The sequence below is a fragment of the Schistocerca gregaria genome, chromosome 1 (genome assembly GCF_023897955.1).
Source record: "Schistocerca gregaria isolate iqSchGreg1 chromosome 1, iqSchGreg1.2, whole genome shotgun sequence".
Classification (NCBI taxonomy): Eukaryota; Metazoa; Arthropoda; class Insecta; order Orthoptera; family Acrididae; genus Schistocerca; species Schistocerca gregaria.
Window position 1 is genome coordinate 963501743 of NC_064920.1, and position 288358 is coordinate 963790100.

Sequence of the window (288358 nt, forward strand, 5' to 3'; positions counted from 1 at the left end):
ACTGCAGTTCACTTCACCCCTTCACCACGCCACACGGAACCAATCTTTCAGAGTTATTGTTTGGTTCGGTCCGCAGTGGTACCCCCCCCCCCCCCCCCTCCTTCATCCCAGGAAACGTCTCACACCATACGAGTGTAACCCCTATGTTCGCGTGGTAGAGTAATGGTGGTGTATGCGTACGTGGAGAACTTGTTTGCATAGCAATAACCGACGTAGTGTTGCTGAGGGGGAATAAGGGGAACCAGCCCACTTTCACCTAGCCAGAGGGAAAACCACCTAAAAACCATCCACAGACTGGCCGGCTCACTGGACCTCGACACAAGTCCGCCGGGCGTATTCGTGCACTGAGAACCGTTAATTCGATGCACTACTCGGTTGCTGTCACGCGTCTGCATCTGTGCATCCTTCGGACGCTCCTTCCCGAGTACCTCTCTGTGTCATCACATTTGAGTGAGTGAGAGGAGGAAACGAATTATGTCATCAGTTGAAAGTAACACAAAATAGTACTCATGATAAAACAGCGTGTACTTATTGTCGAGTTTTATACGATGAAAAATTTGTGGGAAACGATTGCGGAACTGTTCGCACAGGAGTTCAAGACGGAAGTGTTTCGATAAAAACCACCAGAAAAGTCTGCAATGCAAAATGTAGTGCCAAAATATTTCGAAACGAATTCTGTAGCAAACTAAAGCTGTAATTTTCCGAGACGAATTCGGACCTGCTTTAATCCTACACCTTGCAAGACTACACCGGACTTGCGGCATGTTTTGGAAGGCAACAGGTGACTCTGAGTTTCCGCCCTGACAGCAATCACTTTAACTAGTAAAACTTCCACTTCAGAACCTGTCCCAAGTATCTGCTAAATTGATTTTGCTGTTTAACTGTGTATGTTGTTGATAGCCTGCGTTAGAGGTTATCACCATGATCAGAATCTAAATGAACCTGAATGATGAGATAGTGTTAATAAATTGGTGGCCCTGTCATTATTTTTGTCAGCTGTTGATGAGTGATTAATGTATCAACAAGGGATTGATCTTTTATAAAAGTTATGGCACGGGTTTATTGATTAAGAATTGGACAAAAGTCAATATTAAGTGTGATGACAAAAATGAACATGATCTGATGGTAGCACAAATTAGCAGCAAACTGTTGACAGCCCTGTGTGGCTGCTGGTTGGCAAAGGCTAACGTTTGTCTGAATGAGCTACTCACTATGGCTCTGAATATGGCTAACGCAATCTGAAATTATCTAACACTGAATAGACCTTATGGATTTATTCTACACAGAATTTACACTAAGTTGGCGCAGCTGAGAACAAGTGGCGAGATTATGATCTTGTTTCCCCTAACAAACAAAAGCAGCGACACAATATCCCATTTTCTCGATGTGCACCGTTGTTTCAGGTGATGGTCGTGGTTCAAGGGTCTGCAGAGCAGTGACATGAGGCACCTGTAAATTCCCTATTACAGGCACGAAATATTCAAAGTCGCAGCTAGCGCTCAGTCAGATGGATCACAATTACTCTCTAACAAATCCCTGAAATCTCAGCAGATACCAACGTGTGACACTTCTGTTCGCCAGACATACCATGGACCAATTTTACCCACTTATACTGCAGTGTGCACAAGGAGATCAAACATCACGAATAAGATTGCTATTGGCACGGCGAGTTGTCCGTCGGTACAACTGAGTTCTCACCACAGGCTCTGCAGTCAAGACCAGACCTACTGCGGAGTCATGCTCAGAACAAGTGTTCTAAGTGCACCCGCTCATAACAAAAGTCAAGACCAGTATCCTCTCCAGTCAGGAGTGTTAATCGGAATGCCAAGTCTCTCCTCTCCTCATTTCCATCAAACCTTGGTAAACTCCTCAAATGCGCTCCCGCAACCACCACCATAAGGATTCATGCCAATCACAAGACTCAAGAGTTCCCTGTCTTCCCTCTAACTGTCCTGCTATACTCACTGGGCAATCCTAATAAAAGTTAACAATATTTTTCTTGTTTCAGGAGACGCGGCCAATCTCGTAACTCGCAAATTCCTGGGCAGAGAGGAGGACATGTTACGCTCCTGACACTTTTTTGCATGGCCACTTTAGGCAGTGTGTTGTTTTGAGTTTCTGTAAAGCTCTGAAGTCAACACACTTATCATGGAGATTATTATCTGGATGGCCTGAACGTTATTGCATGTCCGGTCACGGGCCTTGGCTAAATCGATAGAAGTGCATTTGTGTCCCAAAATAGATCATTTCAGAGCCGCCATCAATGTTACGTTCCTTCTAAATTTGTTTTCAAACCCTGAGGCTTCCCAAAAAACGGACGACACCACCTGTCAGCTGGTCTACGGTGAACATAGAAACTCACGAATGTTTTTTTAGCCATCATACCTGTTCACAAAGAGCATTTACGACGCTGTCGTAAGGCGTTGGCTGGGCGGTAGAAATTCTTGGGTCCAGCATTTTGCCCCCAATAACTGCTTCAGGATGTTCCTTTCCCTAATAGCTGCAAATTGCTTTCAAGCCCCAAACGCCCACTGCAAGATTTGCTGTTAAGTGACCAAACTGCCTGCTTGTTCTTAACTCCAGAAAAATGCTAGCCGAATAGGACAACCACAAAGACCGTGCACACATTAACAATGTACATGTTTCCGTCAGTGGCTGCTCATCCTGATAACTTCCTGTCGTATCGCAAACACGATGTATTGGGTGAAAGATCAAAGATCAACATTAAATTGTGGAGAACAATGAGAGAGTGATTCGTCCTCTTTCAACCTCATTCTATGTGAGAGGTCCGATGTAAATGTGGCGCGATGCAGGACCGCAAAATGGTTCAAATGGCTCTGAGCACTATGGGACTTAACATCTGAGGTCATCAGTTCCCCAGTACGTAGAACTACTTAAACCTAACTAACCTAAGGACAACACACACATCCATGCCCGAGGCAGGATACGAACCTGCGACCGTAGCAGTGGCGTGGTTCCAGACTGAAGCGCCTAGAGCCGCTCGGCCACACCGGCCGGCTACAGGACCACGCAGTTAGGGAAAAAATCTAATGTGAAATGCTGTGATGTGGTTACTTTGTCCAATGTGTTCATTGCTGATACCAGCATATGAGAAAAATTAGTTTTCTGATTTTCTTGCTGTGAAAGGTAAAGAGCAACCCTGGAAACGAGGGAAAATTCTGAATTTGATTTTAAATAAGTCTTATACAAAGAAAGGAGAATATGCTGCTTAATAAATGTGTTGTATGTATTTATTTATAGTACCAAATATTTTGGCAACTTCCTCTCATTCACAGTGCAATATTAAACCGTTATTATGTTTTTTTTTTCTCTTGTCCCACATGGCACAACATTCTTGAACAGCAATGATGAAAGTTTCAGACATTATAAACTGAAATACAAACCTCAAACCACGTCCACTTCGCACGAAAATATCAAACTAACTGATCGCGTCCGCTTCGCAGCATCGCGCGTCGCTCGTTGCTCGGTGCCTGTGCGTTCACGTAGGACCATTCAGCTGCTGCCGACTGTTAGACATTTTCATGCAGTCGCCGCGCAGCTTAAGATAGGTCGCCGTCTAACTGTAGATATTTTCTAAGCCAGTTTTACTTTGTCCACTATGTATATTCGTGCGTGAAAACATATACGATATATGGTAAAGCAGATTTTCTCGGCGAATCCCGATGATCTTTTCTCGGGTTATCAACCGAATCAAGGTATAGAATGACGCCCTAACTCAACTTATTCTACACTCCTGGAAATGGAAAAAAGAACACATTGACACCGGTGTGCCAGACCCACCATACTTGCTCCGGACACTGCGAGAGGGCTGTACAAGCAATGATCACACGCACGGCACAGCGGACACACCAGGAACCGCGGTGTTGGCCGTCGAATGGCGCTAGCTGCGCAGCATTTGTGCACCGCCGCCGTCAGTGTCAGCCAGTTTGCCGTGGCATACGGAGCTCCATCGCAGCCTTTAACACTGGTAGCATGCCGCGACAGCGTGGACGTGAACCGTATGTGCAGTTGATGGACTTTGAGCGAGGGCGTATAGTGGGCATGTGGGAGGCCGGGTGGACGTACCGCCGAATTGCTCAACACGTGGGGCGTGAGGTCTCCACAGTACATCGATGTTGTCGCCAGTGGTCGGCGGAAGTTGCACGTGCCCGTCGACCTGGGACCGGACCGCAGCGACGCATGGATGCACGCCAAGACCGTAGGATCCTACGCAGTGTCGTAGGGGACCACACCGCCACTTCCCAGCAAATTATGGACACTGTTGTTCCTGGGGTATCGGCGAGGACCATTCGCCACCGTCTCCATGAAGCTGGGCTACGGTCCCGCACACCGTTAGGCCGCCTTCCGCTCACGCCCCAACATCGTGCAGCCCGCCTCCAGTGGTGTCGCGACAGGCGTGAATGGAGGGACGAATGGAGACGTGTCGTCTTCAGCGATGAGAGTCGCTTCTGCCTTGGTGCCAATGATGGTCGTATGCGTGTTTGGCGCCGTGCAGGTGAGCGCCACAATCAGGACTGCATACGACCGAGGCACACAGGGCCAATACCCGGCATCCCGGCATCATGGTGTGGGGAGCGATCTCCTACACTGGCCGTACACCTCTGGTGATCGTCGAGGGGACACTGAATAGTGCACGGTACATCCAAACCGTCATCGAACCCATCGTTCTACCATTCCTAGACCGGCAAGGGAACTTGCTGTTCCAACAGGACAATGCACGTCCGCATGTATCCTGTGCCACCCAACGTGCTCTAGAAGGTGTAAGTCAACTACCCTGGCCAGCAAGATCTCCGGATCTGTCCCCCATTGAGCATGTTTGGGACTGTATGAAGCGTCGTCTCACGCGGTCTGCACGTCCAGCACGAAAGCTGGTCCAACTGAGGCGCCAGGTGGAAATGGCATGGCAAGCCGTTCCACAGGACTACATCCAGCATCTCTACGATCGTCTCCATGGGAGAATAGCAGCCTGCATTGCTGCGAAAGGTGGATATACACTGTACTAGTGCCGACATTGTGCATGCTCTGTTGCCTGTGTCTATGTGCCTGTGGTTCTGTCAGTGTGATCATGTGATGTATCTGACCCCAGGAATGTGTCAATAAAGTTTCCCCTTCCTGGGACAATGAATTCACGGTGTTCTTATTTCAATTTCCAGGAGTGTATATCACACGAATGCTGTGCTATCAAACAATGCAATCGTTTACAGCTGTGCATTTAACACATACTGCGGCATGCTGACATAATGAGTTAGAGGTTCAATAAATAAATGCAACTGAAATGGAGGAATAAATGAGAATTATCTTAATTATAGAAACAGTAGGCGAATCTCTCATGATGATTATGTCGACTATAGAACGGGAATTTTATTTGTATAGTACAAAGCTGTTTTATTTAATTTCAGAAGATATCACAACAGGAACTAATGTGTTAAAATAGTGTAGGCTGCAGGCAACAGTGTCTTAAAAAGAAGAAAAGAGATCCTCCTTTCACAGCTTTGACGAGAAAGACTTTTCATTGGGACCACGAAGAAAAGTGGTGCTGGCAGTGAGCCTGCTTAAATAACAAAAATATAGTTTCTTGACAGGCAGAAGCAAGGAACCTTAAGAGTAGCCGATTACTTCCCAGAGGAAGTAACGGGTATTCTCATCTGTGACCTGTTTCGTTAATTTCTGTTGCACAGCGTGAAGTACAACACCATAATTATCCTCGCTCATTTTCAATTAATTTAAAATTGAGTATTCGCTTTCTAAAAGAAGTTATTTACGAAGAAATACAGAACTCTGCCTCCCCTCTCATCTGCTCATCCCATAATGACCCTTTTCCTCTTTTCATGTTGTTAACTACCACAGCATTTAACGCAGCGGTCGCAGGCAAAGCCAAGAACTGCTGATTTCCTTTTACCACTCGAAGCCATGATAGCTTCCTCTGCCGGCCGAAGTGGCCGTGCGTTTCTAGGAGCTTCAATCTGGAACCGCGCGCCCGCTGCGATCGCATGTTCGAATCATGCCTCGGGCATGGATGTGTGTGATGTCCTTATGTTTGTTAGGTTTAAGTAGTTCTGATTTCTAGGGGACTGGTGACCTCAGATGGTAAGTCCCGTAATGCTCAGAGCCATTTGAACCATAGGTTCCTCTCCATGAGCGTTCTGTACTGACTTGAGTTTTGTGGCGCGTGGAAACCACACGCGACTTTTCTCGTTCGCTTTAAGGCTCGCGCTGCTGCAAGCTTAAAGGACTGCGTAAAAGCGCCCTAACACTTCTGCGCTTATTACACTATTCTGTGACTAATTGTGTCGCTTTTCTTTTATTATCTTCGTCCGCTCCTTTTATTAAGCCAACACTGTAAGGGTCCGAGACTGACTTGCAATATTCACGAATCAGTTGAACCAGTGGTTTGCAAGTCACTCCAGTCCCAGATGAATTACGTTTCCTTAAGATGTTTCCAATGAATCTCATACTTTTCCTGTCATATGGTCATTCTACTTAAGATCGCTCTGGGCTGTTACACCGAGGTACGTATGTTACAGTTGATACAGTTTCCAGTGATTTATCACCCGTAATGTAGCGGATCTGTTTACCTATTTATGTACATTATATTACACTTACTTGGAGCATGTTATTTAAGGCAGATTTCAATGCGTCAGAAGCTGCCTGCAAGTTTTCAGTCTAGTGAAACACCTCCCCTCTGTTATGTAACTGATTCAGAGCTGTGGCAATGCGCTCAGTGAAGGAAATTTACAGATGTCGCACATCGAGGGGTTTGTCGGTAAGATTAGTTGAGATTTGGAACATGAAAGTACTGCATCCCTGTGAACCAAATGAAGCAGATGTGGAGGCTGAGCAAGGGAACCGATTCCAAAACTGTCGTTTTGATGTAGGAACTGGCCTATATATCACACGATTAACCTTGGGAACCAGGAAAAACTGAGACGCTTAAGACGAGGTTGATGGCCTTATCACCTCATTATGTAGCATCTGGTTAGCCAGCTATCGCTGGATTTTCATTTTCGGCGGCAACAGCCGATATGGGGCTTGGCGCGCCGTTACTTGATCTTGATTCTTTATGTTGTCCTCTACCCGTAGCTTATCACTCAAAACACTGGAAAATTCCCTAAGCACCTGGTCTAATAGCTGTGCCTCTCTGGGTTGTAAATGACCAAGTTCAATTTCAGTAGCCTCAATGGACACGTCATACACATCCTGAACACTACTATCTTCACACAGGGCCGAAATTTTGAACAGAACTGACTACCAGCGTACTCTAAAACAAGTCCACTACCCTGAATGAAATCACGGCCCAGCAACAGTTCTGTACTTAGTTACTTAGCCCCGAATGACCTTCCTGGTCATGAAAAGCCATCAGCTCTACAATGGGCTGGTACAAAAAATGTTAACAACTGAGCAATCACAGAGCGACAATCCTGCAGCTGCGTTGCTGTGAAGAAAACCTCCGTATGTCACGATCCATGAAATACTCGGCATGATTAAGAACAGAGACGATGTTCCCAATATCTAATAAGACACAAATACATTCTCGTCTGACTAATGCACACACAAATGGAAGTCTATAGCTTGTCAACACTTTTTTTTGTGTCTCTTGGTACGACTTCAAATCGACGACGCCCTGTTTTCCTTGGCGTTGGGTACCCAAAAAATTCTTTCATTCTGAACGGCCCACCTAGCAGTAACATATGGGCGAGGTAGCACTCCAATTAAGTTAATGCCCACTTCGTGTCGCTTGCTCAGCTATACCTGAGGGATCCCTAGGATCACTTCTTACATCTGCAAATCTGACGCTTTCTCTGATACTGACTACTTTATCCAAATCAGCAAAGGCTACAGGTTTCTCAGAAAAGAATATTTGGGAACAGTAGTCTGATCGAAGCCCATCTAAGATGTTGTTTGCAGTCTCACCCTACATGACCTGAACACTGAGAGACACGCTAGTCATTCGAATTTATTTTATGTACTCTGCCAACACCTCGTTACGACCCTGCACGTGAATGAAATGCTACCTAATGAAGTCATTTCTAACCCTAGTAAATAGTCCTTTTCGTAATTCTCCAAATTTGCCACTGCCGTACAAAAGGCACTAATAATTCTGCTCAAACAACCATGATGCAAGAGAAATAAAACTTGAAATAATTACTAAATTCTCAATCTTACGAATATCAGCTTTTCTTCCCAAGGTAGCAGAATACCGCAAAAATATAACTTTATCTTGAACATTCTCGACTGAAAGATTATCAGCACCATGGAACGTCAGCAAAACTGGGGGCTAACGTGGCAAAGAGGTGACCTGTATGCTCAATAACACCCCTCTCATTGCACTGTTAAACTCAACTGTGATCTCATGAGAGAGAGCGACCTCCTTCCCAGTTCCAAATGTAGTGGCGTCCCACTCTAACACGTTTAACCTCATTTGTAGTTCCACAACTCCATTATGCAATTCATTAATGCGGCTTGTTCCTGATTATTATTAACTACTTTCAGTTCTTGAGTGTGGTTATACCAACGGCTAATTTGCACTTGTACTCAATATATCTGTGTACAAAACAGATTACTACATTCCAAGAACTGAATATTTTCACCATATGCTCGAGAGAGAGAGGTGGCACAAGTGGATGGGGTGGCACTCAGCTCACCAGTACTGCCTGCGGTGGCATGCAGTGGACATGCCACTGCCTCACGCGGATGTGCACTCAGGTCAGTGACACTACCCTTTCCCAGTTGGACATTCTTAAAGAGCTTATATTTCAGTTGCTCCTTCTTTAAGTACCTTACTCAAATGGTTCAAATGTCTCTGAGCACTATGGGACTTAACTTCTGAGGTCATCAGTCCCTTAGAACTTAGAACTACTTAAACCTAACTAACCTAAGGACATCACACACATCCATGCCCGAGGCAGGGTTCGAACCTGCGACCGTAGTGGTCGCGCGGTTCCATACTGTAGCGCCTAGAGCCACTCGGTCACACCGGCCAGCGTACCTTATTCCAAAGCCCACACTGGTACACCAAAAACATACAAAACAACAAACAGACTCTGCCTGCAAATATGACATCTTTAAAAAAAAATTGTCACGAATGATGCTTAACTGAAGTAGTTAATTTGCCCATCTCCTAGAGACCAACGCTCTGCTACCACTGAAATGGCCATTGAGGTAGATGCTTGAAAAGTAGTAGGACAAGGCTCTCAAATAAACATCATTCGTACAATAACAATTTTATTAAAATGTACCAGCTCTGCAGTCATGAATAAGAAAATGAAAAAGATTGTCCAGAATTTTACAATTGTAAATGCCAGCATATAGCCAATTAGCTTTCTTTTACAATAAACAAAATGTGGGTAGAACTCAAATCTGGCATCGGCTCACAGTATTTCATTTGCCAATACCTCGACTGGTTCGGGGTCATGAGGAAAATTACTTTTGAGGCGGAAATTTGTCTATCAGATTTACCAACTCATTAATTGAGCCTGCAGTCAATCCGTAATTGCTGTCATTTGGTTCATAATCTCTTCTACAGTTGAAATCTGTGCTTTGGTTTTATATTATATTAGTTTTATGTTAATTAAATATTTATGAACTCTTTCTTCGTAAAGGCTTGACAAAACATGAGACATTCCCAAGCGTGTGAGAGCTAGAAAAATGTTCAAAAAGGCTTTTCCTTAAACTGCAATCTTCAGCTTTTCGCATCCAAGTTTTTCTTGCTTCTTCTTTCATTTCATCGTCTATCTGTGTTCCACTATATTATTATCTAGCTATTTTATTATCTTGAGGAATCCAAAACAGAATCTTCTTCGTCCGTCATACATTTCTCCCCGCTTCTCCACTTTAGTAACTTTTGTACTGCTACCCATTAAAATTGCACCAGACGTGGAACGGTCGTAAAATTTGCATAAGGTGTCCTACACATTTGTAGGTGCAAATAATTAACATTTTAACGCATCCTCACATAATAGGTAGGAATAACGCCATCTACATTCTGTTTATCAGGCTATATAAGGTAACTCCTTTTGCATGCCGAAATGAAGCTGATGCTCAAGTTTGGAGATTCCCACGATTATGGTGCACCTATACGGAGTATCTCAGAAATGTTGTGACAGCCTCTGAGGTGTTATAGAGTGTTGTCCTGAGGAAAAAACCGAGGATAGGGAACGCCATCCAACGACACTACAGAGATTCGAAGTTACAGGCGCTGGCGCCCGCCAATAGGACATGCATCGGGCAGCAAACGTGATCTTTTACGCCGACAGACCGTTTGCGGAAAGTTTCACAATGTTTTTTGTTATTCAGTGATCGAGACTCATTGCCACGAACGTGAGAAGATGGAGGTAGTTCCTGCGTAGAAAGGCCTGGTCTCCTATGAATGAGATGCTCTGTTGCCTTGGTGGATGACGCTTTTAGACACAGGTTTCCATCTGCTGTTTACTTTCCTCCTGTATACCGAGAAACATTAGTGATTTTGGATGATTCCAGGGGAAAAATAAACTAGGCATGGAAATTCATGTCCAAAAGCGTCATCCACTAAGGTAACAGAGCATTGCGTTTCTAGAAAACAAGGCCTTTCTACCCACAACTTGCTCCATTTTACCTACTGGCGATGGCGACAGTCACGATCACTGAATAGCAAACAACATTGCAGGACGTTCTGCCTAAGGTCCGACAATGTACAAACGTTTGATGCCGACGGGTAGCGTAATGACGGGCGCCTGCGTCTATAATTTAGACACTATGTACTGCCGTTGGATGATGTTTCTGGACACAGGTACCTAACCACGATTTGTTCCTCAACATACCATCTGCAACCCCTCAAAATTGATCTCAACATTTCTGGAACGCACTGTAGAAAGGATGGTTTCAGGAGGGCCACACTTAACACCTGCAATATACCATTGACCTCTTGCATTTAGCGCTTGAAGGGCAGGTATTCTGTTCATTCGGAAGTGCACGGCCATGTCACGTGTCTTCAATCAGGAAATGGCTATGTTTGTAGCAGGACAGGTATCCACATGCACAGTGAGACGAAGTATGGAGCAACTCGTACTGTCAAAAAGGCAGTAGGAGAGAGAAACGCATCGACAGTTCAGCGTTCAGCGACAACACTTCACACGTGAGAGGCGCAACGTCCACTTTATGAGAGGTCCCGAGAGTGCTTGAAAGAGAACTAAAGATGCCAAATTGCATTCGATATCGTCGTACGGACCCAACGGCTGACATCATGGTATAGGATGCCACTCGGTAAGCTAAAGGCTCACTTCTAGTTCGCATTGCCAATAATTTGGGCAGAATACGGTATATCTCTAGGTTGTCAAGACCATATCCTATTTTCGAGGTCTCAATGACGCTACTTTCAACAAGATACTGCAAGCTCTCGAGTCAGTGGCTGTTCGATTTTTGCCCTGACCAGCACGATGTCCTGTGGATCTGTCACCCACTGAAATCGTCTGGGTTACCAAGAGGTTGGCACAACACCATTCGACAACCTTTGGACCGGGTAAGCAGTGGCATACAGTAGAAACAACGTAGCCTTATTTGTTATCGAAGCTTAGTTCGTCTTGACGTCCAGACACGCCACAGCCGTTGTTACTGGCAGCTCTACGAGCTGAAATTCATGTCCCGTATACCAAACATCAGCTACAAATTTAATTATGTATTGTCCTTACTATTGTGTATATGGGATGTAGGTAAAATGTCATTATTTTGGGTGTTTTCTACTTTTCCAAGCTCTGTTTTTCTCATATTTATTTTGTCCTTACTATTGTGTATATGGGATGTAGGTAAAATGTCATTATTTTGTGTGTTTTCTACTTTTCCAAGCTCTGTTTTTCTCATATTTATTTGTGTTTCTGTCCTTTCCTGTTATTCCTAATGTACCACTTTTCTTACTTAATCGACAACTCTCAGCTTTTGAATTTTGTGCGCTTTTTATGAGCATCATTATCTTCCACATGTCAATATAATAAAAATAGTTTAAATAACAACGTTTTTTACCGACACGCATCTTCATTGTGAATAATGATTTATAGCGCTTAATTACGATCATTGTGCTCACCATTCGGTCGAAATAAAATTATCAGTATAGTCATAACTCTTGCTTGTAAGTTCTTTGATGGAACATACGACTAAGTGAAAAGAAATTAAGTTTCTAACATACTGAGCCTGGATTTGTTAGCGCATGAATACTCAGTAAAGAGTAGCGAGGACCAGGGGGCAATTTGGGTTGGGTAATCGATTCTAGTATACTGTATTTCCTTCGAAACATATCGTATAGTTACCGATGGAGTACCAAGATGCAGAATAAGCGAATGGCTTTTCTGCTTCGTCTGTAGTAAACCAAGTTACAGCTCATGTTCAACGGTATTCGGTACACGTGTAGCATTTAAAATGCGCACCAATGCGATCTTCTTCCTCAGTTTTGACATTTCACATCCTGCCAGCATTAGGAATGGTGTCGGTCGTGTAGTAATGTGCGCACGTACATCTTTAATTTGCACAGCACGTGTCTGAGCGCCTGAGGAATTCTCAGGCTGCCATCAAATATGGAGTGGACACGCCCGCTCCATTTGGCGTCACCGCAACAGTTTATGCTCTGCATCACGCGGGCGGCGGGAGCTGCTGAATACTTAATGGTGGCGCTGTAAAATTATGTAGAAGCTCGTCTCTGCTAGCGGTTCATTAATTCGGACGTTGTCAGACCTCTGAATAAACACAAATATCAATATCAATTTTGCACATCTGTCGAGCACGCGATCCTGCTAAACGCTATCGGATGACGGTACGAATAGAGCGAAGCGGCTGCTGGTTTTAATGGCTTTTTCATGGCTCACTGGATTATTTCCCGTTTTTATTTTTGATATCGTTTTTGTGACCAATACTACAGTTGTTAAACAGTCCTTTTAATATACGTCGAAATATTTCGGCACTGCCCAGATTTTATTCCACCAGTATAAGGGCGCTGTCTCTCTTAACTTCTCCCATTTAGAATACTACTACGCAGGAGCACATACCACGTCAATCTGTTATTTCCTGTTTCATGTTCTTCAGTGTCTTCCCGCCCAAGCCGGCCGGTGTGGCCGAGCGGTTCTAGGTACTTCAGTCTCGAACCTCGTGACCGCTACGGTCGCAGGTTTGAATCCTCCCTCGGGCATGGATGTGTGTGATGTCCTTAGGTTAGTTAGGTTTAAGTAGTTCTACGTTCTAGGGGACTGATGACCACAGCTGTTAAGTCCCATAGTGCTCAGAGCCATTTGAACCATTTTCCCGCCCAAAGGATTTTTTCCCTGTTTTTCATCTTGCACTTCAATGGATGGATTCGATCAATGGTAATTTTTCTAACCACCTGCTCTTCTGTGATCGTAGAGGTGTTTTATTGCCTCATTTATGTTAGTCATTCTCTTTACTGGCCCCGCCACTACGACTGTTCAGAGATTTCAAAAACTCATAGTCCACGAGCAAGTTTTTATGTGTTTATTCCATTCTCTGTTACGGTGTTTAACGCTAGAAGGGCCGGGTTTTTGGAACCCTCTAGAACCACCGTTTGTTCTTAGCCTTATTTTATTTTAGAGGTCGAATTTTTCAATAACATATAATGACTTTAATAGTCTGTTGTTCTTATAAATTCTTCTCGGGTTGACAGCCGAGTCAATGCGTTGTTCTCCAGCAACGTTTCAGCAAGTTTATTACTTGCCATCTTCAGGCGAAGTGTCCGCAGAGCTCATGACATATGCGACATGGACAGTTTATCTGCTGAGATTCAGCACCTGAAGAAAACCTTCCAGATGAATGGGTACTCCGACACGCAGATTAGACGCGCTCTCCATATGAGCAAGAATAAGAAGGAGAAGAACCTTCAGGAAGATGAGAACAACAAAAGTCTGGCGTTCCTCCAGTACATAGGACCACCCACGGCCAAGATTGCCAGGATACTGGAGAAAGATAAAAACCATCTTCCATCCTCCAACAAAAATCAGAAATATGCTGGGCTCAATTAAGGACAACTTGGGTCTAAGAACTCCGGGTGTCTACAGTATTTCCTGTGAATGTGGGAAACAATATATTGGGCAGACGCAGCGTTGCATAACGCAACGCATCTCTGAACATGTGAGAAGCGTCCGCCTCGGACAAAAAGAAAAATCCGCGGTAGCGGAGCACAGCCTCAGTGAAGAACACACGTTTCAGTTTGAAGAAACCAAGAGACTGTGTAGAGCGAAAGGTTTCTGGGACTCAAGTTATTAAAGAGGCAGTGGAGATACGGGTTAGTGACAACCTGGTCAATCGGGACAGTGGCTTCCAACTCAGCAGCGCGTGGAATACAACATTATCAAGAATGAGACGAGAGCGCTCCGATGGAGGTAGGTCGGTGGCGGCGTATGGAATAAACAGGCCGCACCGAGACGAGACGCCAGGACCCGGCGCCCGCGGCTCCCCCCCACCACGCGCCGCCGCGCCGATTCCGCTCGCGCCTGATTGGCCCGACCCGCGTCAAGGATGCAGAGATGCCCGTGGTCCAGCGGCTATAAAGACCCGGACGAGACGTGAACCCGACACTTCGCCTGAAGATGGCAAGTAAGAAACTTGCTGAAACGTTGTTGGAGAACAACGCATTGACTTGCCTGTCAACCCGAGAAGAATTTATCATCAAGATTCTCCGAGAAAGCCTGCATTCTCATATAGTCTGTTGTTCTGTTTTAGTCCCAAACATTGAATATTCCTTTATTTTTTTGTCAGGACCAACTTAAATACGCAAATAACTGAAAGTTTTTTTGTTATGCTGAATAAATCTTGTATTTTTATGGAGACACATCCAAGTCAAAAGAAATTTCAGTACAAATTTTAGAGTAACCAAGAACGGTTAATGTACAAGATTTATTAGTTGTTTCCTTCTCTGCTTCTAACAGTCTTTCTGCGAACACATCCAATAATTTGCTACCTGATGTTTTCTGTACAGAATAACCGCTCTGCTAAATGGACTATGCCTGTCAGGATAGACTTTTTGTTTTGAGTCCATGGGTCCACTCCTCAGTACCTGACCTGCTGCCCAGCGTAACGTATACATTAATGGCTTGCTTGTGCCACATGTACGTCAAGGTACTAATCAATTTAAAAACATACTACTCGCAAGAGCTCTAGTTCTCAGTCTTTAAATGAAGTAAATACTTACATTAAGTTGTTCAGTACACTATCCTCAGTCATCACTAGAAATATCTGCACTTATACTCCTAACGCCCTTTATAATCAGTAATTTTCACAGTCTAATACAGATCTGTACTGTGTTACACGTTACGCAAAGTTAAACTTTGCGGTCCGTTTAAGTAAGTACTTTCCTTGTGGATACCTACAGATTATTATTGTTGTCTGTAGAACGAGCATTTTAATCTGCACAGACATAGAAATGTGTTACTTTTCTTGCAAAATGGTTTATCACGCGAAGCACCTCCAAATGAACTTTTCCCGTCTTTTCACGATTTTCGCACCTAGCAGGTCACCTCGACCTACGTCTGACAAATCAACGTGAATAACGAGAACTGTGATTCTCGATTCCTTATAATCTTTTACAAGTTCCCTCGCAAGCTTGACAGGGAAATTTACTACGTTATTTGTTACTTCAGTATAGATTACCCAACCACTGATGCCTGCTAAATCTGGTATAGTATTATGAAAAGTATGAACGGATACTCTTTTTCACCAGGGTACTTGCGGGCCATCTGGCCGAAAACATTTCTTTGTAAATAATTCTATTGCTCACGACACTATGTCAGACTTTATTTTTTTGCCATTTCAATTGTACATATTGTCAGTGTGTGGGTGTTATGTTGACAAGTTGCGCAACGGATTGATCTGACAAGTAACTTTTGGCTCCTGCAAGAAGGAATTTCCACCCCACAAGTCAGACGGATGCTCCTAATGTACCAAAAAGAAATGCCTGAAAATTTTGGGTACTGTAGTATTGCTGGTTAGTGTAAGAAAAACATTAAAAATATGGAAAATATTATTTATTGAAAAATTTAAGAAAATCAAGGGAAATTTTATCTATAAGCAGATACACAAATTTCCGGGTTCTTTTCAGAATAGGAGGTTACCTCTTATGGATAGGAATCCTGTTAATGACATTTATATGCAAAGTGCGGGAAAGCCCTTTTATCCCTCTTCTTTAAGAATGTTATTTACTCGGCAGAGCCGCGCCTACTCAAATTGAATAATTATCGGATTGAATTTTTCTAAGTACTGTCGAGGCTGTCAAATGAGAAATGTAATGGAGTGTCGTGAATGAAGTACGTTGTTTCTAATGAATGAAAGATGGGGATCGCCTACGCTATAGCGCACAATACAGTGAGCTGCGACGACTGCTGCCTGCATTGCTCGCCGCTGAAAAATAACAAAACTATCTCATTCTATCTGGATTGACCTTCGTCAATCGAACTCTCACTATGCCTTGATGAAGTCAAGGGCACCTATCTGCCCCTAGTCTAACTATTGGCGTGGTACACTGGTCAGATAACCAGTCCACCGCAATGCCACTCAATGTTCACTCTCAGGCGCTGACTAATACTGTGTCTGTGTTCACACCGCACGTTAAGTGTCGTGGCCAACACAGTGAACGAACGCTTAATCACGAGCGACTCAGTACAGAGTATCGCTCCAATTCGCTAGCGACTGAGATGCTCTCTCATTGCAGTACTGAGTAGAAACTTTCTTCCTTACTCTCTGTGTACACGCACGAGCGCACTCGCTTCCACTACATGTTCCTGCTACAAGAGTGTCACCGGAACAATTTCCCTCCACGAAAGAGGAGAAAGGGTGTATAATCCCCTGTCTTACCCTCACTCCTTCGGCTCATTGCGTCAGAAATAGTGCACCAATCAGTGTTACTCTTACAAAAGGGGGAATGGTTAAGCCGACCAATCCGGAAATATATAGCATCTGCATTAGGCATTTACTGTTCACTTGTGAGATCTCTGAAACTGCGCACTAGGTCCTTCAAAAGTTGCGTATGCTGGGGCTCTTCCAAACAATACAGCGGGTTTTGCTTTTAGCGTGAACGCGCAGGCCATTATCCCTTTTCTGTGGCAAAAACTGTTTTGGTCCGTGGGCGGTCGGCCGGCTGGCACAACTGAATGCTAATTCACCTTCCTATGGGCTTTCCAGGGGGCTGGTTGCCTCCACCGAACAAAAACTCCTGTGGCCGTCGTGTCTTGAATTTTTGTGTACTCCAGCCTCGGCTTTTCAATCTTGGTGCACACTTGAGATTTATTTATTAGATTTGCATATCGATTAAATGGAAATACGTAAAACTGACTCTGCCCTGTCGAGTTTGGATTCGAATGAAACGTCTTGATACGCAGAAAACGACGGTGATGTCGGAATATGTAAGAAATGAAAATCAGGAGACCACGCCACCTTACAATATGTATGCAAGTAACTAACAATACTGACTTTCCTTGTTACAGTTTTGAAAGTTGCAATCTACTACAAATTCTTGCGGGCTTCCTTCATGTGCTCAGACATTGACCTTCTAATTTGGTTGACTGTACCACGCCAGCCTGTTCCCTTTGCTTTCAGATGTATTGCTAGTCAAAGATGAAGCAGTAGTTACATGTAAAGATTCCTCCTTTATTAGAGTGTGGCCCTTCAAGTGTCTTTACTACAAAGTCAGTAATATGTTCTTCACCAGGACGAGCTTCATCTTTACCAAGATGTGGGAAAGCGTTTAGCATGACCCTGGACTCTTAATCAACAGCCATCTAGTATTTTTGCCCATACATTGGGTTTCTACGCCATGAAACGCGTGAATCGATGTCTGTACTTGGACGGGATCTACTGCTCATCAATACAAATATATGGACAAGGAATGTACATATTTCGACAGTTTTCTGTGACTCTTCCTCATATGACTGACATAATAGGCAACTTGAATTTTTTAGTCGGTCCAACTATGGCGGCCACAAACCAAACTTGACGAACCTCATGATTTCCCTGAAACGATTACATGACGTCATAGGCTTGTAAATTTGTATTCCCGTTATCTCTGATCAAATAAGGTCCACATCTATTCCTTGGGATACAGTGGCACATTGGGGCAGAATAGCAAGAAATTCAAAAGTCTTCAAACGGTAATGATCATTTGTCGCGCACCAGTGCTGCATGCGCCTGTGTTTCAGTGAAATTTTGAACATGTTTGATAACAGATTCATCCGTAAAACAAAAGTATACGATCTCAGAAACGTTTTATTTCTTCCGTTTGTTCACCTGGAGGTTCACCAGAATCTTCATCGCTGCCCTCTGATTCATCTGAACTCCCTGCTGTACTTTGTTTTGTATCACAGTCAGAATCATAGAAAATACCGCCTATAACTTCTCCTCCGATATCAATTTCTGCAGCATTATTTTGCAGATCCACCAGCTGCTCATCCGCGATACCGCGACGACGATGTTGCTCTGCTTAACACTGCCTGTTATTTTTATTTCTATAATATTTTATTCTCACAAAGACACCGCACATACACTTTCATATCTGCGTTGCAGTAGCAGACACAATAAAAGCTACGGTAACGTGTTTCAATGGGTAGCGCTTAGTTTATTCAATCGGACAAAAATGTTCCACCGTCGGCTCTAGGCATTTACCGATTTTTCGAAAACTATGCAGCTGACAGCGTTGACGGCATTTCAAAATGCACTAGACCAAGAAATATTAAGTAATTAACCCTCAACCACTTCCTAAAACAGCTACAAATGGGGGAGGGATTAAAATTTTTCTAGGGGTGATAACGTCCTCCGGCGGTTCTTGTGTTATCAAAAGTACCCCACCACCCTAAAAAAAATAGTGGATGTCAAAACTATAAAAAAATATACTATAAGTATATCTGCGGAGAAATATTAGTTCAGATATGGGTCATTTTAGGTATGTCGAGTGTTATATTCACGAAATGTACTTGGTGTCGAACATATCAATGTACCAGGAAGTGAACCCCCCTTCTCCCCCTACCGCCAAATTAGAGACAACAGAGAAAAGCAACAATATTCTATGATTTATCGAGAGAAGGTTTACAGCGTTTAACTGGAATATGAATTATATGTGTAGCAACATAGTTCAAAGCTCTCTTGCACTGATCTGTCTACAGATACTGGTATAGTGCAAAAGCTAGCGTGTAATGATTAACATCGTCCGTGCAGTGTCCAGTGTGCTCTTGTTGACGCAGACTGAAGGTCTGAGACACTGGCTGAGACGCTGCCCTACGACTGTCTGACGATCGTCTTGAGATACTGCCAAGTGGGTGGAGTCGTGTGTCTGCTTAAATTCACGTTTGGTGGATGGATGTTCACTTGGGGACTATTTCTGTGACGTAATGGCGATGCGTATTATCCTTGTTGTGTGCGTCCAGTGTAAAGTGCGTATCCGAAGGAACATACGATCGTTCTTCTTAACAATACTGGCACTGCAATATCGTATTTATCCGCCGATACTAGGAAACGACTTTCAGTTAAAATGTTCTCCTCTGTGCGGGAATTACATAATGAGTGTACGAGTACAGTACGCAGTAACGATGACATGTGGAAGTTTCGGTGAGGCCGTGAGTCGTGCACGGAAGCCAAAGCGGTTAAAGGGACTTCTCGCGTAAACCAGGAAATCCGAGTTCGAGTTCCGGTCCGGCACAAAATTTTCATTGGTGTCATACAGCTGATGATTTCTCGTATTAACTACTGCGAATACATTTAATGTATTTCATGACGGCTGTAGTCGCCACAGTGCTTGTTCCTTGGGGCATTGGCGCAAGTGACAATAGTTCAAAAACAACATATTATTTAATGATAAAGCTTGTTGTGTCTCTTAGATTGAGCTACCACCTGCTCCATCATATGACCTTTGCCAACATCTTTCGCTATCTGCCGATAAGAAGAGGACACTACAGCTATTTGTAGCTTTTGCTCAGTCTGTTACGTCACATACATCACTTTTCCTAATTTCCATAATAAGCAACTGCTATGACACTTATATCCACTCGGTGCCCTTCTTTTTATGATTTTAGGATATGTATGTCTCACCCAAAACGTGTTTTCATGGAAGGGCTATTTCTCTCATCTCCACCTTGGAGGAACATCCTGCGGTCGCCAAGGTGTGTTTTTCTCCTTATATTGCGTCTTCTTATTTTCTGCGGGAGTATTCCTACTCCGAAGTTCTAGAACGTCTGAGACGTCTTGCTTTCGCTCCTTTCCAGAACGTAGCTTCCTGCCACTCCTGCAAAGCGCAGGTCCACCACATCGCCTTGCATGTAAATGGTCTGACATGACTACCTCTCACCTCCCTGAATTCTGATGTTCTTTTCAGTTAAAATGATATAACTTTAGAATCAGGCGTCATTTTTAGATGCATGATGTGTCAATAAATTGCAAACTTGTTCTACATCATGTTGTTCTACATCATGTTATGTTATTATTTCACTAAAGGTTACTGAAGATCACTTAATTATAGGTTCGGTAATGACAGTGGACAGGAAATACCATATTACTGCCAGGTCTCATATCGCCGAAGCGATTCAATCGAGCAAACGTCTTCAGTAGAAGTCCCTGGATGTACTAGGACACATTAAACGAATTTACAGCTGTATCTACATACATACGTTCTCTGCAAGCAACCGTACGGTGCGTGTTGGAGGGTACTTTGTGTCACTACTAGACAATTTCTTTCCTGTTCCACTCGCAAACAGACTGAGAGAAAAACGACTGTCTTTACGTCTTCACGAGAGATCTAATTTACCTTATCTTTATGGCCCTTAAGCGAAATTTTATGCAGTTAGCTTGAAACGCCGGTTCCCTAAATTTTGTCATTAGTGTTCCTCGAAAGCGCGGGATTAGCCGAGCGGTCTGAGGCGCTACTGTCATGGACTGTGCAGCTGGTCACAATGGAGGTTCGAATCCTCCCTCGGACATGGGTGTGTGTGTTTTTCCTTATAATAATTTAGGTTAAGTAGTGTGTAAGCTTAGGGACTGATGACCTTAGCAGTTAAGTCCCATAAGATTTCACACACATTTGAACTTTTTTTTTGTTCCTCGAAAAGAAGGTCACCTTCTGTCCAGGGATTCCCGTTTGAGTTCCCGAAGCATCTCTGTAGAACTTGGTGTTGATCGAACCTACTTGTAACAAATCTAGCGGCCCGCCTCTTTCTTTATTCCAACATGGTGCGGATCACAAACACTCGAACAAGACTCAAGAATGAGTCGCACTAGATTTCTATGCGCTGTCTCCTTTACAGATGAACCACACTGTGCTACGTAAACCGAAGTCGACCATTCACTTTCACTACTACAACCCTTACCTGCAAATTTCATTTCATATCGCTTTGCAACGATACAACTAGATATTTAATCGCCTTCTTGTGTCAAGCAGCACACTTCTAATTATGCGTTCCAACATTATGGTATTGTATTCCCTTCCCATGTTCATTAATTTTCATTCTTCTACAGCAACCAGAAATTTTGTCTAAGTCATCTTGTATCCTTGTACAGTGATTCGTCGTTCCTTTCCGTAAACCACAGCATCAGCAGCAGACAATCGTACATTGCTGCTCATCCCTCGTCAGATCACCTGTCTATAAACTGAATAATACCGGTCCTGTCACACTCCCATGGGGCATTCCTGACGCTGACCCTCTGTCTGATGAAAACTCCCCGTCGACGACAAGTACTCGGTTCTATTACTAAAAGAATTAGAGTTAGTCACAAATCTGGGAATCTGTTCCGTATGCTCCAACCTGTGTTAACAGTTTGTAGGGATGCGTGACAAGCGCTGTCTGGAAATCTGCTCTTCAGTCGCGGTTCGCAGGATGTCATGTGAGAAAAGAGCAAGCTGAGATCAGCACGAGCAGTGCTTTCTAAAACCGTGATCATTTGTAGTCAGATAATTTTCCGTTTGAATGAAACTTATTATATTCGAACTGAGGATATGTTCAAGAATTCTGTAGCAAAACCGATGTTAAGTATGTTGGTCTGTAATTCTGCGGCGTCGTTTTTTTACCCTTCTTATACAGTGCACAGGAGTCCCCTGCCCTTTTTTTCCAGTAGCTTGGGATTCCCCTGCGAGATTTGCGTTTAATGCAGGCCATTAAGGGGCCGTTGCCGTGTAGCAGTCTTGCCAAAACCGAACTGGGATTCCATCTGGACCTGGTGAATTACACACACCAAAAAAAGTTTTGCATCACCCAGGTTCCCTTGAACTCCTGAAGATAGACGTTGATTGGATATTGTATCACAGACACAGTCCCTTTGACTGTTCAGAGATGTCACTAAACCAGACCAAAGATGTAAATAACCATGCATGAGCAGTGCCTCTTAGAAGGAGGGGGACCGACAGCCGATCAGTTCCAGTCATTCCAGCAGGAAGGAGGTACACGGCTCATGTTGTCTGTAGTTCAACCATGCCTAGACAGTCAATACCGCGGTTCGATCGCGCCCGCATTGTTACTTTGTGCCAGGAAGGACTCTTAACTAGGAAGTGCCCAGGCGTCTCGGAGTGAACCAAAGCGATGTTGTTCGGACACGGAGGAGATTCAGACGGGCTGGAACTGTCGATGACATGCGTCGCTCAGACCACCCAAAGGCTACTACTGCAGTGGATGACCTCTACCTACGGATTATGGCTCGGAGGAATCCTGACAGTAACGCCACCATGTTGAATAATGCTTTTCGGGCAGCCACAGGACGTCGTGTTACGAATCAAACTGAGCGCAATAGGCTGCAAGATGCGCAACTTCATTCCCGACGTCCACGGCGAGGTCCATCTTTGCAACCACGACACCACGCAGGGCGGTACAGATGGGCCCAACAGGATTGGCATCACGTTCTCTTCGCCGATGAGTGTCGCATATTCCTTCATCCAGACAATCGTCGGAGACGTATTTGGAGGCAACCCGATCAGGCTGAACGCATTAGACACACTGTCCAGCGAGTGCAGCACGGCTGTACGATACGTGAATGCCATCTTCCGACCGATGGTGCAACCATATCGGCAGCATATTCGCGAGGCATTCGTCTTCATGGACGACAGTTCGCGACTCCATCGTGCATATCTTGTGAATGACTTCCTTCAGGATAACGACATCGCTCGACTAGAGTGGCCAGCATGTTCTCAAGACATGAACCCTATCGAAAATGCCTGGGGTAGACGTGACCCACCAACCCCTCTGAGGGACCTACGCCGAATCACCGTTGAGGAGTGGGACTATCTGGACCAACAGTGCCTTGATGAACTTGTGGATAGTATGCCACGACGAATATACGCATGCATCAATGCAAGAGGACGTACTACTGGATATTAGAGGTACCGGTGTGTACAGCAATCTGGACCACCACCTCTGAAGATCTTGCTGAATGGTGGTACAACATGCAATGTGTGCTTTTCATGAACAGTAAAAAGGGCGGAAATGATGTTTATGTTGATCTCTATTCCATTTCTCTGTACAGGTACCGGAACTCTCGGAACGGAGGAGATGCAAAACTTTTTTGATGTATGTATAATTTTCCAACTCTTTCAGTTGCTTTTCTATGCGAGATATTCCCGTTACTATGTCCTCCATGCGGGAATATGTGCGATGTTCAAGCGACGGTAAGTTTTTACGATCCTCTTGCACGATCGATTTCTTAAACGCGAAATTTAAAACTTCACTTGAAGTCAGGACACTTCGTAGCTCTGCTCAATTGTACTTCGTTCCCGTGTTTGTGAAGCGGTTGTAGATTGGATGGGATGTGCTGGTAGTTGATGATAGCGACTTTGGGTCTTGGCTGCATGGAAAGCCAAGTGCCACTTTAGGACGTAGATAATTGTGCATCGGTGGTGTCTTAAAGAGATAGGCTGAAGTGTCTACTATTCACGGATGGAAATCGCCGTGACGTCTATATGCAGCGCGTGTTCCATGCGGTTTGCGGTTTTTCAGTGGGAAAGGAAACGTGTGTGGGATCAGCCTCAGAATAGACCTTCGTGGCCCACCATTACTAATTTTGTAGGCTGAGGAGTTCCCTTCTAGATATACATGTAGAATGTCTGCAAGCGATGGATGTGTGACACGGGACATACCGAATTAAAAAATTTGAATGGAAGTGTGTGGTGGCACGCCCAAAATGACGCAGAGTTCTAGACGATCCGTTGGTTTCGTCATTGCTACACTGCTACACCAGTTGCAGAAGACATACGCAGAAAGAACAAGTTTTGTACCATCGGGGTAATGTGTTGCTTGATCCTCCTTCGAAAGCAAAAAAAAAAAAAAAAAAGGTTCAAATGGCTCTGAGCACTATGGGACTTAACATCTGAGTTCATCAGTCCCCTAGAACTTAGAACTACTTAAACCCAACTAACCTAAGGACATCACACACATCCATGCCCGAGGCAGGATTCGAAACTGCGACCGAAGCGTGCCTATGTAACTAGATCAACATCTTTTTGCCACTCTCGTGATGGCTAAATAAATCTGTGGCTAAATTCTTAGGACATAGTCTTATCTGTTACTGGAAGAATACTGAAGAATCTGTCGAACGAGAATTATGTGAACTGCCTCCTTCGTGGTTGAATTACACTTACTTAGGGTTCTTTTATTGAATCTCAGTCTAGCTTATGCCTTATGAGATTCTTCCACTTTAAATCGACCCGGGCACAGTCTTCTAGATATTTAACAGTCGCCACTGCTCCCACTCATTGCGGTAATCATGCAGTTATGATACTTTTCACCTATTTATGCGTAAAGCATTTGTTATTGTTGAGGGTTAACTGGCACTCCCTGTACTTTCGATGACTCTGCAGATCTTCCATATTTCGTTATTGGAAGAAGGTTTCATTCTGGAAAAAATTCCGAAGAGGAAACTATTTTCTACAGTAGTCAGTCTTCTACAGCTGCTGTTCCAGCTGGGATACCTCTTCTTCACTGACGTGTTGCTTTGTCTGTGATGGCCTGAGAGCAGCTAATGTAGTGTGTTCCGTAGAATTTTGTTGTGTTAATGTGTGCTACAAAATGAACTGTTAAGAAAATGGTATAGTGTCCTCATTATCGTAAAAGTATTACTAATGACTCCTTTCATTCCGTGCCTGCGATAGTACGACGCTGTCAATTTGTTTAGGAGCGACGGTGGGCAGCCTTGGTGCATCCGCACGACTGAAAGAGGTCTGCAATTTACGTAATGGGAATGGCACATTAAATAAAATTGCGCCACGGCTGCGTCATATAAATGTACTCTCGATCGTTGAGCGTAGCTATCGGAGGGGAAAAATAGATTGGAACAAACAAACAAAAACTGCTGTGTTGGCTCTCGACTGTATGAAATAGAAGGTTACAGCCAGTTAGTTCATATGATTTGCAGAAATTGTTCTGCGAAACGCATTTCGTTGCTTCCATCAAACACATACGAAATATTTGCGTCTCTAGTTCCTAAATTATTGTAGAAACACAGAAATGTCAGGTAAATTCATTTATTTTCGCTGTGTAAGACAAGACGGATTTTATACGCTATGAAGCCGATGTCAGTACCAATATAAACCGTTAATATTGGCGGGCCGGTGTGGCCGAGCGGTTCTAGGCGCTTCAGTCAGGAACCGCCCGAGCACTACGGTCGTAGGTTCGAATCCTGCCTCGAGCTTGGATGTGTGTGATGTCCTTAGGTTAGTTAGGTTTAAGTAGTTCTAAGTTCTAGGGGACTGATGAATGACTTCGGCTGTTAAGTCCCATAGCGCTCATAGCCATTTGAACGATTTTTTCGTTAATATTGTTATTTCTTTTTAATCTTTTTCCTTTGAACAACAAGTTTTAATAACAGTGTTTTACGAGAGAAGAAGGATCAAATAGCTGTTAAGGCAGTGATGCTCAACGCAAATTAAGGTGTTCTTGTTTTATATAGGAAATGAATTGTTTACCATGTAAATCGGGAGTATTTCGCGATGTCCCACAGCAAATTCTATGTTTTTCAGTGGCCGAGAAAGAAATTTTTGCATTACTTATTGAACGCCCCTTGTATCTCCTTACACGCCTTATTGTTAACTATTTCTTAGAATTTTCTAACTGTCGTAGTGTGTCTGCACGAGGTCCACCATAGCGATGGTGAAACAAGTGTCTCGCCAGACAATGAGCTGCAGGCAAGCCTCCTCTGTTTATCATAGATGTGGGATGGAGCAAAACCAGCCGATAATGCAGGATGAACGAGCGAAAGGACAAGGCAATTCATGAAACAACGGGACACTGAGTTTGTCGGTACTAGGAAAGTAAGCATTATTAATGAACTGGATGAAAACGAACGTTCTTGGCAAATGCGTACGTTTTTAATATGATAAAAGGAACGTTTACTGCAAACGTGTACGTTTTTAATATGAGAAAGGATGACGTTACATAGCAGCAGGTAAAGTTTCTAAAAAAAATGACACGATTTTCGAGACAAACAATGCGAGTTAGTCATACAATATAAGGAAACACTAAGGCAGAATTTCGCAAGACATCATAGAAGGGAGGATGCAGAAGGGGATATCCTACCGTTCACGACTTCACTGCTAAGTTTGATTTGTGGAACACTGATTTCTATTGGAAGGTCACTTATTCTGTGTACACATAATATAGAAACTTATTACAGAATTATTGCTGGGAGATATTAATTACAGTTATACCTGGCTGCTCCATTGTACAAAAGCTTCTCTCGAGAAAAAAATATGAGCTCCACGAAATGGCTGATGGTACCAGCAAATTGATTATTGTAAGGTGTCCGCCGGTTGGTATGGGCTTAGTGTGTAATTGTATCTACTCAAAATATTCAGAATGGGTCAAATAAGCACTCTATATGGGAGGGAATATATGTGAGCTAGAAGGAATATTGCGAATCAGATGTGCTAACTGCAAGGACGGTGACGTAGTTACGACCAGATTTCAGTTCTTTGCTACTTTTGAGGACAGTATGACCTTTCAGATATCTCCTATCCCAAACGGTAGAGAAGTCATTCCAAAAGGGGACAGCAGCATCACGAATTCGTCAAGTGTTACTAAACTACGGCACTGTTGTCGCTGCTGCCATTCATTTGCGATCCCAAGCCAGAGAGCAATTTACTCGCGTAATGAGGTTGGTGCCCAACATCGTGAAGTACTGCATGTCTCCTATTGGGTTGGCAACTCCGCCACCGTTCTCTCAATGTACGAACATATGTATTTATGATAATACACAGGTGTGCGACGGAAGTGAGTTACGCATGATGTGTCAGTGACAAGTAACACAGCTCGATGAAAGTTAGAGCATACATTGAAATAACCATTACAGTATAGTACAGAAGATAAATGAAGGAAATCCGCAATGAGAGAAGCAGAAATGACACTTTTATTCAAAGACAATAATTACTTTGAAGTGTTATGATGGACTCATGTGCATAACAAAAGGTGGAACACAGTTATTAATAGAGTGTGTGAACGCTACGGATGGCAATGTTTGTTCTTCAATGTGTTCCCATCCTAGCCACAAGGTTGCTGACTTCATGTGGCAGGACGTTCCATTCCCCCAACCGTTTGCTGACTTCATGTGATGTGGCTGACTTCATGTAGTAGAACGTTCGATTCCTCCAACAGTGCGGCTGACTTCATGTGGTAGGACGTTCCATTCCTTCAAAAGACGACTGACTTCATGTGGTAGAACGTTCCATTCCTTCAAGAGTGCGGCTGACTTCATGTGGTAGATGTGTTCCATTCCTCCAACAGTGTGGCTGACTTCATGTGGTAGGACATTCCATTCCTCCAACAGTGCAGCTGACTTCATATGTTAGGACGTTCCATTCCTCCAGCAGCGAGGTTGACTTCATGTGGTAGAACGTTCCATTCCTCCAACAGTGCGACTGACGTCATATGGTAGGATGTTCCATTCCTCCAACAGTGTGGCTGAGTTCATGTGGTAGGATGTTCCATTCCTCCAACAGTGTGGCTGACTTCATGTGGCAGAACGTTCCATTCCTCCAACAGTGTGGCCGACTTCATGTGGTAGGAAGTTCCATTGCCTCAACTGTGCGGCTGACTTCATGTGTTAGGACGTTCGATTCCCCCAACAGTGCGGCTGACTTCATGTGGTAGAACGTTCCATTCCCTCAACCCTCAACATTGCGATTGGCAACTGATGGATGGTCGTTGGTCCATGTGGACTTGCTGCACTACCTGTCCCCAACACATTCCACATGTGCTCGATAGGTTTTAAGGCGTATGATCACCACAGACAGTAATGCTTGCTCCGCATCATGCTCTCATACTGGCCACAAAGGGTTGGTAAGTGTGGTAAGGTGTTCCATTTCTTCATCATCACGATTCACAACTGCTGTATGACCCCTGGTGAACATGGACGTGCTGCAGTATGTCCCCACAGCGCATCGCACACCTGCTTGTTGGGTTTTAAGTCCGGGAGACTGGCAAGCCACTTCATTAGCTGAATATCCTCTCATTCCAAGAGCTTCTTCACCTACGATTTTCCATTCGATTGTGCATAATCATTCATAAAAATGAAGTCCGAGCAGAATGCACTCCAAAAATGACGCACATTTACACAATAACGGATTAGGTGGTGAGAAGTGAGTATATGTAATTCATCCTTAACATTGTCGAATATAATCGTTTTAGTGGTCCTGATGTTATGGCGTGGCTAAGAATAATGTTGCGTGGGTGTACAGACCTTCAAATCTTCGAACGTGGTACAGTAACCGCTCAGCCGCTCTGTGTTATTGTGACATTCTAGTTCTTCCCCATCTGAATCTTTTCAGGAGTACATTCGGCCCTGGCTTCACTTTTATGGATGACAATGCGCGAAAGCATCGAAAAATTGTGGGTGGAGGAGCTCCTGGGACGAGAGGATATTCGACAATGACATGGCCTGCCAGTTTCCCCGATTTAAATCCCAACAAGCACGTGTGCGATTCATTGTGAAGATGTATCGCAACACATCCACGTTCGCCAGCGACCGCCCAGCAATTGTCAGGCGCTGATGGAGGAACGAAACGCCCTGCCACGCTTACCATCCCTTCGTGGCCTGTATGAAAGCACGAAGAAAACTGGCGCAGAGAGGTGCCATACTTTGTTTTCGTGTCTTTTCAATTTCGCAGGCATTGGTTGCTTATTCTATGCGGACACCACAGACGAGCAGTGAACACAATTTTTCAGACTATTGAGCTCTTATTTACTGACACATCGTGCGGTATTTTTACAATATAAAAATAATCAGCGAAGTAATACTTTCTCAGACAGTTAATGTCTTTAACTCCAGTTCATATTTTTACTCGCGCACTCGCAGCACAAGGGTATCAGTAAACATCTGTCTTTTCTCCGATATTCATGTTGCAGTATTACAAAGTGAAATATATGTCAGTGAGTCCGCAATATTACACTGAGGAGACAGAGTAACTGGTACACTTGCCTACTATCGTGTAGGGCCCCCGCGAGCACGCAGAAGTGCCGCCACACGACGTGACATTGACTCAGACTAATGTCTGACGTGGTGCTGGAGGGAAATGACATCATGAATCCTGCAGGGCTGTCCATAAATCCGTAAGAGTACTACGGCTGGAGATCTCTTCTGAATAGCATGTTGCAAAGAATCCCAGATAGGCTCAATAATGTTCATGTCTCAGGAGTGTGTTGGCCAGCGGAAGTGTGTAAATAATAAAAAGTGTTCCTGGAGCCACTCTGTAGTCATTCTGGACGTTTGGTGTGTCACATTGTCCTGCTGGAATTGTCCGAGTCGGTCGGAATGCAAAATGGACACGAGTAGATGCAGGTGATCAGACACTATGTTTAGGTAAGTGTCACCTGTCAGGGTCGTATCAGGGGTCCCATATCACTCTAACTCCACACGCCTCACACCATTACAGAGCCTCCACCAGCTTGAACAGTCCCCTGCTGACATGCAGGATCCATGGATTCACGAGGTTGTCTCCATACCAGTAAACATCCATCCGCTCGATACAATTTGAAACGAGACTTGTCTGTCCAGGCAACATATTTCCAGTCATCAACAGTCAAATGTCGGTGTTGAGGGGTCTGGGCGAGGCAGAAAGCTTTGTGTCGTGCAGTCATCAATGCTACACGAGTGGGCTTTCGGCTCCGAAAGTCCATATTAATAATGTTTCGTGGAATGGTTCGCACGCTGACACTTGTAGATGGCCCAGCATTGCAATCTGCAGCAATGCGCAATAGGGTTGCACTTCTGTCACACTGAACGATTCCATTCGTTCGTCGTTGGTCACGTTCTTGCAGGATCTATTGTGGGAGATTGAAAGTTTTACCGGATTCCTGATATTCATGGTTCACTGGTGAAATGGTCGTACGGGATAAATCTTCAACTTATCGCTACCTCGGAGACGCTGTGTCCCATCGCTCATGCGCCGACTATAATTCCACGAACGAACTCATTAAATCTTGATAACCTGTCACTGTAGCAGCAATAACTGATCTAACAACTGCGCCAGACATTTGTCTTATACAGGCGTTGTCGACCGCAGCACCGTGTTCTGCCCGTTTACATATCTCTGTATTTGATTACGAATACCTATACCAGTTTCTTTGGCCCTTCAGTGTATAAGTGAGTAAGAGACTGTCTACAATATGCGTAGCAGTGCTATATCTCAAGTTTGTCTTTCGTTATAGAAAGTCTCATTGTATAAACACTTAAAACGGATAGAATCTTGGTGTGAAGCAAAAGGAAAAATGAGGTGAGCGTAGGCGAAGCAGGTAGGCAGCTGAATCTTTGAAAACACTGTGCCTTGGGGGCTTAAGCTCTCAGCTTGTTAAAACAATTCACAGTATAAATTGTAAGTGGACCACAAAACTATTACGTTTTTCGTTTAAAAAAGGTGAATAATCATGAATAGGTTAAGCATTAGTCTTATTTACAGAAACTTAGAAGCTGCACTGTACTACCAATTGCGCAACATTGAAATTTTACACTACAAAACATTTAGTTTAATATTCTAAGATTTACAGAAAGTGATTTAATTAGCAGTTTGTTATAATCGACAAACATGACTCTTGAGTTTCAAAATATACTATGTACTTGAAATATACATAAACGAAAATACTTCGTTATACAGAACATCCATGTCATTAGTATTGTACTCAAACATATGTAAAAACTGGACCAAAAGTAACCCATCTATTAGACTTAATAAAGATAATAAAGGAAATTGTCATATCCGTCCTGAGACGTGTACGAAAGTTCTACATCTATGTCTACATAAATACTCCGTAAGCCACCGTATGGTGTGTGGCGTAGGCCACTTTGTACTACTACTACTCATTTCCTTTCCTCTTCCAGTAGCAATACCCAAACAGTACTCAACCAGGAACCGCACTATCCTAAAATTCTCCCAACAAACCGATGTTGATCATTCGCCTTTCCTACTATAATACTTCCATGCCCATTACATTTTATATTGCTTTCCAACGTTACACGTAGGTACTTCATCGTATGACTTTATCAAGCAACACACTAATAATGGTGTATTCTAACATTATGGGTTTGTTTTCCTACTCATCAGCATTAAATTACATCTTATACACTTACAACTAACTGCCAGTCATCACACCAACTACAAATTTTCTGTAAGTCATCTTGTATCCCCTTCAGTGACTCAACGATGACACCTTCCCTTACCCCGCAGCATTATTAGCAAACAGCTACAGGTTGCTGTGGTCTCCGTCCTCCAGATCATTTATGTATAGACAAAATACTTCCCTGGTTCACCTCTGACGATACCCTTGTCTCTGATGATCACTCACCGTCGAGGACAGCGTATTGTGTTTTATTACTCAAGAAGTGTTAGTCATTCACATACCTGGAAACGCATTCCGTATGCTCGTACCTTCGTTATTGATCTGCCGTGGGGCACTGTGTCAAATAGTTTTCAGAAATCTACGAATATGGAATCTGCCTGTTATCCTTCATCCATAATTCGCAGGATATCATGCGAGAAAAGGGGGAGATACGTTTCGTAACCTTGCTGATTCGCGAACATTAACTTCTAAGTCTAAAGGAACTGATAACATGTTCAAGAATTCTGCAGGAAACCATTTTTAAAGAAAGTGGTCTGTAACTTTGCCTGTCCGTTCTTTTACGCTTTTATATAAAGGAGTCACTGCGCTTGTTTCCAGTCGCCTGGGACTTTTCTCTGGGAAAGAGATACGCGATAAATCTAGGTAAGGCAAGGGCCAGTGCCACAGAGTACTCTTCGTAAAACCGAATAGAGATTACATTCGGACCTGGCGACTTATTCGTTTTCAAATTTTCAGATGTTTCACTGCCATGAACGGGAATCTGTTCCATCGCCACACGACGGTATGTTTGTGCGGTTCTCCTGTACGAAATATTTCTTAAACGCAAACTTTAAAACATCGGCATTTGTTTTGCTATCTTCAACTGCTACATCCGACTGGTGAACAGGTGACTGAATGTAAGACTTTTTATACCCCTTTAGCCCCTCTTAGACAGGCTAGGAACACTTGTACTGTGATGAATTTGTTAAGACTAGTACAAGATTGTTGAATAAGATTTTTTGCTAGTTGAGTGATTAAGCCAAGCACCTGTGTCAAGTGTTACCGCCATCGAAACTTCCTGGCAGATTAAAACTGTGTGCTTGACCGAGACTCGAGCTCGGCACCTTTGCCTTTCGCGGGCAAGTGCTCTACCAGCTGAGCTACCCAAGCAGGACTCACGCCCAGTCCTCACAGCTTTACTTCTGTCAGTACCAGGTCTCCTACCTTCCAAACTTTACAGAAGCTCTGCTGCTCTCCTGCGAGGTTCGAGTAGGTAGAAGACGAGGTACTGGCAGAAGTAAAGCTGTGAGGACGGGACGTGAGTCGTGCTTGGATAGCTCAGTTGGTAGAGCACTTGCCCAAGAAAGGCAAAGGTCCTGAGTTCGAGTATCGGTCCGGCACACAGTTTTAATCTGCCAGGAAGTTTCATATCAGCGCACATTCCGCTGCAGAGCGAAAATCTCATTCTGTTACCGTCCTTGCTTACGAACGCGCTCCTTACACTGCCCATCAAACAATATTTGTAGCGCGTTGAGCAACTACTGTCTGAGAACATCACTCGTAGTAGATTTCTATTTGATCTGAATTAAAGCATGGTTCTGGGCCACATTACTGCTCTCTCTCATCATTTACATACCTGCCGATGGTCTCTTTACGTACTGAGTTACATCATGTCTTCCGGACAGGCGTTGTGTATTAATTAATTGGAAATATGCTTTGTAAAGGAAGCCTGAATTTAGCACATCAAAAGTAGATAAATCTAGTGCAATCAAAATTATAGTGACGCACTTTAATTACATTCCTGCAGCTGATACACCCACTTCTTGTAGTTGACACTGACTAGAAATGTCACTTCTGTCGCTTGTCGGCTATCTTCTTCATTTCAGGAGAGCTGTTGCATACCGCGTCATCAACGATTTGTAATGTGTTCGCATATCTAGACATGAAATTGCGATTCTTTCCCTGTACGGACCCTTCAACTAGTATATCAGTAACCATTCAGTTTATTCGTTCATTTATATTCTTAATAATGTTTCTTTCTCGTTGATTCGTTGCAGAACGTCTTCATTTCTTACTTATCAATCCATCAGATAAACAGTCCCCTATAACATCACATTTGAAAATGGTTCCAATCACTTCATTTCTCTTTTCCCCATCGCCCAAACTGCGCACCCATACAGGGCTGTGCTCCAAACTTATCTCTTCGTGACTCATTTTCCTGGTGTTGTCAGAAGGTAGATTCTCAAGCCGATTTATCTAAGAAACATATCTTCACATGAAGTAGCTTCATGAAAGGTTTCTTTAAAAATTTCACCACATTATTAGCTTACAGAAGTATGCTTAGCAACAAGTAACACTACAAAAAAAAAAAAAAAAAAAAAAAAAAAAAAAAAAAAAAACAGCTTCCAAACGTGAGGAAAATAACAAAGCTTCACGACATTAAGCAATAGTTCATCTATGGCATTTCGAAGCATGTAACAGCAAAAGTGGTGCCCCTCGTATTTTATACTTAACTATATTTTATACTTAACTACAAAACTGAGTTTTTAATGCAGGAGAATCGTCAGCATTAATCTCAACTTATGCTCAGGAGGTTCTGCAAGGTGATGGACGCTAATATTTCTACGCCCAGTAACAGGAATTATCCTTGGAAATATTTCGAATACTCTTCATAAACTTTCTCATCAGTGCCTCTTTAAAAGGTATGTCGTTAAGGCAGTTCAACAACAGTTAACGAATTTTGTTCATTTTCAAATTTTTTTCATATTGTCTCACCCCCCCCCCCCGGTCACACACACACACACACACACACACACACACACACACACACACACACATATTGGTAACGCGCGTTATGGAAAATGCCTCGGTACTGCTAGGGTTAAAATTATTCGTTTGGTTATTTTGAAGATGTCATTCATTAAGATAAAGCCACTGTCACAGAAACGAAACTGTCATTTAAAATTCTTCTTTTAGTAATTTTCAAGACGTCATTCATTAATCATAATCCAAACTGTTCTACACCAGCTTCTGTAGACATAAACAAAACCATATTTTGCACTAAGTGAATCCAATATCAAGGATACTGTCGTACTCTTAAGAGCATAATTAAAATAAACCTTTTTTCTCTTCTGAAACTCGTGGTTGGAAGAAGGGCTGTCGAATACAAGAAAGAAATAACCTTCGAATTTCGCTCTCATGGTAGCTTCTGTCGGTTTCACTCATAGTAAATATCACAGGTTGCGCCATTTCTGCGCTCGGCATCGGCTTTTCCCATTGTGTGAAAGGCAATAATCTTTAGTCAGGCCGTGGTCTCGAGAAGTTCGTTCTTAGTCGGTTACAAATGAGCATCGTCATCTGACAGGTACAGCAGTCGCTGTCCGACGGATGATGAAGCCTTCGCTAAAATGAGACTCTGGAACAAAGGAAAGACGGAGGGCGTCCCTGCGTAAGATTGCTCCGAGAAACCAGCAAGCTACTCCCCGCAGATATTACGCACAGCCAGGTTCGGCTTCCAGCAGTAATTCAGGACGAAGTTGCACGTCTTCCTGCGTTCCCAATTCGCCTCAACCACAAAGACGTCTTTTCATATCCTGTTCTCTGACGTCATCGTTGAGTAACCTTGAGCACCTATCGTTAAGGTGATAGTTGACTTCACCTTTCGATAAATAGGGAACTTAAGTAACGTACTATAAATGCTGCAATTCGAAGTTTTTATGATCTCAATAGATAATGCTATGTGCCAACAATTCCTCGCCGAATTAAAGTAAGGACGTCTGGCAGTTGTGACATATAGCTCTAGACGATTATGGTATATTCCTTTTACAACGTTAATACTTTTGTAGAAGTCAAGTATAAGAAATGACAGAACTGTGGGCTTTCTATTATAAACTTCGACGACATTTGCGTCATTCGATAATATTTATAGTTACACGCGGATGTAATACAACAAGCAAATTACGCTTTTAGCAGAAAAAGATACTATCGGTAAACAAAGTATGGTATGTCATTTAATCGATGTTGCTCCTGTTACTAATCCGGAGACTGGTATTATTTCGTTATCCACTTCAGTATATCTTGTGCAAGTCTTACAACATCTCCCTAACTACAGCGCCTTACATCTTGCTCTCCTATTAGAGTATCGCCCCTTCTTTCCACACTTCAGTTACCTAATTATTTCCTGATGCCTCGGGATTTGTCCTATCAATCTATCCCTTATTTTACTCAAATTGTGCTATGATGTGTTCTCCTCTATTGGATCAATACGTCTTCATCGCTTACTCGATCTACCGATCTAATCTTTAGCATTATAGGAGCATACTGCAACATCTGCTATTCTTCTCTGTTTACACCTACATTTGCATACTTACTCAGAAACGTACCGTGCCTGTACGTGCCTGGTGGAGGGCACCTTGTACTGATACTAGTCATTTCCTTTCCTATTACACTCGCAAACATTTTTCTTTAATTTATTGACGTGTCCAAACAGCTATCTCAGCAGCGTAATGTCAGTTATACGAATATAAAGACAATACAACACCCAGTCCCCGGGCGGAAAAAAATCCCCGACGCTATTCGAAATGGGAATCGAGCTGTTTCGGTTAGCAGTCTATCGCACTGACAGACAGCTACCGATGAGGAGCGAATATTTATACACATCCGCAAGAGCCCTATTTTCTCGTATCTTTCTTAGTTATCCTTATGCGAAATGCATGTTGGCGGCCGTAGATTCGTCCTGCAGCCAGCTTCAGATGCCTATTCCCCAAAGTTTTTCAGTAGTGTGCCTTGAAAGGAATGTCGCCTTCTTTCCAGGAATTCCCATTTGAGTTCCCGAAGTATCTCCATCATAGATGGAGATGGTAGAGCACTTGCCCGCGAAAGGCAAAGGTCCCGAGTTCGAGTCTCGGTCGGGCACACAGTTTTAATCTGCCAGGAAGTTTCATATCTCCATCATACTTGAACTTTTTTCGAATCCAAGGGTAACAAATCTAGCAGTCCGCTCCTGAACTGCTTCATTGCCTCCGTTTTATCCGACCTGGTGCAGATCCCAAACACATTTGCTCCTATATGAGGTCTGCTTCACAGATGAACCACAATTCGCCGGCAGCTGTGGCCGAGCGGTTCTAGGTGCTTCAGTCCAGAACCGCGTTGCTGCTACGATTACAGGTTCGAATCCTGTCTCGGGCATGGGTGTGTGTGATGTCCTTAGGTTAGTTAGGTAAGCAGGACTCTACTGATGTTGTATCCGAACATTACGGGTTTGTTTTTCCTACTCATCCGCATTAACTTACATTTTTCTACATTTAGAGTTAACTGCCATTCAGCACACCAACTGGAGAGGGAGGAGGAGATCAGTGTTTAGCGCCCCGCCGATAATGAGGTCATTAGAGACGGATGGCAAGCTCGGATTAGGGAAGGATGGAGAAGGGAAGCGGATTTGCCCTTATAAAGAAACCATCACGGCATTTGCCTTAAGCGATTTAGGGGAATCATGGAAAATCTAAATCTCTAAATCAAGATGGCCGGAGGCGAGTTTAAGCCGCCGTCCTCCCGAATGAGAGTCCAATGTGCTAACCACTGCGTCACCTCGTTCGGTTCTAACTACAACTCATCGTGTATCCTGCTACAGTTACTCAACTGCGACACCGTTCCGTACACCACAGCATCGTCAGCAGACTGCTGCCCAACCTGTGCGACAAACCACTTATGTACATAAGAAATAATAGCGGTCGTATCACACTTCCCTGGGGCACTTCAGATGATGCCCTTGCCTGTGATGAACATTCACCGTCGAGGACAACATACTGCCTTCTATTACTAACGAAGTCTTTGAGCCAGTCGTGTATCTAGGAAACTACACTACTGGCCATTAAAATTGCTACACCAAGAAGAAATGCAGATGGTAAACGGGTATTTATTAGACAGATATATTATATTAGAACTGACATGTGATTACATTTTCACGCAATTTGGGCGCATAGATCCTGAGAAATCAGTACCCAAAAAAACCACCTCTGGCCGTAATATCGGCTTTGATACGCCTGAGCATTGAGTCAAGCAAAGCTTGGATGGCGTGTACAACTGCCCATGAAGCTTCAACACGATACCACGGTTCATCAAGAGTAGTGAATGGCGTATTGTGACGAGCCAGACGTTTTCAATTGGTGAGAGATCTGAAGAATGTGCTTTCCAGGGCAGCAGTCGAACATTTTCTGTATACAGAAATTCCCGTACAGATCCTGCAACATGCGGTCGTTCATTATCCTGCTGAAATGTAGGGTTCGTAGGAATCAAATGAAGAGCAGAGTCACGGGTCGTAACACATCTGAAATGTAACGTCCACTGTTCAAAGTGCCGTCAGTGCGAACAAGAGGTGACCGAGACGTGTAACCAATGGCACCCCATACCATCATGCCGGGTGATACGCCAGTACGGCGATGACGAATACACGCTTCCAATGTGCGTTCACCGCGATGTCGCCAAACACGGATGCGAACCTCATGATGCTGTAAACAGAACCTGGATTCACCCAAAAAAAATGACGTTTTGCCATTCGTGCAGCCAGGTTCGTCGTTGAATACACCATCGTAGGCGCTCCTGTCTGTGATGCAGCGTCAAGGGTAACCGCCGCCATGGTCTCCGAGCTGATAGTCCATGCTGCTGCAAACGTCGTCGAACTGATCGTGCAGATGGTTGTTGTCTTGCAAACGTCCCCATCTGTTGACTCAGGGATCGAGACGTGGCTGCACGACCCGTTACAGCCATGCGGCTAAGATGCCTGTCATCTCGACTGCTAGTGATACGAAGCCTTTGGGATCCAGCAAGGCGTTCCGTATTACCGTCCTGAACCCACCGATTCCATATTCTGCGAACAGTCATTGCATCTCGACCAACGCGAGCAGCAATGTCGCCATACGATAAACCGCAATCGCGATAGGCTACAACCAGAAATTTATCAAAGTCGAAAACGTTATGGTACGCATTTCTTCTCCTTACACGAGGCATCAAAACAACGTTTCACCAGGCAACGCCGGTCAACTGCTGTTTGTGTATGAGAAATCGATTGGACACTTTCCTCATGTCAGCACGTTGTAGGTGTCGCCACCGGCGTCAACCTTGTGTGAATGCTCTGAAAAGCTAATCATCTGCATATTACAGCATATTCTTCCTGTCGGTTAAATTTTGCGTCTGTTGCACGTCATCTTCGTGGTGTAGCAAAGTTAATGGCCAGTACTGTATTCTCTATGCACGCACCTTCGTTAACTCTACATATGCTTTTTAGAAATCTAGGAATGTGGAATCTGCCTGTTTCCCTTCATCCATAGTTTATGATGTACTGCTGATCATCCATGTTTCACTTCCATGCAAAACAATATTCGCAACAAATTCTTTCAGAAACGACAACTTAACATCTAGAATTATATTCGGTATTAACATATTTATCTTTTCCTTGTTGTTACCTTACTATTATCTTCTCTTTTCTTGTATTGTCGTCAGTTATTGTGGCTGCCAATGTAGCAAATATCATTGCCTACGCTTAGCATCTCGTTCCCGAGTGTAATTCCCTTATCATGAAGTGAGCTATCCTGTATCGCTACATATTATCATACTACTTTTATTAATGGAGAACTAATAACACGTTTTCAAGGCACTATTCATATCATTCTAAGGATCTCCCAGGTTCTTTGCCTCCTCTGATGTTGGCCGGTGTGGCCGAGCGGTTCTAGGCACTTCAGTCTGGAACCGTGCAACCACTACGATCGCAGGTTCGAATCCTGCCTCGGGCATAGGTGTGTCTGATGTCCTTAGATTATTTAGGTTTAAGTAGTTCTAAGTTCTAGGGGACTGATGACCTCAGATGTTAAGTCCCATAGTGCTCAGAACCATTTGAAACATAGAATTTTAGTATCAGCAAGCATTTATATTTCGCCTTCCTGAAATATAACTCAATTTTCAACATTCTATTTTTGTCTAAAGCCAAACATTAATACACGTAACAGTGACGCCACAGAATGGAATCACCAAAGTCTAAAAGTGTAGCAAAAAGAAGTACCACTATTGAAACATATTTGATTTTAATATTTAAGTGTATGTGACATTTGTGTTTGTACTTTAGTAGCATTTGTTTTAACTCTTTACCTTGCAGTGTCAAGTGTAATTCAACGTAAAGTAGCCTAAACAATTCACAGCAAATGATATATCATAAACTTAACATCCACAACTTCACTGAAACTAAAAATCATGTTGTAAAGACCAGCTGATTATAAACACTCTGACAATGGTTAAAATTATAGTTACTAACATGAACTGGAATATACAAGTAACAATTTGGTATTGTTCGATTCTTATATTACTTCTGATTTGAAAGTATTCAAAGTCTCAATATTATAGCAGTTTTTAAATTGAACACGTTTCTCTCTGTCATTGTAGCTAGATTGTCGTGTATTTGTGTTTAAAAGTGGGTTTGATAGAGCTTAGTGTGAGTGTGCTGAGCTTGTTAGCAACGTCTATATACAGTAAAACGGAGATTAAAATAAGGACTATATTTGCCTCTTTCGTGTTTATTAAAGTTCCTATTGTGATGTGTGTAAGAGTACTCGAAAACGAATAGAGCTTATCGGAAGCTGTAATGGGACTAATGAACGACGCTGCTTTGTTACGTGCGCAAATAATTTGTTGTATGCAGTCAGACTACGGACAGAACGTAAAACGCCATAAGAATGCCACTCGTAGTGCTGGTAATTTACTGCGACAGACATACTTCCTGAATCCTCTCCAAGCGAAATTCGTCTGTATTATATAAAATGAATAATATGGGTCAACACAAAACATGCACCTGCATCTCGACATGTCACCCAGTTAAATGTCCTACATCGGAGTACATCGAACAGCAAGTATCTAAGTCAAACAGTCTTCTACTGTTCCTGATTTACCGTTAATTACCCATGGGCGACATAAACACTGGAATTACGGAGTAAATACCTAAGTTCTTTGGGGTTACGTCATAATCTCACTTCCTTTGATAAAATTAAAAAAAAAACCATATACCTACGGCAATAATTTACGCACATCATTGATAATATGGGGACTAAACTGAATATAGGTTAGTTGCTGATACCACAGTCACAAATATCGCAACGACGGTAATTACGAGGTATCCCTTATATCATAACACACAATCACGTGAAAGATTGCTGTCGTAAGTTCTGTCACATTCTTTCTCCCAAACCGTGGCGGGAGAGCTTTCGTGGACCATGGAAAGTATGTGAGGAATAAGTTCCGAGGGACTGAGGACCTCAGATAAGTCCCATAGCGCTCAGAGCCAATAAGTTCCGAGACGATTTACGATCTTGAACAGCACAATTGATAATACGCTCCCGTGAAAGCTCAATTACCTGCCACTAGCAGTACCCGACTCAGAGTGTCGGAAATACTACGTCCCATTCTAACAAATATTTCTCCTGCGCCTTTGGGTGTCGTACGAAACATGAAAATGGCTCGATACCAATTCGTATTGCATAATTGAAACTATCGTTACGCTGATAACTAACACAAATTTCTGGACCTTGTGACGAGACAGGGTTTGAGCTCTTTAATTAAAATTGCATCTTACAATAGCCTGTTTGCATTTGAGTGTTTATATGCCAATTTAGTGGGGATTTATGCAATACTTTTTTTTGCGGAAGAACTTGGTACCATGAAATACTCAATGGCTTTTAAACCTGCTGTTTACTCATTTATTTTATTTCAACAAGGAAGTTTTGTATTTTAAAATTCTAGAATGTGAAGACCACTGAGAATTAGTCATCCTTACATCAGATATAAACAAAAGGAAATAAAAACATAACTTTGAAAAACTATACGAATTGATTTTCATAATAACATTTGAGTGTTTATTCGGATTTCATTCAGTATAAATCAAGGTTTGTATTTCTATCTTTGAAAGTAGTTTGTAGCTCAGTTATACAGAAATATCTTCATTGAAGGCAGTATGCCAAATCTAGGCAAGTTTCGCACAGTTGGTTTTGTATCAAGCGAATAGTTACAGCTCATGCTTGCCGTTCAGTATATACAGTTCAATATATACTTACAACTGATATCTGTTTCAAATGACATCGATTTCTAAGAGTAGCAAGTATAATTTCTTGTTGATCTAATAATATGTGCCCGACAGTTTTACAATGTGAACTCTAATTTAAGTTCTGTGAAACATTGTTCAGGTCATTATTATTGTTATCACCCATTAACATTAAGAAGCGTTGAATTAAAGTTATTGTGGAAATAAATCAAGAAATGGCCGGTGTACACATAGCAGCAATCCAGCATTTATTTCTAAAATTAAAACCCAGATCATACCGCCTAAACACTATTATTTCAATGGGCATCAATTCAACATGAAACCACAAAGAGATGACTACTGAAAATGTTCGTCCTTGTGCCACCCTCTTTCTCATATGTACTGGCTGCTCTATACTAGCGAGTTTACTGCTGAAAGGGTGTAATTGTGTCAGTGTAACCAACATTTTTAAGATTCTACAGGGAGCGTTTATGGTTTATTGAGGGGGGGGGGGGGGGGTTGTCACAGCCTGGACGGTGATTCAAAGCTGGTGACTGTGTGTGTTGGATAAAACAATTCTGGATTTTCGTTCCTGGAAATGATTTGAAATCAATTCATTTGCAGCTGTAATTTTCGTCCTGTACATGTTTATGGCCGTCATTTGGACGGCTATCTTGGTACTGACAATATACGTGGTTCGCGGTAAGGAATTATCATGTTTGTGTCATGCTTTGACTCAAAAACGTCAGTATTATAAATATGAATTTCAATTCGAACTGAAATTTAGGTTGCTGTTCATAGGGTATATCGAACTTAGGAGTAGAAAATATCATTTCAGGAACATTAAGTTCAATTGCAGTACTGACTGAGCTTACTGTAATCGCTTGTGAAATTTCATAGCTGCTGACAATATAAAGAGAACAGAAATTTTAAAGACTTACGTTTTAAATACTTTTAAATGAATGTCAGCGCTCGTAAATGCTGTATATTGTGAAGTATTGTTTCAGTAACAATTTTATTCGATATATTATAACAAGTTTAAACGTAGTTTTTCTGCTCCTGTAGAGTTTAGTATTCAGAGGAATATTCATGTTATTCGGAATTGAATTGTGACAGACGGCTTGCATTAGTTGGAGTCTGATACTTTTGATTCTCTCTTCTTCCGCGGTCTTTCCGCTACTGTGCTGCTTGCTCACAACAATGTCTTCTTTTAGCTAAGCATCCGCGACTACCTGAAACGCACTGCCTCATTACACCGTTTTTTACAACAATTTTTAGAATAATACATTCACCACCGTAATTTACTTCCTCTGTTACGTTGGTACGGATGCTAATATAAGCTGTAAGGTGTAAATTGTGCATTTTTATCGCTGTAGTGATCGTCTCTTTGCTGTTGGTCATTGTTTCCTCTTTGCTGCTGGTCATTGTTTCTACCCTAATTTTCAGTCGATTAACGTTTCGATATTGTTGTTCGTGAGTTTTATGAAATAAAAAATTTCAGCCATTTGTTTAAGATCCACTCACAGTCATTACAATTCAGAAGATTTACTTTATTTATCAAATGTACTATAAATTTTGAGTTACAGCACTCGGAATACACAAATACGAGAAAAATCACCTCATATTCTTCAAATCTCAGTACAAATACGATCACGATAGTAGGTTTGCGTGCGGTCTACAAAACAGCCACAAAAAAAGAGAAAATATATCCATCTTCTTTTTCTCTCTTTGTGAGTGACCAAAATAATTCAGCAACAGAGACGTATTTCAATACTTGAGCTAGAGACTAATCAACATACTAAACCAAAAAGTAATAGAGTTACTTGAAACCACGAAAATATGAGGACTGTGTTATGTTGCAGCCAGGGGAATGTGTGTGATACGACACAGGCCTATTCCAACCTGAATGACTTGACTGAACGCTGCAATTTAAACTTCAGATGGTTTAAATGGCTCTGGACACTATGGGACTTCACATCTGAGGTCAGCACTCCCCTAGAACTTAGAACTACTTAAACTTAGCTAACCTAAGGACATCACACACATCCATGCCCGAAGGAGGATTCGAACCTGCGACCGTATCAGTCGCGCGGTTCCGGACTGAAGCGCCTAGAACCGCTCGGCCTCCGCGGCCGGCGCCTGTGAGATATGTCGATTAAAATTTCATCATTACGCAAAGCTTGTTTTCAGTATCTCCAGTATAGAAACACGTCATTCCTATAGACGAAGAATAGTGTCAGTTAATGACGACAATTGGGCGTTTCTATAGTCACTGGAACATTTCGGGTGGAGATCGGAAGTCAGCATGCCCAAAAGAAGCACTAGTGCGGCTCATCGCGATCTTTCTGACTTTAAGAAATGTCGCATCTTTGGCATGTGACTCGTGGGGGCATCTTACCGACACAGCGTACAGATTACTGGCTGTAGGCAATGACTGCAGAATAAGTGGCTACGAGACATACTCAGGACAACAGTGTGAAAATGAGTAGGCACAGGTATTCCTTAAGAAATACACTACGAGATGGTCGTATGATTGTTTGATGCCCTCACGAAGAGACGGGCGTCAACTGTTGAAACCTAGGAAGTGTGTCCACTGGAACCGTTGCAAACATTTTACTCGAAGCTGGGTTGAGACCTCGAGTTTCCATGCGTTGTTTACTGCCAACTCCACACCACAGACAACAGACTTGCATCGTATAGAACCAGAGTCAAATGGGCCAGCGGGTAATATTCTCTGGTGGTGTTTTACCATGTTTCTCACTTCTTTCTGTGGCCATCAGATCAATTTCAGCGTGTCCATAGGCGGTGTGGTGAAAGAGGTCAGAAAGCAGCTATTCTCTCGACCTTTCCATCTTCCGGGATGTAAATGTGGGAAGTTGTTGGATGTCACAACAGTATCGATCTGATAAGGAAGCTCACTGCTCTCTAGTAAAATGGTACACCGTGCTATCATACCCTTTACGACTAGGGTACCGAGGTACATACTCCAGTTGGATAATGCAATACTCCACCCTCAGTCCACACCACAAACCCATTGAGTAGCTTATGGATCCTTGACTGGTCTATGCATTATCCTGATTTTTTACCCGTAGAGCATTTCTGGAATGCGACAGCGTAATGTATAATATCATAGTAGTCTCCAACCGGATAAATTCATGAACTGTAACTGCACGTGTTTCAGTGGCTGAAGGTATTCGCTACAATACCAAAACGAATGGGATGTTGACTCCACTTATTAGTAAGCAAATAGAAAGTCTTTTAAGGTACACATGCTGTGCTGTGGGCCGATCGATATGGTTGGAAGTGAAGGACATACTTTGTACAGCGCGATCGCTGTGTAGACAGTTTTACTGTTCCGTGATACCGATTTCAACAGTCTTATGCTGCCGTCATCTTATATTATGGAACTTCTTATGAAACTGCCAAATTGACATGAAATAAAGTCATAAAGTCACGACACACTATGTACATCTTGATAAAAATACAGTTGATAAAATTCTGGCAGTTGATAAAACGCACACACTTGATAAGACGCTCGTACCATCCATACTTACGGGCAGAAAAAGTGACTCTCCCAAGCTTTTCGTCACTGCCTCTTCGATGGATCGATTGAACAGTAGGGGCGAAAGACCACATCCCCGTCTTAACACTTTTCAATCTGACCACTACGATCTTGGATTCCAATCTTATTGTCCTCTCATGGTTCTTGTGTGTATTGTATATCACCCGTCTTTCCCTATAGTTTGTCCCTATTTTTACGTCGTGGAACGTTTTTTCCAAGTCGACAAATCTTATGAACATGTCTTGTTTTTCTTCAGTCTTGTTTCCATTATCAACCGCGTAACAACTAAGTCTCTGGTACCTTTGCCTTTCCTAAAGATATACTAATCGTCAACTAACAGATCTTCAATTTTCTTTTCCACTCTCCTGTATATTATTCTTGTCAGCAACGTGGCTGCATGAGCTGTTAAGCTGATTGTGCGATAATTTTCGTACTTGTTGGCTCTCGCTACCTCCTGTATTGCGAGGATGATGTTTTTCCGGAAGTCTTATAGTATGTCTCCAGGCTCATACATTCTACACCCCAACATAAATAGTCGCTTAGTTGCCACTTCTCCAATGACTTTAGATTTCCCGATGGAATGTTGTCTACACCTTCTGCCTTATTTGGCCTTAACCATCAAAAGCTTTATTAAATTCTGATTTCAATACTGAATCCCCTGTCCCTCCATGTCGATTCCCGTCCCTTCTTCCACAACATCGTCACACACGTCCCTACCCTCACAGAGGCGTTCAGTGGACTCTTCCCACCTATCTGTTCTCTCCTCTGCATTTAACAGTGGACTTTCCATTACGCTCTTAATGTTATCGCTCACCGAAGGTTGTTTTGATTTTTCTGGGTGTTGAGTAAGTCCTTCCGACAGTAGTCAGTCCTTCCGACAATCGTTTCTCCGATTTCTTCACATTTTCAACAGCCGTTTTGTCTTAATTTCCTTGAAGTCTTTATTTACTCCATTCCTAAGTGACTTGTATATTTGTGTTCCACAATTCATGAATTTCCCTGAACATTTCTGTATTTCTTTCTTTCGTCGAACACCTGTAGTACTTCTTCTCTTACGCATGGTTTCTTCGCAGTTGCCTCTTTATATGTATGTATGTTTTTTTTCCAACTTGTGCAATTAACCCTTTTTGGAGATGACCATTCCTTTTCAACTGAGCTGGCTACTGAACTATTCATTGTCGCCGTATCCACAGCCTCAGAGAATTTCAAGCGTATTTCTTCATTCCTTAATTCTTCCGTATTTCACTTCCTTGCGAACTGTTTGTTCCTGACTATTTTTTTAAACTACAGCCTTCTCTTCATCATTACAAAATTATGATTTGAGTCTACTGAACATGATCTCATCTAACTGGAATCTTCCCGTGTCTCACGGCCTTTCTTCAAGTATATCTCTCTTGGGATTATTGAATAGAGTATTCCCCATTATTAGCCGAAATTTATTGCACAACTCAATTAATGTTTCTCCTCTCTCACTCCAACTATCAAATCCATATTCGCCCGTAACCCTCTCTTCTAGTCCTTCCCCTACAACGATAGTCCAAACCCCCATGACTATTAGATTTTCGTTTACGTACTATATAACTGCTTCAGTATACTCATATACTTCATCTGTCGACTTTCTGCTTGTGACGTCGGCCAATATACCTGAAGCAAGAGGAGAACCGCACTGGAAATGACAGAGGAGAAGCCCTCGGACGTTGGCGCGCCACGTATATATAGTCTGCGGCCGCGAACTCGACTCCAATTCACCACCTGGAATGGAGGGTGAAGTTTTGACAATGCCAGCCACTCTTGCTGGCGAAACGTCAGTAAAATCATTAGATGAATGTCAACCGAAGAACCCGAGACAGAAGCCAATAGGCAGTTTGTCAACAAGTGGCCACGAATGCCTTAACAATTTTGTCACAGAATCAAAAATAACTTGACGCAAAACCTAACGGCAGTCTACATATTAAGAGAAAATAGCATACTTAACAAACACTAAGAATATTCACAACTAGTTTGTGGCCTAGGCTGAAAAAAGTTGGAAAAAGGTACGATTGGTTTCCTTTACATTACTTAACTGGTCGGCATTACCACAGTGAAACAAATCATCAAGAAAGTCTAATCCTGCTTAAGCAAGGCTAGTCCCCTGCGTTCACAGCCGACAAATACATACAATTTCACTGGGACCTAACACGACCTATGTATAGATGCCAAACCATCTAAATACTAAGACACAGATTTCTAATCAGTGGTTAAAACTATATATTGACCGAAACATGTTCAAGAATGGGGTATGCCTCTTTGTTTGGGCTCCTCTAGCCGTGCATTACAGTTATGTGGCACGGGGATTTCGGTGTGTACCAGTACTGCAGGAATCTACACTATGTGATCAAAAGTATCCGGACACATGGCTGAAAACGATTTATAAGTTCGTGGTGCCCTCCATCGGTAATGCTGGAATTCAGTACGGTGTTGGCCAATCCTTAGCTTCACTCTCGCAGGCATGCGTTCCATCAGGTGCTGGAAGGTTTCTTGGGGAATGGCAGACCACTCTTCACGAAGTGCTACCCTGAGGAGAAGTATCAATGTCGGTCGGTGAGACCTCGCAAGAAGTCGGCGTTCCAAAACACCTCAAAGGTGTTCTTTAGGATTCAGGTCAGGACTCTGTGCAGGCCAGTCCATTACGGGAAAGTTATTGTCATGTAACCACTCCGCCACAGGCCGTGCATTACGAACAGTTACTCGATCGTGTTGAAAGATGCAGTCGCCATCCCCGAATTGCTCTTCAATAGTGGGAAGCCAGAAGGTGCTTAAACCATCAATGTAGGTCTGTGCTGTAATAGTGCAACGCAAAACAACAAGGGATGCAAGCTCCCTCCATGAGAAACACGACGACACCATAACACCACTGCCTCCGAATTTTGCTGTTGGCACTGCGCACGCTGGTAGATGATGTTCACCGGGCATTCGACATACCCATACCCTGCCATTGGATCGCCACATTGTGTGCCGTGTTTCGTCACAGCACACAACGTTTTTCCACTGTTCAATCGTCCAATATTTACGCTCCTTACACCTAGCGAGGCATCGTTTGGCATTTGCAGGTGTGATTTGTAGCTTATGAGCAGTCGCTCGACCCTGAAATCCCAGTTTTCTCACCTTCCGCCTGCCATAGTGCTTGCAGTGGATCCTGACGGAGTTTGGAATTGGATGACTGTCTGCCTGTTACACATTACTAACCCCTTCAACTGTCGGCGGTCTCTGTCAGTCAAAAGACGAGGTCGGCCTGTACGATTTTTTGCTGTATGTATCCCTTCACTTTTCACTTCACCATCGCATCGGAAACATTGGGACCGAGGGATGTTTAGGAGTGTGGAAAACTCACGTAGAGACGTATGACAGAAGTTACACCCAATCACCTGAGCACGTGCGAAGTCCGTGAGTTCCGCGGAGCTCTCTCACCATGTCTAACGACTACTGAGGTCGCTGAAATGGAGTACCTGGCAGTAGGTGGCAGCACAGTGCACCTAATATGAGAAACGTGCGTTTTGGGGGGTGTCTGGATACTTTCGGTCACATAGTATATCTAACAAAAAATTATTTGCTTATTTCTTTCGAGGGATAGTTAAAACTTTACGAGTATTTCTCTTACGTGCATCTGATTCCGAAGAGATAAGTGATTATGAGTAGAGTGTAAACTACACTCTAACCTTTCTTCATTCCGAATTGCCGGCTGGGGTGTCCGAGCGGTTTTAGGCGCTACAGTCTGGAACCGTGCGACCGCTACGGATGGAGGTTCGAACCCTGCTTCGGGGATGGATGTGTGTGATATCCTTAGGTTAGTTAGGTTTAAGTAGTTCTAAGTTCTAGGGGACTGATGACCTCAGAAGTTAAGTCCCATAATGCTCAGAGACATTTGAACCATTCCGAATTGTTTTGTCGCTTATGTGCAGTAGTGGAAGATGTTAGCTGTAAAGTAGTGACCGCAAGTACCGTTGCCAAAGAGAGGGAACCATTCAACACTTGCCGGGAGGTGTGTGACCATAGCATTGGAATTTCGGACTACGACTGTCATCATGTAAGCTGATTTCACAGATTTCATTTAGGTGGCCATTTGTCCGTAATTGCTTTACAGTTCCTGAAGCCTTTTCATTCCGTCGTTACAACTACAAGAAAATGTGTGTTTTTCTTACCAGACGCGTTTTGCTTTATTGAAATAAGGCACCGTCAGTGGTGGTGATTTCTGTTTAGTTTCTAGCCTAAAGCAGGAAATGCTGCTGCTAACACGTTTTTGGTGTCTTTCTGCATTAGACAATGATACCTGTAGTCTAATTGTTCGCTGCTCAACAGAATTATGAATTTCTTAAGGTTTACACAGCACACTTTTTCGTACACCACTATTTACGGTCTACGAAAATGTGTGCAGTGTAAAACGTAAGAATTGCACAGTTCTGAAAAGCAGTGAAAATTAGACTCAATAAAGGGAGCAAGCAGTAAAGGAATAAAAGAAAAATTCGGAGTAGGTATTAAAGTCCATGGAGAAGAAGTAAAAACGTTGAGGTTCACCGATGACATTGTAATTCTGTCAGAGACAGCAAAGGACTTGGAAGAGCAGTTGAACGGAATGGACAGAGTCTTGAAAGTAGGATATAAGATGAACACCAATAAAAGCAAAACGAGGATAATGCAATGTAGTCGAATTAAGTCGGGTGATGCTGAGGGGACTAGATTAGGAAATGAGACACTTAAAGTAGTGAAGAGGTTTTGCTATTTGGGGAGCAAAATAACTGATGATTCTCGAAGTAGAGAGGATATGAAATGTAGACTGGCAGTGGCAAGGAAAGAGTTTCTGAAGAAGAAAAATTTGTTGACATCGAGTATAGATTTAAGTGTCAGGAAGTATTTGTATGGAGTGTAGGCATGTATGGAAGTGAAACGTGGACGATAAATAGTTTGGACAAGAAGAGAATAGAAGCTTTTGAAATATGGTGCCACAGAAGAATGCGGAAGATTAGATGGTTAGATCTCATAACTAATGAGGAGGTATTGAATAGAACTGGGGAGTAGAGCATTTTGTGGCACAACCTGACAAAAAGAAGCGACCGGTTGGTAGGCCATGTTCTGAGGCATCAAGGGATCACAAATTTAGCATTGGAGGGCAGCGTGGAGGGTAAAAATCGTAGAGGGAGACCACGAGATGAATACACTAAGCATATTCAGAAGGATGTAGGTTGCAGTAGGTACTGGGCGATGAAGAATCTTGCACAGGATAGAGTAGCATGGAGAGCTGCATCAAACCAGTCTCAGGACAGAAGACCACAACAACAAAAACAACAACAATAAAGGGAAACGCGTCTGGTGAGAAAAACACGCATTTTTTGTTACTTGAAACGACGAAAGGAAAATACCCTCGGGACCTGATTTTTTTCAGATTTTATGTGTAATTAAAGGACCCCGTGAGAGGAATGTTCAAGCTTAAGGATCGCACCAGTTTGTTCACAGTTAGATGAAACATAGTTTGCTGATATGTGATCGCCTTCAACATGAAGTTTAAGTAGTTCTGTAAAACAGCATTACAGCCTTCAAGCTGAGCCAACATCATGCAACTCGCATTCAGGTTAACGAGCTCTCTACGTTAGGTGTAATCCTTGTGTGAATGCTGAGATAAGATAAACATGAGCAGTGTTGCAGCCTGTTTGTAAATGCAAGCTTTCCAGGTGACCTGCTGCTCAGTAATCATGTATGTACGGGGAAATGTATTTTGGTCTTATAGTGTTGTTTACAGAGTTGACGGATCAATTGGTTCGTGTTTCATAAGTGAATATAAAACTGCTCTACATATCTGAAGTCTTATCGGAATCGGATATTTGAAGATTTACTTACAACATGAAAAATAGTACCGGAGAAATTTCCATTGCACTATAGTGAAGGTGCTAATATTACGGAGTGAGCGTATCTAATTAAAAAGAAAAAAAATCTAAACTGAGGCCTATGCTCCATTGCATCAGTCCTTTGATCTTTAGGGACATGCAGAACTTATATTCTCGTATGAAAATGTTTTCTTCGAACAGAGCTTTCTCCGAGGAAGCTAAGAGTTAACTTATTTGTACAGCATTTGAAACTGGAAAAATAAGTGTTCTTCGATCTAAAATTATTCTTAACCGTGAAAGAAAAACATGATTTAAGCGGTTCCACAAGTACCTAGAAATTCTCCTCCATACGTATATGTTTAAAGGTATCAGACAATGAGTTTCTAACAATTCTCTTCTCAGTAATACTTTAGGATTTACACTACTAAAGGAGTCCATAGGGTCACAGAACAGAGTTACCACGATCTTCTCAGAACAGACGCATGATTCATTCACCTCACTCAGACTCACAACATACGCGATGTACATAGACAGAACTACTTTCAATGTCTTAAGGAAGAGTTTTAATATGTCTTCATTTTAGTTTCATTTGAGGGAACAATGTTTCAAGAACATATACGGAAAGCGTACGAAACTATAAACATATTTACTATATTTTCGACATGCGGAACAATATCTCATTATTGAAGACTATGTTGTTTTTGTTGTGGTCTTCAGTCCTGAGACAGGTTTGATGCAGCTCTGCATGCTACTCTATCCTGTGCAAGCTTCTTCATCTCCCAGTACCTACTGCAGCCTATATACTTCTGAATCTGCTTAGTGTCTTCATCTCTTGGTCTCCCTCTACGATTTTTACCCTTCACGCTGCCCTCCAATACTAAATTGCTGATCCCTCGATGTCTCAGAACATGTCCTACCAATCGATCCCTTCTTGTAGTCAAGTTGTGCCACAAGCTCCTCTTCTCCCCAATTCTAATCAATACCACCTCATTAGTTATGTGATCTACCCATCTAATCTTCCGCATTCTTCTGTAGCATCACATTTCAAAAGCTTCTATTCTCTTTTTGTCTAAACTATTTCTCGTCCACGTTTCACTTCCATTCCTGGCTACACTCCATACAAATACTTTCAGAAACGACTTCCTGACACTTAAATCTATACACGATGTTAACAAATGTTTCTTCTTCAGAAACGCTTTCCTTGCCATTGCCAGTCTACATTTCATATCCTCTCTACTTCGACCATCATCAGTTATTTTGCTCCACAAATAGCAAAACTCCTCAACTACTTTAAGTGTCTCATTTCCTAATCTAATTCCTTCAGCATCGCCCGACTTAATTCGACTACATTCCATTATCCTCGTTTTGCTTTTTTTGATGTTCATCTTATACCGTCCTTTCAAGACACTGTCCATTCCGTTCAACTGATCTTCAAAGTCGTTTGCTGTCTCTGACAGAATTACAATGTCATCGGCGAACCTCAAAGTTTTTATTTCTTCTCCATGGATTTTAATACCTACTCCGAACTTTTCTTTTGTTTCCGTTATTGCTTCCTCAGTATACAGATTGAATAACATCGGAGATAGGCTACAACTCTGTCTCACTCCCTTCCCAACCACTTCTTCCCTTTCATACCCCTCGACTCTAATAACTGCCATCTGGTTTCTGTACAAATTGTAAATAGCCTTTCGCTCCCTGTATTTTACCCCTGCCACCTTCAGAATTTGAAAGAGAGTATTCCAATCAACATTATCAATGGCTTTCTCTAAGTCTACAAATGTTAGAAACGTAGGTTTCCCTTTCCTTAATATTTCTTCTAAGATAAGTCGTAGTGTCAGTATTGCCTCACGTGTTCCAACATTTCTATGGAATCCAAACTGATCTTCCCCGAGGTCGGCTTCTATCAGTTTTTCTATTCGTCTGTAAAGAATTCACGTTAGTATTTTGCAGCTGTGACTTATTAAACTGATAAGTCGGTAATTTTCACATCTGTCAAATCCTGCTTTCTTTGGGATTAGAATTATTATATTCTTCTTGATCACCAGATGGTAGAGTTTTGTCAGGACTGGCTCTCCACAAGGCTGTCAGTAGTTATAAAGGAATGTTGTTTCCAGTACACGATAATGTGAGTGAAATGTGATGCATGCTATACAGAGGGGCCATGTTGGCCTATATATGAACACGGTGTCACCAATATTGCAGCAGCCGCCATATTTTTACCAAACTGCACACAGGATGTACATTTCAACAGCGTCGCAATGAGATACGCGGTCATCTACCAGCTATAACAAGGAATGTGTCTGATGAGAAGAAACACCTCCAGTTTACTATTTGATAACAGATAGTAGTAAGGCTATGGTGCTTCTGGCCATGGTTTACAAGCTTAGTGGCGTACCATCCTTAGTGCTGTCCCCATGACTTCACCAAACACCAAGGTTGCCGAAATTTAGGAGCAGGCCTGCGGTATGCTGGTTCACGCACACACACACACACACACACACACACACACACACACACACACACAAGCACACGTACATCCATACTACATGCTACAAGGTGCGATTATTTGTTTGTTGCAGCCGTGCCTCATTATTTGATCTCGTAGATCGATTTCTGATTCCCTGCTCCGCAATACTTGTTCCCTTATTTTTATTTACGACTCCCAAAGATGCGACAACAGTTCGTTCTTCGCAGCCAAGAGCTCCCAGTCTGTCGTACTTCGTTCGCCATCTTTGTTCTTGTAGATCAGTCTGTGGCTCCCTACTCCGTCATCTTGGTTCTCATAGTTAGATCAATGCTCCATCATATTATTTCTTGTAGTTCGTCTCTCACTCCTTAGATCTCTCACCCCCTGCTCCACCCCCTGCTCATTTGTTCCAAATGAATTTACACTACGTAAATTGCCGGAATGCTGTAGTTTGTATTTCAAGGCTCACGCAAACGTCCGAAGCTTCTACTGCCTGATAACGGTCTTGTCTTTGATCTGTGGACGGTACCCGCTATTGCAAATAATATTCAAGGAATGGTGGAGACCATTGGCTAACTGTCGTCACCGGATGTTTTTAGGTGTTTTTCAGTAATGATTCATTTCACCAAACAATGTTTTATGCGGAATATTGTACTGCATCATGTTCTACACTATAAAATTGCAGCTGATGTTACTGAATGGCTGGTATAGGTCTTCATTAGTTTCAATTTGAGACCTACCTGGGATCATGTTCCACTGGTGGTAAACTAAACGAACTCTTGTCACCTGATGTATTTTAGAAGTTTCTCAGTAATGGTTCACCTCACCAAACTCCATTTTAGAGGAGAAGAACGTAATGCATCATATATATGATAAACAGGATATTTCTGTCAATGCGAAAGTAAGGCATTACAACACAGCAGTCCCGCCAGAAGCACTTAATGCTGCGTAAAGTCCAGTGTTTCATGGTCATACTAAGATCAGAGAGATTGAAAAGCAGGAAAGAAAAATGTTGAGAAAATACATAGAACAGTGTTTCGGGAAGGAATTTAGATGAAGAGGCCAACGAGAGAGATTTACAAAGACATAGAAAGAATAATACACACGATTAGAAAGAGAAGGATGAAATTTTGTGGACACATCAGCAGGATGAATAAAATCAGGCTCACTAAACAAATATTTGAGGTATTAAACAAGAGAAAAAACAAGAAAAAGTGGATCACTGAAGCAGAAGAAGACATTAAAGAACTGGGGATCACACAAAACAACATAAACAATAGAGGAAAGTTTAAAAACGTCATACAGAAACAGACACTTAAACAAGAACATACGAAGAGCAGAACGGGAAAAAGATGGTCGAAAGAACACAAGAGTGAACACAGTGGAACGTATGAAGAGAATTCGGGAAGAACAAAGAAATAAGAAGAAATCATGACTATTCAAGTTCAATCGCTCTCTCAAAAGGGAATACTTGAAAATAGTAATAAATAGGACATGAATGCCCTCAACTAGCGTCTTTCGGCTGCTCTTCAGAAAAAAGGGCACTTTTAATTATCTTGGTTTGGGTAATGGCAACAGCAGCAGGAAATAGTATAGCTTCAGTAGGATTCGTTATGAATAGGAAGATTTGCCAGAAAGTGACTTACTTTGAACAGTTCAGTGATAGAGTTGTTGTCGTCAGAATCGACAGTAAACCAACACCGACAACGTAGCAAGGCAAAGGTGAAGTGGTAGAGACTGTATCACGAAATCGATCTGGAAATTCGTTACATAAAGGGAGATGAAAATCTAACAGTGATGGGGATTGTAACGGCGTTGTAGAGGAAGAGGTAGAGGAAAGGTTTATGGGAGAATATGGGCTTGATACTAGGAATGGGAGGAGAGAAAGACTAATTGATCTCTGCAACAAATCTCAGCTAGTAATAGCGAATACTCTGTTCATGAATCGCAAGAGGTATACTTGGTACAGGAAAGACATGCCAAAGATTTCAATTAGATTACATCATGGTCAGGCAGAGATTCCGAAATCAGATACTGGATTGTAAGTGGTGCACAGCAGCACATATACAGTCGCATCACAGTTTAGTAGGGATGAAGAGTGGGATAGGGTTTAAGAGAATAGTCAGGAAAAATCAGTCAACAATGAATGGAAAGGGAAATACTAAGGAATAGAAAGATACGACTGAAGTTCTCCGAGGATACAGATATTGCGATAAGGGGTAACTCAGTAGCCACTTCAATTGAAGAGGAATGGACATTTCTAAAAAGGGAGATCACGTAATTTGGAAAGAACACGTATTTACGAAGAAGGTAGTCGCAAGGAAACCATAGGTTTCAGAAGTAATATTTCAGTTCATCGATGAAAGAAGTAAGTACAAAAATGTTCAGGGCACTTCAGCACTACAGAAATACAATTCACTTAGTAATGAAATAAATAGGAAGTGCAAGGAAGCTGAGGCGAAAAGCCTGCATGAAAAATATAAAGAAATCGAAAAAGAAATGATTTTCAGAAGGACTGGCTTGGCAGGTAGAAAAGTCAAAACAACCTGCTGCGAAATTGAAAACCAGGTTGGTAACATTAGGTCTGCGATGTGAATTTCACATTTAAATGCAGAGGAGAGAGGAGATAGGTGGGAAGACTACACTGAAGGTCTCTATTAGGGGGAATATTTGCCTTATGACGTGATAGAAGAAGATACAGGAGTCGATATAGAAGGGATAGGGGATCCAGTGTTATAATCAGAATTTAATAGAACTTTGATAGAGTTAAGTTCGAGTGTGACAGAAGGTACAGATAAAATTCCATCAGAATTTCTAAAATGATGGGGGGGGGGGGGGGGGGGAGAGTTGCAACAAAACGGCTTTTCATGTTGGTGTGTAGAATGTATCAGTTTGACGATATAACATCAGACTTTCGGAGAAAACATCATCTACAGAATTCCGAAGATTCCAAGAGCCACAAATGCGAGAACTATCGCACCATCAGCTTAACAGCTCAAGAAACCAAATTGCTGACAAGAATAACATACAGAATAACGGAAAATGAAATTGAGGACGTATTAGATGACAAGTAGTTTGGCTTCAGAAAAGGTCAACGCACCAGAGAGGGAATTCCGACGTTGCGGTTGAGAATGGAAGCAAGACTACAGGAAAACAAAGACACGTTCGTAGTATTTGTCGACCGGGAAAAAGCGTTCGACAGTATCAGATGGTGCAACATGTTTGAAATTCTATGAAAAATAGGGGTAACACATAAGAAAAGACGGGTAATATACAACATGTAAACAACCAAGAGAGGACGACCAAGAACGTGATGTATGGATTAAATAGGATGCAGTGTTTCACCCCTACTGTCCAATCTATACATCGAATAAGCAATGATATACATTAAAGAAAGACTGAAGAGTGGAATTAAGATTCAAGGTGAAAAGATATCAATGATAATATGCTATCCTCAGTGAAAATGAAGAACTGCTGGATGTGTTCTGTGGAATGAACAATCTAATCAGTCTAGAATACAGATTGAGAGTAAATCGAAGAAAGACGAACGTGATAAGTACTAGAAATGAGAACAGTGAGAAACTTAATATCACACTGATGATCACGAAGTAGATTAAGTTAAGGAATTCTGCTACCTTGGCAGCAAAGTAAATCATGGCGGACGGAACAAGGAGGACATAAAGCAAACTGCCATTGGCAAAAAGGCTTCCTGGCCAAGATAAGTCTAGTAGTATGAAACAGAAGCCTTAATTGAAGGAAGAAATTTCTGGGAATGTGCAGTCGTGCTCAAAAGTATCCGAAAGACCTGAATTGCATTTCGCCTGATTCGCATGCAACCCACATATCGCAGCTGTCTAGCAGGTCCTCCAATCGCTCCTTGGTACAGTCGATTGACTATTGAAAATGGTTCTAACAAGTCACCACTAGAAAACACTGCTCTGTATCGCAATAACTCAAGATGTAAAGTAATACTACGATACTACAAATATCAGGGAACACCTTATCACAGGTAAGATGGTCCTTAAGGCTTATAAGCTCACATTTATTACAATAAATGACATACCTGAAATGTTACCACACTCATTATTACGTCAGATACGTAATGCACGTAGTAAGTTCGTCGTATTCATGATTTCCTCTTCAAAGTAAGATGCCGTACTTATTATTTAACACAAAATGACATTAAAAATTTAAGTTACTTACTAGCAGCTAGTTGAGATTATGTATGAACTTGAAATGACACGACGAACCGTCTCGTTCTGCATATGGATTCAAACCCAGGTCATGCAGACTAAGCAAAGATTTCGTGACTGACGGAAACTGTCATTCCTGACTAGGCATACAGAGAGTGATATACCTCGATTTTAGACAGTATCAGTTAGCAAATATCACTTTTAAATTACATAACGTAAACATTTTTAACGGACGCGAATTCCTACCCAGCACCTATTGTCCCTGTTAACGAACTACGAGAGATGTGAAATATTGCTTCTTAACAAGTAACTTACCTGAAATGCCGTGAGGTAAGCCTTTGTGTTGGACAGGGATTCGAAACCAGAACCTAATAAGATAGATATCGAAGCACAATCAACTGTGACATATCGCATTTTCTCGGCAGTAGCTAGATGTTTTAACTGAAATGACGGGACGAAATATTAACGTTTTCACTCCCAGGACTTCAACCCGGCACCTATCGCTGTTATATTCTAGAGAAAACGAAAGTTAAATATGGGCTGTTGCACCAGCAGCGACATATGAGCATGTTTGAACTAGAAATAAAATGACGAAGAGTTCAGTGCTGACTGGGAATAGAGCCCCACACATATCGTTGTTGACTACACACAAAGAGACGTCAGCTACCGAATTTTTCTCCACCAGCATCTCGGAACAACATCTTGAACTTACAGTGATCTCGCATATAGTTCTGTGTCTCACTGGGGGTCAAAAACGTCGAATATCATTAGTGTTGACAACGAATGAAACTACATTAAAAATCGAAATTATTATCCACCAGCAGATAGGTGTTCTCATGCTAGAACTTGATAATACATAATGAAATCTTTAGTGCCGGGCCAGTATTCAAACCCATTTACGGGCAATATGTGGAGATGTAGAGGAATCTACAGTTTTGAACAAACAACAAATTGTAGCCGAGCTGCATTGTCACGAAGGGATCAAATTCCGCGTTAAGGGCGGTCTGAGCTGCATTCCCAGTTCAGAAGCAATTTTATTGACATACAGAAGCTCAGATAAAAGATGGAATAAGTATTCTGTGAGCCTACATTCCATTTGTTTCGTCACTAGAAATAAATAACTAGTATAAGAAAGGTTGCTGGTGATAGAGTTTCTACATATCGCCACTCCAGACTTTATCGTGGCTCAATCTAACGTAACTTGGTAGAGAAGGAATATCATCTTCAAAGTGAATTTCAGACCACAACGCTATTATATCTTCTTCACTTGGTGTAGCCATAAGAGAATGGAATCTCCCTATCTAAAATCACTGACCGAAGTTGGAATCGAACCCACACCATAGATATATGAACCTATCATCAGCCCAACAGACCACCAAATCCTCCTCTCAGTGGCTCATTTTTCTATCATAACGCCGTTGTGCCACATTGGCTGAGAATTCTGACACACAGGCTCCGTGTATCAATTTGCAGCATGTTCAGTAAGTTCATTTACTTGGTTGACCGAATCACCATGAACTAGCTGCCTCGACTACCCAGTGCATACATTCAACTTTATTTTGTAATGACCGAAATAAAATCACGTAACTGCACCTACACAGAACTGCCAACAGTGTAGGATTCAGAAATTTAAATAGGAAGTGTTCCTTTCCACTTGAGCTGATCTGTTGCGCTATCTGTTAGTTGAAAATGTCCTGCAGTGCAAAAGGAAAAGTATAACTGTTGTCTCTCATAAGTATTGACCTGGCCATATGCATTATCCCACAGCGCTGTGGAATGCAGAATTTCTGGAGGAATTGTTGTTAAATTCTGGAGCTGTTATAGCTACGTGTCAGCTAGTAGTCTAATGCTAAGTATCGCAGGTAGTAGGTAAGATGTCTCGAGTTCGAGTACATTCACTGCTATATTTTTTAAAACGCACATCTGCTGTCTGCTAAAGTTATCAACCTAATGGAACTTGTAACATAATTCGCTTCACTTCTCAACCCAAAATAGTCGCATGTGGGAAGAGGGCTAACTTCTGTGACATTTTATTCTTTTCAGGTTTAATAGACAACCAGGCAGCAGACGCATCTCGAAACTTTTGTATTATGTATGGGGAGAGCGCATCTTGTCAAAATACGTCGAAAAAGTATTTTCTACATTAGCTGTAGTCTGGTAGTGGCATTTTATTCTTCTTCAAACCTTGTTTGACGGATTTAACTCAGAACAAGTTTTGTACACGCATGTAATCAATAAACGGAATGTGCATTTTCAGGCTGTTATACATAACACAGAGAATTCGCATATATCGTTGATGATTAATTTCTCTCTCATGTTTACTATTGTTTTAACAACATTAAAGGAAACCTTACGAAAATTGTAAACTGTATTATAAAAAATGAAATAAAACTACCCGCTATAACCTTACGACGGAAGTCTGTTTCAATAAAACTGAGTATCTGTACACAAACATACCTCTATTGACACGAATTGGTAAAATACTACTCACTTAGATTTTGGTTGGGTCTGTGTTTAATTGGTATGCTGTGTCATACTCAAGATGTATGCAAATGTGGCATTTCATAAATAAAGTTATGTATTCTTAGAAACCGCAAATTTGCTTGTCAGCAGCGGAAAGAGGCGTTACCTGTTGTGCAGCATTGTAAGTTTTTCACCATTGCACTATGAGCTGAAAGTAGTTCCTTATCGATGTTTGATGTGACTGTTTGTAGCTCTTTCACAGAAGGGACAAAAACGCTACACTCAGTGAGACTGGAACTGCGAACCATAAAAAACGCTTTTTCACAGGTCAACGCGTTACCACAGAGCTGTCGGAGAAGTATATGTCTTAGCTTCCTTTTACGAGACCAATAGTGGCTGGAACTCGTAAACCGCTATTTGAAGGGCGAGATTAGTTGCGATTTGCACGTACAACGACTTTCCTGGACTGAAAACCGTAAATTTACAATCTTTTGATACACCTGAAGCGATAATAACTCAGATTATTCAATGGAAATGACAGGTACAATCAAGTGAACTTTGAGGCTTAATTCCGTGCACATCAGGAAGTAACTTGAGTTGCCAAACATACACTCCTGGAAATGGAAAAAAGAACACATTGACACCGGTGTGTCAGACCCACCATACGTGCTCCGGACACTGCGAGAGGGCTGTACAAGCAATGATCACACGCACGGCACAGCGGACACACCAGGAACCGCGGTGTTGGCCGTCGAATGGCGCTTGCTGCGCAGCATTTGTGCACCGCCGCCGTCAGTGTCAGCCAGATTGCCGTGGCATACAGACCTCCATCGCAGTCTTTAACACTGGTAGCGTGCCGCGACAGCGTGGACGTGAACTTTATGTGCAGTTGACGGACTTTGAGCGAGGGCGTATAGTGGGCATGCGGGAGGCCAGGTGGACGTACCGCCGAATTGCTCAACACGTGGGGCGTGAGGTCTCCACAGTACATCGATGTTGTCGCCAGTGGTCGGCGGAAGGTGCACGTGCCCGTCGACCTGGGACTGGACCGCAGCTACGCACGGATGCAAGCCAAGACCGTAGGATCCTACGCAGTGCCGTAGGGGACCGCACCGCCACTTCCCAGCAAATTAGGGACACTGTTGCTCCTGGGGTATCGGCGAGGACCATTCGCAACCGTCTCCATGAAGCTGGGCTACGGTCCCGCACACCGTTAGGCCGTCTTCCGCTCACGCCCCAACATCGTGCAGCCCGCCTCCAGTGGTGTCGCGACAGGCGTGAATGGAGGGACGAATGGAGACGTGTCGTCTTCAGCGATGAGAGTCGCTTCTGCCTTGGTGCCAATGATGGTCGTATGCGTGTTTGGCGCCGTGCAGGTGAGCGCCACAATCAGGACTGCATACGACCGAGGCACACAGGGCCAACACCCGGCATCATGGTGTGGGGAGCGATCTCCTACACTGGCCGTACACCTCTGGTGATAGTCGAGGAGACACTGAATAGTGCACGGTACATCCAAACCGTCATCTAACCCATCGTTCTACCATTCCTAGACCGGCAAGGGAACTTGCTGTTCCAACAGGACAATGCACGTCCGCATGTATCCCGTGCCACCCAACGTGCTCTAGAAGGTGTCAGTCAACTACCCTGGCCAGCAAGATCTCCGGATCTGTCCCCCATGGAGCATGTTTGGGACTGTATGAAGCGTCGTCTGACGCGGTCTGCACGTCCAGCACGAACGCTGGTCCAACTGAGGCACCAGGTGGAAATGGCATGGCAAGCCGTTCCACAGGACTACATCCAGCATCTCTACGATCGTCTCCATGGGAGAATAGCAGCCTGCATTGCTGCGAAAGGTGGATATACACTGTACTAGTGCCGACATTGTGCATGCTCTGTTGCCTGTGTCTATGTGCCTGTGGTTCTGTCAGTGTGATCATGTGATGTATCTGACCCCAGGAATGTGTCAATAAAGTTTCCCCTTCCTGGGACAATGAATTCACGGTGTTCTTATTTCAATTTCCAGGAGTGTACATTGACTTGTTGCCAAATCTCAGTTACAGTACTAGGAGGAAGAAGACGTACGGATGTGATCTTATAGCGGGCTGGGATGTGACCATAGCTGGTGTCTCCAAGTCGCGGCTGCTACGGCCTGAAATGCGTAGTGGGTCTGATTCGCATTTCTGTAACTAGATTTAATGACTGGAGCCTAGTTACTAATAATGCTCAGAACTGATTGCAAACTAAGCATCATAAATCAGTAACTGTCATAGTTGTTTTTATATTTCATTCGTAAGTGTACTCAAAACTAAGAAACTCATTCACGGACGTTTTCATGCCTCGCCGATAGTCGAGCACAACAAACAAATAAAAACAGAAAAAGAATGTGCGTGTGTGTGGGAAAAAGAGAGAGTAAAAAATTGTAAAGCAACTGAATCATGGTATGTAAAGAAATCATTCATTAAAATGACACGTTCCACATCATTACAAAGTATCGTATTCATGATCTATGAAACAAGAATTAATGTAATGTTATGTAATCTAGTCATATCATATTGATGATTAGCCATGAAGAGTCATGAATTACCGAAATTTTTGCGAATACCAGTAACCAAATCTAAACTTGAACAGCTTTTGTAATATACCGGAACTTCCATCAAGACCCTTTCGTCCTTGTTAACTAACCACGAAAGATGTCTGATATACCTCTCTTCTGAAGTAACAAAGTGTGCATGCATTTAAAGATGAAGCGCATGATGTGATGTTCTGTGACGGAGATACGAATCCAACACGTAATGGGACTGTTAACTAAATATTATCTAATGTTTCGTATCGGTTTTTCTTACCAGCTGCTAGGAGTTTGAATCTAAAATGAGGATACAAACTTTTGTGCCTAAGAGACAATCGAACTGCACAGCTACCGTGCATCCAAGAATATAGCTCATGTATCAGATGCTTATTCACCAATAGTAAGACGTGTGCGCGTTTGACCTTAAATAACGACACCTATTGAGATTGTTGGCAACACATGAACAGACATTACAAATGAACGTTAATTTTCACTAACAGGCCGGTGTGAACGTGATAGGGCTTGAAATGAAATTATGAATATTTTTGTACTGGATCAGAATTCGGACCCACATACTTACCTTTGGAGGAGACCTAGAGAAGATTGCAGTTTTGAGAAAAGGAACGAAATGATTGAACTCTATTGTCCGACATATTCAGATCCTCGAACGAGGAGATACTAATTCGAATCACAGTCCAGAACCAATTTTTTCAACGTCTCTAGTTCAATCAAGTATAAGTAAAGTAAGAGCCCTGTTCCTTTAAATGGCTATCGGTTCATCAAATAAAATAAAATTTTCTAATGTAAGTAACTTACTGACGACTGTATTTCTGTTTACCATGACTTCCGCTATGTCTTTTCCCAACGTAAACCGGCTCTGCCCAGTTGGTAATGAAGGAACGTGATGTTTAATGTGGATTCTGGATTATAACGTCTTTCTCTTGATGTTGCCAGGGGTAAAGTAAACCTTTTTGTGCCTCTTAAAAGTTAATGCCTGAACCCACGCATTGCAGCTGTGATAGTTCGTTCCGCCAGACCATTGTGGCCACATTTCCCAGCCCCAGGAGTGTGCTGTAACACATGATGTGCTTAGCTTACAAAATCAGTCACGGTGGAAAAAATGCGAGTCTAATATATGGTTAAGTAAAAGCAAGCTTCTCGAGCGGAGATTATGCTATTCTCATGTCAGCAGGATGTAAAGACTCTTCTAGGCATCATAGGCTCGATGTAAAGCCATTTTGAAATTTTCACAAATTCAGCAAATTTCTTAATTCGAAGTTAACGGATAATTCGATTATTACCGTCATTATTACTATCATTTTCTTCATACCGCTGCTGGAACACTGTACGTGAAGCTCATTTGATGCCTTTTGGTCACTATAGAAGTAGTTTCCCAAGAACAGGTTCTTTCCCTGTGTTCGGAATACTTTTCATGTTAATATCAAACATCAGTAATTACTCGTATATCACATTAAAATTAAGTAATTGATGCAGACGTTACTTGATAACAAAAACGCTCCCCTTTTCTTCATTTACTTGCGCCTAGAAATGGCTATCGAGTACTGCCAAACCAAAAGGCAAGAGATGTTACTGCCTTCCGATATACGTCGCTGTCAGTTCTTCCATATGATTTGCTCGACATGACCTGTTTCAAGTTGTGTATGACAGACAATGTTTTAGAAAATCAATTGTTTTCCTTTGCAATAAACAGAAAGATTTTCATCCTAAGCCAGCGAAATGCGGCAGAATATGGACGGTGAACGATTCACAAACCACGATTTTGTGCCGTTAAGACGATTTCTTTAAACTTTGTCGCAGCTGAAGGAATTTAGTTTCGTCTTAAATCGTCTCAAGCAGCAATGTTCACAGACATCTCAAATAGGAAAAAGCTCACTACCCAGGTACGAAGGTTGTAAAACAAACTTCCCACAGTTTCTCAGGTTGATCTTTTCGTCTGATAGCACTGCGTAAGTATTTTGTCTATGAGGTACCACAAGTAGTGTTCCTGTAGCTGTGGGAATCATTGGTTGAAAACGACTTTAACACCTATGGGTACAGTACCGCTAAATATTCAAAATGGTTATCAACCTAAGTCTGAGTTCATTCGCAAACTGAGGCGAATTTATAATATTGAAGCTAGACTGTGTATCCTTGGCTTCTTTGATTGGGCATTGGAAGACGTTTACACACACGTATACAATACTATGAATACTTCCAACGCTATAGTTAGCATTGCTCTCATAAACTACTTTTGGTTTTTAATTCTTCTGGGTCTTCAGCGTGCAATATATGTTGTAGGTACAGTCTTAGAGCAAAAAAGTGACCGCCGAGTGGTTCACGTAGGGTGGGCAATACAGTCGTGCTCCTCTCAGAATCCTATGTCCGGCAATGTGCTCGATCTGGCAACATTGCAGACTGCGGCACTTATCAGAGGAAGGCTTGACTTCAGTCTCAGTACTTTATTCTTGACTACTACCATAGTCTTGAGGCCAAACGAGAGACTAGCTAATACGACGTCTGGTAACTAAAAGCACACGTCGACAAAGTTTTTATTGCCCCTTTCCTCTCGGTGCTGAAGCTATGAGTGTAATTCAAGCTAATCTACAATAGATTTCGCTTTCTGTCACACTGATAATAACAGTTTGGTCCAGCAATGTTTTAGCGAAAGATTTCTTTGCCGACCAACTGCCTCTGAACACCGCATGCGTCTGAGTTCTCTGGGCCCCGTTTACTGCCTACCGGCGGGGGCTGAGGCACTGTATTGTCTCGCCTTCTGCCGATAACGTCTGCTCCACTCCGCACTCTCGATCATGTAAAATGCTGTAATGTTGTTGAGTGGTGACCCATAAAATCTGTCTACGATTTATGTTTCACTCTTGACAGCAAAGGAGGCACAAATCCGTTTTTATTTTATGATTATTTTGTTACACTAGAATGCAATACATCAATGTGGCACAGAATTAATTTCATTGTTTCTGATCCAGTGCACTATAATTAAAGCGTCACACTCTGTTCTTTTTCCTTTCACGGGAGGTTCATCAAATAATTTATTGTTGTCATGCATTCATATGTGCTAGTCAAGGCACAGAGAGTAAATGCAATGTAATGTGTTTGAAATCTTTCTTTGATCCTCTATGGTAATTGGATGTAAAAAATTGTGTCAATACCTATCAGAACCTGCTCTATAGCTACTCAGGCAAACTGCTTGTTTTGAGGTCTATACCTTAATAAATGGAGAAGTGAACGCTGTTCACAAGTGATATTTAAAATATTCAATTGGATTTAAGGCGACAAAATTGCCCATATTTGAAGCTACCCAGAGAAAAAGTAAGTTGCTACAGCTGCTGTTAGCAAATGTCTGCAGGGAGTTCCTAATAGCTACTGTGGAAATTTGAAATAGAGGCCCATCAAGAGGTTCATTTCCTTCATACTTATCACCCTGACATGTGAGTCTTAAGTGAAGAACAATATTGAAATTCGTATCGCTGATGGTCGATTCGAATTTCTTCAGAGACGCTGGTATTGCGAAGCAGCTTGGCAGTCAGAAAGCCAAGATCCATGGCCATTAACGCAACTTACTGTGTCGAGCTACCAAGAGGATTTGATGTGTAAAGGTTTTCTGCCGATTTCGATACAGAATTTTTTCTGGAAATTCGCAGCTCCATAAAATATATGACAGAAAAAAAGCTCGCATATGCTGGCACCTACCACGGTTAGAACTGACGACTGATTGAGCCGTTCTGACCTGAGATACGGGTGGTACCACCGGGCTACAGACACACTGCTGCCTGTACGCCACTCTCATCACGGTATTTGTTGCTCAGCCTCATAACGCATCATGAAAGATAATAAAAGTTGTCAGTTATGTGAAGAATAGCATTTCTTTAGGCAAAAAATTGAATTTTCTCTCTCAGTGTCTTAGTTTACATGAGGATTATATAGCACGAGTCATTAAAATGGAAAGGCAATAACAAGTGAATTTAGAAAGTCAATTCAGTACCATACGCGGAAGTGAATACACTGTCACAGTGTTGCGCAATGTTTGTGACGATGTTGCCAATTCTCAGCTGTGCTAGCAACAGCTCTGTAGTGGTATGCGAGGAGAATCCCGTGCTCGTGACATAGGAGGATATGGGGAGGAGACGTGGGGTTTGGTTAATATGGAGCGTTTTCTCCTACCAGTTGTGTCAAACATTCAGGTGTATAATTTTCCATCACGATTACAGTTTCCTAGAAAATATATACGAATAAAACACTTGCCTTGTTACTTTGTGACAAAAAATTATTTCAGTACAATAAAAAGTCTTTGGAAATCACTTATGCACACTTGTTACAAAGGTAAGATAACAAACACTTTGCACCTCGAAATCGATTGCACCTATGTGCAGTCTTGTGACGTTTAAATAAATCGTCTTAACGGCACTAAATCGTGGTTTGTGAATCATTTACCGGCCGTACTCTGCCGCATTTCACTGGTTGGAAGGCAGAAAGCTTACTGACAGATTTCACAGAAGGAAAAGTGGAACAAATTTCTCCCACTGGAAGGTCATGTAGTTTTATTTAAATGATTACAAAATCAGCTAATACAAACAGTCAGGTTGTCAGTATAAGCACATTACCGTTGTCAGTATGATGATGCACTGCCCAGGGCCTGTAATGATAAAGGGCCCGTTTAGGTCAGGCATATTGCATACAGAAGTGGAAGAGAGAACACCATTAAATTCTAGTCCATATGCATTGCATACACACAGAAATTACTGTTACAGTGTACTTATGGAGCCCAATGAGTGAATTGTGTATTTTCCGGTGAGAAAGAGCACTGGAAAACAGTCTTCGCTACATTAGGTTACTTAAGCTGGTGTCACTCTGAGCTAGAATTTATGGTCAGCGACTAAGTGTAAGGTCAATGACTCGGATGCGAGTTTTGCAACTGTGAAATACTTTCCTACATTGTAGAAGCGAATATTAAATTTGAACTAATATTGCAAAATTTTGTACTTTGATAGATTAGAATGAAAATCTTTCTGTATATTGCAAAGGGAAACAATTGATTTTCTCAAACATTGTCTGTCACACACTACTTGAAACGGGTCATGTCGACCAAATCATATGGAGGAACTGACAGCGACGTATATCGGAAGGCAGTAACATCTCTTGCCTTTTGGTTTGGCAGTACTCGATAGCCATTTCTAGGCGCAAGTAAATGAAGAAAAGGGGAGCGTTTTTGTTATCAAGTAACGTCTGCATCAATTACTGTAGTTTTAATGTAACCTACGAGTAATTGCTCATGTTTGATATTAACATGAAAAGGATTCCGTAGACAGGGAAAGAATCATGTTCGGTTCGTATCTCTGTCACAGAACTTCACATCATGCACTTCATCTTTAAATGCATGCACACTTTGTTACTTCAGAAGAGAGGTATATCAGACATCTTTCGTGGTTAGTTAACAGGGACAAAAGGGTCTTGATAGTGATCCCGGTTTATTACAAAAATTGCATCTTTTATTTTCAAGTTTAGATTTGGTTACTGGTATTCGTAAAAATTTCGGTAATTCATGACTCTACATGGCTCGTCATCAATATGATATGAGTAGATTAGATTACATTAGATTAATTCTTGTTTCATAGATCATGAATACGATATTTCGTAATGATGTGGAACGTGTCATTTTCATGAATGATTTATTTACATACCATGATTCAATTTCTTTACAATTTTTTACTCTCTCTGTCACACACACACACACACACACACACACACACACACACACACACACACACACACACATTCTTTTTCTATTTTTATTTGTTTGTTGTGCTCGACTATCGGCGAGGCACGAAAACGTCTGTGTATGAGTTTCTTAGTTTTGAGTACACTTACGAATGAAATATAAAAACAACTACGAGAGTTACTGATTTATGCTGCTTAGTTTGTAGTCAGTTCTGAGTATTATTAGTAACTGCGCTCCAGTCCCTAAACCTGATTACAGAAATGCGAATCAGATGCATTACGCATTCCAGGCCGTAGAAGCCGCAACTTGGAGACACCAGCTATGGTCACTTCCCAGCCCGCTGTAAGATCACATCGGTTTGTCTTCTTCCTCCTGGTATTGTAACTGAGATTTGGCAACAAGGCAATGTAATTTGGCAACTCTGTGTTCAGCGAGTTACTTCCTCGTGTGAACGGAATTAAGCCTCAAAGTTCACTTGATTTTACGTGTTCTTTCCATTGAATAATCTGAGTTATTATAGCTTGAGGTATAACAAAAGATTGTAAATTTGCGGTTTTCAGTCCAGGAAAGTCTTGCACGTGGAAATCGCAACTATTCTCGTGCTTAAAATAACAGTTTACGATTTCCAGCCTCTATTGGTCTCGTAAAAGGAATCTAAGACACATACTTCTCCGACTCCTCTGTGGTAACGCGCTGACCTGTGAAAAAGCGTTTTTTATGGTTCGCAGTTCCAGTCTCACTGAGTGTAGCGTTTTTATACCTTCTGTGAAAGAGCTACAAACAGTCACATCAAACATCGATAAGGAACTACTTTCGGCTCATAGTGCAATGGTGAAAAACTTACAATGCTGCTCAACAGGTAACGCCTCTTTCCGCTGCTGACAAGCAAATTTGGGTTTTCTAAGAATACATAGCTTTATTTATGAAATGCCACATTTGCATACATCTTGAGTATGACACAGCATATCAATTAAACACAGACCCAATCAAAATCTAAGTGAGTAGTATTTTACCAATTCGTGACGATAGAGGCATGCTTGCGTACAGACACTCAGTTTTATTGAAACAAACTTTCGTCGTAACGTTATCGTGGGTAGTTTATTCCATTTTTTATAATACATTTTACAATTTTCGTAAGGTTTCTGTCTGTTAAACCTGAAATGAACAAATTGTCGCAGAAGTTAGCCCTTTTCTACATGCGACTATTTTGGATTGAGAAGTGAAGGGAATTATGTTACAAGTTCCATTAGGTTGATAACTTTAGCAGACAGCAGAACTGCGTTATAAAAATGTAGCAGTGAATGTACTCGAACTCGAGACATCTTACCTACCGCGTGCGATACATAGCATACTTTTTTTTTTAACTACGGGCGTCCATCCTCCCTTTACAGCCCGTCACTTGCACTCTCCGAAATAGTCTTCATCGGCTAGCTTCAGCAACTGTAATCATAATGAACTAAATGACCCCTCATTAGACGGAAATGAAAATACTTCTTGATTGGTACCCCTGACTCTCCGTAGGTGTACGCGTGGAATTTCAGCGTACTGGTGTCTTCATAGCTTATCTTCTAAGTGAATAGCTATTGCTAATGTATTTCGTTGTCGAATAGCCGTTTTTTCTTCCATCTCTGAAGTGTTATTTCTGTTTCAGCTTCTCTGAACTCTGAAGCCCCGGCCACCAAAGTCTCCATGACATCCTACCAGCGAACGTTTTTGGTTGTCTAACATAAAGTAAATTAAAGAATAAAAATGTCTCACCATTAGTATGACAAATGATATGAAAAAAACTAGTAAAGAGATTAAAAGAAGTGATAAAGCAGAGATTCTTACAATATAGTTTCTCTATGTCAAAGTTCTTAATAAAAAACAAGCATAGTTTTTTCTATATTTCGTCGTTCGTATCAGTGTCTGGTGTTCCCTCGTTCAATGTATCTAATATTCTTCTTTACTCTTCTCTTTCTCGGATAGGATGTAGCATACAGTCTGGTCCTTTAGCCAATTGACTGCACGTCGTTTTGTATTGAGACTGGGAACTTCGTCAGGGTTGAGTAGGCGTGTCGGTGTTATCGTTCTTGGTGATGTTCGCATTATGCTTGCGAGTTTCTGTGTGCAGAGGGACCATATGTCCTGTACAGCGTCGCAAGTAAATGTATGCTCCTTTGTGTCGACTAAGTGACATCTGATACAATTCTGTGTTTCAGCCAGGTGAATCTCGTGTAACCTGGAATTGGTCGAGAATTTCCTATTGACTGCCCTGCACCAAGTTGAGTGCACTGTAGATGAAAGATGCGGGTCGTGAATGTTCTCCCAGACTTGTTTCCGAGTTATAACCTTTACATTTCTCCTCCACTATATTGCTTGGTTTACTTTCCGTCATTTTGGCGTAAATTGCTTTGACTTTGTGTCGGTCTGCCTCTGGAATTCTTTTTAGTATGAAACTAAGTTCTAGGATGAAATACCTTAAGTGACACAGCGAGTTCAGAATGTGTTTTACATCTACAGGTGGGTCCAGATTGGGAGGCACTATTTCATTCAAAATGTGAGCCGTCGGTGTGTTAGGTATGTTTGACTAATATACAGGGCTTTTGATTTGAGGTAGACATCTGTCAAATTGAGGCCTCCCCTCCAAACTGAGAGGGTGAGGGTTTTATACTTTAAATATCTTACCCCTGGTAACAAAGTGGCCAAGCGCTGCTAACATTTGCTATGCCACAGTCTTTGGTAATGGCAGTACTTGGGCAACGTAATTTACTTTGGAAATTATGTAGGTATTAACTAAAGACACTCTTTGAATGGCATTTAGAGTTCGCAGGCTATGTTGCCGTATGCCAGCGCGCATTTTTGCCGGCAGTTTTCTATAGTTCAAGGCAGCCGTGCGACGGATATTGAGTGTGCATTCAGTCCCGAGGCAGGTGATTGTTTCCAAGCTTCTTATATTTTCAGCAGCACCGAGTTCTAATCCGCGTCCAATGTGCATTAAGCCTGACTTTTGACGGTTGAGTTTTGCCCCCGATGCAGCTTCATACGTTGTTACAGTGTGGAAAGCTTTCTCTAAGTCCTCGTCTTTCGTTACTACAAAACTGCCATCATCTGCGTATGCCTGGCAAATAATCTTCTGACCATGAATGAGCAGTCTTGGAAGGTCTTGCGTCAGGGAGTACAAGAATGGCTCCAGTGCTATGACAAACAATGCCATCGACATTGGGCAGCCCTGTCGTACCGAAGTTGCGATACTGGTCGGCCTGCTTAAGCGTCCATTTACATTGATTTGCGACGTATCATTCACCAGGAGAGTTTTAACAGTATCAGTGATTTTCTGAGGAAAATGCATGGCGTCCATGGTTTGTACGAGATAGGAGTGGTTCACCCTGTCCAAGGCCTTTTCAAAGTCGAGGGACACGAGAGCACTTGGGATGTCACAGGTTTCGGCAATCGCTATCAGATCTCTATATGCAGTTAAAGTGTGGAAAATATTTCTGTTTGTTCCGACACACGTTTGGTAGTCACCGGTAACGTGGTAATGACCGAATTTAATCATTGCATAATGACACGTGCGACAATTTTATAGTCAGTGTTAAGTAATGTTAAAGACCGGAGATTATCAACAGTTTTGCCTCCTGGAGTCTTTGGAACTAGCACCACTATCCCTTTACAAAAATCTTTCAGGCTGTCATTTCGAAAGTTCATAATGTCATTACAGACCAGAGTCAACTTGCTAGTTAACTGTTGCCTAAACGTGCGATAAAACTAAGCGGGTAGTCGTCAGGACCAGGCGATTTATTTATAGGGCTTCGGAGAATGGCGTCTGTTACTTCATCCTCGATTATGTCTGAGGAGAGTTCATCCGCTTGTTCTTGACCAAGTCTCCCCCACACCCTTTCCGTAAGGACTGCCTCCGTTGCCATATCTATTGGTTTTTCAGCTAGTAACGCTGTAAAATGTTTATAAATCTCTTCTTGCATATCAATTTGTGTATTAAAAGGCGACCCTCTGCAGTTTTTAGCTCCGTCAGTATTTTCCTGTTTCTTCTATTTTGCTCTTATATAACGAGGTACGTGGATGTTGTCTCTTCCCGCACTGCATTTTGCAGACGTGTTCTCACTTTACAGCCTTAAGATTGTTTTCGCGTCAGTGTTAGGAGTGTCGCCTTGATTCTTTTAATCTGCAGGTGATTGTCCACTACTGTATTATCGTCTTTATAAAGGTCGCGTAGGCACTGAAAATAGAATTCTATTGTGGTTCTCTGCCAGGTACATTTCTCGCGAGAGTAACATTTCATCGCTTTTATTAGAGCAGGCTTTGCACATTTTATCCACCACCAGAAAGCCGAATTGCACAGTGGAAATTTCCTTTCACAATCTGCCCATGTGTGTTGGAAGACGGCGTGGCACCCTGGATCTTATAAATGGGTAACATTCAGTTTCCACGGGCCTCTTGCTCTATATGTACCCTGTTTTTCCATATTTATGGTACATATATATGCTACATGGTCAGAGAATATAAGTGGCCCTCTCTCCGCTTGCGAAATATTGTTCCGTAATTTGGAAGTTGCATAAATTCTGTCAATGCGGCTGACAGAATGGCTGGTGACGTGGGTAAAACCGGGCGTGTCGCCGTGTTTAAGTTCCCACGTGTCGAGTAAGTTTAAGTCTCTAAAAATGTCCAGAAGTTCTATGGAAGTGTTAAAATTTGGCTTTGGTCTTTTGGTTTTAGTAGACAGTTGAAATCACCTGCAAATATTACTTGGCCTGAGCGGGTTGTAAAAGTGGCACTATCTCTACCTTCTAAGACTCCGATCTCTGACGCTTTTTTCCTGTTCCAGAAGGGGCATAAACATTTATGAATCTTGTGTTGTGGTTCCGTGTTCACTGCCATTTCCCGGGTTGATTAACGCATTGTAACCTGTGATACATTCCAGATCAGTATCGGCGACCTCTTCCAACATCGCAATGTCGACATCAGCTGCATATAAGAAATCTGTAAGATTCCTCAGGTTTGACGTGCTACTGATCTTGTTGATGTTGACTGTGGCAACACGGTATGCCTGTAAAGGTGGCATGATGGCAAAGGAATGCGTGGCGTTGGGCCGCTCCCTTAGTGATGACGAAGGGGCATCAATTAAAAGAAGTCGGGGTCGGCATCCACCGCCGTAACAGCAGTTTCAGTCTTCCGTTGCCCTTGCGATTCCGTTTCCCGTACTTCCGACATTGTTCCTCGGTCTTGTCTCTGTACTTCGGTCATACCGTCGTCTTGAGAGCGTTCTTAGACGTCGTCTGCCCAGTTTCTGGCTGGTGAGCTTCACGCGGATCTTCACTGCTATCTGGCAGGTGACCCCCTGTACCGTCTGCATCTACTGACATCATCTTCGTCTGTGATTGGGAGGGTCTGTTGTCAGAGTCAGCCTCTGAGTCGTCAGTACGGGACTTTTTGGACGCCTGGGGAATTGCAGTGGAAGCCTGAGACGTCACCTCGGTCATCTTCTGATGCACCTGATTTGCTTTCTCGCGCAGTGGTTGTGCTTTTGTGTCAGCACCCTGTTATGCGATTCTTCGTTTCTTCTGCTTTTTCGGGGAAGGGAGCTTGGAGTTTTGAGCAGTGGTCTCTTGAGTGGCGCAGTCTTCGTCCATGGGAAAAACGTCCGCCGCTTGAGGCTGTCCGGAGACAACACTGACCTTGCTGCCACCCTGCGTCTCCTTACTTCCTTCCTTAACTTCCTTTAAGGAAGCTCCGCGGGTTTCCGGTACATTACTCGTCACCATTGGTATTTTCTCTTCTTTGTTGTCAGTGTACGCATCTAGGGTGAAATCGACGCCGAGCTCTGGAGTGGTGTTAACACGGGCAGCGGCTACGTAAGTGATCGGCAACGTAGATCTTGGGCCAGGCTGCTCACGCTCGCCAATCGGGATATGTGCTACGCACCTTTGAGTACACTATGCACGGACGTGTGCTGTAGATCCACATCCCGAGCGTGTCCGTGGTGGCCCATCATTAATTACTAAGGCGCTGTACACACTTATAACGATGTAAGATGGAATATGCTTCTGCAACTCGATTTTCACTTGCCGCACACCGTATAAGACTGGGAATATATGCTGATCTGACCATTTCTCAGCAACGTTGCTTACTACCGAACCATATTCGCGTAGTTTGGTTTTAATCTGCTCGGCAGTTACTTCAAAATGCAGTTCAAATATTCTAATGGTTCGCAACCACAGGCCTGCCTGCGTTATTTGTACGTCTTCAACGTTTCCGTCTGAATGTTTGAACTTAAGTGATCCACCACAAGACTCAACAATATGCTCGCATCTTTCAGGCGTCACCAATTTCAAGTAGACGGTACTACTAACGATCGATAAGTGTATCCAATTAAATCGTCAAGTGTTCATAACATCTCGAACAAATAATTCTACCTCAAAGGATTTTGGTCTAGCAAATTTCGGGTCAAAAGTCAATTTAAGAATGTCTTTCCGTTCTGGTAGATTCATGATGGCGTTCGTGTAATCATTACTGAGGTTAGTGTTAACGCTGTAATCGCGTACTCACCATGCACAGCGCCCGCCGCCAGCAGCGACGAAGTAAACATGAACCAGCCGCTCCGTACGTCCTCACCGCACAGCTGCCAGCGAGGGAATGATTAGACTACTAACTGACACGTAGCTATAACAGCTCCAGAAGTTAACAACAGTTCCCCCAGAAATTCTGCATTCCACAGCGCTGAGAGATAATGCATATGGCCAGGTCAATACTTATGGAGACAACAGTTATACTTTTACTTTTGCACTGCAGGACATTTTCAACTAACGGGTAGCGCAATAGAGTAGCTCAAGTGGAAAGGAACACTTCCTATTTAAATTTCTGCATCCTACACTGTTGGCAGTTCTGTGTAGGTGGCATTTACGTGATTTTATTTCGGTCATTACAAAATAAAGTTGAATGCATGCAGTGGGTAGTCGAGGCAGCTAGTTCATGGTGATTCGGTCAACCAAGTAAATGAACTTACTGAACATGCTGCAAATTGATACAGGGAGCCTGTGTGTCAGAATTCTCAGCCAGTGTGACGCAACGGCGTTATGATAGAAAAATGAGCCACTGAGAGGAGGATTTGGTGGTCTGTTGGGCTGATGATAGGTTCTTATATCTGTGGTGTGGGTCCGATTCCAACTTCGGTCAGTGATTTTAGATAGGGAGAGACATATTCCATTCTTTTCTGGCTACACCAAGTGAAGAAGATATAACGGCATTGTGGTCTGCAATTCACTTTAAAAATGATATTCCTTTTCTACCAAGTAGACATTAGGTTGAGCCACAATAAAGTCTGGAGTGACGATATGTAGAAATTCTATCACCAGTAACCTTTCTTATACTAGTTATTTATTTCTAGTGACGAAACAAAAGGTATGTAGGCTCACAGGACACTTATTCCATCTTTTATCTGAGCTTATATATGTCGATAAATTGGTTCTGAACTGGGAATGCAACTCAGACCGCCCGTAACGCGGAATTTGATCCCTTCGTGACAATACAGCTCGGCTACAATTTGGTGTTTGTTCAAAACTGCAGATAACATCTCCACATATTGCGCGTAAATGGGTTCGAATCCTGGCCGGGCAATAAAGATTTCATCATGTATTATCAAGCTCTACCATGGGAACACCTATCTGCTGGTGGTTAATAATTTCGAAGTTTAATGTATTTTCATTCGTTGGCAACACTAACGATATTTGACGTTTTTGACTCCCAGTGAGACACAGAACTATTTGCGAGATCACTGTAAGTTCAAGATGTTGTTCCGAGATGCTGGTGGAGAAAAATTCGGTATCTGACATCTCTTTGTGTGTAGTCAACAACAATATGTGTGGGGCTCTATTCCTAGTCAGCACTGAACTTTTGGTCGTATTATTTCTGGTTCAAACATGCTCACATGTCGCTGCTGGTGCAACAGCTCATATTTAACTTTCGTTTTCTCTAGAATATAACAGCGATAGGTGCCGAGTTGGAGTCCTGGGAGTGAAAAAATTAATATTTCGTTTCGTCATTTCAGTTAAAACATCTAGCTACTGCCGAGAAAATGCGATATGTCACAGTTCTTATTAGGTTCTGGTTTCGAATCCCTGTCCAACACAAAGGTTTACCTCACGGCATTTCAGGTAAGTTACTTAAGAAGCAATACTTAACATCTCTCGAATTTCACAGAATGAGATTTTCACTCTGCAGCGGAGTGTACGCTGATATGAAACTTCCTGGCAGATTAAAACTGTGTGCCCCACCGAGACTCGAACTCGGGACCTTTGCCTTTCGCGGCCAAGTCCTCTACCATGTGAGCTACCGAAGCACGACTCACAGCCGGTACTCACAGCTTTACTTCTGCCAGTACCTCGTCTCCTACCTTCCAAACTTTACAGAAGCTCTCCTGCGAACCTTTCTTTCAGGAGTGCTAGTTCTGCAAGGTTCGCAGGAGAGCTTCTGTAAAGTTTGGAAGGTAGGAGACGAGGTAGTGGCAGAAGTAAAGCTGTGAGTACCGGGCGTGAGTCGTGCTTCGGTAGCTCAGATGCTCAGTCCGACTTTCGCCGCCGTGCAGTGCGGACGTGTTGTTGTTTCCGCCTGCGGAGCGCGCGCGCTCGCTGTTGTTTACATTTCAGCGGCCGTGACTTACGTGTCGCTTACGTGCACTAGAGCCATGGCCAATCGTTTTCGAAAATCAACTTTACGATTCACCTTATGCAACGAATACGCACGACCAAAGGCCTTGGAAGTGGAACGCTTCCTACGCGACGTTGCTAAGATCCCAGCTTCCGTCATCTTAGGCACCCATTTGTCCATATTAAGCAGTACGGTGTACGTCAAAGTCAATGACGGGGTGTGTGAAAGAATACTTCGTGACACCAACCATGGATTACGCTTTTGCCACGCCGACGGCAATGTCGGAGCGATCACTGTCTACCATGCCGGCTTAGGAATGCGCCCATACGAGTTTTCGAACTCCCGTCCGAGCTACCGGCGGAAGACGTTATCGCGGCTTTCCGCCCCTATGGCACTGTACATGGCCACACTGCCGAACGCTGGGCGCAATTGCAAACGTACCCCGTTCTTAACGGTATACGGCAGATCACCATCGACCTCCATCGCCACGTGCCATCTTACCTGCAAATTAGCGGGTGCCGAGCGGTTGTCATATACGACGGCCAACCCAAGACCTGTTCCGGGTGCGGAAAAGAAGGCCACCTCAGATCTGAGTGTCTTCAGCGACGGATCACCCAATTGCCAGGCGCTATCGTGGCACCTCCGACTCCTACGACGATTTTACCGATCACCTACGCATCGGCGCTCTCTTTCCCTCCCACCGCCCGCCGCTCATCGGACCACGTACCGGTGACCCTTCCAGCTGCTATGGATACGTCCGGGGCCGACACGTCGCGCTCAAAGCCAGACGCTACTACGGCCCCACTACCAACAGCGACGACTTCCGACACCCACCCGCCTGAACATATGGACACCCCTTCATTTGACGTTCCCGCGACGGCCTTCCTCTCATAGCGACGTGACTCCCTTCCGTCTTCCGACACAGATGGACGAACCCGCAAACAACGTTCACCTAAGAGGCGCAAGAGGAGGCGCCGTACGGTCTCGGAACGAGACGGATCACCTCCCCCTGATGCTCCAGAGGCCGTCCGACACGACGAGGCCTCAGAGAACCTACACGACGATACGAATGACGACAACATGACGCCGACTGTGGATGTTTCGATGCCAACTCTACTGGCTCGTTCAGGTGCTCCTGAAACAATGGACTCCACCGATGCGACTGCTGCCGAGACGTCATCCGCCCCTACGACCGAAGTGGAAAGTACGACCATCACAACGACAGCGCCCTCAATGGTGTGGAGTGAGGACGTCGATGAGGACCCGGACCACACACTGGGGACAGAGCTACCCCAGACGGAAGCATCGTTACGCCGCTGATAACGCCGTCAGGTGACACACGGCACGACTCGCCGTTGCCTCGCCCCTCTTCGTCCTCCGCCGGTGGAGTTCCTCTTCACGGCGGGGGACGGCTCCAAACCTACCGAATAGCGACGATCAACACTAACACCATCAGCTCACCCGTGAAACTTCAACTGCTGCGAGAGGTGATATGGGCGTCGGACGTCGATATAGCACTACTACAGGAAGTACACTTGGCCACACTTCCAGACGTCGCGGGATATAACACTTATCCTTCTCCTGGTGACCACCTGGGACGCGGCGTAGCCATCTACGCCAGAGAAGGCATCCCAGTGACCGATATCACATACCTTCCATCTGCCAGAGGCATGGTCGACACCGTCATGCGGACGCGTATCGTCAACATTTACGCTCCGTCAGGCTCCACCCGCAGACGCGACAGGGCCCTCTTCTATTCAGAAGAAACCGCTCCTTTGTTTGTTGGACGCTGCGACCATTACTTGTTTGGGGGTGATTTTAATTGTGTCTTGCACCCTAAAGATCAAGTGCCCCACTACAACACCTGTCAAGAACTGCGTCTTGTCGTCCGAGATCTGTTGCTCCGCGACAGTTGGGAAGTTCAGCACGGCGACGCCCCTGGACATACTTACCAGACGAGTCACTCCGCGAGCCGCCTGGACAGAATTTACGTCTCTCGGGAACTCACACCTGCAGTCCTAGGTGCAGAACTTTGGCCCCTGGCCTTTTCGGACCACTGTGCCTACATCTGCAACATTCTCTTCCCCAAGCAAGTGGTCTGGCGCAGTCGTGCACCGTGGAAGCTGAACACCTCCCATCTTCGTGATCCCGAATGTCTTCAACGTGTTACCGAGACATGGGCCACCTGTGAACGTCGCTTGCCTAAATACTGCAAGACCTTGACCTGGTGGCTGGAATATGCCAAACCTGCCATTCGACGTACTTTGATTCAGTATGGAAAGGAAGTTGCTATATGGCGCCGGCACACTACCGACTATTTCTACGCCGTTCTCCGCCACCTGGACGCCCAATCGCCCACACCCGACACCCAGAGGGAACGCAGTAGGATTAAGGCCCAAATTGTAACTTTGACACGCCGTCGACTGCAGGGGGCTATGGTGCGAACCCGATATCAAGATTCGGCGGAACAGGAACATCCGACCATGCATCATATCGCCTCCGATAGGAAACATCGGCGACAACAACTCATCACCGGGATCACAAACTGTCGCGGCCAGCACGTCACTTGCCAGGCCGAAATCGTCAGTGCCTTTGTCGACCACTACCGCACAATGTACCAGGAGGAGACTACCAACAACCACGCTGAGGAGTCTGTGTTACCACACGTAACTCGCACCCTCACCAGCGACGAAGCGGACGAGCTGATGGGGCCAATTACGCGTGACGAAATCCACGATGCAATCAAAAAAGGTGCTCTGAATAAGTCACCTGGTGTCGACGGATTGCCGATGGAATTTTATCGCGCTTTCTTCACACTAATGGCGTCACCGTGGACAACGGTGTTTCATGAACTTCTGACGATGGGGAACGGCGTACCGCCGTCCTTCGTCACGGGAATTATTATACCCATCCACAAACCGACACCAGGTGTGACGACAGCACATTACCGTCCCCTGACTCTGCTTAACGCAGACTGTAAAATTTTTACACGCCTCCTGGCAACGCGATGCCGCAAGGTCCTGCCTAGCATTCTATCCCCGGAACAGACAACTCCGGGCGGCTCAGTTAATATACAAACGGCCACAGGAGAACGTCGCGATTTAATTGCACTGGCAGCGGCGTGCAGACTTCGCGCCGCAGTGGTTGCCATTGATTTTGACAGCGCATTCGACAAAGTGCGGCATCCTTTTCTGTTCTCCGTGATGAACCGCATGGGTTTTCCACCAGCCTTTATCGACGTAATCCGGCGCCTGTACGGCACCGCCGAATCGATGATTCAGGTTAATGGCCGTGTGGCGGGACCAGTGGCGATCCGACGTTCCGTACGGCAAGGCTGCCCACTTTCGACCCTACTCTATGCCATCAGCCTGGAGCCACTCATCGGGAGTCTGACGAGCCACCCTTCTGGTCTCACTTTGCGACAGCACAGTTTTCGATGTCGTGCGTATGCGGACGACCTCCTTCTCTTGATCCGCTCACGGAGTGAAACACACACGATACTTGATTTGATATCAACGTACGGCACTGCAGCGGCCAGTAACATGAATGTGACTAAATCCGCGGCGATGCCCATTGGACGCGGCCTCTCACACGACGACTTAGCACCTCTCCCGTGTGTACAGAAACTACGATACCTTGGTATCATTTTCACCTCCACCGTGCGCCGCTCCGCTGCCATCAATTTTCGGCGTGCTCTCCAAACCATCCGCACGACGGTGCGACAAAATCTTCTCCGACTACTCGATTCTTTACAACGTGTCCAATACCTCAATCAACATGTGGCGTCCAGAATGGTCCACATTGCGCAGGTCCTCCCGCTGCCATCAACTATTGGACGCAGCCTCCTGGCTGCCTTCGGATACTTCCTTACGGCCGGTACGCTCTTTAAGGTCCGCTACGACGCGCTCACCCTTCCCCGCGAGCGGGTGCCCTCGGTCTTGTCAATATGCGACTCCGCGCGGCGTCCTTGTACATGTCCACCATGCACAAGCAGTGGCACGGGGCCACCTCCCTTACGCGCAGCTTGCTGGAATTCTTGTGCCCACGACCATAACACCACCAGTACCAGTCGGACACATCAAGCACCATCTGACGCACATTTCTGATTTCATCGTCGTCTTCAGTTATGCTCACACACACTTACCGACCACGCGTTCTCCTCGCCCTAAAGATTTTTACACCCCACTCCTTCGTTCCATATCCAGCAACAATATCGAACTGCGACATCCGTCCACGCGGTGGCCCACGGTTTGGCGTCACATCCGCCAGCCTTTTCTTCCCTCCAACGTCCGGGAAACATGGTACCAGGTCGCAAATGAAAAATTCGCCACAAATCATCGTCTTTACGCCATCGGACTAAAGGACTCTCCACTCTGCTCCATTTGCCACCTCGTGGATGACGATGTCCATCAACTGACTTGTGCTGCCACAGTTCGTTGCCTGTTACCTCCATGTTCCGCCGGACTCGATTGACCCATGGACTTTTATCCATCCTGAGAATACTTATTTCCCCGCCACCAAAAATCATGCGATTGTATGGGTCAAGGGATGGACCATCACCTACATGTAGAATGATGGCGACAAATCACGCCTTGATTTCTGGCAGTACTTACAAACCGCCCACAGTGAAGTCGAACAGCGACCGCGCTACCGCGCCTTCTTCGCTAATTACCTACACGCGATCTTTACGTCACCTCCGCTCAGTTGGATGGTGCCACACGCCGACAGCACTCCCGCCCCCCTGCTGACATCTGAGACCCCTCGCGCTGCTTTCTACATTGTAACCCATAGTGGGTTAGCGGTCGGACCCATGCGCCAGAGGTCTCGGGTTCTATACCTCCTCCAGCTCTTTTTTCCCTTTAGTTTCTTGCAAAATTGCAGCGCATTGTTACAGGAGAATCGTCAAATTAATTCCCGGGAAGACTGTATAAAAATTCGTTCTATTGTTCACCAACAGTTATCGTTGCCAATATTCCGAGACATGATTCAATATGCCTGTTTTGCCTCAAAATTATCAGAAACTCAAAACATTTTCGTAAATGTTAATGGAACATATTTTTGTACAGAGTTACAGAAAACGCCCTGTGACTGTAGAAAATCAGCTTTTATATGTTGTGCAAGATGCCGCAAAAATATTGCTTTGTTTGTTTTTGCGGTAATTACCACTGCGGTTCTTGTTTATAATTATTATATGTATAAAAATTGAATGTTTCCCAATCGAATTTGATATTCTGATTAAAAACCCAATGATTCTCCGTATATACTTTACAATGAAAAATGGAAAACCCACCGCCATAAATTGTGTTGTTGGACAAAAAGAAAATAATTTTTATTCAATAATGTAACTAATTTGTTAAAGATAATGTAGGTTTGGGAAACTTTCTGAATAATTGGTGGAATAACAAAAGAAAATGAAACACAAGAAAAAAAGTGCCAGAGGTGGAATTGGAACCCGAGACCTCTGGGGTAAGGGTCCAAGCCCTAAACATCTAGGCCAGACAGCGGCTCGGCAATGGACTATCATTTTATACTCATAAGGCACCTAAGAAACTTTGGATCGATTTTTCCCGGAATTTTCCGGGTAGTGCGTCCTAATAATTTAACCTAGTGAGGTGTTAGGGGTCATCTTTCACCACACAATTCATGGTTTTCTATAAATTAAAAAAAGAAAAGCACACACCGCTGCAGAGTGAAAATCTCATTCTGGAAACATCCCCCAGGCTGTGGCTAAGCCATGTCCCCCCTACAACCTTTCTTTCAGGAGTGCTAGTTCTGTAAGGTCCGCAGGAGACAATAGAAGTAACATATATTTTTAACTCTGCGATGAAATGAAAAGAAATCCTCAGTGCGCTATGAACGATTCCATAGGGCCACCTGAAACTGCAGCATAATGCAGGTGGGCGGTTTTGCAGAGGTGAGGGTGGAGCTCTGGCAACCGCAGCTGATTGCTATGGCTACAGCTCGAGGGGGTGCGGGGGTGGTGGGGGTTGTGTAGGGTTCTGATTGCGTGCTGTGCCTTCTTCGTGGTTCTCACATTGCTACTTTCTTCGTATCTGTCAATCCTAGAGTACAAATGTTGATGGTTTTGAGACAGCAACCAGCCACAGTTTTATTTTCAGTTCCTTTATTCAAGACATACCGTTACCGGTATCGAATCATTACGATTCATCTTCAAACTATTTTCATGCTTTCATTACATGTGGTGCGTTTTTTTTTTACATATTAATTCTGGTGAAATGTCGGTTTGTATGTGTCAAAACATGTTGTGCGTGACAGAAATCTATTCTGTGACAAATCTAAAGGGTTCAGTGAGAAAAATTTGCGTGTGCAACGATAAGACTGCAGTGGGAATTTATTCACATGTCTTGGACCATGAAAACAAACAATACAAACCGAAATTTCATAACAATTAATCTGTAAAAAAGTGCACCACATTTAATGAAAGTGTGAAAACCGTTTGAAGATGAATCGTAATGATTAGAAACCGGTAACGGTACCTTTTGAATAAAGGAACTGAAAATAAAATTGTGGCTATTTGCTGTCTCAACTCCATCAACATTTGCCTTCAAATAAGAGGCACGGTCTCCAGCTATGCCATCATATGACAAAATTCCAATAATCCTAGAATAATTTCGAACAGGTTTCTGACCAGCGATTTACAAACTTTCTGTCTGACGGAGCGTTAATGAAACTTTTAAATATGAGAAGAACTAGTTTCATTGAGTGATTACTTCTGTTTCAAAACACGATTGATAACGGAGAAATAATAATGAAATTGTAAAAAAGATAATTAGTCTCGTCAAAATGCCAAAAAAACTCCATACTAATTTATGGTTATTCGCGCAGCACTTACTCACTTCCCGTGGAACAAAATTGTTACGCGGAACACAATTTGGGAAACCATGCGATAGAGGTATATGTCGACAGCTGATAGCGTTTGGGGAAGAAAGTTTGACCTTCCTTTTCTCACCCACTGACCTACAGTGGTGTGCAAAATGACGAAAGTAACTTTTCTGTGATGTGTTACTGCCAAGTAACATAACTCGATGAAACTTGGACGATATATAGAAAGAACTGCTACAGGGTAGAACACATAGTAACTGTACGAAATACGCAGTCCAACGAACAGAAAAGAGACTTTCATAGAAAGACAATATTACGGCCATGTTGGACAATGCTGGACGTACTTTTATATGGGGTGAGGTTGGAACACGTAATTCTCCCACGCACATTACTGAACACGATCTTTTTGGTGCTCCAGATGCTATGGTGTCCGTAGCCATAATGTTGCATGGCCTTACTGACCTCTAAATCTTTAAACACAGTATGTTCACCTTTCAAGGTTATTGTGAAACTGTTTTCCTTCCCTGTGTGGGTCATTTCAGAGGTGACAGTGCGCGACCTCAACGAAGAGCGCAGGTGTAGGAGCTCTTGGAATGAGAGAATATACGGGGAATAGACTGGCCTGACCGCTCCCCCGACTTAAATACATCGAATTCATACAACATTGACTTTATCTCATCGAGTTTGGGTTCGAATGAAGCATCTTGATGGAAGGAATATGATTGTGAGGGCGGAATATGTAAGCAATGAAGGTCAGGAGACCACCAGGTCTTACATAATGAACGAATAATTTTGGTATGAAACTTAGAAACATCTGCGAGGATTATTCTCCAGTTAGTCTGCTGTTTGATACAGTCCAACACTTAATGATGTGATGTGTCTTTTGTACCGTATCAAAAATATTTCACCCCAATCCACTCTCATATGATCGCTTCACGCCTTTCATCGAATTGATTTATATTTCAAGACTTCGAGATACATTTTATTGGATTTCAATTTAAGAAGAAAGTTGTCAGATTGCTATTGAGACGTGGGAACACGCTCAAGGATACTTCAACTCAATAAAGACAAGGCAATAATTACCAATCAAACACAAACTCTGGCTTGTAATTTCCAACAGATTTTATTTAGCAATTGCATGACAATAGCAAACTGCTGTTACCTCAGAGTAATATACATAATAGCCCTAGAATTTGAAACATTACGAAATAGACAAAATGTGTATGGGCATCGAAGCCTACCCCAAAAAATAAATAATTTTAAAACCTATTTCCCCCCCCCCCCCCTGAAACATGGACCTTGCCGTTGGTGGGGAGGCTTGCGTGCCTCAGCGATACAGATGGCCGTACCGTAGGTGCAACCACAACGGAGGGGTATCTGTTGAGAGGCCAGACAAACGTGTGGTTCCTGAAGAGGGGCAGTAGCCTTTTCAGTAGTTGCAGGGGCAACAGTCTGGATGATTGACTGATCTGGCCTTGCAACATTAACCAAAACGGCCTTGCTGTGCTGGTACTGCGAACGGCTGAAAGCAAGGGGAAACTACAGCCGTAATTTTTCGCGAGGTCATGCAGCTTTACTGTATGATTAAATGATGATGGCATCCTCTTGTGTAAAATATTCCGGAGGTAAAATAGTCCCCCATTCGGATCTCCGGGCGGGGACTACTCAGGAGGATGTCGTTATCAGGAGGAAGAAAACTGGCGTTCTACGGATTGGAGCGTGGAATGTCAGATCCCTTAATCGGGCAGGTAGGTTAGAAAATTTAAAAAGGGAAATGGATAGGTTAAAGTTAGATATAGTGGGAATTAGTGAAGTTCGGTGGCAGGAGGAACAAGACTTCTGGTCAGGTGACTACAGGGTTATAAACACAAAATCAAATAGGGGTAATGCAGGAGTAGGTTTAATAATGTATAGGAAAATAGGAGTGCGGGTAAGCTACTACAAACAGCATAGTGAACGCATTATTGTGGCCAAGGTAGATACGAAGCCCACAGCTACTACAGTAGTACAAGTTTATATGCCAACTAGCTCTGCAGATGATGAAGAAATTGAAGAAATGTACGATGAAATAAAAGAAATTTTTCAGATAGTGAAGGGAGACGAAAATTTAATAGTAATGGGTGACTGGAATTCGAGTGTAGGAAAAGGGAGAGAAGGAAACATAGTAGGTGAATATGGATTGGGGCTAAGAAATGAAAGAGGAAGCCGCCTAGTAGAATTTTGCACAGAGCACAACTTAATCATAGCTAACACTTGGTTTAAGAATCATGAAAGAAGGTTGTATACGTGGAAGAACCCTGGAGATACTAAAAGGTATCAAATAGATTATATAATGGTAAGACAGAGATTTAGGAACCAGGTTTTAAGTTGTAAGACATTTCCAGGGGCAGATGTGGACTCGGACCACAATCTATTGGTTATGACCTGTAGATTAAAACTGAAGAAACTGCAAAAATGTGGGAAATTAAGGAGATGGGACCTGGATAAACTGAAAGTACCAGAGGTTGTACAGAGTTTCAGGGAGAGTATAAGGGAACAATTGACAGGAATAGGGGAAAGAAATACAGTAGAAGAAGAATGGGTAGCTCTGAGGGATGAAGTAGTGAAGGCAGCAGAGGATAAAGTAGGTAAAAAGACGAGGGCTGCTAGAAATCCTTGGGTAACAGAAGAAATATTGAATTTAATTGATGAAAGGAGAAAATATAAAAATGCAGTAAATGAAGCAGGCAAAAAAGAATACAGACGTCTCAAAAATCAGATCGACAGGAAGTGCAAAATGGCTAAACAGGGATGGCTAGAGGACAAATGTAAGGATGTAGCAGCTTATCTCACTAGGGGTAAGATAGATAATGCCTACAGGAAAATTAAAGAGACCTTTGGAGAGAAGAGAACCACGTGTATGAATATCAAGAGCTCAGATGGCAACCCAGTATATTGACTTTATCTTATCGAGTTTGGGTTCGAATGAAGCATCTTGATGGAAGGAATATGATCGTGAGGGCGGAATATGTAAGCAATGAAGGTGAGGAGACCACCACGTCGTACATAATGAACGAATAATTTTGGTATGAAACTTAGAAACATCTGCGAGAATTATCCTCCAGTTAGTCTGCTGTTTGATACAGCCCAACACTTAATGGTGTGCAGTTTGCTATTGTCATGCAATTGCTAAATAAAATCTGTTTGAAATTACAAGCCAGAGTTTGTGTTTGATTGGTAATTATTGCCTTGTCTTTATTGAGTTGTAGTATCCTTGAGCGTGTTCCCACGTCTCAATAGCTATCTGACAACTTTCTACTTAAATTGAAATCCAATAAAATGTATCTCGAAGTCTTGAAATATAAATCAATTCGATGAAAGGCGTGAAGCGATCATATGAGTGTGGATTGGGGTGAAATATTTTTGATACGGTACAAAAGACACATCACATCATTAAGTGTTGGGCTGTATCAAACAGCAGAGTAACTGGAGGATAATTCTCGCAGATGTTTCTAAGTTTCATACTAAAATTATTCGTTCATTATGTACGACGTGGTGGTCTCCAATTCTAAAGGTGGCAGGGGTAAAATACATGGAGCGAAAGGCTATTTACAATTTGTACAGAAACCAGATGGCAGTCATTATAGTCGAGGGGCATGAAAGGGAAGCAGTGGTTGGGAAAGGAGTGAGACAGGGTTGCAGCCTCTCCCCGATGTTATTCAATCTGTATATTGAGCAAGCAGTAAAGGAAACAAAAGAAAAATTCGGAGTAGGTATTAAAATCCATGGAGATGAAATAAAAACTTTGAGGTTCGCCGATGACATCGTAATTTTGTCAGAGACAGCAAAGGACTTGGAAGAGCAGTTGAACGGAATGGACAGTGTCTTGAAAGGAGGATATAAGATGAACATCAACAAAAGCAAAACGAGGATAATGGAATGTAGTCGAATTAAGTAGGGTGATGCTGAGGGAATTAGATTAGGAAATGAGACACTTCAAGTAGTAAAGGAGTTTTGCTATTTAGGAAGTAAAATAACTGATGATGGTCGAAGTAGAAAGGATATAAAATGTAGACTGGCAATGGCAAGGAAAGCGTTTCTGAAGAAGAGAAATTTGTTAACATCGAATATAGATTTATGTATCAGGAAGTCGTTTCTGAATGTATTTGTTTGGAGTGTAGCCATGTATGGAAGTGAAACATGGACGATAACTAGTTTGGACAAGAAGAGAATAGAAGCTTTCGAAATGTGGTGCTACAGAAGAATACTGAAGATAAGGTGGATAGGTCACGTAACTAATGAGGAGGTATTGAATAGGATTGGGGAGAAGAGAAGTTTGTGGCACAACTTGACTAGAAGAAGGGATCGGTTGGTAGGACATGTTTTGAGGCATCAAGGGATCACAAATTTAGCGTTGGAGGGCAGCGTGGAGGGTAAAAATCGTAGAGGGAGACCGAGAGATGAGTACACTAAGCAGAGTCAGAAGGATGTAGGTTGCAGTAGGTACTGGGAGATGAAGCAACTTGCACAGGATAGAGTAGCATGGAGAGCTGCATCAAACCAGTCTCAGGACTGAAGACAACAACAACAACAACAACAAAACCTATTTACAACAAAAATCTTAAGAATCATACAAATGGTTTACTGAGAAAAACTGCGACAGGAGCAAGACTCCTTTTAAGACATAACAACAGAAACAACTCACAATTTCTCTTCTGAATAAGATATTATAAACCCAGTACAATGAAAGGCGTCTGTCATGTACCACGAAATTTCAGTAACAAGCAATGGCACATCAAAGGTGCGCAGAAACAACAACTCAGATCGAACCTGAATGAAAGGTGAAAGGAACGGTAAAGAAGGAAAGACGGACGCCTCGGCGTCACCAGGAACAAATAATAAAATATTCAAATTCGCCTAAGAACTGGAGTTTACTGCAAAATACAGAGACCGCGCTATCGGTTACAATTCACTGGTTGCCGCCAAGGCGTCGTCCCCCCAGTTAAACCGACCAGCTACAACGGACGACGTGCTCCGCAGATTATACTACTGAAAAAAATAACGTAAAACCACACATAAACTGGGCAGTATCCAGACTAACACACTCCTTAACACATTAGAAAATTTTCAAAACAGGAATACGGCCACAAGGGACCCTCAAGCTTTCTTATTATCAACTTTATCCACACTGAACCACTATTGTTGTTGTTGTTGTGGTCTTCTGTCCTGAGACTGGTTTGATGCAACTCTCCATGCTACTCTATCCTGTGCAAGCTGCTTCATCTCCCAGTACGTACTGCAGCCTACATCCTTCTGAATCTGCTTAGTGTATTCATCTCTTGTACTCCCTCTACGATTTTTACCCTCCATTCTGCCCTCCAATACAAAATTGGTGATCCCTTGATTCCTCAGAACATGTCCTTCCAAACAATCTCTTCTTCTAGTCAAGTTGTGCCACAAACTCCTCTTCTCCACAATTTTGTTCAATACCTCGTCAATAGTTATGTGATCTACCCATCTAATCTTCAGCATTCTTCTGTAGCACCACAATTCGAATGCTTATATTCTCGTCTTTTCCGAACTATTTATTGCCCATGTTTCGGTTCCATACATGGCTACACTCCATACAAATACCCTCAGACGTTAACAAATTTCTCTTCTTCAGAAACGCTTTCCTTGCAATTGCCCGTCTACATTTTATATCCTCTCTACTTCGACCATCATCAGTTAGTTTGCTCCCCAAATAGCAAAACTCGTTTCCTGAAGAAGTAAACAATTTTTTTTTTATCACTAAAGCTTAAATTATTCCTGCTCCTCTCTCATCACCTCCATACCATCACCTGCTCATCCTGCACCTTGCTGATGTTGGCTATGTTCTCAACATACTGAATGGAAAGAACTTCCGTTTGCTTCCAGTTTGATGTCGGCTTGGCACATGTAGCCAATTAGCCAATGTCAAGTCCTCCGCAAATCCACCGTTTCACACAGGTCACCACTGTTCAATAACTTGTGCACCAGTGGTCAATACGAAACACTGGGAAAGCAGTTAGCGTTTGATTCTATGGCATATCCGATTGCAGGCTGATACATTCCAAAGCCACTTTCACATATTTAGCAGCGCAGACGAGACCACGGCCCTTTCACTGGACACAGTACAAGCTCGCCTACCGCAGTCATGTCTCCGTCCGCAGCCCCACCGCTGACGTCACAGAAAGAGGCAGAGCATGCGCAAAAGAGCGACCGCCGACAACCTCACTGCACACCGGAGCACCAACCAACCGACCAAAACTAGATCTCTCCCCACAGCACCGTGCGCTTAAATAGCCGAAAAGCGACCAGAGAGGAAAACCGCGGCCACGTGATATAAAGTCGATTACAGAGGCCTGAAATGAATAGAGAGAAGCGACTGTCGCCGACGGCGCCACGTATTAGCTAAGTCCATAATGGAAAGACAATGGTCAGTTTCAAGAGTAGGAACAGATGTGATCACGAGAGGCAGTTGTGGACACTAGCAATGGACAGTAGACGATTCTCTGCGTTCGTTGAATCCTGCAAACAAATCTGGTCCTGTGGGCCGCTAGAGGAGTTCTCTGGTCCGATAGCCCATGCAGTCTATACGTTTCACCGCGCTCTGTCTTGGATATTGTAGAATTTGTATGGGACTTCGCTTTTTGTCTAATGAGGGAGGCGTGTCAGTGCCCTGATGCAGACACCACGTCTCTCAGCACTCTCGGATGTTTAAGAACTTCGTAACACTTTTGTTGTAGGCGGTGAGCCGATCGTGGCTCGTATTCGTGCCATTTATTATTCTGCACCCTGTTTTTACCGTACTGCCCCCTCGTTATGTTAATTTTCAGTTACTGCTGTTACTGAATTGCTGCCTTGCCCGTCCGTGAGCCGGGCCCTGCCGTATTATCTTTGGGACTGCTATTACTCCCTGGTCGTCGTGTGTCGTGCATCGAGTGGGAACGCGCCAGCAGTGAGGTTCGGAGCGGGTAGTCGGACATTTGAGACGCGGTAGAAGTTCGGTCGGGCTGGATCGGCAGTGAGGTTCGGATAGCCATGACTCGCCCGACCGTTGCCGCAATACATGGCTGGGGGCGGTCTTGGTTGATCGCCGGTTGGTCGTCTTACCGGACGACGTGTTTTTGCCCGACGATCGCTTACGGTTGGTTGGTTGGTTCGGGAAGGAGACCAGACAGCGTGGTCATCGGTCTCATCGGATTAGGGAAGGCTGAGGAAGGAAGTCGGCGTGCCCTTTCACAGGAACCATCCCGGCATTTTCCTGGAGCGATTTAGGGAAATCACGATCGGTTACGGGTTGGTTGTGTGTGCCTCAACTCGTGGTTCGTCCTGGTGATTGCACAGTCTCTGCTTTTAGCATTTGTCATGTTCTTTGTCCAAGTGTTTGTGAAATGGTGCGTTGCCTGTGATGTTCACTGCCCAGTTATTTTAGTGCTGTCCCCGTGCTGATGTGTAGAAGTTGGTCGGTTGGCGCAGTCGCGTCGTAGCAGCAGTGCGGCACGAAGCGCCAGGGAGCCGCGGATAGCCTTCACTCGCCGACGATTATAGACCTACATGATTTGAGTGGGGACGACTGTGGTTGATCGTCGGTCGGTCGTCTTGTCGGACGACGTATATTTGGCGGGCGATCGCTTATGGGTTGCCTGTGTGTGCCAACTCGGGATTCGTCCTCGTTTTGCTCAGTCGCTGCTGTTAGCATTGTCTAGATCTTCGTGCAAGTGTTCGTGAAACTCTGTGTAGTTTATGTGGTTTGACCGACAAGTCATTTAAAGGCTGTCTCTGAATTGGTCGGCTGGCGTGGAGTAGCGAAGAACGAGAGGATAGCCATCACTCGCCCGACGATTGCCGACACACACGTTTCAGTGCCAACGACTCTGTTTGGCCGTTTTGGTCGGTCGTCTGACGTGTATTTGGGTCGTCCACCGCTTATGGGTTGTCTGTGATCCGTTCTGATTGTTGTTTCAATTTCGCTGTTAGAATCGTTTGAGTTTTGATGCAAGTGTGGAGCGGAACTGATCTTGATCATTGGTCTGTTGACTGTCTATCAGTTGGGCTCCCAGCGGATTGAAAATGGTTGGGCCGACTGCCTCTCAACTAAGCGAGCGTTAGTGTTTGGATTACAGGCCGACCCCCGAACATTTGAGCATCCTTCGGTGTACTACCCCATTTTTTAAAAATTTGTTATTGTTGTTTGTACTTGTATGGCTTCTAGCCGATTTTGTGTTTTAAATTATAGTTGTTATCCTGTTAAGGCCTTCAGCCTAGTTTAAAATACTGTTTCACATAAGCCCTTTGTTTGGTCTTAAGGCCTTCAGCCTAAATTAAAGAAGTCCTTCACGTAAAGCCTTTGACATTGTTTAAAAAATTAATGTTTTGAATTTAACTCGTTTACTTCAGCCTAAGTAAAGAACTGTTTTAAAATAAGGCTTGCCTTGTAAATTTCTGATTATGCTTGGGTTTTAAGTTATTGAACTTCAGCCGTTTTTAAATTAAAGTGGCTACCAGTCCCAAAATTAAAGCTGTGTGTTCAAAAAAGAATTTTTTTTTGCTCTCTGCTAATGTTTGATCAAATAATAAAGTTGTATGTTCGAGTGAAACTGACAGCCCCTTATTTTGGGCCTTTTCCACTATTTATACTAAGTGTTCTCTCTTGAGGGATTAGCAGGGCGTGTCAAGCGGTACTGGACTTCGATTGCTGAACGTTGTTGTGCAGATCGAGTGAAGCGAGCCAAACACCTATTAACTGATTTCCAAAACGCCTTCTAAGTAAAATAACGCCTGGAAAATGGATTTATATACGTATTAAAAGCTAATTTATATTATTATTTCAGTTTGATGGAGGATAGCTGTTCAAGTCCCTTTCCACCCGGCCATTCATCCACATTTAGATTTCTCATGGTTTCCCTAAACCGAGCTTGGGCTCCACCCCTAAGGAACTCTTGGTAGGCGGGATGTTAAACACTAATCGTACTTCTTTACCAATGCTGACAGACAATTCTGATCACATTAGTCTGATACTATAGTATGCACAACTTCTCCTTTGCGTCTCATTGTCTGACGGCACAGTCACTGCTGACAGTGACTCGTCCATTGGATAGGAACATCATTTCGGTGAAAACTATGGCGTTATCCGATTCGACTGCGTCGGAAGTGGTTCTAGCTGTTGTGTTCTCTTAATTGCAATTATCGTCTCAACACACACATACACTCACGCCATGATGAAATGTGTTATGATACACTTCCTTAATACTATTATACGGGGCTACTATAAACGACCCATTCGTTTCCAAAGCCCTACATTTTCCAAAGTGTTACATGCTTAAAAATGATTGCTGCATGAATAGAACCGTAAAATCACCAAGTTTGCATTTTGCACTCTACCGATATACTGTGAGTGTCACTCAAGACACACGACAAACTTCCAAGTGGTAGCCAAGTCCGTTATACACCTTATGTAACGACATGTTGTACCTAAACACGGTCCTTAATTTAGCCGCAAAGGAACAAGAAAGCAAACGATCCCAGTGGTACAGGATACTATCCGCCACGCACCGTAGGGTGACTACCAGAGTATGCATGTGGATTTAAATGTAGATAAAAGTCATAAGGCGTTAGGTCAGGCGACCTGGAGGTTAAGGACCAAGGAACAGACTCACATCATCGTCACCACTACAAACAATCCAGCGATGCGGAAGTTAGTCCTCCGATCACAGGGTGGACCGTTCGGTTGGAAGATGAAGTTCAGGTAAACAGCAGTAAGCTGTGGAAACAAGTATATCAAACTAAGAGGTACCGGTCTGTATTCTCACAGATGAGAAACAGCTTTTATAGCATCGTCTCTGAAATTTCACAGTACACATTAAGCTCGTGTAAGCACGTTGGAAAAATCAGCACGTGAATCTTTGCGCGGGAGCTCTGATTTCTCTTATGTTAATGCGATGACCATTTAACTCTAGATAGTTGGGACTCAACGAGATATTTTCGTATTCGGAGTTTAAAGCTGGTCAAAGTTCGTCAAAAATCTAACGCGAACGAAAGCCGCCTTTCTTGTAATGATTGTCACACCAGCTGGCTTAACAGATCCGTAACATTGTGTCCCATTTTCCGCGATAATACTAAACAATCTGCTCTTCCTACAAATATTTGGACGGCCTCCATCATTGCACAAACGGATAGCTGAGATGGTTTTTGGACCCTATGGTGATCTGATCCCTAACCGTAATGGATTGGCTGTAACAAAATATATCGTTACAGCTGTGTGTTGCATAATGCCACAATGCAGTTCTTAGCATTCATTATAGCTGTATAAAACCAACTCTATAAAATACTCTTTAATAGACTTGTTGCATCTTATACATGTTATTCACCTCCCCCACAACATTTTCTATGTGATAATTTCAGTTTAAGGTGTCCGTAATTTTAGTCACTATGTATTTAATCGTTGGGAAAGCTTTATGTTCGTGTGTAACCTAAGGTTAATGGAATTTTCCGTAGCCTGACGGAGTACCTCACACTTTTTGCCGTTTGGCGTCAATTTCCTCTTCTTGCAGCAAGCACATAACTTTGTAATTCGTTTTATCTTCAGATGATTTTACTAGAAGGTAAAACCATCATCTGCAAAAAATCAAAGAGGACAGCCAGGACAGTCTCAAAAATCGCTTCTTAAGAAAGCAGGAAGCCTATAAAACTTCCGTAGGAATCTCACATATCACTTCGGTTTCACTGGATGAGTTTTCGTCATTTACTACGAACTGTGTGATTTTTCATGTAGGAAATCAATTGACACAACTGAGACGATATGCCATAGGCATCTAATTTGATTACTACTCATTTAGTACCCGATATGTGATGAAAATCACAAAGTTTATAAATGGATGAGTAGGATTAATGGCCTAACATTTCCTGTTAGCGAACGTACGGCCAAATTAAACACAAAGCAAGCGGTGAAAGGCATCACATCTAAAGAAAAATATGTCCCAACGCAGAACGCTTATTTTCTCCAGGCTCCCCGCTGTTGCCACAGAAGCAGTTGGCGGAGCTTTCTCTATCTCCCGTGCGAGATTGGCACTTTTTGCGCGGACCCATTTATTCGAAAATTCTCGGACGAAAAATACTGTGGCCGCGGTTGCGGCGTGGGAGAAAGCTTGCGCGAGGCGCCCAAGTGAGTCGCGAAAAGACTTGACTAATCCCCGTCGGACGCGACGACGGGGCAGGGAAAAAAGGAAGAGGGAGGGGTGGCGAACTTTTTCGCCATGCCCGCCCGCGAGGCAACTTTCTGTCGGCGTCGCGAATCCCGAGCAGCTCGCGGCTGGGGCGAACGGCCGCGCCTGGGAGGTGGGGGGCGCCGGGTGCGGGGATGTTGTGCGAGGGTGCCCGGCTGGCGACGACCACCGGGGGGTGGGGGGTGGGGACTCTGCTGCGTGGCCGGGCGGACAGCCGGAAGAGGACTGTCAGGTGCAGCGAAACACTTTGCGGGCGGCGACAAGGCGGTCCCCAGCGGTCCTGGCCGCTCCTTCTTATTTTTCTGTTTCTCACCCCTCTCTCCCCCCCCTCTCTCCCCGAGACCCCTACTCCTTCCCTTTTCTTTTACAGAGGACAGGAAGGTCACCCTTTTGCCGCGCCGCTCGCTCCATTTGTGCTCGGCGACGGCGCATCTGGCTGCTGAAGACCCATAAATTATGAGGGGGGATCCCCTACCCACTGCCATCGCGGAGGCAGTAATTTAACTTGAGCAGTTTGAAGAGCGGGCGCTCGCTTCCCCTGTCAGAGTTATAAGTCGGCCAGCTCCGGAGACGCCGCGCCACGCCAACTCATCTTTGAAGAGACGCCAGTGCACCTCGCCGTCTCCGTTATTTCCAAAGTAGTGGTACTACGACTGCCACGGTCGCACGCCGAGGAAAGGATAGCCTCGTTGCTGGTGCGTGGGGGGGGACAAAAATTAATCACGACGGTACAATGTGGGTTCTCTGCCTCCGACGAAACTCGTCTCCTCTCGGGTCCGCATAGACCTTCAAATTAAATTGCAAATGTGGGTTCTTGGTGGAAAGCGAAATTAATTTTGTGATGAGGTCGTTACGACACGCTGACACGCACATAATATATTCATTGTATACAAAATTTGAAATAGAAAGTGACGCTAACATTGGCTTTGTGCCGCGTTTCGGTTAAAATAAGGCGTTATAAATGAAAAGCGCAAGTTGTGGAAATTTTAGATTATCAGTTTATTCAGTTAAACAGATTTCAGCATACAGGTCTATCATTAGACTATAGCTGTCTTCATCAAAGAGGATACAGCACTGAAGTTCAAAGTCTGCCTTGAGTAGCCACTCGAGAGAATATGGTCACACTGTGGTGAGTATGCCTAAAATTTAATTACTTCACGTAGGGAGGAAAAGAGTCACACTCTTCTAATATTTTGAAAGAGGTGATTTTTCGTAGGTTGAAATTGAATCAGCAACTGACATTGAACAACCAGATGGAGCTCCGTCGTGGGAGCAACTCGTCTAACTTTTGACTGCATTGCAAGAGCGTAGTGATCCCTCAGTCTCGTTTATTACGGCTTGTTAGTCTACTTAATTCCCCCTACCCAATCCTTCTTTCCACGTACAATACGAGACTGGAATAGAAGGGAGAACCGATAGAGGTACTCAGAGTACCCTCCGCCACACACCGTCAGGTGGCTTGCGGAGTACGGATGTAGATGTAGATGTAGATGTACCCACCTTTTGGTTTTGTGATATATTTCATATTTGGTCGTGCCATTACTGTATGCACACTCTGATTTGTTTTTGCGTCTTAGTCTATCCTCCAGACTTCTCATACTTGACATCTGCTTCCTTCATTACTTTTATTAGTGCAACGAAACTTGGAGTTCCATGGTACACATATTGTATGGGCACTTTGTTTTGGTTTCTCGCATCCCACGTCCCGGTGACGGTCTTTTCGCTGGCGACGCATGCGCGTTACACCTTGTTTTACCACCAGCTTTGGCTCACCTGGGTGGCTCCCTGCTGTGCTAACTTGCTGGTAACCGTATTGCTACTTGCTCTGACCATATGTCGCTTTTGGTCCGGAGTCTCACATTCGCTCTTTGGTTCTTGTTACATAGCATCGGAATTTTTCCGTCGCCTAATATTTTATACACTGTCTTTCCGCCCTACGGACAACATGGGTTATCTTTGAAGCTTGTGCCTTCTAGATTCTCCACTATGTTAGGATGTTTATGTTTTTATCTGTTCTCATAATTAGGCGTTTAAGGTTCTGGCGTTACTTAGACGTATGGTGATTCAATCACTATAATGGTTTATTTCTTGTTTACATACGCAAATATTTTCCCTTTCCCAACTTTTTACTCGTTGGATCTCCGCCCTGCGGGCATTATGGTTTTAGCTAACAAGGCTGGTCTACTATATTCTTCACCATGTTGTTTATTATCTTTGAATGTTTGTTAATACATTTATGTTTTTATCTACTCATATAATTAACTGTTTGTGGATTTCGTATTACTTTGATGCATAGCGGTTCAACCACGAACAATGATTATTTCTCGTTGATTAGATTTTCACATGATGACATGGCTACAAGCCAAGAAATCAGTTTACCTTAATGAAATCATTTCAAAATACGGCTGTCTGCAGAGTTCTTGCTACAAAACGCATCCACCATTGCCCCATGTTGCAGGAAGTTGATAGAAAGCGGGAACTTCTAGCCAAAAAAGAAAATGAGCTTTACCTTTCCGGCAAGGTGTGGAGGGCCTGCGATGTTTTGGGTGGTAGCGACGCTCTATGCTTCCTTTTGTGTCTTCGTCATTTTGACTCACGTTCGAAGTGATGGCATCATGTCTCGTCTTCAGCGAGTACTGGTCACAGGAACTCCTTCCCTATCTTGTCACAGCGGCACACACGTTTAAGTGAGTCCAATTCGACATGCTTCCTGTACTAGCTGAAGACTATGAGGCATCCGCTGGCTGCACACTTCGCGAAATTTCAGTATGTTTTTAATGATGGCGTCACTCATCCGATCTCTGAGACAATGTCTGCTACCGTAGATTGGGTGATGAGATATCCATGCAGTAAATATAACTAAGATGTATGGTAGTGTTGATGTGTTAAGCGATAGTTAATGTGATAAGAAGCATGAAGTTGATGAATCTCAAAAACTGAAGGATAACTTCAATTTTAGAGTTACTGATGAACAGTACCCCCCCCCCCCCCCCATGAACCATGGACCTTGCCGTTGTTGGGGAGGGTTGCGTGCCTCAACGATACAGATAGCCGTACTGTAGGTGCAACCACAACGGAGGGGTGTCTGTTGAGAGGCCAGACAAACGTGTGTTTCCTGAACAGGGGCAGCAGCCTTTTCAGTAGTTGCAGGGGCAACAGTCTGTATGATTGACTGATCTGGCCTTGTAACACTAACCAAAATGGCCTTGCTGTTCTGGTACTGCGAACGGCTGAAAGCAAGGGGAAACTACAGCCGTAATTTTTCCCGAGGGCATGCAGCTTTACTGTATGATTAAATGATGATGGCGTCCTCTTGGGTAAAATATTCCGGAGGTAAAATAGTCCCCCATCAGGATCTCCGGGCGGAGACTACCCAAGAGGACGTCGTTACCAGGAGAAAGAAAACTGGCGTTCTACGGTTCGGAGCGTGGAATGTCAGATTCCTTAATCGGGCAGGTAGGTTAGAAAATTTAAAAAGGGGAAATGGATAGGTTAAAGTCAGATATAGTGAGAATTCTTGAAGTTCGGTGGCAGGAGGAACAAGACATTTTGTCAGGTGAATACAGCATTATAAATACAAAATCAAATACGGGTAATGCAGGAGTCGGTTTAATAACGAATAAAAAGAATAGACGTATGGGTAAGCTACTACAAACAGCATTGTGAACGCATTATTGTGGCCAAGATAGGCACGAACTGCAGATGATGAAGAAATTGATGAAATGTATGATGAGGTAAAAGAAATTATTCAGGTAGTGGAGGAAGACGAAAATTTAATAGTCATGGGTGACTGGAAATCAAGAGTAGGAAAAGGGAGAGAAGGAAATATAGTAGGTGAATATGGATTGGGGGTAAGAAATGAAAGAGGAAGCCGCCTGTTAGAATTTTGCGCAGAGCATAACTTAATCATAGCTAACACTTGGTTCAAGAATCATGAAAGAAGGTTGTATACGTGGAAGAACCCTGGAGATACTAAAAGGTATCAAATAGATTATATAATGGTAAGACAGAGATTTTGGAACCAGGTTTTAAATTGTAAGACATTTCCAGGTGCAGATGTGGACTCTGACCACAATCTATTGGTTATGAGCTGTAAATTTAAACTGGAGAAACGGCAAAAAAGATGGGAATTTAAGGAGACAGGACTTCGATAAACTGAAAGAACCAGAGGTTGTACAGAGTTTCCTTGAGAGTATAAGGGAACAATTGGCAGGAATGGGGGAAAGAAATACAGTAGAAGAAGAGTGGGTAGCTTTGAGGGTTGAAATAGTGAAGACAGCAGAGGATCAAATAGGTAAAAAGACGAGGGCTAGTAGAAACCTTTAGTTAACAGAAGAAATATTGAATTTAATTGATGAAAGGCGAAAATATAAAAATTCAGTAAATGAAGCAGGCAAAAAGGAATACAAACGTCTCAAAAATGATATCGACAGGAAGTGCAAAATAGCTAAGCAGGGATGACTAGAGGACAAATGTAAGGATGTAAAGGCTTATCTCACTAGGGGTAAGATAGATACTGCCTACAGGAAAATTAAAGGGACGTTTGCAGAAAGGAGAACCACTTGCATGAATATCAAGAGCTGTGATGGAAACCCAGTTGTAAGAAAAGAAGGAAAAACAGAAAGGAGGAAGGAGTATATAGAGGGTCTATACAAGGGCGGTGTATTTGAGGACAATATTATGGAAATGGAAGAGGATGTAGATGAAGATGAACTGGGAGATAATGATACTGCGTGAAGAGTTTGACAGGGCACTGAAAGACCTGAGTCGAAACAAGGCCCCCGGAGTAGACAACATTCCATTAGAACTGCTGACAGCCTTGGGAGAGCCAGTCCTGACAAAACACTACCATCTGGTGAGCAAGATGTGTGAGACAGGCGAAATACCCTCAGACTTCAAGAAGAATATAATAATTCAAATCCCAAAGAAAGCAGGTGTTGACAGATGTGAAAATTACCGAAGTATCAGTTTATAAGTCACAGCTGCAAAATACTAACGCGAATTCTTTACAGACGAATGGAAAAACTGGTAGAACCCGATCTCGGGAAAGATCAGTTTGGATTCCGTAGAAATTTTGGAACACGTGAGGCAATTCTGACCCTTTTTTTCGTCATCAGTCTACTGAGTGGTTTGATGCGGCCCGCCACGAATTCCTTTCCTGTGCTAACATCTTCATCTTAGAGTAGCACTTGCAACCTATATCCTCAATTATTTGCTAGACGTATTCCAATCTCTGTCTTCCTCTACAGTTTTTGCCCTCTACAGCTCCCTCTAGTACAATGGAAATCATTCCCTCATGTCTTAGCAGATGTCCTATCGTCCTGTCCCTTCTCCTTATCAGTGTTTTCCACATATTCATTTCCTCTCCGATTCTGCATAGAACCTCCGATTCCTTACCTTATCAGTCCACCTAATTTTCAACATTCGTCTATAGCACCACATCTCAAATGCTTCGATTCTCTTCTGTTCCGGTATTCCCACAGTCCATGTCTCACTACCATACAATGCTGTACTCCAGACTTATATCCTCAGAAATTTATTCCTCAAATTACGGCTGGATTTTGATATTAGTAGACTTCTCTTGGCCAGAAATGGCTTTTTTGCGATAGTGAGTCTGCTTTTGATGTCCTACTTGATCCGTCCGTCATTGGTTATTTTACTGCCTAGGTAGCAGAATTCCTTAACTTCATTGACTTCGTGACCATCAATCCTGATGTTAAGTTTCTCGCTGTTCTCATTTCTACTACTTCTCATTACCTTCGTCTTTCTCAGATTTACTCTCCAACCATACTGTGTACTCATTAGACTGTTCATTCCGTTCAGCAGATCATTTAATTCTTCTTCACTTTCACTCAGGATAGCAATGTCATCAGCGAATCTTATCATTGATGTCCTTTCACCTTGTATTTTAATTCCACTCCTGAACCTTTCTTTTATTTCCATCGTTGCTTCCTCGATGTACAGATTGAAGAGTAGGGGCGAAAGACTACAGCCTTGTCTTACTCCCTTCTTAATACGAGCACTTCGTTCTTGATCGTCCACTCTTATTCCCTCTTGGTTGTTGTACATATTGTATATGACCCGTCTCTCCCTATAGCTTACCACTACTTTTTTCAGAATCTTGAACAGATTGCACCATTTTATATTGTCGAACGCTTTTTCCAGGTCGACAAATCCTATGAACGTGTCTTGATTTTTCTTTAGCCTTGCTTCCATTATTAGCCGTAACGTCAGTATTGCCTCTCTCGTGCCTTTACTTTTCCTAAAGCCAAACTGATCGTCACCTAGCGCATTCTCAATTTTCTGACCCTACGACTTATCTTAGAAGAAAGATTAAGGAAGTTTCTAGCATTTGTAGACTTAGAGAAAGCTTTTGACAATGTTGCTTTGAATGCTCTCTTTCAAAATCTGAAGGTGGCAGGGGTAAAATATAGGGAGCGAAAGGCTATTTACAATTTGTACAGAAACCAGATGGCAGTCATTAGGTTCGAGGGGTATGAAAGGGAAGCAGTGGTTGGGAAGGGAGTGAGACAGGGTTGTAGCCTATCCCCGATGTTATTCAATCTGTATATTGAGCAAGCAGTAAAGGAAACAAAAGAAAAGTTCGGAGTAGGTATTAAAATCCATGGAGAAGAAATAAAAACTTTGAGGTTCGCCGATGATATTGTGTTGTGGTTGGCAGGAGAGCCAACACCGTGTTCCTAGAGGAGGCCGAAAGGTACGCGTTTTAGCTCACGCAGGCTGGCGTGAGGTATGGAACAGGACCAGGAAATTAGAATTTAGAAATAACGGACGTAGCTGGTGGAATACTTAACATTAATCCATTAATGACGAACGTCGCTCGTGACAGTACATGACTCACAATATCAATGGTAACGGATAATGGCGCCTTGCTAGGTCGTAGCAAATAACGTAGCTGAAGGCTATGCTAACTATCCTCTCGGCAAATGAGAGCATAGAAGTCAGTGAACCATCGCTAGCAAAGTCGGCTGTACAACTGGGGCGAGTGCTAGGAAGTCTCTCTAGACCTGCAGTGTGGAGGCACTCGGTCTGCAATCACTGATAGTGGCGACACACGGGTCCGACGTATACTAACGGACCGCGGCCGATTTAAAGGCTACCACCTAGCAAGTGTGGTGTCTGGCGGTGACACCACACATTGTATTCTGTCAGAAAGTAAAGTACTTAGAATAGAGGTTGAACGGAATGGACAGTATCTTGAAAGGATGGTGTAAGATGAACATCAACAAAAGCAAAACGAGGATAATGGAATGTGTTCGAATTAAGTCGGGTGAGCTGAATGAACTAGATTAGGGCATGAGACACTTAAAGTAGTAAAGGAGTTTTGCTATTTGGGGAAAAAAACTGATGATGGTCGAAGTAGAGAGGGTATAAAATGTAAACTGGCAATGGAAAGGAAAGCGTTTCTGAAGAAGAAAAATTTGTTAACATCGAGTATAGATTTAAATGCCAGGAAGTCGTTTCTGAAAGTATTTGTATGGAGAGTAGCCATGTATGGAAGTGAAAAGTGGACGACAAATAGTTTGGACAGAAAGAGAATAGAAGCTTTAGAATTGTGGTGCTACAGAAGAATGCTGAATATTAGATGGGTAGATCACATAACTAATGAGGAAGTATTGAATAGAATAGGGGAGAAGAGGAGTTCGTGGCACAACTTGACTAGAAGAAGGGATCGGTTGGTAGGAGGTGTTCTGTGACATCGAGGTATCATCAATTTAGTACTGAAGGGCAGCGTGGAGGGTAAAAGTCGTAGAGGGAGACCAAGATATGAATACACTAAGCAGATTCAGAAGGATGTAGGCTGCAGTTGGTACTGGGAGATGAAGAAGCTTGCACAGGATAGAGTAGCATGGAGAGCTGCATCAAACCAGTCTTAGGTACGAAGACCACAACAACAACAGGTGAACAGTATGTAAATAATGAATTAAGTCAAACAGTGTTAGTAGGCAATAAGAAGAAATGTGATGCTTGTGAATTGACACAGGGTGAATTTAAATTATTTTGACACGATTTAGGAAATAAGTATCAAATGGTATTAAACAAATGTGTAAAGAACTCAGGGAACGTTTAAAGAAAACAGTTAACAACTTGTGGAAAATGTATGAAATAAAATTAAACAAAGTAACTATCGTTTGACTTGATACTTGAACAAGTCTTTTGAAGACTCAGAAGAAATGAAAACTTTGTGCAAATGAGCTCTGAATTAATGGATAGAAAAAATGTGGTCATTGCTAGGAATGGAAATGACGAAGTGAACCAGGGGTGAAAATACTGAAAACGGAACGTTAGGAGAGATTATTAGTAACGAAAATAAAACACAGGACTATGACGAGTAATCGGAAAAGACTGAACCTCAGAATCATGTATTGATGTCCTACACAGACGACGTAATGAAAGTATGGGAGTAGAATTGAAGTGAGTAGAAACACAGGTGAATTATGCGGAAAGATGTGTTGAAAAACAGAAACAGGGTAGAGGTGACGCAGAAGTAATGGAGAATAAATTTAGTTGTTGCATAGATGTGAGTAGTAACATGTATGCACAAAGAGTACATAGATAAGCCGACATATAAATCCACACGGTTACCTTGGAATTCACAATTAAGTGCCTGGCAGAGGGATCGTCGACCCACCTTCACGCTATTTCTCTGCCGTTCCATTCTCGAAAAGCGCGAGTGAAAAACGACCACTTAAATATTTCTGTACGAGCTCTGATTTCTCTTATTTTCTTATGATGATTATTCCTCCCTGCGTAGGGGGAGAAAGTTGGTTATTGAGATTTTATGAGAAGATCTTGCCGCAACGAGGCAAGCCTTTGTATTAATAATTAGCATCCCAGTTCACGTATCACAGGTGTGGCGCTATCTCCTTCATTTCGTTATAGTATAAAATGAGGTGCCCTTCTTGAATTTTTTCGATGTTTTTCGTCGATCCTATCTGATGCGGATCTCACAACGCACAGCAATACTACAGAATAGGTGGTACAAGCGTAGTAAAGGCAGTCTCTTTAGCAGACCTGTTGTATTTTGTCAGTGTTCGTTAATCGTAGCATTTGGTTTGCTTTACTTACAACTTAAGTTATTAGTAATTTTAAACCTTAAGTGTACGGTTTTTATATCTGCGTGATTTGTCATGTAACAGAAATTTAGTGGATTCGTTTTGGTACTCATATGAATGACTTCACACTTTTCATTATTTAGAATTAATTGCCACTATTCGCGCCATACAGATATCTTAGCTAAATAATTTTGCAGTTTGTTTTGATCATCTGATGACTTTACAAGACGCTAAAAGACAGCATCATCTGCAAACAATCTAAGAGTGCTACTCACATTGTCTCCTAAATCGCTTATGTACTTCCGGAACAGCAGAGGGTCTACAACAAAAAAAAGAAATGGTTCAAATGGCTCTGAGCACTATGGGACTCAACTGCTGTGCTCATCAGTCCCCTAGAACTTAGAACTACTTAAACCTAACTAACCTAAGGACATCACACACATCCATGCCCGAGGCAGGATTCGAACCTGCGACCGTAGCAGTCGCACGGTTCCGGGGTCTACAACACTTTCTTAGGAAACGCCAGATATTATTTTTGGCTTACTCGATGGGTTTCCGTCAGTTACTACAAATTATGACCTTTCTGACTGAAAATCACGAGTCCAGTCCTACAAGTGAGACGATAGTCCATAGACAGTGACAGACAATGGAGTAGAAGATGTTTGTGAGGTATATTGTGAAAAGCCTTCTGAAATCTAGAAAATATGGAAAAAATTTGAAGTCCCCTGTCAAGAGCACTCATTACTTCTTGAGAATAAGGAGCTAACTGTGTTTCTGCAGAACGATACTTTCTGAATCCGTGTTGGCTGTTTGTCAATAAATCGTTTTCTTTGAGATAACTCATAATGTAAGAACACAGCAAATGTTCCATGTTAGTGATTTGGGTCTGTCATTCAGCTGATTACTCCTTTTTCCTTTCTTGAGTATTTTTGTGACTTGTGGAACTGTCCAGTCTTTAGGTAAGGATCTTTCAATGAGCAATCGGTTGTATATGATTGCTAAATATGCAGCCATTTTATCAGCATATTCTGAGAGGAACCTAACTGGTATAGAATCAGCATCATTAAATGCCGTTGTAAATAGGATCACAAAAAAGGTAGTAAGATCTTGCTGTTTAGTTAGAGTGATATGAAACGGATGTCAGATTACCTGGTACGACAAAAAGAAAATTTCATCTCCAGCACTGACAATGGTGAGACTCAATGGATACAATTCTAGAGGATTGTGCAATACGGTCGGTTATGTGCCGAGACACGTTGTGAGGGATGGAAAAGGCGTGCGTGGTCCGAAAATCGTATTAAGAAGCCGTTACGAAAGCAAATGGAGCTTCAAAGCAGATTTAAATGTAGCGAAAGAGTCACAGACGTATAAAAATCAAAGGAAGCCAAAGTTAACAGAGAGCATTGCTTGTGAAGTTCAACGAATGCGAAAGTAAATCTACTGACATGACAAAAAAAAATCTTAAAATTTTTCGGTCTTATGTTACATCAGTAACAGGGTCGAAGCCATGTGTCCACAGACTCTGTGAGGATAATGAATTTCAGAAGGTGGAGGACCTATGAAAGACCCAAATACTAAACGTCTGTTTCGAAAACTGTGGAAGATCGCTCAGTAGTTCCTCTTTTAAATCAACAAACTGACAGATATCGAAGTAAGTGAATAGGAAAGGGAACTTAGCACTCAACAGAAGAATCGCCACTGTACCTGACGGGATACCAATACGATTATATATGGAACATGCGAAAGAACTTGACTCTCTTCTAGTAATAGTATACCACAAGTGTATGGAGGAGCGGAGCGTTTCTAATCATTGAAAAAAGCACAGATCCTTCCCGTTTCCAAGACGGGTTGTCAAACAGACGCAAAGAACTTTAGGCGCATATCTCTGACGTGGCCTGTTGAAGAAGTTTGTAACATGTTTTATTCTCACTACCTCCTACATGCCAACCGGAATATATTCCGAAAACACAGATCATGCAAAACACAACTCGCGATTATCTGCCGTGACTATCTGAAAGCGACGGATCAAGGCAGTCGAGTGGATGCCGTATTTCTCAATTTCAGAAAAGTCTTTCATTCAGTACCACACACTGATAACATTTCCAAGAGGTGCAAAGCTTGATACCTTGCTTTAATGTGCCGAAATATAAAATTATACATTTTAGAAAACGAAAGATTCGCAACTCAAATCAGTCCACTCATAGAAATACCTGAAAGTAGAAGTGTACAGGGATGTGAAATGGCACTATCGTTCAGGGTCTCGTCGGTAAAATAAGTGACAGACTTCGATACGTTGGCAGAATACGGTATTGGACTGTTTTCTGGAAATCATTTTTACTGGTTGATAATGTTATTTTATTCTCATAACATGATTTTCTCCTTCTTGAATTTCAGTATTCTTTTATAAAAACGGAAATGAAATTCACATAATTTGAAACGCTCTATTCGAGTCAGGTGATGCCTGTTATGTCACTGGCTAGCTCACTGGTCCTACTATCACAAAGTTAATTCACAGTGCTGTCATGTTTTGGAATTTACGTTTCCGAAAATGGATTACAAATAGTGAGTAGTACCACATTGTAGAAATACATTCATAGAAACTCTTAAAAATCGTTTCCCACTGTTACAAACAAGAATTGGGTTGGTAGACGAAATTAAACTCTTATTGTTAGCAAATTATCGTTATACCCACTTCCTTTGCACAACATTGGTAGAAGTCGGCGACACAAGAGTAACAAGTATTTAAGAAAATAAAATAAAAAGAGACACGAAAAAATTGGTATCTCGGTTGGTAAAGTGATGGATTGTCGGATATTAAAAGATGTTATCCATAGCTAGCTGGTTAGAATCCAGCTTCTGACAACATTTTTTTACTTATTTTAAAACAAATGGATAGTTCTTTCACATGAATGCCAAATCACAATTTCAAAACTTCACCACGCTCATTAGAAACAGAGTATTATTGGGTTTTCCTTGGCGTTTACATTCGCTTACATTTACAATAGCTGTTCACATACGTCATGTTCAAAAACATATTTCCTAGTTAATGTGACCACACACATTCTACTTTATTAGAAAAAGCTCTTTTAATCTTCGTACTGTCCATCTAGGATTCTTATTGATTAAGCTTCTGAAGTCTTATCATTTTACGTGATATGAAGTTAAATCTACTTTAGACACTGGCTTTAGTTTACACTCACAAATAACACAGCCCTTACGTTTGCTTGCATACGAAACCTCATAGTCTTACACCACGTTGTACTGCATGAGAAAAGTGATTTTCACTACTATCAATGCATTCCAAAAAAAGGTAATTGTTTGTACACAAATCAGATCCATTTATCTTCAGTTGTCTATTTGTCAGACTGAGATTAATACTGAAGCTGTATACAATACATCCCATCATCGAAACAGCTACTACAATGAGTTCTTGTTAACGGTATATTTATATTTTGTGTAAAACTTTTAAAATTTTATGATCCCTCCAAGATTTGAGCCTGTGTTCTGCCTTACGATTAATCGCAGGTGCTATCCGATTCGCTACCGACCACGTGCTTCTGTTGTTAAACCAGATGAGTATCTTGTATAGCGGAAATCAACGCTAAGATTTGCGAAAATAGTTTTATTGTTTTTGGGTCGCGTTTCATGACTGATTCTCGGCAGTGTACATGTAAGATACGGAAACATTTTCAGAAATTCCACAACTCCCTAGTTTGGAGCGGGTTTAATGATGTTGCAGGAGCAGGGAAAAGAATGCCGTCCTTACACATATCGCCACTCTAAATGAGTTGAACATAAAATCATCCATTTTCGTAAAGTTTCCACTATCAGCGTTCACAAATTTCCTTTCTGTTGTTACTTGAAAGTTGTAAACGCGTTTTGCATCGATAAATAGCTAAAGTATTTGCAGAAAAAGTACGTAAAACCTATAACTTTGGCTAACTCTCCTATAACAAACGTATAATTTCGTCTTAAGCCTAGTCTGTGATGACAGTGGGCGAACCATTCAACGAAACATCATCAATATGGGCTTTCAGAGCAGAAGATCGACTAGTGTACTCTTGATGACTCCACGACACAAAGATTTACGCCTCGCCTGGGCCCGTCAACACCGACAATGGACTGGAAACATGTTGCCTGGTCGGATGAGTCTAGTTTTAACGCCGGCCTTGTGGCCGAGCGGTTCTAGGCGTTTCAGTCTGGAACCGTTCTGCTGCTACAGTTGCAGGTTCGAATCCTGCCTCGGGCATGGGTGTGTGTGATGTCCTTAGGTTTAAGTAGTTTTAAGTCTTGTGGACTAATGACCTCATATGTTAAGTCCCATAGTCCTTAGAGCCATTTGAACCTTCTAGTTTCAAATTGTATCGAGCGGAATGGACGTGTACGGGTATGGAGACAACCTCATGAATCCATGGACCCTGCATGTCAGCAGGGGACAGTTGAAGCTGGTGGAGGGTTTGTAAATAACAGAGCGTTTTCGATCACGTGACCAAATCCTGATATTTAATTATTTTTAAGCTTTAATTACATAGGAAGAAGAGATATTTTGTGAGAAAGTTGACCGTAAATATGGTCTGAATGTTATAATCACTCCGAATTACAACAGTTATACCCAGATTTTTAACACAGGAAAAGAGCCTTTTCTATGCAAATAGAACAAGGTGATTAATTACAGCCGCGCGGTCTAAGGGCGCTGCAGTCATGGGCTGTACGGCTGGTCCTGGCGGAGGTTCGAGTCCTCTCTCGGGCATGGGTGTGTGTGTTTGTCCTTAGGATACTTTAGATTAAGTAGTGTGTAAACTTAGGGACTGATGACCTTAGCAGTTAAGTCCCATAATATTTCCCACACATTTGAACATTTTTTGGATTAATTACAAAACACTTGTGTGTCCCAGTACAGAGCTTTGGACAATTATGTGGGACTCGTATCACACATAAATAATAGGAGATGCTGATCGCTGAAACTAGACAATTACAATTTGCCATCTTCCGTATAGACTGAAGAAACTGGTACACCTGCCTAATATCGTATAGGGCCCCGCAAGCACGCAGAAGTACCTCAACGACGTGGCATGGACTCGACTAATGTCTGACGTAGTGCTGGAGGAATTGACATCATGAATTCTGAAACTTCCTGGCAGATTAAGACTGTGTGCCGGGCCGAGACTCGAACTCGGGACCTTTGCCTTTCGCGGACAACTGAGCTGCCCAAGCATGACTCACGCCATGTCCTCATAGCTTTAATTCCGCCAGTACCTTGTGTCCTACTTTCAAAACTTCGCAGATGCTCTCCTGCATACCTTGCAGAACTAGCAATCCCGGAAGAAAGGACTTTTGCGACGTTTGGAAGGTAGGAGACGAGGTACTGGTGGAGTTAAGGCTGTGAGGACTGAGAGTGAGTCGTGCTTGGGTAACTCAGTTGGGAGAGCACTTGACCGCAAAAAGGCAAACGTCCTTAGTTCGAGTCTCTGCCCGGGACACACTTTTAATCTGCCAGGAAGTTTCATATCAGCGCACACGCCGCTGCAGAGAGAAAATTTCAATCTGGAACAATGAATCCTGCAGGGCTGTCCATAAATCCGGAAGAATACGAGGGGGTGGAGTGATATGCTCAATAATGATCATGTCTGGAGAGTTTGGTGGCCAGTGGAAGTGTTTAAACTCAACAGTGTTTCTGGAGCCACTCTGTAGAAATTCTGGAAGTGTGGGGCATCACGTTGTCCTGCTGGATATCGTCCAAGTCTGTCGGAATGCACAATAGACATGAATGAATGTATGAACGTACAATGAAATCCGGACCAGGCGTTGAGAAATGTCAACGGGAACAGTTGAAAATGTGTGCCCCGACCCGGACTCGAAAATGGGATCTCCTTCTTACATGACAGACGCTCTGTTCATCTGAGCCACCGTGGAGACAGAGGATAGTGCGACTGCAGGGACTTATCTCTGGCACGCTCCCCGTCAAACCCACATTTGGAACTTACTATTCACACACATGTCCGAAAGAACAATCTTCACATATGAATGGATGTAGGTGATCAGACAGGATTCTTACGTACATGTCACCTGTCAGAGTCGTATCTAGTCATATCGGGGGTCCCACATCACTTCGCTTCAACAGTCGCCTGCTAACATGCAGGGTCCATGGATTCATGACGTTGTCTCCATACCCGTACACGTCCATCCGCTCGATACAATTTGATGCGGGGTTGACGGGCCCAGGCGAGGCGTTAAGTTTTGGGTCGTGCAGTCATCAAGAGTACACTAGTGGCCTTCTGCTGCGAAAGCCCATATCGATGATGTTTCGTTGAATGGTTCGCACACTGACACTTTTTGGTGCATTGAAAACTGCAGCAATTTGCCGAAGAGTTGTACTTACGTCACGTTGAACAATTCTCTTCATTCGTCGTTTGTCCCATTCTTGGAGGATTTTTTCCGTCACCAACGGTGTCAGAGATTAGATGTTTTACCGGATAGCTGAAATTAACGATACACTCGTGAAATGGTCGTACGGGAGTATCCCCACTTCATCTGTACCTCGGAAATGCTGTGCCCCATATCTCGTGCGTCGACTATAACACCACGTTCAAACTCACTTACATCTTGATAAACTGCCATTGCAGCGACAGTAACCGATCTAACAACTGCGCCAGACACTTGTTGTCTTATATAGGTGTTGCCGCTCGCAGAGTCGTAGTCTGCCTGTTTGCATATCTGTGTGTGTGAATACGCATGCCTATACCAGTTTATTTGGCGCTTCAGTGTTCAAAAATGGCTCTGAGCACTATGGCACTTATCTTCTAAGGTCATGAGTACCCTACAACTTAGAACTATTTAAACTTAACTACCCTAAGTATATCACACACATCCATGCCCGAGGCAGAATTCGAACCTGCGGCCGTAGCGGTCGCGCGGTTCCAAACTGCAGCGCCTAGAACCGCTCGGCGACCCCGGCCGGCGCGCTTCAGTGTATTATGTTGTTTTGCGTTTGCTACTCAGGAACAATCTTTACTGTCATATCTATGCCCACTAAACGTTTTGTGCATCTACATCTACATCTACATCCATACTCCGCAAGCCACCTGACGGTGTGTGGCGGAGGGTGCCCTGAGTACCTCTATCGGTTCTCCCCTCTATTCCAGTCTCGTATTGTACGTGGAAAGAAGGATTATCGGTATGCTTCTGTGTGGGCTCTAATCTCTCTGATTTTATCCTCATGGTCTCTTCGCGAGATATACGTAGGAGGGAGCAATATACTGCTTGACTCTTTGGTGAAGGTATGTTCTCGAAACTTAAACAAAAGCCCGTACCGAGCTACTGAGCGTCTCTCCTGCAGAATCTTCCACTGGAGTTTATCTATCATGTCCGTAACGCTTTCGCGATTACTAAATGATCCTGTAACGAAGCGCGCTGCTCTCCGTTGGATCTTCTCTATCTCTTCTATCAACCCTATCTGGTGCGGATCCCACACTGCTGAGCAGCATTCAAACAGTGGGCGAACAAGCGTACTGCAACCTACTTCCTTTGTTGTCGGATTGCATATTTGCCGTTGCGTCAGCTATACTAGGTTATATTGCCTAAGGTCTTTGAAGCAGCCCGGCGAGTAACAACTGACGGCGTCAAAACAGTCCACATGGTTTGCAAGTCTGAAGGAGAACAAAGCCTTTTTCAGAGTGCTTATGCTGTTTGATCTATTCTCGAGTGAAGTTGTGCTTCTGCTTTTGTGTGATATTGTGTGCTTTTAAGCGTGGCTCCATTGAATTAAACTGAGGCAGATGAAGAGCAATATCTGAAAGCAGCTTACAGATTCAAGACACAAAGGAATTAAAGACATCAGCTGCCTGTGTGTCTAGATTTATATCAATGGATCACGTTGATAGCCTGTTAGGGACCAGGATTCGAACCTGTGTGTTCTGCTTACTGGGCAGATGCGCTGATCACTTAACCATCCAGACACGGCGGTCAGCACTAGTCCACAGACTCTCCTAGAATGCCACCTATAAGACCAAAAGTCTCATCTTATGATATACAAGGTGAGTCACTAACTATTGCCACCAAGAGCAACTCAGAAAGTATGATAGGAGCTGGAACGTTTGTGGGAAAAGCTGCATGGGACAATGGGGGCCATAATGTGACATTGGTTTTTTGTTGCTAGGTGGGGTCACTTCAGAGATATGAAGGTCAGGTATTTTTTTTATTTTTTATGGGATACTGTAGTTTGGTACTTATTTTCTGATAGCGACTACTGAGGAGAATCCAAAGATGTGTAACAGTAAGTTCTTGTATGTCAACGAATGTCCAAATGTGGCATGAACGTCCATTTACAGAAGGTATTCGAAATGATGACCTTTGGTATCAATGCAGTGCTGCAATCTTCTTTCATGGATTCAGCAGTATTCCTTATCACATCGGCACTTATCGAAGCACATGCTCTGACAGTTCTCTTTCGCATATCTTCCGGTGTAGTTGGAACGTCTTGATAAGCGATGGCTTTTACAAATGCCCGCAAGAAAAAATCCAGAGGCGTCAAGTCTGGCGAACGAGCCGGCCACGACACATCTCCTCCGCGTCCAAGTCAAAAGATATGGGAATTGTCTCTGCAACTCAACTCTAGCCATCAGCGAAAATTGTGCCAGACACCCATCATGTTGATACATTCTGTTCCTTGTTCCTAAAGGTATTTCTTCCAATAACAGACATAATCTTTCTTGCAGGAATGTGGTGTACTACCTACCATTATATTATCCTTTAATGAAATAGGGGCCTATAACTCTGTCCTCCATAATTCCATACCATACATTCACCGACCAATGTTTTTGGTCTGCAACTTGCCGCTGCCAAGATGGATTTTCAGTTGTCCAATAATGCAGGTTATGCAAATTAACATCCCATGTTCGTGAATGTAGCCTCGTCAGTAAATAAAATCAAATTAATAAATGTGTCGTCCCTCTGAATCTGAAGTTGAGCCCATCGGCAGAATTCAGTGCGACGCATACAATCCGCACCAGTTACTTCTTGGTGGAGACTGATATGGTAGGGATGACATTTACGGCGATGCAGAACACGAACAACACTACTATGGCTCATGACAGATTCCCTTGCGATTGTACGCGAACTAACACAAGGATCTCACACCACAGTGGGAAGAGTACCAATTTCCGTCTCCTCCTTAGAAACTTTCCTTTCCCGGATACGTTTCCGATGCGTTGGTCTCAATTTATCATACACATATTTAAATGTACGTCGTGTATGGTGAGTACGTTGAGGATATCTTTCAGCGTTTATGTCTCTATCTCCCACTGAATTTCATTGGCATTCTCCGTAAATGAGAAGCATAAAGACTTGTTATTCGAAGGAATACATAATTCGCATTCGCTTGAGTTGACGATAATAGTATTACCGTTCCTATTAGTGTCGTATTGCGAAACCGTCGAATGGTGTTTACATGTCAATAGCACGTTAAATGGATACGCAGTATTCGGCGAATATTTACTATACGAGAGAGTATTGTCAGAGCATGTGCTTCGATAAGTGATGAAGTGATAAGGAATACCACTCAACCCATGATTAGAAGATTGCAGTACTATACTGATACCAGTAGCCATCACTTTGAACAACTTCTGTAAATGGACGTTCATGCCACATTTTTGACCTTCGTTTATCTTCAAAGACGTTACTGTTACACAGCTTCGGATTCATCTCGATAGCCTCTATAGAAAATGAGTTCCAAACTATAGCATCCCACTTAAAGAAACAGAGTTTGCCTTCATATCTCTGACGCGACCCCACTTAGCAACTAAATACCGAAGTCATATTATGGACCAATAGTCCCATGCAACATTTGTCCAACAAACTTTACAGCTACTATCATACTTTCGGAGTTATTCTAGATATCAATAGTTAATGACTTACCCTGTATAAATATATATAATGTATAATAGTAATTCTCAATTTACACCACACACTGGTAATGACTTCTCATTGGGGTAGTGGCCCATATTAAACATGAATGAAATTATTAATGTGACAGTGACGGCTAACTACCACCAACTACTGAATCAAACGCGATATTGTAAATAACTTGTATTTATTGTAAATTATCTAATGATAGAAATTAGATCATATTGAACAAATCATGAAAGAAAACAAATTACACAAATTGTAGACTGTTCTTAGATATACTACACTGGTAAGATCGGTTCTCAACTCTTAATGTCAAGTTGATGCGAAGTTAGATTTAATTATGCCCCTGGATAAGCAAATGGTAAATGCGATCTGACTGCATTGCTATAACCTCTATGTTAAGTATATGCAAAGTTAGATTTAATTATGCCCCTGGATAAGCAATGGTAAATTAGATCTGACTGCATTCCTATAATCTATTGTGTGTCTGAAATACACTCCTGGAAATGGAAAAAAGAACACATTGACACCGGTGTGTCAGACCCACCATACTTGCTCCGGACACTGCGAGAGGGCTGTACAAGCAATGATCACACGCACGGCACAGCGGACACACCAGGAACCGCGGTGTTGGCCGTCGAATGGCGCTAGCTGCGCAGCATTTGTGCACCGCCGCCGTCAGTGTCAGCCAGTTTGCCGTGGCATACGGAGCTGCATCGCAGTCTTTAACACTGGTAGCATGCCGCGACAGCGTGGACGTGAACCGTATGTGCAGTTGACGGCCTTTGAGCGAGGGCGTATAGTGGGCATGCGGGAGGCCGGGTGGACGTACCGCCGAATTGCTCAACACGTGGGGCGTGAGGTCTCCACAGACATCGATGTTGTCGCCAGTGGTCGGCGGAAGGTGCACGTGCCCGTCGACCTGAGACGGGACCGCAGCGACGCACGGATGCACGCCAAGACCGTAGGATCCTACACAGTGACATATGGGACCGCACCGCCACTTCCCAGCAAATTAGGGACACTGTTGCTCCTGGGGTATCTGCGAGGACCATTCGCAACCGTCTCCATGAAGCTGGGCTACGGTCCCGCACACCGTTAGGCCATCTTCCGCTCACGCCCCAACATCGTGCAGCCCGCCTCCAGTGGTGTCGCGACAGGCGTGAATGGTGGGACGAATTGAGACGTGTCGTCTTCAGCGATGAGAGTCGCTTCTGCCTTGGTGCCAATGATGGTCGTATGCGTGTTTGGCGCCGTGCAGGTGAGCGCCACAATCAGGACTGCATACGACCGAGGCACACAGGGTCAACACCCGGCATCATGGTGTGGGGAGCGATCTCCTACACTGGCCGTACACCTCTGGTGATCGTCGAGGGGACACTGAATAGTGCACGGTACATCCAAACCGTCATAGAACCCATCGTTCTACCATTCCTAGACCGGCAAGGGAACTTGCTGTTCCAACAGGGCAATGCACGTCCGCATGTATCCCGTGCCACCCAACGTGCTCTAGAAGGTGTAAGTCAACTACCCTGGCCTGCAAGATCTCCGGATCTGTCCCCCATTGATCATGTTTGGGACTGGATGAAGCGTCGTCTCACGCGGTCTGCACGTCCAGCACGAACGCTGGTCCAACTGAGGCGCCAGGTGGAAATGGCATGGCAAGCCGTTCCACAGGACTACATCCAGCATTTCTACGATCGTCTCCATGGAAGAACAGCAGTCTGCATTGTTGCGAAAGGTGGATATACACTGTACTAGTGCCGACATTGTGCATGCTCTGTTGCCTGTGTCTATGTGCCTGTGGTTCTGTCAGTATGATCATGTGATGTATCTGACCCTAGGAATGTGTCAATAAAGTTTCCCCTTCCTGGGACAATGAATTCACGGTGTTCTTATTTCAATTTCCAGGAGTGTAATACACACTTCCTACACCACCACCAAGAAACAAACCAAACAACATGCAAAAAGACAAATAACCAATAAAGAATCGTAAGCAAAACTGCACGGATGCTCGGTGGATGGCAAGAACACGATCCAACAACTATTTCTGGACTTTACTGCCGCTGATGCAAGTTTTACAATTCCGTCTACCAGCGTGCTAGCTCCGTCAATACTGCTGGGGTGACGAAGTCGCTGAAATAGGATAAGTCTCTGAAATATCGTGAGCAGAATAAACTACTCAGAAACTGCTAATATCACAAGGCTTATATTTCCTCTAAATGGTATACAACGCTTTCAAGGTTGGCTCAACAACCTTTAAGGTGCAGCCCGATGTGTCTTGTAGTAACGTGCAATACCAGTATGATAGCTCTGTGCACTGGTGGACTACGTTCAATGGTGACTGCCAGCCTATAAGGCGGAATCAACTGCAATTATACTAGTAGTCAATGCAACGCTTTTAGTGGACGCTGATGTCCTACTGTAGCTACAGACTCTAGATCATACACAGCACAGTATTCAGAATGTAAATCCCTATCTCAGAGCTACCTAACTTTGCGCCTGTCCGGTCCGCTTTCACGCCGCAAGACGCTCTCCCTTCCTCGCTCTCCACGATGCTCTTGCAACAATCTTGCCGTCAAACTCTAATCAGCCAATGGACGCTGCAAAGGCCTCCCACGTCTTGCGGAGTGATACAATTTCTCCACCTCTCCAAAAATTTCTCTGTTCAAACAGCGGGCGTGGACCCTCAGCCTTTCCCAAAGTTTCATATGAACTGCCAACCAGAGGTCAGCCCATTTGCCGCTAAAACAGCGTGCGACCGGGCGGCGCCAGCGCGTACGTTGGACGCTCTCTGTCTGCTCGACATTTCCCATCTCTCTCTCACCTGGTACCTGGCGGTGTTCTTATTGATGCTTGCCGGTCACTGGCTCCATCCTCTGGCACCCCCGGCCGCTGCACAATGCTCTTCCGGCGCTCGCTGGCCTTCGCCTCCCAGGCTGTGCCCGTCCACTCCTCGCCTCCTCTGGCAACTTTACTTTGCTTACACCTACAGCATGCAACTAAATATTATCATTGCCAAAGCCCATATTATTTCAGACATGTGTTTAATCATCACGTATCTCTCTTTCTAATCCACCTAATAAGACTAACTAACCATTATATGGGTTTATTTACTTCAAACATGCAGAATAATCGGCGAAATGAACGTCACAAATGAAAGCCACCTTTCAACACTGCTGATGTAGTACCCTTGCACATTAGCCTCATTACTCGTGGTATCTAGCCGTTTCCCTTAAGAGTCCGTGCTTTGTGTGCATCTTCATTGAAGGACTCACTGGCCATCATTGGTTTAATATATATATTGCCTGTTCTTTCGGACGTGATTCGCTGTGGCTGTAGGATCAGAATGGTGCCTGTTCTTTCGGAATCGTTCGAAGGAACAGACACCACGTATGTAAAGCTCTTTATTCGCACGAAGTAAAGGCCGCTATCGACAGGGGATCTCAAGTTGATTCCGTATTTCTAGATTTCCGGAAAGCATTTTACAAAGTTCCTCACTAGTGACTTCTAATCAAGCTGCGGGCCTATGGGGTATCGTCTCAGTTGTCCGACTGGATTCGTGATTTCCTGTCAGGAAGGTTGCAGTTCTTAGTAATAGACGGCAAATCATCGAGTAAAACTGAAGTGATATCAGGTGTTCCCCAGGGAAGCGTCCTGGGACCTCTGCTGTTCATGATCTACATAAATGACCTGGGTGGCAATCTGAGCAGTTCTTTTAGGTTGTTCGCAGAAGATGCTGTAATTTACCGTCTAGTAAGGTCATCCGAAGACCAGTATCAGTTGCAAAGCGATTTAGAAAAGATTGCTGTTTGGTGTGGCAGGTGGCAGTTGACGCTAAATGACGAAATGTGTGAGGTGATCCACATGAGTTCCGAAAGAAATCCGTTGGAATTCGATTACTCGATAAATAGTACAATTCTCAAGGCTGTCAATTCAGCTAAGTACCTGAGTGTTAAAATTACGATTAACTTCAGTTGAAAAAGCCACATAGATAATATTGTGGGGAAGGCGAGCCAAAGGTTGCGTTTCATTGGCAGGACAGTTAGAAGATGCAACAAGTCCACTAAAGAGACAGCTTACACTACACTCGTTCGTCCTCTGTTAGAATATTGCTGCGCGGTGTGGGATCCTTTCCAGGTGGGATTGACGGAGGACATCGAAAGGGTGCAAGAAAGGGCAGCTCCTTTTATATTATCACGTAATAGGGGAGAGAGTGTGGCAGATATGATACGCGAGTTGGGATGGATGTCATTAAAGCAAAGACGTTTTTCGTCGCGGCGAGATCTATTTACGAAATTTCAGTCACCAACTTTCTCTTCCGGATGCGAAAATATTTTGTTGAGCCCAACCTACTTAGGTAGGAATGATCATCACAATAAAATAAGAGAAATCAGAGCTCGAACAGAAAGGTTTAGGTGTTCGTTTTTCCGGCGCGCTGTTGAGGAGTGGAATGGTAGAGAGATACTATGATTGTGGTTCGATGAACCCTCTGCCAAGAACTTAAATGTGAATTGCAGAGTAATCATGTAGATGTAGATGTAGATGTAAAGCTTACAGTTTGTGATCATAAGGTGACATTAGGAGATGTACACAACGCTGCAACCTTATGTCTCCTGTGGAATACAAGGTAATGTGTTCCTTATTTACGACGTGGTGAGACGTATTGCAAAGGTAATATTCCATTGTTTTTAATACAAATTAAATACCAGAATGATATTCGTGATTAGGCCTACGATTAACGCAGGGCAGCTCCAGTCCTGTTTAAATTCTGTATTCGTTCGTAGCTGAATTTAACAGGCCGGTATTTCTTTCACGAAAGTTTTTTTGCACTTTTCTGTAATACACTAGTATCCAGAAGAGTAGGTCTTTAAAAGTGCTGTATGCACCACGTGATTCATGTAAATTTAATATTATGCCCCTACTTAAAATACAATGAAGCGCCAAAGAAACTGGTATAAACATGCGCATTCAAATATACACTCCTGGAAATGGAAAAAAGAACACATTGACACCGGTGTGTCAGACCCACCATACTTGCTCCGGACACTGCGAGAGGGCTGTACAAGCAATGATCACACGCACGGCACAGCGGACAAACCAGGAACCGCGGTGTTGGCCGTCGAATGGCGCTAGCTGCGCAGCATTTGTGCACCGCCGCCGTCAGTGTCAGCCAGTTTGCCGTGGCATACGGAGCTGCATCGCAGTCTTGAACACTGGTAGCATGCCGCGACAGCGTGGACGTGAACCGTATGTGCAGTTGACGGACTTTGAGCGAGGGCGTATAGTGGGCATGCGGGAGGCCGGGTGGACGTACCGCCGAATTGCTCAACACGTGGGGCATGAGGTCTCCACAGTACATCGATATTGTCGGCAGTGGTCGGCGGAAGGTGCACGTGCCCGTCGACCTGGGACCGGACCGCAGCGACGCACGGATTCACGCCAAGATCGTAGAATCGTCCGCAGTGCCGTAGGGGACCGCACCGCCACTTCCCAGCAAATTAGGGACACTGTTGCTCCTGGGGTATCGGCGAGGACCATTCGCAACCGTCTCCATGAAGCTGGGCTACGGTCCCGCACACCGTTAGTCCGTCTTCCGCTCACGCCCCAACATAGTGCAGCCCGCCTCCAGTGGTGTCGCGACAGGCGTGAATGGAGGGACGAATGGAGACGTGTCGTCTTCAGCGATGAGAGTCGCTTCTGCCTTGGTGCCAATGATGGTCGTATGCGTGTTTGGCGCCGTGCAGGTGAGCGCCACAATCAGGACCGCATACGACCCAGGCACACAGGGCCAACACCCGGCATCATGGTGTGGGGAGCGATCTGCTACACTGGCCGTACACCTTTGGTGATCGTCGAGGGGACACTGAATAGTGCACGGTACATGAAAACCGTCATCGAACCCATCGTTCTACCATTCCTAGACCGGCAAGGGAACTTTCTGTTCCAACAGGACAATGCACGTCCGCATGTATCCCGTGCCACCCAACGTGCTCTAGAAGGTGTAAGTCAACTACCCTGGCCAGCAAGATCTCCGGCTCTGTCCCCCATTGAGCATGTTTGGGAGTGGATGAAGCGTCGTCTCACGCGGTCTGCACGTCCAGCACGAACGCTGGTCCAACTGAGGCGCCAGGTGGAAATGGCATGGCAAGCCGTTCCACAGGACTACATCCAGCATCTCTACGATCGTCTCCATGGGAGAATAGCAGCCTGCATTGCTGCGAAAGGTGGATATACACTGTACTAGTGCCGACATTGTGCATGCTCTGTTGCCTGTGTCTATGTGCCTGTGGTTCTGTCAGTGTGATCATGTGATGTATCTGACCACAGGAATGTGTCAATAAAGTTTCCCCTTTCTGGGACAATGAATTCACGGTGTTCTTATTTCAATTTCCAGGAGTGTAGATATACGTAAACTGACAGAATACGGCGCTGCGGCTGGCAATGCCTATGTAAAGACAAATGTCTGGCGCATTTGTTAGATCTCTTACTGCAGCTGCAGTGGCAGGTTATTAAGACTTAAATGAGTTTGAAGATGGTGTTATAGGCGGCGCATGAGCGATGGGACACATCATGGCCGAGGTAGCGATGAAGTTCGGATTTTCCTGTATGACCATTTCACGAGTGTACCGTGAATATCAGGAATCCGGTAAAACATCAATTCTCCGACATCTCTACGGCCGGAATAAGATCCGCCAAAAACGGAACCAACGATGTCTGAAGAGAATCTTTTAACGTGACAGAAGTGCAACTCTTCAGCAAATTGCTGCAGATTTCAATGCTGGACCAAAGGTACCAGCGTGCGAACCATTCAACGAAACATCATCGGTATGGGCTTTCAGAGAAGAAGGCCTACTCGTGAACCCTTGATGACTGTATGACACAAAGCTTTACGCCGCACCTGGGTCAGTCATCACCTTCATTGAACTGTTGCTGACTGGAAACAGGTTGCCTGGTCGGACGAGTCTCGTTTCAAATTGTATCGAGCAGATGGACGTGTGCGGGTATAGAGACAACCTCATGAATCCATGTTCAAGCTGGTGGAGGCTCTGTAATGTTGTGGGGCGTGTGCAGTTGGAGTGATATGGGACCCGTGATACGTGTAGATACGACTCTGACCGGTGACACATACCCAAGCATCCTGTCTGATCACCTACATCCATTCATGTCTATAGTGCATTCCGACGGACAATGCGGCACCCTGTGCTTCCAGAATTGCTACAGAGTGGCTCCAGGAAAACTCTTCTAAGTTTAAACACGTCCGCTGGCCGCCAATCTTCCCAGACATGAACATTATTGAGCATATCTGGGATATCTTGCAACGTGCCGTTCAGAAGAGATTTTCACCCCTCGTCCTCTTACGGATTTATGAACGGCCTTGCAGGATTCATGGTGTCAGTTCCCTCCAGCACTACGTCAGGCAACAGTCGAGTCCCTGCCACGTCATGTCGCGGCACTTCTGAGTTGTCGCATGGGCCGTACACGATACTAGGTTGCGGTACCAGTTTCTTTGGCTCTTCAGTGTATAATTAAATTTGGGGCTAATAATCACAAATGAAAAGAGAATCGCATTCGTCATTTATATCTGGTTCCTTACTTCAGAGGAAATGAAGTAAATTTTCATGATGGTGGTAATGACTAACCATGAGGCCTTACACTACTATCGTGCACGGGGATAATACGGTAGATGATCTCGTGCCTGTAACTCACTCACTCACCACTTATCATGTCCTACGAATTGTATGGTTTGAGATGGTTCTATAACTTTCCTAATTTGTTTTCAGATTACGGAAAGTAAGTTTGCCTGGAGAATTCCAGACCAACAGATGTTCGCCGTATTGAAACAATGTTTGGTGAAACGATGTATCACCGTTACGAACACTCAAATGCTATGAGGCATAATTCAATCCACGATACCGTATATATCCTTACCACCGATGTTGATCTGGGTCAGGGCTGGCCACTGCGTGCTAAACATAATGCTGGCTGAGTCTGCGAGCCGCGAGCGGGTCAGGCCGCGACCTGTCTCGGCTTTCCTCGGTCTTTCCAGAAAGTACTCGGTACGGAGAGGCTTTTAATTTAGTATTGTAGTGTGGCATTTTTCGATCGGCACCACTTTCTTCAGATCGTCAGAGTAGTGTTGTCAGAGCTATTTATCCTTCGCTATTTGTTCATGGTATGAAGGAAGTTCACAGTTCAAGGGGCCTTTTCCACAAAAAAGAAACTATCTAGCGATCTATCGTTACAAGCTTTTAAAAATGAGTGAAGATGACAGAAGAGAGGAATGAAAAAAATTGGAAATTTGTGGTAAAGTCTTATGGGACCAAACTACTGAGGTCATCGGTCCCTAAGCTTACGCACTGCTTAATCTATCTTGAACTAACTTACGCTAAGGAGAACACACACACCCATGCCCGAGGGAGGACCCAACCCTTCAATGGAGAGAGCAGCGAAGACCGTGACAAGACGCAGAGGATTGATAATCTTCAAATACATATTTAGCAGTCGCATAAGCGAAGAGTACTACAGATTTGGTACGCAACGACATTATAATACTATGCAGAAAAAACTGAAAGATGATGTAGTTGACAATGAAAGAGGAAAAAGAAAAGTTGGTTAATCCTAGAGACATGCCTGGAACGATTTTTCAATTTAAAACCCGATATTGTTGAATTTATGAAGGCGAAAGAGTGCAGGAACGAAAATGAGAACGTCTGCAATGTATTGCAGGCTTCGCCTTTTAAGTGCACTTGACTGCACATTGCCCACAGTAAGACACTGAAAGCTGATAATCATCTTATTTCTGATTCGGTGGGGATACATTACAAAAAAAGAAAGAAAAATCGCATTGTAGAAGGAGCAAATTTTGACGAACACAGCCAGTTCTAAGGGATAGCTTCCGAAACGTTTTGAGGAAACTGCTAAACTTACATGTTTTTGAGCTCTTTTAGAGACCGTTGGTCTTTTCAGTTTGGAAGTACCCATGTGCCTGTGCAGATGTAACTAACTGATCTGCAAGGTAATTCCCGTTTTAAAGGTAAATCCTCCTAGGTTGAAATGTCGTTGGTCGTCTGCAACGCTTTCCTTAGGTAAAGTTTCGACTTCGCCACATGGAAGTTGCAAAAGTGCTACAACATTTCCAATAACATTTGTCTGAAAGACCTTCTCTCGATCGGAAAATTAACTAAGCCACGATAACGTGGAACTTGAGTGCGATAATCTGTGAAATTTTCTGCGTCTATACTCATGGTGACAGGTTGTACCAGATAATAATTATATTACGACTTCACCGCGCCAAAAATTAATATTGACAATTGGTTTTGTTTTTGATCTATGTTGTTGAGAAACTGCCATTTAAATGTGACACGTTCGCATTTTCCACCTCTTTTCCTTTATTGCTGTCAGACAACTTGGTGTGTCAGTAGGCAGTAAGGCTGAGCATTATAGCACTTGTGCCAGGACACGCCTCTCGAATTCTTGTCCGCTCCTTGTCTAAATGATTCTTATGGGATCATAGGTCTTGAGAAGTTTTCTGTGTTAATAGTAACAAATCATTTCAGATGCTCAATAATATCTGTTGTACCAAGCATGTAAGTCATATCCTATGGACAATGGGATCACTTAATTATACGTGTTGTCCTTTTGGAGGTCATTCACGTAGTAAGGAGGGCACCTTTTATCACAGCGATTTTGTATGGTATTTAATGACCACTGATACAGAATATAGGCTTCTAATTCTACAGACAACATACGACGTATACCAAGAAGGGCAACAAGAATGGTCATAAGTTCGTTTGACCAGTGGGAGAATGTCTCAGAGATGCTGAAGAAACTGTAACAGGCATGTGCTTGAAGATAAGCGCAAGCTCTCCCGATAAAACCTGTTTGAAAAGTTTCGAGAATCTCCTTTTAAGTGATAAATCTACGAATATACGAGGGTGAGTCAAATGAAAACCTTAAATTTGTGACAACAAATCGAAATTTCGCGCCGTTCAGTTGGTGAGCGTGCTACAAACAGCGTGCAGAATGTCCTGTAGGTGGCAGCATAGTGCAGATGCACACATACCGTCGCAGTATCAGTGTAAAGATGGCCGCCCCACTTGCGACTTGCACCAGGGAAGAACAGCGTTCTGTTAATCTGTTTTTGCGTAGTAAAGGTGTGAAACCTATTGAAATTCATCGACGAATAAAGGTTCAGTTCGGTGATGCATGTTCGTCACAGCAACAAGTCTACGAATAGAGTAGGAAGTTTGAAAATTGTGTGATTTCAGTGGAAGATGCTCCTCGTCCAGCTCAGGCACAAAGAGCTGTGACTCGACAGAACATTGCAGCAGTTGAAGCCATAGTGAAGGAAAACCGCCGAGTGACACTGAGCATGTTTACAGATTAGTTATGGGTCAGCACACCACATTGTGCATGATGTGTTTCAGTTTCACAAAGTGTCTGGAAGACGGGTGCTACGGCAGCTGACTCCTGAAATGAGAGAACAATATGTTGATGCTTATGAAGAACTTCTTCGGCGCTTTGAACGAGAAGGTTATGGCTTCCTTGCACGAATCGTTACTGGGGACGAAACCTGGGTTCACTTCCATCTACCAGAAACGAAGAGAGCGAGCAAGGATTGGCGCCATTCCTCATCACCAAAACCAAAGCTGTTTCGAACAGCAGGGAAGGTTATGTTGACTCTGTTTTGGGACGAAAAAGGTGTCATTTTGGAACATTACATGCCTAGAGGGACCACTGTCATCAGTGCATCATACACAGATCTCCTAAAAAATCATCTGCAGCCTGCAATCAAATCAAAGCGACGTGGATTGCTGTCAGCAGGTGTCCTTTTGCCAAATGACAATACAAGACACCACACTGCCCGTACAGCAGTTGAAACAATCACAGACCTGCATTTTGAGTGTCATCCTCATCCACCATACTCACCAGACCTTGCTCCAAGTGATTTACATATGTTTGGACCACTCAAAGACGCAGTGAGAGGAAAGAAGTTCCGTTGTGATGAAGAAGTACGCCACGCCCTCCATGAGTGGTTGCGTGGACTACCAGAAGAATTTTTTTCTAAAGGAATTTATTCACTTTGTAAGCGTTGGAGGACTTTCATTGAGCGTAGGGGAGGTAATGTTGAAAAGTGATACAGCTTTGTACCATTTCTGCACAATAAATAATATTTAAAAATATTTAAGGTTTTCATTTGACTCACCATCGTACAACGTATCACTCCCTTATGGAAAGCGAGGAAAAGCTTAGACCAATAATAGGACGCACATAGGCGTTTGGACATTCATTTACCTCACACATAATACGCGAATTGTTTGGGAAGAAGCCAAAATGACTGGTACAGTGGGAGACACCCTATTACACGCACTTCACAGAGGTTTACAGGTTACTGAGGAAGTGGCAAATCAGTCACTGAGACAAACAAGAATGAATGTTTAGCTCCACGCTAACGTATTAGGAGAGAACGCACGGAGATTCGGTTCGACGGTTGAGGAGGTGGACTGGCTCGCCCGCGCTACGCGGGTTGCCGTCCGGCGCCTTTTGTCTCAGTGTCCTGCAGGCCCGGGGCCTGATGACACAGTCTGCTCTAGTCGGTCAACGCGCTGCGCTGCGCTGGGGTGTGGTGTCGTGCGGTGCGGTGTATATTGTGGGGCCAGCCTGGGGCGCTCTGTGCGGAGGAAATGAGATCCCGACGGTCCGTCACGCAGACAATGGAGGCGTCCCGCGGCGGCGGGGAGCGCGCCAAATTGAACCCGCCGTCCCGTCAGGCCTCCCTCTGGCCCGTCTGCCGACGCCCTAAGAACCGCGTCACTTCCATCTCCTGTAATTATGTGTGTGACGTAGGCGCTACATGATGTGGAAGACAGACGGGTCCTCTTCTTACCAGTTTCGTTGAATGCTCCACGGAAATGGAGGTCATGACACGTATGAAACTATGTTGTTCAAGGTAAGAACTTGCTCAGACAATTGACTTCTGTGCTCTGTACTGGAGCTATTTTAGTTAACGGCATTCGTAAAGTTATATATTTTAGCGCTTGTAGCAGCGGCTGGCGTTTTGGAGAATACCTGGGTATGTGACTGTGTTGCTAGCTGTGATTTCTTCGGTGATTCCTTCCGCTCTCGTTATTACGTTCCGGCAGCTGACACCTTACGACATATACGTGTACTTAGCGCCATCTACAAGTAATACGGGCCCCACAACGAACTTGTGACGGCACGCTAGTCGGCCTGGCCGCTACACTTGGCCGATGTTTGGCTTCACGGGAAATCAATATGTAATGAAAATGGTACCCACTAACGATTTTAACTTCATCCTGTGCTATCGAAAGCATGCATGGATTTAAATGGGCAGTCAAACATTATTAAAATAATTTGAAATAGTTACTCCCTGCCTGCCGGAGACGGCTGCTGGTCCTCGTAAGTCCTGCAGTGTTAGGTGCTGTAACGTACCCACTACAGCCTGTCTGTTTCGTGGCCTCGGTACTCAGGTGTCTCATTGTAGTTGACATGGGAGTTTGTTGACAGGTGCGTTGTTGACGACGTGCATTGGAATGCGATTTGTATAGTAATCTACTTTTGAAGTTCACGAATTGGCATTCTACTGCATTTTTGTTTACATTTTACTTTCTTAAGGCCTCGCCAAATGCCTAGTCGTTTGCAGTTTGTTACATTAGGCTAGAAATCAGTATTTGCTGTTACAATCTTTTAGATTAGCCTCCGTTTACCCAGTATGGTACTGGTTGACTCAAAGAAACAGTCCCTAAACTTACACACTGTTGTTGTTGTTGTGGTCTTCAGTCCTGAGACTGGTTTGATGCAGCTCTCCATGCTACTCTATCCTGTGCAAGCTTCTTCATCTCCCAGAAACCACTGCAACCCACATCCTTCTGAATCTGCTTAGTGTAGTCATCTCTTGGTCTCCCTCTACGATTTTTACCCTCTACGCTGCCCTCCAATACTAAATTGGTGATTCCTTGATGCCTCAGAACATGTCCTATCAACCGATCCCTTCTTCTGGTCAAGTTGTGCCACAAACTTCTCTTCTCCCCAATCCTATTCAATACTTCCTCATTAGTTATGTGATCTACCCATCTAATCTTCAGCATTCTTCTGTGGCACCACATTTCAAAAGCTTCTATTCTCTTCTTGTCCAAACTATTTACCGTCCATGTTTCACTTCCATACATGCCTACACTCCATACAAATACTTCCTAACACTTAAATCTATACTCGATGTTAACAAATTTTTCTTCTTCGGAAACGCTTTCCTTGCCACTGCCAGTCTACATTTTATATCCTCTCTACTTCGAGAATCATCAGTTATTTTGCTCCCCAAATAGCAAAACTTCTTTACTGCTTTAAGCGTCTCGTTTCCTAATCTAATTCCCTCAGCATCACCCGACTTAATTCCACTACATTCCATTACTCTAGTTTTGCTTTTGTTGATGTTCATCTTATATCCTCTTTTCAAGACACTATCCATGCCATTCAACTGCTGTTCCAAGTCCTTTGCTGTCTCTGACAGAATTACGATGTCATCAGCGAACCTAAAAGTTTTTATTTCTTCTCCATGGATTTTAATACCTACTCCAAATTTTTCTTTTGTTTCCTTTACTGCTTGCTCAATATACAGATTGAATAACATCGGGGAGAGACTACAACCCTGTTTCACTCCCTTCCCAACCACTGCTTCCCTTTAATGTCCCTCGACTCTTATAACTGCCATCTGGTTTCTGTACAAATTGTAAATAGCCTTTCGCCCCCTGTATTTTACCCCTGCCACCTTCAGAATTTGAAAGAGAGTATACCAGTCAACATTGTCACAAGCTTTCTCTAAGTCGACAAATGCTAGAAACGTAGGTTTGCCCTTTCCTTTAATCTAGCTTCTAAGATAAGCCGTAGGGTCAGTATTGCCTCACGTGTTCCAACATTTCTACGGAATCCAAACTGATCTTCCCCGAGGTCGGCTTCTACTAGTTTTTCCATTCGTCTGTACAGAATTAGCGTTAGTATTTTGCAGCTGTGACTTATTAAACTGATAGTTCGGTAATTTTCACATCTGTCAACACCTACTTTCTTTAGGATTGGAATTATTATATTCTTCTTGAAGTCTGAGGGTATTTCGCCGGTCTCATACATCTTGCTCACCAGATGGTAGAGATTTCTCAGGACTGGCTCTTCCAAGGCCGTCAGTAGTTCCAATGGAATGTTGTCTACTCCGGGGGCCTTGTCTCGACTCAGGTCTTTCAGTGCTCTGTCAAACCCTACACGCAGTATCGTATCTTCCATTTCATCTTCATCTACATCCTCTTCCATTTCCATAAAATTGTCCTCAAGTACAATGCCCTTGTATAGACCCTCTATATACTCCTTCCACCTTTCTGCTTTCCCTTCTTTGCTTAGAACTGGGTTTCCATCTGAGCTCTTGATGTTCATACAACACACTACTTAACCTAAATTATCCTAAGGACAAACACACACACCCATGCCCGAGGGAGGACTCGAACCTCCGCAGGAACCAACCGCACAGTCCACGACTGCAGCGCCAAAGACCGCTCGGCTAATCCAGCGCGGCGACTAGTTGACTCAAAGAAACTCTTCATGCCTCAACTGCACGGGCTTTCGCCTTTACTTGCCAGATTTTTTTACATGACTGGTACAATTTTCTCATACACAATCAAGGTATGACCTGCTATTCACTTCTGTGTGTATTGTGTACTACTTCGTACACGGAGGTAACGAGAAGTGAGCTACAGACTGGTGCAGCAGCTGTCCTCGTAGGGAAGCTGGACAGGAGCGGAAATGATTAGCAAAGACATAAGTGCAGTGAACAGAAGTTTTACTTTTGTTGTAAGTTTCCCCAAACGCTGCGATGAAACGTTACAGAAGAACAAGGAGCAATAAAGTCCAGCTATTGCAAGCAGCTACATAAGCTGTCGTAGCGTGCGAGGTTCCTGCTACTGCTGCACGAGCGAACTGTCGAAGGCAGACTGAAGACTATCGAAGACTTTGACTGAGACTGGGAGTGCAGCTGCCGCCGGCCGTCCTATATCGCGGTTGCAGAGGGCGCTCTTATTCGGAGCCTCTGCAGGAATGGGGCAGCGATTGCGTATCATTGGATTTTCCGGGTCGCAGCGCGACAGTAATCGGTGTTTGTCGGAAACTTGCTTTTACGTTGTCAGCTGTGAGATGTCGGTGAAATTGATATCGATCTACGATACCACATTGTGGACCCTTTTAATGTTAATTACTTTTGTGTAGTATCCCCTCTATTGTCCCCTGTAGCGCGTGAAGATGGGATTTGCATCCTGAAACCTGGGCTGTGTGTGCGATTTTATCCAAATAAAGGATCTGTCCAGCAGAACTGGAGCGGACTTCTTCATCGCGAGAAACTTGACCTCTGCTTTATCAGCGACTAATAGCCCATTAAAGGTTTAAATTGTCATTCTGCAGGGGAAAAATTACTGCCAAAGTTACTTTTTTTCCTCATCACACTTCGGACAGTGTAGACGCGGTCCGCCAAGATTTCCTCCCTCATGCCAAGCCCTTCATCTCAAAGTAGTGCATACGCATGTCTTCGGTTACTTGTTGGATGCATCCAGATGAGATTCTAGGTCCACCTTGATGCAAAACACTTTTGTCATTTATTTGCACAACGATCTGGAACAACAAAATACTGCTTTAAGAAAACTAACGCGGAACACAGAACAGGAAAATACACGCACATGAACCACTCCCATATCACACAAAGAGTCCGCCCCCGGTAGCTGAGTGGTCAGTGTGACAGACTGTCAATCTAAAGGGCCCGGGTACGATTCCCGGCTGATTCGGGGATTTTTTCCGCTCAGGGAGTGGGTGATGTGTCGTCCTAATAATCATTATTTCTTCCCCATCGACGCGCAAGTCGCCGAAGTAGCGTCAAATCGAAAGACTTGCTCCAGGAGAACGGTCTGCCTGACGGGAGGCCCTCGTCAAAAGACATTTCATTTCATCACACAAAGAGAAGTAAAAAAGGAACATAAGTCGTCAGAACTTCCGGTACAATTTTCTAACAGTCTAGCAATATGCGATACATTTCTCGCGACACACGCGACAGCAACGTGGCGTAATGTTTTTGGACTACGAACAAGGTGCGAAAGTTATGTTTTTCTCTGTATAAAGGTAGCTGCTGCACACCAAAACTGTATCCATAACACTAACGCAATCTCAGTTGTACAACACTGACGTAGATAAATTCATATTTTTGTGCTTGTTTACTAACAGACACTTATACAGTTGCAGCTGAAATAATGGGTGCCGAGAATAACAGAAAATAAAACGAAGAAAATATGCCATAAACAGCGGCAACAATCATAAAGTCGTGCTTTGACGTATAATAAATAAAGTAATATGAAACTAGTTTAGCAATAAATAAGAAACAAATGTATTTTGCATCAAGGCGGACCTGTGATCCTATATTTTTGTTTTTGTATGCAAACAATGACCAATGGAAGAGTATCAATATAAAATTATGGCTTCTACCCCATGCTGGGCAACCCAGTAAAACTCTTAAACAACCTTAAGGAAACGACTGTGAAACTACATCAAACAAACATGAGCCTTTAGAACAACAAAATCTGCCCATCCAACATCATTCCTCAGTATATTAACATTAACGTAAACAAAATGTCTCTTACAGCACAGTGTGCTAAACAAACAGCTGAAAGGGCTTGGTTGAAATATGAAGTTTACTCCCTATAACAAAAGAAAAAAAATGAACAGGAACTGAATTTAAATGTCAGATTATACAATATACATCTAGAACTCCCATAGAAAATCACCAGCTCGTGACTACTGTATGACATAATGGAAAGAATAAATCACAATATACATTCGATAAAGCAAAAGATATGGCAGTAACAGAAATTAAATAAATTCATTAACAAAAACAGCTCTAAAACTAAAACAGACATACAGCACACATTCCATGAACGCTTGTCTAATTTTACTGACAACTCCCAAACTAAAACACCAGCTACTTGAGAAAGGTGCCAAATAGAAGTTGAACACCCATATAACACACAAGACCATCTAAAATCTTATTACTGAGACTGAGTACATAACAGGGCAACATGAAAAAACCAACAACCAGAGTTTAACCCAGCCCTAACAAGAGAACTACTGACACAGGAAATAAAACGAATAATCGGGAAGAACAAACCATCCATAAATACAAATAAAAAGCATTTATGAGAAAATCATAAAGAGTATACGCAAGAAACTTAAACAACATAACGCACTTGCAACCAAGGTGGACAAACGGGACTCTCTGGTCTTAATAATGGACGTAGAGTACACTGGGAAAACAGAAAAATTCCTGGAAGAGAATAAAATAACCAAGCTATCCAGCAGCCCAACACAAAGATAACAAAGGAACCTAAAGACTCTCATAAAAAGCGTCAGACACACACTCACACAGAATCAGAAAAAAAGAATGACACAAACGAATCCTAAAGCTCCGCTTTTAACAAGCCTTTCAAAGGTCCACAAATTTCTTATATCAGTCAGGCCGGTTGTGGGCTTCAGAAAAGCCCCAACTTACTTACTGGGTAAACATATGCACGTATTCCTACAGAAAACGTACACATACACAAACAATAGAAGCCTCAAAACCCAGGATACATAACAGAGAAAATTAAGAACATCAACATCTCCCCAACAGCAAAACTAGTACTTTTGGGCATTATATCCATGTACACACATATCTAGACAAGAAAGTATAAACACTATAGAACAACAGGTAAAAAGCAAGAAATTACCAGACATACATGTAAATGAGATCTCATCCATTCTTAGGCTAATCACACAACAAAATTACTTCACTTTAAACATATTTTGTTTGCAACAAGAGAGGCTACCCATGGGCTCCTCCATGAGAGAAACTTTAGCCATCATTTTCGTGGGTCATATAGAAAACACAGTATTCAATAACACTGTACAAATAGAAGGGCAAAAAATATTTAATTTACTGGTACCAATATGTGGATGACGTAATCTTCCTCATAGATAAAACATAAAACAGGTTAGAAAAGCAATACAATAACGTCAACACAGTACACTTACAAATCCACTTCACAATGGAAATATAAAAAAAAAAAGAAAATAAACTTCCTGGATCTTAAAATTACGAGAAACAACAACCAACACGAATTTTCCATTTACAGAAAACCCATATCCACAAGCACAATTATCCATAGCTCATCCAACCAAAAACAGATACCATAAACAAGCTCAACAATAAGATAAAAATAAAACATAACAATAGTGACCACTCACTCAATAGCACAATCAAAAGATCTGAAAACCTGGAGGCCGAAAACACATACAATACAGGACACCACGCCACTTAAGGAACAAGGAACAGATGGTACACACTAATATACAATAATAAAACAGCATATAAAATTTGAAACCTATTGAAAAAGTAATGGGGCCCAGTAACACTCAGAACAAACAACACAGTACAACAAAGGCTAAGATCAGACAAAAGCTCCTCAGTCCAATTCAGCGATGTTGGAATACACCAACTCACATGTAACTAGTGTCAGGCCCAATACATAGGACAAACAAGCAGAAATTTCCGAACGAGGTACACAGAGCACTTGAGAGCTGCGAAGGGTGACAGCACACAGTCCACTGTCGCAAAAGACTTAATGAACGAAAATCACAACCCCCACAAATATCGAAAGTGATATACACACCCTGAAACACAGCAACAGTTTATACCGCAAAGTAACAATAGAAGAATATTATCAGATACAAGAGAAAAACCGTAATAAACAAAAACACAACATTTTGGCTCTCCTCCATTACCGACAGAAAAATAAATAAGGAACAGAAGTCGTCAGTACTCCCGCTACAATTTTGACAACCTTCTCCCAAAATGCGATACTTTTTTTGAGACACCCGCTAACAGTAATATGGCCTAATGTATTTGGATTACGAACACATTGCGAAAGTTATGGTTTGTTTGTGTCTAAAAGTAGATGTAAGTCTCCCAACGAACGTGAGTTCACGACAAACTATGTAACAACCTAGTGCACACCAGAACTGTGTCCACAACACTACCGCAACCCCAATTGCACAACTCTGGCATACATAAAGTTCACGTTTTTGCATTTGTTTACTACCAGCCACTAATACAGTTGCAGATGATATGATGTAAACCGAGAATACGGTAACAAAGAAAACACAGGAAATGTGCCAGAAACAGCGGTAACAACTGTAAAAACCGTGCTGTGACGTGTAATAAATAAAGCACGAAATTATTCACAGAAAATGTCTGGAACGAAACAGTACACATGTAATAATGTCTTACAATGATCCATAAAATTTCGGGCGTTCAGCCGCATAAATTTGACTTCTTCTTATAATATTACCGCCCAGCCATCCTCGGCTCACTCTGACGATGGCTGGTTGGTATTCAGTCGAAATATTAGAAGAAGTCAAATTTATGCTGCTGCACGACCGAAATTTTATGGATCAGTATTTGCGCCGCGAAAATAAGAAGATGCACACAAGTGTCTTACAATGTTTTATAAATATGCAATTTCTGCATGTTTTAGATTCAAATAACTCTGATGAAGGCGATATTTGTCTCTGAAACTAGTCTGAGAATAAATAAATAAATAACAAAAGTGTTTTGCAACATTGACACAAGAGTTTCAAGATAAAATTATTGTTGGATGCAAGGCAGTATATGTTTTCCCCTACAATTCTTGGCCTCTGTGGCTCCCTTTAACAGCATAGTAACTATTCCATGATATATTAATACAAGTACTAAATACTATCCTTTTTTCTAGTTCATATTCTCCACATATTCCTTTCTTCGTCTATTATCTAGCGAACCTAATTATTTCTTACCAGTCTATCTAATATTCACTATCCTTATATACCAACACATTTCCAACGCTTCGATTCTCCACTGGTTTTTCCACAGTCAATGACTCCCTTCCATACAATACTGTGACCCAGACGAATGTTTTCAGAAACGTCGCCCTCAATCCAAAGGCTACATTTGATACTAACAGACTTAGCGTCAATTGCCCTCTTTGGCCTTGGCACTCTGCCTTTTATACCCCTCCTCCACCATACATTACTTTTCTTCTTCGGTAGCATAATTCCATTACTCAACAATGTAATCCTCGATTTTGATTTAAAGTTTATAGCTGATGTCATTTGTACTCCTTCTCGTTACTTCTACCCGTCTTTGGTTTACTCAGTCATAATCCGTACCCAGTAGACTATTTTTCTTCACTTTCAATGACGACATCAGTGACATCATCGAATCTTAGCAGTGACAACCTTTCACATTAAATTTTAATCGCACACATTTACCTTTCTTTTATAAACTTATTTCTCCTTCGATGTAAAGGTTAAATACTAGGTACCAAACACTGCAGCGATGCCATTCGCCCTTTTTAATGAGGGCACTTCTCTTTTGGTGCTACACGCTTATCGTTCCCTCTTGGTTCTTAAACATGTTGTACATTACTCGTTTTTTCTTATAGTACATGAAATATTTCTGGGATTTTCGATCTTCCACCAGTTTACCTTGTCAAAGCATTGTTCCAAGTTATAGTTCTTATGAACTTATCCTAATTTTCCTTAATTCTGGTCTACATCATCAAGTGCAACGTCAGAACTGTCTCTCTGGTGTCTCTACATGTTCTAACGGATCCATAATTTTCTATTCCTCTCTTCTGTACATTATTCTTGCTAGTGACTTGGATTCATGTGATGTTAAGCTGAGTATGCGATAGTTTTCACGGTTCATTCATTAGACGTTAATTAAATGTGGCGGCACCAAAGAAAAGAGACAGAAAGGAAAACAACTTCTGCATAGATAATTGTGTGGCATGCTACGCTTAAGCAATAACGCAGAATTATAAACTGATAATGGGCGAGGTCAGCCTAGTACTACCGAACATATCCGATGTTCGGAGACTTCTGGGATTGCAGTACGTCGCCGTTCACTTTTCAGCAGGGTGTTTCAGTTAGAAATCTGTCGTCTACTTTCAGGTGAATTGTTGAGTCGTAATCACAACTGCCCAGTTTCTGTCACTACTGTGCAGATTACGGGCTGGAGGTGCATGGGGTATGATGGGTATTTGGAGTAATATTTCCACTTTTTTCCTTCTTAGGAGACGACATTCCTATGGAAATTTTTGAAAGAGCTTTCCGCCATTTGACTGTAAATTACTGTTCATTTGTTACACACGATCATAATTACAGCTTTTTATTAAAAAAAAGAGAGAACCACTGTTCAGCTAGAACGATATAACACATACAAGAATGGTTTAAATACAACAAAAAGTGGTTAAAATTCATTTTCATGAATGTAAATAGTTCGTCCAAAAAATTTCTGAGATTAGGTCTACCTACAGTAACAAATGGAGTTGAAAAGAGTGCTCCACTCTTCACAGGGTACCGAAGACGTTGAGGAGACTGTTATTACTAATTGTGGTACAAGTGATGAAGTCAGCAGCAGTCATAGCAAAATATTACGTCAAATACATATGTAGATACACGAGGTCGAGCCGAAAAGTACTTCTTCTGATGTTTTTGGTGTGAAAACTCTTAAAGAATTTTAAATAATATAAACGTTATTAACATTTGCGTCTTTACTTTTCTTATCTACATATTTTCAGCCGTCTGGTGTTAGAAGACTCAGAACTGAAGCATGAAACACGGCAGTATGTAATGTAACTACACTCCTGGAAATTGAAATAAGAACACTGTGAATTCATTGTCCCAGGAAGGGGAAACTTTATTGACACATTCCTGGGGTCAGATGCATCACATGATCACACTGACAGAACCACAGGCACATAGACACAGGCAACAGAGCATGCACAATGTCGGCACTAGTACAGTGTATATCCACCTTTCGCAGCAATGCAGGCTGCTATTCTCCCATGGAGACGATCGTAGAGATGCTGGATGTAGTCCTGTGGAACGGCTTGCCATGCCATTTCCACCTGGTGCCTCAGTTGGACCAGCGTTCGTGCTGGACGTGCAGACCGCGTGAGACGACGCTTCATCCAGTACCAAACATGCTCAATGGGGGTCAGATCCGGAGATCTTGCAGGCCAGGGTAGTTGACTTACACCTTCTAGAGCACGTTGGGTGGCACGGGATACATGCGGACGTGCATTGTCCTGTTGGAACAGCAAGTTCCCTTGCCGGTCTAGGAATGGTAAAACGATGGGTTCGATGACGGTTTGGATGTACCGTGCACTATTCAGTGTCCCCTCGACGATCACCAGAGGTGTACGGCCAGTGTAGGAGATCGCTCCCCACACCATGATGCCGGGTGTTGGCCCTGTGTGCCTCGGTCGTATGCAGTCCTGATTGTGGCGCTCACCTGCACGGCGCCAAACACGCATACGACCATCATTGGCACCAAGGCAGAAGCGACTCTCATCGCTGAAGACGACACGTTTCCATTCGTCCCTCCATTCACGCCTGTCGCGACACCACTGGAGGCGGGCTGCACGATGTTGGGGCGTGAGTGGAAGACGGCCTAACGGTGTGCGGGAGCGTAGCCCAGCTTCATGGAGACGGTTGCGAATGGTCCTCGCCGATACCCCAGGAGCAACAGTGTCCCTAATTTGCTGGGAAGTGGCGGTGCGGTCCCCTACGGCACTGCGTAGGATCCTACGGTCTTGGCGTGCATCCGTGCGTCGCTGCGGTCCGGTCCCAGGTCGACGGGCACGTGCACCTTCCGCCGACCACTGGCTACAACATCGATGTACTGTGGAGACCTCACGCCCCACGTGTTGAGCAATTCGGCGGTACGTCCACCCGGCCTCCCGCATGCCCACTATACGCCCACGCTCAAAGTCCGTCAACTGCACATACGGTTCACGTCCACGCCGTCGCGGCATGCTACCAGTGTTAAAGACTGCGATGCAGCTCCGTATTCCACGGCAAACTGGCTGACACTGACGGCGGCGGTGCTCAAATGCTACGCAGCTAGCGCCATTCGACGGCCAACACCGCGGTTCCTGGTGTGTCCGCTGTGCCGTGCGTATGATCATTGCTTGTACAGCCCTCTCGCAGTGTCCGGAGCAAGTATGGTGGGTCTGACACATCGGTGTCAATGTCTTCTTTTTTCCATTTCCAGGAGTGTATTTCGGTGCATGAGAAACGTCATGGTGTAACTTAGTTTCGCGTTCGAAGAGTCGGTCCACACATAGGGTACCCTCCTTCTCTTTATGCATGACAATACCGGACCATACGAGCGCTGTGACATCTACAACAATTAGGTGCCTTGAATTCACAGTTATTGATCATTCGCCGTAGTCCCGGCTTGCCCCCATCCGACTTTCATCTGCTTGTAAAATTTTAAGAGCGCCTTTGAGGATTTCACTTTGGTGGTGATGAAGCGGTACAAGAAGAGGTGAGGTTGTGACTCCGCCAACGAAGCCAAACATTCTTCAGCAGGGTACAACAAACTGGATTCTCCTTGAGATAAATGTGTTTCTCATCAGAGTGAGTATGTGGAGAAGTAAAGACGAAAAGGTGATGAACAAAGATTAGAATTTTAACAATGTTTGCTTTATTTAAAAAGCTTTAAGAGTTTTCAAACAAAAAATTCGGAGGCATTACTTTTAAGTACGCCCTCGTACCTTCTGTCATTGGCCCCAGAAACATCCTCTAAGGTTGGACCAAAGTTTTTCTGTTTACATAAAATTGTGGCTTGATATGGTTCCCCTCTTTTTATTGATATACCAGAATGTTAGTTCTTCACCTCACGCGGTTATCTCTCTGGATCTACTGTTTGTATATGTTTATTTCTTTTCTTTGCATTAATCCAGTTTTTCTTTCACGCTTCGATTTTTCAATTCCCTTAGAACATCTTGCCTTCGTGTTTTATCTGCTCTTTTACACCCACTCACAACTCTATGAAATCTCACTTCTATTCATTATATTTGTTTTTGTCGTCTCTTAACCAGTAACCACGATTCAGTTCTAGATGAAATTGTTGGCAATCTGACTGTTTTATAAAATTTCAGCCTTGTTGCTTTCTGTGTTATGCCTTAAATTTCTATTTACTATTACATAACTTTGGCAGCATGTTAGTAAACACAGCGTCAGCGCAAGCGCAGAACGGCCGCTCTACGTTATCCGGCAGAGGGCGTTTGAGTCTGGCGCCTTCTATATGCAACTTTTGCGCATGCGTGGTTTCCCGCGCCTTCGCAATCTTCACGCGAGTACTCTATATACAGCGACATCGACATGCTGATCTTGTCAGTCGTACCTAGCCACCAGCGAGGTTCAATCACTTGATGATGTCGGACAGTTGCTCCGAAGAAATATAGTGGGATTTGCACAACGTCATCCGGCGGCACACCCGTGAAGACTATTTACAACATATCCGCCTGGAAAGCCTGAAGAGTCATTACTCATATAGTTCAAATTTGTCCTACTTCACCTGCAAATATTCTTCGTATTCTTACAATATTCTAAATTTGTTTTCGGTAATTACTATCGTAGTTCTCACTGAACATTGTCCACAAAATGCTGTCGTCGTAGTTTTACTAGACAATATTTTCATATTAGAGTCTGTACGTATTTTTTACTTCATATAGTTCTCTTTATAAATAATCTTCTCCTGAAAAATTATATAGTTGTTTCTCAGTGTCTACCACCTTCTACAGAAATGTGCTTCATTGTAATTGGTTAGTTACATTTTGTTCTACTGTTTCTATCGCTTTCCCTCAGTTCCCATTCACTTTGTTCTCCTTGCAGTGGCTCGGCACACCTGGGCCTCCGCGCAATGGGTGGCAGGAGGGCTTCGCAATTCCTCACTCCATGTCACGGCATTTGCCACTGGAGGCAGTCAGGAGCGGCTGCTAATTTTCGGAGTCACGCAGCGCGAATATGGCGGATGACTGAGGCGGCAGTCTTTGATGTCGCGGCCAAACTCTCAGCCTTGGCGGCCCTAATGGAAGACGCGTGCGCTAGTTACAGGCCGCTACCGCCGCCTTTGACATCCCACGGTACCTGCTGCTCACTCCGACAGGGCCCTACCCCGCAGCCGGTGCCATCTGGGGTCCTGTACCCGTGCTGCTTCTCGCCTCGGTAACCGTCTGATTGCTGGAAGCCGCGCCACCGACACAAAGGTAAAGTGGAATGTTCAGCAGGTAGCAGAAACAGCTGAGGAATTTTAACCGAACCTCTGCACCGTCTACAGAACTGGGGACGCAACAAAAACGTTTCTCAGATTTCGTTACTTTCTTTAACAGAATGTATACTGAAGGAAATGAGATGCGCTATACCATGAAGCACCAATCCGATATTTATCGAACTTGTATAGATGTTCATCGCATAACAAATATTCACTGGTGAAACTTCCACGTAATTTGAGATTAACGCTCGTTATAAACATAAGTTCGAGATGTGAATTACAAGGGCAACAATACACCATTGTATTCAATAAACTTGGAAGTAGACGTTGGTCTTGAAGTACTTCTTGCCACGTGTTAGATAATTCATATTTACTGCTGCGTCTCGGCTGCACATTTTTGATTGGATTAAATGTTTCGACCACTCGTAATCATCTTCATATCTAATAGTTGCGTCAGTAACTAGTCCTGTCTACGCAGAACCACTTAACGGAGTGCTACAGATATGTGATTCTGAATAGGTAAGAAGGGTTACTGACGCAAGTGCTTGGATCTGAAGATACCCCAGAGCGATCGAAAAGTGTAATCTAATTAAAACATGCAGCAATGACTGAACAACAAATATGAATTATCTTAAATATTTTTAAAGCTGCTGACTCTCTCGACACGAATAAGTCGACAATAGTAACTTTTTGTGACGCCTGAAGGAAATGGTTCCCGTTCATGAAGATTCCAAGTGCACATTGATGTGAAAGTATGACAGAATACGTCTTGCCATCACAGCCGATATATTTTGTGTGGGTGATAAGTAAGAGAAGTGGACAGGCTAGTCAACGATATGTAAGAAACAACTGGCTCATATTGAGTAGAAAGGGCTGATCTGTAAATATTTAGCTTGAAGGAAGACAACTTCTTAGCCAAGATAATTCATCTTCCTCTAAACCCATTGTAGTTTTGTTGATACATTGGATCTAAGAAATATTATTATTAGGGTAACCAGAAATCTTAAATATTTGTGTTAGTTACATGATATTTTAAAGTCTCCCTGTCTGTATTACACATTTTAAAATTTTATGCCTGAAATTTATTCAGCATATACTCATAATGGAAGTCTACAAGAAGCGTCTGAGAAATGTCTAAGCCATTCCTACAGCTATGGACTTTCTAGAATAGTGTTAAGTATATATATTTCAATACAAACTGAATTTTTCTTAAATACGACAGTGCAATTGAGAATTGATATAGAGCAGCGCAGCTCTGTATCTACCTTTCTAACTTGTTACTAACTTAGCATCACTCATGCTTAATCACATTTCTACACAATTTTGCCAAAAACACAGTTATTCTTAAGTTTGAAAAAATTCTTTTCGATACAATGTTTTGCGCTATACATTTCTGAGGCTTAATATCGATATACGATGTCAGACATAGATCATCAAGGAATGAGAATACCAGGTAAATTTTGCTTAGATGATGATTATTGTTCAAACACTGTTTTTGGAAATTTGTGGTAAGTTCCTATGGGACCAAATTGCTATGGTTATCTGTCCCCAGGCTTAATCACTACTTAATCTAACTTCCGCTAACTTACACTAACGGCAACACACAAACGCATGCCCGAGGGAGGACTCCAACCTCCGACGGTGGGAGCCGTGCGAACCGTGGCAAGGCTACAACGCGCGGCAAAAACACTGTTTAAATTACTATATTGAATCATAATTTTTATCGTATAATGTGGAAATTAGCTTCTTTACTACTTATGACTTGTTGTTGCTAGGTGATGTTACCATTTTCTCCGTAGATAGTGGTAGATAGGAGCCCTGCAGCAACCATTGTTGAAGTATGGAAGGAAATTTCTTAGCGGTATGGTTCAAATGGCACTGGGCACTATGAAACTCATCATCTGAGGTCATCAGTCCCCTAGAACATAGAACTACTTAAACCTAACTAACCTAAGGACTTCATACACATCCATACCCGAGGCAGGATTCGAACCTGCGACCGTAGTGGGCGCGCGGTTCCAGACGGAAGCCCCTAGAACCGCTCGGCCACACCGGCCGCTCCTAGCGATATATTCATGCTCGTGCTGATTATACATGATTTTTTGACAATCTGATTGGAATGCGTGGGATATTCATATAATACAGAATTCTCAGACTCAAAGGTAATTTTGAGTTCTACTGATTTCTGCAATGTCATATCCTTAATCTCGGAAAATTCTGAAACGAACACTGCCACAATACCACCTACGTCCTGAGACATTTCTGTACTTTTTAGATCATAAACGCATCTATTGGTCGGACGACTTGTGCCGTACAGCTAATATTCCTTGAGGAGTACATATTGACGATGCCAGTAGCCGTGTAGGCGGACGGCACCGGGCGGCGAGTGTTAATTTCGCTTGATTGCTCTGCGCTCGCAAATGGGATCCATCACTCCGAATGTGTGACCAGGGACATGCAACCTACCCACCGCTCAGTATTACCTGCTGCTGTTTATTGAGCGCCTGGTATTTGTCATCTGCCAGTGGAGCTTACGTGATTTGTCTTTGTGCAGTATTATTTAGACGCACGTGCTGTGTAATGTCAGATACTGTAAGATTGCATTTATTGGTTTTACTTACTACAGACAGAAGAATTAAACATTCGAGAACACTTCAGCGTCCTGGGAATTAAAAAGAAGAGAACGTCAAAGTTTCGGAATAAAAGCGTGATGAACCACAAATTTGCATTACCTCTCAATAGAAGAGAAGAAGGCAGCAGAACTCAAATGAGTCCATGCTGTTGCAGAGACAAAACCTTTTCTTCCTATGTTCCCTAAAGAATTTATTCGAAAATAACCCAGATGTTTCCCTCATATGTCCCCGAAACAATTTATTTTTTTAAAAGAGAATGTGTCATACGTATCGATGAAATCTTTAACTGGAATAAACATAACACTGAGTTGCTCAAACAATTAAGTTCAGCTCCTTTCGCTCTTCGTATAACTGGTAGTGTTGGTAACAAACGAGCTTCTGAGATATCCTGCGTATTTCCAGTCAATAATGTCTTACGAAATAATTTTCTGTGGTAACTCACCACTTAGAAAGCATTCATTGCTCAAGAGAGAGTAGTTAGAATAATATGTCATTTTCACCTGCATTCGTCATATAGGTTCCTGTCCAAGGGTTTATGCGTTTTAACTGCACTACGGGGTGCGACAATAAAGTAATGAGACTCATGTGAAAAAAAAATGTTGCTTACCGTTTTAGTCAAGTTTAGTGTTGTCTCCTTCAAAGTAGTTCCCTTCTGATTGTACACACTTTTTCCAGTGCTTCTGACATTGATGGTAACATTTCTGGAACTCATCTTCTTTAATACCCTCCAAGATCCTCGTCACAGCTTTTCGGACATCTTATGTTGTTTGTAAATGGTGTCCCTTGACTGCCGTTTTGACTCTTGGAAATAGAAAAAAGTCGCAATGAGTGATATCTGGTGAATGAGGTGGCTGTGGTTGTACTGGAATTTGTTTTGAGGTTAAAAATTGCTGTACTGACAGAGCAGTATGGGATGGCGCATTATCGTGATGTAGAATCCAGTTATCAGCAATGTTGCCACAGACACGAAGAACTCTTTTACGAAGTCTTTCTAAAATTTCTTTTTAGTAATATTGGTTAACTGTTTGTCCAGGAGACACCCACTCTTTATGAATAATTCCTTTTGAATCGAAGAAGTACACAAGCATGCATTTCACTTTTGAGTTTGACATGCGAGCGTTTTTTGGTCTGGGTGATCCCTTTGAGCAACATTGCGAATTATGGCGTTTTGTCTCTGACTCGTACTGAAAGAAACAACTTTCATCTCCAGTGATAACACGGCTGAACAATTCTAGATTGATTTCCGTTTTCTCTAACAGATCGGCTGCCTCATTTTTCCGTGTTTCTCGCTGTTGTGGTATGAGGCTTCTGGGGACCATCTTTGCACAAATCTTTCTCATACCACGATCTTCAGTTATTATTAGACGAATCGTTTCTCGATTGATGTTCAGTTCTTCTGCAATCATTTTCACAGATAATCTTCGATCAGATCGTACGAGTTCAAGCACCCTGTCCAAGTTGACATCCGTCCATGTGGTTGACGGTCGTCCACTGAGGTCTTTATCTTCAACATTCGTTCTGCCTTCACTAAACATTTTATGCCAACGAAAAGCTTGAGCTCTTGACATAACTTCCTCTCCAAAAGCCTTCTGAAGCATACCGTAAGTTGTCGGCGCGTTTTCACCCAATTTAACGCAAAAAGAAATGGCATACCATTGCGCAATATTATGCGGTTCCATTTCCGTGGCGAGAGACACAAATGGGTGTTCACTTATTACAGCACAACTCACGACTGAGCAATTGCCTCGATGTGCTGCTTGGACTAGAAGCAGGTTATAGACCAAGGTCAAAGGTATTGTGCCTACGCAAGCCTGCAGGGTTGCCACATCTAGCAAAGAAAATCGGTCTCATTACTTTATTGTCATACCTCGTGCAATCGCTATGAAATACCTTATAAATAATTCATCAAAGTTTGAGAAGAACAATGATGACAGTACCTCCAAAGCTGAAGGGAAAAACTAACCTTTATCATCCTTTATTGAAGCTGTCAGTGCCTCAGAAAGGGGTCAATATACATGAACAAATATTTTATTTGTTTGTTCAACAACATTAAATGCCTGACAGCAAATTTGTCCATATGAACCACATGGAAGATGGCCATTGATTGATGCGAGAGAGTTGTGTGACTTGTGCGTAGACATCTGGTGGACACAGCACCGGAAACCTACGATCAACTTCCCGAATTCATGGCAAAAACAATATTCCAAAGGTGGGCGGATACGCAGTTAGGTAGCATAATGTTTTGATTCATCAGTGTATGCCTTGGTTGGCCTTGTTAGCTGGAGTACAACACCCCACAGCTCCATGTTTCGTGTTTTTGCTTCCTTGTGCTTACATTAACGTGTATGGCAACTGACCTATCCGCTGAACTTCCGGTTTGAATCAGGAATTACCTTTAGATTCCATGTATGCGAAGATCACAATAAGGCACATAAGGAACCATTTTTTGTTGATCAGTTGCTGCAACAGGTAGCCGAAGTGTGAAAAAGTATGTCCTGAGGTGTCATCTGACGCTAAAATGTAGCCTGTACTTTCAACTAACTGTTGCGACCTTTAACTCTCTTTTTATGTACATAAGGCGGTTCACGTAAGAATTCTTAGAAAGTACATGATCGATTTTCAATGTTCCTGGCGCGGCTACACTTCTCACATTAGCCGGTTACTGCTGTGTTCACTTCCTATAAATTAACTAAACTACATGCAGGGTTCTAGTTGGCCAAATAGGTAACTGTATGTGCCACAAGCTGGGCACTGTTCACCAATTTAAAATTTTTAACCGATGCTTCATCCTGTATGCGTAACGGCAGTTTGATCCTTGAGCTCGATGAATGTACGAACTCCAGCTCAACACAGTGCTGTCCATAGTTTAAGTAGAAAAATAGTTGTGGATACGTTTTTGAGGTGTAGGGGCTTATGGTTAAATTTGGCAAGTCTAACATCACGCAACTGTTCAAAGTTAGAATCCACAGACACAACTGTCGGAAACTTTCTCTAGGTTCCTGAACTCTTTCAGAAATTCTAAAGGTGCTTAACCATGTCGCCGAAATTTTTTAAATGCTTCATTCGCACGTGACACACATCTTGACTCACCGAGTTTGTACAGCCAGCTGATGCCAGGCAGTTCTCAGGTTGCTCTCCTTAAGCAGATCTCATCTGTCGTTGCAAAAACTTACAAAATTACTCAAAGTGTAAACACTGCTATTAAAATTACTCATGTAAACACTTATCATGACTTGTGCTTACTTCCTGGTTCCTTTGAGATATGAAAAATTCCAGTAATTTTCTTTCAAACCAGTAATAGTAACACAAAGTCCTTAGCTGATTTTGACTGAAATTTATAAAGAATAAAAACTACCTTAAACTTATAGCTATAATTATTACATACGAATAGCAATTAGAATGTTAGCAGCTATACCGTGGTGACTTTACGGTTTTGCTGGGGTGCTTATATTCATCTCACTCAGTGGAATGGTCAAAATTATCATGATTTACTATTACTTATTTTAAACCTGAGGAACATTATACCTCTATAATAAGGTACTGTAGTCTGTTATCTAATACTCCTTCTACATTCTTTGTTTTGCGATTTATTTTTTACCTAAGTGTGTTTTGTAACATTCGGAACTCAAAGAGTGACTTATAACTAAATTGTACGCCTTCAATATTCTGAAGTTAATGCTGTTCAGTCGTTTCCGTTGACGCTTTTCTCGTTATGATCATTTAAGGTGTTTACAAGTTCTTAATTTTTAAAGGTTACGGATACAGTCATATGTTACGTTGTCAGTAACTAAAGTACTATTAAATCTACAGAGTGGGTGTTTAGACCTATTTCTTCACCTTGTTCCTATGTCTCAAACGGTGCCGTTGCTTATTCTGTATTGGTATGGATTTTGCTTATGCGTTGGTAGTGAAACTACGCGTATTTGTGGTCTCTGAATTTTCGCCTTGGCTGTATCCTCACGCTACGCGGAAAGCTGCAACATCCACTTGCCTGCGGAAAAGCCTCGCGGGATTAGCCGAGCGGTCTCAGGCGCTGCAGTCATGGACAGTGCTGCTGGTCCCGGCGGAGGTTCGAGTCCTCCCTCGGGCATGGGTGTGTGTGTTTGTCCTTAGGACAATTTAGGTTAGTAGTGTGTAAGCTTTGGCACTGATGACCTTAGCAGTTAAGTGCATTAAGCTTTCACACACAACTGAACACTTTTTACTTGCTGCTCATCTGACAGACTGGATACTTCGTGGTCTGTAAATTCCACCAGTAGCAGAGGTAGGTATTCCGCACGCAGGTCAAACAGACAGCCCCAGATGCTACCTATACCTTTTCGATAGCTAAGCTCTCCTTTATCGGAACTCGAGTCGCACCGTACCGCCTGTCATCTCACACGGTGGAACATGGCGTGTGCAGGAGATTATACAAAATACTGAAATTGGTGATCTGTCACTATGCTTCTAGATTAGTGACTGATTTACACTACTGGTCATTAAAATTGATACACCAAGAAGAAATGCAGATGATAAACTGGTATTCCTTGGACAAATATGCTATATTAGAACTGACATGTGATTACATTTTCACGAAATTTGAGTGCATAGACCCTGAGAAATCAGGATCCAGACAACCACCTCTGGCCGTAATAACGGCCTTGATACGCCTGGGCATTGAGTCAAACAGAGCTTGGATGGCGTGTACAGGTACAGCTGCCCATGCGGCTTGAACACGATACCACAGTTCACCAAGAGTAGTGACTGGCGTATTGTGACGAGCCAGTTGCTCGGCCACCATTGACCATTTACAATTTTCGGAAAATATTTGTACTTGTTCTTATCAAATTGTAGTAGAACATAATTTTACTTTCATTGTGTGAAGGTTTTTTACTACTCTTTGACTCTGTGAAGCAAATATAGGTTAAACACAAGAAGAAGTGCGCGATTGCACTGGATGGGGAGGGGGTTCGATGTCGCTATTATAATGGAATAACAAGATTTTCGAAGTGACGAAATAACCCACTAGTTCAGTTTAAAAAAAATTTGAACGCAGCAAGTTTGCTATTTCTTCACATCGGCATTCTTAAAAAATACTTTCTGAAAATGGTGAACAGAAATATAAATGACAAGATTGCTCTTTGCCCCTGGCGGAGACGTGTGAGGAGAAATGTTGACGCTACCAATAGAAATACCAACATTTAGCGCCACCACGCACTTTTCTTATTTCGATGTGTATCCATTGAAACATCAAGAAAATACGGTATGCGAGGTTGATTGGAGTGAAATATTGTATGACAATACACCATGTACAAAGTCGTTAACTAACAACAGTCGACCAAAAAAGCATTGTAACATAAGTTTTTCATCTGTAAAAATTCCCATTATTAACTTACAGATATTCAAGTTAAGTGTCGTCCCTATAATTCTTGCTCTAAGGGGGTCACCTACCAAACAGCATCAAAAGCCTGACAGATAGCCAACTAACATTTAAAAATAAATTAAAATAATTTCTAGATAACAACTCCTTCTACACATTGACTGAATTTTTAGATATAAATTAAGGAAAAAAAAAACAACTTAAACATTAGTGACATGCAATATTTTGTGTAATGTAATATCTTGTACAGACATCTTTTATTAACCTGACACGTTCCACATCATTACGAAGTGTCTATTCATGATCTATGGAACAAGTATTAATCTAATCTAATCTAGGTGAATGGGGCAGTGCGTAAGGTTCGCAACCACTGAAGCAGCTGCCATCGGCCTGCCACAGATGCTGTTGGTCTGGGCGTCGAATTATTGCCCTGAAATATGTGAAACGTCTCGCAAGGAGTACCGTGATAGGATTAAGAAGAGATCTGCATGGTTTAAGTGTGTTTAAAGTTTTGTGAGGATTTTGCTGCGAAACCGAGTATTAATCTAATCTATCTTTATAGACCGATCTTTATAGACCGATAATTCCATATTTATTCCTTCGAAAAATCGGTATGTTTTGTCGAGATATCAATGGCCGATAGCGACAGTTTTTGAATATCGATAAATCGGATTCCCAATATCTTGAAAAATATCGTCATAGTATGAACCCACGTTCAATCTGAATAAACCACTGGCCGCTTCAACAAGTTGTAAGATATTTTGAAACTGTGTCGTCTCCTCCTCACGCTATGACTAGTCCATTTAGGCACTTTCTAATACCAGGCTCCATAAATGGAACAATTTTTCTCCAATTTTCCTTGATTTCCTTCCATTTCAGTCCTGTACAACAGAAGCCATGCAGTCTTCCAAAAGACTGACTGAATTGTTCACAATATTCAGAAATTTCTGTCTAATAACACGTTTTTTCATATCGTCAGACGGGTATGTATTGTATGCACTTCGGTTCTTCTTCTTTTGCATAGGTGCTTTAACCCAGCTACTCCTCATCGTGTCACTCCGATCTTAAATTACGCACAATCAGCTTACTCAAACTTAACATTTTGCTTGCTTATTCCGTCACCTCTCGTCAAAACTGACAGTCCTTTCTCATTTTCATCGTCAGTAGATTTAAATGCAATACCATGATGGGCTGTATGGTAGGTGATCAAACATGTCACAAAAAAATGCTACAGGAGCATCTTTGTTGCAGCTGGAGTGTGCAGGCGAGTGTTATCATGAAGAAAGCCACTCCACTTCACTTGTTCTGAGTTGCCCTTCGTAGACCACTTTCTCGAAGCACCTGATAGACTCTCTGAACAAGACCGTTACTTGAAATTCGCTTCCTTACCTGATCACGTGCACCATGAACTTCGGTAAGTCCTATTTCATAGTTCCTGCGCAACTGCCGCACTTTGCTGTCACGTATGACAATTACGTCATGTGGGCAGCATGAAGTCAGGCGGAATCCCCACTGCATGAAGAACCTGAATGACAACAAGCACTTCACACATCTTGGAAGATTGTGTTGTTCTTGGTATCTTTTCGTACTGACCATGCGCTCAGAAATGAAAAGTGAGACATGGTGCGATCGAGGGGCATAGTAGAGACACAGCGCAACATATCTCTGGGAAGCTTCATCGGATTTTCAATGTGGTTTTCATTTCGCACCGACTGAACTTGAAGAAAATAGCCCTTATATTAGGAGCTATGTTCAGTTGAGATAAATGCAATCTGTTTAGTAAAAACGGAAGAAGGAGACAGTTGAAGATGAGGTTTGTCTTTCCTTAACCTATCTTTTAAGATAAGCCATAGGGTCAGTATTGCCTTGGGTGTTCCACCATTTCTACGGAATCCACACTGATCTTCACTGAGGTTGGCCTCTACCAGTTTTCCATCCGTCTGAAAAGAATTCGTTAGTAGTTTGCAACCGAGGATTATTGAACTGATAGTTCGGTAATTTTCACACTTGTCACTACCTACTTTTCTTGGGGTTGAAAGTACTATATTCTTCTTGAAGTATGAGAGTATTTCGCCTGTCTCATACATTTTGCTCGCCAGATGGAAGAGTTTTGTGATGGCTGGCTCTCCCAAGGCTATCAGCAGTTCTAATGTAATGTTGTCTACTCCCGGGGCCTTGTTTCGACATGTCTTTTAGCGCACTGTCAAATTCTTCACGCAGTATCATTCCTCCTACTTCATCATCATATCTTCCATTTCATCTTCATCTACTTCCTCTTCCATTTCAATTATACTGTCTTCAAGTACATCGCCCATCTATAGACCCCCTATATACTCCTCCCACCTTTCTGCTTTTTCTTCTTTGCTTAGGCCAGGTTGTCCATCTGCACTCTTGATATTTATAAGATGGTTCTCTTTCCACCAAAGGTCTGTTTAATTTTTCTGTAGGGAGGATCTGTCTTACCACTCGCGATATATGCTCCTACTACTTTACCTTTGTTCTCTCTCCATTCCCGCTTAGCCATTTTGCGCTTCCTATCGATCTCATTTTCGAGATGTTTGTAGTGCTTTTCACCTGCTTCATTTACTACATTTTTAAATTTTCTGCTTTCATCAATAAAATTGAATATCGTTTCTAATACCATAGGATTTCTACTAGCCCTCATCTTTTTAACTACTTGATGCATTGCTGCCCTCACTATTTCATCTCTCAAAGTTATCCATTTTTCTTCTATTGTATTTCTTTCCCCTGCTCTTGTCAATTGTTCCCTAATGCCTTATCTGAAAATCTCTACAACTTCTGGTTCTTTCAGTTACGCCGTCGTCTTCGTTGTCGTCTAAATTGCTCCCATCGCTCCATGTAAATTCCTACCTTTTTGCAGTTTCTTCAGTTTTAATCTACAGTCCATAACCAATAAATTGTGGTCAGATTCCACATCTGCCCCTGAAAATGTCTTACAATTTAATATCTGGTTCCTAAATCTCTGTCTGTCTGAAAACTTCCTGTGTCTCCAGGCCACTTCCACGTACACAACCTTCTTTCGCGATTCTTAAACCAAGTGGTAGCTATGATTAAATTATGCTCTGTGCAGAATTATACCAGCCGACTTCCTCTTTCACTCCTTACCCCCGGGCCATATTCACCTACTACTTTTCCTTGTTTCTTTTTCCTACTATCGAATTCCAGTCCCCCATGACTATTAAATTTTCGTGTCCAATAACTAACCGAATAATTTCTTTAACTGCATCGTATATTTCTTCTATCTCTTCATGATCCGTGGAGCTAGCTGGCTTATAAACTTGTACTACAGTGGTGGACGTGGGATTCGTGTCAATTTTGGCTACAATATATATATATATATATATATATATATATATATATATAGGGTGTTTCAAAAATGACCGGTATATTTGAAACAGCAATAAAAACTAAACGTGCAGCGATAGAAATACACCGTTTGTTGCAATATGCTTGGGACAACAATACATTTTTAGGCGGATAAACTTTAGAAATTACAGTAGTTACAATTTTCGACAACAGATGGCGCTGCAAGTGATGTGAAAGATATAGAAGACAACGCAGTCTGTGGGTGCGCCATTGTGTACATCGTCTTTCTGCTGTAAGCGTGCGCTGTTCACAACGTGCAAGTGTGCTGTGGGCAACATGGTTTATTCCTTAGAACAGAGGATTTTTCTGGTGCTGGAATTCCACCGCCTAGAACACAGTGTTGTTGCAACAAGACGAAGTTTTCAACGGAGGTTTAATGTAACCAAAGGACCGAAAAGCGATACGATAAAGGATCTGTTTGAAAAATTTCAACAGACTGGGAACGTGACGGATGAACGTGCTGGAAAGGTAGGGCGACCACGTACGGCAACCACAGAGGGCAACGCGCAGCTAGTGCAGCAGGTGATCCAACAGCGGCCTCGGGTTTCTGTTCGCCGTGTTGCAGCTGCGGTCCAAATGACGCCAGCGTGCACGTGTCGTCTCATGCGCCAGAGTTTACACCTCTACCCATACAAAATTCAAACGCAGCAACCCCTCAGCGCCGCTACCATTGCTGCACGAGAGACATTCGCAAACGATATTGTGCACAGGATTGATGACGCCGATATGCATGTGGACAGCATTTGGTTTACTGACGAAACTTATTTTTACCTGGACGGCTTCGTCAATAAACAGAACTGGCGCATATGGGGAACCGAAAAGCCCCATGTTGCAGTCCCATCGTCCCTGCATCCTCAAAAAGTACTGGTCTGGGCCGCCATTTCTTCCAAAGGAATCATTGGCCCATTTTTCAGATCCGAAACGATTACTGCATCACGCTATCTGGACATTCTTCGTGAATTTGTGGCGGTACAAACTGCCTTAGACGACACTGCGAACACCTCGTGGTTTATGCAAGATGGTGCCCGGCCACATCGCACGGCCGACGTCTTTAATTTCCTGAATGAATATTTCCATGATCGTGTGATTGCTTTGGGCTATCCGAAACATACAGGAGGCGGCGTGGATTGGCCTCCCTATTCGCCAGACATGAACCCCTGTGACTTCTTTCTGTGGGGACACTTGAAATACCAGGTGTACCGCCAGAATCCAGAAACAATTGAACAGCTGAAGCAGTACATCTCATCTGCATGTGAAGCCATTCCGCCAGACACGTTGTCAAAGGTTTCGGGTAATTTCATTCAGAGACTACGCCATATTATTGCTACGCATGGTGGATATGTGGAAAATATCGTACTATAGAGTTTCCCAGACCGCAGCGCCATCTGTTGTTGACAATTGTAACTACTGTAATTTCGAAAGTTTGTCTGCCTGAAAATGTATTGTTGTCCCAAGCATATTGCAACAAACGGTGTATTTCTATCGCTGCTCGTTTAGTTTGTATTGCCGTTTCAAATATACCGGTCATTTTTGAAACACCCTGTATATTCATTAGTAAAACTACTCCTGTATTACCCATATTTGATTTTGTATTTATAACCATGTATTCAGCTGATCATAAGACTTTTTCTTCCTACCACTGAACTTCACTAATTTCTGCAATATCTAAATTCAACCTTCTCATTTTCCTTTTTAAATTCTCTAACCTTCTTTCGCGATTCAGAGTCCTAACTTTCGATGATCCGATCCGTAGGACGCCAGTTTTGTTCCTGCTGATAACGACGTCCTCCTGAGTAGTCCCCACCCGGCTACAGCTGCAGGTTCGAATCGTGCCTTGGGAATGGATGTATGTGATGTCCTTATGTTAGTTAGGTTTAAGTAGTTCTAAGTCTAGGGGACTGATGTTTAGTCCCATATTGCTTAGAGCCATTTGAGCCATCCCCACAGGGAGATCCGAATGGGGGACTGTTTTACCTCGAGAATATTTTACCGAAGATGACGCAATTATCATTTACCCATACAGTGAAGCTGCATGCCCTTGGGAAAAGTTAAAGCTGTAGTTTCCCCTTGCTTTCACCAGTTCGCAGTACCAACACAGCAATGCTACTTTGGTTAATTTTGCAAGACCAGTTCAATCATCCAGGGTGTTGCCTCTGCAACTACTTAAAGGCCGCTAACCCTCTTCAGGAACCAAACGTTTGTCTAGCCTATGAACAGATACCCCTTCGTTGTGGTTGCGCGGCTACTATCTGTATCACTGAGGCACGCAAGCCTCCCCATTGACGGCAACGTCCGTGGCTCATGAGGGGTGTGTGGAACATAATACGTATAATGAATTATTTCAGGAAGCGTGTGACACTATGACAAAGATGTGCTACCTAAAAATGTTACCAATTATGTTGATTGTAAATATGATGTACTTGTTTTATTCTGTAAATCTTTAAATACTATCTCTTAATTAAAAATTTGTATGTGCTGTAACCCGTATAAATGGGTTAAGATGTATTTATTCTGGTTTAATGCCGTTACCGTAAGTTAGGAAAAACAATATCGTTCGCAGAGAGTAAAAACTTGTGAAGAAGCGCTGTCTTTGGTCTCGAGTGTGACGTCAAAGCTGAGCGTTGACTTTACTTGCTTGTTAGACTTAAGAATGAACACAAGCAAGTGGCGTTCACTGTCGGAACGATGTGACGCTTAGTTGTTATTAGCAAGGCATCAAGAGCATGACGAGTGTGGGCATAGGTAAGAGGCTCCAACAACATAAAGATGTTGCCCCAAAATTGGCCGCTGCGAATCAAGTTATGTCCGCAATATTACACGGAGCAATGGGAGCACTTTATACGACAATGAAGACGACGCCGTAACATCTTGAACGAACTGTAAGGATGTTTTATTGTAGTTCAGGTTAGCAACTTTCAGAGGCTTTACCCAGTGACACTCGCAGTGAAATTTATTTCAGTAATGTGTCGTACATAAAAACCGTAGGTACCTCGCCTTGTCATTATCCTCAATCATTGTCACCTACGTATGGTCCTATTCGTTTCCAGTCGCAATATCCGAGTGTCGTTGTTTAAGTAGCTAATAGAGAAGTAGTGAAAGACTATTATTGCCAGTTTTGTTTCTTTGATGAAAAGATAATTCAAAGTAATTAATAATGAAGCCTCACTGAGTTATACCGGCCGGAGTGGCCGTGCGGTTCTAGGCGCTACAGTCTGGAACCGCCAGACCGCTACGGTCGCAGGTTGGAATCCTGCCTCGGGCATGGATGTGTGTGATGTCCTTAGGTTCGTTGGGTTTGAGTAGTTCTACGTTATAGGGGACTGATGACCTCAGAAGTTAAGCCCCATAGTGCTCAGAGCCATTTGAACAATTTTGTTCATAGTTTGTAGATTGCCACGTATGGGAATCTAATGCGCATAACTAAATGTTAATTTAAGGTTACATAAATTATTGTAATAATAAAAATGCTACGTCAAGTCAGCCATTTACCTTTAAATAACGAATTTTAATACTTATTCCAAATCAACATATCTGAGTATTAACGAGATAAGACAGCTGCTTTCTTTATTCATTGTTATTAAGTAACATATTGTGTTGTCAGAAACGTGTGTCAATCTTGTATTGCCACACGTACAGCCAAGTGGTTACTTATTAATTTCTGTCAGCTTTATTGATCAGATATTGGACAGACAGTGCCCAAATGGGCTGGCGACCGTATTTGAAAATGGATACAGGAAAAAGAGACATCGCAAACGCTTTCAAGGGCCGCCTGGTGAATCAGCAGAAGAGGCCCAACGGATTGCATTCTTGCCGTACTGTGGAGTAAATAGCAGCAAGTTAGGACGTCTGCTGCACAAACATGGGCTAAGACCAGTGTTCCGGCCCGCCCTCAAGGTACGAGATATGTTGCGCCCTGTTAAGGGCGACATTGGTCTTTGAGTGTCCAGTGTGTATGGTGTACCCTGTGAATGTGGCTGCGTGTAAATCGGACAAACAATTCGCACGGTTGCGGCGCGTTGTGCTGAGCACAAACGCCGTATAAAACAAAGTGAATTTGACAAGTCGGCCATAGTGGAGCACTGCCTAGAAAACGGACGTAAAATACAGTTCTAAAATACAAAAGTGTTGGCTCATGTGTCTACATATTGGGACTCCGTTATAAAGGAAGCGGCCGAGATTCTTTTAAATAACAATTTCAACAGAGACCAGGGGTACACACTTAGGAGGGTATGGGGGCGAGCGTTGGACATCGAAAGAAAGCAAAGACTGATGAGAGACGCGCGAGCGGCAGTTTCAGTGGCGCCTGCCCCTGGCGCCACCTGACGTCACCTGTGCTGCCACGGGCAATAGCTCCGCTAGCTGCCCGGGTCGACTTACGCGCGCTCGCCACATTGGGTCTATCTGATTGGCTGCTGATGATGTCATCATGCCTATATAAGCGAGAAACCGAAGCGGAGATGGTCTTCGAAAGCTCGAGGATCTGATTCGAATTGACGCGGCTTGAAAAGCGAGAACGTTTTATTCATGTATGCCGTCGCGAAAGACTCCGAGGACACGGGGCTATTAAAATATTTGAGCAGGTTTATTTACAAGAAAAACTCAGTTATTTTATGGTCTAACGAGCAGCTTCCAATAGCGACAGTTTTCGCCTTTTTCTTAGGAAACTGATTGCATCGACGATGTTTTTTTCTCAAGCATGGAGCTGAAATTACTTTTTAACCCACCGGGAAAATAGATACGAACTGAGATCAGCAGCAGCTGTGCATCGTCCACTAGTGATGCTTGGTGCGCTTAAAATTGCCTGAGGCTGATGCCAAGCGTTCACTGGCACCACGAAGAAAAGTGTTAATATTTGCTTATTTGAATGTAAGAGGAATTGTCGCTTTGGACAAACTGAGAAATTGCTGAATGAGATTTGCACTCTGCACCGGAGTGTGGGCTGATATGAAACTTTCTGGCAGATTAAAACTGTGCTGCAGAGTGAAAATCTCATTCTGGAAACACCCCTAGGCTAAGCCATGTCTCCGCAATATTCTTTCTAGTTTTGCAAGGTTCGCAGAAGTGCTTATGTGAAGCTTGGAAGGTAAGAGACGAGATAATGGCAGAATTGAAGCTTTGAAGACGGGTCCTGAGTCGTGCTTGGGTAGCTTTGTTGGTACAGGCACGGTAGCTCAGCGTGTTCGGTCAGTGAGGAGGTGACCTCCGTAATAAAATAAATAATAAAAAAACTGCGTAAAGGAATGAACAATCAACTTGAACGGATGTGAGGTGAGGTCCGCCCAGACCAAACGCAAAGAAAAAAAAAAGAAAAAAAAATTGGTAGAGCACTTGCCCGCGAAGCCAAAGGTCCCAAGTTCGAATCTCGCTCCGGCACACAGTTTTAATCTACCAGGATGTTTGATAAATTGCTTTTCACAATGGTGGCTAGTACAATATAATGGGACTAGCGTTTTACCAAGATAACGCATTATCAACAACGTTTTTATAAGAGAGGTTATAGAGATTTATATAAAAATTTTATCAGGTAAAAAGGAGTTAAAATAAAACATGGATTCTGACTTTGCGCCAACAGCGTAACAGTCCGATGCCCTTAATCGAGAACCATGTTACCACCTAGGAGTAATCACACAATCGCATTATGTGACGAAAGGGGTTGTCCTCTACAGCATCGTAGCTCCTCTTGAGTTTGGTGGGTAGGGGGGGGGGGGGGGGTTGAAACTCCAGTAAGTAGTTTTGTATATCGACCGTGACCTGTCAATTGGAGAAAACAACGACTTTGATTGCTTACATGGTGTTATCACCCTAATTCAGGTTTTCCGTCACATTTTAGGATGGCTGTCGGACACATCGCAATCAGAGTAAGACACTGTTCCGTTTTAAATAATCTAAGTCTAACTTTAGCCCACTATTAAGGTCTAGCCCCCCTATAAGTACTAGCTCTTCTCTACGACACAGTTTTATGGTCATATTAGAATAGCAGATCTAATTTTCTTTCACTGTGGTAGATGTTTTATTTATATATGTTAAAGGGTGGTGAGTACAAAACAAATCTGTACCTTGTCATCTAATGGTATTGTGACTATATTTGAGTGAAACCGCCAAATGAATATTTTGTGATGAAGTGGTCAAATTCAGGCGGATAGTGCTGTTTACGAGGGCTTCATGAATAGAGTATCTGTCTGTCCATTATTTGAGTGTACAACAATCTGTAACGCTTTGCTCTCAGCAGCGTAAAAGCTGCCTCTTAAATTAAATAGCATGCATTTACTGAGTAAGTTTCATCACTTCCCATTCTGAGTAATTCATTTGCATTTCCGTCTAGGAAGATTAATTTTATCAGATGATTCTAACATCATAAACATCTGACACGCTATAAGTACTAGCTGATGTAAACTAAGTGTGACAGATGTTTCGTGTAGTGCACGAAGTTTCCTGTTTAATTTCTGCGTGCGGAACAACGGAAGGAAGGAGTTATTCTCTTGGTGATAACTGTTTACTCGCCTCGGGGGTCTTCTGGGTGCCTTGCTGCTTCTTTGTTATGCTTCAGTTCGTCGCAAAATTGCTCTCTCTCGCTATAGCAAAATTTCTGTCTCTCGCTAAAGATTAAAATTTACAGTCTTGGTTGGTAACATATTCCCATAAACTTGATGCAGGCTGAAAACATGAGAACAATTCCGTTCTTTAACTATATGTAACGTAGAGAGTAGTTTACATCGATTAAAAAGCGACAGCGGGTATGTCAAGAGCTGAACTGATAGTATACAAAAGGAAATAGTGACTTACTAATACACAATAACTATACGAAGAATGAGATCTAGATGGCTTCACGACTTTTAATACAATATTTCATGTAACATCTCTCGGTTCCTGTCACCTTCAGCCCCAAAATTAGAAATTACGGTATGCAGTTCAATGTCAATATGCAGTAAATCATATGCTATAGCCAAATGTCACTTTCTTCATTTCAGTCCTAAATTCTACAATTTTACGCTTAAGACATACGAGTTTCTCTGGCTGGCTATTGGATACAAGTGCGCTCATGTGTCTCCTTCCTTACTTTCCTGATATTAAGTTACTGAAATCTTAGTAAATGTTCTTTTTGGCTCTATTATTTTATTCCATTCAGAACTACTTTTTGAGTCACTAACTACGGTTCCTCAAATTTGCCCGTTGCTTTGGTCTTTAATTTATTTATAATTTTTATTTACTGCGAATATTTCTTTCCTATAAATTGCTTGATATAGATTTTCTGTTTCTGCAACTGTCTCACGTGTCACAGGTACCTGGAGCACAGTATTCCTAATCAAATGTAATTCAGTCCTAAGCATTACTTGTTTACTGTTACGAAGTGGAGAAAGTATTTTGTCTGAAGTTGATTTATTCCATGCGACAAAAGCTTTTATGTTTTCGTAACAGTTTAGGTTGAAGCTAGCATCTTTCCTCCTCAGAAATCAAACTCACAATCATCATTACAGCCACTCCTATCATTGTATCTATCGTAATGAGTACAAACTCAACCTAATTTTGTTATGTAGCGTACACAGCATATCTTTGCAAACAAAACAAGGATTAAACCGTATTTACACATCAGTTTTACAATAGATGAGGATTATATAATAGCTAGCGTTCAAATTCATCTCTTCATGATCATGAAGTAGCTGAAAAATTCGCTCATTTTTCAAAGGAACAGTTGTAATGAAATTAAAGGAAATACGTGAGTCCTGCATCACGGGCGAACGGTTGGCATTGTTTATATCTTGTCAAAGGGTTCCACTCTTATGGTAAATGTTTTTGTTGTTGTACAGGGTGCTCACATAAAGTTCTTCTGATTTGCAAAAGGAATTTAAAAACAACTGTGACACATAGGTGTTTGCAGTTTACGCCATTAAGTAAAGCAACTCAAAGAGTTGTGTAGACTTTTATTCCAAGCGAGTTCTTTTGCATTGTTTCATCTGCTAAATAAGTACCAGAAAAACTGCACTTGAAAAAAGAGCCATACACTGCACACAATGAAGTAAAATAAGGTGGTCACCAGTGATTAAGACAATTAACACTTGGTATGACAAGTTCTTAGCCTCTGATTCGGAGTGTAAACTTTCGGGTTCTTGTACAAAACTTACGCCTGATGAAATGATAGAGATCAGAGAGACCTTCCAAAGAATCCCCTACACTCAATTCGCCAAGAATCAAAAGAACCAAATACCCTCTCGGAAACGTTCAAAAGGAGCAGCATAAACGATTTCGCTTGCACCCTTACAAAATTTAAATTTTGCAAGCACTGAAGAAAAACGGCTTGTAGCTTCGCCACAAATTATCTATTGAGATGTGGGACCTTATCTAGGAAATATTTTCTTGTCTGACAAAGCAACCTGTCACACTTGTGGGAAGGCTAATCGGCACAACATTCGGGTCTGGGGTTCGGAAAACCCCATAGTTTTTGGTAACATGTCAGAGATAGTGAGAAGATGAATGTGAGGTGTATGATGATAAAGGGCCGCTTGGTTGGACACTTTTCTTCTTAGGGTGAACATTAACAGAAACCATTTATCGGCACATGCTTGATCAATTTGCTGTCCCTCAGTTTCGTCCCCTTCAGCGAAATGTTATGTTCTATCAGGATGGTGGACTGGAGTATACATGTTCGTGACTTCTTGAATCGAACATTTTCACAGCGATGGTTAGGACGTGATGGTGCAATCAAGTGGGCACCAAGATCTCCAGGCATAATCCCTCTGGAGTTTTCCTTGCGATATTAAGTAAACGACATTGTGCAAGCGTCGTCTATAGGTGACCTTGGTGACTCCGCAGGAGAAATGTGGATGCAGTAGCCTCCATCAGGACGGATATGCTTGTGTGCATATGCGTTGAGACAGAGTACCGTCTAGACATTTTACGGGTTACGAAAGGGGCCAGTGCAGAAGCGTGTTAATTTTTGTATAAAGTTTTTTGATTTACTTTACAAGATTTCGCAACCACAACTATCAGTGTCCCAGTTTTTTTTATATGTTTATAAACCACACTTCTATTTGCTGGATTTCTAATTTTTTCAATCCACAAATTTCGTTTTGATTTTGAGCTAGAAGAGGTTATTTTCTTCCATAAAGAATGGCTCAAATGGGTCTGAGCACTATGGGACTTAACTTCTGAGCTCATAAGTCCCCTAGAACTTCGAACTACTTCAACCTAACTAACCTAAGAACAACACACATATCCATGCCCGAAGCAGGATTCGAACCTGCGATCGTAGCGTTCGCGCGGTTCCAGACCGTAGCGCCTAGAGCCGATCGGTCTACCCGGCCGGCGTTCCATAAAACAAACAGCATATGGTTCAAGGCGCTCCTTTTATTTAAAGAGGAAAAATACTTGTCATAAAACCGAGAGGGCCCAGTTATAGAAAATTTTAGGTCTCTCTGGAAAAACCACTTTAGTATACACTGCCCTCCATAAGTGTGGAAACATCATGGAGCGTATTACATCAGGGAAAGATGGAAGTGATATATGTGAGTTATTTCTTAGAATACGGAGTAGCAAGCTCAAATGACGGTTAATAATGACACGTACACTATTGTACACTTAATTATTGTACGTATACAAACATATTGGAACATACTAGTATTGCTCCGTTTTAGATAGACCGACGTTACCTGTCCAAGCAGTTCTGCTAAATGCGCCAGGTGGCGCGAGTCGACCGCATGGCTATGTAGTGGTACGCTGTTTAAATTTCTGTTCACTTGTAGTTTCGTTTGCATAAAGGAATAACACTCCGTGAAAGTAATTGAAAATGGTCCTGAAGTTCCAGATTCCTTATGAATCACGGGTAATGATAATCACTTTGCACCAAGAAGGCAATAGTGGCCGAGAAATAGCTAAGAAACTGATGATTTCTATCAGCGTATCTGACAAAACTGTACATCGGCATCGGGAAACAGGCTTCTATGGAGATAGTCCTCGCTCAGAAGCACCCAGGAAAATATCAGAACGACAGGAAAAGTATTTGGTAGTGACCAGTAAACGAACCGATTAAAAACTGTCTGTGAACTGACTGCTGAAATAAACCCAACGAGGGATACACCGGTGAGTGAGTCAACAGGGAGACGACTCCTGGTGGACAACCTCAGAGGTAATGTAGCAACAAGGAAACCACTGTTGCGCTCTATTAACATGAAGAAAAGTCTTCAGTGGGCTGAGACACACCAACATTGAACAGCGAGGGATTGGGAAAGAGTCTTATTCACTGATGAATCCAAGTTCGAAGTATTGTAAAGTAAACGCTGTGAGTTTGTACACCGCTTACCGCTTGAACGCTTGGATCCTAAGTGCTTAATTCCAACTGTAAAGCATGGAGGGGGTTCTGTGATGGTATGGGGATCCTTTGGAGGGAAAAAAGTTGGAGATTTGGTGAAAATAGATGGAGAAATGAAACAATAGGATTATCATGCCATTCCCCAGCGACATGCTAAGACATCTGGTTTGCGTCTGATTCGGATAGGGTTTGTCTTTCAGCAAGACAACGACCCGAAACATGCATCTCGCTTGCGTCAGACTATGTGAAGTCTCTAGAGGTTCGTAATATATTGACAAACATGGAATAGCCACCCAAATCCCCTGATTGTAACCCTATCGAGCTGCTATGGGATGAGGTGGACAGTAGGTTTCCGAAAACGGGAAATCATGAGTGGGTCACAATTGTGGGAGATCTGCAGCAAGAATAGAGATTAATTGCAAGTGAAACCTAGGCAAAACTGACGCAGCGCATGCCGAGAGTGTGCAAGGCAGTGATGAAAGCGAAGGGTGGCTATTTTGAGGAATCGAAAATTTAATTGTTGCATCTTCCTGTGTATTATTTGAACTTAATAAAAATTTGGAAAACAACAAAATGCATTTTTATACTATATTTCCTTTCCATTGTCTATAATTACTAGGTGTTTCATAACTTATGGAGGGTAGTGTGCATCATTACGTTTCTTGCAGAGAAAAGAAAGAAATGTCGAATTAAATTTATCAGATATTTTATAATTAATCTAACTTCGGTCGAATTTTGTATGGTCGAGCCTTTCTCTTTATGGATTAGCGTTACTTGGCGAGCCTGAATCGGTATTTACCAAACATTTCTGCCTCATTTAATTTGATGTGTTACAGTTACCGGATACCATTGTTTACCACATTATTTATGTTAACGTCAGAAATACGCCAACTGTACTCTGTCACAATTTTTCATTTCGCACTTATCATCAGATAAATTGGTATCGGCGTGTCAGACTTATGATATTCCCAGACAATTCAAAATTTTATTAGTGCCGACATTCGTATCTTCACTTACTCGTTGTATATTTTCTCATCCTGAACTGCAAATGAACATGTATACTATATTCTTACGTTACGATTCCTTTCGAGTAAATGTAGGCTTCCTTACCTCCATTGAATTTCGATAGCTGCACATAAATCGTCATATGATTATCACCATAAAGTGTGAACTAAAATATAATTATCAGTTTTCTCACCCGTGAAACAGTAAATGTATTTCGAAGACAAAATTTCGTATATCGGTATTCATTTTGTCAGCGTTTTCAGAGCTTTCTTGGTCAATGAAAATTCAGACAGACGATTTTACTACATTTACTTATTTTAGGAAGAACTGAAACTTTTCAGGGTAGTAACATCACAGCCTGTAAGCTCTTGCTATCTTATTCATTAGTCGTTATTCTCATATTTGTCCTTACATTTGCTATGAATTCGTTGGGCTTTTGTTTGCCAGCAAAGCTTCGACTTAATTTTATTCGACTTCTTTTAACTCTCTCTCTCTGCTTTCGACGTACTATTGAGCTATGGAGGTTCTTGTCGCTCCTGTCTTCCATGGAAACAATTTATCTGTGACACATCAAACAAAAGTCTCAATTTCTGCCAAAGTTCTTTCTCATTCTCTCCCCCAAAGCTATGTATTTGCTGCTGCTCCCCCAAATTGGTTCTTAATTGTTTTCCTGTTGAATTTGTTACCAAATATATCGTACAATATTTCTTAACTTTTAGTTGGACACCACTGTTCAATAACACTGTCACAGCTATTTTATAGCTGAACCTTATCACTAGATTCATTAAATTGAGAAATTAGAACCTGTTTGTCGTCACCAGATCCAATTTCTTTCAGCAGCTTAGCGTCCGTTCTTAAGGAACTTTGCCGGCCGGTGTGGCCGAGTGGTTCTAGGCGCTCCACTCTGGAACTGCTCGACCGCTACGATCGCAGGTTCGAATCCTGCCTCGGGCATGGGTGTATGTGTGTGTGTTGTCCTTAGGTTAGTTAGGTTTAAGTAGCGATTTTTTCCTGGAATATGCCGCTTCTCCCACACATCTCTTGTCAACCTGCTAACGATAGAAAATGTGTACATTAGTACACTCCAAAGTCAGCAGAATGTGTATCGTTATCTGTATTCTTAAAGCATAATGCAAAAATATTTAAACATTGAGCTGTTACTTATAAAAAAACGAAATATCCATGCAGTCATCCACTGTACAAAGATACATTCGGTGTGAAGAATGTTATGTGCACAGCACTAGCGACTTTCTTCTAGAATATGCCGCTGCTCCCACACATCTCTTGCGAACCTGCTAACGACTGAAAATGTATACATTAGCACACTCCAAAGTCAACAGAATGTGTATCGTTATCTGTATTCTTAAAGCATAATATAAAAATATTTAAACATCGAGCTGTTACTTACCAAAAAACGAAAGATCGACGCAGTCAACCACTGGACGTAGATATATTCGGTGTGAAGCATGCTATGTGCAAAGCAGCAGCGATATTCTTCTACAATATGTAGCTTCTCCCACAAATCTCTTCCCAAACTGCTAACGAAAGAAAAAGTATACATTACCACACTCCAAAGTCACCAGAATGTGTATCTTTAGATGTATTCTTAAAGCATAGTAACAAAAAATTTAAACATCGAGGCGTTACTTACCAAAAAACGAAATTTCGACCCAGTCATCAACTGTACGTAGATACATTCGGTGTGAAGAATGATATGTGCAAAGCACTAGCGGTTTTTTCTAGAATATGTCGCTGCTCCCTCACATCTCTTGTCAACCTGCTAACGAAAGAAAATGTATACATTACGACGCTCCAATGTCACCAGAATGTGTATCTTTATTTGTATTCTTCAAGCATAATATAAAAATAATTAAATTGATGACCTCAGATGTTTAGTCCCATAGTGCTCAGAGCCATTTTTAAGGAACTTCCTGAAGGATAGAAACAGTGTTAGAATTAAAGTCTACATGAAAATTTTTCCTTGAACACTTGGAAGAGTTGATGTATGAGTTAGTTAAATGTTATATGGAACACAGTTTGCCACTGAGTAATTTTTACTGACCATTAGTACGACATTTCTTGTGAATGGTGTTTTGTGTGCATGACAGAAACACTTCTTGCAAATTTTTGTTGATATACTTCCGTAAACTTAAAAACAGTTTTATCACTTTGCACTGATCTGTATTCTGCTCACCATGACTCTTCATTACGAGACTTCTTACTGACAAATGTTTACATTCTGAAAGATCATTGAGAGGGGCTTACACAAAAACTATGGGCCATGAGAGAGGAAATCTGTCACGAATAATCTGTTTCATAACGTGGATATCCTGAAGTTTAGGTATGATGTTGAGTAATATTTGAGGTATAATTTGAGTTCTTTGCAAGTTACATGATTGAAAGATGAAATTTTAGGAAAATGTAAATGATGAATAAGATATTTTGGCAGTTTGTACTATGAGATTTAAGAAGTTGAAGGATGGAAATAATTTGAGAAAATTTTGAAGTGTAGTTTATGAAATATGTGTTTGATGCATGCATGGGGATGATCGAAATTTTTGAGGAAACATGACTTGTTGACACAAGACATTATAATAGCTCATGAATCCAAGGCAGACATCTGAAATTTTTAAGTAGTGCCAATTTCGGTAGCAAAGAATATATGTTTCTAGTGATATGCTTTTCATGGTTTAAATGTGTAACGATCCCATAGAAAAATTAATGAATTACTGTGCTGATAAACCCCTACGTTATTTGATTTTCAAACAGCTGAGCAGAACTGAACGTACTCAGACATTTCGCTCTTTACCTATTCTGATCAACACTAAACTCACACACAATATTTCTAGCGCAATTCAATCTGACTTTCAATAATTCCTACAAAAGAATGGCCCTTACTAACACTAAACTACAGCTTTCACAGATCACTTACCTCATAAAGATCTTCGTTACTCGAACTATTGCAATACAGCCAGCGCTACTACTGCGAGCTAAATAAAAGATTCAAACTACTGAAGGCACTAACTACTGATAGGCATAGTTAGCAAATAAAAGATTTTGATAGAGAACAATGTATTTACCTTAATAATGTTCAAAAGTCATGATTGATGACACCCAGTCTTAGAAAATTACTGTCTCTGATGGACACACGTCCAGATTATCCGCTCTCAAAACTCCGCCCTCTCTCTCCCCACATCCACCACTGCTGGCGGCTCACCTCCAACTGCGCAACGCTACGCGCTGTCTACATCCAACTGCCCTACACTGCAATAGCAAAATTTCCAACAATGCCAACCAGCAACAGACTGCACACAGCACAGCCAGTGATTTTCATACAGGGCGCTACATCACGTTACCAACATAAAAACCTAAACAGCCTACTTACAAATGTAAAGATGCCAATTTCTAATATGTTTTTGATTTCTTATGAACACACACGAATTTGTTCTTATCACACTACTCTGTTTTTTTAATTTATAGCTTTCTTATTTGTAGATTATGTGATTTCTTTGCTTTTCCAATATGTCATATCTTTTGCTTTATTATTCCAAATGTTTGAATTTTCATGATTATCTACATATAGTATACGTGTATGTCATATTTTATGTAATTGTTTACATATGAGTATGTAATTCTTTTTTGTGAATTTATTCTGTGGCTGTAAAAACGCTGTTAATCATTTTCATAAACTTTGTAATATTTTTGAAAATGCCAGGGATAAAAGAATTGTGCAAACTTTTCTCAATTAGTTATAATTTCTGTTTGCTTAGAGAATGAAGGACTGCATCGTTAGCTGCACTGTGATTTTCTGTGCGTCACTAAGATTTTTCTCCAATATGTGACATTAGCAGGCAAGAAACAGTTTGCCAACCAAAAACCTCAGTCGTTATTGAAAGAGACAATTTCCAATGAGTGTCGTCATTTATGTTGGACAAGATGTTAATTTGTTAATGAAGATATAAATATGCATTCCTGACCTTGAAACTTCGCCACTGCTTACAACATGTGTCACGTTTGGCAGAAGACAATTCTCCATGCTGGTCGCTTGGTCAGACTTCGGCTGTTGGTTAATGTTCCACTGAAAGAGGACTTTCTGTCGGTCGCCTGCCCAGAATCCAAACACTATTTGACTTTCCACTTCAAGATGAGTTTTTGCTGGTGGACTTCGAGAGACTGAAATGTCAGCTTCATAGAGAAATATAGTGATGCACAGTGATTGAGGCCAATCAAGGACTGTTAATATGTTAGTTGTCATAGGAAGTTGAGTGGATTGCAATGAATTCCATTCTGCAGTTATATTTTCATGTGACGGCTAAGTGTTTCATTTGTGTGCCTAATCAGAACTTGACAATACCATGTGCACAGACTTTTGACGAAAAACCACAAGTTCAGTTTCTTTATATACATGTTTTCAGTTTAGATGTTTTGTAAAATTTTGTGTATTTATGTATCTTGCCGAACGATCGTAGTTTTCGCACTGTAAGACAACATAAAAACGTAAGAAAATTTGATCAAACAAGGTGCGGGAATATGGAAGATGGACATATGTAGGTGACTGGACGTTTATTTGCAGGTAGTTTCAGAATGAGTGGAAATTTCATATTACGAGAGCGAAGCAGTCGCACGTAACATCTGAGGAATAGTCGACTTGGCAGTGACAGAAGTATCTCTGAACCTGTGTAGCTTTGGCTCAGTTGTACAGTGGAGAGCAGTCGAGTGTAGGATACTGAGTAAACTGGCTCAACTTTTATCGTAGTGCATATTGGAGGAGGATTTTGCTGAAGAAAATTGTTAGTCTGATGAAAGGATTTACAGATACAACATTTGTAGAATAGAGAGAATGGATCTGCGTTATGGATATGTTTTTAAGGCAATAATTGTTGCTGCCGCTAACTGACTATGTTAGCTATTCTTGCAAAAGAACTGTCCACCTTTCCATGTCAATTTAGATAACTTCAGTTTCATTCATTCCAGTTTGCTCAATCGTAAAAGCATTGTATTGTCAGATTTTGTAAAGAAAGTAAACTTTGTGTTTAAAATACGGCATTGTCATAATAATTAACCAAATAGTATTTTCATTTGAAGTAAGAAGTTTTTTTAGTATGAGAAAATCATCCTAACCTTTCTCCCAGTAGTTTAGGTTACTTCAGCATATTTTAGCTGACACGATTTCTTCATGCTGTGCTGTTGCTGCTGATAATGCTGTAATTTGTCATGTGAAAAAAAAAAATGGCTCTAAGCACTATGGGACGTAACATCTGTGGTCATTAGTCACCTAGAACTTAGAACTACTTAAACCTAACTAACCTAAGGACATCACACAACACCCAGCCATCACGAGGCAGAGAAAAATCCCTGACCCCGCCGGGAATCGAACCCGGGAACCCGGGCATGGGAAGCGAGAACTCTACCGCACGACCAAGAGATTCGGGCAAATTCGTTTTGTCAGGTGAGATTATTTTCACATTCTGTTCGTACTTTAGTTTCTAATCTCACGTTTCTGTTGCGCATATTCTAAGCGTTTTCTTTGTAATTCAGTTATTTAATGGGTCAGTGAACAGTATGTGTTTCATAGTGTAATTTCAGTGTTTTAAAAATTTTGGTGCACAGTTTTATTTTGGTAGTGGATTTTGAGAAGCGATTAGGATTTAATTTCTTGCATAGTGAACGCGTTAGTTTTGTCTTTATGCCAATGTGTCCACTGAGATACACTGTTCGCAATACTAATTTCAGTTCAACCTGTTTTATAACAGAGGACAGCACATTCAGTTTTGAGTAGAAAGCAGGCAGACGTTTCACTGCTCATGAACGAACGAACGAACGAGTCAGTGCAAATAACTTTCACTATGAGCATTTAATTGATGTTTACCACTAGTAACAATTTTGGTGATTTTCTATAATTTTCCAAAAACACGTGTAAATACGAGACTGATCAGCTAGAACAGAGTGTTATTTAAATGAATGCACCGGTATCCCAGTTTAAACAAATAGCACACTGTAACAAACGTGTACCATATGTATGAGAAACTCGCTCCTGCACTTTTTTTTCAATGTGTTAAAAATCATTGTCACTGTTAGGTACATTTAGAGGAGTATGACACTATACGATTATACGCTGGTGTCCAAAATTAAACCAACAATCGGAAATTTTGAAAGGTTGCGTTTATTTTGAGACAAAAAATTATAAACTGGTGTTAGTAAAGAAGAAAAGTATAAAGAACGTAAACAGCTGAAGAATGCATAACGGCAGTCAAAAATGTTCTTCGTTTTTCCCAACTTAACGGATTTGCACACAAGGATTCCGACAACTGGTTAATGTAATTAGTATGGAGTGTGACCACCTGTGGCAGCAGTACAGACCTGACAGCGATATGGCCTGCTGTGGATGATGTCATCAATCTTACATCGAGGCAATGAGGCTCATTCTTTGTGCAAAGCTGCTCTCAAGTCTTGGAGAATGGTTGGTGGACGCTGACGCGATGTGGCCCATCTCCCTACTACATCCCAGTCTTGGTCCATGGGATACAAATCGGGAGAGCAAGCAGGATACGCCACGCATGCAATAACTGCCGTTCCCAAGAAAACATCAGCCACCTGTGCCCTATGAGGTCCACGATTATCGCCAAACACTACAATGCCTGGGCCCACAGTAACCGCACACGAGAAAACAAGATCTCGTCATGATACCTGAAGGCAGTTGAACTTCGCCGATTTACCCGTACAGGTTCATGGAGAGGTGTTAGAGTGGTCAACATAATCGCTGCTAATATCATTAGGGATCCTTCTCTATATCTGTCTAATTGCACAATATTTGGGTTCCGAAATCGTGTTCCACTTTCCCTCCAGATGTGAATCAGCTGTGAACCACTCTCTAGACCAAATCGGGATGCATCTGTGAAAATAACGACTGTCCAATTGGCGTGATGACGACTGCATTCTATACGTTTCCTTCTACGAAGACGTGTCAGAGGTACACATACAGCAAGTATCTGACCCTAAAGGCCACTCCGTCGGAGGCTTCTATATATCGTTTGCCTCGATACTACACGTTCAGTGGATGCTGCGGGATCAGATGGCAGTTGCCGTGCAGTATTAAAGCGGCACCGTCGTGCCCTTACAGCCAAAAAACAGTCATTCCTTTCTGCCCTGTTCTGCGGGATACAGTTTCGGTCTCTATAAACTATCACCACATCCGGGAACAAAGAGAACGATTCACATTAAGTCATCGGGTCACATCAGTTTGTGGCTGGCTGCTTCCATTACACCGCAGAGAGCCTTGTAGGCGTCTTCTCTTTGCCATACTGCACCGTCCTGTGAATGTTTGCACAGCGATTGCGGATGTCAGACTACCCGGAAAACACTTACCCCTTTTGATAGGTACCCTGACATCACTGGAATGGTTTTCAGTTGACCGGAATACCATCTTGTGTACAGAAGACGATCTGCGACGTGGCGGGGTTTGAAATTCCGTGTGCTACGCAGGCTGCTAATTAGGAATTCACCTACCTCAAAACGGCATCTGCTCGATGTCCCTTCACTCGGCAACGTAGATATTTACAAGATAACGTAGAGGTAGCGTTGACAAAAAGCACCATTTAATATCTACAATTGCGGATGCCGCGCAACTCTAGTAATGAAATAAAGTTCTGTAGAAAAAGTGCAAATAAAAAATTTATCGGGTGGTAAGATAATAGATTAGTTTCTGGAAAATAATGTCCCAAATTTCCGCACAAAATGTTTATTTTTTCTTATAACGAAAGGAATGGTACTATTCAGTCCACATTTAAACTATTGGTTATTTTCGTCAAGTTCACAATTCATACTCACTTCGAACGCATAGCAGCCAGAAGAAATCTGTCCAGATTGGACCCAAGATAAACAACGTTTCCACAGTCATTAATTCCACCACTAACATGAATTATTACATTTGGTGCTTCTGGTGGATTTCAAAAAAGAATTTGCTCGCCAAAAATGCTCAGTGACTGAATACTGAAACATGCCACGCGGATACTACGAAGGCCAAATTTTCACATGCGAATATCATTCCAACATTACAGTTCTAAAATTTTGCAAACTTCACAAATCTGTCCGTAACTACATCAGTGTTAGTCACGACACGTATCAAACGCGAGGAACTCAATATTCCTTCATTTTAGACATTATTTTGACTCGCAGTAGTAACATGACCGTCCGCGTTCAAAGCTAGCGAGAGACTCCCTTCCTGGAGCCTCACTCCCAGTATAACTATCAGGTAATATGCGGAAACCGTCTCATTTCTGACTGGCTAACAATACTCGCTGCCAATCAGAATTCTGGCTCATGATCATACTCTCGCCAAAACTGGCCTGCACCAATCCTTACATACAGACGCATCTACGTCATCCTGATATACAAACATTAAACTAATGTTTAATAAACGAAAACGAAAAGGCAATAAATCTGGAAATATCCTTTAGGTAGAGATAATACTCCAGCTGACTTTCTGGCTGCTCTGTTACAATAGCAGTCATACCTAGACATACGTGATCAGCAAGGTGGGCTAATGAACATTTTCCCATGACAGGCTTGCGTAACTCTTACAGGTTACTTAAGACGGTGTATAATGTAACATTAAAATTTTGACGAATGTTCCACGTACAAACTCTCATTTACTCACATATACTCCCACAACAATCTTAGACATCAATGGTAATTTTGTCTGATTTTTATATTACGAAAACGAAAAATAATTAAAGTATTAATACGAAAACCTCTATTAGTTCTGTTCATGTTTTTAGATAATACCAAAGGATAAACTGTTATACTTCGTAACTGAATTTAGTTTCCTAAGTGTCAGTTTTTGACTTTTTTAGCAATTTTTTTATCTCTGAAACTATGGTAGCTATAAAGCTGCAATTTGGATACAATCTTCTCCTGAAAGTCAAACGGTAGTGTACCAAGTTTAAAAATGATTGAATAATATTTAATATCATTTATTTAGGTTCTTAGAGGTGGTGAATGTACGCGTCTAATAAGAGACATTGGACAGCTACCGACGCAGGTAGTGACACATGCACTATGTCTCCCGGTTAGGCCGGCAGATGTCAGCCCCCGAAGGTACATCCAGTTACCTATCCTAAAACATCTTGCGACGCTACAGATCGTACTGACATCTGTTGAAGTTTTGCATGACTATGTGAGGAATTAGATATAGGATGGGGAAATAGCGGTTTGTTGCTTTAATTTTAGAAAAATTCGAGTGTGTGCACTCATAACAAACTGATACATTTACAGTGCAGGTAATTAACACCACTACTGGAATTAGGTAGTAATAGTACAGGAAATGTACTTTATATTAAATAACCTAAACATACTAAGTTGGTGCCCATATGTCATCGTATCCGCGGTCAGGAGTGACTCAGAAAATTTCTGATTCAGAGCCTAGAGTGCCAGTGCCACCCCAGCCCTGGGGGAAGTGCAGGCAAGACCGCTCTCTGCCTGCCAGATCCTTTATATATATTCCTGACAATGTCAGTCTGGGACGATCTGCAGTGTGCGGTAACTGAATAAAACATCAAACGATTAGATCGCTAAAAGTCATTTTGTTGGATGACTGGTTTATACAAAGCTATCCTATGTTGTAAAGATTTTACAGCATAAGATTAGATAGTGACGGAATAACTCTGTCGAAACCGGCCACCCAATAAAATGCTTTTTTAGTGATCTTGCTTGTGAAGTGTTCTTCAGTTATCTCACCCGTATATATAACAGATTTCGCTCGGGAGAGGGAGAGAGACAGAGAGAGAGAGAGAGAGAGAGAGAGAGAGAGAGAGAGAGAGAGAGAGAGAGAGGGGGGGGGGGGGAGGAGGGGAGAGGGAGAGCGATCTTGTTGCACATGACCATAGCTGCAGCCAGTATGCCTTAACCTGCATGCATCATGTGGCTTGGCTGCCGGCAATGGTCGCCAACTCCTACACATTCAGTATATGAGAGGGAGTGAGATGGATAATAGTTTCTCTATGTATATCTCACGAAATAAGCTCCAAACAAAAAAACTACAAAGAACGAAACTTATCTAGCTTGAAGGGGGAAACCAAATAGCGATATGTTTGGCCCGCTAGATGGCACTGCCATAGGTCAAACGGATATCAACTGCATTTTTAAAATAGAAACCCCCATTTTTTATTACATATTCGTGTAGTACGTAAAGAAATATGAATGTTTTAGTTGGACCAATTTTTTCGCTTTGTGATAGATGGGACTGTAATAGTCACAAACGTGTAAATACGTGGTATCACGGAACATTCCGCCAGTGCCACAGTGGTAACATCGGTCCCCGTCACATCACCGAAGTTACGCGCTGTCGGGCTGGATGCGAAGCGCTGTTGGCAAGCGGTCCGCACTCAGCCCTTGTGAGGCAGACTGAGGAGCTACTTGATTGAGAAGTAGCGGCTCCGGTCTCGTAAACTGACAAAAAGGTTGGGAGAGGGGTATGCTGACCACATGCCTCTCCATACCCGCATCCAGTGTCGCCTATGGGCTGAGGATGACACGGCGGCCGGTCGGTACCGTTGGCCCTTCCAAGGCCTGTTCGGACGGAGAATAGAGAAGCAGTAAATAGCAGAATGGGTCGGTCGGGAGAGATCAGTGACTTCGAACGTGGACTAGTTATTGCGTGTCACCTGCGTACAAATACGTCACCGCATTTCACCCCTTCTGAAGTTGCCCAAGTGGACTTTTGGTGATGCGACTGTGAACTAGAAAAGCGCAGGAACAACCACAGGTAAACCAAGACCGGGCGGACCTCACATACTGACGGATAGCAACCACCGAGTATCGATGAAGGTGATGGGATGAAGGTTTTCACGACCGGATGACATTGCTACTTGTAAACCTTTCAGCGAATAAGGTTGTGGTCCCCTGTTCTAGGATCAGAAGAGTCTCGTGGACCACGACCTTATACACCGAAAGGCTTACCATCAACAGCTGCTGAATATGTTTGTAAAAAACTGTTTTAAATCAGCGGCAGGAATCACTCGTGAATTTCAAAGTACTACGAGCAGTCTTGCTACTACAATGACTGTGCATAAGGAGACAAATGAAATGACATGTCGCGTGGCGAGGGCTTCCCGCCGGGTAGAGCTGGCTCCTGGTTCAAATAGTTCAAATGGCTCTGAGCACTGTGGGAGTTAACATCTGTGGTCATCAGTCTCCTATAACTTATAACTACTTAAACCTAACTAACCTAAGGACATCACATACATCCATGCCCGAGGAAGGATTCGAATCTGCGACAGTAGCAGTCGAGCGGTTCCACACTGAAGCGCCTACAACCGCTCGGCCACAACGGCCGGTGACGCCTGGTTTAAGTCTTTTTAGGTGACGCCACTTCGGCGACTTGCGCGTCGATGGGAATGATATGACGATGAAGACAACACAACACTCAGTCCCAGAGAGGAGAAAGTGCCCAACACAGCCGGGAATCGAACTCTATACTCCTTAGCATGGCTTTTCGGCGCGATGGGCACCTAGCTATCGGGGCGGACTAAGGAGTCAAAAAGAATGGGTTATGGTGGTCGAACGCTCCTCGTAAGCCACATATTTCTGTAGTCAATGCTAAGCGATTCTTGAGGTCGTGTAAAGAACAACGAAAGCTGACAGTGAATGATTGGAGACGATTGATTTGGAGTGATGAATCACACTATATTCCGTGGCATTTCGTGGAAGCTTTGAGTCTGAGTCTGGGTTTGGCGAATATCCGGAAAAAACTTTGTATGCCAATGAAGTACGGAGGACGCGGTGTTATGTCATGGTGGTGTTTTTTTTTGGATAGTGTGTGGTCCCCTTATTCCGCTTAAGAAACGCTAAATCAAGGAGATGAACATGTTTTACAGTATTGTGTACTGCACAGGAACAGTTCTGAGACGGTAATTGTATCAGCTTGACAATGCACTCAGTCAGAAAGTAACTGAGACGCCCTGCTAAACCTGCAGAACAAGACAAGTAGTTTAAGTTGTGGAAAGGGGCCAAAATAAGCGGCTGCCAGTTACACTCGAACATACAACCTTTTATTTGATCAAACATCACAAGAGCAATATATATATATATATATATATATATATATATATATATATATATATATATATATATATATATATATATATATATATATTAAAAAACCATAGCTTTAGTATTGGAATTTAATTAGAGGTTGAACGCACAGTGCAATCTCATGCCTTACGGGCAAGACCACTTTAATTTAAAAACGGCTGATAGCCAATAACTTAAGGCTCAACCAAAATTAGAAGTTTAAAAGGCAAAGCCTTATCTTAAAACCACTTACTTAATTAGGCTGAAGGCCCAAAGAATCTGTCACTTTAAGAGCAAACAACTTAAATTCAAAAACGGCTGAAGGCCCAACACTTAAGATTCAATAACATTAATCATTAATTTTAAAAATTCCAAAGGCTTTATGTAAAACTGTTCTTAAATTAGGTTGGAGGCCCAAAACGTCTATCGCCATAGGGGCAAAACAACCGTACTCTAAAAACTGGCTAGAAGCCATACAAGTACAAACAACAAGAACAAACAAGAAATGGTCGTACACCCAAGGGCGCTCAGAAGTTCCAAGGCCGGCCGATTTGCGATTCAATTCGACCACATTTCTCGGCTAATTGTGAGAAAATTAATGAGAGTTATATCACAGTACTTGTTTATTAAAGAGCTGTCGATTGTTTTAACATAAGCTCCTTGTTGCATTTAAAGAAAACCACACGTGCTTCAGTATCTCAGTTGATGCAAAGGTTAAGAAAATGAAACACATAACAAAATGAAGTGTTTCTCGGCGTACCATAGGTTGTCGAAACTTCGTTATGATAGCTTCAGCTGTTCACTTATAGGAAGGATATAAAGTCGTTCTGTGTAGTCTACATTAGCACACCTGTCTTGCACGCCATCTTCGCATAATTACGTTGCTCTGTCTAGGGGTAAACATGTTGTGCATTATATATCACCTCTGGCTCTTTCAGCATGATTATTTTATTGTCAGTCAAATAATCGTATGTAATATTAGGAAGTACTGATCCGTGTCCGCAACCAAAGCTACATTTTCAAAATGTTCAAATATGTATGAAATCTTATGGGACTTAACTGCTAAGGTCATCAGTCCCTAAGCTTACACACTACTTAATCTAACTTATCCTAAAGACAGACACACACACACACACACACACACACACACACACACACACACACACACAAGCCCTAGGGAGGACTCGGACCTCCACCGAGATCTAAAGCTACATGTGAAGAAACAAACAGCCCCCGTTGCAGAGCTATAATTATTATTTATTTACCAACGACGCGTTTCACCTGATTAAGATAACTTCGGATTAGTCAATGTGAAGATGCCTGAATCAAACGAAAAGCGTAGTTGGTAAATACTGTAAATAGATGCTTGAATCCAACCAAGACTGTTTGTTTCTTCATTGTACATTACTGGTTGCTGTACCCTCTCAGCTAAGAGTTTTTCCGTTTTAAAACTGCAAGTGTTAAAAAAAATTATTCAAATGGCTCTGAGCACTATGGGACTTAATATCTATGGTCATCAGTCCCCTAGAACTTAGAACTACTTAAACCTAACTAACCTAAGGACATCACACAACACCCAGCCACCACGAGGCAGCGAAAACCCCTGACCCCGCCGGGAATCGAACCCGGGAACCCGGGCGTGGGCAGCGAGAACGCTACCGCACGACCACGAGATACGGGCAAACTGCAACTGTCATACAATGTAGGCTTTTACGGTCAGTATTTTCTTTCCTTATAACTTCCGGGCAGATAGGCCGTGGTCGATGTATAAAACTCATCCCTGACGTTTCCCTCCGATTGCGGGAGACAGCCTCCGAGGTAAAGCGGCTTTATTTCACGCCACCATAGTCCAATTGGCATATTCGTAACGTGCAACTGGTGACGAGATCCTACGCTCTGATTGGCTGCTGGGACGCTGCATGCGCGCCATGACCTATAACTTTATTTTTTCTTAGAATAAACGTCATACAGGAATCTGCATAAGTGTCAAGGATCTCTCATGAGCGCAGACGCTACGAAGTACGAATGGCATTATCTATTACACTGGAAACATAAACAAAAGTTATGAACAGTTGTAACACTCCCGGAAGTACAAATGGGGATGTGGGGACCCTTAAACTGGTTGTCGTTTCGTGACCGTTGCTTTTCTTGACCGTGCGCCCTGTCTACACCACGTAGCTGGTAATCCCGCGGCGGTCGTACTGTTCTGCTCCACACTGCTGCTGGCTTGCCTGAAATTATGTATATAAATATGCAAGCAGGTTTAGGGCACCACTCAACGTTAAAACACAACACTGTCCTATGTCTGGTATGAACTTCTATATTCTGAGATGATATGAAAACCACAGGTTGCACTGTGTACACTCTAAATAGTAAATGTTATCCCAGTTAACAATCTTGATGATTAACAGTCCAAAATATCATTCAGACGAGCGTACTCGTAACCGACACTACGCGGGTGATAGTTGATGATACGGAAGCTGAATGATCGAACGGAAGTTCTTACGCTCGTAACACATACAGATACCTGGTAATAGTCCTCCCTGTGACTAGTAATGATATAACGCTGTTCGTAAAGTTAATTTTTCAGTTCTCAGTTCTCACTTGTACGAGCGTCCGTGTAACCGTCGTGACGCGGCTGATCGTTGATAATGCGGAAACGCGATGATCGAACGCACGTCCTCACGCTCGCTACATGACACTGGCACTTGACTGCTCTCTTTTATGGTAACTAATATTTACTGATTCACATCAGTTCATTCTGGGAGACCGAACACGGCGTGGATGATCGATGCTGTGCGACACGCAACGAGACGAAACATAAACACGTTACCGACGGCACTGCTCATTTTTTCATTATTTCTTGACGCACTTTCCTCTGAATCACTTCCATATTTCATCACTTTACTGTAACATCACTTGTAGCAACACTTCAACCTGAATACTAAGAAAGCCTCTCACATGCAGAGCTACACACTACGTAACATAACAGTACCGTGTCCCGCGCTCGACTCACTACAGACGCGGCTGACCGCAAAGATACCCCACAACTAAGCCAGCGATATGACAATACGCTTACACGGTCCAAATCACTTCGAACGTGTCTGTGTTGTCACCAATGATGCCTCCGAATGTGATCTGCGCTGGTTGTGAGAAGGGTTCAAGCCTTGTCGGCGGCCGAGCGAGGTGGCGCAGTGGCTAGCAGACTGGACTCGTATTCGGGAGGACGACGGTTCAATCCCGTCTCCGGCCATCCTGGTTTAGGTTTTCCGTGGGTAAGTAGGCTGTTTAGGTTTTTGTATTGGTAACGCCACGTAGCGCTCTGTATGAAGATCACTGGCTGTGCTATGTGCTGTCTGTGGCTGGTTGGTATTATTGTAATACTCACCATTGTATTGTTGGACAGTTGGCTGTTAGCGGCGCGTAGCGTTGCGCAGTTGGAGGTGAGCCGCCCGCAGTGGTGGATGTGGGGAGAGAGATGGCGGAGTTTTGAGATTTGTAAGAGTGGATGTTATGAACTGCTATATATATCATGACTATTAAGGTAAATACATTGTTTGTTCTCTATTAAAATCTGTCATTTGCTAACTATCCTTATCAGTAGTTAGTGCCTTCAATAGTTTGAATCTTTTATTTAGCTGGCAGTAGTGCGCTCGCTGTATTGCAGTAGTTCGAGTAACGAAGATTTTTGGTGAGGTAAGTGATTTGTGAAAGGTATAGGTTAATGTTAGTCAGGGCCATTCTTTTGTTGGCATTATTGAAAGTCAGATTGCGTTGCGCTAAAAATATTGTGTGTCAGTTTAAGCACAGTCGTGTATAATTTTTCTAAGGGGACGTTTCACGTGATTTCCTAAATTTACTTCAGGCAAATGCCGGGATGGTTCCTTAGAAAGGGCACGGCCGATTTCCAACCCCATCCTTCCCTCATCCGAGCTTGCGCTCCGTCTCTAGTGACCTCGTTGTCGACGGGACGTTAAACTCTAATCTCCTCCTCCTCCTTGTCGGCGGCTTGAGGGACTTGCGTTGGTGCGCTAAACTTCTAAAGACTTATGCCAGACAATAAAGTTGCTTGAATGATATTTCTCCTATTTGACTATACAAACTTTTTTGTTCTGTATTACTATCATGATTTCACTCTTAAGCCGTTATCAAGTACAGCAATTGTCGTTAAGTGAAGCCATCGTCAAGGTCTATTAAATTGGGTGTCCCAGCGTGTAGTTCGGTACAAAATCACAAAACTGTGCTGCAGAATGTAGCAAACATATTTTGCAACCTTAGAACAACTGATCCACAGCATAAACATCAATACAGTCGTTACACGCGCGGTGAACAATGCCTGAAAATATAAAGGCTGCAATCACGAGCGGTTCTAGGCGTTTCAGTCTGGAGCCGCGCTACGGCTACGGTCGCAGGTTAGAATCCTGCCTCGGGAATGGATGTGTGTGATGTCTTTAGGTTAGTTAGGTTTAAGCAGTTCTAAGTTCTAGGGGACTGATGATTTCAGATGTTAAGTCTCATAGTGCTCAGAGCCATTTAGAACAATCGCGATAGTAATATACAGAAGTTCGTACAGTCAAATGGCGGAAATATAATTGAAACACTATGACATGACTGTGACCCAAAAAATATGAGAAAATTATCAAAGGCGTATTTCGTGCATACAATCTATACCGACCAGTGACATATTGAGAATGTTTTTCCATTGGCCATTCGTGTTTGGAAAATATATTAATTACATATGTAGGTTATTTATGAGTGTTGATGCGAGGATAGAACTTCGTGATGACTCCTGATTTTGCTGTTTTAACCCGTGGCGTGATTATCACGCCTCAGTCGAGGTACCACTCCACTCAGCAGGTGGCAACTAACCAGCAAGTGTTTTACCAGTGAGGGCGAGATATTGCGAGGATCGCCGAAGGGTCGCCGCTGGAGCCGGCGGTGTCGACGAGCTAGGGGCCGTATCGACCGTGTGCACTCTGGCCAGGAGAGCGGAACTAGCGGACATCTGAAGCAACGGCCGAGGAACGCGGCTGGCGGCGTAGCTGGGGGACAACATGGAAGCAGCAGCACTGACTCCATGGAGGGTGGATTGGTCGGCGCTGATCCCGAGAAATCTGTGCTTGGAGGGCAATGGCAGTAGCAGCGCCTTGCACCCGATACTGAGTACATTGCTTCCCTTTGTCTTCCTTTTGATCATTTCTTCATATTTTATTATTGTTGTTTCATTGTAGAATTTTTTGTTTACAAGGCTCTGATCATATTTTATTTTAATTTCAATATTGTTTCTGAATACAAACCTTTTCTTGTGTATAAGCATTTACAATTTTATTATTTCTTAATACCTGGTGCAGTTCTTCTCATAAGCCTGTTTGTTTGCTATTTAATTTAGTCTTTTGGTAATAGCCTATAACTTACAACCACTTTGAGCGGTGCCAAGCCCTTCTCTCACTTCAACTACTCTGTCGGTCAGATCAATATTCATATTTTGGGCCATTGTCTCCATGTTCCCCAGTACTACATTTGGGGTATGATTATGACATTTTTAACATGAGGAAACTGAGGGCAAAATGTTCATATAACTGCATGTGCAGCCTGTAGAGAACTTGCATCCAAGGAGCCGTAGTGGACGTGCCAGAGAACAGGGAGAAATGTAGCTTGTGGACCATAAATGTTGTGTCCAGCGGCCTGGCCGTGTGTTTCGGGGAAGCAGTGCTCTGTGAAATGTACCTGCAGAGGGACATCGGGCCATGGCACTACACTCTTAGGGTCAGAGCAGGAGGGTACCAATTCGCAAAACTTTTTACCCGAGTCAGGCAGCAGACCATTGTGAAGGCTGACAGTTGGTGGAAAGTGGATGGAGGAAGCCTTTTAAGAGAGACTGCTGTAATCTGAGCTTTTGTGCAAAAGGTGGGACGGTCATAAACCTACAAAAATTCTCGTGTTAGAAGTTGGGACTATAGAGCAGCTGGTGCACGTATTTAGTGGAGACAAGCCTGTAAATCCTCTGACGCCCAGCGGTCGCCAGTTTCTTTTAGCATGCAGCAAAAGCGTATATTTCATGGACACGACTGTTTGGGAAGCTCAAGAGCCTTCTTTCAGAAATTGGAAATGGTCGATCTGGAAAGATTAGATCTCTCCATAAATGAGCGATTGTGTTTCCGTCCAGGCAGACGCTTTTTGCCGAAACGTTGGCATGCTTACCGTGAGAATGACGCCTCCCTAGTCTAAAATGTTTTTCAGATGAGAGAGATTTTGAGTTGCTGACAGGCTCCTCCCAGGATACGCAAAGCAGAGTCTTGCTCCCTTGCGTGAGAACCCTTTTGCAGTGTCTGCATTGGTTACCAGGCCAGCAGAACTGTCAGGAGGGGAGACTCAATGTGTAGAGGATAGTCCGATCGGTTTGCACAATGTGGAGGTAGGTTTTTTTTCTGCTAATTAAGCTCCTGTACCAAGGGTTGTGATTCTTTGCCTTCTTCGCCTCCTGGTTTTCCCATGGTGGAGTACTTCTGGTCTTCCCCTGTTGGGTGAGACTTGTGGTCTGCAATTTGTGGTGGACTAAGAGTCAGTGACAGTTTCCAACTGCACCAACAGTGGAACTGCATATCATCTCAGACGTATCGTGTGTCACAATGCTGAACTTATTGTCCTGAGTCGGCCACCTGACGTTTGACATTTCCAGCATGCGTTGTCGTACCTGAGAGTCAGATTGGTTGGCCAGATCAGCGAACGGGTGCATTCCACACTGAAATCTGCTGGGATTTCAGGAATCTGATAGGGAAGTTTCCTGTGGTCTAATAATCTGAACGTCAGTCTCCATAGTTCGCAAGTTTTCGTGGACGCCTCAGAAGATTGCAGCTGCTCAGAGTACTGTTCATCGTTCACAGTGTGCCGTTTCCTGCTGCCGCCTGAACCAGGGTGAAAGGGTATAGCATTGCTGCACGGGCATAGGGTTGTTGAATGATGTTCTTCCTGTTCTCCGTGAACCATAGTCTGTGGCGCATTTGGTCGTAGTTGATTCTATTTGAACAGAATTGGGCCTCACAGTGGATTCATGTAAGCAAAGTCAGATTGCATTGTAAGGGCGTTTGATTGAGGGGAGAATTAGTGTAGTTTCCACCTGAATAAATGCTTTGGCCATCAAACGCCATACATTTCCTGATTTATATTTGTCATATTTTTGTAAGATTTATCAGCTCGATTATAGTTAAAAGGGTTAAATAAATACTTGTCATTTTTGTAGACTTAAATACGCCATGGTTTTCATTCATATGCTTCCAACCACTCACTATTTTATTTTATTGTATTGATACATGGAAACACCAGCAATTCAAAATTCAATCGTATTAAATTACTCAATTCTATGATTAATTTAAGTTCTGAAAGTGACTGCAGAGAGAGGCAACAAAATGCCATGATTAAATGTACATTTCATATATAAAAGTGAATGGTGTAGCTCACGATTTGAAAAGTGCTGAGAAGATAATACTTTTCTTTATATGAAGATAATAACATTTAGCTTTACTTGGATATATATTAAAGAAAGCGACCGCTTGCAACTTCTCTCCCCACAGATTCTGCTCCTACTAAATCATTTCACCACATAAAACCAACGCCACCGTCGAGAATGCAGCAATTCGCATACCTTCTGAAATTTCGGCAACGTCGCTTAGTCGTCCTGAACCTGAATACTCGAGTCACGCGTAGTAGCAGTCCATTTCAGCCAACAGTATCTGATGAAGATCAGACGCCTCGACTTTCTTTGGGCTGGTACAACTACTTGGAGTGAAGGAGCAATGTCAGTACAATTCACAAAACTTCGTGATCCTTGCCGATGCGTTAGAGTGCAACTGCGGCCGCCACACGGACTACAGTTGCAGTGCAAATGAATACTGTGGACACAGTGTTGTTATTTGAAAGAGATAGCTAAACCATAGTCTAAAAAAGACTAAAACCTTTGTAGAAATTCAAGCGTTAATGACTACCAACGACGGAAAAGAGAACAAAGCTTATGAAGAGAGGGTCAGATGAAATGGCGTGCAACAGGTGCCTTCAAGTTGCAGTACATCCGATTTATTTTCGCAGAAATGGAAACAGATGGAAACCTACTGTCTGTTTTAAAATAAACGTGTACTCGTTTGTGGGTACGTGACAGGGACGGCTGAACTGCACGGCACACAGAGCTCTAGTGCAACGACGAGAGTGAAGACTGATTTGGATACTGAAAATTTAATCGTTCATTTTACCCATTTGCGTGGTGTGTCGCCGACTGAAATTCATCGCCTATGGAGTGAGACGTAGCGATACTGCCATGGATGTGTCTAACATGCCGTCGTAGAAAGGAAAGTTTAAAGAAGGCAGAACTTTGTTGGTCAGCAAACCAAGACAATCTGGCCTCTCACCAGCTTGTCTCACGACATGACGGAGGGAGTAGAGGAAGTTGTTTCGGACGATCGGCGGATAAGCGTGAAACGGTTCACCTCCAAACTTGGCGTTTTCCTGGGATTTGTGCACACAATTTTGAATGAAGACCTGAGAATACGATAATTATCCTCCATATGGGTGTCACGAATGTTTACCAACTATGACAATGGATGAGACACGGATTGCAATTTCGAAACCCGAAACGAAGTACCAGTCAATTCAACTAAACTCAAAAATTTGGGGTACGCGCAGTGCTCCAAAAAGCCTTGCTCTGGGACAACGATGGCTAACTCCTTATTCATAGAGTTCCTAAGGACACTATGGTGCACGTTCATCCTGCAAAGATGTTTTGAGGAATAAACTCCTTTCGGCATTGCCTGAAAAATGGCCCGAGAAGGCTGCACGTGTGCTCTTTTACCAAGACAACGGCCCAGTGCATCGGGCAAACGTGACGCCGCAGTTTCTTCGTGACGACAGTTTGAAGTTATCCCTCATGCTCCCTACTCACCTGACATGGCTCCTAGCGACTTTTGCCTGTTTCCAACGATGAAAGACAATCTCCTCAGTAGCGCATTCACTACTCCTACTACTCCTGTCGCTATTGCGACAGTGAACTACCAGTGATCAAACGAGACTCGCAGCGGCCATAGAATCATGGCGTCGACGTTGCGAAAAATGTGTACGGTTGCAGGGAGATTATGACGTATGAGTAAAAAGGTGTCGTAACATTAGTGCACCTTATAACTTAGCGAACAAGAAGCAATGCAACACATGTTTCAGGACAATGTCGGTTGAAAAAATGCGGGATTCGTTGTGCGACATCGTGGAATATTTCCACTACAGCCACTATAGATTCATGAAGTACCGATGGGCGGCGGCGCTTCGTAGCCTTTAAAATGGAGTGTGTAACGAAGGTACATTCTAGTCAGAGAGCAGTCATTGAGTTTCTTTTAGCGGAAAAACAGAGCATTTTAGATACTCATAGGAGCTTGCGGAATGTTGACGGAGACCTGGCAGTGTACGGAAGCATGATGAGTCGTTGGGCGAGGCGACTCCTGCAATATTGGAACGTGTGAACACTCTCATTGGAGGCAATCGACGCATTACAGTCGAACACTTCGCTGCACAACTGGACGTCTCTGTTGGTAGTGCTGACACACTCTTCCACCACTTGGGTATTCAAAGGTGTTTGGCTGCTGGGTTCCTCGTCACCTAAAAGAAGGGCCATCTGTGGGGAATTGTTTGCATCTTACGAGGCTGATAGTGAAACGGTGGTGACACCTACAACGTGGTGACATGACGAAAGTTTCTAACCGATTTCTCATACACGAACAGCAGTTAACCCTCGTTGACTGGTGAAACGTTGTTGTGATGCCTCGTGTAAGGAGGATAAATGCGTACCATCACGTTTCCGGGCTTTGATAAAAGTCGGATTATAGCCTATCGCGATTGCGGTTTATCGTGTCGCGACATTTCTGCTCGCGTTAGTCGAGATCCAATGACTGTTACCAGAATATGGAATCGGTGGGTTCAGGAGGGTAATACGGATCGCCGTGCTGGATCCAAACGGATTCGTATCACTAGCAGTCGCGATGACAGGCATCTATCAACATGGCTGTAACGGATCGTACAGCCACGTCTCGAGCCTTGAGTCAACATATGGGGACGTTTGCAACACAACAACCATCTGCACGAACCGTTCGACGACGTTTGCAGCAGCATGGACAATCAGCTCGGAAACCATGGCTGCGGTTACCCTTGACGCTGCATCAAAGACAGGAACGCCTGCGATAGTGTACTCGACGACGAACCTGGGTGCAAGAATAGCAAAACGTCATTTTTTCGAATGAATCTAGGTTCTGTTTACAGCATCATGATGGTCGCATCCGTGTTTGGCGACATCGCGGTCAACACATAATGGAAGCGTGTATTCGTCATCGCCATACTGGCATATCACCCGGCGTGATGGTATAGGGTGCCCTTGGTTACACGTATCGGTCCCCTCTTGTTCGCATTGACGGCACTTTGAACAGTGGAAGTTACGTTCTAGATGTGTTACGACCCGTGGCTCTCCGCTTCATTCGATCCCTGCGAAACCCTACATTTCAGCAGGATAATGCACGGCCTCATGTTGCATGTCCTATACGGACCTTCTGGATACAGAAAATGTTCGACTGCTGCCCTGGACAACACATTCGTCAGATCTCTCACCAATTGAAAACGTCTGGTCAATGGTGGCCGAGCAACTGGCTTGTCACAATACGCCAGTCACTACTCTTGGTGAACTGTGGTATCGTGTTGAAGCTGCATGGGCAGCTCTATCTCTACACGCCATCGAAGCTATGTTTGACCCAATGCCCAGGCGTATCAGGGCCGTTATTACGGACAGAGGTGGTTATCTGGGTACCGATTTCTCAGGATCTATGCACCCAAATTGCGTGAAAATGTAATCTCATGTCAGTTCTAGTATATTTGTCCAACGAATACCCATTTATCATCTGCATTTCTTCTTGGTGTTATCAATTTTAATGGCCAGTTGTGTATATTTTTTATTAAGCTTGCTGTTATATGTTTTTCGTTTATTTGAGATGCACCAACTGCCGGTTAAGGTACGGTCACGGTCTTCTGGGACTCTGAAGGGATTATCCTGTTTGGCTCCGAGGTAGACCAGTGTGGAGTGGCACCATGCTAGCGTACAAGACCAGGAAGCAATCTAGCGTAAGGCCGTCACGTTATACGGAGATGTTATGTAGAAAAGTATGGTTTGTAGCGAAACGATTAGAGAATAATATGTAGTTTTGGAATTCCGAATAAAACCAGCCTGCTTTCCTAAAAATGAACTGTTGCTTTACTTATTGAACGCCCTTCATACTGGAGCTGTTCCCAGATGTTTTGTGTAAGTTTCACTGTAGAGCTGTTGGCGTGCTGAAAGTAGCAAATGATAATAAAACCCGAAGAGAGTTTCTTCGGGTCTCATAAGGTGTCAGGTCTGACATTCCAATTTCGGTACGTGGCGGATCGTTGGCATTTTTGCTGTCGGACCGGAGTCGATGGCGAGGTGCAGGATACGCGCAGTTGAGATGGTCCGGCCGATAACCGCCTTTAATTTCCTGCAGCAAATAGAGTGCAGGACTCCTCCTTTCCCGCGCCTTATACGTCGGCGGCTGTAACTCCCTGCCCTGTTGCAGCGTCTGCTGCGGCCTCAACTGTCCGGGCTAACGACGCGTATCGCAGGGCCCCCTCCGGCCGGCGTCTTGCGGCGCGCGCGGGCAGCCCCCAGCAACTGCACGCACCCGGCGGCCGGCGTGTTTGACGTACAGCGTCTCTGGCGGCCGACGAGCAATTCTCAGCGCGGCGCCGCCCCATTCATCATCGGCGCCCCGTGCTGCAGGAACGAGAGAGGCGCCAGACGCCCGGCTGGCTCGCAGGTGTGAGGCGGGCTGATCGATGGGCGTCGCAGCGCCGAGGGGACGCCACAGTCCCTCCAACGGCGGGGTGCTCCGAGCTGACGATCCATCATAAGCGGTGGCGCATCACGTATGTACTGTATCATGTGTCGCAGAATAATGTTTACTTTAATAACGGAGGAGACAATCCGAGAGCGCTAGCAAGCAATACGCTCAACTTTCGAACAAACACATGCACTACTGGCCATAAAAATTGCTACACCAAGAAGAAATGCAGATGATAAACTGGTATTCATAGGACAAATATATTATACTAGAACTGACATGTGATTACATTTTCACGCAGTTTGGGTGCATAGGTCCTGAGAAATCAGTACCCAGGACAACCACCTCTGGCCGTAGTAACAGCCTTGATACGCCTGGGCATTGAGTCAAACAAAGCTTGCATGGCGTGTACTGGTAGAGCTGCGCATGCAGCTTCAACATGATACCACAGTTCACCAAGAGTAGTGACTGGCGTATTGTGACGAGCCAGTTGCTCGGCCACCATTGGCCAGACGTTTTCAATTGGTGAGAGATCTGACGAATGTGTTGTCCAGGGCAGCAGTCGAACATTTTCTGTATCCAGAAGGCCCGTATAGGACATACAAGATGCGGCCGTGCATTATCCTGCTGAAATGTAGGGTTTCGCAGGGATCGAATGAGGGGGAGAGCCACGGGTCGTAACACATCTGAAATGTAACTTCCACTGTTCGAAGTACCGTCAATGTGAACAAGAGGTGACCGAGATGTGTAACCAATGGCAACCTATATTGTCCCGCCGGGTGGTACGCCAGTATGGCGATGACGAATACACGCTTTCAATGTGCGTTCACCCCGATGCCACCAAACACGGATGCGACCACATGATGCTGTAAACAGAACCTGGATTCAACCGAAAAAATAACGTTTTGCCATTCGTGCACCCAAGTTCTTCGTTGAGTGCACCATCGCAGGGCTCCTGTCTTTGATGCAGCGTCAAGGGTAACCGCAGCCATGGTTTCCGAGCTGATTGTCCATGCTGCTGCAAACGTCGTCGAACGGTTCGTGCAAATGGTTGTTGTGTTGCAAACGTCCCCATCTGTTGACTCAAGGCTTGAGACGTGGCTGTACGATCCGTTACAGCCATGCTGATAAGATGCCTGTCATCTCGACTGCTAGTGATACGAGGCCATTGGGGTCCAACACGACGTTCCGTATTACGCTCTTGAACCCACCGATTCCATATTCTGGTAACAGTCATTGCATCTCGACCAATGCGATCAGCAGTATCACGATACGATAAACCGCAATCGCGATAGGTTACGATCCGACCTTTATCAAAGTGGGAAACGTGATGGTACGCATTTCTCCTCCTTACACAAGGTATCACAACAACGTTTCACCAGGAAACGGCGGTCAACTGCTGTTTGTGTATGAGAAATCGGTTGGAAACTTTCCTCGCGTCAGCACGTTCTAGGTGTCGCCACCAGCGTCAACCTTGTGTGAATGCTCTGAAAAGCTAATCATCTGCATATTACAGCATCTTCTTCCTGTCGGTTGCATTTCGCATCTGTAGCACGTCATATTCGTAGTGTAGCAATTTTAATGGCCAGTAGTGTAGTCTTCCGCACTTTAGTCTCTGATATTTGTACAGCTTTCTGTATTCTGTCCGCGTGACCGAGGGGTTTGATTATGAGAGCAGCTGTTCTCCAATGCCGTGTAACCTCCCCACAAAATAAAATAATATAAATACTATTCTCATTTAGCGTAACTACCCAACAGTGAAAATATAATACAATGTGACAAACCTATAACCTTTCAATAATTGACAGTTAATTTAACCTGGTAAATTTTGGACGTCAGCAATGCTGCGTCATGGCCCTGATACATCATTCTGAAAAAACTGAAAAATCTTACCTTAATTAGATCGCCGGATAACGCGTATATATCTGCTCCTATAAGAAATTTCTTGGCGCAGCTAAGTGTAATGCTGACCGATAGATTTGTCTTATATGAAAGGATAGAACTGATTTTTCTTTTCAATAATCGGGATGGCCAAGGATTGGAGAAATTAGTGAATTCTTTAAATTGAGATAAATGTCAAAAGTTACTATTTATGAGAAAGATTATTATTAACAGATTTTTTTAAAAACATTTACATGGGACTTCATGTAACAATACTACATATGCGCGAGGCTGCTTTTACCTTATCCTAGAACGCTCAGGCTCTGCCATCGCTGCACACGACCGGCCCAGCCAACACGATACACCAGATACGACTGCTCGCTAGCAACAACTTACTCCTACTACTACACAAGTTCCTACTGCAGTCAATACTGCTCTTTGGTCTCAGATTCTCTTCTAGCTTACATATCGCAGGCAGCGCGTGAGCAATACATCGAAATTACATCTGCTCGAGTGCGCTAGCAACAAATTCTTTAATTATGGATCTCTTACAGCCATACGCACCCAGTGCAACTGCATGACTTCTTGATCCCTATGCAATCATTTCAAAATAATTATTATTTCTATTGCAAATTTTCTATCAGTACTTGTGCTAGATGAGGATCGGTGAAATCTAATAGTCGCGGAAGGTGGGAATGGTGTTGTAGAGGAAGGAATAGAAATGTTCAAATGTGTGTGAATTCCTAAGGGACCAAAATTGCTTAGGTCATCGGTCCCTAGACTTGCACACTACTTAACCTAAATTATGATAAGAACACCACACACACCCATAACCAAGGGAGGACACGAACCTCCGGCGGAAGGAGCCGCGCAATCCATGACATGGCGCCTCTAACCGTGCGGCCACTCATCGCGGGAGGGAATAGAAGAAGAGGTTGCAGGAGAAAATTGGCATTGAACTAGGAACGTGGGTGTAGGGGTAGTAATAAAAACGTCCTTGCTCCCGGGCTCGAAGCGGACCAGCGCTTAACCTTTGAATAAAACCAATCAGCAAAGGGAGCCGAAGACTTTCGGTATAAGAAAGGTAGCGTTGTGGGCCTTTTGCTGTTTCTTATCTATATAAACGATTTGGGAGACAATCTGAGCAGCCGTCTTCGGTTGTTTGCAGTTGTCGTTTATCGACTAATAAAGTCATTAGAACATCAAAACAAACTGAAAAACTATTTAAGAAGAAATGTCGGAATGCTGCGAAAAGTGGCAGTTGACCTTAAATAACGAAAAGTGTGAGGTCATCCACATGAGTGCTAAAAGGGACATATTATACTTCGGTTACACGTTAAATCAATTGAATGTAAAAGCCGTAGATTCAACTAATAACTAGGTATTACAACTACGAAAAATTTAAATTGAAAGGAACACACAGAAAATGTTGTTGGGAAGGCTAATCAAAGACTGCGTTTTATTGGCAGGACACGTAGAAAATGCAACAGACTAAATACCTAGGTATTACAATTGCGAACAACTTAAATTGGAAAGACCACATAGAAAGGCTAACCAAAGGCTGCGTTTTATTGACAGGACACTTAGAAAATGTAACAGACCTACTAAGGAGACAGCCTACACTACGCTTCTCCGTCCTCTTTTAGAATACTGCTGCGCGGTGTGGGATCCTTACCAGTAGGATTGACTGAGTACATCGAAAAAGTTCAAAGAAAGGCAGCACTTATTGTATTATCGCGAGATATGGGAGAGAGTGTCTGAGAAATGATACGGCATTTGGGCTGGAAATCATTAAGGGAAAGGCGTTTTTCGTTGCGACGGAATCTTCTCACGAAATTCCGATCACCAATTTTCTCCTCCGAATGCGAAAATATTTTGTTGACACAGACCTACATAGGGAGGAACGATCACCAAGATAAAATAAGGGAAATGAGTGCTCGTACAGAAAGATATAGGTGTTCATTCTTCCCGCGCGCTATACGAGATTGGAATAATAGAGAATTGTGAAGTTGGTTAGATGAACCCTCTGCCAGGCACTTAAATGTGTTTTGCAGAGTACCCATGTAGCATGTAGATGTTGAAGAAGTCACCGTCACTCTGCCAAACCTTCTGAAAGAGGGCGGAGCCGCGGACATAGGTTCACGACACTCTTGTCCTTAAGGTGGGAAACTGCTCCTAAAAGGCTGAAGAATTAGCAAAGATCAACAGCAGACGGCAATAAAAACCACAGTAGGAAAGACACATTATGTGTATCAAATGGACGTGTGGCTTGCAACTAGGAAAGTGTCATTATGATCTCTCCATTGACAGAACATTCTGTACTAATTCCCTATTCCGACACCCGGGAGGGGGCTACTAAGGAGCAGACGACCATGAGAAAAAACACTGAATCACCAACGAAGCGATAACGTTCCTCGAGTCGGGGCATGGAATCTCAGAAGTTTGAATGTAGCAGGGAAGCTAGAAACTCCGGACTAGAAAATGCTAACGCTTAACCTAGATGTAGAGTAGTAAGTGAAGTGAAATGAAAATAAGACAGGGATTTCTGGACAGATGAGTATGGGGTAATGTCAACAGCAGATAGGAATTGGTATAACTGGAGTAGGATTCGTTATGAACAGGAATGTAGGGCAGAGAGTGATTTACTGTGAACAGTTCACTGATGGGGTTATTCTCATTAGAATGGACAGCAAACCAACTAGAAGAAGTATATGAAAACATTAAATGGGTTCGTAAAGGGGATGAAAATCTAATAGTCGTTGGGGGTCTGGAATGCGGTTGCAGAGGAAGGAGCAGAAGAAACGGTTACGCGAGAATGTTATCTTGGTACTAGGAATGACGGAGGAAGAAGAATAGTTGAGCTCTGCAGTAAACTTCAGCTAGTAATACCGATTACTCTGTTCAAGAATCACAAGAGCAGGAGGTACACTTGTGAAAGGCTGGGTGATACGGGAAGATTTCTCATTACATCAAGATCAGACAGAGATTCCGAAATTAGATACTGGAATGTAAGGCATACCCAGGAGCAGATATAGACTCAGATCATAATTTAGTAATGATGAGAAGTAGGCTGAAGTCTAAGTGAATCGTCATAAAGAATCAAAGCTCGAAGAAGTGGGATACGAAAGTGCTAAGGAATGAAGAGATGCATTTGAGTTCTCTGAGGGTATAGCAGTGCGATAAGAAACAACTCAGTTGACAGAGAGGAACAGACTTCTCTACAAAGAGCAGTCAAAGATTTTGGGAGGAAAACCGTAGGTTTAAAGAAGGTAACTGCGAATAAACCATGGGTAACAGAGAAAATACTTCAGTTGTTAGATGAAAGAAGCAAGTACAAAAACGTTCAGTTAAATTCGGGATTACAGAAATACATGTCTCTTAAGTATGAAATAAATTATAAATGAAGGGAAGCTAAGGCGAAATAACTACATGAAAAATGTGAAGAAATCAAAAATAAATGATTCTCCGAAGGACTGATTTACACACAGAAAAGTCAAAACAACCCTTGGTGAAATTAAAATTATCCAACGCGGTAACGTTAAGGGTGCAATGGGAATACCACTGTCAAATGCAGAGGAGAGAGCAGATAGGTGGAGAAGATGGATTGAAGCCCTCTATGGGGTGATGAGCGGGGGTTGAAGACTTGTTTGATGTCGTGATAGCAGAAGAAACAGGAGCCTACTAAGAAGAGATAGCGGATCCAGGATTATAATCAATATTTAGAAGGGCTTTGTACGAATTAATATTAAGTAAGGCAGAAGGAATACATAACATGCCGCTGGAACTTTTAAAACCATTGGGGAAACAAAATGACTCTTTACCTTCGTGCGTAGAACGTTTGAGACTGGCGATATGCCATCAGACTTTCGGGAAATCGTCATCCACACAATTTCGAAGACTGAAAGAGCCGAGAAGTGCGAATATTATCGCACAATAAGCTTAACAGCTCATGCATCCAAGCTGCTGAGAGAAGAATGAAAGAGAAAACTGAGGATCTGTTAGATGACGATCAGTTTGGCTGTAGGGAAGATAAAAGCACCAGAGAGGAGCACTCTTCCATGTCAAATGATGTAAATTCTGAGAAAAATAGGGGTAAGCAATAAGGGGAATATACTACATATATAATAAACAGGAAGGAACAATAAGAGTGGAAGACCAAGAATAAAGTGCTTGGATTAAAAAGGTGTAAGACAGGGATGTAGTCTTTCGTCCTTGCAGTTCAATCTATACATCAAAGAAGCACGAGAGAAATGAACCAGGTTCAAGAGTGGGATTACAATCCAGGGTGAAACGATCTCAATAATAAAATTCACCGAGGACATTCCTGTCCTGAACGAAAGTGAAGAACGATCACAGGATTTTCTGAATGGAATGAGCAGTCTAATACATACAGAATACTGACTGAGAGGAAATCGAAGAGTAAAGGAAGTAATGAGAAGTAGCATTAATGATACCAGGGAGAAACTCAACATTGGAGTGAGGATTATGAAGTAGATAAAGTCGAGGAATTCTGCTACCCAGGCAGCAAAATAATCCATGGTGGACGGTGCAAGGAGGACGTAAAAAGCAGACTAGAACAGGTAAAAACGGCATTCTTGGCCAATAGAATTCTACTAGTATCAAACAAAGGCCTAAATTTGAGGAAGAAGTTTCTGGGAATGCGCGTTTGAAGCGCAACATTGTGTGGTGGTGACTGCAAGAAAACCGAACAGAAGAGAGTTCATGCATTTAAAATGAAAATTACATAGACTGATAAAGTAAGGAATGAGGAGATTCTCCGTAGGCTCGGCGAGGGAAGGAATATATTGAAAACACTGACACAAAGAAGTAACAGAATTATAGGACATCTGTTAGGTCATACCAGGGAATAACTTCCATGGTACTAGAGGGAGCTGTAGAGGGTACAAACTGTAGATTGGAATACATTCAACAAATAATTGATTGCAAATGCTACTCTGAGCTGAAAAGGTTGGCACTGGAGAGAGGGAAAAGTTTGAATTACCAGAAGGTGAAATGAGGGTTTTACAAATTGATGCATGTTTTTGATTTGTTTTGTGACGGGCTGGAAACTGAGATAGAAAATTCCTAAGTTGGTGAACTGTAATACTATGTCAATAACTCGTTAAACAGGTTTACTCTTCTCTGTATTCAATTTATAATGAGAAAATTTAGTAAAAACTAGTACTACACAGAGTCTGTTAAAATCTGTGTGGATTAACTACCTTCTGATATGAACAGAAAATTTTGAAATTTTGTCTGTCACAGAGTTTTAAGTTGTGCGTGACTTGTTAAGTTAACTGATCTATGATCATGAATAGTTAGACAAAGCCATGATCTACAAAGCTATGCACTGTTAAATGACTGTTGATGAACCAATACCCAATTTTTAAGCGTTATGTGACTGCAAAGTAAACAAACTTACATAGCAGGTTATCACTCATAAAATCCTACTAAAATTATATCGAGTGTATACATCCAAGTTGCAGCCAAATTCCGTGCAATGAGGATGGTCCCTCTTTAGTGGAATTAGAAAACTTGGATTCTAAACTGACATATCATTCAAGTACATCGAAAAAGAAATTGAATAATATCCTAGTGAAAGGCAAAAACTGCATGTCCTACTGAAAAAGGGGGAAGGCATCACTAGCATCTACTACACAAAATATTCGTTGCATTATGAATATACACACTGCAAACTCTGCCACAGTAATTTCAATACAAATTTAACTTCCTGTAATTGGAAATTATACTTGCTGAGAGTGGGGTATTTATTGAAGTGGGAGAGCTCTTTGCGACAGAACTGTTTGACTATTCGTATACTGATTATTCATTGCAAAGAGAAAGGGGTTCTTGGCAACAGGCGTCACAAAGTGTGCGTTTAATTTTATATACAGGAAGGAAATGATTGGCTTTGGAGAGCAGAAGTAAACATCACTAATACTGAATTCATAGTCTATATTAACTTCACATTGATTAAATAGTACTCTCGGTGCACATGATATGAACCGAAGTTCTCGTAAAGCCAAAACTTACAAGTTCTCTGTACCCGTCTTCCAGTAAAGCAATGACTTATCTAAAATGGAAGAGAGGATGATAAGACTGGGTGAAAATACGAAGTGATTCCAGCTTACGAGAGATCTCTGAGCCTTTGTACTGCTTTGCGCGTGATTACTAAAGCACGTAAGAATTCATTACGAGTTCATAAGTGAGGAATAAATGCAAAACAAAGTGCAAATATTTGTATCACATAACTGAAATGTTTTAAATGCTGCCTATTAACAATCACGGTAAAGTAACTGAAGTGATGTCATTGCACTCGACACCTTCGAGCTTTCTCACTTAAAAAACAGAATGAGCAAAGTTAGTGGAAATAGAACGTAACGTCAAAGGTACATGGTACTGAGCGATTCAGCAACAAATCCGACGCCACCCACGGATTTCCAATTCGATGTTTATGGGAAGAGACAGAGTTAATGTTAACAGTCTAGGAGAATGTCATTTGTTAAAATTAATTCCCTTTCAAAGCTGTGATTTCTGTCCTGAAGAGGACATTGTACGTATATTAACAGAAAGTGATAAATGTAATAATCCAGTGACAATTACATTACACAGTATTTAAAAGTTGACTATTTTTCTCAGAGAGTAGCTCTTAGCTCCATGAATAGGTCTCCTGCCAGATTGTATTTGCAATTTCTGCCGTCTACGTGAAAGAATGCTTTAAAACTTGAGGCTGGATATATTTTTTTTTTTAGTCATCTGTCTTCTGACTGGTTTTACGAGGCACGCACTGGTAACCTATGTCCTGAGTCATTTTCTGGATGTATTCCAATCTCTGTCTTCCTCTACTGTTTTTACCCTCGACGGCAACCTGTAGCACGATGGAAGTTACGCCCTATTGTCTCAACAGATGTATCCTCTTACTGTCAGTGTATTTCATGTATTCCTTTTCTCGCCGATTTTGCGAAGAAAGTCCTCATTCGTTATCATAAGGCCAACTAGTTTCCAACATTCTTCTGCATCACCACATCACAAATGCTTCGAGTCTCTTCTGTTCTAAATTGAAATAAGAACACCGTGAATTCATTGTCCCAGGAAGGGGAAATTTATTGACACATTCCTGGGGTCAGATACATCACATGATCACACTGACAGAACCACAGGCACATAGACACAGGCAACAGAGCATGCACAATGTCGGCACTAGTACAGTGTATATCCACCTTTCGCAGCAATGCAGGCTGCTATTCTCCCATGGAGACGATCGTAGAGATGCTGTATGTAGTCCTGTGGAACGGCTTGCCATGCCATTTCCACCTGGTGCCTCAGTTGGACCAGCGTTCGTGCTGGACGTGCAGACCGCGTGAGACGACGCTTCATCCAGTACCAAACATGCTCAATGGGGGACAGATCCGGAGATCTTGCAGGCCAAGGTAGTTGACTTACACCTTCTAGAGCACGTTGGGTAGCACGGGATACATGAGGACGTGCATTGTCCTGTTGGAACAGCAAGTTCCCTTGCCGGTCTAGGAATGGTAGAACGATGGGTTCGATGACGGTTTGGATGTACCATGCACTATTCAGACCCCCTCGACGATCACCAGAGGTGTACGGCCAGTGTAGGAGATCGCTCCCCACACCATGATGCCGGGTGTTGGCCTTGTGTGCCTCGGTCGTATGCAGTCCTGATTGTGGCGCTCACCTGCACGGCGCCAAACAAGCATACGACCATCATTGGCACCAAGGCAGAAGCGACTCTCATCGCTGAAGACGACACATCTCCATTCGTCCCTCCATTCACGCCTGTCGCGACACCACTGGAGGCGGGCTGCACGATGTTGGGGCGTGAGCGGAAGACGGCCTAACGGTGTGCGGGACCGTAGCCCAGCTTCATGGAGACGGTTGCGAATGGTCCTCGCCGATACCGCAGGAGCAACAGTGTCCCTAATTTGCTGGGAAGTGGCGGTGCGGTCCCCTACGGCACTGCGTAGGATCCTACGGTCTTGACGTGCATCCGTGCGTCGCTGCGGTCCGGTCCCAGGTCGACGGGCACGTGCACCTTCCGCCGACCACTGGCGACAACATCGATGTACTGTGGAGACCTCACGCCCCACGTGTTGAGCAATCCGGCGGTACGTCCACCTGGCCCCCCCGCATGCCCACTATACGCCCTCGCTCAAAGTCCGTCAACTGCACATACGGTTCACGTCCACGCTGTCGCGGCATGCTACCAGTGTTAAAGACTGCGATGCAGCTCCGTATGCCACGGCAAACTGGCTGGCACTGACGGCGGCGGTGCACAAATGCTGCGCAGCTAGCGCCATTCGACGGCCAACACCGCGGTTCCTGGTGTGTGCGCTGTGCCGTGCGTGTGATCATTGCTTGTACAGCCCTCTCGCAGTGTCCGGAGCAAGTATGGTGAGTCTGACACACCGGTGTCAATGTGTTCTTTTTTCCATTTCCAGGAGTGTTCTTTGCTTTTATGGAATGGTGCAGTCAGACTAATTATTTTGTTGATTTCTTATTTCATTGAATTATTAATTTGTAAAAAAGTTATAACAGTGCCCTGTTTGTATCATTAAGTGAAATAATAGCCTCAGATGGAATATGCTCTACCTGATGTCGAATAAAATTGTAATGATAAAAAAACTGCCTCGCTTCGGCTCCCAGAACAGGGAGCGAATTTCAGATCCTCACGGCTACATGGCATCGTCAACCATACCTGTCCCTGAATGACTTAAGTCCGAGCGGCTCTCCAAAGTTTAAAACACGCTACAGCAACATCACAGAGAGAGAACCCAAAGCGTTTTCTACTACTAAACGATGCTGATTACTGGATATCTTTTTCTAAATATTTCAAACACTGTTTTGTGATTTAAAGAATACCAAAACTGTGGGTAAAAATTATAGCGCAGCTTCACATGCATCCTTCAAAGTCAAGACCTTAACACTGTGATGTGGCTTTTGACCTCTGTAACTTAAACATTTTAACTACAAGGGGCGTTTGAAAGGATCATAGAGAGCATGCAAACTTTCGCAATGTGCCTTTAAATAATTCTACTAATCATTTTAGATAAGCTGATACGTCTACTGGACTTTGCTCAGGAAAGGGCCTCTTTCAGTACATTACTGAGAAATACCAAATCGGAATACAAGGATCAATGAGAGTGATCAGAATGGGTAGGACTGCCTCAGGCAGCTGAAGTCACGAGTGGAATCCACCCCCTGTGGAGTCCGCAGCTCGTTGTCTAGTGGCTAGCGTTGCTGCCTCCGCACCACGGGGTTCCGGGTTCGAATCCCGGCCGGGTTGGGGTTATTTCTCTGCACGGGGACTGGGTGTTTGTGCTGTCATTTCTTCATCATCATAATCCGTGACAGTGGCGCAATTGTACTGTGTAAAAACTTCGGACCGTGTAAAGCTTGGGACTTTGTATGGGCCCTGATAACCGCGCTGTTGAGCGCCCCACAAATCAAACATCACCACCATCACTAGTGGATCACTAGACTGAAGTCGTGTGTGTTACGCAACGTTGGCTCCATGTGTCCCTGCAGTCTACATCGGATGTATTATTCTCTGATGAATTTTGACAGTTATTCCTAGGGAACATTGAATTTATAGAAATCCGATGTCTTTCATAAACCCACCCGCTTTAAACACTGCATGGTGAATGGAGTGGTTTGTGTGTTATGATCTAATTGTCACCACTTATGGTGAGCATCTTTCATAATTTAATTTCGCCTACGGCAACTACCAGGCAAAATTATTCCACTTTAAAATCGATTAGAAAATGTAGAGGATTGGTCATTAATTCAATAATATTGAGCCGTATCGCTAACCAGGCTTTCTTGCGGTCTTATCTTTGGCTGGAGGGGTCCCGCGGGCGGTTTCTAAGAGGTCTGTGGCGAGATCGCTGTCTCTCTCAGGCAGTCAGCCGAGGAGGCAGCTGTGGCCTTGCAGGAAGCACGCGGGCTGGCGGCTGTGCTTTTGACGACTGGAGCACGGGCCGCTCTCCGCCGTTAAAGCGAAAGGAAGGAGCTTCTTCCACCGCGGCCTCAGGACCGGCGTTGCAGACTGCTGTCTGTGCCAAAGTTCTACACTACGTGCCGCCACGGGTTGCTTACGTTTAGCAGCGCTCTTGCAACTGCGGTTACGACACGTTATACCAGCCGAGTGTCGTGCAAGATGCGCTAACTTGGCTATTGTTCGTCAACAGAGCGGACCTCTGAGATAATCTGATACCCGCTAATTATCATCTCGCTATTTAAATCACTTGGTTTGTTTGGCAGAGTTCTGCGTCCAGTGGTAAACCTACCTTCTAATTACATGCTTATTGTTTATTGCGTTGGTCCTTCGGCGAGAGAAGCGAATATTCAGTAAATTTTACCGATACGAACAGCATAAAATTTTGGTATGACTTAAGGCTCGACCTGGGTTCTTTATGGAGATGTCCTAGCCTGGGATCGCTAAGTTATTAATGGGGTTGTTTTTTTAACTCCGGTAGTGCAGGTTTTGCAACAACAAATTTTCTTCTAGCAAATGCAGAAAACCTGTGTTAACCTACTGTAGTTCTCTGTTGTGTCACCTGGTACCAGGAATTTTCATTTTCCCTGTCTAATTTTGTAAAACACTGGTACTGAAGGAAGAATAGCAGCCAGTCCCTAGATCTAATCCCCAGATTGTAAGATTCACCTATTTTTTGCTACGATAGATTGCGTGCATTAATTGTATTGTGTTTGTAACAATAGCCTTGTGTATATTTCAGAAGCAGTTAATTTGAGCCAATCGTACGCGTTCTTGTACAGTGTCACGGGTTCTACCGACCAGTGCGAACCACTTGCAAAACCGGGAGATTGTTCAGAGTATTCTGTAAAAGTTTCCCCTTCATATTTCTTATTACAATTGTATATATATGCAGAAAACGTTCATTAGATTGATTTAAATGTCACTGGATATATCCAGTTAAGGTTCAGTTCGGTGTTATGTAAATTTTATGTAAATTATTTCACGCACTGCTATAAGCTTTTGAGTATGTTTGATTCTATTTAAAGGCCTACACCGTTAATATTATGTAATTTTGCTCGTAAGTGCTCAAGTCTTTGCATGCAGTGCTCTTTATTTGGAAACTGTTTGTGGGGTTTTCTCCACTCGTCACTAATAGAGTGCCTGAAGTATGTTTCGTTCTCGGAATGCTACAAAACGATTCAGACAAATAACAGTTTTATTTCTAGAAACAAAAATGGCAATACTTAACTCTGATTACAGCAAATGTCGCTAGCGAGAGGCGACATGCAAACAGTAAAGTTCTTGTAATTTCTAAGACTTTCCCGGCGATTTGCTGACATCTCGTAAAATCGGGTGTACTGCCGGTGGTCTGCGTCTTCCCAACACGATATTTCGACGTCGTAACTCGGCGTCTTCATCAGGTGTTCCCTGAGACTGGTTGGCGAGCTGACCTCGTCCCATATTTATGCCTGGGCGGTGTGTGGTGCTCCCTATGCCGTCCGCGCCCGCTGTGGCCATTTCTGTCGGTGGTATCAGTCTCTAGGCGCTTCCTCTTCGGTCCGCGCCCGTTGCGGCTCTCTTCTGAGGTATCGGACGTCCCAAGGCGTTCCCTATTGGGTCCGCGCCCGATAGGCGCGATCCTAGCACTATCATGGCCTGCTCAAGCTCCTTATGCTGTCCGCGACCACGGCGAGTTTCCCTCGTGGCCGAGCCATTGTCCTGGCCTTCTGAACCCAGTATGCGCCTGTGAGGTGCGCTTCCTGCGGCATCCGACTGTTTTTGGAGCTGCATATTATGATGGCCATCCTCCAAGGAGCTTGCTGCCGCCTGGTGTCGCGTATGCCTTTCTGTTCCGTTACTTATACCCTTGGACGTCTGTAGTTCATTCCTGGAGGATGGAACTTCCTTCCGTTGTTTCTTTAGTAGTTCCAAAGCAGGATTCCACGCAGTACTAAGCTGATATCCTGCTTCTCGTTTGATCAAGTTCTCCGTCATCTTGATTTCAATCGATTCATTAATGACACTAGCCCAGAATCGGGGGGTCTGAGCCAGGATCCTAGTTTTGTCATACTCCACGGTGTGCTCAAGGTCAAGGCAATGTTCTGCTATTGCAGATTTAGTTACCTGTCGTAACCTGGTGTGTCTCTGGTGTTCTTTACATCTTATTTCAACTGTTCTTGTAGTTTGACCGATGTAAGCCATCCCGCATTCACACGGTATATGGTAGACACCAGGTTTCCTTAACCCCAAATCATCCTTGACAGTTCCAAGGAGCGTCCTGATCTTGTTAGGTGGGCAGAACACACTCTTCATATTGTGTTTCTTCAGGATTCTGCTGATCTTGGCAGATATAGGCCCCGCATATGGTAGAAAGGCTACTTTCCTGGTCTCTTCTTCCTGCTCCTCTTCTGTTGCCTCAGGTCGTCTGGTGGGACGGAGCGCTTTGCGGATGTCCCTGGTGGAGTATCCATTGTCTGTGAACACTCTTTGTAGATGTTCTAATTCCGCTGTCAGGCTGTCTGTGTCAGAGAGTGTTTTGGCTCGGTGCACGAGTGTTCTCAGCACTCCATGCTTCTGTGCTGGGTGATGGCAGCTGTCAGCCTGTAGATATAAGTCAGTGTGTGTTGGTTTCCCGTACACACTGTGGCCTAAGGTGCCGTCTGCCTTCCTCTTTACCAGGACATCGAGGAACGGGAGCTGACCATCACTCTCTAGTTCCATGGTGAACTTGATGTTGGGGTGTCTTGTGTTCAGATGGTCCAGGAACTCATCCAGTCTTCTCTTGCCATGTGGCCAGATGACGAATGTATCATCAACGTATCTGAAGAAACACGTCGGCTGGTAGGCAGCAGTTGTAAGTGCCTCATCCTCGAATTTCTCCATAAACAGATTCGCCACTACCGGAGATAAGGGGCTGCCCATGGCCACTCCCTCAGTCTGCTCATAGAACTGGCCTCCACAAAGGAAGTACGTCGATGTCAAAATATGCTTGAAGAGATCCAGCAAGGCTCCGTCAAATTTCTCACTAATAATATCGAGTGTGTCCTGAAGTGGTACCCTGGTGAACAGAGACACCACATCAAAACTGACCATGATGTCTGTGTCCGAGATCCGTAGGTTGTTGAGACGTTCCACAAAGTCCGAGGAGTTGCGGATGTGGTGGACACACTTCCCCACATATGGTGCCAACATCTTCTTAAGGTGGGAGGCTGTAGGGTAGGTGGCTGCGCCGATATTACTGACAATCGGGCGAAGTGGTACACCCTGTTTATGTATCTTAGGTAATCCATACAGTCTGGGTGGTACCGGTGCTTTAGCTTTTAATTGTTTGACCACCTTCTCAGGCCATCCTGTTTCCTTAAGAAGAGACCGGGTTTTTCTGTCCACTCTATCAGTGGGGTCATTCTCTAATAGGTTATAAGCAGGGTCCTCCAAAAGTTGACAGATCTTCTGGTCATAGTCAGTCTTCAGCAGTATGACAGTCGAGCTCCCCTTGTCCGCTGGTAACACCACCAAATCTTTATCTTCTCGCAAACTCTTGAGCGCCATCCTCTCGTCTCTTGAGATGTTTGTTTTGGCGGCCTGGCTCTAGTAGCGCCCTGCATGTCTCTCTCCGAATCTCTTCTGCAACACTTAATGGTAGAGTGTTGACCACTTGCTCCACAGAGCTGATGAAGCTGGAAACTGGTAGTTCTCTGGGAGTGACAGCAAAGTTAAGGCCCTTACCGAGTACTTTCAAGGTGACTTCATAAAATGTGCGACCGCTCAGATTTACCACTGTGCGTGTGTCATATGTTGGTTGCACTCTATTATTCAGGCGCTCAAATTTCGCCATTTGTCGAGCTGTAGCATTGTGTTTGATGCATGCCGCCAGCGCCCACGATGTACCATCTATCCTGTCCCAGTCTTCAGGTGCCAAGTTGCTGGCTAGATCCAGATGTAGACGTAGTAGATCCCTGGAGGTGACGTCCAGTCTATGCCGCATGTCCCGGATCCTTTCCCTCACCATGGCTATACTGGCACGATGCTTGATCCTATTAGCCGCCCTGGATGTGATATGATGTTTAATCATGGCAAAAACAGGCACCACGTCTCCTTCTCTGCATCTGAGCAGGAAGTTGAGAGAGCTCAACATCCTCTCTTTGCGCTGTCGTAGCTTGTCCAATAACTTCATTTTCATGCACGTTTCCTCCCCGTAGAGTCTTGCAATGTAATTTCTAAGACTTTCCCGGCGATTTGCTGACATCTCGTAAAATCGGGTGTACTGCCGGTGGTCCGCGTCTTCCCAACACGATATTTCGACGTCGTAACTCGGCGTCTTCATCAGGTGTTCCCTGAGACTGGTTGGCGAGCCGACCTCGTCCCATATTTATGCCTGGGCGGTGTGTGGTGCTCCCTATGCCGTCCGCGCCCGCTGTGGCCATTTCTGTCGGTGGTATCAGTCTCTAGGCGCTTCCTCTTCGGTCCGCGCCCATTGCGGCTCTCTTCTGAGGTATCGGACGTCCCAAGGCGTTCCCTATTGGGTCCGCGCCCGATAGGCGCGATCCTAGCACTATCATGGCTCTGCTCAAGCTCCTTATGCTGTCCGCGACCACGGTGAGTTTCCCACGAGCCAAAACACTCTCTGACACAGACAGCCTGACAGCGGAATTAGAACATTTACAAAGAGTGTTCACAGACAATGGATACTCCACCAGGGACATCCGCAAAGCGCTCCGTCCCACGAGACGACCTGAGGCAACAGAAGAGGAGCAGGAAGAAGAGACCAGGAAAGTAGCCTTTCTACCATATGCGGGGCCTATGTCTGCCAAGATCAGCAGAATCCTGAAGAAACACAATATGAAGAGTGTGTTCTGCCCACCTAACAAGATCAGGACGCTCCTTGGAACTGTCAAGGATGATTTGGGGTTAAGGAAACCTGGTGTCTACCATATACCGTGTGAATGCGGGATGGCTTACATCGGTCAAACTACAAGAACAGTTGAAATAAGATATAAAGAACACCAGAGACACACCAGGTTACGACAGGTAACTAAATCTGCAATAGCAGAACATTGCCTTGACCTTGAGCACACCATGGAGTATGACAAAACTAGGATCCTGGCTCAGACCTCCCGATTCTGGGCTAGTGTCATTAATGAATCGATTGAAATCAAGATGACGGAGAACTTGATCAACCGAGAAGCAGGATATCAGCTTAGTACTGCGTGGAATCCTGCTTTGGAACTACTACAGAAACAACGGAAGGAAGTTCCATCCTCCAGGAATGAACTACAGACGTCCAAGGGTATAAGTAACGGAACAGAAAGGCATACGCGACACCAGGCGGCAGCAAGCTCCTTGGAGGATGGCCATCATAATATGCAGCTCCAACAACAGCCGGATGCCACAGGAAGCGCACCTCACAGGCGCATACTGGGTTCAGAAGGCCAGGACAATGGCTCGGCCACGAGAGAAACTCGCCGCGGTCGCGGACAGCATAAGGAGCTTCAGCAGAGCCATGATAGTGCTAGGATCGCGCCTATCGGGCGCGGACCCAATAGGGAACGCCTTGGGACGTCCGATACCTCAGAAGAGAGCCGCAACGGGCGCGGACCGAAGAGGAAGCGCCTAGAGACATACCACCGACAGAAATGGCCACAGCGGGCGCGGACGGCATAGGGAGCACCACACACCGCCCAGGCATAAATATGGGACGAGGTCAGCTCGCCAACCAGTCTCAGGGAACACCTGATGAAGACGCCGAGTTACGACGTCGAAATATCGTGTTGGGAAGACGCGGACCACCGGCAGTACACCCGATTTTACGAGATGTCAGTAAAGTTCTTGCCATACACAGGGTCTACGTAAGCACTTGATACCTATCACAACAATCTGATAGCGTATCACTAATGTCCATTGTAGACTGGAGCGATGTGAGCAGCCGAGGGTGGCAGGAACGATGCTTATATTCACTTCGAGAGTGAGCGCTCCTGGTTCGGCAGGGTCCAATTTCATTGGCCGATGTTTCCTCACTGCCTTCTCTGGTCTCCTGTTCCGTCGCTTGTGGTTACACCACAACATTCCTCCCCTTCCACCCCATCCTCCAAAGCGGCGAACCGTTTTGTTTAGAGTCCGTCAACGGTGGGGGATGCAGGAGGGGGGGGGGGGGGGACGGGCTCGACAGGCCAGAAGTTGTGGCTGCAGTGGACGTCAAGCTCCCAGCTGTATCCAGCTGTATCCAACCATCCGGCCTGCACTCTGGCGGATCGCCCCCCAAAAAAGGCCAGAATGGTACGAATCAAGCTCCTGCTGCCATGATCCACATGAAGAGGGCGGAGATTGCTGCTGTTCGGGCGGGAGCCTCTCCATTTGTAAGACAAGTGCAGGTGGAGATGGAGGAGGCGGAGGCGAAGGCTCCATGGGGTCGTCCCTTTGTTGTGGCTGTGCTGTCCTCTGGACCAATGAATCTGGGAAGAGAGAGACAAAGATCATCGTGTATGGGACAGAATTGATTTTGAAGGCGATGCTACCATCATCTGGGTCTGAAACAAAATACATGCAAGCGGTAAGGCGATGGACGATCTCGCCTCGCGCCTGCTGTCTGTTGCTGCTGCTAAATATCCTGTTAAAAGACAATATCTTTAGCAAAGTTCGTTCTGACTCATTCTGTTAGTGTGGGTTGCCTACATCAGGGGCAAACCTATTGTTCTTTGATTGACAGGTAGTTTACCTATAGTGGTCCTTTGATCCACAGGTCCTTATCTTATTGTTTTGCTAAAAACTCCTTAACCTCTTTTTCCCTGCCCCCTCCCCCACTCCCTCCCCTAGGAAACCTCCCCCTCGTTGCTAGAGATACACTTCCAAGTCTAAGTTATTGGAATAGCCCCTCTCACTCTTATCAATTTGATTGACTACTTAAATTGATCAATTAATTAAACTCTCCCCTCCAACCCTCCCTCCTGGAAATTTGCAGGAAAAAGACTCAGTTGATCTGTAATTTGGAGGGAACTCGGTTGCAGAGTGTGGAATATTGTTTAAACAATTTAGACAATGGGTGGAATATTGTTTATTTAAACAATTTAGGGGATTCAAGGCAGTGTATAGAACATATGCAAATTGGAGGCTCTTTGGTGGAGAGCAAGGATCTCTTAATAGGAAATTGAAGGGTGTATTTTTTATTTATAAAAAATAAAGTCTGTGGGAGTTGGATTTCTCTTGTTCACATGTCTGCTGTTTGGAAACATGTAGGTCTTTTAAGAAGTAATGACACAGGACAAGCATGTTGCGTAACCTAATGTTCGATACTGTATTCTGGGTGTCTTAATTTAATATTCGGCTCTTTGTCACCACTTAAACTGTTGTTCTGTTGAAACTTCCTGGCAGATTAAAACTGTGTGCCCGACCGGGACTCGAATTCGGGACCTTTGTCTTTCGCGGGCAAGTGCTCTACCATCTGAGCTACCGAAGCACGACTCACGCCCGGTACTCACAGCTTTACTTCTGCCAGTATCTCGTCTCCTACATTCCAAACTTTACAGAAGCTCTCCTGCGAACTTTGCAGAACTAGCACTCCTGAAAGAAAGGATACTGCGGAGACATGGCTTAGCCACAGCCTAGAGGATGTTTCCAGAATGAGATTTTCACTCTGCAGCGGAGTGTGCGCTGATATGAAATTTCCTGGCAGATTAAAACTGTTGGTAGAGCACTTGCCGGCGAAAGGCAAAGGTATCGAGTTCGAGTCTCGGTCGGGCACACAGTTTTAATCTGCCAGGAAGTTTCATATCAGCGCACACTCCGCTGCAGAGTGAAAATCTCATTCTGTTGTTCTGTTAATTGGCTTTCCGTGACACCCGTATTTAGTAATTAGTTATGTCCTCCCACCATTTTCTGGTACACATTTCGAATTTCACATGCTTTTGAATGCCATTTCTAGTGCATTCGTCTTTGTCACCCACGCCTTAAACTACTGTACTGCGTTTTACATAGAAATTATACAAGTTAACCTAGTGTTCTGCACTTCACCTGCTGTTCCGCTCCATGTCACCCACTCACACACACACACCCTCCCCTTAACTATTGAACCGCTCTCGATATATAAAAAAAATATGCAAATTACATCGATAGTCTTCACATGTGTGGGGTAGTTTTTTAAATTTCAGCATCCTATTTGATGGTGAAGTTGATGGAATAAAGTTTAAACAACAGATTGATAGCAAAAAACACATCCCACCACCTGACCCTGACGCCGACGCCGACTCGGGCGCTTTGGCACGCGCCCTAGGAGTTGGGGTCACCGGCGGCACCCACGAAGGAACGACTCAGCCGTCAGCTGCCGAACCATGCACAGGTGCCCATTTGGGTTCTGCAACGATGAGACAGCCGCATCCATTTCATACTCGACACCTGAGATACTCTTGTCGAAATACTTGGTCAACTAGGTACCTATGATGGCGCGATGATGCATAGCTGCGGTGCTGGTCCAGCACCGAGAAATGTTTGCATTGCAGCTAAAAGGTTCTCAGTGTTATACTGACGTCACATATCTATGTACATAACAGCTAAGTGCCCCCCCTCCCACCCCCTGGGCAGGCTAAATAAATCTGTTGCAATGCTTCCCAGAATAACAAGTTGTGTGCTTCCTAGTAATGGGCAGCCTGTTCGTCACTGAATTTGTCTGTCAAACAGCTGCTGCCAGTGTGGGAGCACCGTCCGCCATTGTTTTTTGCAGAGCAGAATTTCAGCGACAAAACTACTTCGTACAGTTTGCCACATTGCACTCTCAGTTTAACCCTGGGAAAGTCGTCTACAGATCATATACATACAAGATTCACAAGAATATTGGGAACCAAGAACGTATTTACTAGTGTAATTACAGTTAAATATTACTATTGCTGATGCACTCTGACACCGATCGATTTGTCATCTTGATGGCTGTGGTTCTGGGACGACTCTAAATCTATACAGAGCACATAGTTTTCCACGTAAAAATCTCATACCCTCGCATTTATTGATGTGCTGAATCTGTATGTCCCTCATGATAGGACGCACACTCATTTTTTCTAGTCATGCCACAACATAAGCCATGGCAACATTACACTGCAATACATACACATTTTACACAAACAGTGCAGTTATCTTTCGTATCTGTACTGCACCCAAAAAAAATTATGGTATGTCTACACTCACACTGGCTGTATGTCCCGATTCTCCTCAGTCCTAGGAAAGTGTCTGGAAGTCTTCGAATCAGAGCTTCGGAAGGTGCTGCGCCCGGCCAAGATTCTCTCAAACAAGTGTTATGAAGGACAGGCGACCGGCACTGTGCGATAATGAATACCGCCCCCACATTCGAAAGGGTTAGAAAGACACCACCGACGCAGGTTGGTGCACTGTGATCAACATCACTATCGATAGAACAAGGAAAATGCGAGGGTACGCTTAGGGGTGCCGATGAGGGGACGTTTTCTTTACAGCCATATTGCCCGTCGTGTTTGTACACATAGCATGTCCAGTTGAACACATGCATTGCTGTATTGTGCAGCTGCTTACGAAATGAATTTATAAGCTCTTACGTTCGGATATACTCCTCAATGCGGTGAAATCAATTCACCATGTCCAATCTATCCTTCCATTACGACAGGACATACGTAATTTGATTTGGTTTACGTGAACAGTAGATTGATTACTTCCCCACAAACGTTTGTCGGAACATAAACCATGGCATCTTTTCGTTCAAGCAGTAGCATAGTATTTCCCACTATCGATTGTAGGTGTATTAGAAATTATGCTACGTCCACACCTGCACGAGCTGGGTGTCGTTTTCGCACTGCAAAAAAAGCCTCCCGCCATTACGTAGTTATCGATGAATAAAGGACGTAATTACAATTTAATGAAGCCCTAGAGTCTTCTCGGTTTATCGATTTCACCACTTCCAGTAAATCTTTTGATATTTTCGATACTTGTAAATCCAGCCAACACACAGTGGCGTATATATATATATATATATATATATATATATATATATATATATATATATATATATATATTAGCAACTCCCTCACGCTGACGCTAGATATTTGTCCATAATTTTTTATGCATTCTGTCTCGATGCCACATCAGACTTTCGATGATGCATCGACTGGGTTATAGGCGATGTGATTCAGAAGTGTCACGAACAGTAGATGGTGTGCTGATTGAGGTCGTAAGAAATGTACACTAGCTTTCCAGATCTCTGGTGCTACACTTTCCGGTAGAAATGTCTATGATTTGGAATGCAGTCTTTCCATTCAACCACATACCCTTTATGATTACATCCACTAGTGAATCATGTTTCTGGCACTCTCATATCTCGAAACGAGTCACGTTTTTCGAAAGTATCAGTTACAGTAAAATTTGAGATAGTTGCTATGCCTCTTGCAACTGCTACCATTTCTACAGCTTTGCGCCTGTTATCATTCCAGTTTAAGTAGGAACTGAGCAACTGAGCAACTCCCTCACGCTGACGCTAGATATTTGTCCATAATTTTTTATGCATTCTGTCTCGATGCCACATCAGACTTTCGATGATGCATCGACTGGGTTATAGGCGATGTGATTCAGAAGGGTCACGAACAGTAGATGGTGTGCTGATTGAGGTCGTAAGAAATGTACACTAGCTTTCCAGATCTCTGGTGCTACACTTTCCGGTAGAAATGTCTATGATTTGGAATGCAGTCTTTCCATTCAACCACATACCCTTTATGATTACATCCACTAGTGAATCATGTTTCTGGCACTCTCATATCTCGAAACGAGTCACGTTTTTCGAAAGTATCAGTTACAGTAAAATTTGAGATAGTTGCTATGCCTCTTGCAACTGCTACCATTTCTACAGCTTTGCGCCTGTTATCATTCCAGTTTAAGTAGGAACTGAGCAGAAGTCAGAGAGAGCCATATTCATTTCCTTTTGCAGCTCATTTACTAACAGTGACCTGCTTCACTGTGACAGGACTGTGTTTTGACCAATCGGTAATGAGAACATGTTGTCTTAGCCCTGCCAGCAATGTACAATGTGTAAGGTCAGCAACAAACGAAGGCTGCTCCTGTAACAAAAGATAGTATAAAATACAGCATGGGAACTGGGGGAATGAAGATTTTGCAACTGCATTGTGGAGTGCCCCCACAATACATACAATTGCTACTGTCCGAAGCAGATCCGCGTCCGTGAGGGCCCATTTACGTGTGTCACCCCCCCCCCCCCTCCCCACATGCTATCTTCGTTATTCTGTACATAGAAAAATTACGATCTATCAAAGCTCCACTAATTTCATCCAATAGAGAACTCGATGAGATATTTACCGCGTCTCTCGCCTCCCATATATCGAAAACAAATACTGTTTGCATGCCAGCATCAAGCGCATGTGACTGTCCCATTAAATATACAGCTATTGATCCACTGCAAGGAGCAGTGTAAAGTTGTATCTCCTGTAATGCAGGAGGATGACGATATCCCACACACTAGTCGCAAGAGACGCTCACTCTGACCCTGTGTCTTTGTCTGAAAGACTTTTCTGCTGTAACATGCTCTATACGCTGCCATACATTTTGTTTTTCCTCCACCGCTTCAAGGTCTGTGTCAGGTTCTAAATCGACATCAACGCGTTCTGATCCATTGCCTCTCGCAGAAAACTAGATGTCGCACGACACCACTGGATGATTTGAAATAGAAGAAAGTTATGAAACTTTCAGAGTTTGGCAGTGTTGTGTGATGTCCAAAGGTGATATACAACCTCTACATTTAAACTAAACTGTCACAGTGACTGAATAGCTGATGACCCTGCATTTTGTTTCTACTGATTCTGCATATTGCAGTCATGTATGCAATCACTGTTTCGGCTTTGTCCATCCCCAGCAGTTGTCCCTCCACCAAAACTTTCTTCATCTCCAACAAGCGATGTCAGTCACTATGTGGTAACCAACAGTGTACCAGTGGACGGATGGGATAGAAAATGAACCATCGATGTACTGTAACAATCAGCATCACAGTTGCTATTGCGAACAAATTCAGCAAATTTTACAGTAATATCAATACCGACCAATAATGCTGTTGCATCCCAATTCCAGTGTCATAGCTACTTTGCGAGTATCATTGCGAATGTAGACAGTAGACTGTGCAGTAAATTCACGAACATGTACATAAAATCATACCAGACTGTGCTCTTCACATTTCCAGCACCTAGAGCATAATGCATAATTTACGATCTCTCTCTTTGCAGATGCGAGTCACAGTCTTAGGCTAAAATTAGAGACTGAAAGCCCCCCCCCCCCCCCCATCACACTGTCTGACCAGCTCGCCATACAGCACCATTACTGGTTTAATCTGCAGCTGACCAGAAGTAGACTCCTACATTCTGTGTCTCGTGAATGAATGGAGCTACCCGAGTCCTCACCCATCCAAGTACACAAGAATTCTCCAGATGCATGTCGAGGTGGTTAGCACCCGTTATCGGTGTATAGCAACAGAAAGTGTTATGTAATAGCAAATAGTTAAGAAGAACAAGAAATGGCTGGTTTTTCTGCATGTTGGAGCTCCAAGAGGATGGAGTTTGAAGCATTTTATGTAAATTAACTACGCTATCAATTTTAAAGTACTGTTCTATCATCTAGAAACAGTACCTCGAAGATATTGGTAGGACAACATGAACGCACTCCTGAGGGTACAAGGTTCCCATTTAAAACAGGCTCTAATGTTAGATTGCTCTAGTTTCTGATCTATTAGTCATATTGAATGTAATGCTGTTAGTATTCCAATTTAAGAAATACTTCCAGCCCATGATATACATCCTTCTTCCCGGTTTCTCTATGATAAACTACGGTAACAAAGCGTAAAATGAGAAACTACTTCCTTAAAATATCGATTCTGTATGATATGTGCACAATATACCTTTCCAGAGACGTATAGCATCACTGTTTACATCCGATCACAATCCATAAACTTTACTACGCCCCCATCAGTCCTATAAAAATGATCGTTAGTGAATACCTCTTAGAAGGAAACAGATAAACACATAGCAGCAGTGTTTGATATGTGAAATTACATGTCATGCCGCCAGTAACTTTGTAAACAGGACATCTCTCAGGCAAATGTATACACAGGGATTTCAGTGCCACACAAACACATAAAGGTATTCGCAGATGGGACAAGTTCCTTCTTACTCAATGGCTCACAATGATTTCTTAGTCAGGGCAAAATTGTGTGCTCTGGGTGGTGGAAACCAAGCACGGATTGAAACTGACACAAACCCCAACTTCATCTGAAATTATAGACACAGATTTGTCCAAGGTATTGATGGTAAGTTGAGAAAACCATCCCGAAACACATGTGCTACAAAACGCCATTGTTTCCTGTCCATGTACACTTATATCAATATGGGATATGATCACTATGCACACATACAGGCCGCACAATGGGTTGGGATGCTGTGCATCATGTAGTCGAGCAGCTGCTGGGGTATAGCCACCCATTCTTGCACCAGTGCCTGTCTGAACTCCTGAAGAGTCGTAGGGGTTTGAAGATGTGCAGCGATATGTCGACCGAGAGCATCCCAGACCTGCTAGATGAGGTTTAGGTCTGGAGAACAGGTAGGCCACTCCATTCGCCTGATATCTTCTGTTTCAAGGTACTCCATGATGGCAGCTCGGTGGGGCTGTGCATTATCATCTATCAGGAGGAAGGTGGGACTCACTGCAGCCCTGAAAAGGCGGACATACTGTTGCAAAATGACATCCCGATGTACCTGACCTGTTACAGTTCCTCTGTTAAAGAAATTCAGGTGTGTACATGCACGAATCATAATCCTACCCCACACCATCAAACCATAACGACATTAAGGGATTGGTATCTGGTTCCTGGTTCATGCCAGATGAAAACCCGGAGAGAATCACTGTTCAGATTATACCTGGACTCGCCTGCGAACATAACTTCTGACCACTGTTCCGATGACAACATACTGTGTTCTTGACACCAGGCTTCACAGGCTCTCCTGTGTCCAGGGGTCAGTGGAATGCACCTTGCACGTCTCCGGGCGAGTAAACCCTGTCTGTTCAGTCGTCTGTACACTGTGTCTGGAGACAACTGTTCCAGTGGCTGCGGTAAGGTCCTGAGCAAGGCTACGTGCAGTACTTTGTGGCTGTCTGTGGGCACTCATGGTGAGATATCTGTCTTCTTGTGGTGTTGTACACAGTGGACATCCCGTGCTGCAGCGCCTGGACACGTTTGCTGTCTGCTGGAATCGTTGCCATAATCCTGAGACCACACATTGTGGCCCAAGGAGGGCCCATGCTATGACCTGTGTTTGACCAGCCTCCAGTTAACCTAGTATTCTGCCCCTTCTAACATCATCAACGTATGTTCTTTGAGCCATTTTCAACACACAGTCACCATTACCACATCTGAAAACGTCTGCATACTTACTCACTGCACCGTACTCTGACTTGCACCAACACACCTCTTCATATGTGGATTGCTGCCAGCGCCACTGTGCGACGACTGCAGGTCAAATGCACCCCATGGTCATACCCAGAACTGATATAAACCCTCAAGCCGCCCACCAGAACGTTGTTTCACCATGTATCAGCAGGGGTGTATATTCAGACCAAGTAGGTGTTTGTTAAGGACTTGTCAGTCAAAAGGAAGGATCCTTTTAGCAGAGCAATAGGCTATGGGGCTGTCAACGAAAGGAGAACAGTAGGTTTGCACCCGCGTGCGTACCTGCCCCTGGTGTAGGCAACCCACTCTAGAAACTGCCTCAGAACGCTCCCTGCCCCCCTACTAATAACGTGCGGCGCGGAGCGATACTTGCGGCCTTCCTGTGGCGCCGGATGCTTAGGATTGTGGAGCAGTGTCCGAGTGCGACGGCCGTGAAGCAATTACGCCGGCGACGAGCTATCTCGTGGGTGCGAACGATAAGAGGTGGGTACCAGTAGCAATGCTTGATCCCGTGTATGCGTGCTTGCGTCTCATTTGGCTGTGGATGGAACGGTGCACTTGTGGGACGCTGTATGTCATTGCAGGCAAAGAATGTTTCAAATTCATTTGATGTGATGTGACGTCCGTTGTCTGACTATTACTTCGTCAACCTTCGAGGCAAAAACCTATGGCAGCACCTGAATTGTACTGCGTGACGATGTGGAGTTCATTGGCACAGCAAAATGAAACATGCTATACGAGTCAACCACAATCAACCAGCGAGTGTTCCAAAAAGTGCCGTTAAGTTTATGTACACACTTTGCAATACTCATTGCGACTTAGGCCAAGCAAAAAGTTTGTGGTGGAGCGCACTGATTTTCCCCACACGCGTGAAACTGTGACGTCATTTATTCTATTTGGGCGTCCATACCCTGTGAGGTACACTGTCGATGCGGTAACTGTTTCGTACCAAAAATCCCCTCTCCCACCCCCCACCCCTCCCCCATGTTCTTGGTGAGGTAACTGCATCACTTCTTTTTGCAAGGCCTTAGGGGCCAACACACATGACTGGTCATTGTTATTTTGAACAAGACTTACACCTTTCTGTACAGCGAGGCTATGTCGACGTGCGAGTATTGGTGCACTAAGAAGTTCTTTATACTATGCAAGGAACGAGGCCAAGATGAGCGGATGTAGTTGAGCAAAATGTTCAAATCTGTATCAAAGTCCGTAGGCTGTGCAATTCTCTGATAGCTCAGAGGAAAAGAGAAGCAATTCAGAATCCTGAGCATGGATGTGACAACAAGATGCAGCAGAAGCGTCAAAGTGTGTCGGGACCATTCGGAAGGCGTGAATGTGCATCCACATTACTATGTTGAGCTGTCCGACGGTACAGAATCTCTTACTGGTATTGAGACAACAACAGCAGTTTTTGGGCAGTTCGTACAGGAACCAGTTTTGTCGGACGAAGTAAGGACTGCAAAGGCTTGTGATCCGTTTCTAAGTAGGATTTTCTGCTATACAAATAGGGGAAACATTTGGTGACACCAACACAATAGCTAAGCCTCTTTTTCAATTTGTGAATAGTTACTCTGAGCTTTGGTGAACACTTGATGCGAAAGCAATGCGGCTAATTTATCACCAATTCTGTGCGAAAGCACTGCACCGATTCCGCGAGAGGAAGCGTAAACTTGCAATGCTACTGGTTTGTCAGGATCAAAGTGAACTAGGCACCGATCACTGAGTTGCTGAAAAGCTACTTCGCACTCATCTGTCCAGACAAAGGGGACGTTCTTGTGACGCAAGCGATGCAATGGAACTGCCATTTGTGCAGCATTCGGTATGAACCGAATATAATAGCTAATTTTTCCTAAAACTGACTGCAATTCTGTGACATTGCGAGGAACTGGCAAGTCGCGTATGGCTAACAAATGCGACTGCAGAGAATGTACACCTTGACTGTTTATGGCATGACCAAGACAATCCGACTGAGGTTTGAAAATCACTCTTATACAGTCTATACTTTAGTCCTGCATCAGATCACTTATGAAACAAAGCACGTAAATTTTGCAATATGTTCTACAGGCGTGCGATCTGCTACCAACACTATCGTCCAAACAGTTTTAACAGTTTGGCACTTGTGCAGTCACCTCTTCCAAATACTGTTGGAAAATTGTGCGTGCGGAAGTACTGCCAAAAGGCAAACAAATATTTAAAGAAGGCCAAATGACCGTTTAAAACACACTTTGAGATTCTACATGGAGCAGAACTGAAGATACGCGTCGCGCAAATCAGTTTTTGAAAAGTAGCGTCTAGCGCCTAATTTGTCCATAAGATCCTCTGGGCGTGGCAATGGATAAGTATCAATGACAGTTTGTGAGTTGACTGTTCAAAAATGGTTCAAATGGTTCTGAGAACTATGGGACGTAACTTCTGAGGTCATCAGTCGCCTAGAACGTAGAACTACTTAAACCTAACTAATCTAAGGAAGTCATACACATCCTTACCCGAGGCAGGATTCGAACCTACGACTGTAGCGGTCGCGCGGTTCCAGACTGAAGCGCCTAGAACCGCTCGGCCACTAGCGGGCGGCGAGTTGACTGTAGACAAAGTCAACACAGAGGCGAAAGCGACCTGAAGGTCTGGGAGGAAAACCAGCGTTCCTGCTCATTAACTGGCTGATACAGGCGCAGTAACTCCGTTATCTTGCAATTCTCTAAGTTCAGCAGCATGTTTGTCCCGTAATGCAATGGGAACAGATCTGGTCCAGCAAAGTTTCTGTTGAACATTTTCTTTCAGCGTAAGCGTACAACAAAATTGTTAGCTTTGCCTAAACCTTGCAAAAAGTAGTCTGTGAATTCTTTTAGCAAGCTAGCTACACTGTCTTTTGCATTGAAGGTAGACTGACAACACATTGTGCCGAATGCTAAAGCCAAACAAGTCAGAAGAATCACCCTCATCTTTACTCTCACGTGACCGTAGCACTGTAAAATTCACTGTGTATGCTAGCGATACTTGGCAGGCAAAGCATATGTTTCAAGAACGGGAATGTATCCATTATAAGCCGTCAATTGCTTGCTTGTTTTAGACGGCCGTAGGGAGTCTAACTGTTCACATGTGTGGCGACTGAGCAATGTGACAGAGGCACCCGTGGCCAACTGATATTTCACACTGATCTAGGCACTAGAGTCTGGAGCTGCGCGACCGCTACGGTCACAGGCTCGAATCCTGCCTCGGGCATGGATGTGTGTGATGTCCCTTAGGTTAGTTAGGTTTAAGTAGTTTCTAAGTTCTAGGGGACTGATGACCTCAGATGTTAAGTCTCATAGTGCTCAGAGCCATTTGAACCTTTTCACACGGTTACCACCAATAAGTAAATGAACAAAAAGTTTGACTGGCGTATCACTGTAGAAACTGCATGCTTGATAGTTGCAGACTTTAAATATACTCAATTAAAGACATGCGCCTTGTGACTAGAATTTTGCGAGTGGGCCGAATTCTGATGCTTGTTCCGTTGCGAACACACGGATTGTACATTTCTTTTCCTACCATAAGGGTAACGTTGAACTTGGCAGGAGAGCAATCCTGGCGTTTGTGCCGTGTATGGAACAATGAGAGCAAAACTTAATTTTGTTCGCCTGTGAAGCTGCCTTTATTAGTTAACTGCATACGTGGGGTGGAAGGTTGTTTACTGGGCGTGGCAAGCACAAGCCGCCGTTACGGAATGGGGCGATACTTGGCAGGCCAACAAATATATGGCTGCTCAGATGTATGAGCCGAGAAGGCACAACACTCGTACTGGTCTAATATTTGCACTACCTGCTGAAATGATGGATCGAATTGTTTCAAAATCTGTTCTCTGACTGACATCAGGCGCATTATACACGATCGCGTCACGCCACATAATATCTGAATATAAAGCACCGCAAGCACATTTGAATTTGCATTTTACTGTCAGAAGTTGTAAATCTGTTACCCACACGTGATACGTTTTTTTCCGACCGTTTTTTTGCAATTAAAGAATTGATATCTAGCTGCTACCACAGTCACTTCTTGGTCATCATAGTTTGCTACGGACTGTACAGCTTGGTCGTACGCAAGTTGACTCGGAGTCACGTTAGGAAATAGCTTTTGAATTAACCTGAACATTGCACTTATTACTGTGGATAATAGATACGAGAGTTTCACAGTACCTGCAACACTGTTGGAGAGTAAATGTGCCTCGAACTGTTGTAACCACTCTAGCCATTCTTCACCTTGTTAAAAAATTGTCGAAAAGATAGCAGCTGTAGCAAGTGGTGATTGTTCAGTCGGGCGCTCAGCTTTGGCCAGTAGCTGCTGCACGATGTTGAGCCGAGTAGATATCTGCTGTGTCTGAAACTGAAACATCTGCATTAGCTGTGTGTCATATAACAGTTGCAGCTGCGGCGCCTGAGCAGAGGTGGGACCGAGTTGGTGGGCATGCTGGAAGACACAAATGCAACAAATAGACAAAATAAAGACAAAAGCAAAGACATGTTCTGCAGAGCCCACCTGAAAACACTGGTTATCAAAAACAAGACACCGGCAAAGCAAAGGGAGCGCCTCTCAACGTAAAGAGAAGTGAGAATTAAGGCGCCGGCACAATATCCACAAAACAGTCGGCGGCCGTCAGGCACGGGGATTGTTTTTAACACCCCGTCGCCAGTTGTGAGGTCTTGCCGACTCGTCGCTGATAGGGTACCTAAATTATGTTGCGTTCTTGGAAGCTACACAACTGAAATAAAGAACATTAGTAGTTTTATTTCTAGAAAGCAAATTGTCGGTACTTTGATTACAGAAAATGTCACTAGCGAGGGGCTACATGAAAACAGTACAGTTCTTGCTATACACAGAGTCCAGTTAAGCACTTGATACGGACCACGACGACCTGATTGCGTAGCACTAATGTCCGTTGCAGCCTTGGGGCGATCGGAGCGGCCGAGGCTGGCAGGTGCGGCGGTTCTATTCACTCCTTGAAAGGTGGTGGGGTCCAGTTCCGCGCACCATTGGCCGACGTTTCCTCACCGCTTTTTCTGGTCTACTGTTCGTCTCAGTTCCAGCAGTTGTGGTTACGCTATACCCTTTGGTGTTTAGTACCACCATGTTCAGTTTGCCGTGTTGGTTAATTGTCTGAATTTTGTAATTTTACTAAATTGTAACTTTGTGGCAGATTAAAACTGTGTGCCGGACCGAGACTCGAACTCGGGACCTTTGCCTTTCGCGGGCAAGTGCTCAACCAACTGAGCTACCCAAGCACGACTCACGCTCCGTCCTCACAGCTTTACTCCTGCCAGTACCTCGTCTCCTACCTTCCAAACTTAACAAAAGCTCTCCTGCGAGGTTCGCAGCAAAAGGCTGCGGGGCTATATGAGCTGAGCCGAATAAACCCGAATGGGTGAATGCCAATGGCTGTTTGTTTATGTGGTTGATTGGGTGTGAAGATGATCAGCTTTTTTATAATTACTAGCGAAATCCATAGATTCAAATTACAAGAGTGGAAATAAACGGCTAACAGGTATAAAAGCTAAGACAGATTAAAAATTATCTTCTCAGTGTATTCAAGAAAATGGAATTTTTACAGAAAATTTTGTCACATTGCTACACTACTAGGGCCAACTGTACAGTCCCCGTTTAGCAGCCGCATAGCTTCTACTCTCGGAATAGCGCAGAAAACACGTTGTACGAACACACAATAACGCCTAACCGGAGAATAAAAGCGAGATAAATGAGCCGGTGATTCTGGCAACGTTAGCGAAGTTCACTGGTAAATCAGTTTTGACAGTGGCAAGAATAGTTACAGAATTGGTGATGACACGATTGTTTGTTAGAACGATGAAGGAGAAGAAACGGGGACATCACACAAACTATTTGAAAAAGTATGACGATTCCAAACTTATATAAAAATTTCGTACTGCTACATTCTGACCTTATGCTTGAGAAACCGGAGCAGATGAATGACATGTGAACTATTTTCCTAACATAAAACTTTTTACTTGAAGCAGGCATAATAGACATTTGATGCTGGTACTGTTTTGTTATTTCTGTAAATGAGGCACATAAAAATTAACTTTTGGTCTAAAACAGTCTCGCTTACTTGGCATGTATTACAACTGCTACAACACTGGAAAGGCCTGTTTCGTTTAATCTAGCAGATAATTTCAAAATAGACGTAATCAAATCGAGAAACCACACCCGTCTTGGGTGTTGTTGTTGTTGTGGTCTTCAGTGCTGATACTGGTTTGATGCAGCTCTCCATGCTACTCGATTGGGTACTATACGTACTAACAACTTTTTCAGTATTAGACAACGAAATTTTTGGTTTTTCTTGTAGTAAAACGTTTGACGAACTTCGATGAGGTAATAGATTCTTTCGCACAAAGGAGGTACGCTGTGTTAAGCTGTAGTAAGATTAGAGAGAGAAAAAATGTGGGATAAGGACTGAAGTAATGGGTACTGTCTTGCTTGTCTCTAGTCTTCACTGGTTTCATGTTTCCTATATATAAATACATAGCTCATAGGCAATAAAGAATGGAAATTTCCTGAAGGGTTCTTATTCTGCAGGTCACAAATAACCCCCACCCAGTATTAATGGTAATTTTTTTAAAGGTGTAGGGTGCTACCAGGGCCAACTGTAAACAGGAGAGGCACAACAGGACATTTTAATTTTCACTGTCCTGAATATGCGCTTCATGCCTTCCATTACAAAACAAGCACTGAAAGTTAACTGTGGTGGGACTATTTAACTGACTGAGAATGTTGGCAAAATTTAGTGTTCTAATAACATTTATTTTTTCAAACCAGACATAAATTATACTAATCAAGTTATAGATTGAATACTCTAAACAACTAACAAGTGATTTAATACTACACTGGGTGGATCCTGGGTGGCGAAGACAGTTCAACTGGGTGATCAGTGAACACTCTGGCCCTATACAAGTGGATAACGAAAGCTGAATTGATCTGACGCTGAGCACACTTTGATAATATCTACTGACGTTTCTCTAAATAGGTGCAGCTCAGAGCAAGTGCCGATTGAGATCTGTACACGCTGGCAATGCCGGAGTCGCAGTACGTTACCCTGTTTGCTACATGTGGTGACATGACTTGCAGATGGAGAGATGTGTGCGATGGAGGAGGTGAGATATGGAGGTGGAACCTGTGAACGAATCGCGACCACAACAGAAATGCAAAAATCTCACAGTCTAGTGATGAGGCAGACAGATCGCACTTTACTCTCTACCAGAGCACTGAAATCACGGTACATTTCAAAGTGTGACACACCAGTTCAGTGGTCGTACTAAGGACCAATTTGCCTCACTTATGTGACAAAGCACACAAGGATACCATACGTTTAGACTGGTAACCGAAAAACGAATAAGTGTGCCCTTGGCGCGCAGTCCGGAACCGTGCGACTGCTACGGTCGCAGATTCGAATCCTGCCTCGGGCATGGATGTGTGTGATGTCCTTAGGTTAGTTAGGTTTAAGTAGTTCTAAGTTCTAGGGGACTGATGACCACAGCAGTTGAGTCCCATAGTGCTCAGAGCCAAGTGTGCCCTTGGCAAATGAGTAGTCCGAGGCATTTGAAGTCACACTCTCAGTACAGTAAGAACTTCACCACAGGCTCCCCAGTCCAAACTGCCAGCAAGTGGAGTCAGTCTCAGGACAGGTCCCAATTACCAACAACTCATGCCAGAGCTTCGACCAGAAGTGCTTATCAGACCAATGTCCCTCATCCGAGTGCTTCTCACCTCTCCAGAAAAAAAAAAAAAAAATCCATCTTTCCACAAAGTGCACGAACGACACTGATTTCACCCTGCCTTGAGTCAATTACATGGCTCTAGCGGCGCTAAATCTGTAGCTGTGAGGTGTAATGAAGTTTCTATCTCTAAACGTTTCTCAGATGCCAGAGATTTCTTATAAAACCAAGATGGCCAAGGGAAGAGGTTCACTGGCCAATTTGCACTATAAGTGAAACATGAAAACAGGTGAATTTTTATTACACGTGGTTCTGTACACAATACCCGGTTTGACTCTACTGTGTAGACACATTCCTTTAGACCATTGACCCAGCCCAGGCTTCTGCTGGCGCTGTGGCAGGTAGTGCGGCATTGTTCTACTGGAGCCCTGTCTTGACAAGGGGCTGCCCTGTCTGCCCTGTAAGGCTGTGGGCCTGTATGGCAAGATTTCCTAACGATGGGCTCGCTGCCAGTTGCTTTTAACTCCCATGAAGCCATTTCTATAAGGGAAGAATTATAAAAGTACCTCATACATATACCTCCCTACCAGGCTCCATAAACGTCTACTTAGGCCGTTAACTTTCTAGAGTCTTGCTCAAGGTATGTCAGGTTGTCATGAAATATTTAATAATTTTCTGTATGCGAAAAATAGTTGAGAGAGTAACTTTTCCTCTCTCAACACATTTGAACTCTTCACAGCGAAACAGTCATGTGATAGAAGAACGTTATATGAAGAGGCATGGCTTTGTAGTTTGGCAAACTTAAGATTAAATAGCATGTCTGACATTTCCTCTAGCATTTATGTTTTATATATTAAACTCTCCAGAAAAATGTGCAGTACAAAACTAATATATTTTTGAAATAACTTTTTTTTTTAAATTTTCGATACAAACACTCGGGTGGGAGAGGGCGCCACTATCAAGTTTTTGCGTGGCTCAGAAATATCAGAGATCCAGGAATTTAGTCATTAATGATACTGCTTCGATACTTTTATTGTATTAGAAAAATTAATTAACACAAGCAAAATATAAAGACAGTATTCTATACATATATAACATGAAGGTCGACACTTTCTCCTATGTTTCTCTTTAAAATATTACACACATTTGATGTACTGTGCGTAATTGAGAATATCTAACATACATAACCACAAAACATCAATGACGGATACACTGCTACTCTACTTCTGTACTTTGAAAAATTAACACATTTTCTAAAGTCAAACAGTTTTGTTTAGTGTTGTAAAAAGTTGCTTTGACTTTAAAATGCAATACACTAAGCATAGTACAATATGTCCCACTTAAGAGCATTAATTATCTTGGATTGTATTTTGCATTTAAGATGTGCATACGCATTCTACATTTCATAATGCATTCGTTTTAAAGCCTGGCTTGAAACGAACAATCTCCAGAAAACAAGAGTTCGAAATTAAGAGCTACATTGTTCTTAGTAATTCTTAAATACGTAAAAAACAAAACCGAATGTTGGACGTTATAGGCGATATATTTCTCCAAAAATATAATAATGAATTCCTCGCTTTCTACAATAAGTCGCAATACGTGATAACTTACTATGCGATTTTTTAAAAATATACCGTTTACATAGGATCTAGATGCGGCTTTTTTTTCCTTTATTGAATGTCAGAAATGGCTCTGAGCACTATGGGACTTAACATCTACGGTCATCAGTCCCCTAGAACTTAGAACTACTTAAACCTAACTAACCTAAGGACATCACACAACACCCAGCCATAACGAGGCAGAGAAAATCCCTGACCCCGCCGGGAATCGAACCTGGGAACCCGGGCGTGGGAAGCGAGAACGCCACCGCACGACCACGAGATGCGGGCTATTGAATGTCGATTCCCCCCGAATGGGGAAGGCTGGCAGCAGATTATTACTCTGCTCTGCAGCCTACAGACTTTTTACAACATAAAGAGTAGATAAGAAACAATAAAAGCAGGTGACAAAACGGTGGCTTAAGTTGTAAAACAGCGGAAAATTGGGGAAAGTTAAAACATAAATCAAACGGTTGGCAAACCTAATAAAATACACAGGAAGCAGACAGGTAACATAGTAGACCGACAACATGGCGACAGTCAGGTTTCTGTTCGCAAGAGATATAAAAATCACACCCAGCGACAGTATGACGTCCATTCGCAACACTTCGGACAAGACACACAACACTGAACACTGTAAACACTGCACTAAAATGTCGGCACAAAGATGACACACAATTGCCAAGTGCAGATGGGGGAGGGGGACCTGGATAGATTGGGGGGGGGGACAAGGAGGGAGGAGAGGAAAACGAAAGAGGGGGAAGCAAAGGAGGGAGAGGACTCAGAATTGGGGGGAGGGGCAGAGCAGATGCGAGAGGGAAAAGGCAGAGGAGGGAAATACAAAAGAAGAGGGAGAGAAGGGGGGCAGAGAGAGGTGGGTAAAAAAGAGGATGGGAGAGGGAGACCAGGAAAAGGACAGAGGGAAAGAGGGGGGGTGAGGATCAGAGGGATAAATGGAGGGAGAGAGGGCATCAACTGGGAGGGGGAGTTGATGGAAGCCACCTTGGGAAAGGGGATGAAGGGTGTAGAGATGGAGGGTAGGGGGTACACAACAGTGAAGATTTGGCAGGGGGCGGGGATGGGAGAGGAGAGGAGGAACCAGGGGGTGAGGGGGATCAAGGCGGCGGGAGGTGTAGAGTATGCGGATATGTTCAAGGAATAGGAGTAGATGGGGAAAGGAATGAGGTCATAGAGGATCCATGTGGGGGACGGGAGGCGCACAAGGAAGGTGAGGCGGAGTGCATGATGCTCAAGGGGTCTGGAGGGACTTATAGAATTTGGGGGTTGGGGGCAGATATCCAGGTGGGACTGGAATAACAGAGAATGGGACAGATTAAGGATTTGTAGGTGTGTAGATGTGTAGGATGGTAGAGGGGTGCAACCCCCATGTCCGGTCAGAGAGGAGTTTGAGGAGTCGGAGGTGGTTGTGGGCTTTGGATTGGATCGAGCAGAGATGAGGGACCCAGGTGAGGTGACGGTCAAATGGTGAGGCCAAGGTAGGTGAGGGTCTAAACGGGGCTATCAGATATTGCTATTATAGCCAAATCTTTGTACAGGTGATGCCGCTATAAACGGTATCGATAACCCCTCAATGTCTGAAAAAATAAGAATAAAGTCGCATGAAATAGGAGAGTGCCGCAACTGCAAGATTACATCTGCTACCGGTACATCGTAGCAGTTTTCACGAACGGTAGTGGAGTTCGTAGCAGCCGCACTGGTAACGCGGCAGGGAGGAGTATTCGCCGGCGGACTGTTTAGCTGCGGAGTGTGACAGTCGACGATCAGCGAGGCGCGCTGTTAGCGGGAGCCCGGCTTGTCAGTGTGACAGGCGCGGCGTAGTTGTGCGCCCAGCCGCGGGCGGCGCTGTTGTCGCAGCTGGCCGCCGTAATCCGGGCACGGCAGCTCCGCCGGCGACCGGCAAGCGCCCGCCCGCCAGATAAGCTGTGTTTGTCCTGTCGTGACCTTTCGCCAGGGCGGAAATGTTTGCGTCCCTTTCCCGTCGGATTAATACGACGCACTCATCGGACAGCAGGGGGCAGGGCAGTCCGGATTGTTTGGTTTGCAGTGGACGTCGCGGGGGAAATTACGTCCGGCGGCAAAATGCCGTGGCGCTTTCTAGGATACCGGTCGGGACACTGCGATATCGGAAAACACCTGTTAAAACAACGGACTGGGGCGCGCCTCCTCAGTTCCGGCGCGAGGTGCTCCGCGTCCGGTTCAGCGCCACGGCATGCGCTGGAAGCTACAGACGACAAGGGGTTCCAGCACCGCTGCTAGTCCCTCCAATAATAGGAGCAAATTGGCAGCAAACCGAATCGGTCTCGACACTTACTGACATACTTTAACATTTCATCCCCTCTGGCTGTATTTGGAATGTTTATTTAGCAGTCGCATATTTAATTAAAAGCTGTTACAATTTGTTTTTAGAGGGCGAAGTAGTTACATGCTGATGAACAAGGGAAGAATCCGAGCTTCGACCGTGTGCCTACTACCAGTCCTCTCTTCCTGTTTCGATCTTTTAATTTTTATAACATTGTTCGTACTGTAATACATAATATCAAATAATTAATCAGATTCACTTGTAATTAAATCACTCTTTCTTATATTATAATTTTAACCTAACAATACTTTCCTGCACTCACACTCGCCGTTGTATTTACAAAACTACTGTTACTGTTGCTAATGCACTGTGAGATACTCTCAATGAAAATTATTGTAGCTTAAAGAACACCATTTAGAACAGTTACCATTTTTCTGTGTATATGTGTGAGTGATGATCTTAGGAACTGTGCGGCTGGTCCCGGCGGAGGTTCGAGTCCTCTCTCGGGGATGGGTGTGTGTGTTTGACCTTCGGATAATTTAGATTAAGTAGGGTGTAAGCTTAGCTACTGATGACCTTAGCAGTTAAGTCGCATAAGATTTCCCACACATTTGAACATTTTTGATCTCAGGAAGCAGACGAGACGCATCGTTCCTCATAAATATTTATTAAATTAACCTCCTCTGAATTCTTTAATTAATATTCTTGTTTTTACCACATTTTCACTTCTTACCTACCGCTGACATAAAAGACATGTCATTCAGTACAATGTTCTTTCACTCTCTCGATCAACTCCACAAAGTGTAATCCATCAAATGGCTCTGAGCACTATGGGACTTAACTTCTGAGGTCATCAGTCCCCTATAACTTAGAACTACTTAAACCTCACTAACCTAAGGACATCACACACATCCATGCCTGAGGCACGATTCGAATCTGCGATCGTAGCGATCACGCGTTTCCAGACTGTAGCGCCTAGAACCACTCGGTCACTAAGGCCGGCTGTCCTTCATCCATGAGAACTCTGGCTTGTTGCCACACATCAAAATATCGCTACCTTCTCCTGCATGCACGAACTTCAGACCTTTTCTCAATGGAATTTCAATCGCCTTTTTCTACCAAGACATGAATTCATCCCTGACATCTACCTCTCCGTCCAACCATAACCTACCCTACCTACCACATCCCAAATGTATGCTTCAGCTCACCCATTCCTCGCCCAGCTGGCATCCCACTCCTATTCCAACACCTCCATTCCACCAAGACATTCCTCATCCTAGCCCATCCAGCATCCTTCTATTTCCCACATCCCAGTCAACACTCACAATTACCAAGAGCCCACATCACTTTTCTCACTATGGTTTTGAAGATACGTCACATCTCCATCATATTTACATAAACATCGTCATCGGTATTTTAACTTCATACATGGTTATATTTTGATGTGAACAATTTTTAAAGTCAATGGCTGAATATGTTGGCAACAAGACAGATGCGACCCTCCCCCCTCCCCTCCTACCTTTCTCTAGTTGCTTACAGGAGTTGACATACGTCAACGGGGAAAGATGAGTGTGTGCCCCGACAGGGACTCGAACCCGGGATCCCCTGCTTACATGGCAGACGCTCTATCCATCTTTTTTTGTGTTCGTTATTGATCGTTGTGTTTTGTCGTTGCGGACGTCGCAAGACATCCTGTTCAAATTCGGTGGTTGATCCTTCCACCTACCTTGCCGGGTGTCCATCTGAGCCACCGAGGACACAGAGGATAGCGCGACTGCAGGAATTTATCGCTGACACGCCTCCCGCGAAACCCACATTCTCAACGTATTGTATCGTACTCCATTCGTAGTGCCCCTGCCAATTTTACTCATTACTCGCAGCGCTTTGCCGATTCCCGTAAGAGTCCGGGCACTGTTTGTGCATTCGCACAGAAGAAGGTCAAGTGGCCAGTGAGCCGTACCTATATACACTCCTGGAAATGGAAAAAAGAACACATTGACACCGGTGTGTCAGACCCACCATACTTGCTCCGGACACTGCGAGAGGGCTGTACAAGCAATGATCACACGCACGGCACAGCGGACACACCAGGAACCGCGGTGTTGGCCGTCGAATGGCGCTAGCTGCGCAGCATTTGTGCACCGCCGCCATCAGTGTCAGCCAGTTTGCCGTGGCATACGGACCTCCATCGCAGTCTTTACCACTGGTAGCATGCCGCAACAGCGTGGACGTGAACCGTATGTGCAGTTGACGGACTTTGAGCGAGGGCGTATAGTGGGCATGCGGGAGGCCGCGTGTATGTACCGGATGTACCGCCGAATTGCTCAACACGTGGGGCGTGAGGTCTCCACAGTACATCGATGTTGTCGCCAGTGGTCGGCGGAAGGTGCACGTGCCCGTCGACCTGGGACCGGACCGCAGCGACGCACGGATGCACGCCAAGACCGTAGGATCCTACGCAGTGCCGTAGGGGACCGCACCGCCACTTCCCAGCAAATTAGGGACACTGTTGCTCCTGGGATATCGGCGAGGACCATTCGCAACCGTCTCCATGAAGCTGGGCTACGGTCCCGCACACCGTTAGGCCGTCTTCCGCTCACGCCCCAACATCGTGCAGCCCGCCTCCAGTGGTGTCGCGACAGGCGTGAATGGAGGGACGAATGGAGACGTGTCGTCTTCAGCGATGAGAGTCGCTTCTGCCTTGGTGCCAATGATGGTCGTATGCGTGTTTGGCGCCGTGCAGGTGAGCGCCACAATCAGGACTGCATACGACCGAGGCACACAGGGCCAACACCCAGCATCATGGTGTGGGGAGCGATCTCCTACACTGGCCGTACACCTCTGGTGATCGTCGAGGGGACACTGAATAGTGCACGGTACATCCAAACCGTCATCGAACCCATCGTTCTACCATTCCTAGACCGGCAAGGGAACTTGCTGTTCCAACAGGACAATGCACGTCCGCATGTATCCCGTGCCACCCAACGTGCTCTAGAAGGTTTAAGTCAACTACCCTGGCCAGCAAGATCTCCGGATCTGTCCCCCATTGAGCATGTTTGGGACTGGATGAGGCGTCGTCTCACGCAGTCTGCACGCCCAGCACGAACGCTGGTCCAACGGAGGCGCCAGGTGGAAATGGCATGGCAAGCCGTTCCACAGGTCTACATCCAGCATCTCTACGATCGTGTCCATGGGAGAATAGCATCCTGCATTGCTGCGAAAGGTGGATATACACTGTACTAGTGCCGACATTGTGCATGCTCTGTTGCCTGTATCTATGTGCCTGTGGTTCTGTCAGTGTGATCATGTGATGTATCTGACCCCAGGAATGTGTCAATAAAGTTTCCCCTTCCTCGGACAATGAATTCACGGTGTTCTTATTTCAATTTACAGGCGTGTATATATACTAAGATGGTATCTGATCTTTCGCACATGTCCGAAAGAACAGATACCATCAGTGTCCAAGGTAGGCCGGCAGCGGTTTACTTACGCCGCTCTTAGGCCATAGGAAAGACACACAGTGTAACAGGAATAAGGAAAACAAACATACATGGACGACAAGAACGGGAGACAAACATAATAAAAATAAGTTAAGTCGTTCACCGACGTACTGCTCGGATAAAAAAAAAATCTTCAGCACTGCCCACAACAGAGAATACAGAACGTCACACGTGAACAGAGGAGCTCAGTTGGAGAGACACTGATGCACCGCCGGGACGACAAACACGAGCGCTGCGGCGACGATCTCCGGCGCAAGAAGACGCACAGTTCACACAAGAAAGCTGTTGCATGCCAAGGGAAGAGGTGAGGGTAGGAGGATAGGAGAGAGAGAGAGAGGGAGGGGTTGATGCCAGTGGGAGAGAAGCAGGGAGGGGGAGGGGAGATGATAGGGGGCCTGATGAGGGGGGAGGGGAGGGAGGGAGGAACAGAGAAGGGAAAGAGGGTGCCTTGGAGGAAAAACACAGGGGGAGGAAGGGGAGGATCAAAGTTGGTAGGAGGGGATGGTGGCACCAGCATGGAGGGGGAGTTGGCAGAAGCCTCCTTGGGCAAGGGTGTGGAATGTGGAGGGATGGAGAGCGGGCGGAATGTGGGAGTACAGGTGCGGGAGTGGATGGGAGTGGGAAAGGATGGGAGAGACAAGCAGGTGAGGAGGATCAAGTTTGCGGGAGGTGTAAAGGTTCCTATCCATTCAAGGAAAAGGAGGATGTGTGGAAACGAAATTAAGTTTTAGAGGATCCATGTGGGGGAGGGGAGGCAAGCTTGCTAGCTAAGACATCGCATTATTATACACGTATGTACAGAGAAGCCATAGAGATTTTATAAACAACACAATAATTTTAGCACAAAGGAAGAAGTCTTAAAATTGGATAAGATAAGGCAGTCGACTTTGTACCAAGGATGTGCAGTCAGTTACCTGTGACTGAGAGTAATGATGTCAGTCAGAGGTAGTATCACTGTCGACAGCACATGACGAGTGGTGGCGCTCTCCATGCTCTCTGTATATACGGGACCACCATGACCCAACAGCCAGTCGTTGACTCACTTCGGAAGATGTTGCTTGAAGTTGGCAAGTAAATGAAAAGAAGAGGAATTTCAACTGTTCGACCACGGCCTCATAGCTCAGACGTTTTAATTCATGTCACCTCACATTTTGTAAAGGGTGTAGTCCTATGCTTTTGAAAAGAATACTGTGATGGCAAGGGGGCAAACAGCAGATTAAGTGCTAAAATTAATGAAATCTCGACATAAGTAAGTGTAAGATTACGCTCGTGGTATGAAATTATACTTGCTACAGTGATTATTGAACCGAGAACACTGAATGTTATGCTGAATATACAATACTACAAAGTAATCACCTGACACTATCCAATAGTCCTTAAATAAACATTCAGCTAGCAAGTGCCACACGCTATAGTGAGTAGAAGACATCACTAACAATGTAACACTGGTAGGACCAAACAACAGCATAATAATCAATATTATGCTAACATTCCATGATGGATAGACGTGTTTCTCTTGTGAATGGTACCAGTGTGTATTAGGAGGGGAGAGACGTAATCGTCTTAGCAACTATTAAAAAAACACAGTGGCAGCGACTGTGTTATGCTATGAGTACATCCTACCCTTGGTTCTACAGGAAGATGAAATACTGCAATAACATCACACAATCATTGAAAAAAAAAAGAAAACAATAAACACCTTCAATCAGAACAGTGCAAGTGTCTTTATCATTTGGAGTTCCATCAACTGCAGGTGATCTGCTGTGGTTGGTGTTGGATTGACAACTTTATACATTTTCAGGACTGCAGAAATTAGGCATATTTCTAGGAAATGACGACCCCCAGAACAATAGCGAAATACCTGATTAGTCATCACGGAACAGCCAATAGTATGCTATGGCCCTTGGCTACATCTCATGGTGGGAAGAGCAGCACTCACACGAAGGCCAGATGCTTTTATTGTAATAACAGCATAGCGTATACTACCGCCATTGCTATCGAACCTCATGTCGACCCTCATAGCGTACAGGCTTTTGTTTGTTTTCGTTACTATATCTCAGTGTTGGATAGACCATCAGAGACAGAGCACCTCGTGTTCCTGTTGCTAATAAGGCGAGTACACTGTTCGTTTGTTATATAATTTTGCGAGCTTCCAAGAGGAGCTACTTATTTACAGTTACCTGTGTAGTTAGTAGATTATTTTTGTAATTCGTTGCATGTTCGAGTGCTTACTAGGCACAAGCTTTTGCTTTAATAAAAATGTAGCGTACAGTACCGCAGTAGTTATCGACCCTCATATCATATAGGCTTTTGTTTGTTTTGGTTAGTGTAGCTCAGTGTCATTTAGACCGTTAGTGAGAGAGCACTTCGAATTCCTGCTGCTAATAAGCTGAGTACACCATTCATTTGTTACATATTTTTACGAGCTCCAAACAGGAGCGACTGCAGTAATGGACAGGAACTATGATTGCTGTGTTCAGATGCGAGCTGAGCTGGCGATCCTTACCTCACAGCTCCAGGCTGCATTGGCTTCTGTCACACAGCTTGAGACTGCTTCCAAGGGGCATCACCGTGGGGCGTCAGCCACAGGGATGTGAGGGACATCAAGCACATCCCATGTGTCCCCCTATTGGTCCACTGCTGCAGCCTCGGTAGGTACTGCCTGCCCTGAGGTTGACTGCTCAACCCTGGTAGAGTGGGAGATCATTCCAAAGACTGTCAGGCAGCGAAAAACTTCCTGAGGGGCGGATTGTAGGGCCTGCCCGGTTCGTTGACGAACAGGTTTCAGGCGTTATCTGTGGCTGACGATGTCTCTGAACTGGTTGCAGTCGTTCACCCTGTTCCAGAGAAAACTTCTCGGTCCGCGAGATCTGAGCACTCAGAGAGGGTGGGTTTGCTGGTAGGTGGGAGCACCATAGTCAGGCATGTAGTAGAGCCTCTTATTAACATGGCTGCCAAGGATGGGAAGGAAGCCAGTGTGTGTTCCATATGCATACCAGAGGAGTCATTCTGGATGTGGATAGGGTGCTTCGAGATGTCATGAAGAGTATAGGGTGCAGATAACTACAGGTGGTGGCTCATGTTGGTACCAATGACATGCTTTGAATTGGAGGAGATGCTCTCTGGTTTCGGGCGGCTAGTGGAAATGGTAAAAACTGCCAGTATTGCTTATGAGATTAAGGCAGAGCTCACCATCTGCAGTGTAGTCGATAGAACCGACTGTGGTCCTTTGGTGCAGAGCCGAGTGGAGGGTCTGAAACAGAGGCACAGGCAGTTCTGTGACCGTGTAGGCTGCAGATGCCTTGACTTGTGCCATCGGTTTGTGAGTTTCTGGGTTCCACTTGTTAGGTCAGGTGCCTACTACACATTGGAAGCGCGTACTCGGGTAGCGGGGGCTGTGTGGAAGGGCCTGTGTTGTTTTTTAGGTCTGAGGGAACCACATAAAGGGCATGTGTCTAAAAGGGGACTGGTAAAACATAGTAAGTTTGTAAGTAGGCTGTTTAGGTATTCTTATTGGTAACGCCACGTAGCGCTCTGTATGAAAATCGCTGGCTGTGCTGTGTGCAGTCTGTGGCTGGTTTGCATTGTTGTCTGCCATTGTAGTGTTGGGCAGCGGCAGCTGGATGCTAACAGCGCGTAGCGTTGAGCAGTTGGAGGTGAGCCGCCAGCAGTGGTGGACGTGGGGAGAGAGATGGCGGAGTTTTGAAATTTGTAAGAATTGGTGTCATGAACTGATATATATATATTATGACTATAAAGGTAAATACATTGTTTGTTCTCTATTAAAATATTTCATTTGCTAACTGTGCCCACCAGTAGTTAGTGACTTCTGTAGTTTGAATCATTTAGTTAGCTGGCAGTAGTGGCGCTCGCTGTATTGCAGTAGTTCGAGTAACGAAGATTTTTGTGAGGTAAGTGATTTGTGAAAGGTATAGGTTAATGTTAGTCAGGGCCATTTTTTTTGTAGAGATTTTTGAAAGTCAGATTGCGTTGCGCTAAAAATATTGTGTGTCAGCTTAAGCACAGTCTTGTACAATTTTTCTAAGGGGACGTTTCATAAGTTAGTTGTAGAAACGATAAGCATTGTAGTTGTAAATTGTCGTAGCTGTGTTAAGAAACAACCAGAGCTCCAAATCATAATAGAAAGCACTGGAGCTCAAATATTCATAGGTTCAGAAAGCTGGCTAAAGCCGGAAATAAGTTCAGCCGAATTTTTTCAAACAATCTAACAATGTTCAAAAAGGATAGATTAAATGCAGATGGTGGTGGATTGTGTATTGCTGTCAAAAGTAGTTTACCTTGTAGTGAAATTGAAGTAGATAGTTCCTGCAAAATAGTATGGGTAGAGGTTATACTTAACAATCGGACTAAACTATTAATTGGATCGTTTTACCGACCCCACGACTCAGAAAATATAGTTACTGAACAGTTGAAAGAGAACTGGAGTCTCATTTCAAATAGGTGCCCCACTCATACAGGTATAGTTGGTGGTGACTTCAAGCTACCCTCGATATCCTGAAAAATTGTACCCTTAAAACCGGCGTCAGGCATAAAACGTCATCCGAAATTGTCCTGAATGCTTTCTGAGAAAATTACTGTGAACAATTAGTTCATGTGCCCCCGCGAAAGCATATTTGATCTCTTAGCAACAAATAATTCTGGACAACTGGTGAGCATCGAAACGAATGCAGGGATCGGCGGCCACAAGGCAGTTGCTGCTAGGCTGAATGCTGTAACTCGTACAACCATTAAAAGAAACGCAATTTGTGTCTATTTAGAAAAGCTAATAAAATTGCTCTTAACACCGTTTTAAAAGATAGTCTTCACTTCTTTCGATCTGATCGTGTAAGCCTAGAAAAGTTGTGGAATTATTTCAAAGAGTTAGTATTGACAGCAATTGAGAGTTATACACCACATAAAGTAATAAGTGATGATACTGATCTCCCATGGTACACGGAACTGGTCAGTTAGCTGTTGCAGAAGCAGCGAGAAAAGCATGCCAAATTTAAAAGAACGCAAAATCGCCAAGACTGATAAAGTTTTACAGAAGTTCGAAATATAGCGCGTACTTCAGTGCGAGATGTTTTTAATAATTTCCATAACGAAACCCCGTATCGAAATCTGACAGAAAACCCAAAATGATTCTGGTCAATTATAAAGCACACCAGTGGCAAGACGCAATCAATACCTTCACTGCGCCATAACGGTTTTCCGAAACTCCTTCACTAAAGAAGACGAACTAAATATTCCTGAATTCGATTCAAGAACAACTACCAAGATGAGAAATATAGATGTAGATATCCTCGGTGTAGGAAAGCAGCTTAAATTCCTTAATAAAGGTAAGGCTTCCGGTCCAGATTCTATGCCAGTCACGTTCCTCTCAGAATATGCTCTATATTTAGCAATTATATACAACCACTCGCTCAGAGAAAAATCCGTACTTAAAGTATGGAAAATTGATCAAGTCACACCAGTACCCAAAAAGGGAGGCAGGAGTAATCCGTTGAAATATAGGTCCATATCACTAACGTCGATTTGCAGTAGGGCTTTGGAACATATACTGTATTCGAACATTATGAAGTACCTCGAAGAAAACGATTTATTGACACATAGCACGGATTCAGAAAATATTGTTCTTGCGAAACACAATTAGCTCTTGATACTCATGAAGTAATGAGTGCTATCGATAGGGGATGTCAAATTGATTCCATGTTTTTAAAATTCCCTAAGGCTTTTGACGCCGTTCCTCACAAGCGCCTTTCAACCAAACTGCATGCCCATGGAATATCGCCTCAGTTCTGCGATTGGGTTAGTGATTTCCTGTCAGAAAGGTCACAGTTCGTAGTAATAGACGGAACGACATCGAGTAAAACACAAGTAATATCCGGCGTTCCCCAAGGAAGTGTTATAGGCCCTCTGTTGCTCCTGATCTATAATAACCGTATAGGAGACACTCTTAGATTGTTCAACGGTCACAAAGCAGAAAATACCGCTGGTACACTTCACTGATAAGTAACAACTAATTTAATAGTTAAAGCCATACAGGAAGACGGCTCCAAAATTTCTCCGACTTCAACACACCATATGTCGCTGCTAGCCGGAACAGCCCAGCAAGCAACAACCGACAATGAACGAAGAGATGTCACAGCAGCTGAGGTTTCATAACAGGTTAACTGATCACTCAACTTCAGTGTCCAGGTTCGGTGGGTAACGAACCTGGTAGCTGTCGCAGCTAGCGCCTGACAACCTGACCGTGTGTGCACGCCGCCAGTGGTCCCAGCCTCACCTCGCGCTACAGAGACTTGTTCGATGTCTGTCCCAACCGACCGACTGAGACACGCACCACCACACGGAAATATAGCGTTCACACCAAAGATGGGGCAGCAGTAGTAGTATTGATAAACGTTGCGGCTGCCACAGACGGAGGCAAGTCAGCCACTCGTTATGGTAGTAACTCAGGGATAAATAAGACGCCACTCGATTGCGAAAAAATGTCGAAGAACAAACGGCATCAACGGGAGCCGGCCATGGCTCAAAGTATGTAATGAAATCGTGCTAAAGATAGGCAGAGATGGTGACAACTTTGTGTATGCCTGCCAAGTCAGAGTAGTTCGCTACTCAGGGAATGACCGTGGGGGAATCTTGGATCGAGGTTTTAGGCAGTGCCCTAGTGGAAATAGTTTTCCGTTGCCTTCCGCCGATATACTTATGTAGCATCTGTGTGTATGCGTCGTTTAAATTACTGTGGTGCGTGCTTGTACAGTTTGGCGTGATTTTGTGTTGTTACGAATGAGAGGAAGGGAGAGAGTGAATGCCGGTGACGGCATAAAGCGTACTCCTCCCAACAAGCACCAAGGGGATCGTCGAGTTTAACGTCCCCATCCAACGGGAGGATTACCATCAACAGCGCCACATGCCCTTAGTTCATCAGACACTGCAAGAAGACATGGGACTTAATTCAGGACTTTGGCTCAAACACTAGTGATGAGGTACCTTACTCCACCTCATCTTCTCCCAATTTCGACCGAAAGTTTTAGTGAAAACTTCACCCATCACCAGGATTTGAACTGACGTACCTCCGAGTCGAGTGTTATCGCATTGGCGACCTCTACCACTAAGGACTGTGTCTCTTGTCAGACCAGAATAGAAAGGAAGGAAGTGTAGTAGGTTTTACCGTCCTGTCGACGGGAAGATCATTAGAGACGAGACTAGTATAAAGGATGGCAGCTAGATTAGGTGCATTTGCGGTATTACGTAATGAAGTACTTCGGAATGTACACTGCTATGTTATTGAAGCTCAACATCTCGGTTTACGGTGACGTAGTTAATTTTTGACGTCTTACTAAGGAGGACCGTACCCAACAGACACCGTACTCTCTGCTAATGAAGGTTTTCGTGGAGTGTCACAATAAAAAAAAAAAAATGGTTCAAATGGCTCTGAGCACTATGGAACTTAACTGCTGAGGTCATCAGTCCCCTATAACTTAGAAATACTTAAACCTAACTAACCTAAGAACATCACACGCATCCCTGCCCGAGGCAGGATTCGAACTTGCGACCGTAGCGGTCGTGCGGTTACAGACTATAGCGCCTAGAACCGCTCGGCCACAGCGGCAGGCTTAAAATGGTTCAAATGGCTCTGAGCACTATGGTACTTAACATCTATGGTCATCAGTCCCCTAGAACTTAGAACTACTTAAACCTAACTAACGTAAGAACATCACACAACACCCAGACATCACGAGGCAGAGAAAATCACTGACCCCGCCGGGAATCGAATCCGGGCGCGGGAAGCGAGGACGATACCGCACGACCACGAGCTGCGGACCCACAATAAAATATTTCCCTGGTTTTCTTGCTGTTCATGCTGTTCACTTTTGGAACACAACCAACGACCAGTTTAGAGATAGAAGTGATGACACTTTCTGCAGCACCTGACCATCATTTTGCAGGACAATGCTGAAGCACGGTAAGTGTAAGCTGTTACAGGTTTGTTTGACTGATGGGGCTTCTAAGTGCTGTACCACCTACTGCACTCCCCCCGTGAGTTCAACTCGATTTCTAAACTGAAGGAAACACTTCACGGCATTCCCTTCAGAACTGCTACAAATTCATCGGGCAATAGACCGCGCCGCTCGAACTGTCAACACAACTGGCACTGCTGAGAGCATCCAACGACCTCCACATCGCTGGAAACGGGTTATACACAATGCTGGTGAATATTTTGAAGGTCAGTAAAACTTTGAAAGGCGGATCTACTTTGTACGAGCTGTAAATAAATAGTTGCCATTATTAAAGTTCCAACCCTCGAATTTCGGAGCTCTCTACTTCGGGTTTCACCCAGGTACCGTTTCTGAGAATAATCTGACTGCGAAGTTCTCCTGGAGGGTGCTAAATTCAGGAAGCTTGTTATGAGTTATTCGACAATTTACCATTAAAAAATTCACATTCGGACAGTCTCTACATTGTACGCTGTCAGCTTTGCTCTCTTCTTATAGACCGGCGAGCACCCATCAAAGGACTCCTAGCACATAACATCCTCAAATGGGCTGCTTCCTCTGGGCAGTGTATGCGTGACCTAGCTAGGGGATTCCTACAATGATCCACCCTGTTACGCAGGTCTTGAATTATGCAGACATGGCCTTCACATAATCGATGTTACCTCTGATTGAGATTCACTCCTCAGCTGAAAACTAAAGGACCCCGATAAATTCTGATTACGATACTGCTTTCACCCTGCGAGCGAGGCAAATATTCCTTACCAATACCGCCAGCCGCCTGTTGCGAACTGTGGGTGAACTTAGAAACCGAGGTAAATTGGTGCCGAGGTTGGTCACCCTGTACTCTTGATAGCGGCAAGCCAGGCTTCCACCAGAACTCAGATAAAGCTCCCGGCAGACATACCAAGTGCGCAATGAACTTCTCATCAGCCCTGGACGCAATTTTCCTGAGGGTCTCCATAATGCGCTTAACATTAAAGCTGTCAATAACTAGAAAATCCCCTGCCCCCTTTGTGTCTTATTTGCTGAAGTGATATTAGGTGTTCCCCAGGGAAGCGTCCTGGGACCTCTGCTGTTCCTGATCTATATAAATGACCTGGGTGACAATCTGAGCAGTTCTTTTAGGTTGTTCGCAGATGATGCTGTAATTTACCGTCTAGTAAGGTCATCCGGTGACCAGTATCAGTTGCAAAGCGATTTAGAAAAGATTGCTGTATGGTGTGGCAGGTGGCAGTTGACGCTAAATAACGAAAAGTGTGGAGTGATCCACATGGGTTCCAAAAGAAATCTGTTGGAATTCGATTACTCGATAAATAGTACAATTCTCAAGGCTGTCAATTCAACTAAGTACCTGGGTGTTAAAATTACGAACAACTTCAGTTGGAAGGACCACATGGATAATATTGTGGGGAAGGCGAGCCAAAGGTTGGGCTTCATTGGCAGGACACTTAGAAGATGCAACAAGTCCACTAAAGAGACAGCTTACACTACATTCGTTCGTCCTCTGTTAGAATATTGTTGCGCGGTGTGGGATCCTTACCAGGTGGGACTGACGGAGGACGTCGAAAGGGTGCAAAAAAGGGCAGCTCGTTTTGTATTCTCACGTAATAGGGGAGAGAGTGTGGCAGATATGATACGCGAGTTGGGATGGAAGTCATTACAGCAAAGACATTTTTACGAAATTTCGGTCACCAACTTTCTCTTCCGAATGCGAAAATATTTTGTTGAGCCCAACCTACATAGGTAGGAATGATCATCAAGATAAAATAAGAGAAATCAGAGCTCGAACAGGAAAGTTTAGGTGTTCGTTTTTCCGGCGCGCTTTTCGGGAGTGGAATAGTAGAGAGATAGTATGATTGTGGTTCGATGAACCCGCTGTCAAGCTCTTAAATGTGAATTGCAGAGTAGTCATGTAGATGTAGATGTAGATGTAGAAGGATTGGCCACTTGTCAGCACGCAGGTTGCCGGTCGGGGTGGCCGAGCGGTTCTAGGCGCTACATTCTGGAACCGTGCGCCCGCTACGGTCTCAGGTTCGAATCCTGCCTCGGGCATGAATGTGTGTGATGTCCTTAGGTTAGTTAGGTTTAAGTAGTTCTACGTTCTATGGGACTGATGACCTCAGAAGTTAGTTCCCACAGTGCTCAGAGCCATTTGAACCAGCTCACAGGTTCAATGGGCGAGAACTGAAGCCAAGTTTGCATGTTGGGCCTCCGTTTTTGAATGACGCGAACACGTTCCAGTCTGTCACTCGCTCTACAGTAAGCGTGGTTCTCTCATGTCTGCTGCGTGGAAGATGCCTTGGCAACAGAACTCAAAGGGTGAAACAAGGGCACTTGTCGTGCTCTATGCAGAATGCCTGTTTCGCTGTTCCTGCCACGCCTTCAAGGCAGCAGATTGTAGACAGCTGAACTCGGTCAACTGCGCCTTCAGCTGTTCGCAAACTGCAGCCAGCTCTTCCTCCATTCGCATACAGCATCGTGCTACTACAATATGGATGAAAACAACTGGTAAAAGGCAGACAAAAATAGATAACAACGAACTCTGTTGTCCTTGAACTAGGATTTTCACTACAAAAAATGTCAAAAATGCAAGCTACCAAAAAAACTGAGTTTGTCCCTGTCACTATTTCACTACATACTGACACAAACAATATTCTGTCCTGGTGATTAGCGGACGGAGATTGGTACTTGAATGAACTGTCCATACCCGTCTCTGGTTGTTCAAAATAAACGAGAGTGGTGTCAGAGACGGAGTAAGTCTATATTACACCGGTTACCAAAAGGCATCAATATTCCTCTTAAATATAGGCAAATCTAAGGAATTTAAGAATTAAACTCCAATGCGGAGAGTAAAAACCTAGAGTAACTCGTTTCTAAATACAACGAACAGACGAACTACTCTCGTATTGTTTCACGAACGGAGTCTGGCGCCTGACGTTAAGTCACGTAGAAGAAATGAGACTATGTTGAATCACAATGGATTAACGCGGCGACAGTGACAGAGCAGATTACTACGGATGAGTTCACATGCTGACAGAAAAGATAAAAGACATAAACATACCACCAACAGCAAAGCTTTTATCATTTGACGGCACAACTATACACACAAATATACCAAGAGGAAAATCAAGCAACATTATCAAGGAACAACTGCAAAAACAAGAGAACACAACAAACACACACACGGAAAAAAATTTAGCCATTATAAAGCTTATAAGAGAACAATTTCACTTTAAAGAAGGAATTCTATTCACAAAAAGAACGCCCACCAACGGGCTTACTTGTCTGGGCCCTACTTGTTAATACACTGTTGAACTACATTGAGAACAAAATGTTCAGGCCAATTATACACCCAAGACAATACAAGGTTATATACCTATACTGGTGTGTAGACTACATCATTTGCATAGTACATGAAACAGAAACCCAAGTGAAACAGCTTCAAAGTGACATTAACACAGTCAACAATCAAATTAAATTCGCCATTGAAATGGATGCAGATCATTTTAGCTCCTTTTTGTTCTTCTTCCTCTTTTATTTTTTTCAACGTTAAACTTAACGATTGAACTTTACTCACAATTCCAATAACGTTGCAATAACCTAGTCGAGGTCAGTGAGTTCCTCGTTGTTAGCGTTACTAAGCACATATGAAAGGAGCACACACTATAGAAAAAGAACAGAAAAACATCGAATGTAACAGAAAAAGGAATAAATGGTACGCGCTTCGCGCGAATAAGCCCAGCGCCTCTGGCGGCGCGCACGGAACTACTGACGCACGCTCGAAAATTTGACACTCGCGCAGTGACACACACACAGACACACACACACGCACACACGGTAGGCGGCTGCGGGTCACTACATCAGCCCCCTCGGCGGGAGCAGAGCGCCATCCAGAAAATGTGCCGGCGAGTGCACATGGCGGCCAGATCTCGTGGTGCATTGTGTTGCAGGAGCTGCTGGCGTAGTCGGTGCAGGTGCCCGGGTCCTTTCTGCTGGTCGGGTCGGCGCTGGAACAGACCGTGGGTGAGGCAGTAGTTGTCTGTTTGCTGGGGGCGGCTCGTGGAAAACTTAGGCAGGCTTCACTCTGTCGATAGTGACAGTAATACGTTTCTGCTTCTGGGGAATATCCAGGGTGGGGTCTCCTCTGCCGATAACCTGGCGTTGACCGGTGTAGGGCCGTCACTACGTAGCATCACCTGAGAACACGAGCTGAGGTTCTTGTGCAGGAACAGAGGGATGGTGCCGTGCCTGGATGGCTGTGGGGGGCGTATCTTCTGGATGTGCTCTCTGAGACCCCCAACGAGAGTAGAAGGATCCACCTCTTGTCTTGGAGCTGCTTCTAGGAAATCACAGGGTAGTCCCTCAGTCCACCAAGTCCCATGGCACATCAGGCCTGCTTTTAGAATGCGTTGCCATCGTTCCACCATTCCATTGCTTGTTGGATGGTAGCTGGTTGTTCGAAGATGGTTCGTGCCACAGAGTGCTGACAGTTTCTCAAACAATTCGGACTCGAATGGCCTGCCTCTATCGGCGGTAATGTGGAGAGAGCAGCCAATTGTGATATCCAATATAGTACAAGGCAAGCGCGAAGGTTTCGGCCGAGATATTATCTATTGGTACTGCTTCCGGCCAATGAGTGAATCTGTTGACTATGGTGAGCAGTAGCGTTGACCATTTGAAGGCGGCAGTGATCCGACGACGTCAACGTGAACATTTGTGAATCGCACTGTGACGTCAGGGAAATTACCTACTGGAGCATGTACATGTCTGGCGACTTAACTGCGTTGTCACTGGAAACAACATTTCCTCCACTCTCTACAACCCTTCTTTGCTCCCGTCCACACGAAGCGATCTAGAGCCAGACGGAGCATAGAACTCTTACCTGGGTGTCTCAGACTGTGAAGGGATTCTAATGCTTGCCGTCGGAAGTTCGGAGGCACGTGTGGACGTGGTTATGCCGTGGACACACTGTTGCACGTCGGCGCCACTACTGGTTGTAGTTGCAAAGAAGTTTGTGCCTCTCCTACCAGGTATTGCTGCTTTTGGTTTGACCTTCGTGCTTCTGCGAGTGCCGCGTAGTCCAGTGTAGAGACGCTGCCGACGCGAGAGAGAAAGTCCACCACGATGTTGTCAATTCAGGAAATGTGTTGAACGTGCGTGGTGGATTGGGAAACGTATAACAGTTGATTGTGTTGCCTCGGCGAGCAGTTCAGATTATTTTGCCGGAAGGCGAATATCGTCGGCATATGGTCAGTAAATATTGCGAAGGCGCAAGCCTCGACGTGAGGACGAAAGTACACGACCATTAAAATTGCTACACCAAGAAGAAATGCAGATATAAACGGATATTCATTGGACAAATATATTATGCTAGAACTTAAATGTGATTACATTTTCACGCAATTTGGATACATAGATCCTAAGAAACCAGTATCCAAAGCAACCACCTCTGGCCGTAATAACGGTCTTGATACGCCCGGGCATTGAATCAGAGCTTGGATGGCGTGTACAGGTACAGCTGCCCATGCAGCTTAAATACGATACCACAGTTCATCAAGAGTAGTGACTGGCGTATTGTGACGAGCGAGTTGCTCGGCCACCATTGACCAGACGTTTTCTATTGGTGAGAGATCTGGAGAATGTGCTGGCCAGGGCAGCATTCGAACATTTTCTGTATCCAGAAAGGCCCATACAGAACCTGCAACATGCAGTCGTGCATTATCCTCCAGAAATGGAGGGTTTCGCAGGGATCGAATGGAGGGTAGAGCTACGCTCGTAACACATCTGAAATGCAGCGTCCACTGTTCAAAGTGCCGTCAATGCGAACAAGAGATGACCGAGACGTGTAACCAATGGCACTCCATACCATGACGCCGGATGATACGCCAGTATGGTGATGACGAATGCATGCTTCCAATGTGCGTTCACAGCGATGTCGGCAACACGGATGCGACCATCATGATACTGTAGACAGAACCTGGATTCAACCGAAAAAATGACGTTTTGCCATTCGTGCACCCAGGTTCGTCGTTGAGTACACCATCGCAGGCGCTCCTGTCTGTGATGCAGCGTCGAGGATAACTGCAGACGTGGTCTCCGACCTCATAGTCCATGCTGCTTCAAACGTTGTCGAACTCTTCGTGCAGATGGTTGTTGTTTTGTAAACGTCCCCATCTGCTGACTCAGGGATCGAGACGTGGCTGCACGATCCGTTACACCCATGGGAACAAGCTGTCTGTCATTTCAACTGCTAGTGATACGAGGCCGTTGAGATCCAGCACGGCGTTCCGTATTTCCCTCCTGAACCAACCGATTACATATCCTGCTAACAGTCATCGGGTCTCGACCAACTCGAGCAGCAACGTCGCAATACGATAAACCGCAATCGCGATAGGCTATAATCCGACCTTTATCAAAGTCGGAAACGTGATGGTACGCATTTCCCCTCCTTACACGAGGCATCACAACAACGTTTCACAAGGCAACGCCGGTCAACTGGTGATTGTGAATGAGAAATCGTTTCGAAACTTTCCTCATGTCAATACGTTGTAGGTGTCGCCACCGGCGCCAACCTTGTGCGAATGCTCTGAAAAGCTAATCATTCGCATATCACTGCATCTTCTTCCTGTCGGTTAAATTTCGCGTCTGTAGCACGTCGACTTCGTGGCGTAACAATTTTAATGGCGAGTACTGTATTTGACAGCCTAGTACATCGCCAGCAGTTGAGAGCCGTATGCGTTTCGTTTTTTTATTTTTTATTTATTTATTTATTTATTTATTTATTTTTTTTTTTTTTTGCGAGGTGTTCAGATTTTGAGAGAAGAAAGCTAGCGGCTGCCAGGCCTCATCAACGCGTTGCTGAAGCACACCGCGTATCGCTGTGTGGCTCTCATGTACAACCACACCCAACAGTGCATTTGACTGGGGATGTGCCAACAATGCAGCATGTGCTATCGCTAGTTTTGTTTTGTCAAATGCAGCGATCATGTCGTCTTTCCAGGTAAATGTAGAATTGTCTTTAGTCTTCGGGCCCGCCAGCGCAGCTGTCAGCGGCTCTTGAACTTCAGCGACATTCGGCAGATCTCGCCGATAAAAATTCAGCATGCCAAGGTAGTGTCTTAATTCCTTGCGTGTGGCCGTCCGGGGCAGCTGGCGAATAGCATCCATTTTGTCCGGAAATGGTAGCGAGGCTGAAGGAGTAATGCGGTGGCCTAGGAAGTCAACTTGCGACTGCCCGAAGCTACACTTTGCCACATTCAGCACAATTCCGTACTTACTTAGTCGTTGAATAGCTCTCTAGAAGAGCGTAGCGTTCCAAAAGATTAGAAAAGACCACATATCATCAATGTTATCAAGAAGGGACGGCGAACAGATGTGCATAACTATAGACCTATATCTCTAACGTCGATCAGTTGTAGAATTTTGGATCACGTATTATGTTCGAGTATAATGACTTTTCTGGACACTAGAAATCTACTGTGTACGAATCATCATGGGTTTCGAAAAATACGATCGTTTGAAACCCAGCTCGCGCTATTCGTCCACGAGATTCAGAGGGCCATAGATACGGGTTTCCAGGTAGATGCTGTGTTTCTTGACTTCTGCAAGGCGTTCGATACAGTTCCCCACAGTTGTTTAATGAACAACTTAAGGGCATATGGACTATCAGAAATTGTGTGATTGGATTGAAGAGTTCCTAGATAAGAGAACGCAGCATGTCATTTTCATTGGAGAGAAATCTTCCGAAGTAAGAGCGATTTCAGGTGTGCCACAGGGGAGTGTCGTAGGACCGTTGCTATTCACAATATATATATATATATATATATATATATATATATATATATATATATATATATATATATATATATATATGACCTTGTGGATAACATCTGAAGTTCACTGAGGCTTTTTGCGTATGATGCTGTAGTATATCGAGGGGTTGTAACAATGGAAAATTGTACTGAAATGCAGGTGGATCTGCAACGAATTGATGCATGGTGCAGAGAATGGCAATTGAATCTCAATGTAGACAAGTGTAAGGTGCTGCGAATGCATAGAAAGAAAGATCCTTTATCATTTAGCTACAATATAGCGGGTCAGCAACTGGAAGCAGTTAATTGCATAAACTATCTGGGAGAAGGTATTACGAGCGATTTACAATGGAATGACCAAATAAAATTAATCACCGGTAAAGCAGATGCCAGACTGAGATTCATAGAAGAATCGTAAGGAAATGCAGTCCGAAAACAAAAGAAGTAGGTTACAGTACACTTGTTCGCCCACTGCTTGAATACTGCTCACCGGTGTGGGATCCGTACCAGATAGGGTTGATAGAAGAGATAGAGAAGCTCCAACGGAGAGCATCGCGCTTCGTTACAGGATCATTTAGTAATTGCGAAAGCGTTACGGAGATGATAGATAAACTCCAGTGGAAGACTCTGCAAGAGAGACACTCAGTAGCTCGGTACGGGATTTTGTTAAAGTTTCGAGAACATACCTTCACCAAAGAGTCAAGCAGTATATTGCTCCCTCCTACGTATATCTCGCGAAGAGACCATGAGGATAAAATCAGAGAGATTAGAGCCCACACAGAGGTATACCGACAATCATTCTTTCCACGAACAATACGATACTGGAATAGAATGGAGAACCGATAGAGGTAGTCGAGTTACCCTCCGCCACATACCGTCAGGTGGCTGGCGGAGTATAGATGTAGATGTATGTGTAGAGATAGACGAGATGGAGTTGATGTTCTTCTGGCGAGGCTGAGAAGACCAAAACATCATCGAGGTAGGCTAAACAGAATGAAATGCCTCGCAACACTGAATCAACGAACCTTTGTCACATTTGCGCCGCATTCAGGTGACCGAAAGTCATAAATTTGTTTTAAAATAAACCACATGGCGTAATAATGGTTGTCCTCTGTATGTCTTGGTCGGCCACCGGAATCGGTATGTACGCCTTGGCGCAACCTGGTACACTTTACAGACAAGCGCCGCTCATCGCGTAGCAGAAGTCGCGGAGCAGGGATATCGGTTACCTGTCAGGTATAGTGCGGGCGTTCAGCACTCTATAATCCCCACAAGGCCGCCACGCACCACCCTTTCTGAGGGCGAGATGTAACGGTAAAGATCAGGGGCAGTCAGACGGACGCATGTTTCCCTCTTTGATTGTATTATCAAACTCGGCCTTGGCTATCTTCAAGAGCTCCGGCGCCAGTTGTCGTGGTCGGCAGGAGATCGTAGGCCCCTCAGTTGTCTTCATATAGTCCACATTGTTGTGCCTGACGTCCTTCCGTATGCCTTTATGGATTTGGTAACTGCAAAGTCCTTCAGTGGCGGTAATCAGCCTGGTAGATTGGGTGAATGTCTGTAGCTTGGAACTCGCGGTCGTCAGCGCGGTGGTCTGGTCTACAAGGCTGGTGTTGGTTATATCTGGCAAAAGATTACAACAAGCCAAGAAAATCGCTCATATTATTGGCTCTGCCACATCCGCTGTCCTGAAATTCCAAAGGAACGCGCGGCGGAGGCCAAGATCCAGCTCTATTCTGTGCAAGCCGCATGTTGCAATAGGGAGTTATTCGCGGCCGCCAGGCAGAACGACGTAGGCAGTCGCCACTGATGTACTGATGTAGCATCGTGCGTGGGCAAATATGAGTCGGAGCCACTGTCAGTCAAGTACAGCCGGTGTGTCAATCGCTGATGGTTAGGCGCTGTGATGTTGGCCGGCAGCTGGAATTTGGGAACGCGCAAGGTTTGGTGTAGCGTTGCGGACATTACCCAAAACGCCGGAGATTCCAGCACACGTTCTTCTGTGTGTCACGTGCCGGCGTAGGCGAGCGGGACGCCGCGCTGTTTCTGGAGCATTTCCTGTACCTTGGCCGGCTACGATCTCCACCGACGCTGCAAAACGCTACCCACTGGCTATCTGTTGCATCAACTGGTCGACCTTCGCCACTAATGCATCGTATTCAGCTCGCACTACCGTGTTGGCTAATTTCTTTTTTTTTTTACATTAAACTATACGACGGAACGTTACTTTTGTGTGCGGCACTAAAATACAGAGCTCACGATTCTAGTAATGTGCAAGCATTTAGTCGAGATCAGTGAGCTCCTCGTTGCTAGCGTTACTAAGCACGTTTGAAACGGACGCACACTAGAGAAAGAGAGATAAAAAGCACAGAATATTTAACACACAAAAGTTAACATAACAAGGACAAATGATCTGCGCTTCGCGCGAATAAACCCAGCGCCTCTGGAGGCGCACACAGAGCTATTGACGCACAGCCGAAAATTTGACACTCGCGCAAGTGTGCGCGCGCGCACACGCACACACACACTCATACACAATAATGGTAGGCTGCTGCTGGTTGCTACAATTTTTTTCACAATTAATAACTCTCTAACTAAACTATTTCGACTACTTCGAAGACAGTCTGTAAAACCATAAAACGGGAGCAAAGGCAAGTTGACGTGTACAAATGCAGTTTCATAATTAATCTAATTTCAGATGAGCAGAAATACATAAAAGAGTGCTTATTTAGGCTTAAAACAGGAAAGCAACCATGAGCTTTGCGTAATATTTTTACAGAAATGAATCGAGACCCACAGAAGACGATCCACAGATGTCGAAATGTGTCCGCGTAGATACAAAAATGAAATACATCGTGTTTTGCAGAAGGTGGAGTTTAAAAACTCAAATTTAATTCGTAAAAATAGGAAAAACGTCACCAGAACTTTCCAACACAGCAACTGCATTAAAGAACTGATGTATTTGACTTCAAGTGATTCTGGGATAGAAAGGTATAAAAGCACTCAACTCTTTCCCTAGTAAGTGAAAAATGCTGATTTGACAATATAATTAAGTTTAAATCTTACTGGAAAGAAATTCTTGTCGCATCCTTCTAATATGTATAACTTAGCCCTCCCGGTTGGGCGTGCGGTCTAACGCACGGCTTTCCGGGCGTGAAGGAGCGCCTGGTCATCGCACGAATCCGCCCGGCGGATTTATGTCGACGTCCGGTGAACCGCGCAGTCTGTGGGTGGTTTTTACGCGGTTTCCCATTTGCCCGGGCGAATGCGGGCTGGTTCCCCTTACTCCACCTCAGTTACACTATGTCGCCGATTACTGCGCGAACAAGTTCTCCACGTACACGTACACCACCATTACTCTACCACGCAAATATAGGTGTTCACTCATCTGGTGTGGGGGGGGGGGGGGGGGGGTGGGAGGGGGGCCGAACCGCACAATAACCCTTAATTCGGTATGGGGTGGCGAAGGGGTGAAAGTGGACTGCGGTAGTCATCGTGGGGTTGTGGACCACTGCGGCTGCTGCGGGAGCGGAGTCTCTCCGTCGTTTCTAGGTCCCCGGTTAGCATACAATACAATACAGTGTGTAACTTTTTTTTTAAATAAATAAAATCTCTTTGTGTCTGACTTAATTTAAACTTACTTCAAATATTTTTAAAAATGTAACTTAATGTCAGTCATTTAAAGGGTCGGCATAGAGTCACGTTTTCACAGAGAATATGTATTTTTTGAAAACGCTTAACGCTTTCAGTATTACAGTGACATAACGAGCATTACCTGCGGAACAAGAGAACTGAATAATTTACTTTTGTAGGGAGTTAGGTATGCATTATGATATAACTCATAGAGTTTACTCTCTCATTAATCTCTTATAGTTAAGGTTTCTCTACTAATGAACATCTTGTGAATTATTCTTTTTACGTTTCCTTAGAATTTTTGGAGTATTTAGTAGTGAAAAGTGCATTGTATTAAAAATGACAATAGTGGCTCGTTTCAATAAATAATACGACACAAAACACTCAGGAAAGATATATGTACAGTGTTGAAGGAAAAATATTATACTTGGGTGAAGAAGAATCTGATGTATAGGAACCTTTTGAAAACCCACATTTCGTAATTAATTCCTTCCAGCTCAAAACATTTCTGCTTTACTTGCATCCTAAGACATCGTATTAGTTTTGTTTACTTACTGTTGTGGTAGAATGAAGGAATACACATGTAGTATGGTTAAACTGCTCGTCCACCCTACAAGGTTGACTATGCAGAACCTGTGACCACTGGAGATAATGCCATTCGTTACTCCAAAATGGTTCAAAATGTTTCAGATGGCTCTGAGCACTATGGGACTTAACATCTGTGGTCATCAGTCCCCTAGAACGTAGAACTACGTAAACCTAACTAACCTAAGGACATCACACACATCCATGCCCGAGGCAGGATTCGAACCTGCGTCAGTAGCGGTCACGCGGTTCCAGACTGAAACGCCTAGAACCGCACGGCCACACCGGCCGGCTCCAAAATGGTAACACAACACATACATGCCATACTAATCCAAGTAATTCCACTTGATGATGGCCGTTTAAACCCTCGAAACGCATTGTGGTAATAAATAAACAGTGACTGGCTGCAGTAAACTTATTGTTTCATTTACAGAGTACGGACTTAAGTAAAAGGTCTAATTTCATTGACGTTAAGCCCTGTGACTTGTGACATGACATAGCTATGATGTGTTCAAATGGCTCTGAGCACTATTAGACTTAACTTCTGAGGTCATCAGTCGCCTAGAACTTAGAACTAATTAAACCTAACTAACCTAAGGACAGCACACACATCCATGCCCGAGGCAGGATTCTAACCTGTGACCGTAGCAGGCACGCGGTTCCAGACTGTAGCGCCTAGAACCGCACGGTCACACCGGCCGGCTATGATATGTTCATCAAGGTCAATGAACACACAGATACACGAAGATTTGGTAGACAGGAACAGATGCGAGCAATTTTTTGCTTCAAGTAAGTCAGGCTGAAGTAGCATGATTTTTCCTTTAACACTATATACATCATTCATGGCATTAAGAGTCATTATCAATCACCAATTTCTGTCAAAATAAATGTGACGAATATCGTAGGCATTGTGATGCGTGTGTATGAGTATGTGTTGTGATAATATCTGAATTTGTAAGTGGTCTATGCAAAAATATCCTCTCCCCCATCCCACCCGCTTATCAAAGAAGTAACTAATCTAGATTTTTCACTCAGGTGAGATGTAACTGTGCTTTAGAATTGAGTTACACAGCAGAATTTATAAAACAAAGAAATTATCACGTATTTCATTAGTAAAAAATATTTGTATTGATTTTTCACAAGACATCGCTTTAAATTGTATTCCACTTTCAGTTTTTTGTGTACGTGGCTTAGCTTGATAACAGTTCTGGCTGCGGTGGCGTACAAATGCATAACGATTGTATCAAAGGTCACATATCAGCAGTAAAAATGAAAAGAATGAAACCATATTTTCTGGAGTGCTGGAAAAAATATCTAATGAAGATGTAGCGTGGCTGGTTATGGTGGGTATTGTTACTTTAGGGAGACAGATATGTAACTGGTGGGAACAGAGAGCGTAGAAGGTACGTCGCTATCTGGTTTGTCCGAGTCTTGGTAAAGGTAGACAGTCTGCTAGCGTAAATAACGGTTTTAGGAAGTAGCCTAGCTTCTGTGCACGGTTTTACAGACGGCGAAGTGAAAAGTCGGGACCGGAAATCGAATAAGAATTTCTACAAAGACTCTTCCGCTTCTTAGCGCCAGTCCGGGTGCAAGTATGGAGCGGCGTCAAATCCAGAGCGTGTTCTTTACGTGACAGCTAAATTTGTTCACGGGAGCAGCTGAGCCGATGGAAACATTTCGCTTTGAGCGGAAATCCTGGTCTGAATTCTAGCTCACTGTGGCGGTTGGAAAATTCCAAACAGCTTGATTGTTCAGATTGTTCAATATAATGCACTGCGCTTCCAGTACTAAATAAGAAAGCTTCACATAAGGTGAAAGTAACTGCAGATATTACGATAAAAATAGGGTTACTGGAAAACAATAATAAGAAGTAGATTCCACAGTACTATTTGAGACGATACGTAAGAGATAAAAAAAGAGTACATTTCATTTGTTTGTTGAAGCAAGACTTAGAGTTAAGTGTGATACGTATCAAAGATATATAGGTGGATCAAGTGATCGCTGCTTATTCATAACTTTTTCTGTGAGTCAGAAACGACCTATAGAGGATGTCAAGTTAAACACCTTTCAGCCGTCAGTTTTCGACCTTATTTATTTGGGCAACCAGTTTCAGCGTTTTACAACGCCATCTTCATGCCCCTGAATGATGTGTGGGAATAATTTACCTCGCTTGTGATCAAACCTGGGCCAACAATACTGGTATTAGTAGATATTTGTTGCAGTGACCACTCCAGCTATCACCATTATGATGACGTAGTAAAACGCTGAAACTGGTTGCCCAATAAAAAAGGTTGAAAATTGGCTGCTGAAAGGCGTTTAATCCTCTATCGAACAAATGAGTCCCGCAACCAGCGCTATAAAGATGGACATGCAAAAAATGGTTCAAATGGCTCTGAGCACTATGGGACTTAACTGCTGCTCGTTGCGAGAGCTCCTCCACTTGCGTTGTTCGAAGCGGCCACGCATTAGCATCCATAAAAATGAACACAGGACATAGTGTACCATTGAAGAGACTCACGAGGAGTAGGAATATAGTGAAACAATAACACTAACTGGCGAGTATAGTGTATTCAAAGGTTTGGAGGCTACTTCGCCTGCATGCAACATAATGCCTCCCGACACCGGGACACCAGGATCATCAAAACGATTATGTTCGGCAGTATTCAGCGGTGGATTACGTATTCCCATCTCTCGTCATATGAAAGTACATCTAGCATACAGTACGTTTGTGTGATATGTGTCAATGATTCCTTAAATGCAAAATTCAAAACATCAGCTTTCGTTTTACTATCTGCTATTGCCACACCAGATTAGTCAACGAGTGACTGGATCGAAGTCTTCTACCCGGCCAGTTATTTTATGTAGGTCCAGTATTTTCTCGGCTTTTCGCCAAGATCTCTAGCTATGATGGAGATAGTTGTATGCTTTGTGCGTCGATCTTTTTACAGACGTAAGAACCTGTTCTAAATTTTGCCTAACGTGATTTTCGCGTTCGCTTTTGAACCAAGAGTGCACCAGTCTTCGCTTACTCAGCATTTGCCCAATTTTGTTGTTAACCTACGGTCGGTCTTTTCCGTCCTTAATCCAATCACTTGGCACACACGTCTCGAGACGGCGATTCAAAATTCCTTTCAATTTTACCCATAACTCCCGTGTGTCCATCATAATGTAACTAAATGATGTACATTCATTGTCTAAATGGGATGCTAACAAGTGCCTAACTGCTCTTTGTAGCAAAAATACTCTCCTAGTCTTATTCATTGATTATTAACTTTAGTAACCATCCGCATCTCCCCGTCTGATCAGGCATGTTTGTAGCTAGTGGGTCCAGAATATTTCAGTTGTGTCGAACACGATCGTCTTGGTGGTACAGATGTGGTGGTGTGGGAAGGCATACTGTCGCATGGGTGTAGCAACTGAGGCCTTTTGTACTCACTTTCTAGTAATATACTATTCTAGCATCAGAAGATGTAAAAACTTCAAAACATTTCTTCACATGTAATTGTCATCTAAAATGTTCTCTGTATAAACTAAGTTTTCTTTGTAATTATCAGATGTACAATCTTGTAAAATGATGCTATCTTCGTATGATGCTACCTTCATTGAATGTACACCAACCTTTTGTGTGTAATACCGTATAATCGAATTTTCTACTTTTTTATTTACGACATAAGTTATTGTCGTCGCCAGATACTGAATACAACCACCAGTACTCAGCACACCTGCGTCGTAATTACATGGCACTAAACAAGATATTATGAGCACTAGTTGCTATATTTTGGATCTGTTGTAGTAATTGGAATGACAAAAATTTAAAGAAAAAGTGTGTTAAGTGAGCTAGATATTATTTTCCTCATTAGTTCATAATGTAGTAAAACCAATCAAAGGAATTTACTCCTTTTATAAATATGCACACCAAATGCTACAAAAAAATTGTTGTTGATTGCCTTTTCTTATTTGATCAGTTCATTACACAGCACATCTCATTATCATTGGAACTGAGTAGGTTAACCAAAGACATTGGTAGTTCCTGCATGTCCATCGCTAGCCGGAGTGGCCGAGCGGTCCGAAACTGCACGACCGCTACGGTCGCAGGTTCGAATCCTGCCTCGGGCATGGATGTGTGTGATGTCCTTAGGTTAGTTAGGTTTAAGTAGTTCTAAGTTCTAGGGGACTGATGACGTCATATGTTAAGTCCCGTAGTGCTCAGAGCCATTTGAACCATTTTTTAAAATTAAAATACTGAGATTCAAGTTAAAAGTTCTGACTTCTAAAACATATCTGTTTATATATGAAGATGGTATCTGTTCTTTCAGGCATGTCCGAAAGAACAGATACCATTTCCATATATATATATATATATATATATATATATATATATATATATATATATAGGGTGCTCAAAAGTCAGTATAAACTTGAAATCGGAATAATGTAGATACAGAGGCAGAAATTGTTACACATGCTTGGAATGATATGGGGTTTTATTAGAACCAAAAAAATACAAACATTCAAAAAATGTCCGACAGATGGCGCTTCATCTGATCAGAATAGCAATAATTAACATAACAATGTAAGACAAGCAAAGATGATGTTCTTTACAGGAAATGCTCAATATAAGCACCATCATTCCTCAACAACAGCTGTAGTCGAGGAATAATGTTGTGAACAGCACTGTAAAGCATGTCCGGAGTTATAATGAGGCATTGGCGTCGGATGTTGTCTTTCAGCATCCCTAGAGATGTCGGTCGATCACGATACACTTGCTACTTTAGGTAACCCCAAGGCCAATAATCGCACGGACTGAGGTCTGGGGACCTGGGAGGCCAAGCATGACGAAAGTGGCGGCTGAGCACATGATCATTACCAAACGACGTGCGCAAGAGATCTTTCATGCGTCTAGCAATACTTAGTTTTTTTTATTCTAATAAAACCCCACGTCATTCCCAGCATGTGTGTCAATTTTTACCTCTCTATTTACATTATTCCGTGGTGTATTAAGTTTTCAAATTTATGCTGACTTTTTGATCACCCTGTATACAAGGTGTTACAAAAAGGTACGGTCAAACTTTCAGGAAACATTCCTCACACACAAAGAAAGAAAATATGTTATGTTGACACGTGTCCGGAAACGCTTACTTTCCATGTTAGAGCTCATTTTATTATTTCTCTTCAAATCACATTAATCATGGAAACACACAGGAACAGAACTTACCAGCGTGATTTCAAACACTTTGTTACAGTAAATGTTCAAAATGTCCTCTGTTAGCGAGGATACATGTATCCACCCTCCGTCGCATGGAATCCTTGATGCGCTGATGCAGCCCTGGAGAGTGGCGTGTTGTATCACAGCCGTCCACAATACGAGCACAAAGAGTCTCTACATTTGGTACCGGGTTTGCGTAGGCAAGAGCTTTCAAATGCCCCCATAAATGAAAGTCACGAGGGTTGAGGTCACGAGAGCGTGGAGGCCATGGAATTGGTCCGCCTCTACCAATCCATCGGTCACAGAATCTCTTGTTGAGAAGCGTACGAACACTTCGACTGAAATGTGCAGGAGCTCCATCGTGCATGAACCACATGTTGTGTTGTACTTGTAAAGGCACATGTTCTAGCAGCACAGTAAAGTATCCCTTATGAAATCATGGTAGCGTGCTCCATTGAGCGTAGGTGCAAGAACATGGGGCCCAATCAAGACATCACCAACAGTGCCTGACCAAACGTTTTCAGAAAATCTGTGTTGATGACGTGATTGCACAATTGCGTGCGGATTCTCGTCAGCCCACACATGTTGATTGTGAAAATTTACAATTTGTCACGATGGAATGAAGTCTCATCCGTAAAGAGAACATTTGCACTGAAATGAGGATTGACACATTGTTGTATGAACCATTCGCATAAGTGTACCCGTGAAGGCCAATCAGCTGCCGATAGTGCCTGCACACGTTGCACATGGTACGGAAACAACTGGTTCTCCCGTAACACTCTCCATACAGTGACGTGGTCAACGTTACCTTGTACAGCAGCAACATCTCTGACGCTGACATTAGGGTTATCGTGAACTGCACGAAGAATTGCCTCGTCCATTGCTGGTGTCCTCGTCGTCCTAGGTCTTCCCCAGTCGCGAGTCATAGGCTGGAATCTTCCGTGCTCCCTAAGACGCCGATCATTTGCTCCGAACGTCTTCCTGTCGGGACACCTTTGTTCTGGAAATCTGTCTCGATACAAACGTACCGCGCCACGGCTATTGCCCCGTGCTAATCCATATATCAAATGGGCATCTGCCAACTCCGCATTTGTAAACATTGCACTGACTGAAAAACCACGTTCGTGATGAACACTAACCTGTTGATGCTACGTACTGATGTGCTTGATGCTAGTACTATAGAACAATGAGTCGCATGTCAACACAAGCACCGAAGTCAACATTACCTTCCTTCAATTGGGCCAACTGGCGGTGAATTGAGGAAGTGCATTACATACTGACGAAACTAAAATGAGCTCTATCATGGAAATTAAGCGTTTCCGGACACATAGTCAAATAACATCTTTTCTTTATTTGTGTGTGAGGAATGTTTTCTGAAAGTTTGGCCGTACCTTTTTGTAACACCCTCTATATATAGATAAGGCTTACTAGCCGTTTGACCGTCTTCTTCTGTGCAGATGCACAAACAGTGCCCAAACTCTTACGGGAATAGATAGTAAAGCCGCGAGAAATGAGCATAATGGGCAGGGGCACTATGAATATAGTACGGGACAATAAGTTGCGAATGTGCAGGATCTGTGCCAGGTGTTAATTTAATTGTAATTACATATCTGTTTTGCTTTAGATGCCTTTCTGCAAAGGCAACCAAGCAACACACTCCTCCGTTCCTCGCATTTCTCTGACCAAGTCAAAGGCGCACCACAGAATATAGCATCTTTTCTGTGTTTCCTTCGTAGATTGTTACTTAAATTACGTGTGAGCTTCGTATAGAAGCTGTAATTTCGAGTTTTAGTTACTGTAATCGTAAATTCAGGCGGTTTGTAGCGCATTCGTTAGGCATTTGTACAGGTTATTTCATATATTCTTTGCGTGTTTCCCTTGCTTTATCTAGGCACGGACTCGTGTTTCAGTAACTGTTATTCAACATCGATTAGAATGGACAGGGATTGTGATTGCTGTGTTCGGAAGAGGGCTGAGATGGCATCCCTTCGCTCACAGCTGCAGGCGACGCTGGCTTCGGTCGCGCAGCTTGAGGCTGTTGCCAATGGGCACCACAATGGGGAGCCGGACTTGGGTATCGCGGGGATGTCAACCTCGTCCCGTCTGTCCCCAGATCGGTCTGCCACTGTGGTTGGCCCGGTTGCTGCCCGCAGTGGGGCTGAACCTTCGCCTGTGGTTGTTGGGAGGTCGTTCCAATGCGTGGCAGGCAGCAAAAGACGTCCCCAGAGGCTGATCAGAAAGCCTCCCTGGTGCGTCTGACAACCAGGTTTCAGGTACTGTCTCTGGCTGCCCTGTTTCAGAGGATGATTCTCAGCCTTCAAGGTCCGGGTAATCGCAGAATGTGGGCTTATTGGTAGTTGGGAACTCCAATGTTAGGCGCGTAATGGGGCCCCTTAGGGATATGGCGGCTAAGGAGGGGAAGAAATCCAGTGTGCACTCCGTGTGCATTCGGAGTGGAGTCATTCTTGATCTGGAAAGGGTCCTTCCGGATGCCATGAAGAGCACAGGTTGCAGCCAGCTGCAGGTGGTGGCACATGTCGGCACTAATGACGTGTGTCGCTTTGGATCTCAGGAAATTCTCTATCTGATTTGGTGAAAGCTGCCGATCTTGCTTACGAGATGAAGGCAGAGCTCACCATCTGCAGCATCGTTGACAGAACCGAGTGCGGACCTTTGGTGCAGAGCCGGGTGTAGGGTCTGAATCAGAGGCTCAGACGGTTTTGCGACCGTGTTGGCTGCAGATTCCTTGAATTGCGCCATGGGGTTTCGCGTTCCGCCGAATAGGTCAGGAGTTCACTACACTCAAATGGCGGCTACACGGGTTGCGGAGGCTGTGTCGTGGACTGGGCGGTTTTTTAGGTTAGAAGGCCTCGGGAAAGTAAGGGGTGGGCTGCGATTTTAAAGGGTGCATGGCAAATACAAGACGTGCCTGGATCACGGAACAGTCGGAATTGTAGTTGTAGTAGTGCTGCGAAAGTCCCTGAGCTTCGAGCGCTAATAGAAAGCACAGATGCTGAAATCGTTATAGGTACAGAAAGCTGGCTAAAGCCTGAAATAAGTTCTGCAAAAATTTTTACGAAGTCTGAGACGGTGTTCAGGAAAGATAGATTAGGCAGAATTGGTGGTGGAGTGTTTGTATCTGTCAGTAGTGGTTTATCTTGTAGTGAAGACGAAGCAGATACTCCGTGCGAATTGGTATGGGTGGAGGTTACACTTAACAGCTGAACTAAGTCAATAATTGAATCCTTCTACCGACCCCCAGACTCCGATGATCTAGTTGCTGAACAGTTGAGAGAAAATTTGAGACTCGTAGCAATAAATACCCCACTCATACCGTTATAATTGGTGGGGACTTCAACCTTACCTCGATATGTTGCCAAAAATACTTGTTCAAAACCGATGGTAGGCAGAAAACATCTTCCGAGATTGTCCTAAATGCTTTCTCCGAAACTTATGTCGAGCAGTTAGTCCACGAACCCACGCGAATTGTAAATGGTTGCGAAAACACACTTGACCTCTTAGCCACAAACAATCCAAAGCTAATAGACAGCATCATGACTGATACAGGGATTAGTGATCACAAGGTCGTTGTAGCTAGGCTCAATACCATTCTTCCAAATCCACCAGAAACAAACTCAAAATAATTTTATTTTAAAAAGCGGATAAAGTGTCACTAGAAGCCTTCCTTCCGAACTGACTATGCAAATGTAGACGAGATGTGGCTCAAATTCAAAGATATAGTAGCAACAGCAATTGAGAGATTCATATCTCATAAATTGGTAAGAGATGTAACTGATCCCCCATGGTACACAAAACAGGTCCGAACGCTGTTCAAGAGGCAAAGGAAAAAGCATGCGAAGTTCAGAAGAACGTGAAATCCAGAAGATTGGCTAAAATTTACAAACGCTCGAAATTTGGCACGGACTTCAATGCGAGATGGCTTTAATAGGGTTCACAACGAAACATTGTCTCGAAATTTGTTAGAAAATCCGAAGAAATTCTGGTCGTATGTAAAGTACACAAGAGGCAAGACACAGTCAATACCTTCGCTGGGCAGTGCCGATGGTACTGTTACCGACGAGATTCCTTCACCAGGGAAGACGAATGGAATATTCCAAAATTCGAAACAAGAACAGCTGCCAGCAAGAGTTTCTTAGAATTAGATACCTTAGGGGTTGCGAAGCAACTCAAATCACTTGATACGGGCAAGTTTTCAGGTCCAGATTGTATACCGATTAGGTTCCTTTCAGATTACGTTGATACAATAGCTCCCTACTTAGCAATCATATACAACCGCTCGCTCACCGATAGATCTGTATCTACAGATTGGAAAATTGCACAGGTGGCACCAGTGTTTAAGAAGGGTAGTGGGAGTAATCCATCGAACTACAGACCTATATCATTGACGTCGGTATGCAGTAGGGTTGTGGAGCATATACTGTATTCAGACACTATGAATCACCTCGAAGGGAACGATTTATTGATACGTAATCAGCATGGTTTCAGAAAACATCGTTCTTGTGCTACACAGCTAGCTCTTTATTCGCTCGAAGTAATGGTCGCTATCGACAGGGGATCTCAAGTTGATTCTGTATTTCTAGATTTTAGGAAAGTTTTTGACACCGTTCCTCACAAGCGACTTCTAATCAAGCTGTGGGCCTATGGGGTATCGTCTCAGATTTGCGACTGGATTCATGACTTCCTGTCAGGAAGGTCGTAGTTCGTAGTAATAGACGGCAAATCATCGAGTAAAATTGAAGTGATATCAGGTGTTCCCCAGGGAAGCGTCCTGGGACCTCTGCTGTTCCTGATATATACAAATGACCTGGGTGACAATCTGAGCAGTTCTCTTAGGTTGTTCGCAGATGATGCTGTAATTTACCGTCTAGTAAGGTCATCCAAAGACCAGTATCAGTTGCAAAGCGATTTAAAAAAGATTGCTGTATGGTGTGGCAGGTGACAGTTGACGCTAAATAACGAAAAGTGTGATGTGATCCACATGAGTTCCAAAACAAACCCGTTGGAATTCGATTACTCGATAAATAGTGCAATTGTCAAGGCTGTCAATGTAACTAAGTACCTGGGTGTTAAAATTACGAACAACTTCAGTTGGAAAGACCACATAGATAATATAGTGGGGAAGGCGAGCCAAAGGTTGCGTTTTATTGGCAGAACACTTAAAAGATGTAACAAGTCCACAAAATATGACAACTTACACTACACTCATTCGCCCTCTTTAAGAATATTGCTGCGCGGTGTGGCATCCTTACCAGGTGGGATTGACAGAGGACATCGAAAGGGTGCAAAAAAGTGCAGCTCGTTTTGTATTATCACGTAATAGGGGAGAGAGGGTGGCAGATATGATAAGCGAGTTGGGATGGAAGCCATTAATAGAAAGACGGTTTTCATTGCGGTGAGATCTATTTACGAAATTTCAGTCACCAATTTTCTCTTCCGAATGCGAAAATATTTCGTTGTGCCCAACCTACATAGGTAGGAATTATCATAAAAATAAAATAAGAGAAATCAGAGCTCGAACAGAAGGGTTTAGGTGTATGATTGTGGTTCGATGAACCCTCTGCCAAGCACTGAAATGTGAATTGAAGAGTAATCATGTAGATGTACATGAATAGCAGTCGCACCATACTGTGAAAGGAATCACGTATTTCCGGCTTGTTTTCAAATTTCCTTAAAAGCGAAACGCTACAATACGCCCTCGTCATTCTTCAACAATTGTTTTAAAATATCTTCTTGCCAATATCTAGCAGTAATGCAGAAGAATCTGAGGTAGAAGGAAGCCAATTGTTACAGACTATCTCTTGTTCAGATGCAGCACTGACAAATGGTTCAAGCGGGTGTAAGAACTATGGGACTTAACTTCTGAGGTCATCAGTCCCCTAGAACTTAGAACTACTTAAATCTACCTAACCTAAGGACATCACACACATTAATGCCCGAGGCAGGATTCGAACCTGCAGCACTGACACAATTTTTAAGAAGCAAACCCATCGGCTATATCTCTGGCAAAGAAATGGGACTTTTAGTGCTTGTTGGGGCATAATTGTACCCACGTAAAACAGTATACTTGAGGATCAGCGTAATGCTAACAATTTCTTCAAAATCATTTGTCTAAAATTTATAAATTCTGCTTCCGAAAAAGAGATTAACAATAAAGTACTAGTTCTTCAAAATGAATATGAGGAGGATTTATACAGTAAATTCTAGGACCAAAAAAAAACTCTGAAAAAAGAAATAGCCTCATTAGCCTCGGTAGTTGATTAACAAAACCATTAGTAACAGAGAATTCAATCGTAGCTGTAGCGTTCCGCATTATTGCACAAAATACTACCTGTTTTTAACCATCCCTGTTGCCGTTTCTCCGGCTGAATGCTTGTTTTTGAAGCTCGTACTTGTAAAACACTATATGTGATGTTCTATGACAGAGTTAGTGAGCTCAGCCTCCACAGTACCCCAGAACGCCGCATTGTACAGTTTCACTAGAGGTCAAGGGGAGTACAGTGAGATTTTATAAGTACATATCAATCAAACAATAGATAGAGCTATAAGCCTGTGCTTATTAATATAGGATGTCAATCACTATAATATGTTTAGTTTTTAATAACATTTATCGGTGTTAACAATTTTAGTTTAATACTTTGAATATAATAAAGGAATAATGTGTCTATTTATATTACGTGGAATTTTACAACACACTCAGTTAAATTTCTAACTGCTGTAGTGGTAGGGGGTCAGGGATTCTCATGTTTGCCGTCGGGCCCGTATGGCGTGCGTTACGCGCCCGGGTCTTTGGGTTCGTCCAAGTACATTTGAACCCGACGGTTCGTCCAAACACATTTGATCCTGAGTTTGGTCTCATATGTGTTGCTTTAAAGTCAGCTGTGTTACCGACTGAGCTAGAGAAGTCTCAACATATGCTTTTAGTACCGGTGTATTTTACTTTATTGCAGCACAGATCTTTATGATACAGACAGTGCTCATAAAAGATGATAAATGGAAGGTAATCATTTTAATAAATTTCTAGACCCCCAGAAAACATACACTAGACTCCGCCATTGATAAGCACCAACAAAAAGTTTGTTAAGTCGGCGCCCTTGCCAACTACATCCAATAGTTATCAATCGTGCTGACGAAGGAACGAAATGACCTACCACAATAATTCCAGCTTGGAATCACGTTGCAGAGCATGCAATGCTGTCCATGGTGAGCACACATCCGATTAAAAACTGTGTTACTCCTCTTGTAATGTCCAAGTAATAAGCATAAATTACGGTAATTTCAGTGTAATTATTGTCTCTGAATAAAAGTGTCGTTTGTGTCCGTATAATTCCGTATTTCTTTCACTTACCTTCTGTACTATACTGTAGTCGTTCTTGCTATGTATGATCCTTCAAGTTTCACCGAGCTATGTTACTTACAGTGGAAGTTAGTGGGAATCCTTAGGATTAGATGCAGTGAGTTGTCTAGTGTGTCTAGAACTGATATTGCAACCCTCTTTTCCGTTGCAGACAAAAAAATTCCAGAAAAACTGATTACTTATGTGGTTGAAAATGCAAGGACATTTTGTAAGTCTCTTAATCTACTTCTCAACGATTTCCAGTTCCAGAATTCTTTCACCATAGCTGTTAATTTTATCAGAGAGCAGAATCATTTATCGTCTAAAATTTTTTTCGAAAAATGACTCTTTTGTGCCCTATATACACTCCTGGAAATGGAAAAAAGAACACATTGACACCGGTGTGTCAGACCCACCATACTTGCTCCGGACACTGCGAGAGGGCTGTACAAGCAATGATCACACGCACGGCACAGCGGACACACCAGGAACCGCGGTGTTGGCCGTCGAATGGCGATAGCTGCGCAGCATTTGTGCACCGCCGCCGTCAGTGTCAGCCAGTTTGCCGTGGCATGCGGAGCTCCAGCGCAGTCTTTAACACTGGTAGCATGCCGCGACAGCGTGGACGTGAACTGTATGTGCAGTTGACGGCCTTTGAGCGAGGGCGTATAGTGGGCATGCGGGAGGCCGGGTGGACGTACCGCCGAATTGCTCAACACGTGGGGCGTGAGGTCTCCACAGTACATCGATGTTGTCGCCAGTGGTCGGCGGAAGGTGCACGTGCCCGCCGACCTGGGACCGGACCGCAGCGACGCACGGATGCACGCCAAGACCGTAGGATCCTACGCAGTGCCGTAGGGGATCGCACCGCCACTTCCCAGCAAATTAGGGACACTGTTGCTCCTGGGGTATCGGTGAGGACCATTTGCAACCGTCTCCATGAAGCTCGGCTACGGTCCCGCACACCGTTAGGCCGTCTTCCGCTCACGCCCCAACATCGTGCGGCCCCCCTCCAGTGGTGTCGCGACAGGCGTGAATGGAGGGACGAATGGAGACGTGTCGTCTTCAGCGATGAGAGTCGCTTCTGCCTTGGTGCCAATGATGGTCGTATGCGTGTTTGGCGCCGTGCAGGTGAGCGCCACAATCAGGACTGCATACGACCGAGGCACACAGGGCCAACACCCGGCATCATGGTGTGGGGAGCGATCTCCTACACTGGCCGTACACATCTGGTGATCGTCGAGGGGACACTGAATAGTGCACGGTACATCCAAACCGTCATCGAACCCATCGTTCTACCATTCCTAGACCGGCAAGGGAACTTGCTGTTCCAACAGGACAATGCACGTCCGCATGTATCCCGGGCCACCCAACGTGCTCTAGAAGGTGTAAGTCAACTACCCTGGCCAGCAAGATCTCCGGATCTCTCCCCCATTGAGCATGTTTGGGACTGGATGAAGCGTTGTCCCACGCGGTCTGCACGTCCAGCACGAACGCTGGTCCAACTGAGGCGCCAGGTGGAAATGGCATGGCAAGCCGTTCCACAGGACTACATCCAGCATCTCTACGATCGTCTCCATGGGAGAATAGCAGCCTGCATTGCTGCGAAAGGTGGATATACACTGTACTAGTGCCGACATTGTGCATGCTCTGTTGCCTGTGTCTATGTGTCTGTTGTTCTGTCAGTGTGATCATGTGATGTATCTGACCCCAGGAATGTGTCAATAAAGTTTCCCCTTCCTGGAACAATGAATTCACGGTGTTCTTATTTCAATTTCCAGGAGTGTAATTATTACTTATACGTACCTGAATAATCAGTATGCATTAAATGCAATGAAAAAATGTTTTATGGCTTCACAAGCAGTCATTATTTGACAAACACAGCTGTCCTGTTTGAAGAAATCCTAGTTTATGGATTACCATCCGAAGTTTTCTTAAGAATCAGTTTTCTTCTGACGAGCACAATTTACAATTAGTTTCCATTTCTAAAAAATTGAATGGTTGTCCTTAATGCCTCAAGGAAAACTTCATATAATGAGGTGAATGTGTATTGGAAAATTCTTTGTGCTGGAGTACACGGTACGAATTGTCCTCTAGCACAACTGTTTATTATATGTCAGTTAGTTATACATACATCTGTTGTCTTCTAGCATAACTGTTTATTGTATATCAGTTAGTTATGTATATTTGCTATATATTTTTCCTCTATAGGGGCGGATTGCCAGAGTGGAGCTCTTCAGCCTCCGATATGTGGAAATAAGTTTGAGAAAAAATTAGTTTAATTAAGATAAAATGGCAGTGGGTACATCGCAATGATATGACGACGTACGACATTATACTCAGTGACGATGATGGTGATGCTTGATGCTACTGGTGGCTGTGGGTAAGGAATTTGAATAATGAGGACACTGGAGAATATAAGGACAATGAAGTGGTATATACTGCATATGGGAAAGGAACTAATACTTCGAATGTGAAAATTAGATCAATAGGATTACAATTAAGCATGAAGAGTGTTGGCTGGCGGCCTTCGTCTGGGTTGGGGCGAAGCTCAAGGACTGTCTCCAGGGCGGTGACTACAATTCCCTCCGGAAAGGATGTGGAGTCATTGGAGGTGAAATCGATATATGATAGAGACACGGCAGCAAGCTAGGATTATCAAGGATTACTGGGAATAATGTAATATTGGAACTGACACTTACGGGGGATGTAGCATAGCAGAAGGTCCGGAAACTTTAAACCTGATACAGGATTCAAATTAGAGAAAGCAAGGCACGCAGAAAGCATAGGGAAGTGTATCTCATTCAACAGTTTTAGTGAGGGGTAGAGGGTGAGAAAACGGAGTCCTGCTACATTTCCATGCTAAGTAGGTGACAGTGCGATGGCTGAGGGTCATTTAGTATCGATGAGAGATGACATGAAAGTCTCTTCGGGTTTGCTGCCGGATCCTAAAATCAACTTGACTCGATATTTCGGCGATCTAACTGGTCGCCATCTTCAGGAAAATGCTGCTTCTGCTGATGAGTCCCGCTGAGAACTGACGCCAGGTTGCAAATCGACGTCCTATATAGGCCACCGTTCAGTACACGGCGCATGCGCCGCCCATCACGGTTTCTGCCTTCAAAAACAGGGAGGTGGCGCCGCCCTTAGTGAAACACTGCTGGCAATCTGTTCTTCTAATCTACTTAGAGCTTTGAAATATGTCACACTGCCCCCGTTTATGATATAAATCTCTCTATTTAATTTCGTGGTTTTACGTATCGTTTTCAGCTTTAGATTTCTCGTCAGGTAACCTTAACTATCGATCAGGACAAAGTCTTAAAATAAACGAAAAATGTAAATGTAGATGGAATTTGACTTCTCTGGAGTGTTGTACCGAGCGGACACTCATATTTCTTACTCAAATGACGAGTTTCAAAATAATGTGGTGTGGATTACGTTAATTAGTATCCTATTTAATGCTTTTATCTTTATGCTGATAAGATGCAGAAATCTAATTTGATAGGGATTAAAAGATTTCTTCCAGATCGGTCGATATACATTGTATGGGAGCTTTCTTTTGGATGCTTCATAGAAGGGTATTGCCAATTAGTTTTTGGTACAGTGTTAGTCCTCTTATAATTCTGAAGGTGAGTAAGTATTTTGGAGACATAATTTATTGGAGGATTTCTTCATTATCTGTGTTTTGTAGGGTCAAATGAAAGTTGAGCGACTCAGCCAATGGCCTTGATGAGGTGAATGTATCGGTTCCCATCAGATCAATGGGGTTAAGCACCCACGGTCTTAGCTAGCAACCGCGCGACAGCTACGGTCGCAGGTTCGAATTCTGCCTCGGGCACGGATGTGTGTGATGTCCTTAGGGTAGTTAGGTTTAAGTAGTTCTAAGTTCTAGGGGACTGATGACCTTAGAAGTTAAGTCCCATAGTGCTCAGAGCCATTTTTTTCTTAGCTAGCACTTAATTGGGTAACCCTCCAGTACTGTTGGCAAACGGGGTGCATACAGCCCTTGTGAGGAACTGAGGGGCTACTTGATTGAGAAGTAGCAGCTCCAGTCACGAAAACTGACAACAGCCGGAAGAGATGTGTGCTGACCCCACATTCCCACCCCTCGTCCCCCTCCTCCAAATATCTGCATTCGATGACGCATTTGGGCTGCAGATGATACGGCGGTCAATCGGTAGCGGTGGACCTTCCAGTGTCTGGTCGGATGGAGTTAACTGAATAGTTAGTTAGGAAGACCACATGATAGTATGCAATAAGTACACACATTAAAAAAAATGGTTCAAATGGCTCTGAGCACTATGGGACTTAACATCTTAGGTCATCAGTCCCCTAGAACTTAGAACTACTTAAACCTAACTAACCTAAGGACATCACACACATCCATGCCCGAGGCAAGATTCGAACCTGTGACCGTAGCAGCCCCGCGGTTCCGGACTGCAGCGCTAGAATCTCACGGCCACCGCGGACGGCACACATCAAAAAAAGTTTTGCATCACTTCGATTCTGAGAGTTCCGGAACCTATACAGAAAACTGGAATAGAGATTAACATAAACTTCATTTCCGCCTTTTTATTGCTCATGAAAACCATACATTGCAACAAAAAAAAGACATGGTTGCCCTAAAGTTAAAGTATGTACCCTCAGACTCAGAGTTGAAATATTAAAGTTTTGGCTGGTTTTGTTGTCTAGGGGCTGGGATACGCAGTTGCCACACTGCAAGCCAAATACTGCTGAGTCTACAGTATACAATATGAATATACACATGAATCGAATGCTCGAAGTTTCCTATCACTCGGCAGTTGCGATTTTTGTATGTCACATAGAAATTTATAAACGAAAGATTGCAATTAAATAAAACACGAGCGTAATATTTTTAACGACTTTAAATGATGTCTACGACAGCAGAAGTACCTTTAACAATGCCATTTACGAGGGCTGTCCAGAAAGTAAGTTACGATTGATCACGAAATGAAAATCACAGTGAAAATCAGAAATGTTTCATTTGTAACAGTTAGCTACACCTTTCAGCTACATCTCTACGTAGTCGCCGTTCTGACTCAGACATTCGTAGTAGCGTTGTACCAACTTTCCAATACCCTCATCATAGAAGGCAGCCGCCAGTGCTTTCCGCCAATTCTCTACGCTGGCCTAAAGCTCGTTGTCTGTACCAAAATGTTGTCTTCATAGCCAGCGATTCGTTTGAGCAGAGATGAAACTCAGTGGGAGACAATTACGGGCTGTGTTGTGGGTAACCAAACATTTCCAACTGAAACGATGCAGGAACATCTTCATTGCCCCTGCAAAATGAGACTTGTCTTGAAGAAGAAACCGCACGACAGTTACGTAATATTGGTTGCATAGCTTGAGGAGAAAATTCTCACCAGCCCCTCGTACTTGGCGGCAGACACTATTTTCTATAACATCTTTACGCGCTTACTAAGAGCTCAGGAATGAAAAGAGCGACATAATTCTACCTAGAGTCATACTAGAGACACTGCCCAACACATCTTTGCAAAGCTTTATCGGATTTTCATAGTCGTTTCCATTTCGCGAGCGATCGTAACTTACTTTCTGGACAGCCCTCGTACTACTGCCAAATACTTATTGTTGTCGACGGTCCAGAAATTAAATTAAATATTAGTTCATTAACAGTAATTAGATATGAACGACAACATAGCTCGCGAGATATTCACTTCATAATGCATACTACGTCTTCACTGCGGAGGCCACGGAAATCTCACAAGTGCACAATTCGGCCCTCGGACCTATTTTTATCTCTCGCGATCACTCGCAAAACTGCTCAACACTCTCCAGGTATTTCCTGTGACCGTCCGTCGCGCCTTCCTCTCCAGCATCCCTCTTGTCCTTGGCTAGATCGCTCCCGCCATGTCTCCAAGCCCACACTAACTCACAAAACATATTGAAACACATACGAAATACTGGATTTACATTTAAATAACTTGAAATTAAATAAATTTGCCTTAAGGTCGGATCATAAACACGCTCTAATACACATTATTAAATACAGAAACAAATTAAATAAACATATGTAAAAGGAATAGAAACAAAAGTAGGCCAGTAGGCTAATGCCTCTGTGATTTCTAAAACACAGTAAATAGTTGACCAATTTCTTTATGAATAGTATATATCGGATATAAACAAAGACATAGACGAATGAATGTATTTATAAGCTTTCTGCTACCTTTTTTTCGTGTATCTGTGGAGTACTTACGGCCTGACACAATCAATAGTCAATAGTAATTGGCCACTTTGACCTCCAATAACTCATGTAATGTTCAAGGTACATCCCTGTAATTCATACCAATTTAGGTTTACAGTAATAGCTTTCTAAAGATACGTCGATCGACAAAATCAGATGAACAACTTTGATTTTGGAAATTCGTTTCTTGGTGTTACTTGTATAATTTACAGTCAGATACGTAACTTTAAACTAATGAATATATTGAAAATCCGATGAAACCATCAGAATCGTCGTGCAAATAATGGTAATGTACATGTTTACTTTTAAGGTATCATGATTCCTCTGGCTATTATCAATTTCTACATGAATTGTGAAATGTCTGCCATTGTGATTTCACAAAGTCCGCCATCTTTGGCACTCCCGGCATACAAATCTCCTTCATTGACACAAAGCACAGTCCTTGACACAATGTCAACATAGAATTCCCAGCCACGCGGTAGCCTGGACCACGCTCTGGGGCTACCGCTCATGCTCTGGCTAATGTTCGGCACCACTTGGTTGCTGGCGAGCCCCTGTTTGCCGAGCGGCCCATGCGGCCACACCAACTCCGAACTTAGAATATTTTCGGGGCGCCACAACTCGCCCTTTACCTCACACTGCACACACAGGTACCTCTAATACCCAGTAGCACGTCATCTTGCATAGATGCGTGCCTATATTCTTCGTGGTATACTAATCAGACGTTCATCATGGCACTGTAGGTCCAGATTGTCCCACTCCTCAACGGCGATTCGGCGTGGATCCGTCAGAGTAGTTGTTGGGTCACGTCGTCCATATACAGCCTTTTCCAAACTATCCTAGGCATGTTCGATACGGTTCATGCCTGGAGAACATGCTGGCAACTCTAGTCGAGCGATGGCGTTATCCTGAAGGAAGTCATTCACAACAAGTGAACGATGGGGGCGCGAATTGTCGTCCATGAAAACGATTGCCTGGCCAATATGCTGTCGATATAGTTGCACTATAGGTCGTAGGATGGTATTCACGTGTTGTAAAGCCGCTATGACGCCTTCCATGACCAACAGCGGCGTAAATCGGCCCCACGTAATATCACCTCAAAGCAACAGGGACCCTCCACCTTGCTGCACTCGCTGGACAGTTTGTCTAAGGCGTTCAGTGTGACCTGGTTGCCTCCTGCGACGATTGTCTGGTTGAAGGAAAATGCGACACTGATCGGTAAAGAGAACGTGATGTCAATCCTGAGTGGTCCATTTAGCGTGATGGTTGGCCCAACTGTCCGCTCTGCATGGTGTTATGGTTGCAAAGATGGACCTCGCCAATGGCGTCGGGAGTGAAGTTGCGCATCATGCAGCCTATTACGCACAGTTTGAGTCGTAACACGACGTCCTGTGGCTGCACGGAAAGCATTATTCAACATGATGGCGTTACTGTCAGGGTTTCTCCGAGCCATTATCCGTAGGTAGCTGTCATCCACTGTAGCACTAGCCGTTGGGCGGTCTCAGCGAAGCATGTCGTCGCAAGTTCCTGTCTCTCTGTATCTTGTCCACGCCCGAACAACATCGCATTGGTTCACTTCGAGATGTCTGGGCACTTCCCTTGTCGAGAGCCCTACATGGCACAAAGAAAGAATGTGGACGAGATCGAACCGCAGTGCTGACAGTCTAGGCATTGCTGAACAATAGGCAACACGAGCCGTGTACCTCCTTCCTGGCGGAACGACTGGAACTGATCGGTTGTCTGACCCCCTACGTCTAATAGGCGCTGCTCATGCGTGGTTGCCTAACACTGTGGGAGGTTTTAGTAACATCTCTGAACAGTCAAATGGACTGTGTCTGTGATACAATATCCACAGTTTGTGTCTATCTTCAGGAGTTCTGGGAACGGGGTTGATGCAAAACGTTTTTCGTGTTTATATAAGAATGTACGGTTAGGGAGATATTGTAGCCATGGTAGGACATTAGTTAGGCACACCTTCTACATCTACATCTACATCCATACTCCGCAAGCCACCTGACGGTGTGTGGCGGAGGGTACCCTGAGTACCTCTATCGGTTCTCCCTTCTAATCCAGTCTCGTATTGTACGTGGAAAGAAGGATTGTCGGTATGCTTCTGTGTGGGCTCTAATCTCTCTGATTTTATCCTCATGGTCTCTTCGCGAGATATACGTAGGAGGTAGCAATATACTGCTTGACTCTTCGGTGAAGGTATGTTCTCGAAACTTTAACAAAAGCCCGTACCGAGCTACTGAGCGTCTCTCCTGCAGAGTCTTCCACTGGAGTTTATCTATTATCTCCGTAACGCTTTCGCGATTACTGAATGATCCTGTAACGAAGCGCGCTGCTCTCCGTTGAATCTTCTCTATCTCTTCTATCAACCCTATCTGGTGCGGATCCCACACTGCTGAGCAGTATTCAAGCAGTGGGCGAACAAGCGTACTGTAACCTACTTCCTTTGTTGTCGGATTGCATTTCCTTAGGATTCTTCCAATGAATCTCAGTCTGGCATCTGCTTTACCGACGATCAACTTTATATGATCATTCCATTTTAAATCACTCCTAATGCGTACTCCCAAATAATTTATGGAATTAACTGCTTCCAGTTGCTGACCTGCTATTTTGTAGGTAATTGATAAGGGACCTATCTTTCTATGTATTCGCATCACATTACACTTGTCTACATTGAGATTCAATTGCCATTCCGTGCGCCATTCGTCAATTCGCTGCATATCCTCCTGCATTTCAATACAATTTTCCATTGTTGCAACCTCTCGATACACCAAAGCATCATCTGTAAAAAGCCTCAGTGAACTTCCGATGTCATCCACCAGGTCATTTATGTATATTGTGAATAGCAACGGTCCTATGACACTCCCCTGCGGCACACCTGAAATCACTCTTATTTCGGAAGACTTCTCTCCATTGAGAATGACATGCTGCGTTCTGTTATCTAGGAACTCCTCAATCCAATCACACAACTGATCTGATAGTCCGTACGCTCTTACTTTGTTCATTAAACGACTGTGGGGAACTGTGTCAAACGCCTTGCGGAAGTCAAGAAACACGGCATCTACCTGTGAACGCGTGTCTAAGGCCCTCTGAGTCTCGTGGACGAATAGCGCAAGCTGGGTTTCACACGACCGTCTTTTTCGAAACCCATTCTGATTCCTACAGACTAGATTTTTAGTCTCCAGAAAAGGCATTATACTCGAACATAATACGTGTTCCAAAATTCTACAACTGATCGACGTTAGAGATATAGGTCTATAGTTCTGCACATCTGTTCTACGTCCCTTCTTGATAACGGGGATGACATGTGGTCTTTTCCAATCTTTGGGAACGCTTCGCTCTTCTAGAGACCTACGGTACACCGCTGCAAGAAGAGGGGCAAGTTCCTTCGCGTACTCTGTGTAGAATCGAACTGGTATCCCATCAGGACCAGCGGCCTTTCCTCTTTTGAGCGATTTTAATTGTTTCTCTATCCCTCTGTCGTCTATTTCGATATCTACCATTTTGTCAACTGTGCGACAATCTAGAGAAGGAAGCACAGTGCAGTCTTCCTCTGTGAAACAGCTTTGGAAGAAGACATTTAGTATTTCGGCCTTTAGTCTGTCATCCTCTGTTTCAGTACCATTTTGGTCACAGAGTGTCTGGACATTTTGTTTTAATTCACCTACCGCTTTGACATAGGACCAAAATTTCTTAGGATTTTCTGCCAAGTCAGTACATAGAACTTTACTTTCGAATTCATTGAAAGCCTCTCGCATAGCCCTCCTCACACTGCATTTCGCTTCGCGTAATTTTTGTTTGTCTGCAAGGCTTTGGCTATGTTTATGTTTGCTGTGAAGTTCCCTTTGCTTCCGCAGCAGTTTTCTAACTCGGTTGTTGCACCACGGTGGCTCTTTCCCATCTCTTACGATCTTGCTTGGCACATACTCATCTAACGTATATTGTACGATGGTTTTGAACTTTGTCCACTGATCCTCAAGACTATCTGTACTTGAGACAAAACTTTTGTGTTGAGCCGTCAGGTACTCTGTAATCTGCTTTTTGTCACTTTTGCTAAACAGAAAAACCTTCCAAACTTTTTTAATATTTCTATTTACGGCGGAAATCATCGATGCAGTAACCGCTTTATGATCGCTGATTCCCTGTTCTGCATTAACTGATTCAAATAGTTCGAGTCTGTTTGTCACCAGAAGGTCTAATATTTTATCGCCCCGAGTCGGTTCTCTGTTTAATTGCTCAAGGTAGTTTTCAGATAAAGGGCTTAAAATATTTCACTGGATTCTTTGTCCCTGCCACCCGTTATGAATGTTTGAGTCTCCCAGTCTATATCCGGCAAATTAAAATCTCCACCCAGACTATAACATGGTGGGGAAATCTACTCGAAATATTTTCCAAATTATTCTTCAGGAGCTGAACCCTAACAGCTGCTGAGCCCGGGGGCCTATAGAGACATCCAATTACCATGTCTGAGCCTGCTTTAGCCGTGACCTTCACCCAAATCATTTCACAATTCGAATCTCCGTCAATTTCCTTCGATACTATTGCACTTCTTATCGCTAAAAACACGCCTCCCCCTTCACTGTCCAGCCTGTCTCTGCGGTATACATTCCAATCTGAGTTTAGGATTTGATTACTGTTTACATGTGGTTTCAGCCAACTTTCTGTCCCTAGTACAATATGGGCGTTGTGATCGTTTATTAATGAGAGCAGTTCTGGGACCTTTCTATAGACGTTCCTGTGGTTTACTATTAGCACATTAATATTTTTATTCCCTGTTGCATTTAGCCTACTCCTGCCTTGCCGCGTCTCAGGAGGCGTCTTGTCGGGCCTAGGGAGGGAAGTCTCTAACCTAAAAAAACCCAAGTGCACTCCACACGTACTCCGCTACCCTCGTAGCCGCTTCCGGCGTGTAGCGCACGCCTGACCTATTCAGGGGGTGGTAAATGAGGAGTAGATGTTGTTTGTTGATCAAGAGGATAGTTGATTAGACAGATGGGATGCAGCTACACGGATGTAATTAACTTGAAGTGCATACATGTGTAGATTAACAGGAGGCCAGAATGCTAGGCCGGCCGGAGTGGCAGAGCGCTTCTAGGCGCTACAGTCTGGAACCGCGCGACCGCTACGGTCGCAGATCGCAGATTCGTATCCTTCGTCGGGCATGGATGTGCGTGATGTCCTTAGGTTAGTTAGGTTTAAGTAGTTCTAAGTTCTAGGGGACTGATGACCTCAGATGTGAAGTCTCATAGTGCTCAGGGTCATTGGAACCAGAATGCTATCGAAGGGCATAATGCCTGAGGATAGGAAGATAGAGGGTTGACTGTTGGGTTGTTGCTGTAAGTGTCAGTCTAGATATAGGAGTTAATCATTTCATCGTAGGACGGAGGATACGTTAATCAGTAAAGAAGTCATTGTGAGAGTATAGAGACGGTGGCTTTAAAGATATTTCTTAGATTGTGCTAAGATTATGTGTCGATAGAAAAAGATCTCACTAGGAGATGCCTTGGTTTGTAGGAAAGAAGCACCCTTGAGGTCCTCTATGGGTCAGGGAAAAGTGTAAATATCGGTATTGTATAAGGTTTCTAAGATATCAGGTTAGGAGAGCGATTATTCCTGTAGGCAGAGTCATGAGCTGGACCGGTTGTCTGTTTATCGGTAATAACACATTTCACATCCTGTGATTTGAGTGGTGCGTTGAAACCTGATCGTCTTTTGGAGTGTAAGTACTGGCAACGAGAGGAGCAATCACTGTTTGAGTGCACTTACGAGCGTGTGGGGACATAATGTGGTCAACTTGGGAATATCAGGGATGATAAATGTTAATTGTTTTAAACACTCGGCTGCCGACAGGTTTTGTTGATGTACCTCGATGGGGGCAGCTGAAAATGTGTGTTGGGAATGTGGGGCTCACGGGGGCGTGCAACAGATAAGTCCCTCAGCCGCGCTATTCATCTGTGTCCTTGACGACTCAGATGGATAGAGCGTCTGCCATGTAAGCAGGAGATACCGGGTTCGAGTCCCGATGGGGGCACACATTTTCAGCTGTCCCCACCGAGGTATATCAACAAAACCTGTCGGCAGCTGAGGGTTTAAAACAATTATCATTTATTCTAGATAAGCTGTACGGTCATCCATGGTATCTGTTCTTTCGAGAATAGTTACTACCTCCATAAATGTAGATTATAAATGTGTTTTGAATGTCGAAGACGGAAATCTTGGCTTCAGACTTGGTTGTCAGGAAGAGGATGGTGGTTTTGAGAGAGTGGCTAGTATGGGGGCGAGAATGGGGTGGGCGTTTCAATAGCTCTTTGCTCCTTCTCGTATTTGTGACTTTCCTCGTTCCCTGCCCCCATGCCATACGATAGTTTTTCTTTTAGTAATTAGTGGTCGAACACTTCGCGAGTCATGTTTCTCCGACACAATAGTTCATTTACCTGTTTCACAGTGTCTTCAACAATATGATGTGTAGCAAGGCAGTTATTTTTCTCCCATATTACTATTTGTCACTATAGTCTTTGATTTGCTTGTTTCTATCTCAAATTGCGCGATAATCATAGTTCTTCACAATCTTTCCTAATTTCGGTCGAGGCTATAGTATATCTCTCTAGCATTTTTATTCCTGGTTCGAAATTATCTAGCCTGTCATTAAATGACCTCTCACTGCCTTGTCACTAAAAGCAAAGAGATGTGTCGAACTACTGCAAAAATTTTAACCTCATTCTTAACAGAATATGCCTTACTAATCTTTCAGTTCTAGATTTCTGGTTTATGTATTCTAGGTGTTGTAGTATATTCCAGAGCGTACTGTACTGTCTTCGCATTCTTCTCAGGCTTTGGAGTATCTTATTCCAAGTAACATTATCGAAGGTTTTTCCCTGTTCAACAAACATCGATATTTCTTTGTTCTCTTTCTCATTAGTAAGTATAAGATTAGAACTGCCTCTGTGGCGCCATTTTTATAGGCACGTATGCTGCCCCACTGCAGGGACCGTTTTACCGTAAACCGCACGTGCTCTGGTCGTTCTGTTGTGGAAATGCGGCATAGACGGAAGCAGTCCTCAAAAATATTCGGCGCGACCGCGTTTATTGCTGCGTGCATGTTTTAATGAGTTGACGTTCGCCTTACCGGATCGGCCACGGCGTTTAGCGCGAAAGGTCACGCAACGCCACTGGCCGCTGTGGCCTGTCCTGAAGTTTAGACCACTGCCCGTGCACCCTACCAGCTCTTAATTGAAGCTCTCCTGGCAGCGGGACGAGTCAGATACTTCCTGAGTTGCCGCCTATATTGGAAGAGAAAAGTTGAAGTCAGATGGCTAACTTTTCCTTTGGTCTCAAAGCTCCCCAGAATTTCTAAATTTTGTTCAGCACCGTGGAGGACTATTTCAAAGAAGGTCAGCTTTTAATCTGAGGCACATCTGAAATAAAAAGGTGAATATTTTGCTAACGATTTCCAAGTAACATCATAAGTAAAAGCTGTATATATTTTATTGGTCAACGTTAGTGTGCCTTCTATATAAAAGGAGATTACTTTTCCTGTTCCCCAGTGAAGTGTAACAGAACGGCTGTGCTTACACAGGGCAAGTCAAATAACTTGTTAATCTCAAACACGTGCGAACAGTAATGCCTTCGCTGTAGTTTGATTCTTCGAATTATTTTTGGTATTCATCTACAAGGGTTGTGCAGAAATATGGAAACACTGGGAGAAATGCATGCTTGAACATACATGTACGAAGGTTGCTCCGAAAGTAAGTTCCGAAATGGAAACCAATGAAAATCCGATGTAGCTCTGCACAGATGTGTTGGACAGTGTCACTGGTACGGCCGTCGATAGCGTCACGCCGCTCTGCTCAGTTCCGAATGCACATTGAGCAAGGGAAGTTGCCTAGAAAATAGTGTATCCCGCCAAGCCCGAGGGCCTGGAGAGAAATTTAGTCTGAAGCTATGGAGCCCACGTAACTCTCATGCGTTTCCTTCTTCAAGACAATCTTCAGCCGCATTAGGAAGGGGCAATGAAGATGCTCCGGCAGCGTTGTCGATTGACTGCTTGATCACTCACGTAATTGGCTCCCTCTGAGTTTCCTCTCTGCTCTCATGCACCGCTGGCTATGAAGACAAATTTTGTTACCGACAACGAGCTGTACACCAGCGTAGTGAATTGGCGGAAAAAACAAGCGGCTGCCTTGTATGACGAGGGGATTGTAGAGTTGGTGCAATGCTACGACAAATGTATAAGTCGAAGCGGTGACTTTGTAGACAAGTAGTTGGAAGTTGTAGCTAACTGTTGCAAATAAAACATTTTTGATTTTCACAGTGGTTTCCATTTCGTGGCCGATAGGAACTTACCTTCAGAACACCCCTTGTAGATGCAGATTGTGCTGTTGCATTTCACGAACGGCACCTGTGCGATGTCTCAATACGTTGTAAGTTTCAGTCATGGTCAGAGCAGCTTTCTGTGTAGTAGTAAATGTTGTATGGGAGCTAAATAAATTCGAGAGTGACAAATTATTGGTACTCGCATCGTGAGTGCTTCAATAACAAAGGGAGCTGAAGAATTTGGTGTTTGAAGAGGCCCCATATCGAAGATTTATACCACATGCAGTGAAAGCGGAAAGAACATTATACTCAAAACCGCAACGTGGGCGAAAGTGTTGTCGAGTGATCGTGACAGACGGTCATTGAAGAAGATTGTGACCAAAAGTAAGAGGACGACAGCAGCAAAAGTCACTGTAGAACTGGATATCATAGTCAGCGCAAAAAAAAGGGAGAACTGTAAACAGGGAATTGCTGTGGAGGCTGCAATTCCAAAAGCACTCATTACCGATGGAATTGCCCGTAACCGGAAAACTTGGTGCCGAAGCCATAATATCTGGATTATGGAGCGATGGAAGAAAGTCTTTTGGTCAGATGAGTCTTGTTTCACACTGTTTACAGCTTCAGTCCGAGTTTATGTTCGAAGAGTGAAATACGGCTGGGGTGCAGTGACGACTTGGACGGCCACATAGTGGTATTTCGTGAGCTTCTTGGTTACTTTGTTCGGTCACATTACTGTCAATGACTATGTGACCATTTTGGCTGATCACGGCCGGCCGGTGTGGCCGTGCGGTTCTAGACGCTTCAGTCTGGAACCGAGTGACCGCTACGGTCGCAGGTTCGAATCCTGCCTCGGGCATGGATGAGTGTGATGTCCTTAGGTTAATTAGGTTTAAGTAGTTCTAAGTTCTCGGGGACTGATGACCACAGATGTTAAGTCCCATAGTGCTCAGAGCCATTTGAACCATTTTTTTTTTTATTGGCTGATCACGTCCAACTCGTCGTGAAGCTGTATTCTAAGACGACACAGTGCCTGTTCACACAACTCGCATCGTCCAAGAGTGGATTTGCGACCAAGAAGGTAAACAGTCGCATATCCTCTGCCCACCACAATCATCAGACCTCAATATTGACACGTCCCCTTAGAATAATTATTGAATTACTGTGTTGGTAAACCCCTTACGTAATTTGATTTTCAAACAGCTGAGCAGAACAGAATGTACTCAGACATTTCGCTCTTTACTTATTCTGATCAACATTAAACTGACACACAATATTTGTAGCGCAACGGAATCTGACTTATAATAATCCGTACAAAAGAATGGCCCTGACTAACAATAACCTATAGCTTTCATGAATCATTTACCTCACAAAAACCTTCGTTATTCGAACTACTGCAATACAGTGAGCGCCACTACTGCCAGCTAAATAAAAGATTCAAACTACTGAAGGCACTAACTACTGATATGCATAGTTAGCAAATGAAAGATTTTGATGAAGAACAAACAATGTATTTACTATAATAGTGTTCAAAAGTCATAATATATATATCAGTTCATGACATCCTGTCTCTGATGGACACACGTCCAGATCATCCGCTCTCAAAACTCTGCCATTTCTCTCCCCACATCCACCACTGCTGGCGGCTCATCTCCAACTGCGCAACGCTACGCGCTGTTCACATCCAAATGCCCACTACAATAGAGAATATTTCAACAATGCCAACCAGCCACAGACTGCACACAGCACAGCCAGTGATTTTCACACATAGCGCCACATGGCGTTACCAACATAAAAACCTAAACAGCCTACTTACAATATCATTAAGCCTTTATGATCTAATTTCGAGAGAATGTTGCATGGTCGGTTATCGGAGCTTCCCATAATTTTTGAGCCGTCGCGGGAATGGCGCCAGGGATATCTTTGGCTTAGGAACTATCGATTCCCTCTGGCAGAAGTTCGTCTTTGGAGCCTGGGCCGGCTCAGGATATAGCGGGCAGTACCGAGTGGAAGGAGGAGAACAACGTTGGGCACGACACGTGTCAGTGCGCGGATTAGCGAGACGTTGGATGGACGACAGGGAACACCGTGTGCCTGAGTACCGGCAGCAGTTAGCACTCGATCGTACTGGGGTAACAGCGGGTCGGCGCTGTGGCTTCTTGGCAACCTCGTGAAGCTATGCACGTGTTCGCTTCCGTGAAGGAACACGCTGTTACTATCGGACCAAGCAAAGTCTGGTGTCTTCGTCACATCGATCCAGCAGCTGGTATCAAGTTAAGTAATTCAAGTCCTACCAACGATTTGTGAAATGTAATCATGATTGCTGTTGAGGTAGCGAAGCGCTGCAAGGACTGTGATGTGATATTTTATGCCTCTTATTAACTGTGTGTTTCGCTCCTTAAGAGTATTGTTCTTACTTCAGCTGGCAACTGTCTAAAACATTGATTTGTGTGCGCAGTCTTACCGAAGGACCTATATTCCGTGTCTAAAGATTGCCGTGTGGTGCCTTACAGACCCACATAAGGTGCTCCATGTGATGCTTGGGTTTTCATGACCAGTTCCATTTGCATCATTCATTTACGTGGTTCTGCTCAAAGGAATAAAATCAATATTATTATTGTTAATTATATCAAAGTAATTTTCTGTATAAGTTTGAGTATTAAGGTGAAGGAAGGGTTGTTTGGTTCCCTGTTGTCACTTCTGATTTACGTTTCAGAGATCGGAAGCAGTGGGCCACCGAAGTGCACAGCCTCCCCTTTTAAATTACTAGCGGGCGTACGGGCGGTGGACTTCGCCTGAGCTTGCGTGTGCTGTTTGGTTCCGATTTCGGTGTTTTGAACGGGCTGGAAGTAAAAAGGAGTCCACATCTTAATTCGAAGATAAGTACTCAGTCGCCTCCACCGTTCGTGGCCAAGTCGAGGCCTTACAATATCGGGTCTCAGTTATTGTACAAGCTGCAGCTTTCTAAAACCTGTGGAGGGTCTACAAGGTTTCAATGTTTTAAATATTTGTCTTAAGAATTTTGAGGGATTTCTAGAAGAATGCGTCTTAATTCAAACCGTTTTCTAAAATTGCGGTGACATTCAACCTTAGTGGCGTATGTCAGTTTTGATGGGGAAATATTGATCAAACTGTCTATAACCTTGTAACGTTGTTTGGTAATATCTCGCCCGGGAGGGGCGGTTTAAATCTATGTGGAAATAATAATTGATTTCCTGGTTATTTGATGTAAAGTTTATTTTAAATGATTTACTTGGCCCTAGTAGTGGTCTTTTAAATGTTTGCAAAGAGATTAATTCGCTTTTGGTTTCATATAACAAGCAGTTTGTAAAATTGGCCTGAGTGGCGGGTTTTTGAATGTTTTCAAAGAGATTAATTCATTTGTGGTTTTATTTAACAAGCAGTGTGTAAAGTTTGCCTGAATGGCGTTCCTTAAAGAAATTATTACCTCATTTATGATTGTAACTCTCTTAATGATTTGTCTATGACGCAAATAAATATACTGAGATGAAATGGTCACTGTATGGGTCACGTCCTTCCACTCCCTTTATATTAAAGGTTAAGGAAATTGCAATTCAAAAAAAGAATCAACGTACAAATTTTGTAGAACGAATGGTATGAGAGACTCTTCAAAACCGTACTGAACTTCTCTTCATCTATTCCGATACGCCTGGAAACTGTTTTGAATGCCACGGATCTTCTGCGCCGTATTAAGCATGGTAAAGTGTTGTATTTGTGGTGTTTCCACATGTTTGTCCAACTGCTGGATATAACTAGTCTCACAGATATTTTACATGAGCTGTTTGTCAGTTATTTTGTTTTTGAGTAAAGTCTCTGATCATGCTAGATATTTGTCTAGAAACGCTGTAGAAATCATCATATGTAACAAAAATTATAACATTGCGTTCTATGCAAAGTCCCACACTGCTGAATGTTAACGTAGGTCCGAACGTACGGGGTAGGTTATAAGATCAGTGAGCAGATCAAAGATGACTTACGTAACAGAAGCCATTACGATGTACCGAACGGCGAGTGTTCCAAGAGAAGAAGGTGTCGTCAAAAGTGCCACAGAGAAGTAAGGGCCTCTCCTGTTCGCAATATACACTCCTGGAAATTGAAATAAGAACACCGTGAATTCATTGTCCCAGGAAGGGGAAACTTTATTGACACATTCCTGGGGTGAGATACATCACATGATCACACTAACAGAACCACAGACACATAGACACAGACAACAGAGCATGCACAATGTCGGCAATAGTACAGTGTATATCCACCTTTCGCAGCAATGCAGGCTGCTGTTCTCCCATGGAGACGATCGTAGAGATGCTGGATGTAGTCCTGTGGAACGGCTTGCCATGCCATTTCCACCTGGCACCTCAGTTGGACCAGAGTTCGTGCTGGACGTGCAGACCGCGTGAGACGACGCTTCATCCAGTCCCAAACATGCTCAATGGGGACAGATCCGGAGATCTTGCTGGCCAGGGTAGTTGACTTACACCTTCTAGAGCACGTTGGGTGGCACGGGATACATGCGGACGTGCATTGTCCTGTTGGAACAGCAAGTTCCCTAGCCGGTCTAGGAATGGTAGAACGATGGGTTTGATGACGGTTTGGATGTACCGTGCACTATTCAGTGTCCCCTCGACGATCACCAGAGGTGTACGGCCAGTGTAGGAGATCGCTCCCCACACCATGATGCCGGGTGTTGGCCCTGTGTGCCTCGGTCGTATGCAGTCCTGATTGTGGCGCTCACCTGCACGGCGCCAAACACGCATACGACCATCATTGGCACCAACTCAGAAGCGACTCTCATCGCTGAAGACGACACGTCTCTATTCGTCCCTCCATTCACGCCTGTCGCGACGCCACTGGAGGCGGGCTGCACGACACGTCTCCATTCGTCCCTCCATTGACGCCTGTCGCGACACCACTGGAGGCGGGCTGCACGATGTTGGGGCGTGAGCGGAAGACAGCCTAACGGTGTGCGGGACCGTAGCCCAGCTTCATGGAGACGGTTGCGAATGGTCCTCGCCGATACCCCAGGAGCAACAGTGTCCCTAATTTGCTGGGAAGTGGCGGTGCGGTCCCCTACGGCACTGCGTAGGATCCTACGGTCTTGGCGTGCATCCGTGCGTCGCTGCGGTCCGGTCCCAGGTCGACGGGCACGTGCACCTTCCGCCAACCACTGGCGACTATATCGATGTACTGTGGAGATCTCACGCCCCACGTGTTGAGCAATTCGGCGGTACGTCCACCCGGCCTCCCGCATGCCCACTATACGACCTCGCTCGAAGTCCGTCAGCTGCAAATACGGTTCACGTCCACGCTGTCGCGGCATGCTACCAGTGTTAAAGACTGCGATGGAGCTCCGTATGCCACGGCAAACTGGCTGACACTGACGGCGGCGGTGCACAAATGCTGCACAGCTAGCGCCATTCGACGGCCAACACCGCGGTTCCTGGTGTGTCCGCTGTGACGTGCGTGTGATTATTGCTTGTACAGCCCTCTCGCAGTGTCCGGAGCATGTATGGTGGGTCTGACACACCGGTGTCAATGTGTTCTTTTTTCCATTTCCAGGAGTATATATATAAACTATTTGACGGGTAGGGTGAGCAGTAATCTGTGACTGTTTGCTGATGACGCTTCCTGTACGCGAAAATGTCGTCATTGAATGTAGGAGTGTGGAGGGTGATTTTGAAAGAATTTGTATTTGGTATTCTTAATGGCAGCTTGCTCTAAATGTGGAACAATGTACGTTAATGCAGATGAATAAGGAAACCATGCCTCTACATGTGGTATAATATAATTAAGGCCGATCAGTAAGAAAACCAATCCTCTAATGAATAGTGCGTTAGTTGTGTGTTGCTTGACAGTAACATCGATTAAATATTCTGTTGCAAAGCGATACGAAATGAAATTGTTACTTCAGGTCGGTTGTGAGGAGAGCAGATGGTCGACTTCTATTTACTAGGAGGATTATAGAAATGTATAACTCATCCTTAAATGAGGCTGGCAACGTACCATAATGAAACACATCGGCGCTTGGCGGGTTACCGCACCCCTAGGAGTCCCCTACCGAAGCCACCCAAACACGGACTGACCGTGCACACCGCGCTGTGCGAATGCCAGACCACAACAGCAACATTTCCAGTTGTGTACAACAGCAACACACACTTACCTCTGTGCAAAGGCGAGGCGCCATCTTCGCCTGCCATGCAGTGTGCTCTTCCGACTGCAGCCTTGCAAACAGCGGAACTACATTTCGTCCGTGTGTCACGTGACCATCCCGGAAATCCATCTGCCGGGTTACACACATAAGGCACAGAGCTGTCACAGGTACACGCTCACTCTGGACCCGACGCTGGCTGCTGCCCATCAATCGGCAGCGACCGTCGGCTGGACGTCGACCCAACAAGACTCAGGGACTCCGAGCAACATAGCGATCGGCCCCTGCACCCGATCGACCCGGAATGCTGACGAAGACACAGGCCACATCACCGACCAGGACAGAGACCGTAACACCAAACAACACACCAACCGGACATCAACCGAACTCCGATCAAAACATCCACTTGGACTATCGCGAGGTACCTTAATTCCACTAAAACGGATTTACTTTTCAATATTTACATTAGAATCGAGCACTGTTTATTTTTCGTGTTACGAATAAAGGTGCTCATTTCACGCGAACCCTGCACCGACTTGTTTATGTCTGTTCTCCTCACGTTGCAGCCCTAAGACCTAAAACCCGAAACCGCTAGGCTCGCAGGCTCGAATCCTGTCTCGGGCATGGATGTGTGTGATGTTCTTAGGTTAGTTAGGTTTGAGTAGTTCTAAGATCTAGGGGACTGATGACCACAGCAGTCATGTTCCATAGTGCTCTGAGCCATTTGAACCTCAAACCCGAGTGTTTCGGATCTACAGCAGATCGGCTTCAAGGAAGACAACGAATCAATTCAAATGTGTGCTGCTAGATTTTTTAGTGGTACACTCACTCATCAAAACTTATAGGATACTTCCCGTTGATCTACAATGATGAAATTTAGGAAAGTAAGATTTCACAGTGCAGTTAGAGGAAAATTGTTAATTTTTAGTTATGTCACACGAAGAAATATTTCTTTTGCCATTTGTTATACAAACTTGATTTAAAACAACCAGTAATTCTGCAATCAGGCCGACTGGGCCCCAGGACTGGGCCATCAGGCAACGAATGACTTTATAGCTCATACGACACGTTTATGAGTTTAGCCATCATCAGATATCCAAGAGTGATTACTGCTTCTACATATGGCTTTTCAAGTTGTGTGTGATACAAACATTCGCAGACCTTTACTATTGAGATCCAATCAGACTTAACGCAGAAATACTTATTATTATAAAAATGATGGTCACTTGCCTCCTGCATGATTTTACATCTCATTTATATTATTGAAATTAAAACAATCTCGAAATATTGGAATTCCAGGGACAGCTGTCTTGCGAATATAATAACGGTAACAGCCGAAAATCGTCGAGATTCTCGATTCCTGGAGTGGACGAAATGTCTGTACACCTAGTTAAGTTTGTACACAGCCCTCAATACGCGAGTCCAACGCGCACCGGGCCATCTTTTTCTCTACTTTCTCTTTCCAACCATGTAAAAGAATCAGTTACTTTCATTGAAGTCGTTGGTGTCTTCGGTTTAGTAGACCTTGAGAGAGAGGAGAAATTGAAAATATGGGCTCTGGATATATTACCTGTAGTATCATCGCCATAGATACTACTACAACGCCGTGCCAACACCAGGTTGATAGCCCGTCGTCTGGCGAGCACAGCGCACTCTAGCGGGCTGTGGAGCTCGACGGACCTGGAATGTGCCTCGTTCACTTCTGAGCTAGGTTCCAACCCAGGCAGACGCACTTTCATAACCGGCCCTCAGCCACTTCTGAAATGTTTGCATTGATTCTCTGAGGAGGGCCCATCAGGCTTAGTCCCTGAGAATATTTTGTATTAGTTCATAGCCGCAGATGCAGTCCTACAAACTACTGGACATAAGTAATTTCATTGTACTATGTGTTTCGTGAATAATAACCCTTCTCTCTAATAGTGTGCTGCATCGCATATTATCGCAACCTGGACTCCTTCAGCTCTTATCAACACGGCCTCCTACTTTTTTGCATTTAGTAACGAGCTGAAAACACCCACGCGTTTCGTGCCTCTAAACAGTGAGACACAATATTACCTATAAAAAGAGTACAGATTGAAACTGTATTTCCACCATCATTCCATAATCGTTCTCAGCACAAACACTCAGCTAATACACCGAGCGAGGTGGCGCAGTGGTTAGCACACTCGACTCGCATTCGGGAGGACGACGGTTCAATCCCGTCTCCAGCCATCATGATTTAGGTTTTCCGTGATTTTCCTAAATCGTTTCAGGCAAATTCCGGGAAAGTTCCTTTGAAAGGGCACGGCAGATTTCCTTCCCCATCCTTCCCTAATCCGAGTTTGCGCTCCGTCTCTAATGACCTCGTTGTCGACGGGACGTTAAACACTAGCCTCCTCCTCCTCAACTAACAGATGAACGGCTACAATAACGATACGTTCTAAACGGACGCCCGAGAAGAGGTGTACATCAAGCACAGCAAAGGGGCAGTCTCCTGGAAAAAAATTAGATGGACCTTGCCGTTGGTGGGGAGGCTTGCGTGCCTCAGCGATACAGATGGCCGTACCGTAGGTGCAACCACAACGGAGGGGTATCTGTTGAGAGGCCAGACAAACGTGTGGTTCCTGAAGAGGGGCAGCAGCCTTTTCAGTAGTTGCAGGGGCAACAGTCTGGATGATTGACTGATCTGGCCTTGCAACATTAACCAAAACGGCCTTGCTGTGCTGGTACTGCGAACGACTGAAAGCAAGGGGAAACTACAGCCGTAATTTTTCCCGAGGACATGCAGCTTTACTGTATGATTAAATGATGATGGCATCCTCTTGGGTAAAATATTCCGGAGGTAAAATAGTCCCCCATTCGGATCTCCGGGCGGGGACTACTCAGGAGGATGTCGTTATCAGGAGAAAGAAAACTGGGGTTCTACGGATCGGAGCGCGGAATGTCAGATCCCTTAATCGGGCAGGTAGGTTAGAAAATTTAAAAAGGGAAATGGATAGGTTAAAGTTAGATATAGTGGGAATTAGTGAAGTTCGGTGGCAGGAGGAACAAGACTTCTGGTCAGGTGATTACAGGGTTATAAACACAAAATCAAATAGGGGTAATGCAGGAGTAGGTTTAATAATGAATAGGAAAATAGGAATGCGGGTAAGCTACTACAAACATCATAGTGAACGCATTATTGTGGCCAAGATAGATACGAAGCCCACACCTACTACAGTAGTACAAGTTTATATGCCAACTAGCTCTGCAGATGACGAAGAAATTGTAGAAATGTACGATGAAATAAAAGAAATTATTCAGATAGTGAAGGGAGACGAAAATTTAATAGTAATGGGTGACTGGAATTCGAGTGTAGGAAAAGGGAGAGAAGGAAACATAGTAGGTGAATATGGATTGGGGCTAAGAAATGAAAGAGGAAGCCGCCTAGTAGAATTTTGTACAGAGCACAACTTAGTCATAGGTAACACTTGGTTTAAGAATCATGAAAGAAGGTTGTATACGTGGAAGAATCCTGGAGATACTAAAAGGTATCAGATAGATTATATAATGGTAAGACAGAGATTTAGGAACCAGGTTTTAAGTTGTAAGACATTTCCAGGGGCAGATGTGGACTCTGACCACAATCTATTGGTTATGACCTGTAGATTAAAACTGAAGAAACTGCAAAAATGTGGGAAATTAAGGAGATGGGACCTGGATAAACTGAAAGAACCAGAGGTTGTACAGAGTTTCAGGGAGAGCATAAGGGAACAATTGACAGGAATAGGGGAAAGAAATACAGTAGAAGAAGAATGGGTAGCTCTGAGGGATGAAGTAGTGAAGGCAGCAGAGGATAAAGTAGGTAAAAAGACGAGGGCTGCTAGAAATCCTTGGGTAACAGAAGAAATATTGAATTTATTTATTTATTTATTTATTTATTTATGCATTGATGAAAGGAGAAAATATAAAAATGCAGTAAATGAAGCAGGCAAAAAGGAATACAAACGTCTCAAAAATGAGATCGAGAGGAAGTGCAAAATGGCTAAACAGGGATGGCTAGAGGATAAATGTAAGGATGTAGAGGCTTATCTCACTAGGGGTAAGATAGATACTGCCTACAGGAAAATTAAAGAGACCTTTGGAGAGAAGAGAACCACGTGTATAAATATCAAGAGCTCAGATGGCAACCCAGTTCTAAGCAAAGAAGGGAAGGCAGAAAGGTGGAAGGAGTATATAGAAGGTTTATACAAGGGTGATGTACTTGAGGACAATATTATGGAAATTGAAGAGGATGTAGATGAAGACGAAATGGGTGATACGATATTGCGTGAAGAGTTTGACAGAGCACTGAAAGACCTGAGTCGGAACAAGGCCCCCGGAGTAGACAACATTCCATTAGAACTACTGACGGCCTTGGGAGAGCCAGTCATGACAAAACTCTACCAGCTGGTGAGCAAGATGTATGAGACAGGCCAAATACCCCCAGACTTCAAGAAGAATATAATAATTCCAATCCCAAAGATAGCAGGTGCTGACAGATGTGAAAATTACCGAACTATCAGTTTAATAAGTCACAGCTGCAAAATACTAACGCGAATTCTTTACAGACGAATGGAAAAACTGGTAGATGCGGACCTCGGGGAGGATCAGTTTGGATTCCGTCGAAATGTTGGAACACGTGAGGCAATACTGACCTTACGACTTATCTTAGAAGAAAGATTAAGAAAAGGTAAACCTACGTTACTAGCATTTGTAGACTTAGAGAAAGCTTTTGACAATGTTGACTGGAATCCTTTTTTTTTTCAAATTCTAAAGGTGGCAGGGGTAAAATACAGGGAGCGAAAGGCTATTTACAATTTGTACAGAAACCAGGTGGCAGTTATTAAAGTCGAGGGGCATGAAAGGGAAGCAGTGGTTGGGAAAGGAGTGAGACAGGGTTGTAGCCTCTCCCCGATGTTATTCAATCTGTATATTGAGCAAGCAGTAAAGGAAACAAAAGAAAAATTTGGAGTAGGTATTAAAATTCATGGAGACGAAGTAAAAACTTTGAGGTTCGCCGATGACATTGTAATTCTGTCAGAGACGGCAAAGGACTTGGAAGAGCAGTTGAACGGAATGGACAGTGTCTTGAAAGGAGGATATAAGATGAACATCAACAAAAACAAAACGAGGATAATGGAATGTAGTCCAATTAAATCGGGTGATGCTGAGGGAATTAGATTAGGAAATGAGACACTTAAAGTAGTAAAGGAGTTTTGCTATTTAGGAAGTAAAATAACTGATGATGGTCGAAGTAGAGAGGATATAAAATGTAGACTGGCAATGGCAAGGAAAGCGTTTCTGAAGAAGAGAAATTTGTTAACATTGAATATAGATTTAAGTGTCAGGAAGTCATTTCTGAAAATATTTGTTTGGAGTGTAGCCATGTATGGAAGTGAATCATGGACGATAACTAGTTTGGACAAGAAGAGAATAGAAGCTTTCGAAATGTGGTGCTACAGAAGAATGCTGAAGATTAGATGGGTAGATCACGTAACTAATGAGGAGGTATTGAATAGGATTGGGGAGAAGAGAAGTTTGTGGCACAACTTGACTAGAAGAAGGGATCGGTTGGTAGGACATGTTTTGAGGCATCAAGGGATCACAAATTTAGCATTGGAGGGCAGTGTGGAGGGTAAAAATCGTAGAGGGAGACCGAGAGATGAGTACACTAAGCACATTCAGAAGGATGTAGGTTGCAGTAGGTACTGGGAGATGAAGAAGCTTGCACAGGATAGAGTAGCATGGAGAGCTGCATCAAACCAGTCTCAGGACTGAAGACCACAACAACAACATGTGAGATTTAATAAAAAAAAATTAGAGTACTCTCGATAACACGAAAAATGATTTGGTCAGTTCATGAAAAGCAGCCGGCCGCAGTGACCGAGAGGTTCTAGGCGCTTCAGTCTGGAACTGCACTGCTGCTACGGTCACAGGTTCGAACCCTGCCTCGAGCATGGATGCATGTGATGTCCTTACGTTAGTTAGGTTTAAGTAGTTCTAAGTCTAGAGGACTGATGATCTCAGATTTTAAGTCCCCTTGAGCTTAGAGCTATTTGAACCATCATGAAAAGTACAAAGAAAAGCTGCGACTATATTTGCATATTTATTGAATTTTCAATGGTTAAAACTTCCTAAATACACATAAAAACTGAATTTATCTTGGCATATACGATACGTTACGAGTTTGCGTTTGACAGAAAGGCTACCAGTTTCAAACTGTCATTGAATGTATACGAACCAACACTAATGATAGCAGACCATCATTTCCTTATCGTAATCAACTTGGTAATAATGTTCTTTTCTTACCTTAGTGCGACTAAAGAAGAACCTTTAGAAGCGTCGGCGTAATTCGCCTGTTCTCGGTGGGCTTTAAATGTGGTCTGGGATTATTTTTGTACTACAGTTATAATATCGTAATTCTGAACAGTTTTTGCATTATAATTTTCGATGTTTGTCACATTTTACTGGTTGCAAACAACTTTTGGTGCTCTTGTATGGCTATGAAACCTGTATATTGTATTAAAGGCCACTGGAGCTGCTACACGAACAGGGGCGACCTGTATGTGTCATAAACTTAAAAGGTTTCTTATTTAGTTGCAGAGACGCTCCCAAATAATTGCAATAAATTTTACTACCTAGGAACTGACAATCAACATACGAAAGTATGGTAATCGTGTTTGAAGATACAATTTGTAACAAAAATAAAAAGCTCCGTGGTGGATGGTTTATTTTTCACTACATTTGGAGAAGACAGGAATGGAAAGCGTTACACCATGGAACCCCGGGACGATATATATCAAACTCCGTTGAGATCCTTATCATATTACTGGTATTAATTGCTCCAACTCTGTTTGTTGTCAAGCCCAGCATGGCGGGTGTTCTCCAGAGACAGGAAAACATGATTGCTTTCATTGTGGCATGGCAGTAGCCCACCATCATGTGGGGCCATACGGCTAGTCGCGCGGTCTAACGCGCTGCTTCCCGAATGAGAAGGCATGTCGGTTCCCGGCACGAATCCGCTCGGCGGTTTAGTTTAGAGGTCCGGTGTGCCGGTCTGCCTGTGGATGGTTTTTAAGGAAGTTTTTCATCTGCTTCGGCGAATGCGGGCTCATTCCCCTTACTCCGCCTCAGTTACACTATGTCGGTAATTGCTGCGTATACACTCTCTCCACGTACGCTTACACCATAATTACTCTACCAAGCAAACATTTGGGGTTACACTCGTCTGGTATGAGACGTTCCCGGGGTGGTCTACTATGAGCCTGTGTTCAGTGTGGGACGGCGGTGAGGCGGGTGGACTCATGTGGCTTGTTGTAGGGTAGTTAACCACTGAGGGCTACGGCGGGACGAAGCCTCCCCGTCGTTTCTTGGTCCCCGGTTCAGTACACTCCGTCGTGTAGAGTAATATAATGCCGGCCATAAAACAAATGCTGCATTGCCACGCAATTTACTTGCTGGCTGGTGTCACAATAAACATCTTAGCGTCGAGTACCAGAGATGCTCTGTAGGTGACAAATCAGCGAACCAGGCACATCTCTCGAAGATCCATACTTTTCTTGAGGCGTTTGTGATGTTAATTGCAGTGTGTGTCGTGCATTATCCCGCTGAAAAATGCTCACTATTACCTTGGGCACGAAGGGTACGACACGGTTTACCATTCTTGCCACAGTCTGGTTGTGATTCAGCA